This window comes from Schistocerca nitens, chromosome 1 (assembly GCF_023898315.1).
Source record: "Schistocerca nitens isolate TAMUIC-IGC-003100 chromosome 1, iqSchNite1.1, whole genome shotgun sequence".
Lineage (NCBI taxonomy): Eukaryota > Metazoa > Arthropoda > Insecta > Orthoptera > Acrididae > Schistocerca > Schistocerca nitens.
Window position 1 is genome coordinate 1,146,998,030 of NC_064614.1, and position 288,358 is coordinate 1,147,286,387.

Here is a 288,358-nt window from a genome sequence, read left to right on the forward strand (position 1 = left end):
TTGAAAAACGCCACTGCGTCGGGGAAGGTGATCGTCATGATGGGGTGTACGTGGCTTGCAACCACTGTACGATACCCCTTGCACGAAATCCACTGGACCCTTGTAGGCCCACGTGAATGTTCCCCAGAGCATAAAGGAGCTGCCACCAGCTTGTCTCTGTACCGCAGCACAGGCTGTCAAGGAGCTGTTCCTCTGGAAGACGAAGGATTTGCACCCACCCATTGGCATGATGCGGAAGGTATATTGATTCTTTAGATCATGCGATGTTCTTCCACTGTGCCAGCGTCCAATGCCGATGATCACGTGCCCATTTCAATCGTAGTTGACGATGTTGTAGTGTTAACATTCACACAGAGATGGCCTGTCGGCTGCGGAGGCCCATCTTTAGGAGTGTTCTGTGCACTGTGTGTTCAGACACACTTGTATTCCATCCATCATTAAAGTCTGATGTCAGTTCCGCCACAGTTCACCGTCTGTCCTGTTTTGCCAGTCTGCCCAGCCTACGAAGTCTGACATCTGAAATGAGCAGGTGCCCACCCAACACCACAAGGTCTGGACATCGTTTCACCTTTGTTTCGCTAAGTGTTGAAGGCACTCTTCGGGCACCCAAGAAGTCGTGTATTTTCCTAAATGCTTGAGCTGAGCCTCTGGGTCATCACAATCTGCCTCAGATCGATTGAGCCTCCCATTCTACTCACTGACATCACGCTCAATGAAACTACACGCAAGTAGTAGGGCAAGTGCGGCATCGTCCCACTCTGAACTTTTGCCAGATTTATTCAAGACGGCAGATCCAAGATATCGGCGATAGATGTGGCAACGTCGCAAGGCCATCTTGGTGGGAAGTTCAAATTTTGTCGGGAAAATATGTCAATTGGGATACCTCCACTAACCTCCCTTCCCCCACCCCCTTGCCTCTCCCACCTCCCTCCCCAAGATAATGGTGGGACATTCAAATTTTGCTGGGAAAAATGTCACTTGGGATACCTCCACTAACCTAAGAAAATGGTGGGAAAAATGGTCCGATAACCTAAGTCATCCGACCACCACCTTTTCCTTGGAATTGATGGTAAAAGTACTCAGCCTGTGCTGGGCTGCTGGATAGGAAGGACGTAAGTATTTTGCATGCAGTGTTTATTGAAACAATTTGAGTTGTCATAGGAAGTAGTTCCATCCAGTGTGTTCACCATGATGCCCAGAGTCCAACTGACCTAGTACATACTGTAACCCCATGGCGGTCTCGGGGCGATAATGGTGGGAAAAGGACTCAGTCTGTATCCAGCTGCTGGAGAGAGGAAGGAGTGTACTTTATTTATTTTGGAACAATTTACTTAGGGATGGATTTCACATAGTTTATTTATTATACTTATGCAAAACACTCACTCTGACGTGCTTGGGGTCACAGTAAATCGCCTACACACCTGAAACTACTCGTAAATCACCGAAATAATGCAGTACACTGATGTGCAGAAACGCAAACAACTCGTAAGTTCTCAAATTAATGCATGTACGAGGAGTGTTTTTTAAGTAAGTACCGTTTCGTAATTTAAAAAAAAAGACGTGCTAAGATATCTCAATAATTTTATTTTTACGTGAAAGTCTGTCCTTAATCTACGCACTATCGCCATTACAGTCTGATTCTTCCTTGTTTACGTTGTGTACTGAGTGTTTAAGATGACTCCGATAATCGTGTGTCCAGCCGACTGTGAAGTATGGACTGTTATAAGTTTTATTAGTGCTAAAGGTCTAAAAGCGATCGATATTCATCATGAGAACTGTGCTATTTACGGAGAAACCATTATGAGTGATGGAATGGTAAGAAAATGAGTGAAAGCAGTTAAAGATGGCCGCACAAATGTGCTTGATAAACAACGGAGTGGGTGTCCTTCGGTCGTTAATGAAAGTTTGGTGCTGGAAGTGGACAATAAGGTGAGAGAAACAGACGCTTTACGATTTCCTCCTTGCGGGATGACTTTCCTAATATTTCTCGTAGTGTTTTGTATGACATTGTGGCCGAGCACTTGAATTACCGAAAATTGTGCGCACGTTGTGTACCGAAAATGTTGACGGATGTTCACAAAACCAAACGTTTAGACAGTGCATTGACTTTCCTTGAGCGGTAACACAATGACGGTGATAATTTCTTAAGTCAAATTGTTACGGGCGATGAAACATGGGTGGCCTACGTCACACCAGAATCAAAGCAAGAGTCCATGGAAGTTGAGCAAGGGCATCGTTTTGCTGCAAGACAATGCCCGTCCACATGTGGTGAATCAGACCAAAGATCTCATCACATCTTTTCGATGGGAAACTCTGTATCATCCTCCGTACAGCCCCTGATCTTGCGCCTAGTGACCACCATCTGTTCCTGCACTTGAGGAAACACCTGGGCGGTCAGCGTCTTCAAGACGATGATGAAGTCAAAACAGTGGTGATGCAATGGTTAACAAGTCAGGCGGCAGATTTCTATGAAGAGGGTATTCAAAACCGGGTACAACGTTATGACAAGTGCCTCAATATTGACGGAAATTATGTAGAAAAGTAGATTAAGGTACAGGCTTCCATGTAAAATTATTGAGATATCTTAGCACGTCTTTTTTTAATTTAAAAACGGTACTTACTTAAAAAACACGCCTCGTATAATGCTCTGAAGACATGCTCACTAATTGTAAACTGTTGAAATAATGCATTGCACAGTCAACAGCCACGTAAACAACTCACAGATTGTCAAAATAAAACTTGTGAAACGCTATGCAAACACGCTCGCTAATTATAAACTGCACAGCCCACAGCCATGTTCTGCAATAGACTCGTTTACTACAAGTAAAATTTGCAAAATAATGCTGTATAACGCTTAAATAGCCGAAATAATGCAGCGCACAAACACTCATTGCACGTAAAAACCGCTTTCGAACTATCATTAAGGAATTTGAGTGCGACGTATCAGCGAACTGTTCGCTACAGAGCTCCAACGCTGTAACGATGACATGAAATACGAGTATATAAACGCTGGTAACAGAAAACGTCAAGATTTGCACTTTTCACGTGCGTAGTAGTGAAGGTAAACAATATTTAATTAGATAAAAGTCAGGGCTCTGGTTACGATCCGCAGATTCCTGTACTTGTCATAGAGTTCGGTTTGTGGCAACATCATGTTAGTTGGCAGACATTCTTATTAAAAGGAGAAGTTCGTAATATTCTTACGTATAGTTAAATTAGACAGAGATGCTGATTCGTGAGCAGAAAAAAATCAAGTATCGTGGCGTAAGCTGATTACTCTGAGACACGGCTCCCTATTTCTGCCTAGGAGCTTCTTAATGATATTGTTTTCAGCCAACACAGCGCGTCTAATAAGTTGAGGGCCTACCTAGAGGTACAAAGCGATACTTACTTTTGAAACAACGTTATAGCTTGAGACAACCCTGTTTAAATGCAATGTCGTGATTCCACGTCCGTTGCGTAACTGGGGTGGTCATACTTCCGCTTGAGACTATAATACAATAATACTGAGTAAACATTTTCTCTGTTATTGAAAGAGCGTGTAAGAATTCCTGGAGTTCTTCCCGTCATTCTTCCACGCAAGAGTTGTCTGCATATGAAGTAACAGAAGAATAAAAATAAAATCCTTTTTTGTATGATCGACGTTTCTTCGCGCGAGATACTGAAACAGCATGTTTGACAATAATGTTTACTTTTCACAGTTCCAGTTGTATGTAATATAAATGATTACTGTTTTCTGTCATTCTAATTTAAGTACGCAAGCATCAGTTGAAAATACTTAAAGCACTGGAAAATTCTTTGTTTATCTTCTTAAATAGTTGTTTATTGGTACTTTTATTTTTCTTTTATAGATTTGATAATGATCATTAAATAATTGAAACGAGGCATCGTTTTTAATATGTACATCTGATATTGTGCAAATAAACCGTTTTCGTTACAAAATAACACCTTCAAATACGTAACGTAGAAATACATCAGGACACTGTCGGAGGGAATCCAGTATAGCTTTATGTAGAGGAGAAAGGGGACATTGAGCCCCAGAATTCTCGGTTCCTAACAACAGCATTTGACTTACTGAGACTATGATCCGTCGTTCTGAGTACTACAGTGGACTGGTAACTGCTGCAAATATGCCAGAATGGCGCTGATTAAAATAATCTCATCGGCACTGTAGAATAGGTCTTCAGAAGTCGTTCCAAAAATTTCACAACGGGCTAGAAAAGAGATGTTGGGGAGATGTGCATGTAAGAAAACAGGTGCTGAGATTGGGCTATGGCAAGAGGCTAAGTACCACGTGACGAGGAAGCCGGTAGGGTCATTCTGCCGCGTTTGACTGTAGTGTGCACTCCGGCATTCGCGTAAAACATTCAGCCTCCAGTTTCGTTTTAGCGTAGGTATAGCGAGGTAATTTAGGCATGGTAGTTTTCATTCTGGGTGACTCAAAAACAAAGAAGCGCTATTGCTTTAACGAATAATAGCTATGATTATCTGGGTGTATAAATTTTCGAAAGGGATGTTCCAAAAGTAAAAAACAGTCTCTGTTGCGTTTCATTAATAATGACGCGTTTCGCGCGGTTAGCTGATCTTCAAATTATCTTCAACAACAAAGACAGCATTCTTCATATTTAAAAGTTTTAACATCAGGAATGCGGTCTCCACTGTTCAGGAAATCTGAAGATATGGTAACAGCGCGATACCCAAAGTTGTCAGAGATTGTTTTCTGTTTTCGGAGCATTGAACCCGTCTTGCTGCATCAGGCCAAAATGAAGCAATGTGTACTTTGAAAGGGAGTGAGAAACAGTTGTCCATGTGGCTTTGCTCAGAGACAGAGAACAAACTGACGCCGTCGCATAGTACACTCCACTCCAGTCACCTGCCTTGTTATCTGTACACCACTATAGCTGTATATCAAGTGGTAAAAGAAGAAAGGAAAACTGTGTTCTACGTCCCTTCATAGTACATAGACACCGAGCACAAAGTCGAACTGGACCAGAATGGGGAAGAAATGTGACTTCTCCATTCCAGAGCAACCACCCAACCACCTGCCGTCGTCACATCATAGAACTGCGAAAAACCTTAGTCTGGATGGACACATGGAGATTACAACCCAGCTACCTCCTACTGCATCACTTGGTACCAATGGGCCAAAGAACGCGCTCATGTCTATCGTCGTGGTTTTAGATGGCCATTTCAGGCAATTAGCCACTGCTGATCTCGTGGTAACCCCAGTTTGATCAGCAATATTTGACCTTGACAGCGTAACACTTCAGTTCAGTATGCCACACTATGACACAGTGTTCTTTTTTACTTTTCAATGTTGTTCTTTTATCAGCGAATGCAAATATTATCGTTGTTTCTCTTTCAGTGATGCCCCATGGTAATCTTCGTTAGTTTGATGTAGACAGCTGCCAATCATTTTACAAATTTTGTAAAGTAGACGTACTGGCGGTTCAGGGATGTTGCATTGTTTACAGTCAGATACACCGAGGTAACAAAAGTCACGGGATACCCCCTACTATCGTGTCGGTCCTCCTTTTGCCCGACGTAGTGCAACAAGTCGACTTGGTGTCGACCTACACGGCGTTGGAAGCCCCTGTAGAAATATTGAGCCATGCTGTCCCTACAGCTGTCGGTAATAGCGAAAGTGTTGCCGTTGTAGAATGGTATGCACGAACTGATCTCTCAATTGTGTCCCATAAATATTCGATGGGATTCATGTAGGGCAATCCGGGCAGCCAAATTATTTGCTCGAATTATCCAGAAAGTTCGTCAAAGAAATCGCAAACAGCAGTGGCCCAGTGGCACGACATCATTGTTTGGGAACGTGAGGTCCATGCATGGCTACGAATGGTCTCCAAGTAGCCGAACATAAGTATTTCCAGTCAACGATCAGTTCAGTTGGCCAGAGGATCCAGTCCGTTCCATGTAAACACAGCCCACACCGTTATGAAGCCTTTCTGAAAATTTGGATCCTTACAAGGGAACCTCCCCATCGCACCCCCCTCAGATTTAGTTATAAATTGACACAGTGGATAGGCCTTGAAAAACTGAACACAGATCAATCGAGAATACAGGAGGAAGTTGTGTGGGACTATGAAAAAATAAGCAAATTATACAAACTGAGTAGTCCAAGTGTAAGATATGCAACATCAAGGACTGTGTAAGCTGAGGAGCGCCGTGGTCCCGTGGTTAGAGTGAGTAACTGCGGAACGAGAGGTCCTTGGTTCGAGTCCTCCCCCGAGTAAAAATTTTACTTACTTTATTTTCGCAAAGTTACGATCTGACCGTTCATTCATTGACGTCTCTGTTCACTGTAATAAGTTTAGTGTCTGTGTTTTGCAACCGCACCGCAAAACCGTGCGATTAGTAGACGAAAGGACGTGTCTCTCCAATAGGAACCGAAAACAATTGATCGCAAATTCATAGGTCAACCGGTTCCTCCACAGGAAAACACGTCTGATATATTCTGTACGACACTGGTGTCGGCATGTGCGTCACATGACAGGAATATGTTGTCGACCCACCTAACTTGTACACTTGGCGAATGGGTAAAAAGTTTCTTCTACCTTGCCCGATTTAGGTTTTCTTGTGGATGTGATAATCACTCCCAAAAACTGATGAAAACATAAGAGTTTGTCACATAAACGGCAACAAATGAATGCAAGTTTCACAGTCGCACAGTTTTCCCTGTGCTCTGTCAAAACATACGTTTTTAACGTTTTCAAGTTTTTCCGTGTGTAGACCGTCAAATCCTGCATGTGTCCAAGCAAATCTGAACATGTCCTGGGATTTTGGAGAGCGAAGTTGATCATGTCCGAGTGCATGAACTTTGATAATTGTCTGAAAATAAAAAATTAAAACTTTTCACTCGCGGGAGGATTGAACCAGGGACCTTCCGTTCTGTAGCTGCTCGCGGTAACCACGTGACCACGGTGCTCATCAGTGTACACGTACCTTGATGTGGCTTATCTTGCACACGGAGTACTCAGTTTGTATATTTTGCTTATTTTTTTCGTAGTTCCATACAACTTCTTCCTGTTTTCTCGATTGATCTGTGTTCAGTTTTTCATGGCCTATCCCTGTGACAACTTATAACTAAATCTGACGGGGGTGCGATGGGGAGGTTCCCTTGTTAGCTTCGTGGGGTCTGTGGCACACTCGACTCCTCCCATCAGCTGTTAACAACTGAAATCAGGACTCATGTGACAAGGCCTCGGTTTTCCTGTAGTCTAGGGACCGATCGAGATGGTCACTAACTTAAGAGAGGCGCAGCAGACGATACAGTTCTGTTAGCAAACGCACTGGCGTCTGCCGTTTGCTGTACTGTCCTAACGGATACGTGCGTCGTACGTCCCACATTGGTTTCTGCAGCTAGTTCTCGCACTGCTGCTTGTGTTTTACCGCTGACAACTTTACGCAACCGCCGCTCTGCCCTCGGTGGTGAAGTGAAGATCGTCGCATACTGCATTTGTCTGTGGTGAGAGGTAATACCTGAAATTTGTTGTTGTTGGCGCAGTCTTGACGCTGTGGATCTCGGAATATTAAATCCTCTAACAATTTCCAAAATCGGATGTCCCATGTGTATAGCGCCAACTGCCATTCCGCGTTCAAAGTTTGTTAGACCATAATCACGCCCGAAACCTTTTCACTTGAATCACCTGAGTTCAAATAACAGCACCACCAGTGCACTGTCCCACCTTAGTGTAAGCTGTGCTCTTGGGTTTCTGCCTAATCACACGCTTGGGAAAAAGAGTAAATGTTTGTTACAATCAATATTATATGTAGAAGCTTAGCTTTCGCTGTTATTATACTACACGTATCTCAGTTTAAAACAGTAACCATTCTTATTTGTGTTTTCGCGTGACGAAAAAGTGATGTTTCGATTGGCTGACTAGATCTCGTATCCTGTACTCTGTGCTGTAATTGGCTGTAGAGGTCACGTGTCCTGTGCTCTGATTGGCTGACAAAAGCAAATCGTGCAGACCAACCTTGATTTCAGTGCTTTGGTAGGTTTCATATTTGCACTTACTTATTACAAAAGTATGCATTTTGAATGAAGCACTGTACAAAAGATATCTCCGAAACTCTTCCTTTAGGAAGTGCAACATCGGTATATCAAACCTTTAACGGTGAAATTACAGAATCTGGCAAATGACACTAATATTTATGATTTTATTCGAATATATTATTCATTCGTGTGTTTCGTAATTTTATGCCTCAGTCTCTTGGTTGGATTTCGCCGTTGCTGTAGTACAGGGGACAGTCAACCGAAAAAAAAGGAAGGAAAGAAGATTTGGTTTAATGACCCGTCGACATCGAGGTCATCACATAAGGAGCGCAGACTCTGATTGTGTCATGAACTGGAAGGGAAAGGAAATCGACCGTTTCCTTTCAAAGGAGCCATCTTGCCATCTGCCTGGAGCGATTTAGGAAAATCACAAGAAACCCAAATCTAAATGGCTGAACGCGGGTTTAAACCGTCGTCCTCCTGAATGCTAGTCGAGTGTGCTAACCACTGCACTACCTCGCTGGGGAAAAATGAAAAAGCGACAGATAGGGAAGAAAAGAAAGTAAACTGTTTATTATTTCAAAAGTAAGCGCCATAACTGTAAATTGATTTACCCCCGTTGGACGTTCATTGCCTTCTTGAAAACATGTTTGCGGTTGACTACGGATCATGTTCCCAGGCGTGCACCTCTTCCTCCGAAGCAAATCGACGGCCAAGAATGTCTTTCATCAGGGCTCCAAAACATCTGGAAATCGCGTGGGACGAGATGGGGCCTGCAAAGTGTCAACGCCCAGGAATGTTGACAGAGGGCATCATTCTGTTTCAGAGTAGTGCTCACCCACATATTGCCAAGGTTATTTCTGATACGATGTAGAGATTCCCTGCGAAGTCCTTACACATCTTCCACACAGTCCCGGCTTCTCTCCATGCGATTTCCATAAGCATCGATATTCTTCTGATGAAGAAGGGTTGTAGCCTCTCCCCGATGTTATTCAATCTGTATATTGAGCAAGCAGTAAAGGAAACAAAAGAAAAATTCGGAGTAGGCATTAAAATTCATGGAGAAGAAGTAAAAACTTTGAGGTTCGCCGATGACTTTGTAATTCTGTCAGAGACAGCAAAAGACTTGGAAGAGCAGTTGAACGGAATGGACAGTGTCTTGAAAGGAGGATATAAGATGAACATCAACAAAAGCAAAACGAGGATCATGGAATGTAGTCAAATTAAATCGGGTGATGCTGAGGGGATTAGATTAGGAAATGAGACACTTAAAGTAGTAAAGGAGTTTTGCTATTTAGGGAGTAAAATAACTGATGATGGTCGAAGTAGAGAGGATATAAAATGTAGACTGGCAATGGCAAGGAAAGCGTTTCTGAAGAACAGAAATTTGTTAACATCGAGTATAGATTTAAGTGTCAGGAAGTCGTTTCTGAAAGTATTTGTATGGAGTGTAGCCATGTATGGAAGTGATACATGGACGATAACTAGTGTGGACAAGAAGAGAATAGCAGCTTTCGAAATGTGGTGCTACAGAAGAATGCTGAAGATAAGATGGGTAGATCACGTAACTAATGAGGAGGTATTGAATAGGATTGGGGAGAAGAGAAGTTTGTGGCACAACTTGACTAGAAGAAGGGATCGGTTGGTAGGACATGTTCTGAGGCATCAAGGGATCACAAATTTAGCATTGGAGGGCAGCGTGGAGGGTAAAAATCGTAGAGGGAGACCAAGAGATGAATACACTAAGCAGATTCACAAGGATGTAGGTTGCAGTAGGTACTGGGAGATGAAGAAGCTTGCACAGGATAGAGTAGCATGGAGATCTGCATCAAACCAGTCTCAGGACTGAAGACCACAACAACAACAACGAAGAGGTGCTCGCCAGGGTACAGTCATGGTTCCGTAGACAAACGCAAATATTTCACCATGAAGACACTGGCCGTGTTTTCTCACAGTAAGATAAACTTACTAACAGTGAGGCGATTGCTTTTGAAGTAATAATCAATCTACTTACTTTTTTCCTACTGACTCATTTTAATTTGACTTCGCCTTGTGTATTGCTGTTATTTGTAATGTCATTCATATTTCAACACTATGTTTTTTGGTAACGAATTTTGGCTATTTGGAAGAAGTGCTCAGTTAAAATCTGTGACAGTGGACACTAACGTGAGGCCGGGCAATGTCATTACTACCACTTCACATGAGTCAATAATTCAGTCAGTTTTAATTTTAAACGCCAAGAAACTGGACAACATTGTGACACTTTTAGTACATTTTGACACCTAATCTTATACAAATATGTACTGCGACATTTAATTTCCACATATATGTATTTTATAATCTGTATCCTTTACTTTTGATGGCAATAAAGTTTTCATGTACAGTGAGGTATTAGGAATGTGGAACAGTATCTGGCACAAAGTTACACCTCCGTCCCTCCCAATCAACCCCCCTCCAGCCTCAACTCGGTACAACATTGTAACATGAGTGTAAGACAGGGAAAGCAGAGTTAAATTCACCTGTCATAAGATCGTTTGACGTAGTTTTTCTTTACGAAGCACAGAACTTTATTATAAATTTGCCCAATTTTGTGGGTTTTGTTTTATACATTCACAGAAAAACATTTGTCACAGAATTCACCAATTTGGTGAGATTCATTTTTCTGCTTTTCTTAAAATCCAAAAACTTATATGTATTTTCTATCTGAAACTAAACGAGAATGAAAAAATAAGTAAATTTCGTTAAGCAAGATAATTAAACAAAAATCTTTTACATACTAATTTTCACATGTGTTCTGTGGAACCGTATGAGAAAAACAGGTCACAACATTTACATTCAACAGGACATCCTCATAGCAAAGTTATTTGTTCAAAGTATTAGACATGTACTTAAAATTCAGTGATATGAAAAGAGTCATGACATTTATTACAATAGGTTTGTTTATAGGTTTGTTTCAGAACAATTTATAATGGATCAAATCAGAGTTTTTTTTTTTACTAAACCATTCACAAATTTCCTTATGTTCATTAACGTGCCTTGTTTTCTACTGTTTCGATTATTAGACTTGTTTCCGTAGGTGCTTGAGCTGACACACAGCTACTCCTGTAATATACGGAAATATCTTTCACCACTTCCCAATGGCCAAAGAAAATTTTTGTAAAATTTAACCCTTATACTGAATTATTTACACATATAGCTTATCTATATCAACTTACCTTTAGTTAGTCAGCTCTTCAAAGTGATTATTAGTAACAGAAATTATCCAAGAGATCTACAAACACGTTTTTGCATCTTCAAACAAAAAGGATTTCTGACCAGCTCACGTGTAATGCACGTACGTATTTATAGCTTCCGTCACTAGTGCCAGCGCTATGGAAGAACAAACTGCAGCAGAGCTGTATGTTCAATGTTGACTCGAGTTACAGAATTTAAGGGGAAAAAAAGCTGAAGCGCATCGTTGTCACAAAGTAGAACTTCACTCACAAACTTGCCCAGTTAATGGTGGATCTAAACTGTTGAATGGTAATTTACCAGTCAGATTTTGGTGACAGCCGGCACTTTCAATTAATTTCCCACATAAGTAGTGACCGTTGTCACACATGCTCATATCATTAATTGTTGAGTAAGTTCAAACTCAATCTAAGCCACTTAGTATCAAAACAATTGTCCGTTATCGGACTGCCAACCGTCCTATTTCCCTCTGACATTAAATTTTATATAACTTTCAATTTCTTCATTAGTAAAAAATTCGACTAACTGGCCATAATTAATCTTTATAATTACGCATATCTGCAGCCATTCGTTATTATGACGATATACCCAAGTTTCGTAGTAACGAGTAGTTAGTTGTACACCACTGCACACACATTTCGGTTTATTTTTTTTTTTTAAACCGACGCTCTTTCTGGTAATTCGGTTCACTTAATGAAATTAGATTTCACGTGTAGCTTGTTGGTAGTCTGATCTTCGTGATCTTACCTTTTGCCCCGACGTACTCAAATTGAATCTACACCGAATAATCAGTTTTTGTGGGAAAACATCATCTGGAACATCTTCACAGGTATGTGGGTTGCTCGATGAATTTTTGACTAACACTATCCAGTATGTGATAATGGATGGAGGATGTTCAACAAAAGCAACCGTTGGGCGTGCCCCAAGGACGGTGGCAACTACTGCAGTGGTAACCCCACTCGTCACTCAGATGTACGTGGGTCACACTACAAATCATGAACAACGCATACCTTTCAGTATAGTCCACAGTTCTTTGCGTAAATTTCTCCCACTCTTCTGTACGTCTGATAATTCCCTTGTGGTGTAAGTAAGAAAATATACTGTACCGCTTTCTGTTCGTCTTCTAGCAACTCATAACGTTTAGTTTCTTTCTGTTCTGTTGTGTTCTAGTAACCTTAGAGTGTCAAGTCGGGACTATAGGGAAGGTGAGCAAGAGTCTGCCTTACAAATATCATAATTTTCTTCTCAGTGACATGATCGACTTGCTACAGGATAATATTCTATCCAGACCATTCATCGTGTAGTGCGCGACTGGTCTTGCACAATCTATATCTACATCTACATGGACACTTTGCAAATTACATTTGAGTGCCTGGCAGAGTATTCATCGAACCATCTTCACAATTTTCTATTTTCCCAGTTTAGTATAGCGCGCGGAAAAAACGAACACCAACATCTTTCCGTGCGAGCACTGATTTCCCTTATTTTATTATGGTGATCATTTCTGCCAATGTAGATCGGCGACAACAAAATATGTTCACATTCAGAGGAGAAAGTTGGTGATTGAAATTTAGTGAGAAGATTCCGCCGCAACGAGAAACGCCTTTGTTTTAATGATGTCCACTTCAAATCCTGTATCGTTTCAGAGACACTCTCTCCAATATTTCGCGATAATACAAAACGTGCTGTCCTTCTTTGAACTCTTTCGACATACTCCATCAGTCCTGTCTGGTAAGAATCCCACACCGCATAGCAGTATTCTAAAAGAGGACGGACAAGCATAGTGTAGGCAGTCTCTTTAGTAGACCTGTTACATTTTCTAAGTGTCCTTCCAGTAAAATGGTTCAAATGGCTCTGAGCACTATGGGACTTAACATCCGTGGTCATCAGTCCCCTAGAACTTAGAACTACTTAAACCTAACTAACCTAAGGACATCACACACATCCATGCCAGAAGCAGGATTCGAACCTGCGACCGTAGCGGTCACGCGGTTCCAGACTGAAGCGCCTAGAACCGCACGGCCACGCCGGCCGGCCCTTCCAGTAAAACGCAGTCTTTGATTAGCTTTCTCCACAACATTTTCTATGTGTTCTTTTCATTTAAGTTGATCGTAATTGTAATTCCTAGACATTTAGTTGATTTTACCGCCTTTAGGTGGAAGTAGCCTGAAATAGTCTCCAAGCGTATATGAAATTGTCTCTTCATCAACATTGTAACAGTACTTTGTAGAATTAGGAAGTTATATAACCCAACAAATTATTGTTCAAGACAATTTGTCCGTAGCCATATGAAATATGAGTGCATGTGGCATGCCGTCTGTATGATACACGAGGGATAGTCGAAAAGTAAGTTCCGATCGGTCAAAAAATGGAGAACACTGTGAAAATCTAACAAAGCTTTGCACATATGTGTTCGAGAGTGTCTCTAGTATGCCTGTCGGTTACATCAGATCGCTCTTTTCAGTTCTGAGTGCACGGTGAGCACATAAAGATGCTTAGAAAATAGTGTCTCCTGCCAAGTATGAGGTCCTGGTGAGGGATTTCACCTGATGTTATGCAGCCCACATTACAGAACTGTCATACGGTTCCTACTTTGTAACAATTCTGGGTCGCAATCTGCAGGGGCAATGAAAATAAAATCCTCCTGCAGCGTTTCCGATGGGAAGTGTTTGATCACCAGCACTACAGCCGGTAACTGGCTCCCTCTGTGTTTCATCTCTGCTCACATTAACTACTGGCTATGAAGACAACATATTCGCACAGACAAAGAGCTACAGATGAGCGTAGAGAATTGGCGAGAAGCATAGGCGGCTGCCTTCTATGACGAGGGTATTGGAAAGTTGGTGCAACGCTACGACAGATGTCAAAGTCGGAGTGGAGACTGTGTAGAGCAGTGGTTAGAAGCTGTAGCTAACTGTTGCAGATAAAATATTTCTGATTTTCAAAGTGATTTCCATTTCGCGATCAATCGGAACTTACTTTCTAGCTGAGGATGCGAATAGGAGGGGCATGTGGTCATCACACCGCTCTCTCGGTCGTTACGATGGTTTTCTGTGATCGGAGTCGCTACTATTCTGTCGAGTAGCTCCTCAAATAGCATCACGAGGCTGAGTGCCGAAAAACGGCAACAGCGCATGGCGCCCCGGATGGTCACCCATCCAAGTGCCGGCCACGCCCGACAGCACTTAACTTTGGGAACCGGTGTATCCACTGCGGCAAGGCCGTTGCCCACTTTCTGAATAGCCCTAGTATTAATAACATTTCTTTCAGGCTTCACCGTGTCCATTCCCCATTTTCCGTCAACATAACTTGGGCTTGTTGCACAGCTCATTCCTGCTGATATATATTCTTGACTAGTACATTCATCCCACCTTAGAAGCTGAATGTCCAGCGCATCTGACTGCCAAGCAGAGGATACTCGTTGATTTCTCGATACTGCCTTTTTGGGATAGCTGGGACGGAGTACACTCAGCCCCGTTAGAACAACAGACGAGCTGGTAAATTAGAATTAGCCGCTCCCATCTGACAATGAAAGGAAGTGCGGTGAGTTGACTCCATGACGCAAACAAACGGCGGTAGGTCAGCAAAGTGTCATCCTTATCGCAGAATTATTTTTCTATCCAGGTCAATCAACCTAAATATCTCAGAAATAGCTCTCCATATTACTGCATTATTCTTTCAAGCGATGCAATGGTGTTAACGGCTTTGTGTTTTGTAGAATTAAAACTCTCCCAATGATGCAATTATCATTTTCGTTTTAAATGTATTGTCGTATAATTCTCCTGCCTAATATGTGTAGCATACATTGATATAACAAAAAGATGCACTCAGAATTTGCGAACACATGGGACACACACACAAAAGAGCAAGCGAGTTGGCTCAGTGGTTAGCTTACTGTATTCGCTGGCTAAAGGACGGTGGTTCGGGCCCACGTCCTGCCACCCAGAATGAAGTTTCCTGTGATTTCGCAAATAGCTTAAAGCCAATACCAGGCTGTTCTCTTTCCAACCAATTTCATTCTCAGAGTTTCCCATATCTACATATGCAGGATGTTGTGGGTGAAAAAAAAAAAACTGAACAAACACTGCCCGAAAATACCTCGAAGCCACAACGGTAGCGACCGGCCGCCGTGTCATCCTCATCCCTTAATCGTCACCGAATGCGGTTACGGAGGGGTATGTGGTCAGCACATTGCACTCCAGGCCGTTGTCAGTTTTCGTGACCGGTGCCGGTAATTCTCAGGGAAATAGCTCCAGAATTGGCCTCACAAGTGCTGAGTGCATCCCACTTGCGATGGGAAGACCCGGACGGTGACCCACCCAAGTGCAAGCCACGCCCGACAACGCTTAACTTCGGAGATACGACGGGAACACGTGTTACCACTGGGGCAAGTCTGTTGGCTAGGGATTAGTGCAGGTACTTCTATTGATGATGGAGAACAGTGCACTGAACAACATTACATTAACATTCACTTCGTTTGCAGACTGATAATAGGAGTTGTTATGAGTAGTATGTTTTTAGGTTGGGTAGTACCTCCAATTACGCATGACACAAGCAAGCCATTGAGGTTTATTTTACCCTGGGCAGCAGGTCAGGTATTGAACTGTGGATGCGTGGACACAAAATGGATTGTCGATACTGACAAGTTTAGTCGAATTCGCGGTGTAGTTACAATCGTGTATAAAACGCCAGCTAGTAAATTACATGATGTGTTTGCGGGAACACAATTAGACTCAAAGAAAAATCTAACACACAGAAGTGACTACATATTACGGTAATAATGATCACAATATAGCACTGAAAGACCTGAGTCGAAACAAGGCCCCGGGAGTAGACAACATTCCATTAGAACTACTGACAGCCTTAGGAGAGCCAGTGCTGACAAAACTCTACCATTTGGTGAGCAAAATGTATGCGACAGGCGAAATACCCTCAGACTTCAAGAAGAATATAATAATTCCAATCCCAAAGAAAGCAGGCGTTGACGGATGTGAAAATTAACGAACTATCAGTTTAATAAGTCACGGCTGCAAAATACTAACACGAATTCTTTACAGACGAATGGAAAAACTGGTAGAAGCCGACCTTGGGGAAGATCAGTTTGGATTCCGTAGAAATATTGGAACGCGTGAGGCAATACTGACACTACGACTTATTTTAGAAGCTAGATTAAGAAAAGGCAAACCTACGTTTCTAGCATTTGTAGACTTAGAGAAAGCTTTTGACAATGTTGACTGGAATACTCTCTTTCAAATTCTGAAAGTAGCAGGTGTAAAATATAGGGAGCTAAAGGCTATGTACAATTTGTACAGAAACCAGATGGCAGTTATAAGAGTCGAGGGATATCAAAGGGAAGCAGTGGTTGGGAAGGGAGTGAGACAGGGTTGTAGCTTCTCCCCGATGTTGTTCAATCTGTGTATTGAGCAAGCAGTAAAAGAAACAAAAGAGAAATTCGGAGTAGGTATTAAAATCCACAGAGAAGAAATAAAAACTTTAAGGTTCGCCGATGACATTGTAATTCTGTCAGAGACAGCAAAGGACTTGGAAGAGCAGTTGAACGTATTTGGACAGTGTCTTGAAAGGAGGATATAAGATGAACATCAACAAAAGCAAAACGAGGATCATGGAATTTAGTCGAATTAAGTCGGGTGATGCTGAGGGAATTAGATTAGGAAATGAGACACTTAAAGTAGTAAAGGAGTTTTGCTATTTGGGGAGCAAAATAACTGATGATGGTCGAAGTAGAGAGGATATAAAATGTAGACTGGCAATGGCAAGGAAAGCGTTTCTGAAGAACAGAAATTTGTTAACATCGAGTATAGATCTAAGTGTCAGGAAGTCATTTCTAAAAGTATTTGTATGGAGTGTAGCCATGTATGGAAGTGAAACATTGACGATAAATAGTTTGGAAAAGAATAGAAGCTTTCGAAATGTGGTGCTACAGAAGAATGCTGAAGATTAGATGGATAGATCACATAACTAATGAGGAGGTACTGAATAGAATTGGGGAGAAGAGGAGTTTGTGGCACAACTTGACTAGAAGAAGGGATCGGTTGGTAGGACATGTTCTGAGGCATCAAGGGATCACCAATTTAGTATTGGAGGGCAGAGTGGAGGGTAAAAATCGTAGAGGGAGACCAAGAGATGAATACACTAAGCAGATTCACAAGGATGTAGGCTGCAGTAGGTACTGGGAGATGAAGAAGCTTGCACAGGATAGAGTAGCATGGAGAGCTGCATCAAACCAGTCTCAGAACTGAAGACCACAACAACAACAACGATCACAATATCTGCACCTAAACCCCCAACACGTTGTACACTCTGCAAACGAACGTGAACTGCATGGCAGAGAATTCTAAACACTGTACCATGTATTATGGTTTTTTTACCGTTCCATTAAATGATGCTTGCTTAAATGTCTCTGAATGTTCTGTTTATCATTTTTTCGCTTTTTCTACGGGTGCTGTAGGTAGGAGCCTGTAGTATGTTCCTGAATCCTCACTGAAAAATTGTTCTTTAAATTTCGTAAGCAGGCTTTCAGGGGACGGTTCTGCTCTCTCACCAAATATTTAAAAGCTTACTGTTTTCAGCATCACTGTGACGTTCTCCCATGGAGAAACAAACCTGTAACCATTTGAACTGCTCTTATTTCTATACGTATAAGTCTTCCATCGATTTACTCTCAGTCAACACTCTGTACTCATTAGACTCATCATTTCATTCATCAGATCATGTAATTCTTCTTCACTTTTACTCAGGATAGCAAACTCATCAGCGAATCGTATCATTGATACCATTTGAGCTGCTCTTATTTCTATACGTTCAATATACTCTGTTAAGTTAAATTAGTGTGAGGCCCATATACCCTAAGACTAGTGTCAAGCAGTTCTGTAAGTGACCACCTTTGTAGACGGACTGCATTTTCGCAGTGCCCGGCCAAATTCCTTAATGTACGGCAGAGCCTGCCTGATCTTTCCATTTTTCTCATTTCTATTACTTCTCATTACCTCCGTCTTCCAACGATTTACTCTCAGTCAATACTCTGTACTCATTAGACTCATCATTTCATTCAGCAGATCATGTAATTCTTCTTCACTTTTACTCGAGATAGCAAACTCATCAGCGAATCGTATCATTGATAGCCTTTCACCTTGAATTTTAATTCCACTCCTGAACCTTTCTTTTATTTCCATCATTGCTTCTTCGATGTATAGATTGTACAGTAGGAGCGAAAGACTACATCCTTGTCTTACACTCCTTTTAATATGAGCACTTCGTTCTTGGTCGTCCACTCTTATTATTCCCTCTTAGCTGTTATACATATTGTATATGACCCTTCTCTCCCTATAGCTTACCCCTATTTTTCTCAGAATTTCGAACATCTTGCGCCATTTTATATTGTCGAACGCTATTTCCAGGTCGACAAATCTTATGAACGTGTCTTGATTTTTCTCTAGTCTGGGTTCCATTATTAACCGCAATATCAGAATTGCCTCTCTAGTGCCTTTACTTTTCCTAAAGCGAAACTGATCGTCATCTAGCGCAACCTCAATTTTCTTTTCCATTCTTCTGTATATTGTTCTTGTCAGCGATTTGGATGCATGAGCTGTTATGCTGATTCTGCGATAATTCTCGCACTTGTCAGCTCTTGCCGTTTTCCGAATTGTGTGGATAACGTTTTACTGAACGTCAGATGGTATGTCACCACACTCATACATTCTACACACCAACGTGAATAGTCGTTTTGTTGCCACATCCCCCAACCATTTTAGATATTCTGATAGAATGTTATCCATCCCTTCCTCTTTATTTGATCTGAAATCCTACAAAACTCTTTTAAATTCTTATTCTAATACTAGATCCCCTATCTCTTCTAAATCGACAAATGTTTCTCCTTCTGTCACATCAGATAAAACTTCCCCCTCATAGAGGCTTTCAATGTATTCTTTCCGCCTATCCGTTCTATCCTCTGCATTTAACAGTGGAATTCCCATTGCGCTATTAATGTTATCACCCTTGCTTTTAATGTCACCGAAGGTTGTTTTGACTTTCCTATGGTGAGTCAGTCCTACTGACAATCGTTTCTTTTTCGATTTCTTCAGTTTTCATGCAGCCATTTCGTCTTAGCTTCCCTGCACTTCCTGTTTATTTCGTTTCTCAGCGACCTGTATTTCTGTATTCCTGAGTCGGGAACATTTTTGTACTTCCTCCTTTCATCGATCAATTATTTCTTCTGTTACACTTGGTGTCTTCACAGTTACCTTCTTTGTACGTACGTTTTCCTTTCCAAATTCTGTTATCGCCCTTTTTAGGGATGTCCATTCTTCTTCAACTGTACTGCCTACTGAGCTATTCCTTATTTCTGTTTTTGAAATAATTGAAAAGCCACCATCGCTTCAATCGTTTATTAGATGACCGGTTTCAGCACTCTGAAGGTGCCACCTATCTGCATCTATAGCCTTGGAGAACTTAAAGGGTATCTAGTCATTCCTTAGTAGTTCCGTATCCCACTTCTTTGCGTATTCTTTCTTCCTGACTAATGTCTTGAACTTCAGCCTACTCTTCATCACTACTACGTTGTTATCTGAATCTGTATCTGCTCCTGGGTACGCCGTACATCCAGTAACTAATTTCGGAATCTCTGTCTGACCGTGATGTAATCTAACTGAATCTTCCCGTATAAACCGGCCTTTTCCAAGTATACATCCTCCTCTTGTGATTCCTGAACAGAGTATTCGCTATTACTAGCTGAAGTTTATTACAGAATTCAATTAGCCTTTCTCCTCTCTCATTTCTTGTCCCAAGCCCATAGTCTCCTGTAACCTTTTCTTTCACTCCTTCCCCTAGAACCGCATTCCAGTCCCCCATGACTATTAGATTTTCATCTCCCTTTACGTACTGTATTACCCTTTCAGTATCCTCATACACTTTCTCTATCTCTTCATCTTCAGCTTGTGACGTCGGCATGTATATCTGAACAATCGTTGTTGGTTTGCTGTCGAGTCTGATAAGAATAACCCAATCACTGAACTGTTCACAGTAACACACTCTCTGCCCTACCTTCCAATTCAGAACGAATCCTACTCCCGTTACCATTTTCTGCTGCTGTTGATATAACCTTACATTCATCTGATTAGAAATCCTTATCATATTTCCACTTCACTTCACTGACCCCAACTATATCTAGATAGAGCCTTTGCGTTTCCTTTTCCAGATTTTGTAGTTTCCGTACTACGTTCAATCTTCTGACATTCCACGCACCGACTCGTAGAAATAATTTCGTTGATTATTTGATCTTTTTCTCATGGTAAACCCTCCCTTGGCAGTCCCGTCCCGGAGATCCTAATGGGGGACTATTCCGGAATATTTTGCTAAAGGAGAGATCATCATGATACTAATTACAGGCCACATGTCCTGTGGGTACATGATAAGTGTCTGTAATGCAGTGGTTTCCATTGAATTCTGCATCCTCATGCCGTTGATCTGTGGTTCTTCCACCTTCAGGGGCAGTTTCCCACTCCTACGACAAGAGAGTGCCCTGAACCTTTGTCGGCTCCTCTGCCCTCTTTGACAAGGCCGTTGGCAGAATGAGGGTGTTTTCTTATGGCAGAAGTCCTCGGCCGGTAATGCTGATGGTTAATCAAATTTTAAGCAGTTGCGGGAATCGAACCCTGGACCAAAGACGTTTTGATTATGAATCAAAGACGCTACCGCAAGACCACCGGCTTGATAAGTGTACAAAGCGATAATTCGAGGTCTAACACCCCCGTGAAACTTTTTTATGAATTTTTCAGTTTTTACGCCACGTACGCTGTAAATACACCGAACTAACTCTCAGTATATTGCGCTTGTTAATATTTTCAAAAGAGGCGCGGAAAGGAAACGCAAAGAAAGTTTTGGGATTTCAAATAAATTTCCAGAGAAGGATTCGTAGCTGTAAACAAGAACCTCGTATGTAAAATTTGTTACTTTTAGTATTTTGCAGGTGATGATTTATACTTGGTTGGGTGATATTCATCGTATAAACAGAAGAAGCAGGAACTTTCTCGGTGTACTACACTCGTTATAAACACCGCATTTTTTACAATTACATGGTTGCTTTAAAGTTTCTGTAGAGAAACAAAATTATTTACATGAGTAGAAGATTCTCTCTCATCTCACAGTTTGACGTTAAATCCCGCGTAACTTATCATTTTGCCAAATATTGTCGCGAATAACTGGTGGAGTACAGTGGGATGTATTCTCATGCTGTCTTCTCAGGATGTGAGTTCGTTTTCTCTCTCGACGAGGTAAGACCAGTTTTGAATTTTTATGAGACAATTGTTTATCTGACGATAAATATAGACATCGCAGGATCGTACTAGCGGAGTGCATTTGAGAGGAATCCTATCTGTGAAATTTATTGTCAGTCCAAAATTTTCCGTTACCTTTTCATTTCATGCCTTTTATGAAAATATTAATAAATACAATGTATTGAATATTACTGCAGTCTGCGTAACGTAAAGATGGGAAATATAAGAAGGAAAGAAAATTTCCGCAGAGGGATTCGACCTCACGACCTTCGGAGTAATGCTGTGTATTCTTTCCGCTCCGCCAGTCACTATCTCCTAACTAGTCTAACGTTAATGACTCATGATTCGCCCGACCTGCGCCGAAAATGCGATTTGTTCTCAACTCTTGACCATCTGTCACTTTCATTTCTGGCCAAGTCCTGAATATACCATAAATTTGTACGAAATCGGTGGTGACTAGTAGGTGCGATCCCCATGTGAGTATCATACGAATGAACCGAACTCGGCCACCTGCTTTACCCATAACTGAGCCTATTATAATCACTCCATTGTGTATACCTACAGATTGTTACAACCAGGTATTTGTAGGAGCTGACTGATACCACTGCGACTCATTGTCATTGCAGTCATAGAATTTGATTTTGTGAAGTCTGCGTCATACATTTAAAACAAGTTTCCTATGTTTACACCACATTGGAAACTTATCAAGATCTGTCTGAATATTTATGTATCTTTTTTATGTAGTACTTCTTTATAGATAACTGCGTCATCTGCAGAAAGACTGAGATAACCATTAATATTGTCTGCAGGTTCATCAACATGCATGAACAGCAAGCGATCAACACACCTCCATATCCACCCTTGTCTTTAATGAACTCGTTGTCGACGGGGCTTTAAATCCCATCCTTTCTTCCGTCCATGAACATTCACCGACCAGTACAGCGTACTGAATTCTAGACTCCTAAACAATCTTAATTGCAAATGCTTTCTTCTGAAGGAAACGACCTATCGGTATATCAAATTCTTGTAGGGTTTCCAGCCGGATCAAACTGTCATCTGAGCACAATATTTCAGCGGTCCACCTGGCCGCCATCATCAGGTGAGAAAAGCTACGCTGCTCTCGCCGATAACTGATTCCACTCGCAAATGACTGCACCTTTATATGCATCCGATGTACAAGAGCGCATGCGCTAGATACAGTGCGTACGCACTCAGTGATACCTGCTGCCCCTGGCGCAAAGAGAGTTACAGCGCCTTCGTTGGTGAATATTGTTGAAAATGATATATCGTTACAAATGATTATTCATAGGCGTCCTATTCAGATGCCGTTGTTTCTTCATGTCTGATAAAACAGGATTCCACGTTTTACTTAACGGGTATCCATTATCACGATTAATAATATTATCTGCTTGTCTGATTTCAACAGATTCTTTTAAAACACAATCCCAATACGGAAAAGCATTTGCAACTACTTGCGTCTCATTATATAGCATCCTGTATCCCTCTGTAAGGTATTGCTCTGCCATCGAAGATTTATCTGGTTGTAATAATCGCGTATGGCGATGATGTTCAGTACACCTGTCGTTGTACTTCCGATGCATACAAAGGTGCAGTCATTTGCGAGTGGAATCAGTTATCGGCGAGAGCAGCGTAGCTTTTCTCACCTGATGATGGCGGCCAGGTGAAGCGCTGAAATATTGTGCTCAGATGACAGTTTGATCCGGCTGGAAACCCGACAAGAATCTGATGTACTAATACGCCGGGCAAGTCTACATAATCGACCTACTGGAATGTTCGGCAGTTCTAATGTATTGTGAGCCAGTACGCTAATTTAGTTGCTGGTAACTAAAGCCTATAAAACATATAAGAGTTTTTCTTCAGCCCACCCTATTATGTGCTAATTATGACCTGCAGTACATCTTTTGGTTGACGTGAAGTCCACCTTGTGCCCAGCCACAGGTGAAATTTGATTTCGGTTCTAAGTTATACTTAATTATTCTGAAAACCGGCCTTAAAGCATCCATAAATGTCAGCGGTGTGTAATGCCAACTACTTCCTCTTCCTTGCCTTGTTGATCTCAGAGCGACTAGTCTTTCTCTATTTTTTTTATTTTTTCTGGTCTGCTCATCCTTTCTTTCCATAACTGTGTGTGTACTTGGGAGTGCCTCTCCAAGTACCCATGTCTCTGCTATCTTCCATAGAGAGGCGTCCATTTACGAAGGCTATACGCTATATATACAATCGTAAAGGGCGCGTAATGGCCTCGTCCGAGAAACTAAAGGGCGTCGAGCCTACAGAATAGAGTGTGGCGTTGCCAAAGGCTCTTCGTTCGATCGTAAACGCTGAAAACATTTCCTTTATGTGTATAAATAGCACTGCTGTCATTCTTTATCTAATTCCACCCGGCCTACGTTGACGGACAAGGCTCGACTCGACTAGTGTCATCGACGACAGGAAAGACGTATCCAACACATGCGTTTTATAAGGAGCGCCTTTGAAATTATTTAGCAGTTTTTCTTATTTTCTTTCCTGTAACTCTTCATTAGTTCACTATGTTTCTTTTTACGGTTCGGTTCATTTTGAATTTTGTCGGGTCGGATTCTCAATAATTTTTGCTTGTCAGTCAAGATTCAAAATTTTATTCTGCCTTGAATGATTCCTTCATGGCTCCTTCGCTTCTTATAGGCCTTCATTATCTTCTGTCACCTAATTGTTGTGGTATTTAATCGTTAAGGCTAAGTTGAGAATTTTCTTAGCGAGCTTGTTGTGGTTCCCATGTATGTGACAATGGAACTGTAGTCACCGTGCCGACCGAAGTGGCCGTGCGGTTAAAGGCGCTGCAGTCTGGAACCGCAAGACCGCTACGGTCGCAGGTTCGAATCCTGCCTCGGGCATGGATGTTTGTGATGTCCTTAGGTTAGTTAGGTTTAACTAGTGCTAAGTTCTAGGGGACTAATGACCTCAGCAGTTGAGTCCCATAGTGCTTAGAGCCATTTGAACCATTTTTTTGTAGTCACCGTTTCCCGCTGGTATCTGTGATTATTTTGTGTAACTTGATAGACCTACTATGATCTCTTTCCAAATTTCATTTTCGCGTTTTGATCCCAAGATATTTGTGGCAGATTTCCTTTCTTGTTTTTAAAACTTTTTAATTGCGGTTTGTCACCGACTATCATGGTTTGAGATGCATAAAGAGCTTCTGTTTTAAAATCTGCTTTATTAAATGAGGTGTATTCGCAGTTGCGAATACGGACACCCATCAGCTGTGTAATGGAATGACGACAATGAGACTTTGGCAGGGCCCGGACTCGAACCGGATTTCCCGCTTATCGCGAGCGGTCGCCTTACCATTAGGCTATCCTAGCAAGATTCACGGCCAGACCGAAACTTTTATGTCGTCAACCCTTTGTTATTATGTAATTTTTCATTTCGTGGTACGGATTTTTTGTGTTATATCTGTACTAGACGAACTTGTCGGTTCTTTGTAGTCTTGTACTTCGTTCTTTGTTACCTCCTCGTTTTAGTCCCGTTTGTAATATAATTTTTATCACACACACACTCACTCACTCACTCACTGGTCATACCGGACTCGAGAATCCATTACCGCATCAACGTATTTTCGCCATCTGTCCCAGTCTTGGACTATTTCCTTCCATTCACCTTCAATACCTAGGCTCCTCAAATCAGCCTTCACATTGTCCTCTTTTCTTTAAATTCCTAGACAATATCCGTGATGAAAGTAATCTATTCAGTGAGAAGTAGCACGAATTTCCCGCCCGTAATCTCTTCTTCAGTTCAATCTCATTTCTCGAAGTGATGTCCACGCCTAGATACTTAAATGTGTTCACTTTTTCAAACTGCATGTCTCCATTTCCTGATCTAATGCTATTGGCATTCTAGTAGTAACCAGGTATTTAGTTTTGTCAAATTTTTATTTTTTTTAGTAATTTTAACAACGGTGGTATCACCGGACTTCCGTATTGGCGCCACAGAAGTAGATGTCTACTGCGTAAACAACTGTATCATTGTCATCATCATCATCATCGCACAAATAAATGTTACACATTGCGGCATTACAATTGGGTTCCGGAAATTTTTGCTTGCTAATTTGAACGCGATCGGAACGATATTTTCCAGCAGAGTGTAGGCCACATTAATCCACTAGATTCGGGATGTAATACAATTATTTTCATTTAGTTGCGCGTTCGTTTTGTCTAAGAAAAAAGTACGTCCCTTCTTCTACGTATTACAAGTTTGACTGTTTTTTCTCAGAGAATATTTTGTAGTACCCATTCAAAGATCAACAACGTGCCTCTGAAAGTGGTCTCGTCTTCTCTTTTTTTCTTTTTTTTTAAAGAGGTAGTCCGCTTTCGCCAGAAATACTACAATTAAATTTTCATATTATGTTTAAAATTATTCTGTTCTTCACAGGAAGTAGTATCTGGAAGGAAACAACTTCACTTAGTACAGTATAATTTGTCGACGCCGCAGATGCATATGCACATACTAGTATACTATTACACGCAAGAGAAATGCATGTGAACTCAACGAAATATCAAATATAAATGAGCAGTACAACAGGACGTGTTATATTACAGACACATAATCCAATTTCATTTTAGTGTTTCTGCAATGAATTATTCTCCTCCACAGTGGAGTCATAGGTCGGAACCAGTAGACGGTGGCACCTCCTTGCCATCGCTGGCTGTCGCACAAGCGTCTGTGGCTGGAACTCTCGACGTGAAACAGAAGAAACGAAGACATTTATGAAATATATTTTCTTGTATTACATAAATAAAATCATTTGAATACACATATCAAAGCGTTATTACGTTTTAGGAACTGCATTTGCTTACGAAGGAACTACAGCGGTGTGAATATTCCATAATTACTTGAATGCTTAACATGAGTGAATCGTTGCTACCGACGATTCTTGATTGAAATAATTCAACGTCCATATTATGTACGGGGTGAAACCGGGGATGAAAATTTTTAAGATTTCATTACATTAAAAACATTTTGAAGCTAACAATAAATCTATAAAACAGGTATTTTATTTCGCGGTCGGATATAAAGAAATATGTGTTAGGGGATGAAAGTTTCTAATGAAATATCACCACAAGAACGCAAAATCATGGTTAACAAAAGCCTTGGACTTCAGCTATCAGAATTGGTTTTTGGTTAGTGCATTCGCATTCGGAGAATCCCATGCTTCCATGGCCTTAATTAGCGTAAATACTTAAGAGGGTGTTGCAATTTGTGAAGAACGTAAATATTCGATTAAAGAGAAAGAAAAAATCCCTGCAGATCAGCAGTCTAGTCGAGCGAAGCAGCGGCCGTTGAGCTAGTCCTGTATAAAGCATCTCAAGTATGTAGTAATGAGTACTAGGAATGACGTGATTGTTTAAATTCTGAACAAGGCTTGAAAAAAAAAAAATTGTCAGACTACTTTATTTTGCACATTATGTGATGTGTATTAGTGTTAAGTTAAAAGTTGAACTATGACCATAAATATACACTGAAAATCCAAAGAAACTGTTACACCTGCCCAATATCGTGTAGGGCCCCCGTGAGCCCGCAGGAGTGCGCAACGCGACGTGGCATGGACTCGCCTAATGTCTGGAGGGAACTGACACCATGAATCGTGCACGGCTGTCCATAAATTCGCAAGAGTACGACGGGGAGGAGATCTCTTCTAAACAGTACGTAGCAAGGCATCGCAGATATGTTCAATAATGTTCATGTCTGCGGAATTTGGTGGCCATCGGAAGTGTTTAAACTCAGAAGAATGTTCCTGGAGCCACTCTGTAGCAACTATGAACGTGTGGGGTGTCGCTTTGTCCTGCTGGAACTGCCCATGTCCGTCGGAATGCACAACGGACATGAATGGATGCAGGTTATCAGAAAGAACGTGTACGTGTCACCCGTGAGAGTCGTATCTATAGGTATCAGGGGGGTCCCATATCACTCAAATGCACACGCCCCACACCATCACAGAGCCTCCATCAGCTTGAACAGTCCTCTGCTGACATGTAGGGTCCATGGTTTCATGACGTTGTCTCCATACCTTTAAACGTCCATCCAATTGATACAATTTGAAACGAGACCCGTCCGACCAGGCAACGTGTTTCCAGCCATGAACAGTCCAATGTAGGTGTTGACGGGCCGAGACGAGGCGTAAAGCTTTGTGTCGTGCAGTCATCAAGAGTAAATGAATGGGTCTTCGGCTCCGAAAGCCCATATCGATGATGTTTCGTTGAATGGTTCGCACGCTGACACTTGTTGATAGCCCAGCATTGAAATCTGCAGGAATTTGCGGAAGAGTTGAACTTCTGTCACGTTGAACGTTCTCTGCAGACGTCGTTAGTCCCGTTCTTATAGGATCTTTTTCCGACCGCAGCGATGTCAGAGATTTGATGTTTTACCGGATTCCTGATATTCACGGTACACTCATGAAATGGTCGTACGGGAAAATCCCAACTTCATCGCTACCTCTAAGATGCCGTGACCCATCGCTCGTGCGCCGACTATACCACCACATTCAAACTCACTTAAATATCGCTAATCTGCTATTGTAGCAGCAGCAAACCATCTAGTAGCTGCGACATTGTCTTATACAGGCGTTGCCGACCGCAGCGCCTATTCTGCCTGTTTACATATCTGTTTGAATATTCATGGCCCTACTAGTTTCTTTGGCGCTTCAGTGTATTTGTTTATCACGTTGCATGTGACCATTCGAGCCACAGCTACTTGGTTATGGAACGAGACAGTGCATGGTTTGTAGAAAAATGGTTCAAATGGCTCTGAGCACTATGGGACTCAACTGCTGTGGTCATCAGTCCCCTAGAACTTAGAACTACTTAAACCTAACTAACCTAAGGACATCACACACACCCATGCCCGAGGCAGGATTCGAACCTGCGACCGTAGCAGCAGCGCGGCTCTGGACTGGAGCGCCTAGAACCGCACGGCCACCGCGGCCGGCGGTTTGTAGAAGAATAGTTACAAAAGTAATAATCAAAACACGAAAAGCTGATGGCATTCGCGTAAGTAACATATTACAGAGAAAAGTCCTCAACTACTGCGAGAAACCTCTGTATAGAATAGGAGCACTTAAAGACAATAAAGCCTTTCATCTTTATTTGCCTACTTAGGATTTATCACTCAGTTTTTCCAGTTCCGCTGGGAACCTATTAAAAATGAAACTTGCTATATGGCACGCACTTCTCTGTACAATGTTTAGAGGAGTGTTATCCAGGTGTATATAGTTTTCAAGCGTTTTTTAGTCCAGTCTTTGATCACAATATAAAGTTCTTCGATGATGACTGGTTTCACTCAGTAGATATTCAGCTCTACAATATAAAAAATATACAACTGGTGGGCAGTCTATCTATCTTTTTTTTTTCCTCTATTGCAATTTCAACACCTGTGCAACAGGTAGGCTGGCAGCAGCACCTTATGCTGCTCTTCAGCCTCAGATTTAACAACGAGAAAACATATAGAAGACACAAAAGAGATTGAACAATTTGGCAGGTAAAAAACAGTAGACACAGTAACATAAAAAACATGAAGCCCTTCACACTCGACGAATAACCACACTACAAACTGTCGACACGACGCACAAACACTGATGATGTCGATGGCACATGTGAACGATGGAGCTTGACGGCGAACACTAAACACAAACACGACGGCACACACACGAGAAACGGATGGCGATGATCTCCGGCGTGCGAACGTCCACGTAGCGTGTGTGAGTCCGGGGACCTGCCGAGAGGGGAAGAAGGGGGAGGGGGATGAGTGGGCAAAGATGCCAATGGCAGAGGAGATGGTAGGAGGAGTGGAGAAATGGGGGTGGGGGAAGCCCGGGGGAGGAGTGGGGAGAAAGGGAACAGGGAGGGAAGGGGGAGAGAAGGGAGAGAGGGTGCCCATAGGAACAAACACGGGAAGAGGGAGGTAGGATCAAAGTTGGTAGGAGGGGTAGATAGAGGGGAGGAGGGCATCATCAGGGAGGGGGAGCTGGCGGAAGCCACCTAGGGAGAGGGTGTGGAGAGTGGAGAGATGGAGAGCAGGTGGGACGTGGAAGTACAGGCGTGGCAGCGGACGGCGGCGGGAGAGGATGGGAGAGACCAGCGGGTGAGGAGGATCGAGTTTACGGGAGGTGTAGAGGATCCGTATCCGTTCGAGGAAAAGGAGGAGGTGAGGGAAGGGAATAAGGACGTACAGGATCCGCGTGGGGGAGGGGAGACGGATGCGATAGGCGAGGCGAAGAGCATGGCGTTCTAGGATCTGAAGGGATTTGTAAAAGGTAGGGGGAGCGGAGATCCAGGCAGGGTGGGCGTTGCAAATGATAGGGTGAATGAGGGATTTATAGGTATGGAGGATGGTAGAGGGGTCCAGACCCCAAGTACGGCCGGAAAGGAGCTTGAGGAGACAGATGTGGGAGCGTGCCTTGGCTTGATCGTCCAGAGGTGGGGGTTCCAGGAGAGGCGACGGTCGAGGGTGACACCAAGGTACTTGAGGGTGGGGGCGAGGGCAGTCTATCTATCAAAACAACACAGTATTTCATATCACGATATACTCTCATACAAACTGGGAATGTACAGATAAAATAAGGTAAAGCATAACTGTTCCACACCATGTCCTAGTGTGATAAAGCGGTAATGGCGTTGTCAAAACATATAAATAAACTCAGCAAAGCATCGTCGCGTAGAACTAAAATATGGTGTAAAATAGGCCACATCGTCCACACAGTCATTTTGCAACTGGTGTTACTGTACAAAACATAATGAAGCGCAATAGCTACCAGATATATGTTTACCTATATGATTCATAGATGTCGCTACTGTGGGCTTATATGTATTCTCCATTTACGTATGAACCATAATATGATGAAAATACAGATGGTAAAATACGTGTAGCAGCCTTTTAAATTTTGATAACTGTTATAGAAACCAATAGTGATACAATAAAAGACGAATGCAGTTAAACATACAAAAATGTTTAGTATTATAAAGTATATTATTTAGTATTATAAAATTATATAGTTTTGGCTCTAGTATTCACTGAACGAACGTTTCAGTTTCTTTTGAATGAGTCAGTAATGTCAACACCAAATCTGACGATAAGATAGTAAGTACGTGGATGGCAGAGATAAAATTCCGAGACGCCTGAACAATGGCTTACACAAAATTCACCAACTGACACCGCAGTTTACTCTTACTCACAGTTTCTGGGCCGAGAATATTCCTGGTGAGTGCACACAGTTGTCCCAAAATATAACAGCACATTAGTCGACCACAATATTATTGCATCTGGGAGTGTGGGCACTTCAGCTGGCTTACCATGAGTCACTGCGTAATCGGGTTTGATAGTATGCGCTAGAGCTGTAAAACTACCGTAGGTTACCGTAGACTACCGTAAGTGTTCTACAATAGTTATCCAGATACCTTTCTTCATTTTAGGTCTACCCGCGTTAACTGTACGTTAAATGTGTTGCATACCCATCGGGCGTTAGCTCATGACCATAGCTCTCTTTACGTATGTGATCTGTGTCTTACTAGATTCCTCTAAAAACCGTGAGCGAAGAACTATCTAGAAACTGAATGGGGATGTATAAAGGGCTGGGTTACCTACTGAACATTTTTGTTCTACATAGTTACCCTTCCGTCTTTTAGGTAAAATAAACAAAATTTATAGCAAAAATGGAATTTGTCCATCTTCAATTCAGATTATATTCGAAAATTGTTGATTTGTAACGTGGAACAGAGGGATGCTGTAGTACAAATAACGGCCACAATACAGATTTGTTATACAGTGCTATAAAACTTAATTTCTTCAACAAAAGTGGAATAAAAAAACGCAAAACAACAGCGTATTAAACATCATTTCAATCTTTCGTCGAACATCTACACACCTCGATTCCGACTGTTCCGGAACCTGTGCAGAAAACTGGATATAGAAATCAACATAAACATCATTTCCGCCCTTTTTATTGCTCATGAAAACCACACATTGTATGTTGTACCACCATACAGCGAGACCTTCAGAGGTGGTGGTCCAGACTGCTGTACACACCGGTACTGCTAATATCCAGTGGCACGTCCTCTTTCATTGGTACACTCCTGTATTCGTCGTGGCATACTATCTACAAGTTCATTAAGGCACTGTTAATCCAGAGTGTTCCACTCCTTGAAAATAACTGACTGAAAAGAAAATGGTCAGTAACTATGTACTTTATGTCTCGCACATTTTGATAAAGATGTTTCACCAATGAGTATTTTTAATCTGTCAGGAAATTTATCACACATGAAAGACACCTTGCACAGATGACTGAGTACATAAATAATGTATGTTGCACTGCTTTTCATAATCCTACTTAAAATGTCTGTCACATCCATGGGGTCACTTCTTGCGTAATGTGATACTTGAACCTATTTTATCTTTACTCATTTCCTGTAGCATCATGTGGTATAGCTGTCTCGGAACGGCAACTTACAAGGGTTTTACATATTTACCAGTAACAAACAATTTTGATTTAACTTGCCGACTACTGACAAAAAGTGATTAGTAAATATTTTGCACAAATCTGGCGGAACAGTAACAACTTCAGTCTCGCAGAACAGAGGTTTAATGTGCTGAGTACCCGTATTCCAGCTCGGTATATCTTTCAAAACTGACTACATAGTTTTAAAATTGTTCTGAGATATTTCTATTCTCTTGGTGTAATGCATTGTTTCTCTTGGTGACATGGATTGCTTTACCCTGTCTGATGCCATGATTCAGCAGTCTGCCATATTGTCTGAGCTGAAATTCTGTTACCAGGTTCTGTCGGTTCATATTGTGATACAGTTCCCATTTCTTCCTACATGATATTCTAATGCCTTAATTGTCTCTTCTGTGTGTGTCTTACTCTCTGCTGTTTCTTTTGCTCTCGCTCCACTCACTCCTTTTCCGTGTTTGGCTTCCCGTTCTCGTATTTTCGATGTCCCTAACGCTCTTCTGCTCCCTCTTTCTCCCACGCTCTTAGACTTTCTCCTTTCTCTCTCTCTCTCTCTCTCTCTCTCTCTCTCTCTCTCTCTCTCTCTGTCTCTCTCTGTCTCTCTCTGTCTTCTCTCTCTTTCACTCCCACCTAAAGTATCTCTTCGTACGTGTGTGTGTGTGTGTTTCTAATAATTTGTGTGTATGTGACAAGTAGTAAAGGTCCCGAGTTCGAGTTTCGGTCGGGCACACAGTTTTAATCTGCCAGGAAGTTTCATATCAGCGCACACTCCGCTGCAGAGTGAAAATCTCATTCTGGAAGTAGTAAATGTGTTTATAGTATATTACGATTTACATTTTAGCAAAGGTTCCAGGTTATGTAGAATTAGAGTGAAATAACGGAGCAGTCTATACCAAAATGTCTTACATACTAATGAGATACACAGCAAAGTCATCACCTTCCTTGCAGTCAAAGCATTTCTCCCATTTTTCTGTGAGGTGTGGAAGTCTTAGATAAGAATCATTATAAAATGAACTGTAGCGGTATTCTGAATATCGCCCACGAGACCGGGTTTCCACCTTTGGAAATCATTTCATTTGGCCAAAAGGAGAAAGTCGAAATAAGGGTGAGCTACAGGTAGCACTCGAGTACTTAATGGTCGTTCCGTGTGAAAAAATCGCCGAGCTGGCGCGACAAGCAACCTTAGACGGCGGCGCCTGCTGCCGAGCCTCTGCTGTCGAGGACCCGCGTCTGGCACGCAGCTGTAGAGGCTTTCTTCTCAGTACCAGAAAGGCAAACGAGGCCCGCTTTGAATCCGATATCCCTTATCCTCGCTTCTTCGCGGTGCTGAGGGCTGTATTTGGCTTTCGCTACGCCTTATCAAGATTTCAACACAGGGTGATTCAAAAAGAAAGACGTGATTTCTGCTGTTTATTACTATAAAAGATAGAAATACATTGCACGTGCCAGTGGACTGGGTGTGGTTCAAACAGTTTGACTCAGCTGCGCTTTGTTTGTAGCTACATGACGACTACCACAAGAGGAATCGTTTTGTGTGTTCGACTTTGGGGGAAATTCATGCATTGTTAACGTGATATGTGAGCCGCGCCTGGCTCGTGTTCATCACATTAATTGTTTGTCATCTTCTATTATGGTAGTACCGCTTCTTTTTCTTATTCCATTTACTGGCGTCACTAACTTCCTGGCATTACTTGTCCGTGAGTGACAGCAGCAGCGCGTATCGATAAGTGCACTGTCGTACCATCTCTGGAGCGACCGATAGTATTTCCGGGTCGTCGTGTGTCTGGTAGTCAGTTGGAGACGGACCAGCAGTGCAGGTGGAAACGGACCAGCGGTGCAGTCGGCATGCAGCAGCAGTGAAGTTGGGGACGGAGCGCCGGTGAGGCGCCGACAGCCAGTGCTCGCCGACTGCTGGCGACACACATGAACTGTCCGACGGAGGGAGCGGGACGACCGTTGGTTGGTCGTTCGGTTGGTCGTCTCATCGGCCGACGTATACAGGGTGATTCAAAAAGAATACCACAACTGCAACGACAAAAGGCAGAGCTAAGCACTATCTGTCGGCGAATTAAGGGAGCTATAAAGTTTCATTTAGTTGTACATTTGTTCGCTTGAGGCGCTGTTGACTAGGCGTCAGCGTCAGTTGATGCTAAGATGGCGACCGCTCAACAGAAAGCTTTTTGTGTTATTGAGTACGGCAGAAGTGAATCGACGACAGTTGTTCAGCGTGCATTTCGAACGAAGTATGGTGTTAAACCTCCTGATAGGTGGTGTATTAAACGTTGGTATAAACAGTTTACAGAGAATGGGTGTTTGTGCAAAGGGAAAAGTTCTGGACGGCCGAGAACGAGTGATGAAAATGTAGCACGCATCCAGCAAGCATTTGTTCGCAGCCCAGGAAAATCGACTCGCAGAGCTAGCAGAGAGCTGCAAATTCCACAATCAACTGTATGGAGAGTCCTACGAAAAAGGTTAGTTATGAAACCTTATCGTCTGAAATTGGTTCAAGCACTGTCTGCAGCACTTCATCACTGGCCTCCAAGAAGCCCTGATCTTACCCCCTGCGATTTTTTCTTATGGGGGTATGTTAAGGATATGGTGTTTCGGCCACCTCTCCCAGCCACCATTGATGATTTGAAACGAGAAATAACAGCAGCTATCCAAACTGTTACGCCTGATATGCTACAGAGAGTGTGGAACGAGTTGGAGTATCGGTTTGATATTGCTCGTGTGTCTGGAGGGGGCCATATTGAACATCTCTGAACTTGTTTTTGAGTGAAAAAAAAACCTTTTTAAATACTCTTTATAATGATGTATAACAGAAGGTTATATTATGTTTCTTTCATTAAATACACATTTTTAAAGTTGTGGTATTCTTTTTGAATCACCCTGTATTTGGTCCTTTCACCGTTTCCGGGCCTAGGCAGTTGGTCGGTTGGCGTGGAGCAAGTCTCGGTCGCCCGGTGTCGGGCCGGAGCCGCTAGCGGCATGCATGCGCCGTTGAAGTGCGAGGTGCTGCTTGCGAGTGCTACGAAGTTCGCCGCCCACCGATCTTGGACATGACAGTAGAGTCCTCACTTAACCTACTATAGAGCCTCAGATTTTTACATTTCCTCGGTTGATCCTGGTTGTCGCTTTTGGGACATTCCTGCGAGCAACAACGTGTGTATTTTCAAGTCAGCTAAGATTCCAGTCGTCTTCCTGTGGAGTTTAACTTAAATTGTTCCATTTTATTGAAGTTGACCAGCGGTATCTTCTGCCTTGTGGCCGTTGACGTTCAGTGCCCTGGTCGTTCACTTAATTTTAGGCAGTTTATTTTCCTCGCCATGTTGTTGCTGTCCAGCAAGGCGTGTAGTTCGACAGCTGAGGTGTCGTTGGTCGTTGTGGGCGCCAATATTCTGTGTGTGTTATATTGAAATCTTGTGGTCGTTATGCTGGTTGCGTGGAGCAGAACTGATCTTGTTCATTGGCCAGTCGGCTGTCTGTCGGTTGGGGTGCCTTCAGATTAAGAAGCCTTTGCACAGGCTGCTTGTCTCACCTAAATGGGCGTTAGTGTTACAATCCCAGGCCGACCCTTGGAAACTTCTGAGCGCCGTTCCTTGTGTGTTAGATAGTAATTTCCCTGTCTGGGCTTTAGTTATTTGCTTGATGTGTGGCCTTCAGTCGAGTATCAATACCTCTTAAATTAATATCCTTGTATTGCCCTTAAGGTATGAGATTGTTATTCTTTTATGTGGGGCCTTTAGCCCAGTTTTACACGAGATGTTTTAACATAAGGTTTTCTGCCTTTTAAATTGAAACTCGTTTTCTAGGCCTTAAGCCGTTAAACATATTTGTTGGTGTGCGGCCTTCAGCCGAGTTTTAATGTCTCTTTAATTAATGTTCTTGTCTTGCCCTTAAGGCATAAGATTATTATGCTTTTAAGATAAGGCCTTCTGCCTTTTGATTCAAACTCTTCTTATTGCTTAACCCTATCAGACCTGATTTTGTATTCACTTATAAAAAAAATGACTGACATGTTCATCAGGTCTCGAGCTTCATGTCATACATTAAGGAGGTTAACAGTATGGATCAAGTATGCCACTCTTTATTTCACTTTCAAATAGAAGAAACAATAAAAATAATTCCAAATTACAGTTCTTATTTAAACAAAATGGTCAACACACTGATTTTAAGGTTTAGTATGAAACTGCAAAAAACAATTTCTGTTCTTTTGGAGACACAAATGTACTTTACATTTTCTGCACTGAATTCTAGAACGCCCTGTACATTTTGGAAATTTGCAGCTACTTGGAGTTCCTACATCATGCGAAGGCAAATGGTCAATGGAATCAAACTGTATAACTGCAGCTGGTCATATTTCTCCTCTTTTTCTTGGTATGACTCTCATGTCTGAAGCCAGTCCTTCATCAGAAGGACGCCCCCTCTTCTTTAGTCACTTTCTCCTGGCACAGTATCAATCCATTTGCTACCCTGATACGAAAGGAAAGAAGGCCCATTTGCTTCTTCTCTGGGATAGACAGGTTGTCTGCATCTCATCTGTATTCCAACCAACTTTTCACGATGGTACAGTCAACAGCATGAAAAATCATACTCAAAGGCCATTTTCGAGATCTGATGAAAACGCTGCAGTAGCTTATCAATTGATCAAATAGATCCACACCACTCATTGCATGATTATATCTTCTCACTATTTCAGGTCTTTCTACTTGTCCCAACGCTCAACTTCATCCACTGAGCCTTTACCAACAAAGTTTGAACACAATACAACTGGTCTTTTGTCTAATCACTTACACATGGTAATGTCATCAGCACTAGTGATTTCTTCATAGTAACCTCTGGTTTGTTTCATTATTGTTTTATCATCTGAAAAAGGCAAGTTCTTTCCAAATCTGTTTTGACAGACAGTGCCTGCTGCATAGATGCCTTGAGATTTCAAAACTTCCACACAGCATGAAGACTTTGATTCCCCATTACCTTGGTTTCCCCTTGACATACTGCTTTGCAGAAAACTTCCCAGTGAAAGGAATGATTCCTTCATCCACACAAACAATCTCTTCTATAGGAATTCCACTGCAGCGTTTTGAATTGCTGTGTAAATTGGCCTGACTTTGTAAATTTTATCTTTATTTACAGGTGGCTTCTCCAGATTGTTCACCAAGTGTAAATTTGTTCACAATTCTAAAAATCTGTCTCGTGACATGTTTCCCCAAAACACTTTTACCTTCAGGCTTGTATCCCAATACATTCATAATATGGGAAATTTCAAAGCGGCAGTCAATATATGCAAACCAAATAACACCTTTGTTCTTGAGGAGTTGTCTGCTTGAATGAGGATTTGCCTTGTAATGCATAAATATCAGTATGTGCTGCCATGCTAGTGAAAAAACCAACTGGTATATATCTTTTGAAGTATTGTATTGGAGAACACAAGACAGATTCTTCAAAATTTGGAGCTTTCTATGTTTCTGCCATGGTACTTAGAGGCTTGCATTTCCATTTCATGGATTCTTTAGGTGTCACCAACATGTTGTCACTCAGGCTATTCAATTCTGGATTGTTTTCATTGTATAGAAAAATTCATTTTAGCATCCACCACCTCTCCATCATCTTCATCTTCAGATATGGTGTCTCTACACACATCATTCACGCCCACTTTATCTGCTCCAACATATTTCACTATTTGTGGAGCTTGCCTTTCAATAAGTGGTACACTGTCATCCTCATCTGCACTCAAACTAATGTCAGAAACGTCACCATTTTCAATTATGTCCATAATCAAGTCCAAACATTAAAAAACCCACAACGTGACTATTATAGCAATAAAGTCAACGAACACCATTTTCTATGTGGTTCACAGACTGCTCACAAGAGAGCAGCAGCTGCTGGAGCATGGCTAAAAGAAACATACACAAATGTGCACAGCGAGATTGGATGCACCTGACATTTCTTGTCAGCAAAATATTAGTGAACAAACTTTATGTACACAATTGTACCCACCATGTCTGAAAGGGTTAATATGCGGCCTCCAGCCAAGTTCCATTAAAATTAAATTGCTAAGGCGTTCAGCCTGTTTAGATTGAAGATTTAGAAAATATTTTTGGCTGAAACATCCAGAAGAACATTGTATTTCAATTTCATTCTTAGGACTTGTGTCTTGGATTTTGAGTGTGGTCTTCAGTCGATCTAAGGTCGATCAAAGGAAGTCGATTAAAGCGTTGAGTGTGTTGCATCCTTCGTGTAATATTGTGTGTTGATGAATAAAGTTTGTATATTGAGTGAAACTGACAGCAACTTATTTTGGCCCCTTTCCACAACCTAATCCGCTCTGTCCTGCTAGCCCAGGCGTTTCAGTATCTGCACCCTGCCCTCCAATGAGCCCTCGCTTGACACCACTGAAGTCGAAACTGGTGGTGGTTTGTGGTCAGTGGGATGCACGCCACAGGGAGTCTGGCTCGGAGCTGTCCTTGAAGTAACCGGTTTGTTACAATGCCACTATCGTACCAAATTCTGCTCAAATCGCTGTTGCATATATATTGAGAGGCGCCATAGCCATCCGGCGAAGACGATTGTCTTCCTTCTTGTTAATACAACGTGGCAGTCCGGAACTCGGTTTTTCTTCGACTGTACATTCTCATGACCACCACTACTATCAGTCACGTACGGTGGCTACATTCCTATTAAGTCTTTCTGCAGTATCGCAGAAGGAACATTTAGCTTTTCGTAGCCCTATTACACGACCTCATTCAAACTGAGAGAGATGTTGATTATGGCATCTTTGTCGCCTTAAAGTCATTCTTGACTAACGTCAACTCACCACGTCCAATCTCAAAGATAACTGACGCTCGCGACCGTTACAGCACATCTTTAAAGTAAACCTGATTTACATCCTCATAGTGACGCCACTAGCGCAACTGTTTAAGAGGAGTCTTTAACTTTCCTCTGTTCTTCGAGATTGTACCTCGTTACACTCTACCGCTGCGTAATGAACACGTTTCTGTTTCTTGACAAGGAAACTTCTCGATCACTGGTCAAGGCTGGACTACAGAAACACTCAGTTCCACCACGTTCATGAACACAGCACTAGCTTATTAGCCTCTGGCATCAATTTATTGCTGACTTTTAATTGAACAGCTTACATCTGCTTAAATTACGTAGTAGAAAGTTGATCTTTAGTGAACAGTAATTGATGTCTTCTATAGCAAGCAATTCCATATATAATTTCCATTGTATCATTTCTCCTCCTGTCGAATAATCTTACAAACCTTTTAATTTAATTCAGAGTATTTTATTGTGTTTATGTTATTGTTTGCTTGAAACTCCCACTTTATTTTTAATAGCTGCCTCTTGCCATTTGACGTTTTCCTTTATTTTACTTGTTATGAAGATACAACACCTTTGCTATTTGCGTAAATACATTTTTTAAGTAACTGCCAGTTTTATCAATGTCTGCACAACGTGCATTTTCAAATATGGTGAATTTGTTATTTAATTAGGTAAAGAAAAGTGCCCAAAACAGTACATTCATTTTGTTTTTTATTTGTAAAAAACAGTGTTTTAAAAGCTTTTAATATTTACTTAATACCATTGCACTGCATTTCAATTTTACTCTTAACAATATCGTTAAGAGTTATGCTGAGAAAAATTGTTTTCAGAAACCTTACACTTTGCGAGTTGGGAAATACTGGCCGAAATAAGGTGCTTGTAGAAAAAAAAGGAAAAATCGCAAAATAGCAGTAAGCAAGCTGGGGAAGAGATATTTAATCACAGTTTCAAACTAGGTACAATACAGCGCCTTTCAGAAGATTGTAGAATTTATGTGTGTTTTCTTTGCTGAACCTAGGAGCCCTGAAAACTTTCTTTCTGACATTTTCCCAGCAATTTCGTGTTTAAAGTATTGTTATGGTCATCTCTCTCCCGACTGTACGACCATTTTCCACAAGTCATTACGAGTCAACCCAAAGAATGAAGTTTCCATAACAATACTAAACCACCTCTTCTTCAATGCCTTTATCCAGAACTGTTGGTCTACCAACTAAGTTTGTGCTACTTCCTCCGGTGTACCGTACTTCATACTGGACAGCGTCATAAGTGTAGTTTCTGGAACATTAAATTGTCTAGCGGCCCTTTTCAGAAATATATCAATAGCTGTAGTCATTTTAGAAGGAGCCACATTCTTTGAGCAAGCTTCCCGGTTATCCTCTTCCGATCTACAACAGAATACCAAGAAAATAAAAAGTGTGGACTAATACAGGCAGACTTTATACATGAAAAACAAAGGGCATCGGTTTGAGTATCTGGAGGGAGTCCAGTTAGCGCAGCTCCGGCCAACATTTTGTTAACTAAATAAAATTTTAATCAAACATCTAAATGAAATAGTTTAGTCACAACCATTATCCTGTAACCTTAGTATTCAAGATCACATGTATGTTGCAAGGCTCATCTGCTAATACGTACGAAAAATATCGAAAAATGTAGCATCGTGTAAAATCTTTCTATTGTCGAAACAAGTAATGGTGAACTTATAAATAACAAGAACAGTCGACATGTCCACTCCGTTACAGCGTGGCAGAAGCCTAAACTACTTCTACACTACTGGCCATTAAAATTCATACACCAAGAAGAAATGCAGATGATAAACTGGTATTCATTGGACAACTACATTATACTAGAACTGACATGTGATTACATTTTCACGCAATTTGGGTGCATAGTTCCTGAGAAATCAATACCCAGAACAACCACCTCTGGCCCTAATAACGGCCTTGATACGCCTGGGCATTGAGTCAAACAGAGCTTGGATGGCGTGTACAGGCACAGCTGCCCATGCAGCTTCAACACGATACCACAGTTCATCAAGAGTAGTGACTGGCATATTGTGACGAGCCAGTTGCTCGGCCACCATTGTCCAGACGTTTTCAATTGGGGAGAGATTTGGAGAATGTGCTGGCTAGGGCAGCAGTCGAACATTTTCTGTATCCACAAAGGCCCGTACAGGACCTGCAACATGCGGTCGTGCATTATCCTGCCGAAACGTAGGGCTTTGCAGGGATCGAATGAAGGGTAGAGCCACGGGTCGTAACACATCTGAAATGTAATGTCCACTGTTCAAAGTGCCGTCAGTGCGAACAAGAGGTGACCGAGACGTGTAACCAATGGCACCCCATACCATCACGTCGGGTGATACGACAGTATGGCGATGACGAATAAACGCTTCCAATGTGCGTTCACCGCGATGTCGCCAAGCACAGATGCGACCATCATGATGCTGTAAACAGAACCTGGATTCATCCGAAAAAATGACGTTTTGCCATTCGTGCACCTATGCTCGTCGTTGAGTACACCATTGCATCGCAGGCGCTCCTGCCTGTGATGCAGCAAGGGTAACCGCAGTCATGGTCTCCGAGATGATAGTCCATACTGCTGAAAACGTCGTCAAACTGTTCGTGCAGATGATTGTTGTCTTGCAAACGTCCCCATCTGTTGACTCAGGGATCGTGACGTGGCTGCACGATCCGTTACAGCCATGCGGGTAAGATGCCTGTCATCTCGACTGCTAGTGATACGAGGCCGTTGGGATCCAGCACGGCGTTCCGTATTCCCCTCCTGAACCCACCGATTCTATATTCTAACAGTCATTGGATCTCGACCAACCCGAGCAGCAATGTCGCGATACGATACACCGCAATCGCGATGGGCTACAATCCGACCTTTATCAAAGTCGGAAACGTGATGGTACGCATTTCTCCTCCTTACACGAGGCATCACAACAACGTTTCACCAGGCAACGCCGGTCAACTGCTGTTTGTGTATGAGAAATCGGTTGGAAAGTTTCCTCATGTCAGCACGTTGTAGGTGTCGCCACCGCCGCCAACCTTGAATGAATGCTCTGCAAAGCTAATCATTTACATATCACAGCATCTTCTTCCTGTTGGTTAAATTTCGCGTCTGTAGCACGTCCTTTTCGTGTTGTAGCAATTTTAATGGCGAGTAGTGTATCTGTACTTGGTTCCGCTATAGTACAGTACAATGTAGAGTCAGGTACATAGGGGCCCATTTTACGGGGGTTGGGGAGGAGGGGGGAAGGAGGAGTCCAGTTTAGGGCTTCTTCCTCTGTACATTACCAGTCACGCTTACTCGTCACCACCTATTCCGTCTTAATTTATGTTATGTGTAGGGCTTGGCCAAAAATGAAAGTGACGAAAGCGGAAGCTCAAGATGGAAACACGTTTAGAAAAAAACAGCATTTTTGGCTCGGGTCCTGTGATCTATGAGCCATATATACGAGAGTAGTTTCCAGACAGAGGTGGGTGCAGCAGAAAAACAGAATGGTAATCCTATGGCCGTGCGGTCGAGTGACAATGCAGAAACTTGTTTCTTTTTCGTTTTAAATTTTTATATTATTCACACTGCAAGTACCGAAATAATGCCCAACATATTGTATTCGTTAATATTTTCATAAAGCATGAAAAGGAAAGGCAAAGTAAAATTTTCGATTGCTAATTTATATCTAAGAAAGAATTCTACCCACACCGTCGAGTAGGACTTTCCAAGAAGAGATTGTAATTAATGCGGACAGGACTTCGTTTGCCGCTAGTTTCTCTTTGACTTCGAGCAGCCCTCGACAGCTGCACGTGAACAATTATGTACTGGCCCATAGGCCTTTGGGGAGCTCATTCGCTTGCTAGCTGTGACCCAGTATCGTGAATTTTTTGTGACAACACAGTGAGAATATTGTTTTTCTATAGAAACTTTCAAATAATAATGTAAATGGAAAAATCCGACCTTTATAACCTGTGTAAGTTTGAGAGAAAATTTCTGCTTCTTCTGGTTTTACAATCAATATCACCTATGGAGGTATAAATCATCAACAATAAAATAACAGAAGGATCGAATTTTGCATTCGAAACTCTTGTGTACATTTTACAATCCTTTTCTGGAAATTTATTGCAATCCCTAATTTTCCTTTGTCTTTTTTTACGCCTTTTACGAACATATTAATAAATACAATTTGTTGAGGATTATTTCTGCAAAACCAAAATAAAAAAAAGGCTTGTGCGTAGAGACTCTACCCCTCGATCCTCTGATTGTCAGTCTGTACCAGTTTCGTCGCGCCACCTGATGCCTAGGAATTATACTCAAATAAATGGCTCATGCCTTGCCAGACCCACATAAAAAATTCTATTTTTTTTTCTAAACCCTTGGTCATCCTGAGCTCCCGCCTCAGTCACTTTCATTTCCGGGAAAGCTCTGCATATAAATTAATTTGGACAAAATCAGTGCCGGCAGGAGTGGCCGTGCGGTTCTAGGCGCTACAGTCTGGAACCGAGCAACCGCTCCGGTCGCAGGTTCGAATCCTGCCTCTGGCATGGATGTGTGTGATGTCCTTAGGTTAGTTAGGTTTAAGTAGTTCTAAGTTCTAGGGGACTGATGACCTCAAATGTTAAGTCCCATAGTGCTCAGAGCCATTTGAACCATTTTTTGACGAAATCAGTGATAATGAATAGCTGCGAACCCCATTTTAGACAAATTATGATAATCTAGATTTCTGAATTAAGAGTCCCACTGAGTACGTTTCAGCCTAGCTTTGAATGTACGTGTATGTTCACTCTGCGTATTATATATTTATAGAGTTGTAAAACTACCGTAGACTGTCATAAGTCAGCATAGACTATGGTAGTCTTCCTAGTAGCTTTGGTCAGTTAAAGTCGTATGTATGTGTTACGTGTGTTACATATCTATTTTGTGTCCTGCCTACTTGTCGAATATGGGGTGCCTAGCAAACCGTCCTCCTCGGATCGCTAGATGACAAATCAAGCAAATAGCATTAATGAATTTTTATTTCAGTAAGATAAATGACAATACTTAACTTTGAAAATCTGCACTGGTGTGTCGCAAGCAATGGGCGACAGACAAAAGAAGAAAATCTGTTTAGTATACACAACGCGTAATACAAGTGAAACAATACAGTTCCTAAAAAATCGTTGCAGTACAGCTCGTAGGAACGGCTAGTCTTCAACTGGGCCACGGACAGGCGGTGTGGCGCTTCTTTTCTCTTCGCCTAGAGGCCTGTGCTGTCTCGGTGTCGTCCTAGAGAGGGGTCGGTCAGCGGACTATTGGCTGATATCTTCTTCACGGCCTTCTCTACTCTATCGTTCCTGTCTGTCGTGCAGGCGCTTGACTTTTACGCCGGAACGCATCTCGCGTTACTGCATAACCGTCGTTTTCTTTACCCATGCGATCAGTGTCTTACTAGATTCCCTTAAAACAGAAAATAGTGAACTGCCTAGAAACTTAGTGAGGATACAAAAAGGACTGGGTAGCCTACGGAACACTTTTGTACTACATAATTATCCTCCTGTCTGTTACTTAAAAATAAACAGTATTTATAGCAAAATCGAAACTGTAAAATTAAAGTTTTATTCGAAAATTATTGATCTGCAACGCAAAACACAGGGATGTTGTAGTAAAAATAAATAAATTAATACAGATTTATCATACAGCGCTGGAAAATGCAATTTTTTCAACAAACAGCGAAAGAAAGTGCAAGACAACAATATATCAAGCGTCACTTCAATATTTCGTCGAACATGTATAAAACATGAAACTTCCTGGCAGATTAAAACTGTGTGCCCGACCGAGATTCGAACTCGGGACCTTTGCCTTTCGCGGGCAAGTGCATCTGAGCTACCGAAGCACGACTCACGCCCGGTACTCACAGCTCTACTTCTGCCAGTATCTCGTCTCCTACCTTCCAAACTTTACAGAAGCTCTCCTGCGAACCTTGCAGAACTAGCACTCCTGAAAGAAAGGATATGGCGGAGACATGGCTTAGCCAAAGCCTGGGGGATGCTTCCAGAATGAAATTTTCACTCTGCAGCGGAGTGTGCGCTGATATGAAACTTCCTGGCAGATTAAAACTGTGTGCCCGACCGAGATTCGAACTCGGGACCTTTGCCTTTCGCGGGCAAGTGCTCTTCCATCTGAGCTACCGAAGCACGACTCACGCCCGGTACTCACAGCTCTACTTCTGCCAGTATCTCGTCTCCTACCTTCCAAACTTTACAGAAGCTCTCCACAGGAGAGCTTCTGTAAAGTTTGGAAGGTAGGAGACGAGATACTGGCAGAAGTAGAGCTGTGAGTACCGGGCGTGAGTCGTGCTTCGGTAGCTCAGATGGAAGAGCACTTGCCCGCGAAAGGCAAAGTTCCCGAGTTCGAATCTCGGTCGGGCACACAGTTTTAATCTGCCAGGAAGTTTCATATCAGCGCACACTCCGCTGCAGAGTGAAAATTTCATTCATGTATAAAACATGTTCCAGTTATTCATAAACAAATTTCGCAGTTATTAATAATAACAAGAAACTATCACATTTGACCATGATGAAGAACGTTGCATTGAGTAAAAAAAATAACAATAATGAAATATATTTTATGTTGTTGCATTTAGACTATACTTGAATCAAAAGTAATTGCTTTGGTTACATAAAAACGCAGAAGCTACGCGATCGGATAATTTTTATTGCTTATAAAATGCTATGGTTATTCTGTAAGGGTATAAACTACGTAATCGCCTAAAACTAACAAAAAACATAGAGAAGTTGCCAGCTCCCAGTCTCTCTCTCTCACACAATCGTTTATTTTTTTTTCCCCTACCAGTGCTACCAACACCTGTTTATGATCGGTTGCATCTCGAAAGTGGTCTAGGATAGTGACATTCTGCACAGTACCTCCATTGTTTGAAAAAAAAGTTAGACGCAGCTCACAACGATTGTATGTCTTTACAGCTTGTAACAGGTAAATTAGAAACAAAAGTATCAAACGTAATGACAGAATATGATAACACCGGGCCCATCACGCTAATACAGTGTAACACCGCCCCTAGTATTAAATATGGCCTCAATGGACGTGCATTCACTGACAGTAGGAGTTGCTGTTTGCTTTGAATTGATCACTATTGGAGAGACGTGACACAGGTCTCTGGTCCCTGTCTGAGCGCTGTTCTGAAGCCATATTACGTGACTGCCGGCTGCAAGTGATAGGACAACTTCATTCACATTGTGGTCGTCGGAACAATAGCTCTTCTCTGCCATTCTCTCTCGTCTGCACGTTGAGCCTCACTAGTGCGATGATTCCGTACAACCGACGGTGACATACACACCACGTATCTACCATGATTGAACTCATCGGTGGAGGGTCAAATTACCCCTGGTACCAGTTCCAAACTATCCACAGCGCTCCACAGCGAAAAGTTTGCTCTTTCTAGTAGCTAACAAATATTCTATCCGGTTAGTCTTTGGTTTCAATTCCTCTCGAATGCTTGTACGAATAGTTTTGTTTGATTCAGGAAATTGTATCATATACCGTTTGTTTGAGACTCGCTCCTTCGCCTTAACAGTTGCCTCGTTGCATTTTAGATGTTCTTTCCTTTTCCTTGTTTCATATCTGTAATATCTGACCACGTCTTCTGGGTGTTTCATTTTTTTGTCACATAGTGCAGTTACTGCCCAAATGAGAGATCAAACAAGAGGAAACATATTTAGATTTTGCTACAGGTCCGATCTTAGTTTAATTGAAGGGGAAATTGGTTACAAATTACAAGAGATTCAGAGACCCTTTACAGAAAAATGCGATTCGAATACATCAAAGAAATTCACCATCATTTGGATATACAAGTTACTGAAGAGAGGCAATGGAGCGGAAGCTGCGAAAAGTGGTAAATCGAAAGTGCTGACTGCAAAAAAGTTAATCGATGTGCAAGTTGCAGTCCTACGAAGACTGTGTCACGCCTTCGGAACCTCGCTCCTCTCTCCATTCCTTAAGACATTGCGCAAGTGTGACATTAGAACCGTGTAGCATTCTTTTAGTGGTTCATGTTCTGCAACGCCACATCAACACGATTTTTTTGGTCTGACGAGGCATGGTTTCACCTTGATGGATCATAATGAATATAATCCACATTTCTGTTGTACATACATACATCAAAAAAGTTCTGCATCACCCCGATTCCCAGAACTCCTGAAGATAGACGTTGACTGTGAATACTCTGTCACAGACACAGTCCCTTTGACTAATCAGACATGTGACTAAACCCGCTCAATGATGTAACCAACCAAGCATGAGCAGCGCCTCTTAAACGGAGGGCGTCCGACAGCCGATCAGTTCCAGTCATTCCACCAGGAAGAAAGTACACGGCTTGTGATGTCTGTAGTTCAACCAAGCCTAGACGGTCAGTACCGCGGTTCGATCGCGTCCGCATTGTTTAGTTTGTGCCAGAAAGGGCTCTCAACGCGGGAATTGTCCAGGCGTCTCGGAGTGAACCAAAGCGATGTTTTTCGGACATGGAGGAGATACAGAGATTCAGGAACTATCGATAACATGCCTCGCTCAGGCCACCCAAGGGCTACTACTGCATGGGATGACCGCTACCTACATCTCAGAGGAACCCTGACAGCAACGCCACCATGTTGAATAATGATTTTTCTGCACCCATAGGACATCGTGTTACGACTCAAACTGTGCGTGATAGGCTGCATCATGCGCAACTTGACGCCTGATGTCCATGGCGAGGTCCATCTTTGCAACCACGACACCATGCAGCGCGGTACAGATGGCCCAACAACATGCCGAATGGACCGCACAGGATTAGCACCACGTTCTCTTCACCGATGAGTGTCGCATATGCCTTTAACCAGACAATCTTCGGAGACGTGTTTGGAGGCAACCCAGTCAGGCTGAACGCCTTAGACACGCTGTCCAGCGAGAGCAGCAAGGTGGCGGTTACCTGCTGTTCTGGGGTGGCATTATGTGGGGCCGACGTACGCCGCTGGTGGTCATGGAAGGCGCCGTAATGGCTGTACGATACGTGAATGCCATCCTCCGATCGATAGTGCAACCATACCGGCAACATATTGGCGAGGCATTCGTCTTAATGGGTGACTGTTCGCGCCCCCATCATGCACATGTTGTGAATGAGTTCCTTCAGGATAACGACATCGCTCGACTAGAGTGATCAGCATGTTCTCCAGACATGGACCCTATCGAACATGCTTGGGATAGATTAAAAAGGGCTGTTAATGGACGGTGTGACCCACCAACCTCTCGGAAGGATGTACGCCTAATCGCCGTTGAGGAGTGGGACAATCTGGACCAACAGTGCCTTGATAAACTTGTGGATAGTAAACCACGACGAATACAGGCATGCATCAATGCACGAGGACGTGCAACTGGGTATTAGATGTACCGGTGTGTACAGCAATCTGGATGACCACCTCTGAAGGTTTCGGTGTACGTTGGTACAATATGCAATGTGTGGTTTTCATGAGCAACAAATGGGCGGAAATGATGTCTATGTTGATCTCTATTGCAATTTTCTGTACAGGTTCCGGATCTCTCGCAACCGACGTGATGCAAAACTTTTTTTGATGTGTGTATAATTCTGACCAGAAACTCCTGTCGCTTCTGCTATGTCTCGTAGGTGACTCTTAATCACATTATTTCACGGCAGAGTGAACAGTGAGCGCCTAAATACAGGTTAGGCAACATGAGAACGAAGTCTTTCGCGACCACATTCTTGTATAAAATGTTCTCAGACTACTTGCCTCGCAGTTTCTGGCTAAGACCCGAAGGTTCCACCAGTTGACAGTGTCACCTTCGTTAGGAGCTACTACGTGTCGTGGCTTGCCACTGAGTGTGACAACTAGTGGCCCATTCTATGATCACGGCCCGCGGTGGCCTTATACAGACGGTGGACGGCTTCTGAATGGTCACAGACGTCACAGACGTCTGCTCGTGGCACCACCGTTCCCATACGAGCGTAAGCAATGTAGCGAATTTCTCCATTTGTTGTCAGCGCCGCAACTTCGCTTCTGCGCACCACTAGGATTGTATCCACCGTCCCGGTTGAAGTTGTTTCCGTATATTCTTATTTCTATCGCTGCTTTAACGCAACTGCATAAAATAACGACCTGCAGTCGCAAGACGTTGCTAAGCTCTGCTCGCATTGCACGGAGTTCAGTTTCGAGCTAACAGTCGGATCTGAAATGTATTCTGAAACGAAGCTCAGGCCACGTGTGTCACGTCTTCGCCGATGTTAGAACCGGATTATAGAGGGGCGGCGCAACAGAGCAGAGTGAAGCTGCGCGTCTGGGTGCCGCAGTGCTGCTCCGCGCCCACAAACAGTGCAGCCAGGGAGCCGCGCGGCAGCTGGCAGGCTGGCTTTACTGCAGGCCCACAAGCCGGTCTATCTGCAAACTTTATGAAACGATTTAAAAAAAAAAAAAACTACTCAATGAAAAAATCTGATTCTCACGCATCTCACAGCTTTACTCGTCAGCTTCATGATGTATGTAGTTATTTCAATATACCCAAATTAAGCAAAGCTACTCTAAGAAAGTCGAATAGTTTATAACGAAAAGTAGAAGTCACTATGAATTTGCGTTTTTTGCATGTTAGGACATATGTTTCTGTATACCAAATCAACATAGCATACTGACTATTCTTTAACTTGGGATGGGATCTATAACTCATACCAAACTCAAGAAATGCCCGCATCTCGTGGTCGTGCGGTAGCGTTCTCGCTTCCCATGCCCGGGTTCCCGGGTTCGATTCCCGGCGGGGTCAGGGATTTTCTCTGCCTCGTGATGGCTGGGTGTTGTGTGATGTCCTTAGGTTAGTTAGGTTTAAGTAGTTCTAAGTTCTAGTGGACTGATGACCATAGATGTTAAGTCCCATAGTGCTCAGAGCCATTTGAACCAGCCAAACTCAAGAAAACGGATGATGTATAGCGCGCTCATTTCCGTTAGAGGGTCCAGAAGATAAAGCGACAATGAAATATTTGTAACACCTTTGTGTCTAATAAATGATCTGAGATATCGAAACAATATTTTGTCAAATGGTAGCGCGCAAAGAGGACATTATGTTGCCATATGATTACCATGCATAGCTTCGTTATCTAGCGCTATACAGGGTGATCCATTGATAGTGACCGGGCCAAATATCTCAGGAAATAAGCATCAAACGAAAAAACTACAAAGAAAGAAACTCGTCTAGCTAGAAGGCACTATTGTTGGTCCGATAGATGGCGCTGCCATAGGTCAAACGGATATCAATTGCGTTTTTTTACATAGGAATTCCTATTTTTATTACATATTCGAGTATTACGTAAAGAAATATGAATCTTTTAGCTGGACCACTTTTTTCGCATTGTGATAGATGGCGCTGTAATATCACAAACGTATAAGTACGTGCTATTACGTAAGATTCCGCCAGTGCGGACGGTATTTGCTTCGTGATACATTACCCGTGTGAAAATGGATCGTTTACCAATTGCGGAAAAGGTCAATAGCGTGTTGATGTATGGCTATTGTGATCAAAATGCCCAATGGACGTGTGTTATGTATGCTGCTCGGTATCCTGGACGACATCATCCAAGTGTCAGAACCGTTCACCGGATAGTTATTTAAGGAAACAGGAAGTGTTCAGCCACATGTGAAACGTCAACCACGACCTGCAACAAAAGACGATGCCCAAGTAGGTGTTTTAGCTGCTGTCGCGCCTAATCCGCACATCAGTAGCAGACAAATTGCGCGAGAATCGGGAATCTTAAAAACGTCGGTGTTGAGAATGCTACATCAACATCGATTGCACCCGTACCATATTTCTATGCACCAGGAATTGCAAGGCGACGACTTTGAACGTCGTGTACAGTTCTGCCACTGGGCACAACAGAAATTACGGGACGATAACAGATTTCTGCACGCGTTCTATTTAGCAAAAAATGGTTCAAATGGCTCTGAGCACTATGGGACTTAACATCTGAGGTCATCAGTCCGCTAGAACTTAGAACTACTTAAACCTAACTAACCTAAGCACATCACACACATCCATGCCCGAGGCAGGATTCGAACCTGCGACCGTAGCAGTCACGCGGTTCCTGACTGACGCGCCTAGAACCGCACGGCCACCACGGCCGGCTTCTATTTAGCGACGAAGCGTCATTCACCAACAGCGGTAACGTAAACCGGCATAATATGCACTATTGGGCAACGGAAATCCACGATGGCTGCGACAAGTGGAACATCAGCGACCTTGTCGGGTTAATGTGTGGTGCGGCAGGAAGGATTATTGGCCCCCATTTTATCGATGGCAATCTAAATGGTGTAATGTATGTTGATTTCTTACGTAATGTTCTACCGATGTTACTACAAGATGTTTCACTGCATGACAGAATGGCGATGTACTTCCAACATGATGGATGTCCGGCACATAGCTCGCGTGCGGTTGAAGCAGTATTGAATAGCATATTTCTCGACAGATGGATTGGTCGTCGAAGCACCATACCATGGCCCGCACGTTCACCGGATCTGAGGTCCCCGGATTTCTTTCTGTGGGGAAAGTTGAAGGATATTTGCTATCGTGATCCACCGACAACGCCTGACACAATGGATGTGCGAACATTACGGAAGACGGACTACTCGCTGTTGAGAGGAGTGTCGTTACACGTATTGCCAAATGCATTGAGGTTGACGGAGATCATTTTGAGCATTTATTGCATTAATGTGGTATTTACCGGTAGTCACGCTGTAACAGCATGCGTTCTCAGAAATGATAAATTCACAAAGGTACATGTATCACATTGGAACAATCGAAATGAAATGTTCAAACGTACCTACGTTCTGTATTTTAATTTAAAAAGCCTACCTCTTACCAACAGTTCGTCTAAAATTGTGAGCCATATGTTAGTGACTATTACAGCGCCATTATCACAAAGCGAAGAAAGTGGTCAACTAAAAGATTCATATTTCTTTACGTACTACACGGATATGTAATAAAAATGCGGGTTCCTATTTTTAAAAAACGTAGTTGATATCCGTTTGCCCTATGGCAGCGCCATCTAGCGGGCCAACCATAGCGCCATATGGTTTCCCCCTTCAAGCAAGACAAGTTTCGTTCTTTGTAGTTTTTTCGTTTGGCGCTTATTTCATGAGATATTTGGCCCGGTCACGATCAATGGACCACCCTGTATACTACAGATTTTTTCAATGGAATACTGTAATTTTTTTAAGAGTGATCGAGAGTCGGTCAAACGAGAATTGTTACAGGTTACTAGAAACTGGAAGAAGTTTTCGGATCATGGCTCTGACATTCATAACAGGATTCACAACCATTGTAAGAATTGTGGAGTCAGGTACCAAAGTGTATGGGATTGCCTCTAGCCAATTCCCCATCAGAGTGCGTCCGAAGATGATTTTCTAAATGCTGTAAATGATTTATACAACATACATAACTTTCCAAATGCAGTCGGTGATGCTGGCAGGAACCAGATTCGTCTACAATATCCAGAAAATACTGGTACAATGTCTTACACTTATAAATATTTTAATTCAGTCGTACTACAAGTGGTTGCAGATCTTCATGGAAATTCGTTAGAATCGATGTTGGGGGATACGGGAAGGAAAGCGGAGGTGGTAGATTTCATTTTCGTGTGTTTCGTTTGATACAAGAAAGTAAGCTTAATATACCGGCAGACTCTCAGTACCAAGGGCTTCAGTCGTCTTGCCTTTTATATTCATTGGAGTTGAGGCGTAGCCGTTCTTGAAGCATGTTATACAGTCTTACAATCGATAGGTTTCAGGTCCAAGGAAAGAATATTTCAATGAACACTTTTTCAGAACGTGACGGTTAAGTGAATATGCTTTTGGAATAATGTGCGCTAAGTGGACATATTTTTTGGAAGACAATAAAAACTTCACCAGAATATACTGACGATATTGAGAAATGCGCATGTTCTCCACTGCACTGTCGTAGACATAGAAGGATCCCTCCTGTGTGTTGAAGAGCTACATACAGTAGAAATCGAACCTTCTATACAAAGAAATTTATTAGACAGGACGAAATTTTAAAAGAGCTTTAAATGACGCTGACCAGATAAGATGGTTTTGAAAAAATTTTCTCACATTCATGTGGCAATAGAATTACAACTACAAATACATTTCCTTAATCTCTTTGAGCCGTGTCTGGCTCGTGTTATGCTTTGCATTAGACCTTGGTTGCTATTCTGTGATTAGTCTCCCGCGGTTATCGCGATTATGCTGTTATCCTCTCTCTCTCCGCGAGTCGCAGCAGCATCGTGTATCGATTTTCGCACCCTTGGCCTAGGATAGCCGAGAGCGCTACTGCGCTGCTTCCTGGACTCTGGTAGGCGCGCCGTCCCCGGATCGAATCCGCCCGGCGGATTAACAACGGCGGCTGGTGTGCCGGCCAGGCTGGATGTGGTTATTAGGCGGTTTCCCACATCTTACTAGGTGAATAGCGGACTGGTCCCCACGTCCCGCCTCAGTTACACGACTCGCAGACATTTGAAAAACATTCACACTATTCCACGATTTAGACTAGACGCAGGCAGCTGGGGTACATTAATTCCGTTCCGTGGGGTATGGGGTGGCGGCAGGAAGGGCATCCGGCCACCCCTTAACTTAACCATGCCAAATCCGTACTTAACCCTGCCGACCCTGCGTCCAGTGCGGGATAAAGGCAGTAACGAAAGAAGAAGATGAAGTACTATGAAACTTCCTGGCAGATTAAAACTGTGTGCCCGACCGAGACTCGAACTCGGGACCTTTGCCTTTCGCGGGCAAGTGCTCTACGATCTGAGCTCCCGAAGCACGACTCACGCCCGGTCCTCACAGCTGTACTTCTGCCAGTATCTCGTCTCCTACCTTCCAAACCAAGTTGGTAGAGCACTTGCCCGCGAGAGGCAAAGGTCCCGAGTTCGAGTCTCGGTCGGGCACACAGTTTTAACCTGCCAGAAAGTTTCATATTAGCGCACACTCCGCTGCAGAGTGAAAATCTCATTCAAGAAGTGCTCTCTTTGGCCTCGCGCTTATAGTTTCCGGCTGTGCCGTGTGCGGGCAGTTGGGTGGTTGGCGTGGAGCAGCGACGAAGTCTCCGTGGTGCGTGTCTGGCCGGGCCGCTGGCGGCGTCGACGCGCTGTCGGATTGTGAGGGGCTGTTCCCATTGCTACGAGGTCCGTGGCTCACCGATCCCGGACAGTAAAGTTGAGTCTTTACTTAATCTACCAGCCAGCCGCAACTGTTCACATTGTGTCCTTTGAATTTCGTTGTGGGCTGATGGGACATTCCCGCGAGCAACAACGTGTGTTTTCTAGTTGGCAAATTTTAGCCATTCTCCGGTGGAGTTTAACTGTACTTGGGTATTTGAATTGAAGTGCACCAGCGGAATCTTCTGCCTTGTGGCCGTTAACGTTCCTGTTACCTGCCCTGGCCGTTGACGTAAAAATCCTGCAGTGTATTTTCCTCGTCGTATTGTGGCTGTCCAGCGCGGCGTGTAGTTTGACAGCTGAATGTGTAGTTCGTTGCGGGAGCCGATACTTTCTGCGTTGTTCCATTGAACTCCCTGTTGTGTGCTGGTCGGGTGGAGCGGAAGTTATCCTGTCGCTTGGTGCGTTGATTGTCTGTCGGTTGGGTTGCCGTCGAACTGAGAATTGTTGGGCCGAATGCCTGTCTCACCTAAGCAAGCGTTAGTGTTCGAATTCCAGGCCGACCCTTGGAAACTTCTGAGCGCCGTTTGATGTGCTGTCTTTTCTTATTTGTTCTTGTTGTTTGTTTATGTATGGCTTCTAGCCGATTTTAAATTAAAGTTGTTTTGCCCTTGAGGCGTGGAATTGGTTGGGCCTTCAGCCTGATTTAAAGAAATTTTAGGCTAAGGCTTTATGCCTTCTAAAATTCAAATTCCTGTTTTGAGCCTTAAGTTATTGGCTTTCAGCCGGTTTTAAATTAAATTTGTTTTGCCCTTGAGGCGTGAGATTGAATGGCGCATTTAGCCGGGAATTAAGTTCTAAAATTAACGTTTGGCTTGCTTTGTTTTTAGTGTTTTCTTTACTCTTGTAATGTTTGTCAAATGAATAAAGTAGTATGTTCGATTGCAACTGACAGCCACTCATTTTGGCCCCTTTCCACAAACTAAACTATCTGTCCTGTCCTGCGGGCATAGCAGGGGATCTGACTCTTATTTCTTTCAAAATGGCTCTGACCACTGTGGGACTTAACTTCTGAGGTCATCAGTCCCCTAGAACTTAGAACTACTTAAACCTAACTAACCTAAGGACATCACACACATCCATGCCCGAGGCAGGATTCGAACCTGTGACCGTAGCAGTCGCGCGGTTCCAGACAGTAGTACCTAGAACCGCTCGGCCACACCGGCCGGCTCTTATTTCTTTCATTGTGCTAAAACGAGAGGCAATAATAAAGTCGAAATAGCAAAACTGACAAACACATGACACAAGATTTTCATGTGTATATCAGTTATGCTACTTCAACTTTATTATCGCCTCTCGTTTTTATACAATGAAAGAAATAAGAGGTTAAGGAAAAGTGTTCTGCACTTGTGGTTTGTAGTTCTACAGCCACATCACCAGATTACTTGTCCAAGTGAATGAGTTGTCATGATAGTTGTTTCGCTGGTTCTATAGAGGACGCCAAGTAAAAACATCTGCCATCAGGGCTTCTGTACATGCCATTGTCTCAACAGTGCAATAAAAGAAACACAAGCGCAAGCAACAGCACAGACTGTGTTATCCGCAACGACACCGGAATTCCGCCCAAACGCAGCTGGAGCCACTCGGACGCTCTGGTCGACGTGCTCTGAAAGAAACATGTTCGTTTCGCTCAGCGCCGCTCCGCTTACAGCGCCACTGTAATCACGCACCAGCATTTGTTTGTTTCGGGAATGCTGCTCTTCTCGCTGTAGTGCATGACAGTATAAAAAGTGTGGTATTGTTCTACATTTAAAAGACATTTTGAGGCCTACTGTAATCTTCAATCATACTGGCTGATATTTAAAGCACTCATACCATCTGATATGAATTAAATTTTTCACATCAATTGTGGGGTTCTTAATTACGATGTCATTGGGTTAATAACAAAATAACAAGATGTAGAAGACTGGGATAAGACCACGTTCTTATTTCTACCCCTTAATTAATAACAGAATCCCAGTTTGTAGAACTATGGGATGAAACTTTTCTATCATCAAACTGAAAGGCTGTGATAAGCTCTGAAGTTCCCGATTTTTAACGTGCCGTTGTTATTTCACACGGCGGTCGGAAACGGTACGGGTGGACTGACGGATGTATTTCCTTCCGCACTCACGGGAGATACCGTAAATCATTTACTTAATTGTTTGATATTTCCGCGTTTCCGGGAGGACCGACTTCATATAGCGTGTACCATAGCCGTCCTTTCGGAACTTGTACTTCATATGGTTTCTCTCGGAATTCAAGTCACCCAAGTCAGCAACAGTTCAAGCTTTGTACACTGATAAGCCAAAACATGATCACTAGCCACCACGACGTTGGATGCAACCTGCTAACGTTGCGGGCAAGTGACGCGGGAAAAAAAGTGTGTAAGCATAGCAGAGCCGGATGGGGGTTCATCCTAGAGAATATATGGGTGCAAATGGGGAAATCCACTAGATAACCGACTTTGACAAAGGGCAAATTATTATTACGCAGAGCCTGTGAACGAGTATCTCGAAAATGGCAAAGTTGGTCGAGTGTTCACGTGCTACAGAAAGAGGTAGGAGGACAGTGAAACTACCACTAGGTGCTAAATGGTTGGACGTACAGGTCTCTTCACAGAACGTGGGGTTCGGAAGATTGTCTGCTCTGATCTGCGGCATCTCTGCCGAAACAGTGCAATGATGGTGCACGCAAAATTGTTTCGGGGTACACCGCTCATCGCATATTGTTGGACCTCGAGCTCTGCAGCAGTCCACCCCTACGTGTTCACATGTTGACCCAATGACATCGTCAATCAAGATTTCAGTGGCCACGGGACCATCGGAATTCGACCGTCGATCAATGGAAACGTGTCGATTCTCCGGTTGAATCACATTTTTGCTACACTAGGTCGATAGTCGTCTCCACAAACGTCGTCATCGAGGTGAACAGCGTCTCGAAACGTGCAGCGCGCTACGGATGCAGGCTGGTGGGAACAGTATTATGCTGTCCTTAGGTTAGTTAGGTTTAAGTAGTTCTAAGTTCTAGGGGACTGATGACCATAGATGTTAAGTCCCATAGTGCTCAGAGCCATTTGAACCATTTGAACCACAGTATTATGCTATGGGAGACATTCTTCTGCGCTTGCTTGGGGTCTGTGGTAGTAATCGAAGACACACTGACAGCTGCGAACCACCTGCATCTCTTCATGCTTGAAGTATTCCCCGACGGCGTGTCATCTTTCAGCAGTATAACGGTCCGTGCCTCGGAGGCATAATTATGCTACGTTGGTTTGAGGAGCATTATAGTGAAATCACGTTGATCTCTCAGTGACCAAATTCGCCTGATGTAAATCCCATTGTAACCATCAGGGTCACTATTGGGCGCCATCACCATGCACACAAGCCAGCGGCCCTTTATTTATTCGAATTACATGACCTGTGCCTAGACATCTAATGCCGCATAGCTCCACAAACTTGCCAACAAACTATCGGATTCCTGATAAGCAGAATCAATGGTATATTTCCTTCCAGAGGCGGATGAACAAGATATTACGCAGATGGTCATAATGTTTCGGCACATCAGTGTTTATCAACGAACTTAAAGCGACTCTCGTCTGGACTGCATGGCGAAAACTCTGCGCATTGAGATATAAGTCAGCGTGCGCCGGCCTGCGATACACACATTAGCCGCAACGCCCATCCGACATCTGACTCCGTTTTATCGAAACATCAAAAAATGACAAGTTTACTTTACTCTCTGCCTCGGCAGTGAACTGGATGTTTGGGTGCATGATATTCATGTTTCTGAGGAACTATTCAAGAGCTTCAACGTCATGTGGCTATTGTCGTCAATGTAACGATAAAATACACATATATGTTTCACACAGAAGTTGGCCATTGCTGGAAACAATACAGAGCCCACAGCCATTCCTTCTAACAAGTCAAAAAATATGTCGCCATTCAAGAAGTATGTGATCGTCATAAGATGTAAGAGAAATTTTATTGTCTCGGGAGGAAAGTTCTCTGCGAACAGTTTTAACGTGTCCTCCACAGGAACTATTCTATACAAAGTGAGACCACGTCCAGTCAGACTAAAATAACATTTTGGTCAATATTAGAGTGTCCGATTTTCTCATTGAATTTCTGGGAGCTTTTGATGTTATGCTCTGAGTGGCCACCTATCACAGTATTAACTTGGTTAGACAGTTGACTAGGTACAATAGAACTAACCATAGGTCTCAATGGCACAACTTCTTTGTGGAACGTGGGTAATGTGCACAGCCTAGGAAGTCTTGGAGCACGATCTCTGTGTTGATGCAACAGTTTGTAAACACAATACTTGGAAAACATTTGCAGCGGACGTGTGACAACGTCATGGGACGTGCACTCAGTCACATCATTACTTTCTCGGGTTTGCGTTTTCATGAAAAAGTGTTTTCAAAGAGGTTATGGCGCTCGGTCCTATGAGTAGCAAGCAGACTGACATGTAACCCTAACAAGGACTGTGCAATAGCAGCCGAGACACCTCTAATTTCACTACACATGACGTGGTCAGACGTCCAGAAGAATTTTGTTGAAACTGATCCTATATGTAAGATGATAATGCAGACAGCGTCAACTGTGTTTCGAAACGACGTGATCCGCATGCTCCTTTATTTTCATGCCATCATTAGGTCAACCAGTAGCTGTACCTTCACATTTCAATGGTAATACTTTTCATTCACGTGGGTTTTCATTTGAACTGTAGTTCCACAAAGTAAACGAATTTGGAAAGCATTTCAAAAACTTTTAAAAGCATGCTGTTTCACAACGTTCTTGGTCACACCACGGTTTTGTTGAATCTTTCACGTGTGTTGTAAAACCTATCTCGAATTGAAATACCATTATTTTGGTGTACACAGAGTGCCTTTACGCATTATAGTACAATAACATACATAGAACTTTTATGATCAAGTTAGAAATTCCAGTCTCACGATGTGACTGCTTCGCACAAGTCTCCTAACCATTAATGCAGCAACAGATTTGTTTCTTTCAAGCGAGAACAAAATATAATTTTTCCGCTTCCAACTGGCTATCGCAGTATATCATAGTGAGTAACAAATCGTGCCCGTAATTTTATTTAGAATGTATTATCCCACTGCCACTTCATGAATAAGGGATGCTCCCGGCGAAACGCAGGCTCCTCTCGCCCAGTCTGACCGCTATTGTGATGTATTATCCTCACGTTACGTTAGGCTGCAGCCTCGCGCCGTTTTGTATACGTCTCTGTCTCATTTCTGTGGACGTTAGACAACAAATTCCCGCGAAACTAGCAGACGACATGCATAGAAAAATATAAAAAATGATGAAAATCACAAAAATGCGGCACAACAATAACATCTAATTCACAACTGAACTGAGGTCGCAAACACGAGTCAAAGGGAGATAATTTAGTTCTTTAACAACTGAAAGTAATATATATCTATATTTATATCTTTCAGTTGTTAAAGAGCTCCTTTATCTCCCTTTGGCTCATTTATATATGTGAAAAACAATTCCAGTTTTGGTTAAATTGGTACTAATAAACAATATTTACATCACCTTACCATACATATCTACTTCTTGGAAACACTTTTGACAGTTTGATTGTACGTTCATTATTTTCGACTGAAGTTACTTTCATAAATTCCTTTCCAAGATATATACAGTGAAACTGTCAAAAAATGTCTGCAAGAAGTAGATATTTACGGCAAAGTAAAGTAAATATTGTTTAATAGTAACTGTTGGTCCAAAAATATACATGCTTTTCATACGATATAAATAAGTCTCTGAATAGGTTCTGTACACATTATAAAAATTTAGACAAGTCAAACAGTAATTACATGCAAAGGTATTCGTTTCTGTTCTGAGACATCACAGTTGTTTATTAAATAGTACCTCTGTAAAGTTACAGATGCTGAATTGAGTTTATTCATTTAAAATTTATCGCAACACATAATACTGTATAAAATGAATCAAGCTGTTCTAACGGATCTACTTATTTCATTCAGAATGAGTGTTTTAGTTCATTATGTTGAGCTGCAGTGTATTCTGAGTACTTAGCATTCATGAAGCTGTTATTTTATCAATAGTTACTTTTAAGTGCCCAAAAGTCCGCCGCCGTTAGCTGAGTGGTCAGCGTGACAGACTGTCAATCCTAAGCGCCGGGGTTCGATTCCCGGCTGGGCCGGAGACTTTCTCCGCTCAGGGACTGGGTATTGTGTTGTCCTTATCATCATCATTTCATCCCTATCGACGCGCAAGTCGCCGAAGTGGCGTCAAATCAAAAAACTTCCACCCGGCGAACGGTCTACCCGACAGGAGACCCTAGTTACACGACAGATACACTTTAATGCTCAAAAGAACGGATTGTTTTGTACGCAGTTACTATATGAGATGTTTATACACTCCTGGAAATTGAAATAAGAACACCGTGAATTCATTGTCCCAGGAAGGGGAAACTTTATTGACATTCCTGGGGTCAGATACATCACATGATCACACTGACAGAACCACAGGCACATAGACACAGGCAACAGAGCATGCACAATGTCGGCACTAGTACAGTGTATATCCACCTTTCGCAGCAATGCAGGCTGCTATTCTCCCATGGAGACGATCGTAGAGATGCTGGATGAAGTCCTGTGGAACGGCTTGCCATGCCATTTCCACCTGGCGCCTCAGTTGGACCAGCGTTCGTGCTGGACGTGCAGACCGCGTGAGACGACGCTTCATCCAGTCCCAAACATGCTCAATAGGGGACAGATCCGGAGATCTTGCTGGCCAGGGTAGTTGACTTACACCTTCTAGAGCACGTTGGGTGGCACGGGATACATGCGGACGTGCATTGTCCTGTTGGAACAGCAAGTTCCCTTGCCGGTCTAGGAATGGTAGAACGATGGGTTCGATGACGGTTTGGATGTACCGTGCACTATTCAGTGTCCCCTCGACGATCACCAGTTGTGTACGGCCAGTGTAGGAGATCGCTCCCCACACCATGATGCCGGGTGTTGGCCCTGTGTGCCTCGGTCGTATGCAGTCCTGATTGTGGCGCTCACCTGCACGGCGCCAAACACGCATACGACCATCATTGGCACCAAGGCAGAAGCGACTCTCATCGCTGAAGACGACACGTCTCCATTCGTCCCTCCATTCACGCCTGTCGCGACACCACTGGAGGCGGGCTGCACGATGTTGGGGCGTGAGCGGAAGACGGCCTAACGGTGTGCGGGACCGTAGCCCAGCTTCATGGAGACGGTTGCGAATGGTCCTCGCCGATACCCCAGGAGCAACAGTGTCCCTAATTTGCTGGGAAGTGGCGGTGCGGTCCCCTACGGCACTGCGTAGGATCCTACGGTCTTAGCGTGCATCCGTGCGTCGCTGCGGTCCGGTCCCAGGTCGACGGGCACGTGCACCTTCCGCCGACCACTGGCGACAACATCGATGTACTGTGGACACCTCACGCCCCACGTGTTGAGCAATTCGGCGGTACGTCCACCCGGCCTCCCGCATGCCCACTATACGCCCTCGCTCAAAGTCCGTCAATTGCACATACGGTTCACGTCCACGCTGTCGCGGCATGCTACCAGTGTTAAAGACTGCGATGGAGCTCCGTATGCCACGGCAAACTGGCTGACACTGACGGCGGCGGTGCACAAATGCTGCGCAGCTAGCGCCATTCGACGGCCAACACCGCGGTTCCTGGTGTGTCCGCTGTGCCGTGCGTGTGATCATTGCTTGTACAGCCCTCTCGCAGTGTCCGGAGCAAGTATGGTGGGTCTGACACACCGGTGTCAATGTGTTCTTTTTTCCATTTCCAGGAGTGTATTACGATAGCATGTGTGTGTGTTAAAAGTATTAAGATGTGCAAGCAAGCCGTTGAAATGTGCAAAAGCTGTTATTCCAAATAAATTACGTCTCTCTCATATTTGCGCAATTGGTACTAGAGTAAAAAGTAATTTTAGTGAAAATAACTATTTTAGTCCTAATTATACCATCTTTTAACCAACTCATCTACTGTAATGGGGTTATTGATAACTGCTACGTATAAACACTTAAGAAATATTGGCGTTAAGCAGCTAAAGGTGAGCCTCCAGTGCTCGAAACGTAAATTAAATCATGACCCGTGACGGCAGGTATACTTTTTACTCGAATTTTTAATTGTTTGTGACCTCCGCTAATGAGCCAAAAGATTTGTTTACTAGGCTGTTGGTCTACCACTGTAATGCAAAACAGAAACTATTCTGCATGAAACAGATTCCAAAAGTCCTTGATAGGTTTCCGAAGGTATGTGGCACCAGCGGTCTACGCAAAGCTCACGCAATATCGGTAAATTTCGGGTCGGTGGTTTGTGGTTGCGGAACTGAGACTCAATAGCGTCACAGAGGTGTTCCGTTGAGATTAGATCATGCGATTCTGGTGGCCAAGACGTCAATCAAATCCATGCAGCATGCTTCTGGCCTTGTGACACGTACAGTTACCTTGCTGAAAGGTGCCATCGCCATCGGGAAAAATGGCATGCATGAAAGGCTGCATATGGTCTATAATAATGTTCACGTTATCCTCAGCTGTCATGGCGCCTTCGATTAGTCCAGTTGAGTGAACCCTATAGCTTAACACTGCCACCATTGGCTTGCGTCTGCGAATGCAATGCACATTTCAAGCAGCTGTGCACCTGGATGACGAAGTATCCGAATACGACCATCGACCTCATGAAACGAGAAGTGTGAGTAATCTGGCCAAACGACACGTTTCCATAGATCCACTGTCCATTCTCGACTATCTCGTGCCAACTGCAATCTTAACTGAGATTGTTGTTGGGTTACTATGGCAACAAACAGGTGTCGTCTACAGTGGTGCCCCATTTTCAGTAATGTGCGTCGAAAGGTATGCTCCGAAACACCAGTGCCCGTACCAGTACCGCAATTTGTCGTCATGTCTCCCACTGGCTGCCAGTTATCCTGATTAACGGAGCGGACAAGCGTCCGACATCCACGTTCTGTGATGAGGCGTAGACGTCCAACTCCTTGTCGCCTACTCGTGTTTTCACCCTCCGTCAATTACTTGGCACTGACATTAACGACGTTAGCATGCGAACAGCCGAATTTCCGAGAGGCTCGCCCCAAAACGCCGGTCCAAAAAAATCTGCCATTTTCCAAGATCATTTATGTAGGTGGATTTTCCCATTCACCCTGTGTATTGTTACTAGAAAGAGCGTTCATCTCTGCTCCACTGATACGAGGGCAGTTCAATAAGTAATGCAATACATTTTTTTTTCTCGGCCAATTTTGGTTGAAAAAACCGGAAATTTCTTGTGGAATATTTTCAAACATTCCCGCTTCGTCTCGTATAGTTTCATTGACTTCCGACAGGTGGCAGCGCTGTACGGAACTGTTAAAATGGCGTCTGTAACGGATGTGCGTTGCAAACAACGGGCAGTGATCGAGTTTCTTTTAGCGGAAAACCAGGGCATCTCAGATATTCATAGGCGCTTGCAGAATGTCTACGGTGCTCTGGCAGTGGACAAAAGCACGGTGAGTCGTTGGGCAAAGCGTGTGTCATCATCGCCGCAAGGTCAAGCAAGACCGTCTGATCTCCCGCGTGCGGGCCGGCCGTGCACAGCTGTGACTCCTGCAATGGCGGAGCGTGCGAACACACTCGTTCGAGATGATCGACGGATCACCATCAAACAACTCAGTGCTCAACTTGACATCTCTGTTGGTAGTGCTGTCACAATTGTTCACCAGTTGGGATATTCAAAGGTTTGTTCCCGCTGGGTCCCTCGTTGTCTAACCGAACACCATAAAGAGCAAAGGAGAACCATCTGTGCGGAATTGCTTGCTCGTCATGTGGCTGAGGGTGACAATTTCTTGTCAAAGATTGTTACCCGAGAGGAGCTCACAAAACTTCAGTGGACTGTTCTTCCTCATGCACCCTACAGCCCCGATCTCGCACCGTCGGATTTCCATATGTTTGGCCCAATGAAGGACGCAATCCGTTGGACGCACTACGCGGATGATGAAGAAGTTATTGATGCAGTACGACGTTGGCTCCGACATCGACCAGTGGAATGGTACCGTGCAGGCATACAGGCCCTCATTTCAAGGTGGCGTAAGGCCGTAGCATTGAATGGAGATTACGTTGAAAAATAGTGTTGTGTAGCTAAAAGATTGGAGAATAACCTGGTGTATTTCAATGCTGAATAAAACAACCCCTGTTTCAGAAAAAAAATGTGTTGCATTACTTATTGAACTGCCCTCGTACTTTCTCACCACTTACGTGCCCGCAACACCATTAACCATCTTACAGTCTGTCGTGGACTGTGCTCATAATGTTTTGCCTCATCAATGTACAAGAAAATGTTTGCAGCCTTTCACCATCACGAAATGTACGATATTTATTCACGTTTTCTGGGTATCAGATGATTATTCGTTGACCTGCTTCATATACAGACTGTTCTTTGTCATAGATACAGGGTGTTTCAAAGTATGTGCATCTAACATGTGTGGGTGACACGTCACGTCAAGGGGAACAACTTTCGTTGGAGATAAAATATACACAGATGATTCCGAGTGACGCTAAGCGTTCTTTAGTATTCACTAGTCTGGGACGACGAGATTTCACAGAACAAGCGGTGCCTATCAACCAGATGTATGCATACGACCTACCCCAATAAAGTGATAGATTTGCAGTAGGAAAACCTAAAGGCAGGGAAAGATATTTTAGAATCGAATTACGAACTTTAGATTTTCTGGGTCTACTCCCTTTCGCACATAGCAGATTTTGGAATTGTAGCCAAGACACAAGGCATACACGTGCTGCAGAGCGTCTATCCCTGCTGCCTCTCAGGAGCGTAATCAACACGAAGGATGGCGAATGTCGCCACGACCCGTCAACAAACATTATGTCTCTAATAACATTCTCCAGTCTAGTTCGTTCTCTCATTAATTTTCCTGTAGTTCCTAGTGATTTCCAAAATTCATTTCTCCATCTCTCCCTAAGTATCCCTCAGCTACTAAATATTTTACGAATTAAAAATCCATATCTTAATATTGTAAATCAAAACTGGCAATGTCTACTGATTCTAAGCATTGCCAAAGCTTTTAGTTTTGAAAATCCAATTTTGTTTACCAATTACTCTGAAGTTAAATTTTACGTTGCTGTTTATTTCTACTTTTTACTATTCTATTCAGCTATTGCCCTCATTGTTATAAATATAAATAATCTCACCTACAGGTTATATGACGTCGTAGTTAATTTCAAATATTTGGTGTAAAATATATTGTTTGTAAATTCTTTTAGTACGAAAATAATACGTTTTGGAAACTACTTCCAAACTTGTCCTATTACGTTGTTCCATTAGTTATTGCAGATCATCTCCACTAGAGACACAGCACACTGACGTCAGCAAAACTAATATATTTCAGATAAGTTCCATTAACATCTTCTCCTTAAACTTTTTCCAGGGTCAGTTGTCTGAAGACTTCCTCGCCGGCTGCTGAAAATAGTTTTGTTCCTACGGAATCTCAATTTCTCACTTTTCTGATGAGGTACAATGGAGCCTGCAGCTAATTCTATTACAGGTTGGAGCAACGCTTTGCCCCTCAGACTGTTAGAAAATATTTTTTTGAAACTGACTCAAACGATTTCTTAAAATATCGACACCAGACAAACTACTTCGTTCCACTATTTTCTTCAGTGCTTGCAAATTGTCTACTGAGGCGTATCGGCTTTCAAAGACAGCCAGTTCCCCTGCTTCATTAGAATTCAGTACTACAGTATGCGGTTGGTGGTAATTTAGTGAATATCTTCTATGTTACGTAGAAAAGGCTGAGATTTCTATAGTTTTTTATCTCGTTTCGGTCATCTTTCTTCTCCAGGAGAATAATTACACCATGATTTCAATTTCGGGAAACTGTCTTGTCTCGCTAAATTCCTATTAATAATTTTGCAGGTTCCCTTTGTATAATTTTTTTCTCGAGCTTTAATAGCTTTTATTGAAACTAGCCTTGGTATTTTGTCTGAAATTCATTAAATATCTATAAATTGTTTTTAATTTTCTTATTTACAGTAAAGCATAAGTCTGCATTTTCTTCCTACTCTGTACATCAGTATTTATTTTTTTTAATATTCAAACGGTAACCTGTGATTAACACAGAAGGGAATTTGCACAACTCGTTGTTACAGTTTCTTACATATGTTGTTGATAAATATACTGCACAACCGAATACAACTGTCCAGAAATTATAGTGATTGCATCTTGTAATGATATCATAGTCACCTCCTAGCACAATAGAGTGCCTGTTTAATTTAAACTTGAAGTAGTTGAAGCTAACAGTTAACCCAGCGCAGGTGTTCCAAGCAATGTAAACAAAAAAAAATGGTTCAAATGGCTCTGAGCACTATGGGACTGAACTGCTGAGGTCATAAGTCCCCTAGAACTTAGAACTACTTAAACCTAACTAACCTAAGGACATCACACACATCCATGCCCGAGGCAGGATTCGAACCTGCGACCGTAGCAGTCGCGCGGCTCAGGACTGAGCGCCTAGAACCGCTAGACCACCGCGGCTGGCCAATGTAAACAGCTAATCACTGAGTACTCTCAGCGAGTGCAGCGAGCAGTTCGCGATTGCCCATGCAACTGGGCAGATCGTCTCATTAGATGACTATGTCCGATAACTCTTTGCTGCCTGACATACTGTCAGTGGCTCTGTTTTGCTAGCGTGCCGCATTATATATAACTCTAATGTATTCTTCTTATCCATTAGTCACTGTCCTCCTTGACTGGAAACATGAAGTCTGAGCGTACCGTGACCACTTTTAATACAGTGAAAAAGACAAACACCGCCTGGGGCACCTTGTATGTTTATTAGGATTATCAGTTGCGACTTTTGTCAAAGGTCACTCTGAGACTCACATCTAATTATTGCGAATCGCTGTGGGTCATCAGGACGAACGTTTTTTAGTCTTAACTGAAGTGTCGCTCTGATGACACACTGCGAGTCTCAGAAATTAGATGTGCATCTCAAGGTGACCTCTGACAAGACGAAACCGGTAAAACGTAAAAACTTACCACATAATGTGCTTTGCTTCACTTAGCTACGTCTATACATCGGTAGCACTTCAGAGAGACACTAACGGCCCCAAGAAGCACGCGATGCACCCAGCGTCACGGTGTATTTTGACGTCGGCGTTTGCCTACAGTGTCACTTGCCGTTACAGGAATGTACTGCTGGAGAATGCGCTTCGATTGACAATTCACATAAAATAGTGGAGGCTCGTTAGGGAAGCACTGCATTCCAATTTGTTACTTAATTTGGATGCGGTCTTGTTGGACAAAGAATATGATTCGTGCTTAGGATTTGATGTGGCCCATGCTACAACTTGTGGATGTGAAACCACATTACAAATACCTTTCGCGAATCAGAAATTATCTGAAGAGATACGCACATCACCCAGTATGGTTCAAATGCCTCTGAGCACTTTGGGACTTAACATCTGAGGTCATCAGTCCCCTAGACCTACTTAACTAACCTACGGACATCACACACATCCATGCCCGAGGCAGGATTTTCACCTGCGACCATAGCGGTCGCGAAATTCCAGACTGAAGCGCCTAGAACCACTCGGCCACACCGGCCGGCCCCAGTATGTAAAGAACATGAGGAGGATGCAGCAGAAGACGTTTCATACTGTCTGATGTTTTAAAGTACGTTGTTTTCATCAAGAAGAAGACAATGAACACTAAAAGAATGAGGCTACAAACATGTTATATTATATGAAAGGGGCGTTCAAAAAGAAACGAGGCGGAGGCATTATTACAATACCTTTATGTTAGAAGTACTGATCCTGGCTGTTGAGACACAAGGCGATGAATGGCTGTCTCATAAAGTTCTCGGCGTGCGATGTTAAGCAGTGCAGCACGTACAGCTGGATGTCGTCGTCCGAGGTGAATCGTTTGCCCCTGAGAGCCTTTTTAAGGGGGCCAAAAATGGCGTAATAACAGGTAGAGAGGTCCAGTCTGTATGGAGGGTGGCTGAGAACTTCGCATTTGAATTTCTGCAGGAGTGCTGCGACTGTGTTGGCCGTATGAGGCTTTGCTTTGTGGTGGACCAGAATGACCCCACGGGGGAGATTTCCTGATCGTTTTGATTTGATCGCTTTGCGAAGGGTGGACAAGGTTTGCGAATAACGCTGGGCATTCACTGTTGTCCCGTGCTGCAGGAAGCGAATCAGAAGGGGGCCATCTTGGTCAAAGGATAACGTCAGCACAACCTTCCCTGCTCTCATGTGGACGACGACGTCCAGCCGTACATGCGGAACTGGTTCACATTGTAGCCACAGGAATTTTATGAGACAGCCATTCACCATCTTGTGTTATAGTGAGACAAGTATCTTAACAGCCAGCGTCAATACTTGTAACATAAAGGTAATGGTTTCTGTAATTATGCCTCCGGCTTGTTTCTTTTTCAACGCCCCTTATACTGCTATATAAGGGATGATCAAAAAGTTACCGCCCGAGGCTATTACAGCAACGTAGCGCAACTCCGATGAGCGTATAAAAGCACCGGCATGTAGCCAAGGGATTAGAATGGCGTTTGTGTTTTCCACCGTGCGTGCGGTAAACCGGAAACGTGAACGATTGCAACGTTATTACCAAATGCGTTCAGGTAGGACCAACGTGCTGTTATTCTTTCCTTGGCTGCTGTAGGTCAAACAGCATTACAGACCTCCATCGGAGAAAGAAGAATGTGTATGCGCCAGCATGTCTGTCGAAAACCGTCGTTGTGGAGTGGTGCGCCAAAGGGTGCTGCTGCTTCCTTATAACGCACGTCCCCATGTCGCAAATTTCGTAACGCAAAAGTTACACCATCTCAAGTGGGAGACACTCGAGCGGCCCTCCTATTGTCCTGATCTCTCTCCAAGCGATTACTATCACGCTTTCCCTTAAAAAAAAAAAGGCCTTGAAGGGTCAACGGTTCCTGTTGAATGAGGACCTGCAGCAGGCAGTCATGGGCGCAGCGTTGTCCCCCTACCCTCTGTCCCACTTCTCCACCCCCATTCTCTGTCCGTCTCCTCCTGCCCCTCTCTCTGTCCCTCTGCTAGTTTCCCGTCTTCGTCCATTCCCTCCTCCCCTCTCTGTGTCCATCTCATCCTCTTTCCTATGTTCATCTCCTCTTCTCTCTCTCCCTGTACAACACCACCTATTTCTTTTCTCTGTACATCTCATCCTCTCCCTCTCTCTGTGCCGTACAATGATAGGATTTTGTAGGTACTTGCAGCGGCATACACTACCCTCCATAAGTTTGGAAACACCTAGTAATTATAGACAATGGAAAATAAATACAGTATAAAAATGCATTTTGTTGTTTTCCAAATGTTTATTAAGCTCAAATAATAGACAGGAAGCTGCAAAAATTAAATTTTCGATTCCTCAAAATAGCCACCCTTTGCTTTCATCACTGCCCTGCACGCTCTCGACATGCGTTAAGTCAGTTTTGGCAGGGTTTCAGTTGCAATTAATCTCCATTCTTGCTGCATGACCTCCCACAATTGTGACCCACTCATGGTTTCCCGTGTTCGCATCCTCCTGTCCAATTCATCCCATAGCAGCTCGATTGGGTTACAGTCAAGGGATTGGGGCGGCCATTCCATGTTTTTCAATATTTTGCGAACCTCTAGAGACTTCACATAGTTCTGACATAAGCGAGACGTATGTTTCGGGTCGTTGTCTTGCTGCAGGACAAACCCTTTCCCAATGACACAAACCAGATGTCTTAGCATGTCACTGGAGAATGGCATGATAATCCTTTTGGTTCAGTTTTCCATCTATTTTCACCAAATCTCCGACTTTATTCCCTCCAAAGGATCCCGATACCATCACAGAACCCCCTCCATGCTTTACAGTTGGAATTACGCACTGAGGATTCAAGCGTTCATGGGGTAAACGGCATACAAACTGACGGCGTTTACTTCCAAATATTTCGAACTTGGATTCATCAGTGAACAAGACTCTCCCAATACACCGTTGTCCAATGTTGGTGTGTCTTAGCCCACTGAAGCCTTTTCTTCTTGTTAAGAGGGTGCAACAGTGGTTTCCTTGTTTACCTAACCTCGGAGGTTGTTGTCTGCCAGGCGTCATCTCACTGTTGACTCACTCACCGGTGTATCCCTCGTTGCGTTTAGTTCAGCAGTCAATTCACAGATAGTTTTAATCTGTTACGTTTACTGTTCACTACCAAATACTTTTCCAGGCGTTCTGATATTTTCCTGGGTGCTCCTGAGCGAGGACGATCTCCATAGGAGCCTGTTTCTCCATGCCGGTGCATGGTTTTGATAACTCCGCTGATGGAAATCATCAGTTTCTTTGCTATTTGTCGGACACTATTGCGTTCTTGGTGGAAATTGATTATCATTACCCGTGACTCATAAGGAATCTGGCACTCTGGGGCCATTTTCAATTGCTTTTGTCTAGGCGCTCAGTCCGGAACCGCGCGACTGCTACGGTCGCAGGTTCGAATCCTGCCTCGGGCATGGATGTGTGTGATGTCCTTAGGTTAGTTAGGTTTAAGTAGTTCTAAGTTCTAGGGGACTGATGACCACAGATGTTAAGTCCCATAGTGCTCAGAACCATTTGAACCATTTTTGAATTGCTTTTGCGGCATGTTATACCTTTTTGCAAACGCAAATACAAGTGAACAGAAATGTAAACATCGTACATCTACATAGCCATCCGGCCTACTCGCGCCAGCTGGCGTGTTTAGTAGAGCCGCTTGGACAGGTAAAGTCAGTTTACATAAAACGGAGCAATACTAGTATGTCCCAATATGTATGTATATGTAAAATAATTAAGTGTAAGTACTGTACGTGTCATTATTAACCGTTATTTGAGATTGCTTTTCCATACTCTAACCAATAATTGACATAGATCGCTTCCATCTTGCTCCGTTGTAATGCGCAGCATGGAGTTTCCAAACTTATGGAGGGCAGTGTATGTGGAATGTGGATACTATCTGGAACATGCAATGATAATAGATTTAGTACCAGAGAAGTAATAAATTCAAACGTCATGCATAATGTGGAGTTTTTCACGCATCTCAGTGTTTATAACGTCTTATCTTCCGAACTGTGTGATATAGTGTTGCACGTATATTCAGTGCTACATGTGAACCCTGTGTATAAAACGTGTGAACATAGTAGAGAAAAAGTAATAAATTAAAGTATCATCCCTGATGCCATAATTAACAGCGAAAATGAAGGACGTGATAGAGCTTTTTCCTTTCATCATTATGTGGGGGCCGGGGGATTTGTTAGCGAGAAAAGTTTTTGTGAACGTTTGAAATAGTGTGTAAAGTTTGTTGCAAGTCACTGTGCTCTCGTTCTCAAATATTGGGTGAATAAAATCTGGGTATTCTCGTATCGTGGGCTACAGTTCTTTTTCACCACCACCTTTACCCGTTTGAAAGATAGGTGGCTCTTACTCCCACAGCGATTCTTTCCAGACAGTATGTAAAATGTATACTAAGTTTAGTTGAAATCGTTCGAATGGTTTCACAGGAGATGTGGAACATACACACGCTTTTATAATAACTGTTCCAATGTGTGTGACTTCCTAAGGCACCAAACTGCTGAGGTCATCGGTTCCTAGACTTACACACTATTTAAATTAACTTATGCTAAGAACAACACGCACACCCATGCCCGAGGGAGGACTCGAACCTCCCGCGGTTTTATAATATACAGGGTGTCCTATTTATCTTGACCAACCTAAATAACTGTTTGTCCAGACCCAGATTACAAAAAGTTGCAAGCAAATGTTCTTTAGCCGTCAGGGGGACATCAATCAGCATGATTACCTACTATTTCCTCTCCTAAAGGCCTATTCAAAAATTTATCACAGTGTACCATTCACTGAAACACAACGTTATTAATTACATAACACAATATTCACGTTGACGCTCCCAGCGTTTAGTGTAGGTACTCGGAGCAATGGAACACATCCACGTGCTGACGTTGACAGAGGACAAATGTAAAGATAAGCAGAATGCACACTCGTAATTCCGCCAACCATCATCAGTTGAAGAGTTGTATGAGTAGAATGTACACCAACGAACAGAAGGTATAAATGCTACTCATCTGCCGGCCGCGGTGGCCGAGCGCTTCTAGGGGCTTCAGTCCAGAACCATGCGACTGCTACGGTCGCAGGTTCGAATCCCGCCTCGGGCATTGATGTGTGTGATGTCCTTAGGTTAGTTAAGTTTAAGTAGTTCTAAGTTCTAGGGGACTGATGACCTCCGATGTTAAGTCCCTTAGTGCTCAGAGCCATTTGAGCTACTCATCTATGGGGAATGTAAGTTAGCACAACAGTAATTGCAATACTGTTTTCTTATGTAAGGGTACATTTAGTACAGTAATTTAGTCTTTTTAAATACTGTTGTGTGGAGAAGGCATACAGTAATGGCTGTTCTTCCTACAAACTGCATCGACATAACGTTTGTTTTATTGTTGTTGTTGAAGTTAGGCGAAATGCTACGCAGGCAGCGGAACTGTACAGAGAGCGATATCCTGACAAGAACCCACCTTCCAGACGGATGTTTTGTAGCCTTGTTGCGACGCTTCGGGAAACTGGAAGTTTCAACCCACGACAACGCAATCGTCGTAGCACTCGCACAGACGAAGCTGCCGAAGTTACTGCTCTCGCTTCCGTTGCTATGAATCCGTATGTGAGCCCACGACAGCTTGAACACGAGGTAAGCATTCCTAAAACCAGTGTACATCGTATTCTTACACGTCACCGGTTCCATCCTTACCATGTACACCTACATCAAGAATTGCATGGGAATGATTTCTAGAATCGTGTAAAGTTCTGTCAGTGGGCACAGCAGCAAATCCTCCGCAACCCGTACTTCTTCTCCCATGTTCTATTTGTCGATGAATATTCCTTCTCAAACAAAGGACAGGTAAATACAAGGAACATGCATTATTGGTCCAGTGACAACCCACGATGGCTTAGACGGGTGGAACATCAGTGTCAATGGAGAGTTAACGTCAGGTGTGGGATGCTTGACACTACAATTATTGGCCCTTATTTCATGAATGGTAGTCTAAACCTCACTGCGTATGCCAACTTCCTCAGACGAATTCTTCCTCCTCTTCTGGATGAGGTGCCGCTAAGAGCCAGAATGTTTATGTGGTATCAACACGATGGATGTCCAGCACATCGTGCATTGCGTGCACGTCCTGTTCTGAACCGAAGGTATCGTGCCGGATGGATTGGTCGAGGAGGAACAGTTATTTGGCCTGCTCGGTCTCCTGACAAAAATCCTCTGGACTTTTTTCTTTGGAAATGCATTAAAGACGTTGTCTATCGCGATATTCCAACAACTCCAGAGGACATGCAGGAACGTATCGTGCTTGCTTGTAATTCTCTTCAGCAGGCAACACTGTAAGCAGTAATTAATTCTTTCATTCAACGAGTGTATCGGTGTCCAGGGTCACCAATTTGAGCACCTTTGAACGTTCTACTCCTGGGCAATGGTACATGAGAGTCAAACTCAATTTTGTGTAGTGTTTTTAATTGGTTTTCATTTTTTTTATGACAACTCCAGCAAGTGGACAAGTTTGTGATCCTGGGCTCAAAGCAAACGTTGTGTTATGTAATTAATAACGTTGTGTTTCAGAGAATGGTACACTGTGATACATTTTTTAATATGTCTATAGGAGAGGAAATGAATTAGCGAATAAAAAATACAGAGTGTCATTTGAAAAAGTCATACCGCTGTTCATATCTTTGTAAAAAACAAAGGTACGACGAAGACAATCATGCTGATTGATGTACCCCTGACGGCTAAAGAACATTTACTTGAAACATTTTGTGATTTGCATCTGGACAAACAGTTATTTAGTGTGGTCGAGATAAATGGGACAGCCTGTATACTACACTACTGGACATTAAAATTGCTACACCACGAAGATGACGTGCTACAGACGCGAAATTTAACCGACAGGAAGAAGATGCTGTGATATGCAAATGATTAGCTTTTCAGAGCATTCACACAAGGTTGGCACCGGTGGCGACACCTACAACGTGCTGACACGAGGAAAGTTTCCAACTGATTTCTCATACACAAACAGCAGTTGACCGGCGTTGCCTGGAGAAACGTTGTTGTGATGCCTCGTGTGAGGAGAAGAAATGCGTACCATCAAGTTCCCGACTTTGATAAAGGTCGGATTGTAGCCTATCGCGATTGCGGTTTATCGTATTGTAACATTGCTGCTCGCGTTGGTGGAGATCCAATGACTGTTAGCCGTGCTGGATCCCAACGGCCTCGTATCACTAGCAGTCGAGATGACAGGCATCTTATGCGTATGGCTGTAACGGATCGTGCAGCCACGTCTCGATCCCTGAGTCATGAGATGTGGACGGTTGCAAGACAACAATCATCTGCACGAACAGTTCGACGGCGTTTGCAGCAGGATGGACTATCAGCTCGGAGACCATGGGTGCGGTTACCCTTGACGCTGCATCATAGACAGGAGCGCCTGCGATGGTTTACTCAACGACGAACCTGGGTGGACGAATGGCAAAACGTCAGTTTTTCGGATGAATCCAGGTTCTGTGTACAGCATCATGATGGTCGCATCCGTGTTTGGCGACATCGCGGTGAACGCACAGTGGAAGCGTGTATTCGTCATCGCCATACTGGCGTATCACCCGGAGTGACGGTATGGGTTGACATTGGTTACACGTCTCGGTCACCTATTGTTCGCATTGACGGCACTTTGAACAGTGGGCGTTACATTTCAGATGTGTTACGACCCGTGGCTCCACCCTTCATTCGAACCCTGCGAAACCTTACATTTCAGCAGGGTAATGGACGACCGCATGTTGCAGGTCCTGTACGGGCCTTTCTGGATACAGAAAATGTTCGACTGCTGCCCTGGCCAGCACATTCTCCAGATCTCTCACCAATTGAAAACGTCTGGTCAATGGTGGTCGAGCAACTGTCTCGTCACAATACGCCAGTCATTACTCTTGATGAACTGTGGTATCGTGTTGAAGCTGCATGGGCAGCTGTACCTGGACACCAGAGGTGGTTGTTCTGGGTACTGATTTCTCAGGATCTATGCACCCAAACTGCGTGAAAATGTAATCACATGTCAGTTCTAGTATAATATATTTGTCCAATGAATACATGTTTATGATTTGCATCTGTTATTGGTGTAGCAATTTTAATGGGCAGCAGTGTATTAACTCCCTTTTCGTGATCCGATTTTTATGAAATATGGTGTATACGGTACCCGTAATTACGTTGAAGGTATGAGTGAAAACCCCATAAAATCTGTCTGGTAAGTTTGTTGATCAGCGTGTTCAGATAGACAGACAGATAACAATGTTTTACTAGACCTTTCAATGACGATATCTTTTCATAGTTATCTGATTTTGATGAAATAAGGCCTATACGGTGCCCCAGACTGTGTTCAGGTTACCTGCGAAAGCCCCATGAAAGCTTGTGCAGAGGTTTTGGAGATGAAGGTGTTCAAAGACAAACCGACAGACACGACGGTTTTAAAGATTTATTATTAGTATGGGTGTGAATAAATCAGTAACGAAAGTGTGCTTCTACAGCTGTCTTTCAGAAGTTCCTGTAGTTGCTAAAGAGGAGACAGTAGCCCGGGCTGCAATCGCGGGATGCGGCGCCCTCGAGGCCCCTGCCTTCACGGCTGGCCGGCCTCTGGCGCGTCTCTCCCCGCCTCCCTCAGAAGGGGCGCTGCCCGCCCTGTCCAGCCCTGCTCGCAGGCTTAACGAGAAAGTGAGCAAAGGGAAGGCGCCGCTGTGGCCCCGTTCTCTTTGTTTAGCGTTTCGGCAGCCGCCCCGCTACAATAAAGAGAAGCACTCCCTCTAGTGGTCGGACGCCTGACTTCTCACCGGAGGATCATCGATCTGACCCGGCGTAGAGGAGAGCTCCTTTTTCTAGCTAGCATTCAGTTTTTCTTAGTGCCTCCCTGATCGATACCGAGAGTATCGATCGTCCGCCGCGCTCAGTGTCGATAGAGACGCGCTGCAAGGCGTAATAGTGTCGGTGATGCTCAAAAAGAACAATAAGCAGAATTTCTGAACAAATTACCGTTGTGGCCTTCTGCAGTATCCATTTGCTACATCCAGGATGAAGCAGTTAAGATACACCACCCCCAGTACATCCAGAAGGAGCCAAAACGCCTAGGTTTGATTTTCGCTAAGTTATAGTGAACAACACGGTGTTTGTGGTTGTACAGAGCAATTCTTGGTAGGAAGGACGCAGCTGTTCTTTTGGATGACGAGTCGTCCGCTGATTTGAATGTAGCGTCAGGCGTGTCACACGGAAGTGTGTCGGGATGCTTGCTGTTCATGTTGTACATTAAAGACTACCGAGCGAGGTGAAAGATACCGGGTGATCAAAAAGTCAGTATAATTTTGAAAACTTAATAAACCACGGAATAATGTAGATAGAGAGGTAAAAATTGACACACATGTTTGGAATGACATGGGGTTTTATTATAACCTCCCCATATTGCTAGACGCGTGGAAGATCTCTTGCGCGCATCGTTTGGTGTTGATCGTGTGCTCAGCCGCCACTTTCGTCATGCTTGGCCTCCCAGAGCCCCAGACCTCAGTCCGTGCGATTATTGGCTTTAGGGTTACATGAAGTCGCAAGTGTATCGTGATCGACCGACATCTCTAGGGATGCTGAAAGACAACATCCGACGCCAATGGCTCACCATAACTCCGGACAAGCTTTACAGTGCTGTTCACGACATTATTCCTCGACTATAGCTATTGTTGAGGAATGATGGTGGACATATTGAGCACTTCCTTTAAAGAACATCATCTTTGCTTTGTCTTACTTTGTTATGCTAATTATTGCTATTCTGATCAGATGAAGCGCCATCTGTCGTACATTTTTGGAACTTTTGTATTTTTTTGGTTCTAATAAAATCCCATGTCATTCCAAGCATGTGTGCCAATTTGTACCTCTCTAGCTACATTATTCCGTGATTTATTCAGTTTTCAAATTTATACTGACTTTTTGATCACCCGGTATATGTAAAAGGGTAGAGATATCTTCGCTGTTTTTATAGAAAAGGCTTTTGACAGAGTTCAGTGGAACAAGCTGATGGATATCTTGAAGAGGAAAGTAGTAGATGGGAAAGAGAGACGACTGATACAGAATCTACATATATTTACACCAGAAAGTAAGGATAAGGATTGAAATGTCAGAAGGAAGCAGCATTGGACGAGGTGTCAGACAAGGTTGTTACCTTTCCCCACTGTTGTTTAACGTATACCTTGAAGAGATTATTGCGAAAAGCTTCGATAGGAAAAGAGGAATATGTATTGGTGGAAAGAGAATAGAATGTATAAGATTTGCTGATGACATGGTATTAGTGGCAGAAAGTGAGCGAACAGTGAATAACGTGCTTGTGTGGAATATGGGATGCAAATAAACACAGCAAAAACAAAGAGTATGGTCATCAGTACAAGACGCAGACTGTCCAATATTAAAATAGGACAATCTACCATTAGCCAAGTAAGTGAATTTAAATATCTCGGAAGCACAATAACTGAAGACTTGAGATGTCACCAGGAGGTGAAAACTCGAATTGCCATAGCGAAGGAGGCACTCAAAAGAAAGAGGAGACTCTTATGTGGCAAATTAGATAAAGGACTAAGGAAAAGCCTTGGCAAATGTTTTGTCTGGAGTGTAGCACTATATGGGGCAGAAACATGGACACTGAGACGAGAGGATGACGAAAGGTTTGAAGCATTTGAGATGTGGATGTGGAGGAGAATGGAGAGAATAAGCTGGATGGAAAGAGTGAGAAATGAAATAGCATTGGAAAGGGTTGGTGAGAGAAGATGTCTGCTGAGGGTTGTAAGAGAAAGGAAAAACAACTGGTTGGGACATTCGTTGAGAAGGGAGTGCTTGCTAGTAGATGCTTTGGAAGGATTGGTTTGTGGGAGAAGACTGAGAGGAAGAAGGAGATACAAGATGATAGACGACATAAAGGGAAGAGGAAATTATGCAGACCTGAAGAGGATGGCAGAAGACCGGACAGCCTGTAGAAGTACCATGTGAAAACCTGCCTTTAAGCAGAACACAGATGATGATGAGCGAGGTGGCGCAGTGGCTAGCACACTGGACTCGCATTCGGGAGGACGACGGTTCAATCCCGCGTCCGGCCATCGTGATTTAGGTTTTCCGTGATTTCCCTAAATCGCTCCGGGCAAATGCCGGGCTCGTTCCTTTGAAAAGGCACGGCCGAATTCCTTCCACGTCCCTGCCTAATTCGATGAGACCGATGACCTCGCTGTCTGGTCTCCTACCCCTAACAACCCAGCCCCCATTAAAGACCTTGCAAAAGGTAGTAACCTCACACCTTTCGCACATGACATGGTCTTACAAAAGCTGTGCAAGAAAAGCTGCACAAATATTCCATCCGATCTTGATAAAATTTCGAAGTGGTGCTAGAATTGGCTAGTTGCTTGGAATGTTCAGAAACGTAAAACTGTACAATTTTCGAAACGAAAAATCATTCTATCCTACGATTATTATGTCAGTGGGTAACGATTAGAATAAGACAACTCATACAAATGTCCGGGTGTAAAAATCCGTAAGAATATAGAATGGAAAGATCTCATCGACTCAGTCGTATGAAAATCAGATGGTAGGCTTCGATTCAGTGGTAGGAAAATAGAAAATTGGAATAAGTTTATAAAGGAAACTGCTTGCAAAACCCTCATGCAACCGTCCTAGAACATTTCTCAATCGTGTGACACCCGCATAAAATAAGGCTAACAAGCGGTACTTAGCGCATACAAAGATGGAGAATTTTAATGGACAGAGTCTGTTTCAGCAATGGGAGGATGTCACGGAGATGCTGAAAATACTGAACTGCGAGGCGTTTGTGCACTAGTGTGAAAATCTGAGAACGAAAATAACTTTCGCATAATGTGATGAAACTTAGACCTTACATTGAAAGAACTGGTACAATATAGTACAGAAGGTAATTGAAAAAATACGCAATGACTGAAAAAAGTACGCAATGAGACAAAAAAAGACACATTTTTATTCAAAGACAATCATGCACGTAATTCAGCATAATTCTGATGGTCCGCTGAACATTACAAAAGGTGGGACATGGTTCTTAACGCTCTGGAATGTGGTTTCATGCTGTCCATAAAGTTGATAACTAGTTCGTGTGGTACTGCGTCCATTCCTCCACCAATGCGGCTGACCACTGCTGGACGGTCGATGGTGCATGTGGCGTGCTGAAATAGTCTCCCCAACGCTTCTGACAAGTACTCGATGGGATTTATGTCGGTTGAACGACCAGGCCAGCCCATTCGCAGAGTATCCTCTCGTTACAGAAGTTCCTCCACTTGCGCTGTTTGACACAGTCGCTCATTTTCACCCATAAAAATGAAGGGTGAATATACGCCTGCCAAGACGCACATGGAGGTGCAGTACAGTGTCACAGCAACATTGCCCAGTGAGTGTGTCGTGTTCAAAGATTTGGTCGTCAGTACCGCCTTACAACATTCTGCATCCTTACACCATAGCATTTGGACCATCAAAACGATCATGTTCGAAAATGTTCCAGGGTGCATTACGTGTTCCCACCCCTCGCCACATTGGTAACACAGGTTCCCGTCAGCTCACCGAATTTAAGCGCTGTCGGGCTGTGCTAGCACTTGGGTGGGTGACCATCCGGTCTGCCGAGCGCTGTTGGCAAGCGGCGTGAGGCAAACTGAGGAGCTACCTGATTGAGAAATAGCGGCTCCGGTCTCGGAAACTGACATGCGGCCGGGAGAGCGGTGTGCTGACCTCTTGCCCCTCCATATCCGCATTCAGTGACGCCTGTGGACTGAGGATGACACGGCGGCCTGTTCAGGAGGAGTTAAGTTTTTTTACCTCTCGCCACATAAGGATCACCTCCAGAATCACTACTCAGACTGAATCGGCTCACATCTGTCAAGAGCACGGGACCACATTCCTTCTTGGCCTGTTCCTGTGGTCTTTGCGCTACGGCAAACGGTGCCGCCGATGTGAAGCTGTCAGCGGATCACAACGAACTGGTCATCAGGCAAAGAGAGCACTCCCCATGCAGTCGCCGTGCCACTGTGGAGCGTGAGGTAGCGTGCCTCGCATTCCTGTTAAATGCGTTTACAGCTACACCTGGCTTCCTTCTTGCCTGCTGCACGATATAGCGTTCACCTGCAGCTGTAGTTGACACGGTCGACAACCTACATCTACATCTACGTGATTACTCTGCTATTCACAATTAAGTTCCTGACGGATCAATGAACCACATTCAAGCTGTCTCTCTACCGTTCCACTCTCGAACGGCACGCGGGAAAAACGAGCACTTAAATTTTTCTCTGCGAGCCCTGATTTCTCTTATTTTATCGTGATGATCATTTCTCCCTACGTAGGTGGGTGCCAACAGAATATTTTCGCAATCGGAGGAGAAAACTGGTGAAATTTCATGAGAAGATCCCATCGCAACGAAAAACGCCTTTGTTTTAATGATTGCCACTCCAATGCACGTATCATGTCTGTGGCACTATTTCCCCTACTTCGCGATAATACAAAACGAGCTGCCCTTCTTTGTACTTTTTCGATGTCATCCGTCAGTCCCACCTGATGCGGATCCCACACCGCACAGCAATACTCCAGAATAGGGCGGACAAGCGTGGTGTAAGTAGTGTCTTTAGTAGACCTGTTGCATCTTCTAAGTATTCTGCCAATGAATCGCAGTCTTTGGTTTGCTCCACCCACAATCGTTCCAATTTACGTTATTTGTAATTGTAATCCCTAAGTATTTAGTTGAATTTACAGCCTTCAGATTTGTGTGACTTATCGCGAAATCGAAATTTAGCTGATTTCTTTTAGTACTCATGTGAATAACTTCACACTTTGAAACTTCCTGGCAGATTAAAACTGTGTGTCGGTAGAGCACTTGCCCGCGAGAGGCAAAGGTCCCGAGTTCGAGTCTCGGTCCGGCACGCAGTTTTAATCTGCCAGGAAGTTTCATATCAGCGCACATTCCGCTGTAGAGTGAAAATTTCATCTAGTAACTTCACACTTTTCCTTACTCAGGATCAATTACCACTTTTCGCACTATACAGATATCTAAATCATTTTGCAAGTCGTTTTGATCATCTGATGACTTTACAAGACGGTATATGACAGCATCATCTGCAAACAATCTAAGACAGCTACTCAGATTGTCTCCTATGTCGTTAATGTACATCAGGCCTATAACACTCCCTTGGGGAACGCCGGATTTTACTTCTGTTTTACTCGATGACTTTTCATCCATTACTACGAACTGTGACTTTTCTGACAGGAAATTACGAATCGAGTCGCACATCTGAGGCGATACTCCGTAGGCACGCAGTTTGGTTAGAAGACGCTTGTGAGGAACGGTGTCGAAAGCCTTCTGTAAATCTAAAAATATGGAATCAATTTGACATCCCATGTCGATAGCACTTATTACTTCATGAGTATAAAGAGCTAGTTGTGTTTCACAAGAACGATATCTTCTGAAACCGTGCTGACTATGTGTCAATAAATCGTTTTCTTCGGGGTACTTCATAATGTTCGAATACAGTGTATGTTCCAAAACCCTACTGCAAATCGAAGTTAGTGATATAGGCCTGTAATTCAGCGGATTACTCCTATTTCCCTTTTTGGGTATTGGTGTGACCTGAGCAATTTTCCAGTCTTTAGGTACGGATCTTTCTGTGAGCAAGCGGTTGTATACAATTGCTAAATATGGAGCTATTTTATCATCGTACTCTGAGAGGAACCTGACTGGTATATAATCTGGACCTCAGGTCTTTCCTTTAGTAAGTGGTTTAAGCTGCTTCGTTCTTCCGAGGACATCTACTTATATGTTTCTCGTCTTGGAAGTTGTTCTTGATTGGAATTCAGGAATATTTACTTTGTCTTCATTGGTGAAGGAGTTTCGAAAAACCGTGTTTAATAACTTCACCGTTGTTATCGCGCAGTGAAGGTATTGATTGCGTCTTGCCACTGGTGTGCTTTATGTACGATCAGAATCCTCACCTTCGGGCATCAGTGCCTGTGGTTCGAAAAATTCTCCATGCGTGTGAAACAATGCTGTCAGCAATAGCAAACTTCTGGATTACACTCATCACACTTCGTCTTTCTTCCAGTTTTTTGATGACTCTTTCCCATGCAAAGTTACCTAAATGTTGTCTCCAGCCCATGATGTAGTGAACACCACCGCAGAGCAGCGTAACCCTTCGGTGATTCACAAACACAGACACACACACACACACACACACACACACACACATTGTCTTTTTCCATTCCTTCAACTGACTCGCCTTGCGGTGCCAATCTCATTTGGCGCTACAGTCTCGCTGACCTCACGCCATATGACGCCCTCTTTTCTGCGCACGACTGGGAGATCTCTGGCAACATGATCTAGCACTTTCTTTCATTTCTACACAGTAGTAATGTGTTTTGATACTTCATCTATCCTATCGCATCCTTAACTTCGGCAGGACAGCATATAATGTTTGCTTAGATACAGAAAAAGCTGGAAAGCCAGCGTCTCTGGGGTATTTATTATAGCTGTGCCGGAGACTTCGTATGTGTGGGATTTATTTTTGACTTGTATAGCTTCTTTGTATACAGAGCTTGCTGTAGTATGATCGAGACATGAACGAAGAGCTTGTTTGTTTCATAAACATGAGGGAGAGCCAGGAAGACTTGGCCATACGAGAAGCAACTGTCTCTAAGGTCCATGCTCAAAAAACACAGTGTGTGGACTTCGTTTATAGCCATGGCTTATCTTAAGCTCAGCGAGAACTGTACGCGTTTAAAACGTACAGGATTAAGCGAAGATGGGGGTATAAAAATTCTCTTGCCTGCGCTACTTTTCGTCTAAATTTTCGCTTTTATAATTTTACGTTGCAGGGAAGTAACTTTAACCTTCTGTGAGTGAAGGGTTCTGAGGAGCGAGATAATGCAAGACACTCTCAATCAGAGTTATGTCATGCTCCTGCGACTGGGACGGTCGCGGGGTAGCAATGACGGAAAGCGCGGCGGGACCCGTGAAGAGGCCCGCGAACAACAACACAAAGGGAGAGGACGGACACAACCAACGATGGACAGAACGGATACAACAAGATGGAGCAACGGTATCACAAGGAAACAAACACGTCCACTCATACACAGAACAAGGAAGTAAACTGTCTAACGTGAGGCGAGGTGTCAACCGACGTACGCGTGATTAGACTGGCTGGATGAGCTGTTTCTTTTTTTTTTCTTTATTGTTATTTTCAAACCTGTTGACAGGCAGGCCAGCAGCAGCATACTACGCAGCTCTTTCGCCTCAGACAAACACAAAAGATACAAATGAAGACATTGAGAGAAAAAAACATGGTGGACATAGAAACGGAGACAAACGCTTTTTAAAGTACATGGAGCCGTTCACGGGCGTTGAGTCCAAGATAAAATTTGTTCAGACACTTGGACACAGTCAGAGACGAAACTTGTCACACGTGAACGTAGGTGCACAAAACGAATAACACTGAACCACTTAAGCACAAAACGACGGCACACACAGAACACAAGGCGTTGATCTCCGGCGCGCGAATGTTCACTAACCGTGTACGAGTTCGGGGACCTGCAAAGAGAGGAGGAGGGGGGGTGGGAGAGGGAGAGGGGAGAGCAAATGCCATGGGTAGGGGAGATAGGGGGAAGGGAGGAGGAGGGGAAGCCCGGGGGAAAAGGGGAGGAGGGAGGGGACGGGGGAAAAGGAAAGAGAAGGGAAGGGAAGAGAAGGGAGGGAGGGTGCCTAAAGGAAAGGACACAGGAAGTGGGGGGGAGGATCAAAGTTGATAGGAGGGGTAGATGGAGGGGAGGAGGACATCATCAGGGAGGGGGAGCTAGCGGAAGCCACCTTGGGAGAGGGTAAGGAGGGTGGAGAGATGGAGACTGGGTGGGACGTGGGAATACAGGTGCGGCAGCGAGCGGGGGTGGGAGAGGATGGTTGAGACAAGCGGATGAGGAGGATCGAGTTTGCGGGAGGTGTACAGGTTCCGTATCCTTTCAAGGAAAAGGAGGAGGTGGGGGAAGGGGATGAGATCATACAGGATCCGCGTGGGGGAGGGGAGACGGATGCGATAGGCAAGGCGGAGAGCATGGCGTTCAAGGATTTGTAGGGATTTATAAAAGGTAGGGGGGGGGGGGCGGAGATCCAGGCCGGATGGGCGTAACAAAGGATAGGGCGGATGAGGCTGGCTGAGCTTTTTTTTCTTTTTTTCTTTATTGATTTTCAATTCCCCCCGAAGGGGACGGGCTGGCAGCAGCTTACTACGCTGCTCTACAGCCTACAGACTTTTTTTAAATAAAGGAAGAAGAAAGAAACAAGGTAAAACAGGCGATAAAATGGTGATTTAAAGTGTAAAATGGCGTAAAAATGCGGAAAGTTAAAACAGAAAGCAAAAGGGGTTGGCAATGTAGATAAAATACACAGGATCAGACAAGTAACATAGTAGACACACAATTAAAAAACATGGCGACAGTCTGGTTTCTGTTCGCAAGAGATAAAAGGCACACCCAGCGACAGTATGATGGCCGTTCGCAACAAGTCCCAAAAAACACAACACGGAACACTCACTGTAAAACACGCACTGTAGAACACTCACTGGAGAACACTGCACGAAAGTGGCAGCACGAAGATGACACTCCCGAGCCAAAGGCAGATGGGGGAGGTGGACCTGCAGGAGGGGGAAAAACAAGGAGCGGGGAGAGGAAAAAGAAACGAAAAGGGGGGGGGGAACCAAGGAGGGAGAGGACTAATAAAAGGGGAGAAGGGCAGACGCGAGAGGGAATGAGAGGAGGGAAATGGAAAAGGACACGGGGGAGAGAAGGGGGCAAAGAGAGGGGAGGTGGGGAAGAAATAGGATGGAAGGGGGGAGAGGAAGCCCGGGAAAAGGACAGAGGAAAGGAGGGGGAGTGAGGATCAGAGTTGATAGGAGGGATAAATGGAGCGAGAGAGGGCATCATCCGGGAGGGGGAGTTGATGGAAGCCACCTTGGGAAAGGAGATGTAGGGTGTAGAGATGGAGGGTAGGGGGGACACAACGGTGAAGATGTGGCAGGGGGCGGGGCTGGCTGAGCGAGAGGCAGGCGCTTAAGTACGCTATCGCGGGCGCCGCTATTGGCCATTGGAACCACGTGTTCCACTGTGGTGCCCTCACTCTAAATGCGAGCCAGGAGGCGCGCGCCGCCACAGCTTACGGCGCGATGGTGCAGAGACCTCTATGGGTCTTCGACGTCCATGACGTCTGGCGCGGATTCAAATTCTGTGGCGCTCGGTGCCAGACCTCCCTCACTGCCCAACGTTTCCCACTTCAACAACAGCCTCCCTGTACCAGGGCAGATCCTTCAGCCTCTTAATGACAGAAAAGGCTTCTTTTAAATGTCAGTACAGTGGCATCAGCTTATAAATGTTTTTAAAAATGCGGTTCTCGTGTTTCGTTGTACGTTTTATTGTTATTATTTTTTAATTACTAGTGCAAAAGGTGGTATCTCTCTTATATCCAAAAACTTCTGTTTTATTTTTCCCCTCAAAAAAGTTTTAAATTCCTTTGTACCTTGTTTCTTTTTCATGTAATTAAATTTTACTATCAATGAAACCTTCCCGTCTCCTGTATACCTCTTTTGTTAATGATAACCTTCCCTTTTACAATAACCAATGAAACATTCCCTTAGGATTTCTATCTCTTGCTTAATAATAACAAATGAAATCTTGCCTTTGAAATTCATTCTCTATCTCAATCTTCGCATACAAATTTGATTGCTGCTTATTAAAAGTGATTTTCTGATTATTTCGACGAAACATAGAATGTGTCGTCGTCGTGGCCCTCAGTCGTTATCTGCAATAACCCAAAACTGTTCCTTACCTTTTTTTACTGTTACTGGATCGCCATGTGACTGCTACATCGAACTGCGACATGAATATACTTACTCTGGTTTACTGTATTAACTGCTGGTGGGCTGTCATATTAAGTGGGTGTATTTATTACCAAAGCTGACGTTATTCTGTAATTAATTTGACTGAAGTTACATAATTCATAGCTACACCTTTTCTTGACAACAACAAAATTTTGCAAAGTTTTACGTTGATGGTTCTTGGGATGGATTTTAATTAGAAATGCAATATTGCTGGCAAAAGTTAATTATATTCTGAATGAAATGATTTTACAAACGTTCAAATGGGACTTACTTTTTACAATAATCTAGTAACGCGCAAACCTTGAGTTTCTCAAAAAATTAATTCAATAATATTAGTTCCTCTTATTATAATAGTTAGCTGATGTCTCTGTACATCCGTTTATAATGTCTTGTAAATCATAGCTAGTGGCTGGCAAGCACACCGCTCCTCTCAACCTCTCGCTTCAGACCTGCTACCGACTCGCTTCACTTCTCGCTTACTACTGACTTCCTACGAACGCTAAAGTGCAGTCTCTGCTGCCAACAATGCTTTCTGGTGCAGACAGTCCCTGCTAACATTACAAAATGTATCAATGCGTGGTCTTTCCCGCTCTTTTCTTAAAATGTATCCATACGCGGTCTCTCCCGCCCTTTTTAAAATTATATCAATTTGCGATCCCTCTTGCCAACAATACTTTGGTGCAGACATTACCTGGTACCAGAATTATTTCCAAAATGACAAATATTAATTATTCCTACTTAATCCTATTAATAAAATATAAACATCTTTCATAAATTGTGATTTGACAATAGACAATAGAAATATAGACGTCTTACATCAAGACCAGATTTCCTGTATCGTTTATAGCCCCCTCTACCCCCCCCCCCCGGCCACATGGTGCGTGGGGAGATGAAACAAAAGCAAGGAAAAAAGCTGCACTAAAGCTTGTGGAAAAGTTCATACACTTTTGACATTTGTTGCAAGTAATCCGCTGCAGCAGGTGTTCCCTTGCCGGCAGGTTCCTGGCGATCTGGTGGCCGCTGAAGTTCCAGATCACGAAGCGGCGCGCGCGGCTCATCATCGCGGCCATCTGGCTGATGGCGCTGACCACGACGCTGCCGTGGGCGCTGTTCTTCGACCTGGTGTCCGTGCTGGACGACGTGCGCGTCTGCGTCGAGGTGTGGCCCGACCCCGCCGACGGCGCGCTCTACTTCCTCTTCGGCAACCTGCTCTTCTTCTACGTCGTGCCCTTCGCCCTCATCTCGCTCTGCTACGTTCTCATCTGGATCAAGGTCAGCCGCGCTTCCACGCGCTACACACTGTTTCCATTTAAGGAGTTCCTATACTAACAAGGGAACCTCCCCATCGCACCCCCCCTCAGATTTAGTTATAAGTTGGCACAGTGGACAGATCTTCAAAAACTGAACACAGATCAATCGAGAAAACAGAAAGAAGTTGTGTGGAACTATGAAAAAAATAAGCAAAATATACAAACTGAGTAGTCCATGTGCAAGATAGGCAACATCAAGGCAAATGTGTGCCCAGCAGCGCCGTGGTCACGTGGTTAGCGTGAGCAGCTGCAGAGTGAGAGGTCCTTGGTTCAAGTCCTCCCTCGAGTGAAAATTTTACTTTTTATTTTCGCAAAGTTATGATGTGACCGTTCGTTCATTGACGTCTCTGTTCACTGTAATAAGTTTAGTGTCTGTGTTTTGCGACCGCACCGCAAAACCGTGCGATTAGTAGACGAAAGGACGTGCCTCTCCAATGGTAACCGAATACATTTGATCGCAAGGTCATAGGTCAACCGATTCCTCCACAGGAAAACACGTCTGATGTATTCTATTCGACACTGGTGACGGCATGTGCATCACATGACATGAATATGTTGTCGACCCACCTAACTTGTACACTTGGCGAATGGGTAAAAAGATTCTTCTACCTTGCCCGATTTAGGTTTTCTTGTGGATGTGATAACCACTCCCAAAAAAAGTGATCGCATCGGACGGACAGCTAATAATTGTCTGAAAATAAAAAATTAAACGTTTCACTTGAGGGAAGACTTGAACCTAGGACCTCTCGTTCGGCAGCTGCTCACGCTAACCACGGGACCACGGCGCTCCTGAGCTTACATTAGCCTTGATGTTGCCTGTCCTGTGCATGGACTACTCAGTTTGTATATTTTTTTTTTTCATAGTTCCACACGACTTCTTCCTGTTTACTCGATTGATCTGTGTTTAGTTTTTCAAGGCCTGTCCACTGTGCCAACTTATAACTAAATCTGAGGGGGGTGCGATGGGGATGTTCCCTTGTAAGGAGGCTATTTACACACACAGTGAGTATGCACTACACTCATTAGACAGTAAATTACACGATCCTGCTTCCAAACGATAGAGCGGAGCAATCAGTCATCCTTTTCTTGCAGGTTTTATTAGCCAAATCTAGATTTCAGCTACAGCCTCACCATTATGAAAGCGCCATTTCATAGTATCAATGCATGTTCTAGTAGGTCAGCCCCCTGTTGTACGTACTAGACGTACTAGAACATACACTGATACTATCAAATGCTGCATTGATAATAGCCAGGCACTAGCCGAAATCTAGATCTGCCGTATAAAACCTGCAAGAAAAGGACGACTTATTGCTGTGCTCTGTCAGTTGAAACTCATATCACAGTCATTCAGTGCACCCACGTTCCTAATGGGAGGTACCTTGATACAAGATACTCCTTCATTCTGTGTTCTGTCAAAGGAATTTGTCTGTGTAATCTCTTTTTAACCCTAGAGCGGAATTTTCGTAACGCGAGCGCCTGCGCGGCGTATTTTACACATATGTAAATACACTCCTGGAAATGGAAAAAAGAACACATTGACACCGGTGTGTCAGACCCACCATACTTGCTCCGGACACTGCGAGAGGGCTGTACAAGCAATGATCACACGCACGGCACAGCGGACACACCAGGAACCGCGGTGTTGGCCGTCGAATGGCGCTAGCTGCGCAGCATTTGTGCACCGCCGCCGTCAGTGTCAGCCAGTTTGCCGTGGCATACGGAGCTCCATCGCAGTCTTTAACACTGGTAGCATGCCGCGACAGCGTGGACGTGAACCGTATGTGCAGTTGACGGACTTTGAGCGAGGGCGTATAGTGGGCATGCGGGAGGCCGGGTGGACGTACCGCCGAATTGCTCAACACGTGGGGCGTGAGGTCTCCACAGTACATCGATGTTGTCGCCAGTGGTCGGCGGAAGGTGCACGTGCCCGTCGACCTGGGACCGGACCGCAGCGACGCACGGATGCACGCCAAGACCGTAGGATCCTACGCAGTGCCGTAGGGGACCGCACCGCCACTTCCCAGCAAATTAGGGACACTGTTGCTCCTGGGGTATCGGCGAGGACCATTCGCAACCGTCTCCATGAAGCTGGGCTACGGTCCCGCACACCGTTAGGCCGTCTTCCGCTCACGCCCCAACATCGTGCAGCCCGCCTCCAGTGGTGTCGCGACAGGCGTGAATGGAGGGACGAATGGAGACGTGTCGTCTTCAGCGATGAGAGTCGCTTCTGCCTTGGTGCCAATGATGGTCGTATGCGTGTTTGGCGCCGTGCAGGTGAGCGCCACAATCAGGACTGCATACGACCGAGGCACACAGGGTCAACGCCCGGCATCATGGTGTGGGGAGCGATCTCCTACACTGGCCGTACACCACTGGTGATCGTCGAGGGGACACTGAATAGTGCACGGTACATCCAAACCGTCATCGAACCCATCGTTCTACCATTCCTAGACCGGCAAGGGAACTTGCTGTTCCAACAGGACAATGCACGTCCGCATGTATCCCGTGCTATCCAACGTGCTCTAGAAGGTGTAAGTCAACTACCCTGGCCAGCAAGATCTCCGGATCTGTCCCTCATTGAGCATGTTTGGGACTGGATGAAGCGTCGTCTCACGCGGTCTGCACGTCCAGCATGAACGCTGGTCCAACTGAGGCGCCAGGTGGAAATGGCATGGCAAGCCGTTCCACAGGACTACATCCAGCATCTCTACGATCGTCTCCATGGGAGAATAGCAGCCTGCATTGCTGCGAAAGGTGGATATACACTGTACTAGTGCCGACATTGTGCATGCTCTGTTGCCTGTGTCTATGTGCCTGTGGTTCTGTCAGTGTGATCATGTGATGTATCTGACCCCAGGAATGTGTCAATAAAGTTTCCCCTTCCTGGGACAATGAATTCACGGTGTTCTTATTTCAATTTCCAGGAGTGTAATTGCTGTCTTTATGTTACCAAGGTAAATATGTATGAGCAAAATCAGTGCAATCTTACTTTAACTAAACGAGGATAAAATAAACTTATATCTGTTAAATCACTGTTTATTTAACAATAATTAAGTAAACTTTCACCGAATCACTCTGTTGCCGCATACAAGTGTTACTCCACAGAAACGACCCACTCGGACCATTTACCAGTGTACTTTCTTCAGGTCCCAGCATGTGTCACATCGGAAAATGGTTACGAAATGTTCCAGTAACTGCTCGACGACCCCAACTGCTCTGTTGATAAAAATTTGTGCAGAATTGGTAGCGGGCGTACTCTGTGGCTACCTCGTTTGCTGTCAGCAGGTACAAAGTGATGATCGAGTGCAGAGCAAACCATTTCCTAGTAATGGAACTCTGCATTAGGACCAGCATGAACGAGGGACATGCTGTGTGCATTGGCATGTTGGATGGTAGGCTAAAACTTCTTTTCTACTTATAACAGCTTAAGAACAACGCCCACCCCCGCAGATACTAGGTTATGCTTTCCAGAAACTAGCTTGACCTATGCCCAAATATCGATATTAAAGGACGGTGGCCAGTTAACAGGTGAAATTTTCTGCCATACAAATACAAAAAAAGACTTCTTTACGCCATAAATTATCGCTTAATCCTGTTTCTCAATTTGGTAATAGTTTAATTATGCCGCTATTAATGTTTTGGAGGTGTAGATGGTTTGTCTTCGAGAGTTGTCTGACAATCTATGGGACAAAATCGCCAAAATAGCGTAGAGCGATGCATCCGCGGCTGTGTCAACCGCAGGTCCGTTGTATACAGTACCAGGCACTCCACTGTTTTGAATCAATCAGGAAGATGCTGAAAAATCTGTTGACAGGAAGCCGACCACACAAACTTGACGCCTTTTTTCGCAGGTGATTGACGGCTGCGCGATTTGCACTATTTCGTATAAAGACTTTCCATAGTAAGTGCTTTACGGAGAAAGACTGTAGCTGTTTCAGGTTACTGGACGCTGGCATATTTGTTATTGGGTCGATGTGGTTGCGAGTGTGCGTAATAACTTTGCTGCTGAGGATGTGTCCCAGGTACTCCTGCACTTGTCTAATTGACAACGTAGCTGAAGCTGATTTCCAACAACCGTTTGAAAAGGCATTCGAGATTCCTGCTATATTCCGCGTTCGTCACCCCTGTTTCAACGATATCGTCTAAATAGTGAACGTAGTGTAGAATATCATAAATGAGTTGCTGTTAATATGTTTGGAATAGGACTGAGGCACTAGCAGCCTCAAACGGTAAACAGTCACGCTTGTACGTGTCAAATGGCATCTTTAAGACCAGTAACTGGTTTGATTAATTATCTAAGCGATGTGAAGTGTTTTTTAAATCAAATTTTAATGATACTGGCCCCCAGTTAGTTTTCTTAACAAGTCTTCCGGGTGAGGCATAGGATAAGAGATCAATGTTTGGCCGTAAAATGGCCTGTTAATTTTTAAATGGCAGCGTAGGGGTCACTTGACTAGTTGAGGCCGGTGAAATGATGTCTAGTTTCTGAAGCTGTAAGAGTTCGCTTGGATAACAGCAAACAGCATCGAGCGATCTGTACAAAATTTTGGTTCCACAGATGGTCTCAGAGATGTATTAGTAGTAAAATTATTTGCACAACCCAGCGATGGTTTTTATGTATTACAAAGAGAATCTAAATCAAAAAATCAGAAAATGGTAGTTTTCCGGACACGAAATTGACATGTTCCCCAGCAAACCAGATGCTGTAAAGGCATCTTACAAGTGGACCGCGCCTACTCGTCTTCATCGATTTACGTATATGTTGGGCTTGGCCAGAAATGAAAGTGGCGGAAGTGGGAACTTCAGATGGCCAACGGTTTAGAAAAAAAGAAGTATTTTTGGCGCGGATCGGCCGAGCGTGAGCCATTTATTTTAGTGTAGTTTCCAGGCAGCGGATTGCACAATGGAAGAAATAGACTGATAATCCGATGGTCGTGGGTAGAGAGCCGAAGCGGAAACGTTTTATTTTCAATTTTTACGTCCCTTGCGCTGCAAATAAAGCGAAATAGCGCTTAATACATCGCGTTTATAATATTTTCAAATATTTTTCTAAAAGTCATGAACAAGAAAAGCAAAGGAAATTCTGGGGTTGCAAATAATTTCCAGGAATGGACTGTGAGGCGTCCACATTTATAGTGTGTGCAAGCTGCCGAATAAATTGCCGCTTACCCTGTTTTTACGATAAATATCATCCCAGCACGTGTAAATCATCAGTTGCAAAATAATAGAAGTTTCTAGTTTTATGTACGAAGTTATCGCGTACATTTACAATCCCTTCCTGGAATTTTATTTGGAATCCCAAATTTTCCACTTTGTATTTTATGAAAATATTAATAAATACAATATTTTGAGCATTTTTCTTTGTATTTGTACTGTAAGTAACTTAAAAACCTAAAATAAAAAGGTATCCATATTGAGACTCGACCCCAGGCCCTCGGACTGTCTTTGAGGACTCTTCCCGCAGCGCCATCCCCTACCCTAACATAAATGGCTCACGTTTCAATAGGACTAGAATCGGATGTGGCTAATGATTTAGTCGTCACTTCCCTGTCCGGGGCTACGTGTACAACCACATCACGTATCTATGATTCTCCACAGGAAAGTTTAAAATTCTAGAAGTGGAACTGCACTGGCGTGCGCGACCCTGCAAGTTTTGTAGTCCAGACATCGTAAGCCTATCCCTGTTGTTTACGACGCCGATTAAAGCTCAGCTACAACAAGGTGCGTCTGATGGTTGTAGTATTCGGTTAACAGGGGGCGTAGTTCATTGACACATAAATCGCTAAGGTTCGCGAGCGGTCACAACTTTTGCGTCACTTCGAACAAACGATTGGTAAAAGAGACTCGAAATTGTGACCTAGTTCGCGGAAGAGCTGCTGTGAGGTTTGGAAGGTAGGAGACGAGGTAATGGCAGAGTTGAAGCTGTGAGGTCGGGTCGTGTGTCGTGCTAGGGTAGCTCAGTTGGTAGAGCACTTGCCCGACTTCGAGTATCGGTCCGGCACACAGTTTTAATCCGCCACAAAGTTTCATATCAGCGCACATTCCGCTGCAGAGTGACAATCTCATTCTGGCCTGGAAACATGTTGCCTGATCGGACGAGTCTCGTCTCAGATTGTATAGAGCAGATGGACCTGTACGGGAATGTAGACAATATCATGAATCTATGGACCCTCCATATTAGCAGGGGACTGTTCAAGCTGGTGGAGGCCCTGTAATGGTGTGGGGCGTGTGCAGTTGGAGTGATATGGGACCCCTGATACGTCTAGTTACAAGTCTGACAGGTGACACGTACGTAAACATCATGTCTGATCCCTTACATCCATTCATGTCCATTGTGCATTCCGACGGACTTGGGCAATTCCAGTAAGACAATACGACATCCCGCACGTCCTGAATTGCTAGAGAGTGGCTCCAGGAACACTCTTCTGAGTTTAAACACTTCCGCTGGCCACCTAACTCCCCAGACACAAAAATTATTGAGCATATCTGGGATGCCTTGCAATGTGCTGTTGAGATCTCCAGCCCCTCGTACTCTTACGGATTTATGGACAGCGGTGCTGGATTCATGGTGTCAGTTCCCTCCAGCTCTACTTCAGACATTAGTCGAGTCCATGCCACGTTGTTTTGCGACACTTCTGGGTGTTCGCGAGGGTCCTACACGATATTAGTCAGGTCTACCAGTTTCTTTGGCTCTTCATTGTATAGGCATATACCAATAGCGAAAACCAGGCGGTCAGAACAAGAGCAGGATTGTTGTGTTGCTATTGTTGTTTTGGCGTTCAGTTCTAAGGCCGGTTTCACGCAGCTCTCCATACTAGTCTATCCTGTGCAATTTCTTCATCTGTGCGTCTTCAGTCATTTTGCTGCCAAAGTAGTAAAACTCATGTACTTCTTTTAGCGTCTCATTTCCTAATCCAGTTCCCTCAGCATCGCGTGATTTCATTCGATTACACTCCATTACCGTTGTTTTACTTTTGTTAATATTCATCGTAAAATCTCTTTTGACGACACTGTCCATTCCATTCAACTATTCTTCTTCATGAACTTTAATTTCCTTTCCTAATTACCGTAACTGCTTTCACCATGTACAGTCCAGCTCTGCTAATGCGATTACCGCCTGTGTTCGACATAACCATTCACAGACGGCAAGTGGCAGCACTAGCAGTGGAGGGTACGTAAAACGTGTCGGTGGGCTGCTGACAACAGTGGAGTCCGCGGAAACGGAGCGATTTATCCGACGTCCCAAAGGGCATAATCATTGGCTTTCGGCCCTAGGGTGAAAGCAAATCCGAAACGGCTGAGTTTGTAAACTGTTCGTGTGCCGCCATTGTTGAAGCATATCGTGCATGGCAAAATGGCACTATCCAAAAGAGGCACAAAGGCAACTGTGATGCACCACAGATCCCAGATGGCAGGGCTGAACGACGGCTGCGGAGATGAGTACGGATGAATAGACGTGCAACTGAAAAGCACTTGACCGCCCAGATGAATAAAGAGTCTACCAACAGTATCTACTCAACGACTGCTCAACGAACTCGGCTGCGTGTAGGCCTCCGCAGCAGGCGGCTGATTGATGCACCCTAAAGCCTGTCTCACACGGAGCAAGATTCGCTGCAAGTTTCCTTGCTGCCTCGCGCGACGGATGCCTTGCGGGCTCCGTCGTCTGCTAGCGGGCTACCTTGCTGGGAACCTCGTAAGATTTCCAGGATAGGTCCGGTGCTATATTTCTTGTAAGGTTCCCTGCGTGCTACCTGCTTTGGCCAATCATGAGACGTTTCGTTTGTGACGTCAGACGCGGAATGCTTTGGCGGGAAGCCTTTGTTGATAGTCGCTTTTGTGCTGTTGTGAGGTGCGGTAGGAAGTTCTTATAATTATTAAATAATGGCACCGCAGTGGTCCAAGGAAGCGATTGAAGCATTGATATGTATTTACAGGGAAGAACAGTGTCTGTACGTCGTGAAAAGCGCAAACTATTATAATAAACACTTGCGTGCAGAAGCACTCGAAAGAGTTGCAAGTGCCGTGTGTCTTTTTCGACCATATACGACGAGCAAGGAGTGCTGTCCTATAAAATAAAGTCATATATAAGAGTCATTATTGGTATATTTATAAAGTCAAACAGTAATTAAATGGTGATACTTTTAAAACAAAAGTAGGTGTTACGCGAACTAACCTCAACTCTTTATGAAGCATGGAGAGCACACATTTTCCAGCGTTTCTCCCCTTAATCCAGTTTTTCGTCCATTCTTTCTTTCTTCTTCTCTCATTAGCATGCACTTCTGCATCGTTTAGCACCAAAACAGCTAATAACGCCAGTTTGCTCTGAACATCTGTACCTGAAGCAGCCATCTTCGTTCGATACAGCATGCAGCCGATCACAACACAACTAGCTGTCGATCTTGCACCGTGGGAGAGCTTCGGCATGGAAGATAGCCGGCTCCTATCCCTGCAAGCCGGCAGGCATGCACGCCATCTCGCAAACTTACGGCGAACCTTGCTCCATGTGAGATGGGCTTTACTGACTACTGTTCATCGGCTACGTAGGCTGGAATTTACACACCAACACCACAACTGGACGTCCACTGAGTCGTGACATGTGACCTTTTCGAATGAATCATGTTTCATGCTCCTTCCGACAGATGGAAAACACCCTACAACAGTCATCGGAAGGGTCTAGGACGGAGGAAGCAGCGTTATGGTCTGGGGAATATTTCCGTGGCATTACCTGTATGATGTCATTCCACACTCATACTCATAAATTAAGGATAATGCTGATACATGGTGAAACAATGCTCTGTTGGGCGGATTGCGGGCTTAAATCACCTCTGGGTAGGACCATGCAGTGCATTTCATCTGCAGTCGTCGCACGGTGGCGCTGGCAGCAGTCCACACACGCAGAGGTGTGTCGGTACATGTCAGAATACGGTGCATCGAGTAAGTGTGCAAACGTTTTCAGACGTACTAATGGTGACTGTATGTTGAAAATGACTCAAAGAACACATATTTCGATGATTTTATGAGGGGTAGAATACTACGGCTACTGGAGGCTGGTCAAACACAGCAGGTCGCAGCACGGGTTCTCCGTGTGCCACAAATTGTGATCTCAAGATTGTAGCAACGATTCCAGCAGACAGAAAACGTGCCCAGTACGGTATGTCCACAGTGAACAACACCACAAGAAGACCGATATCTCACCATCAGTGCCCGCAGACGAACACAGAGTACTGCAGATAGCCTTGCTCGGGACCTTACCGCAGCCACTGGAACAGTTGTCCCCAGACACACAGTCTACAGACGACAGAACAGACATGGTTTATTCGCCCAGAGACCTGCAATGTGCATTCCACTGACCCCTGGTCACAGGAGAGCCCATAAAGCCTGGTGTAAGGCTGAACAGACATGGTTTATTCGCCCAGAGACCTGCAAGGTGCATTTCAATGGCCCCTGGTCACAGGAGAGCCCATAAAGCCTGGTGTCAAGAACACAGAATACAGTACATGGTCATTGGAACAGTGGTACCGGGTTATGTTCACGGACGAGTCCAGGTATAGTCTGAACAGTGATTCCCGCCGGGTTTTCATCTGGCGTGAACCAGAAACCAGATACCAACCCCTTAATGACCTTGAAAGGGACCTGTATGGAGGTTGTGGTTTGATGGTGTGGGGTAGGATTATGATTGGTGAACGTACACCCCTGAATGTCTTTGACAGAGGGACTGTAACAGGTCAGGTGTATCGGGACGTCATTTTGCACCAGTATGTCCACATTTTCAGGGTGTAGTGCGTCCCACCTTCCTCCTGATGGATGATAACGCACGGCCCCACCGAGCTGCCATCGTGGAGGAGTACTTTGAAACAGAAGATATCTCCTGCCTGTTCATCAGACCTAAACCCCATCAAGCACGTCTGGGAAGTTCTTGTTCGACGTATCGCTGCACGTCTTCAGACCACTACGACACTTCAGGAGCTCCGACAGGCACTGGTGCAAGAATGGGAGGGTGTACCCCAGCAGTTGCTCGACCATCTGATCCAGAGTATGCCAACCCGTTGTGGGGGCTGTGTAGGTGTGCATGGTGATCATATGCCATATTGATGTCGGCTTAAATGCGCAGGAAACTGGTGTAGCACATGTGTTTCGGGACGGTTTTCTCAACTTATCACCAATACTGTGGACTTCAGATCTGTGTCATGTGTGTTCCCTATGTGCCTATGCTATTAGCGCCAGTTTTGCGTAGTGCAACGTTGTGTGACAACACATTTTGCAGTTTAATTTATGAGCATGAGTGTAGAAGGCAGAAATGAACAACAGAAGCACGTCCACACCTAAGTGCAGTTTGTTTTTCCTCGGCACGATGTCATTACCAGCAGTACAATGTAACGTGTCACACAGCTCACAGTATTGCGGCGTGGTTCGAAGAGCATCAGGATGAGTTTACCTTTGCCTGAGAAATAGCGTGCTATAATTAAGTTTCTAATTCTAGAGCACGCTCTCCTTCAACACGACTGTGTCAGACCACACACGAGCCCTGCGATATCTTCGAAAATCCGTCTCCGTGTGTTCACTGCCATCGATCATTCTCCGTATAGTCCTGACTTGGTACAATCAGATTTTCATCTGTTTCCAAAACTTAAAGAGCACCTTCGAGGATATCGATGAATCGATGTAAGCAGGGGTGAGGTTGCGGCTCCATCGTTCTACAGTGACGGTATCAACAAATTGGCCTCTCGTTGGAAGAAATGCATTCGTCGCTAGGATGATTATGTGGAGAAAAAAATATTTAAAATGTTAATAAAGTATTTATTTAAAACTTTAAGTCTCTTCACATAATATTTTAGAGGAATTACTTTTCAGCATACCCTCGTAATAATTTCTCAACAATTAAGTTAAATTTCTAGGTTTATTAAACTTCAATTCAAAATGACACAGCAATATTTATCACACAGCAATATTTCACTTCAATAACTCCGAACTACGAATCATAACCAAAATAACTTCTGTCATGCAGATCTGGCATTGTCTGAAAAACAGGAATTACACGCAGTATTCCTTATACTGCTGACTGGTCCTTACGTATTTCAATTAATTCCAGTTTCGATTCAAATAAGTGCAATAAGAGCTTTGGCCTGGCGTAATATAAAAATTCACGCCAGTCGAGGAAGTACCGGTACACAAACGCGAGGCTGACGGTACATAATTAAACTTCAAGCTTCTTGATCAGCAGCGTGGCGACCGACAATGCACGGCTGCCGGGTGTTTTGTCGCCCTGCCGTCGTCGATCACGTAATCTAGGCCAAGTAATTTTGTCTTTCCCAGCACCTCTGAATACTGCGGGGCACCGCGTTATTCTCTTTCTAGAACACATTTTCACACACGTTAACACATGACATGTACCATACTTGTGACACTGTCAGGCCGCCCAGCAACCGTGTTGACCGCATTCTTCTGCCTTAATTATTCTTACAAGAATTAAATTTACATAGCGACGGTCGCCATAGGCCATAAGCGAACCGTTACATCTTCCCCTCCTTCGGATATCGGCTTTTCCATTCTTCTGCAAATAATTCGAGTCAGTATTTTGCAACCTTGACTTTAAATTGAGATATTCATATTTGTTAGCACCCTCGTTTTTTGAAACTGGAGCTGTTACATTCTTCTTGAACTGTGATCGTTCGGGTGGTTACGGATATGGTCCCAGTTGGCATAAAAAAAAACTCCAACGCAGACATTAGCTGTAAACAAATACTTTTATTCAGAAAGTTACATTACCTTTCCTCTTACAAAATGTCATATAAACTCTATTTCTTACAACAAATGTGACATATTTTACTTCACTCTGAACATTATCGTTTTTCTCGGGTTCACCACCAGCAATCTGCAGTCCGATATAAAATGGATTAGTGCCTTGAAACAATCTATTTTTAACTTTAGACTCTTTTTCAAGATCTGTCCAGGATTTTACTTTGGTTATATCTGCACTTTGTTCTGGCTTAGAATACGTTACAAACTTAAACCTATTCCTTCTAGTATATTTACGCCATGGAACACCAGATACCTTCTGGGGATTCAAATCAAAAGCACCCATTTTGTTACTACATGCTATACGAACTTTCTCCAAAGCACCCTGATCTTCGAATATCTTCTTGTTAGCTTTATCATCAAGAGTTAGTCTTTCAGTCCTAACATTAACCCTATACACATATGTTTCGCTTGTCTCATATACCTTGCACATCACCAGGTGGAACAGAGTTGTCATCGGTGGATCTGCCATATTATAAGAAGGTATGTGCAGTGATAAGACTGGATACTGGTCACTTTATATAGCATGGAACAAGTGATCACTGACCGCCCGCCTGGCCATAAATCCATACGAGTCGCTTCGCCCTCGTGACACGAATGTTCCGCCTTTTGCGGCCGGAGGCGGCAGCTATCATTGTAGCGAGGTGCGGCATCACTATCGATACACACTGTGGGTGGGGATACTAGAACCTTGAAGTTCTCAATCCTTTAGCGTAAGTTCACGAATTTACAGCCTAGTAGATCCTTCAAAGCATCTGTTTCAAGCCTCCCACTCTACTCGGAACCAGAGGGTCCCGGCCAGTTCTGCTGCATTTTCTGTGATCCTCTCCTCGCAGTTCCAGTTGTGCACAGGACATTTCACACTTGAGTCCTGCTTCTGACAACACTCGAATTTGCAATGTGTTCCTTTGGAGTACGACCTGAGACAACAATATTGTCAAGGTAGTTTGATCAAAACGTCACTGTTCCAAGTAGCGTAGATAAATGGCGGGTGCGGAAGCACTGACGAGGAGCAAACGGAAACACTTGAACTGTCCTACGTGAATATTTACAACAAACATTTTCTGTAATTCTTCATCCAATGTAACTGCAAATCTATCTTAGAAAAGTTAAAGTCCTACACCTAGCCTGCCCATGATTTCCTCAGGGCGAGGTAAGGGTAAGTGTAAACTAGTGTCTGTGATTTGACTGTAGACTTGAAGTCAACACAAATGCGAATGTGACCAGAACAATCAGACAACAAAACGAAAGGACGTGCCGATTCAATCAGCTTGAATGGGAGCAATTACACCATTATCTTGCAATTCTTTCAATTTTCTTGCTACTTTGTCTCCTGAAGCAATTGGAACGGGGTGGGCCCGGAAAAACTTAGGCTGTGCTTTGTCTTTCAGTGTCACATGCGCTAGAAAGTTATTTGTTTTTCCTATTACTTCTGAAAATAATTCAGGAAATTCTGTTATTTGGTTCAAAAGCAGACACTGAAAGTACTTTGTCTTGATGTCCAAACAAATGCATGGCATCAAAACGGAATAAGTCTCTAGATTTCAACACAGAAAAGTTCACTGTCCTAATGTGAGTTTTTTAAGTGGCAGGCAACCTACACGGTCCAAGCACTGGAATCTCCTGTCCGTCGTAAGCAGTGAGATGCTTGCTTGATTTAGAAAGGAGTGGTGAGCCTAACTGTACTGCAGTCAGCCTCAAATGCTGGTTCTCTAATTTCCTCAGTAGCGATTCACGAAAAGAATGCCTCCTTTGCTCTAGAGACTCCCTCCCGAGTTCCTGAAGCATTTCCGTAACACTCTTGTGATGATCAAACCTACCAGTAACAAATCTAGCAGGCCGCCTCTGATTTGCTTCTATGTCCTCCCTCATTCCGACCTGATAGGGATACCAAACGCTCGAGCAGTACTCAAGAATAGGTCGTATGTTTTATAAGCGGTCTCCTTTACAGATGAACCACATCTTCCCAAAATTCTACCAATGAACCGAAAACGACTATCCGCCTTCCCCCCAACTGTCGTTACACGCTTGTCCCACTTCATATAGCTCTGCAATGTTACGCCCAAATATTTAATCGACGTGACTGTGTCAAGCGCTACACTACTAATGGAGTATTCAAACATTACAGGATTCTTTTTCCTATTCATCTGCATTCATTTACATTTATCTATATTTAGAGTTAACTGCCATTCTTTACACCAATCACAAATCCTGTGCAAGTCATCTTGTATCCTCCTACAGTCACTCAACGACGACACCTTCCCGTACACCACAGCATCATTAGCAAACAGCCGCACATTGCTATCCACCCTATCCAAAAGATCATTTATGTAGATAGAAAACAACAGCGGACCTACTACACTTCCCTGGAGCACTCCAGATGATACCCTCACCTCCGATGAACACTTACCATCGAGGACAACGTACTGGGTTCTATTACTTAAGAAGTCTTCGAGCCACTCACATACTTGAGAACCAATCCCATATGCTCGTACCTTAGTTAGGAGTCTGCAGTGCGGCACCGAGTCAAACGCTTTCCGGAAGTCAAGGAATATGGTATCCGTCTGATACCCTTCATCCATGGTTCGCAATATATCATGTGAAAAAAAGGGCGAGTTGCGTTTCGCAGGAGCGATGCTTTCAAAAGCCGTTTGGAGGCACCTTACGAAGATTTGTACACGACTCATTGAAAAGGGAGATTCAAGGCCAGCGCCAGCCCCAGAGAGGCCATCTCTCGTCCCGAACAGTCAAACCGAGCGAGGTGGCGCAGTGGTAACACACTGGACTCGCATTAGGAAGGACGACGGTTCAATACCGCGTCCGGCCATCCTGATTTAGGTTTTCCGTGATTTCCCTAAATCGCTCCAGGCAAATGCTGGGATGGTTACTTTGAAAGGGCACGGCCGACTTCCTTTTCCAATCCAATGAGACCGATGACCTCGCTGTTTGGTCTCTTCCCCAAAACAATCCAAATCCGAACAGTCAATACGCGAACTACCCGGAAAAATGGTGACCGAAATCTCTAGGTTGGTTGGTTGGTTGTTTCGGGGAAGGAGACCAGACAGCGAGGTCATCGGTCTCATCGGATTAGGGAAGGACGGGGAAGGAAGTCGGCCGTGCCCTTTGATAGGAACCATACCGGCATTTGCCTGGAGCGATTTAGGGAAATCACGGAACACCTAAATCAGGATGGCCGGACGCGGGATTGAACCGTCGTCCTCCCAAATACGAGTCCAGTGTCCCACCGAAATCTCTAGCAAACATTCTGTACGGGTACCTCAGTCCCTGCAGTTGTCTGTCATTCGAGTTTTTTTTTTTTTTTCCTTTATTGAATTCAATTCCGCACAAAAGGGGGCGGGCTGGCAGCAGCTTAGTACGCTGCTCTACAGCCTATAGACTTTTTTTAAAAACGGAAGAAGAAAAGAAACAAGAAAAACAGACGATAAAACTGTGACTTAATGTGTAAAATGGCGGAAAATTGCGGAAAGTTAAAACAGAAAGCAAAGGGGTTGGCAATGTTAATAAAATACACAGGAATCAGACAAGTAACATAGTAGACACATAAAAAAACATGCCGACAGTCTGGTTTCTGTTTTCAAGAGATAAAAAATCACACCCAGCGACAGTATGATGGCCGCTCACAATACTTCCCAAAAGACACACAGCACGTAACACTCACTGTAAAACACTCACTGTAAAACACTGCACGAAAATGTCGGCACAAAGATGACACTGCCTAGCCAAGGGCAGATGGGGGGGGGGGGACCTGGAGGAGGGGGAAAACAAGGAGGGAGGAGAGGAAAAAACGAAAAGGGGGGGAACCAAGGAGGGTGAGGACTCATAAGGGGGGAGAGGGGCAGAGCAGACGCGAGAGGGAATGGGAAAGGCAGAGGAGGGAAATGAAAAAGGATTCAGGGGAGAGAAGGGGGCAGAGAGAGGGGAGGTGGGGAAAAATGAGGATAGAAGGGGGGGGAGAGGGAGCCTGGAAAAAGGACAGAGGAAAGGAGGGGGAGTGAGGATTAGAGTTGATAGGAGGGATAAATGGAGGGAGAGAGGGCATCATCTGGGAGGGGGAGTTGATGAAGGGTGTAGAGATGGAGGGTAGGGAGGACACAACAGTGAAGGCGTGGCAGGGGGCGGAGATGGGAGAGGAGAGGAGCAACCAGGGGGTGAGGGGGAGTCATTTGAGCACACACGGAAGCTCATGAAGCTTCAGTGAGCAAGATCAGCAACTAGAATGGAACCCCGCCAAAGGTCACACGGTGTCGCTTAGGAGCCAAGAGTGCCTGCCTTGGGCATTTTGCAACTAGTGCGCAGCGCGACTAACCTGGCCATTTTTCCGCCGCCCCTGGCGCCGCGATTGCGCCCGTTGCGGGCTGCGGGTCCTTCCGCCGCTTTAAGCAGCGTCGGCCTCGCATGGGCTGCGCTATCCGTCACCGGCGGCGGGCCGGCGCTCAGTTCGCGGCGGCCACCTCATAACGGAGAGTGCCTCAAGTAGTATAAATGAGTTACCAGCGTCACCGCCGAGGAAAGGTCGCCCCGACTGGCGGCCGCCCACACGAGGTAATCCTCCTCGAGTTTCACTCCAAGATTAATGCGCCGCTGAGCCGATGGCCCTTTGTGTCGCTGTACGCTAGTCATGCAAAGCAGCACTTAAAAGTAATGGCCGCGATACGGGTCGCAAACTCGCAGCGGGAAATGATGCTCCCACTGCACAAGGGCGTAAATAAAATTTGTTTACTGTAGAGGAGAGCGCTCAGCGTAGTACAATCCGTAACTTACAGAATTAGCTGTCCAGACATTATTCGAACGCTGTGCTCAGGCTGTTTACTGCACGGGACCAGAAATTCCTCGATGTTTTGATGGTTTCTAGAAGCATTCCATTTCATAATAACTACGCAATCTTTCTGTTACGGTCCGCCTCCGTAGCTCAGTGGTCAACGTGTCTGGTTGTTATAACGAGGACCATGGTTCAAATCCCGGTAGTGCCAGATATTTCTCCCTAGAGGGAGGACTGGTAGGGGTGCATTTAGCGTTGTGAGGCCCTTTGAGGAGCTACTTGCATGAGAGGCAGACACTCCAGGGTCAAGAAAGCCAACAACAGCTTATCCCATGCCCTTCCAGGCGCATCCAGTGACGCTGTGGTGAGCGTACTGTAAGACCTTCGGTACACACACCATCAGATTATTTGACTTGTCGCTCTAACGAAGTAGGCGAGTGTCAGCAATATGTCTCATGGTCTTATCGTAGCGTGTTTATCTTCTGCCATTAGGTCAGACGATAGAAATGCCACCTGCACGCTTAGAGTAGCAGATTGACGGTCACCAACTTTAAACAGAACTTGATTAATTTTCACACACATTTATTAAAATAATAAAAAGCATAAAAATTGCTTTACTTGGTTCTGGATGCTATTTACAATCGACAATCTGAAGTTCCTTTGGTATTGGTACGTTAATCCTATTCTCACATATATCTCTGATACTTGACAAAAGTGTTATACATTATCTTCATGGCTATGTACAGGAATATGGTAATCTTATTAGGCGCAGACTGAAACTTGACTATAGACTGGTACAGACAAATGTAGAACTCGCACAGACTGGTACAGACTAATGCAGACAAATGCAAATTGGTAATCGTGATGTGTCGGCAGCTGGGCCAACACCTTGTAGATAGAGGTGGCTTAAAAGGCACGCTAGACTAACGCAGACGGGCGTGAAGTACTGGAACAGGATACGTAATTAATGCTATGAAGAAAAGTACGTAGCTGGTATAATACTTATCTTTATCAATCATTGTGGTACATCGCACAAAGGAGACTTTAATTACAATCACTGTAAGGCTAATGGCGCCTTGCTAGTTCGTAGCCATTAACTTAGCTGAAGGCTATTCTGTCTCTCGGGTAATGAGAGAGAAAGGCTTCGTACGTCTAGTCGCTAGCTCTGTCGTCCGTACAACTGGGCTGAGTTCGAGTCAGTCTCTCGAGACCTGCCTTGTGGTGGCGCTAGGTTTGCGATCACACAGTGGCGACACGCGGGTCCGACATGTACTACAGGACCGCGGCCGATTTAAGCTACCACCTAGCACGTGTGGTGTCTGGCTGTGACACCACAAATCGGAGGTGTGTACACTCATTATAATACCTCGCACATTCATGTATCACCGCGCGAGTGTGATCCGCGAGGAGAAAAGGTTCTACATTAGCAGCAATCTCATTGGCCGCGTTACATTTTAATACGCGGATCGGCTGAAGCAGAATTTGGTCCGTCTCTATGGCAGCGCCGTCTCGTAGTACGGAAACGGACGAGCGCTGCGCCTGCGCTGTTGTGCTTAGCGGGGCGCGCTCTAGTGGGAAAGTCGTGTACGCGCTGACTACGCGGAACTATGTATACAACAGACGCAAATGTCAGAAAATGACATGGCGAGCAGCCGTTCCTCATTCAGCCATCAGGGCCAGAATGCGGAGTTCACCGAAAAAGATCCCTTTTACAGGTTTTAGTGTTGTAACATTGTATATGGATTACATGAAATTATTACACTTATTGATCAATAGGACAAGTGGTACTGAGGTACTAGGTATCGAACCACACTATAAAACGCACACTAGTACGTGGTGTAGTCCCCCTCTCCTCCTGCCCCAGTGTCCTCCGCCATTGGCATCCTTTTTCTCCCCTCTCCCCCACCTCACCCCTGTTCCCCTCTTGGCAGGTCCCCGGACTCGCACACGCTAAGTGGACATTCGCGCGCCGGAGATCACCGCCATCAGTGTTTCGTGTGTGCCGTCATGTTTAGTGTTCCGTGTTCACCGTCGCACTCCCTCGTTCACCAGTGCCATCGTCATCTTCAGTGTTTGTGCGTCGTCTCATCTGTTAGCAGTGTGGATTCTCGACGGGTGTGAACGGCTCCGTGTGTGTCTCTCTGTGTCTCCGTTTTTATTGCCCACCTTTTGTAACTTTTATGTTTTCTCCTGTTTCTACTGCTTGTCTATTCTATGGCTGAAGAGCAGCATAGTGTGCTGCTGACAGCCTGCCTGTTGTACAGGCTTTAAAATAACAATAAAGTAAAAAAAAAAAAAAAGTGGTGTAGACTCCATGGGCGGCAAAACAAGCGCAGACTCTGACATCCAGTCGATTGTACAGCTGATGAATACTGTCCTGGGATACGTTATGCCACGCCTGCTTGACCAGATCATGTAGTTCTGTAACAGTTGTTAGTTTACAAGCCTCATGAGTCACTTCTCCTCCCATCGTATCCCACACGTGCTCAACTGGAGAGATCGTGCTGGCCAGAGAAGTTACTGCACCCCTTTCAGAGCACACTGGATTTGACAGGAAGTGTGTGAGCGAGCATTATCCTGTTGGAAACACACATCACTCTTCTGTCGTAATGACGGCAGAAGAACGGGTTTGTGAACATTTCTCACGCGGGTTAGCGTCCGTTAGAAACACCAAAGGTAAACGAGAGACCATAAGGCCTGGGGTGAAGCCAATGTTTCACAGGAAACTGTGCTCTACGAGATAGCACTCACCAGAGCTACGTCGTACGCGCAAACGACCGTAAGTTGCGTGCAGGCAGAACATGCTTTCATCGCTGGGGACCACCGCACGCCATTCCATCTCGCAAGTGTACCTCTGATAGGTCGGTGCTGTGGTGCGGAGGTTTGCATGCCCATAGTCCCACCGGTAATAATTGGTTCGCAAAAGTTCGTGCTGACACGTATCGGCTCACAAGCCCTCTTATCTGTCCTCTGATAGCTGTACGATCTGCCACTGCTGCCCCTATAATATGAAATCATTGTGGGCACCCGTGCTGTGTCGACGACCAGAAACTCATCTACAAATGAGACGACATTCACATGACCAGTGATACCAGCAACGTTGCACAAATGACACAGCACTTCCAAGTCGTGAGAAAATTCTCCGAAAGAACCACACCGCCATTCGGACTGTCACAATTTGACTCCTTTCAAACTCACTCAGTTGGCTGTAGCAAGCACAAGAGCATCTCTGTGGCATGGTTGCCTGCTTGCTTCATACATTTGCACCACACTGAGCCTTCTCACTGTGAGCATTCCCTACTAACTGGTAGACACAGATGGCGCTCTTGTAGCTACGCCACTACGCTGTCTGTTGTTGGACGACTTTGACACCATCATCAGTACATCTATTATCCCCAAAAAGGCATGTGCCGCCATGACATGAAAATCGACGCCGTCTTTCCATGCATACTAATTTTCTTTACCAGCTGTGTATTAATTAATCACCACCTTAAAGATCATGCTCGCCGCTTTGGAGCGCTGTAGATGGTATAGAACTGGTGTCACGCCATTATGCGACCCTCTAACACTAAGTTATGGCACTGAAGTGATGTGTACGTTGTAGACAGTTATTTAGAATTAGCGCAGTAAGGAGGGTCCATCTGGTGACATGGCAGTCGCAGAAAGGAGTGCCCAAGACCACGCCAAGAATGAACTGCACATTTCCTTGGTGTACCACAGCATACTGTCCAAAGTGATGTACCACACGCTGCCAGTATGGTGTATAAGACAATTACTCTTACGAATATCATAACCGACAAGGACTGGAAGAGAATATCACACCTAGTCGATGACAGTCGGTTTGAAACCAGTCAATAATCGATGTCCACTATTTCAACCAGCTTACGAGTGAACTTTGAGAAAGGACGTGCATGAAATGGAGATTTGGAGGTGGTACCTAACTAAGGATCGTCGGTGACAGTGTCACATAAATATGAACAGAGAAAGTAAACAGTAGATGACTGGAGACATGCGGTTGACAATGTTTATTTCAACAGCCTCGATGACCAAGTGTTCCATTCTCTCCACATCTTCATGATGAGTATGCTGCAGTCACTCCCACCTTTCAAGATAACAACAATCGTGTTCACAGAGCTACAAGTATAAGTTTGTGACTCACGAATAATTAGGCATAATATTCCACCTCAACTGGTCCACTAACCCCCATAACCTGATTGCCGTAGAAAGTGTCTGGGACTATTTGCAAGGCAACAGTCAACGTGCCCGTAATTTTGTAACTTGATGGTGTCCACACTGAGTGAAAAAACCATGCGATACCCCGTAATACCGTCATACCTCCTTTTTTCCGGCGTAATGCAGCAACTACATGTGGCCACTGGACGTACCCTGCAGAAATACTAAGCCATGCTGCCTCTGTAGCCGCGCCTAATTCTGTAAGCGAAGCCAGTGAAGGATTTTGGGCACGTACTGACCTCTCGATTATGGCCCATAAATGATTGATGGAATTCATCTCGAGCGATGTGCGTGTCCAAATCATTCGATCGGGTTGTCATGAATGTTCTTCAAACCAATCGCGAACAATTGTGGCCCAGTGATGTGGCGCATTTCATAGTTATTTGGGGACATGAAGTCCATGAATGGCTGCAAATGTACTCCAAGTAGCCGAACATAACCATTTTCAGTCAATGACCGGTTCAGCTGGACAAGAGGACATAGTCCACTACATGTAAACGACAACCCACAACACTATGTAGCCACCACCAGCTTGCACAGTGCCTTATTGACTACCTCTGTCCACAGCTTCGTGGGGATCTGTGCCACATTCGAACAATACCGCCCGATTTTACCAGCTGAAATCGGGACTCATCTGAACAGGCCACAGTTTTCGAGTGCCTAGAATGCAACCCATGTGGTCACGATCCCAGGAGAGGCGCTGCAGGGGATGCCCTGCTGTTGTAGTCCGCATCTCGTGGTCGTGCGGTAGCGTTCTCGCTTCCCACGCCCGGGTTCCCGTGTTCGATTCCCGGCGGGGTCAGGGATTTTCTCTGCCTCGTGATGACTGGGTGTTGTGTGCTGTCCTTAGTTTAGTTAGGTTTAAGTAGTTCTAAGTTCTAGGGGACTGATGACCATAGCTGTTAAGTCCCATAGTGCTCAGAGCCATTTCAACCATTTCAGGGGATGCCCTGCTGTTAGCAAGGCACTCGGGTCGGTCGTCTTCTGCCAAATTTCGCCGCCCTGTTCTTACCGATATGTTCGTCATACGTCCCACATTGATTTCTGCGGTAATTTTACGCACTGTCGCTTGCCTGTTAGCACTGCCAAATCCATACAAAGGCCCTGCTCTCGGTCATTAAGTGAAGGCCGTCGGCCACTGTTTGTCCGTGATGAGAGGCAACGCCTGAAATTTGGTATTCTCGGCACACTCTTGACGCTGTGGATCTCGGAATATTGAATTCCCTAACGATTTCTGAAATGGAATTTCCCATGCGTCTAGCTCCAACTACCATTCCGCGTTCAAAGTCTGTTAATTCCCGTCGTAGACGGCCGAAGTGGCCGTGCGGTTAAAGGCGCTGCAGTCTGGAACCGCAAGACCGCTACGGTCGCAGGTTCGAATCCTGCCTCGGGCATGGATGTTTGTGATGTCCTTAGGTTAGTTAGGTTTAACTAGTTCTAAGTTCTAGGGGACTAATGACCTCAGAAGTTGAGTCCCATAGTGCTCAGAGCCATTTGAACCAATTCCCGTCGTGAGGCCATGACCACGTCGGAAACCTTTTCGCATGAACCACATGAATAGAAATGGCAGTTTTTCCAGTGCACTACCCTTTTATACCTTTCGTACGCGATGTTACTGCCGTCTGTAAATGTGCCTATCGCTGTCCCGTGACTTTTGTCACCGCAGTGTAATCATCAATGAACGGCTTTAGCTGGATATCACACACCCGTACTAGCTTGAGGACAATCTTCATCACCGAATGGAGTCCATTGTCAGTGCTAGAGGAGGTGTTACACAGATATTCTCCTTGGTGGCAACTACAGTGTTCTGCAAGACTTAAGTACGAAAGTAACTTTCGCATGACATATCACTGCAGAAAAACAAACTTGGATCATAAATAGAACTGCTAGATTATAGTACGGTAACATTTAAATACACAATGAGACGAAGAGAAATGGCACTTTTATTCAGATACAGTAACTGCGCTGAGATCACCGTGGTTCAAGGCCCACCTGGATATTACAAACGGCGGGACGTAGTTCTTAGTTGGGCGTGTAATCACCACGGACAGAAATCCATGCTCTGCAGCGAGCTCCCGTCGTGGCCACAAATGTGAGAAGGAGTTCTTGTGGAAGTCTGTTGCAGTCCTTGATCAGCGCTGTTGACAACTGATGGATGGTCGTTAGTGCATGTGGACATGCTGCAGCGCTTGATGGGGACCATCAGACCATTCCATTCGCCGAATATCCTCTCGTTTGAAAAACTGCTCCACCTGTTCGATGACGAAGCGGACCGGCATCCATAAAAATGAAGCTATGGAATTATGCACCCATGACAAGAAGCACATAGGGAAGGAGCACAGAGTCACAATAACTTTTACCGGTTAATGTACCGTGTTCAATGACTTGGAGGTCAGTATGCCTTCGCTACATCATGGCCCCTCAGATCATAACATCTCCATCACCAAAATGATCACGTTCGACAATGCTGGACGTATCCTTATATGCTAATAGGTGTGAACACGTAATGCATCCAGACACATGGTCGAACATGATCGTTTTGGTATTATGGTTTTGGGAGCAATAATGTCGCATGGTCGAACTGAACTCCAAACCAATGATAACGTTACACCCACAGGTCAAAGCTCTTGTAACACTGTATTCCTTTCCTATGTGCGTTTTTTTCGGGGAGCATTCGGCCATGATATCATTTTTATGTATAGCAACGCGGTTCGCAATGAATTGCGTAAGTGGAAAAAGATTCTATTCCACTAATGGACTGGGCTGCTCGTTCCCCCGACTTAAAACCCGTAGAACACGCGTGAGATACGTCAGGTACATTTACTGCAGCATGTCCACATCCACCAACGATTATTCAGCGACTGTCAACCGGGATGGTCAAGAAATGAAACTCCCTTCCCCAAAAAGTAGCAACTAACCTTATGGTCGGCAGGGCAGCACGTTGCACGGCATGAACTGCCATAGTTGGTGATCACACACCCTCTTAAGACCCATTTCCCGCCTTTTGTACCGTGCAGGGGCTCAGTATAAATCTTAGTGACTGCAATGTACTTATTATTTTTTAACAAAATTTTCAAATGTGTGTGAATTTCCAAGGGACCAAACTGCTTAGGTCATCGGTCCCTAGACTTACACAATACTTAAACTAACTTATATTAACAACAACACACACACCCATGCCCGAGGGAGGACTCGAACCTCCGGCGGAAGCGGCCGCGCAGTCAGTGACATGGCGCCTCTAACCGCGCGGCCACATCGCGCGGCTATAACAAATTTGTCATTTCTGTTCGCCTCATAGCGTATTTCCTCAGTTAACTGCTGTGCTACACTGTAGCACTTCTTTCTATGTGTGGTCCAATTTTCATCAAACTGTATTACTTAGCAGTGGCATTTCATGCGAAAGTTACTTTCGTTAGGTTTGTGCGTCAGTGTATATTTCGTCCACAAAATGTGTCGATGACTAAGTTAAGTTCCTAAGAAGCAATGGTACAGATTTAAATTAATAACACGACGAAGCCATTTCTCATGGGTCGTTTGCTACTCCAGAATATTAAGTTTCCTTTATTTCGAATTTGTTATGTGGTTCCTCCGATAATCCGGTCACACAAAGACGTACTGCAGGAGAGCATTTCTGTTAAAAGTTATGGGTAGCGTAATTTCTGAGCTAGAGGAGGATGGAAAAAGTCAGATGCCAGAATATACACCCTAAGGTTCACGGTTTTTATCATCAGTTGCTCTAAGAACTTTTATCTTCTGTTTCAGATTAGTGTGGTTATAATTTTTCCGTGATGGCTATTTACCGTTTCTCGGTCCTCTATCATCATGTGCGATCACATTTACGTTCGTCTGCGTGAAATTCATAGTTCTGCATGCCCATCACACCAAGTATGTTCATAGTACTGAACTGGCCCAGTAATTGATGTAATTGATGTATTTATGCGCAACAGATAAAAAGGCTGGATCTTATTTCTTCTACGACAGGCATGTAGGGGAGAAAGAAGGTTTAGAACTCAGACACGCGGCTTTCGTGAAGAACTTGAGGACGTTGGAGTTTTGGGAAAGAACGAAACTCAGTTTCAGCTCTGAATCTTTAACCCTCTGCTTTCATTTCTTTCCTCAAATATCAGAGTCGTTTACACGATGAGTTGTTTTTGATTGGCACAATGGTAGCTGGAGGCATTTTCTTTTGTTACTTACATAAACCAGGCTAATCTTTACTCAGTTCTGGAGCCATTAGCAACTTTTACGAACCAACGCAGCCCTCAGAACATCGTTCGCTCCTTGAACAACTTTTTCTTTACAGCGGAAGAGTAGTTGCTGCGCCGCTAAAGAAAACATCAAATAAAGGCCCTGCAAAACTTTCTATGTAACTTCAGATCAGTTCAAAACATCTCATTTATTTTTATGATTTGTTCCCTCTAATAGTAGGTGAACTTCGTCTGACATGTCTGTTGTAGTGTCTCTTTACGCTAAAACTGAAGATTTGACAAGTATCTTCGTATCTGAGATAACTTCTGCGTACTAGTGTACTGATTTTCGTGCCTAAAGCAGGTTTATGGTAGCCCAAACAGGGTGTTCTTGACGAAACCGAGACACTGAAATGAACCGAAAATTGTATCTTCAGTAGCGTTTTCTACTTCACAAGACTATATTTCTAAACACAGGTCCCTCATCAGGCCTTCAAAAGATTATCGCTGGACCTTCAAAGTCCTGTCAACATACCAAGTCTGTGGGAGGGTCATAGTGCGTTCTTAACTGACATTTGTGACGTTGTTATAGAACATATACAGCATTACTGAAGAGAATATCAAGATTTAAGTTGAAAATTATTATGTATCTATGACTTCATGATCTGTTGCATATTACATCGCAACACAAATCAGCACATGTATACGTCCCACCACAATTTCGATTAAGAATGCGCTAAAATGCTGCTTGGCCTGTAGACCCCGCCATGTAGATTCTTCGGTAACAACGGAAGTCCTGACGATTTGAATCTTAGAAGTAAGAAACGCTATAGAAAGTACATGAAATTAATTGTTAAGTAGTTTGAAAGCAGTTGCTTTTAATCTTGGTTGTGGAAGAAAATTCATCGCTACCATCTGGTTCACAAAGAAAAGAGATGTAAAGTTGTAAATGTCCCGCTCTGCAAACTCAGCTCCTAGATCACAGGTTAAATTGTTACTTTTTTCTATTTATTGGCTTTTGGCAAGTGCCTACTAGCCATAAAATAAATAGTGGAATTTCGATATGAACGTAAGGACAACACAACACCCAGTTCCCAAACGTAAATAATCTCCGACCTGGACGGGAATCGAACGCGGGCCCCTGCTCTTCTAAAAAACGGTTCAAATGGCTCTATGGGACTTAACATCTGAGGTCATCAGTCCCCTGGACTTAGAACTACTTAAACCCAACTAACATAAGTACATCTCACACATCCATGCCCGTGGCAGGACTCGAACCTACGACCGTAGCAGCTTCGTGGTTCCGGACTGAAGCGTCTAGAACCGCTTGGCCACAGTGGCCGCCCGGCACTTCTGAGTCCGCCACACCGCCCAGCTACCGAGGCAGACAGAGGTTAAGTTACAGACATCTCCGGAACCTCTCACAGAACTAGGGCATGAGGTACTGTTGCTGGTTGTGTGTCCTCAGTGGGGTCATTAAACGCGTCGACGCCATCGTTCAAGAGGTGAATACTACCTGGTTTTAGCCCCCTCCACTCCCTTTCACTCCCATGATCAACAATAACGACAAAGCATAGCATTCCCACAGTCACCAAATCGACGAAGTTTACTCCGGCGCATCATCAGTAAATTGAGAGGAGGCAGTGGCAAGCTGAATCTACATGGATGTTATCAACAGCACTTTGTCACCTTGCCCAATATCGAGCATTAGATTGAGTTAGCTGTTACAAACCACATTCTCAACAACGTCAGTAATTTTTTTCATGTAAAGGAATTTCGGTGAAGAGTGGGATCGTCTAGGGTACGCATTTATATTTTTCCAGTGTTTGCTGCACTTGACGGGAAACTGGCATTGGCTGACCATTGCCTTATAAGGATCAGATTCTGCTCTTGATCCTCTATTCCTTCCTTCCATTCATGTAAGAACACACACACACATTTCGCAATGTATGGTGTTTTAACCAAACAGTGACTACAGTGTACTTAACATCAACGTGGTTTTGTTCCCTTGCCCAGACGGTAGCAGCTTTCTGTCTGTCATGTGGTGGGATCAACTAATCACTTCCGTTTTCGGGTAAGAATACTCATCGCTGCGCCGGACAGAGTAGCCGAGCGGTTCTAGGCGCTACAGTCTGGAACCGCGCGACCATGCCTCGGGCATGGATGTGTGTGATGTCCTTAGATTAGTTAGGTTTAAGTAGTTCTAAGTTCTAGGGGACTGATGACCACAGCAGTTAAGTCCTATAGTGCTCAGAGCCATTTGAACCATTTTGAACTCATCGCTGCGACTGTCGACTCAGAAACAAACCTGCCGGACTGCTACAGCAGAGCAGGCAATAAAAGCATCTGAACAACGGGAATATTCTCATCCAGTCCTAATGTTTTTGCAGCGTCGGATTTTGTTCCTTGTCGCGTAACAGCTGAAGATGACACTGCAGTTCAAAACATCGGGTATAATAACATAACTGGAACAGCGGTCCGCGAAAAAGAAAAAACTCTCAGGAACTTCTAGAGGAGTACAAGATCTCAGTGTGACAAGATTGCAGACGCCCACGCCCTTTTCTGGCATAGGTCTTCGGCCAAAGCTGTCATCAGTTGACCCAAACGGAGAGCCCTGAAGTTGGAAATGTTCTCCACATTAACGGTGAATAATGGTCAAGAACACAAACAGAAGCATAAGAACTGGAAAGGAAACCGAAAGGAACAGAAAAAAATGAGAACGAGATATTCTAAAACTGAAAAAAAGCTCGTTGTGTATAAACAAAATTGTTCATAGCTTCTTAGAAAACAGTTTCCACAAGATAATGTATATGGCAATCGTACCTAAGTGATTTTGATGGCAGCGTTAAGTGGATATGTGTGATGAAGGTGAAGAAAGGAAAAATGCGGACTGTACGGATTACGAATGTAAAGAGCACTACGTCATGACCACTGCTGAAGAATTTAAAGTGCAAACTATTGGTCCACTGAATGCGTACTCTATCCGTCTCCGTAGATAAGAGAAGACTGTTATCGCTTTTTTACTCACAAGCTTATTGTGTCTGTCTTAATGAGGAAAACTGCATTTACTTTTGCAATGATTAATATATAAGCCTTTAAAAGTCACACTGGTGTAAAGATACAGTTGATTACAGCAGAAGATTAAGTGGATGTCTTCATTTTATTCTTAACAGCATACTTTAACCCGAAGCCCCCGTACGACGTTTTTTCACTTCAGCAAAATCTTTAGGTATTACGTATCACCATTTTTAATCAAAAAATGTTGCAAAACATGGCGACATGAGCTGTTCGGATTCGGGCAGAATAGATTCGGCGTGAATGAGGCCTTGCAATTGTCGACTGCTAATAGCAAGTTACTACCGTCACCTACATCCTATGATTAGGAAGGAAAGCATATTAGTTCCACATTGAAGATGCCGTACGCAATAGATTCATGAAATTACAGAGTGAGACCATTTTCTGTACAAGTATGGAATGTGTTCAGGGTCCAGAAAGCGCGTCCGTTATAAACTGGAACAAAAAACCGTGAACTAAAAATAAATAAGCCCAAGCATACTTTCATTACTTCGTCAACCTTCCTATTTAGCTGTATGAGATGAAAACCATAAACCTTTGTGCTTTTAAAAGTCTTTTCACATCCGTTATTCCCAAAATTCTTTTCCAAATGAAGTGACTCATTAGTCTCAATATTTACCAATATTACACTGTTGCTTTACTTTCCTCAGTATATACGAGGGTTGGCACTCAAATAGTGGCAACTATTCATTCACAACTGATACAAAAGAGTTACGGGTTTGCACCTGTTACTGTCCTTCAAAGTAACCATCGTTGTGCAGAACCCGTTGCCAGCGATGTGGAAGGCGTAGTATACCGTTAGCAGAGGCTGTTCTGTTGATGGTGCGAATAGAGCGGTCTATTGCCTGTCGAATCTCTGGGACAGTTCTAAAGCGAATGCCACGAAGTGGTTCCTTCATCTTCGGAATCAAATCAAAGTCACAAGGATTTAAGTCCGGGGAGTATGGTGTATGGTACAGTACTTCCCAGTCCCATCGACCGAACAGAGCAGCCACAGCTTGCGCTGTATGCGCCCGCGCATTGTCGTGCAAAATCATGGGTGGGTTGCACAGAAAGTGTCGCCACTTCTTTCGCAAAGCTGATCGCATGTGATGCTCCAAAAACGAACAGTAATACTGTGCATTGACGGTCTGCCGTGAAGGAACGTTAAGCATTAGGATAACATCATCACAGACGTACACGAGAATCACCATAACTTAAGACCGCTTCATTCGCACCATCAACAGGACAGGCTCTGCTAACGGTCTACTACGCCTTCCACATCATTGGCGACGGGTCCTACACAACGCTGGTGACTACTTTGAAGAACAGTAACAGCTGCAAACATGTAATTCTTTCGTATCGGTTGTGAATAAATAGTTGCCACTATTTAAGTTCCAACCCTCGTAAAATATGTACAAATTACAGAAATTTAATTTACTAGTGGGCACAATTGAAAAACTGAAGATAATCTGGGAAAATTCTTTTCATTATTTAAGAAGAATCTTTGTACGGAAATGATATGAAACTGTCTGTAAACGGCACGCAACATCGAATTTCAAACCTAAATGTACAATAAGTAAAATAAAACAGGAATTTTCATGCAGCACAATTTTATTAAAAATAAAGATCCCTAAAGAATTGCCTAAAACACTAGACTAAAAGCGTAGTACTTGAGGAAGAAATGATCGCCTTCACATAGCGAAAATTAATTACAGTTATCGGGGGAAACTTCACTTTGTAAGAAAAATAACAAAAAAGAAAATCAACTGTGCAATAAAAAATTTCCACGACGATGTGGAGTGAGACATTAAATACTCTACGCTAAATTGTCACGCAGGTACAGTCGTACCTCTTGCTTTTCAGAAAGCATTTGCTATTTCTTCCTTCACTGAAGTTGACAGGTTGTTGTAGTCAAGAAACTCATGCCTCATAGTATGTTAGCAATGCAGGAGATATGAATGCGCCCGGAAGAACAGTGCTGGGCATAAAGTTCCTGCATTGTTTGGAACACAGATGTACTACTATTTTTAGATAGTCCTGAGAAGACGAGCGTGGTTAATCACACCACTGTTGCATCACTTAGAAACAAGGGTTTTAAAAATTAGGCGTTCTGCTTATAGTAGCTTCAGCTGCAATTAATGCCAGATAATATAAATAAATGCGAGACTCTGATGTTGAGACTGTTGTTGTATTCTTAATTCCGAAACTACGGCTCTCCACAATAGTCTATACTGTGCAATTATTTTCGTTTCTGCTTACTCTATTCGAGCCTTGGTTTCGACTCCACACTCTCATATGCCCCTCTCTGATACACATTTCTCTCCGTTACAAAATTAACTATCTCCTCGTTCCTCAGGAAGTTTCCTATCACATATCCCTTCTTCTAGCCAAGTTATGCCATAAATATCTTTTTTGCCCATTTCAACTTAGTAGCACTTCATTCATTTTCTTGATTTACCCATCTAATCTTATGCATTATTCTGTAGCGCCAACTTTCAAAAGCCACAGTTCTCTTTTTGTGTGTGTTGTTTATCGTCAATGCTTCACTTCCGTGAAGGGTGCACTTCAGACAGGCCCCTTCAAAAAGTACTTCAATTTATACACAGTTTTACCAAATTTCTGTTTTTCAGGATCGGTTTTCCTGCTGTTGCTAGTCTGCACTTTATATCTATACTTACGTCCTCAGCTATTTTTCATGCCAAACAGCAAATATCATCTACTACTTCAATATATCATTTGCTGATATAATTTCGTCAGCATCGTCTGATTTTATTCGATAAAATTCCATAATATTTGTTTTCCTTTTGTTGCACTCATCTCTCAAGCTCGCATGAAAAGCCGATATTTTTCGTTCAACTGCTCATCCAAGTCCTTTGCTACCTGTGACAGAATTATGCCATCTCTGACAGAATTACAACGTCATCAGCAAACCTCAAGTTTTTTAATTTCTTCTTCTTTAACTGTGATTTCCTTTCAAGATTTCTCCTCGGTTTCTTTACTGATTACTCATCTTACGGATCGAATAAAATGAGGAAAATGCTGTAACGGTGCTTAACTCCCTTCTCAGTTGATGCTCCCTTGTCATTTCCTTTCATTCTTAGAATCCGCGATAGGAGATGTCAGTATTCATTGTCGGCATGAATCCGTTAAAGTAATAATTTCGGAGGAATGATGTCTCTCGAAATACATGAGGCAGATTATCTTCTCCTAGTCAAGAATAAATTTTGTTTAAGGAGAGAAGGAACACGAGAAACACGGCCGGCTTACAATAAGACCTGGGAACAGTGCTTCTTTACGAGTGAGACCGTTAGGGCAAACCCTTATGGAGCCTATTATTCAATCCTCTTCATGTCTGTTATCTGATTGAATCCACAATGGCGATCGAGCGGCTCGCGATGCGTTCGTTTAATCAACATAAGGGCGGCACGAAAACTCCCGACCATCTTAAAGTCGAACGACTGTAAGAGAACCTGACTTTCGACTGCGTAAAAAGTTTTTGGATATTTGTACTTTGTCATTATTGTAGATTCATTTGATACGACATTCCAGCCTCTCTTTCCAAGAACCGGACCTTCACTGTCGCACTCTTCTTTTTCATTCTTATTTCAGTTCCTCAACGAGGGCCGGCTGGCAGTGAGTGTAACGGCTGGTCACCCAAAGGTTGCACATCAGAAGTTTTTAAAACACAGTAACGGAAAAAAATCACAACAACAAGGAGTTGTGCAACATAACCAAAAGTTGGCATGGGTGTTTCTACGTCTGAAAGATGATGTCTACTCAAATTTCGCACCAGTCGCTTAAGAGTGACACGCTGTAACGGTCGTGAGCGCGAATTACCTTTGAGACTGGATGTTAGTCAAGAACGCCTTTAAGGTGACAATGATGCCATTATCAACACCTCATTGACTTTGAGCGAGGTCGTCAAATAGGGCTACGAGAAGCTGGATGATCCTTCTGTGATACTGCAGAAAGACTTGACAGGAATGTAGCCACTGTACATGATTGCTGGCCTTGGTGGTCACGAGAATGTACACTCGCAAAAAGACCAGGATCCAGATTCTAACAATACCACCACTTGCAAAGTAGGTTAGAAATCAGATTAATAATGTTGCTCACGCAGCATATGTTCGCTTTATCGGGCAACAACAAAATTATTGACTGTGGATGGTATCGTCAGAATGGAAATAATGAAGTCACTGTAAAAAAAAAACGTCATTAATTTTGGCACTTATCTTGAATGGATTCCCACGTAGATTTCTTCGAAGTTGTTATGGCTCATCTTGTTGATTCTAGGGAGATTCCACTTTGACTGCTAGAAGGTCCAGATCTGTATTTTAGCAATATTTGAAGACCTAACAAATGCATTTTTCAGGAAATTCTTAATTATCAAACAATCCCAGATCAGAACAATGGTATGGTAGAAACAATTTTTGACTTGGTGTTCACGATCCACATTTTTATTAAACTTCTTGTAAATTCACATATACTTCTTCTTAATTATCACATCATCAAGAAAACAGTTTCGTATCAATCTTCATACGTTTAATTTCCACTTTAACCAAACACAAGACTTGACTGTTCTTTTACAAAGCGAAAATAATAACTTCACTTCTGCAAAGTGAAACAAAGACTGCCCTGTGCGCATTCGCGCCAAAACGGTTACAAATAAGTCAAAGATTATGACAGTCTCACAGAAATGAATACACACAAGAACCATATACTGTAATATATCAATACATCGGAGTACCTACACATTAATAAAACCAAAGGTGAATATTGTCACAAAAATATGTCTGTTACTTCGCAGAAAAGTAGTACGATATTACTGGTATCGAGAACTGGGGTTGGAGTGCCGTAATGGCCACGTAAATAAAGAACCATTGCAAGATGGACCGAGAGGGAAGATCACCGTGTTCGGCATGTGGCCCTGACGCATCATACTGCATCTGCAGCAGCAATTTGGGCAGCAGTTGGCACCACAGTCACCCAACGAACTGTTTCAAATCGGTTACTTCAAGGGCAGCTCCGAGTCAGGCGCCCTGTAGCGTGCATTTCACTCACCTCAAACCAAGCAAGAGCTCATTGGTGGACAGGGTGGAGGTCTCTAATGTTTTCTGTTGAAAGCTGATTGTGCATCGGTGATGGATGAAGGGTGTGTGTTGGTTAGAAGGACGCCGGTTAAGGGCCTGCAACCAACCTGTCTGCGTGCTAGACACACTGGACCTCCGCTTGGGCTTATGGTCTAGGGTTCCATTTCGGATGCCAGCAGGAGCACTCTCTTCGTTATCCCACGCACCTGGTGATTCAACCTGTTGTGCTGCGATTCATGAACAGCATTGAGGAGGTGTTTTCAACAGGATAACACTCGTGCACATAGCGTTGTTGTAACCCAAAATGTGTCGACATGTTGGCTTGGCCAGCTCTATCACCAGAACTGTCTCCAATGGAGCTCATGGGGTACAGCATCGGACGACAGCTCCAGCGTGATCCACAAACGGCGTTAACTGTTCCTTTACTGAGCGGCCAAGTGAAACAGGCATGGAATTCCGTCCCACAAACCTACACTACTGGCCATTAAAATTGCTACACCAAGAAGAAATGCAGATGATACACGGGTATTCATTGGACAAATATATTATACTACAACTGACATGTGATTACATTTTCACGCAATTTGGGTGCAGAGATCCTGAGAAATCAGGCCTTGATATGACTGGGCATTGAGTCAAACAGAGCTTGGATGGCGTATACAGGTACAGCTGCCCATGAAACTTCAACACGATACCACAGTTCATCAAGAATAGTGACTGGCGTATTGTGACGAGCCAGTTGCTCGGCCACCATTGACCAGACGTTTGCAATTGGTAAGAGATCTGGAGAATGTGCTGGCCAGGGCAGCAGTCAAACATTTTCTGTATCCAGAAAGGCCCGTACAGGACCTGCAACATGCGGTCGTGCATTATCCTGCCGAAATGTAGGGTATCGCAGGGATCGAATGAAGGGTAGAGCCACGGGTCGTAACACATCTGAAATGTAACGTCCACTGTTCAAAGTGCCGTCAATGTGAACAAGAGGTGACGGAGACGTGTAACCAATGGCACCCCATGTCACCAAACACGGATGCGACCATCATGATGCTGTAAACAGAACCTGGATTCATCCGAAAAAGTTACGTTTTGCCATTCGTGCAGCCAGGTTCGTCGTTGAGAACACCATCTCATGCGCTCCTGTCTGTGCTGCAGCGTCAAGAGTAACCGCAGTCATGGTCTCCGAGCTGATAGTCCATGCTGCTGTAAACGTCGTCGAACTGTTCGTGCAGATGGTTGTTGTCTTGCAAACGTCCCCATCTGTTGACTAAGGGATCGAGACGTGGCTGCACGATCCGTTACAGCCATGCGGATAAGATGCCTGTCATCTCGACTGCTAGTGATACGAGGCCGTTCCGTATTACCCTCCTGAACCCACCGATTCCATATTCTGCTAACAGTCATTGGATCTCGACGAACGCGAGCAGCAATGTCGCGATACGATAATCCGCAATCGCGATAGGCTACAATGCGACCTTTATCAAGATCGAAAACGTGATGGTACGCATTCCTCCTCCTCACACGAGGCATCACAACAACGTTTCACCAGGCAACGCCGGTCAACTGCTGTTGGTGTATGAGAAATCGGTTGGAAACTTTCCTCATGTCAGCACGTTGTAGGTGTCGCCACCGGCGCCAACCTTGTATGACTGCTCTGAAAAGGTAATCATTTGCATATCACAGCATCTTATTCCTGTCGGTTAACCTTCGCGTCTGTAGCATTTTATCTTCGTGGTGTAGCAATTTTAATGGCCAGTAGCGTACACCTGGCACATGTACGACACAATGCGTGCAAGTCTGCATGCTTGCATTCAACATTCTGGCGATTACACCAGTTACTGATAAACGTGCATTTCACATTTGCGATGGCTTTTCTCTAACTTACATTAACCTGTTTTCTTCCAGTGTTAATCACTTACATATGTTACCTAGAAAAATGTATTCCAGAGATTTTGTTACTCTACATTAATTATTCTTTGGTATTTCGAATTTTTCCGTCAGTTTATACAGAAATGACAATAAATGATGTTTTAAATATTTTTATACTAGAGCTAGAATTTTATCGCTGATGATATTGATTATAATGTATTATGGTATAATTTTGATGTTGGTGATGCATGAAAATGATCAAGTTAAATTTGGAACTATGAATATGAATTTGGGGCCCTGTGGAACCGCAGGTAGCGACTAAAACTCGTTGAGGGGATGGAGGAAAATGGAAGGATGGTGTGATATCGAACGCTGTTACTAGGAGTCGCAAGAGGTGTACAAAAATGACAGATTGTTGAATTTCCGACGGGAGATGACGGATAAGATATAAACGGGCATAAGTACCTATGGAGTTTTAGAATGTGACAGCGCGAAAACCACAAGTCATAGTGAAAAATGACAAATGTCATGGCCTATACACGTTTCCACATTTCGATTCATAGCACGCGCCGTGGCGTAATTTCACAAGGGGACAGGCGTGTCAGAACAAGTAAAGGAATCATCGACTCCGTGTTTTTGCATCATATTAGTTCGCGTCTGCAGAGAAGCAAACGAATGAAACGGGTTTCCAAACCACAGTGTGTTGCGCCTTCCCGCGGCAGCGACTTCAGTGAGTTTCAGGCACGTATCGACATTCGTCGTGTCTCAAATAATTCCCATACTGATCACCTGTAATGCGAGTTAAGCCGTTGCTCCGAGAACAGGAGGAGGATTGGGGAGTGGATGAGGTGGTATAATAAGCGTATTGGAGGAGAAGGGCCGATGCGAGAGGTGATGTACGACTTAAGTCTTTACAAGATTTCAAGGAATTTGCTGATTTTAGGGCTAGGGGAAGGCAGAGATCTAGATCTAGACAAGTTAGAAGTGGGCAGAAGAGAGAGTTTTAGGTGAGCGGGACACTGTGAAACTTGAGTATTGCAAATATATGAAGCCTATTCGCAAAGAAAAGTCGGATAGGTTGCGAAATGGAAACGACAGTCAAAACCCGATGAAGCTCGACACAGAAGTGTTGCATGGAGTATCTAGTGTGCCTGTGATCGCATCACGTGGCTCTTTTCAGTTCTGAGCGTACAATTACATAAAGATTCCTAGAACAATAGTGTCTCCAGCCAAATATGGGTACCCACTACGAGGTTTCGCCTGATTTCATACAATCCCACGTCACGTACCTGTCATACATTTCCTTCTTGATGACAATTCTCGGTAGCTCACTGCAGGGACAATGAAAATTCCCCTGCAATGTTTTCGATGAGAAGTGTTTGATGATACAGTCCAGATTTGCCTCCCTCTGATCTTCATCTTTGTTCACATGACCCACTGGCTGTGAAGAGAATATTTTGGCACAAGCAACGAACTGCAGTTCACCGTAGAGAATAAGGCTGGTATAACGCTACGACAGACGTTTGAGAAATTCGGAGCAGCGACTGTGTAGAGAAGTAGCTGGCAATTGTAGAAAACTGCAGCAAATAAAACTTTTTTGATTTCCACTGTGGTGTCCATTTAGTAACCGATCGGATCTTACATTCCGAAAAGCCCACGTAGCACTTGTTGCGTTTATCGCCATAGATGTTAGTGATTGGATACTGACTAACGCTGCTGTGAGTGGTGAGGGCGTTCACCGTTGTACTAGGGAGGGGCGTGAGTGGCGCCATGTTTGTGTTTATGCTTGCATATTGTGCCGGTGGCGTGCTTGTAGTACAGAGGACAGGCAGCCGCGCGGCCGGTGGTTTCAAGCCATCGCCATGATTTGAACTATCCGGGCGTCTAGTAGATTCGACTGCCTTTCTGATTTTTCGTTGACATAGGTATGGTGCACCTGCTAAAAATCGACTGTTAGCAAAGTCCATATATCAATCACGTTTTCCACTACGTTCAGCTACGGCACACTCGTCGATTACTCGAGGCGCACTCCTGTGTCACAGCTGCTGTATCGTGTGGTCAGCGTTTTAAAGGCTAAATTGCGTACACTGTCAGAATAGCGAAATCAAAGAATTGCCTAAAAGTCCATTATCTAACTGCAACTACAAGTCTCTTTTACTGTTGAATAATTCCTATTTAAGTTTCATTACTGACTTCTCATGCGACATTCACACTAACAGTCTTTAGTTACATCGAACTCATAGCCTTACGTTACTAAATCCCTGTTCTGTTAGTTTTTGAACAGTTCAAATTTCATTCGACGTCCAGTTGTTGTTATGTTCGAAGAAAATACTATGCATTTAGTTATCAACAAATGCAATTTTTGTAGCATTTTATGAAAGTCATTTGAGCTACTGCATACACCAGCTTACGCACTGGTGACTACATTCCACCCCATTATTGTAGCCTGTGCACCACGCCACCCGGCTCCAGAACACGAGAACACGCTCTTCTCTGTTTGACTTATTCTAGCGATGGCCAGTGGGAGTTGTATATGTTTCAATGTAACTGAGAAAATCCTGTTACTCTCCACCATAATTCTTAAATTGGGTGTATCTTAACTGTCAAAATATTAGTTCGTAAACGTCAAATGAACTTCAGATAATAATATACTTACCCATAGATTGGAGTAAAGATATTGCTTCCCTAGTATTGTTACCGCCTTTTTTACATTTTTCCCACTCCATTATTGCACAACGTTATTTCACATGCTTACAAATCCTTATCATCTCACAAATTCGAGAGCTGTTCGTCACGCCGCATCTCATTCATTACACACTCTAATCACGCAAACAGTAATTTGATTATAATTACAAAACCTTTGTGTCTTAAGGAAATTTCTATATGCCAAAAAGTAAATATTAACCTTTAATTGGCCGGTCGAAGTGGCCGTGCGGTTAAAGGCGCTGCAGTCTGGAACCGCAAGACCGCTACGGTCGCAGGTTCGAATCCTGCCTCGGGCATGGATGCTTGTGATGTCCTTAGGTTAGTTAGGTTTAACTAGTTCTAAGTTCTAGGGGACTAATGACCTCAGCAGTTGAGTCCCATAGTGCTCAGAGCCATTTGAACCATTTTTGAACCTTTAATTTATATGGTAAACTTATATTTCTATTAAGACTCACAGTCTGGCGTATGCTTTAGCTTCTCGCTACAGTCCCAAGCGCTGCAGCATGTCCGATGACGAACTGTATAGCGTGTGAACCAGCGAGCTGGTCCCATCTCTGTATCGTCTCGTGAAAGGCACAAGACTGCCACTGCTAAACTAAGCATCTTTACCCCACAAAAGGTGTTCATGCTCTTTTAAGCCACTTTTAACTGATCCTGTCTTTCCTGCTAATACTGCGTAACAATTTCACCCGTTCCAGCAGACCCCCTAGCGGGTGCGGACATTTTGGCCGCTATATGAAAATTATTATTTTCGTTCTCATTATCATCGTTTCCAATGTCTATTTTAGGTTTCTGAAACTAAAAGAAGATGCATTATATAATTTTTCTCAAATTTAATATTGAATGAGCTTTTAGAAACGTTTTATCTAATTGACAAACACAGTTTCAAATTCTTGTAGTAAGAAGCTGACGTATTTATTATGTACTCATTATTATAAAATTATGTAGTGCGCTTATAGCCATCAAATCTGTTTGCAAAATCCACATACCACAACATATTTGGAAGACACGCTGTTATGCATTACATATCTTTAGTGGCAGGAACTACATACCACGTCCTTAGTTATGTCCTTTGAACAAGAACCAAACACTCGCTGTTTGCACTTTTTGCTGATATAACTTGTCTCATTCCTACACTTCATTTGACGTTGTCTCCTCATTTTATTTTCTTCCACATAGTTTTCAGATTCAGCTTCTGTTTCCACCACGTTGCGTTTCGAGTCCGTGTACCCCATACGAAGCTTCACTGCTAGCTTCAGGATATAATTTCCACTAGTGATTTTCATCCCTGCTACTTACTTCAAAATAATCCATGAATTGATAGCTGCCAAGTCAAGAATATTATAAAATACATGAACTGGCTGTCTACGAGTGCCAGCTCGAACAGTGTATTTTCTTGCCATTTGATCCACTATTTTGTATTGTTGGAGAAATCTATTGTATCTGGAGTTTTTTTCGGGCCAGTTTGAAGTTAAACTTCTGAATGCAAAGTGTCATACAGAAGCACATTCTTGTTTCGTTTGTCTTGATATACAGTAAGAGTGACACTGAAATGTTTGAAGAGATCTGAGTCGTAAAGATTAGTCTTCACTGCCTTCACAGCATTAGGGATTTCTCTTCTTGATCGTCTAATTGTTCCAACAATGCTAGTACAATTAGTTCTCAACTTCTCGCCAAGTTCCACTGTTGTAAAAAATTGTCCGTAGTCACGGTTTAACGTTTTCTTTTGAAACGCCTCGATCAACTTCATTACTAACTTTCAGGGAAAGTCTAGTGGTCACCATTTCCTAAATAAGGAAACCCCTTGCACAGAAACTTTGAGTCAACATCGACAAGAAGCCAAAATTTTATACCAAATTTATCTAGCTTGTTTGGCATATACTGTAAGAATGTACACCTTGTTTTGCTTGGAAAAAGCTGTTCATCAGCAGTCAGATTTTCGCTGGAAATATAGGTGAAATGAAAGTTTTCAATTAATTTGTTCCAAACTTTTGATATTAAAGCGAATTTACCTGTCTTCAAACGTTCTGATCTTGTGTTTATAGTGTCGAGGCGCAAAAATCTTAGAATTTATCGAAAGTAGTTTCTCCTCATAGTATCACTGAAGATACTTTTCAGGCCACAATTCATCAAGTTCAGTACTATTGGCTCCAAGAACACCACGAGCATACAACAAAGAAATAAAAGTCTCCAGTTTCTCCAAACTTACATTCCACATTTCATTTCCTAGAACACGTTTTGCCTCCGTTTCCGTACAGTGTTTTATGTCTTTCAGTACTGATTCATCAATAAACAGACGCCATGCACTGACTACACTGGCGTCAGAAACATACCGCTATGAATATGGTGTAGTTCCTAGATTTTCTCTCACGATGTTATGACTCGCCAATCGGCCAGATGTGGTCTTTCCAAACACTGCTACAGTCCTCTCTGTGATGCCACAGTACCTAGCAACATATTACGTAGTCCTGGGAGGCATGTGTTGACCTGTCCCTTCTGATGGGTGTCCATACGTAGGTATCAAGAAAAAGCACTTCGCAGCTACGCACTCTTCCCTGAGGGAAACTGACTTTGCGTGAATGTTGTTGTGATACCTGTGGATGCCCTGCAGCGTCTGTTCTGTTTGTGGTCAAACGACGAAACTATAGTCCACACAACGTAGCCAGTGAGGTGGTTTTTAAGGCGTTCCTCCGAAAGTCCTTATTTCGAAAGCCTCCATGAATATATGTGCAGCCGAAGGTACAATAGGACAGTCCATAGCTACTCGGTCTCTCTGTTTATAAAATTCTCCTCACAAAATTCTTCTCCACCCAAAATTGACAGTGCGCAGCCAGTTCCTGGTGGACGGCCGCAACGACAGATTCTAAAAGAATGACGCAGTACCAATATTCAAGAACATGTAACAGCACCAACAACCGCAGCGGAAACCTACGTTCTTAAGCTGATTTTCCGGTATAAATGTTCGTAAATAGGGCCCGAAAAACGATCTTCAGAGGCAGTCGTTTGAGGTTGCACAATATCAATAGTATTTCTTCTGCTCTAAAAATGTATGAATGACTTTATCAACAAAGAAATTGCAGTTATGTAGTCCCTGTAGTCCCCTAATCAGCAGGAAACGATTCTAAAACAATTTAATTGATTATTGTGTTCATAAATCTACTGGAAGTGTAACTGCACCTGTGTTCTCTATTTCCTATAATTTGTTATCAGACATTCTACTTGAACTGAAGTCTGTATTTGTAACACGGGCGGCAAATATTAACACATACTCAGAGGGCATTTAAAACATGTGTATGCTGCAGAACATCTCAGCTGTCACCAGTTTTGAACAAATTTTTATTGAAAGGAGCTCCTATTTTTAAAACAGCTTCTGCCGGAAATGGTCGCGCTTTCGATGAGACTGGAATGCCGTCACCCTTGTACAGACCACTGGCCTAGGACGAGTACCGGGCAAGTAAAAAGAGAGGTAGGAGCACACTTTATCGCTGCCAGACCTCAGGTACCTGGTTCTTGAACCATGTCCGAGCTCATGGAGACAGAATGTTCCATTCATCATCCCATGAGGGACAATATTTTTTATCCGTGTACAAATTATTTAACGTTCAGCTTGTGTTCAGGACTAACCCATTATCAGGACATTTTAATTTAAACATGCAGATCATAGCCTAAATATATTGATCCCTTAATATTCGCGTCAACCATATCCAAAAGATTTCGATTAATTTCTAAAGGTATAACATAAGAACTTTACACTCTTTTATTCATAAATGTTTCCTCTCTTCTGACAGACAAATTAAGACACAACCAATTTTACGTCTAGAGAGTTTTCATCAGAAATAAAAATCCAGAAAAGACAAAAAATGCAAAATAACATTAACCATACACTGTTACAAAAACATTAAAAACTACAAGATAAAGTGCAAATGAAAACATACCCCGCATCTAGTTTCAGAAATAACAAATCAAGTCGCAGTCAAACAATTATTGTGATCACATAAAATTTTCATTTTTTATTTTTATCTTTTATACATTTTAAGTTCTGATGATGACAGTCTAGACTTGAAACCGGTTGTCTGTAATTTATCTATCAAATAATTCCTGAATAAAATTTTAACTTAGATTACATTTTTTAATGTTTTCATAACTGTTAATATTAAATAATTATTTGCATTTTTGTCTTTTCTATATTTTAAGCTTTTATGATAACTTTCTAGGGTTGAAACCAGGTAGCAACAATTTTCTATCAAATGCGATCAGGACATGCATAAATAAAAAAATTACATTCCGAACATAGCGCACGTTCCAGTTCAAAATGTCATATTTCATTTAATGAACTGAGATGAAAGGAAACATATGAATCAAATATAACGTATAAATCTAACAAAATATAACATATTTAAATAAAATAAATTGTGAGAAAACTCAGAGATAAGATCAGCTAATGAGAACCTAAAAATGTCACAGTACGTGTTACAAACGTAAAGTAACATACCGCATATATAGGAGGAATAGGACCATTTGACCAAAATAGAATTATAGCTTCAAAAACAACAACAACAAAAATCCAATTACATCTAAAGAAATGTAATAACCTTTATCATTAAAAGAAAAACCAAAATAGAAACTATATTCGCCAGACACAGAATAACAAATAAACGAAAAGAACAAGATGTAGGTAAACCAGTAAAACTAATACAGGAAAACAGTAACGAACAATTCAACTTACGTAGTCCATTCCAAGATATAAATCCTTAGAACAACACCAGCTAAATAAGGTATACCACAAAGATATAAACTAGAACATCAAAACACAGATATCATATTCAAGCCAGTATCGTATATACTACCTACCAATTGTTACCTTCTTTTTAATTTTTGACTTACCAAGCAAGAATGCAAATTAAAAACAAAGATATAAAGAAGGTAGGTTAACAAATCTGAACATTTGTAGCAAACTAAATAAAATGGGAGAGACATAGACGTGAGAAGTTTTTTATCTCAAAAGTCTACTTATTCCGTGGAAAATGATCCACCCATACAATAAAGTTAGGAAGCAATGTGTCAGTATTTTCAGAGAAGTGGAAAACATTATATTAAAACAAAAACGAAAAAATATACAAAATACTTATGTAGTTGGACTGTTTGACTGGTTTGATGTTGTCTAACAACGAACATTATTTTCATATTTATAACAAAATACTTTTTCATATAGGTTCATACTTCGTTACGGGCAACAGTACATGCGAAAACATCGATTACGAATCCTCCATTAGCTCCGTGCGAAGCCGGGTAGTCATTAGGATATATTTTATATGGGAGGTAATAGTATAGCGATGATACGATGTCTGTCGACTCTGTTTAGTGAGTAAGAGTAGATACTGATGAGAAATAAGAAACGGTCGAACAACGGTTTTTTTATGCTACTTACTTCGTGGACGCACCAAATATTGTTATTATTTTTTCCTTATTTGGCATATGCCTCACTTACAACCCGTTTTGTGTGACCAGTTCATCTTAAATCTGTCTGAACAAATGCCCGTAGACATTTTATCGTTGCGACTTTTTTCAGTGATTTATCGTCTATGGTGTAATCGATGGTGCCTTTATTGCACCATAAAAACTACCTAGAAAAAAGAGATCAGTACAACAGAGTATGAGAAGAGAACGCTTCTGATTTCGCGGAGTCTTACATTACCACAACGGTTCCTCGAAACCAGATAATTACGGAAGTAATTCTACGTTAATTTTGCTCCATTGTGAATCTCTAAGAGACAGAACAATTATCGGTTCCCTTAAGTACTGTCCGGAAAGCACTGCATTCGCCTTTTACAGACGTCTAACAGAGATGAAAAATGTCGGTGAGGTATTGTTACCCCAAAACTGTAAATGGTCCATATTACACCTCTTTTATTCGCAGCAGCTTCGTATCCAGTTCCTTTCTTTACATCCAGGAAACGTGTAAATGTACATTGGATTATGATGTATTTGTCTAGGGTTCTGATGTAATTACCAGAATTCCTCCCGCGGGAGAGAAGAAGAGCAGACGAAGTACAGTTGCTGGCCACTAGATTGTCCGGTAGTACCCTGCAGTAAATTCCACTCCCCAGTGGAGTGTTATAGGGCCATTACTGATCACATTATACATAAATCTAAAAATGTAAATGTCGTACACCTTTGTTGACTGAGAAATCCCACAGGGTAGGTTCAGCCACCTGGCGGAAAAGGTATTTTTCCACCGTGCACATTGCCACTATCCTTGCAGAATATGAAAGGTGTGTCGTTTGTGTATTTATAGAGTGTAGAAGAATGTAATGAAATCGTGTATAGTGTAGCCTGGTTTTGAAGGGGGAGGGTGAAACCCAGTGCCAGCACATAACCTACTCCGCTCGAAAAGCACCAAGGGGTACCAAGCTTAACGCCCCATCCGACAGACAGATCACCATGAACAATATCACAAGCTCTCAAATGGTTCAAATGGCTCTGAGCACTATGGGACTCAACTGCTGTGGTCATAAGTCCCCTAGAACTTAGAACTACTTAAACCTAACTAACCTAAGGACAGCACACAACACCCAGCCATCACGAGGCAGAGAAAATCCCTGACCCCGCCGGGAATCGAACCCGGGAACCCGGGCGTGGGAAGCGAGAACGCTACCGCACGACCACGAGATGCGGGCCACAAGCTCTCACTTCACAAGACACAGCGGAAAGGTTTGGAATTTAATCCAGGACAGTGGCACAAAGTTAGGTGATCAGGAACTTCACATGACTGCTTCTTCTCACCCAACACCAAGATTCAAAACGGTGTACCTCTGCATCGAACATCACCGCAGAGGCGGGCGTTTGCGACGTCGGCAATGGAGGCGCGAACTTGAATGATCTAGTGCACAAAAATGGTTGAAATGGCTCTAAGCACTATGGGACTTAACATCTGAGGTCATCAGTCCCCTATACTTAGAACTACTTATGCCTAACTAACCTGAGGACATCACACACATCCATGCCCGAGGCAGGTTTCGAACCTGCGACCGTAGCAGCAGCGCGGTTCCGGACTGAAGCGCCTAGAACCGCACGGTCACAGCGGCCGGCTCTAGTGCATTACGTCGGAAATTCCAAGGGGAGCTTTTTGCAGACGACGTTGTTGTCTGCAGAAAATACTTCAGTGAAATGCAGGAAGACCTGCGTAGGGACTGTCCTTTGATTCTGAACGTAACATAAACCGCGTAGATAGGCGGAGGTTACCCATTAGTGTTCGATTACGCTATTGACGAAAAATCACTGAAACAGTAACAGCAGTAAAATTTCAAGGAATAACCGCCCAGAGCGATTACCCAAAACTGTCATTGTGGGAAAAGCAAATGCTAGACTCAAATCAGTCGTCAGAATGTTAAGAAATGTGCTGTTTGTTTACGAAAGAAGTGACTTACTAAACACTTTTTCGGCTGATTCTTGAGTACTGTTCAACAGTGTGAGATCCTTACCATGCAAGATTACGAAAAGGAAGAGAAGAAATTAAACGAAGAGGTACATTTTTCGTAGTGGCATCGTTTAATAAGCGCGAGGGCGGTACGAAGATATTCTATAAACTCCGGCGGCAATCACCAGAAGAACAGCTTTCTTTATTGCTGGGAGGGTTAGTGTTGAAATACCAAGACCGAACATTCGGTGGCGAGATGGTCAGCATACTTCTTCCTCCCACATATGTCTCACGAAATGACCGCTAAGAGAAAATAAGAGAAAGTAGTTTATCGTCTCTCGCTCTTCCAGCGACCGAAAAAGGGAGGGAGGAAAATGACAGTGGTGTCAGAAGTGCCCTCCGCGACATACCGTAAGGTGGCTTAATTAAAGTTTTTTTTTTATACCGAGGGTAATCTGTTGTTTGACCGCAACTGGTAGTTTCATTTGAGCTACCTACAGCTGTTGCGCGAAATTCCTATTATTCAAAAATATATCAAAGCTGTAAATCATCGTTTCCGTAAAAGAGAGACAGAGCGCAAAAAATAGATGTCGAGGGAGATGATGCTCGTGATTCTCACACTGTCGCCAGAGAAACTGCGAGTGCGTCTGGAGTCAGTCAGTCCAGGAGCTGTCCTGTGGCTGCACGAAGGATGTCTAATGTGCAGTGAATATCATTCCACGATCGCTCTAACATTCTCGTACGCGGAGAGATGGAGTAAATGTCGTGCACAATGAGGGTCATTATGATTTTAAAATAATACGTTATAGATCTGTCAACGTGATGCTTGATATACGACTAGATCTGCATAAGAAAGCCGCCTTACAGTGTGGTGTAGAGGGTGTTTCTGAGACCACTAACTTTTCCCTGTTTTCCTGTTCCATTTAGGATTGGCGCTTGGGAAGAATGACTGTCGGTAAAACCTCGTCTGAGCTCTGATTTCTCTGATTTTCTCCTCATCGTAAGGAAGTAATTTGTTGGCTGATTCTTCTTGGAACGTATGCTCAACAGTAAACGTCTCCGTGATGGACAACACCACTCTTGTAGTTGGAGTTTGTTGCGCATCTCCGTAACGTTCTCGTGCCTGCAGACGATACTGTGGGTCTTCACCATCTCTTCTATTAATCATACTTGGTAAGGGACCCAGTCTAATGAACAGTATCCAAGAATCCGTCGAACGGCTGTTCCATAAGTTAAATCTTACGTGGATGAATAACATTTCCTTAAGATTCTTCCAACGAATCACAGCCTGGTATCTGATTTTGTCACTATTTGCTTTATGTCGTCATTCCGCTTTAGGTCACTCCGAATGGATACTTATAGACATATTATGGAAATTGCTGTTACCAGTGGTTTGTAGCCAAAAATATAATCAAACTTTAGTGATTTTCTTCGCCTATTTATGCCTAATACGTAGCATTTTTTTTTATATTCAGAGTCAACAGGCTGTTCCTGCGCGTTCGTCGATCCTCTGCAAATCTTCCTGCAATTCGCTACAGTCTACCTACGTTACAACCTCCGTAAAGACAATATCATAAACTGTGATTAGCCTCACGAAGCCTCCAACGTTGTCCGCTACACCATTAATATGCAGGGTGTAAATTTTAAATTGGCAAACCAGAATAACTCGAAAAATGAGCTTCATACGAAAAAAGTGCAGAATCCAAATTTGATTATTTTCGAGGGGGACATCTGCTGGTGCTAAAATTAGCAAGACACCCCAGCACCCTGGGGGTGGGGCGGAAGGCAACTTTAAAATTTCAAATGGTAACCCCTATTTTTTACTGCAGAATCAGATTCTACATAAAAAACTACACACATTTTGTCTTATACATTTGTTCTGATTCTTGGTAGCTGGCGCTATAATTCAATAAAATCCATGTTCTCATTTTTCTGCGGAAAATGGTTACGGATAAATAAAAAATACTTATTTACTTCATAAATTTTGATTCACTAAAACTTAAACACTCCCTCTCTCACTATAGGGTGGGGTTTGAGAGAGAGAGGAATTAGAGTTTTACAAATTTTGACCAAAATATTAATTTTTTGCTCAGTCTTTTACTTTGTTTACTCTGTGAGTTAATGAGTTCACTCGTTAGTAAGCAGGATGTTTGGTTAGTTAGTTAGCTAATCAGATGATTTGTTTGATAATTATAAGTTGTCTGGCCTCATGACCATGAAACTAACAAAACTTATCCGGATCTGCGGAAAAAATTAATATTTGGGTCAACATTTGTAAAACTCTAATTCCTCTCTCTCAAACCCCACCCTATGGGGGGAGAGGGAGAGTTTTAGTTTTAGCAAATCAAAATTTACGAAGTAAATAAGTATTTTTTATCTATCCGTAACCGTTTTCAGCGCAAAAATTAGAACAAGGATTTTCTTGAATTATAGCGCCAACTACCAAGAATCAAATCAAATGTTTAAGAGAGAATGTACGCAGCTTTTTATGTAGAATCTGTAAGGAAGTATTTATGACCTGTAGGCTTCTCCTACCATTTGTATTGGAAAAAGCGACTTTTATTAACAAGTATTTTTTAAGCAAGATTACTTGCCAGAATAAGTGTGCTTTCCTACAAGCCTCGCTGCTGACGTAACGGGTGTCCCCATTTCCAACCACAGTGTTTCATTCTATCGTCCAGTAGCAACACCATATCACAGTATAGACAGTATACAGAAAGATGAGCTGAGGGCGGCTCCTTTGATTTGTATGAAGCAAAGCGTTGCGCTCGACACCATACATAAACCGAGTAAACGCGAAACGTTAGTTGCTTACTACTACGCTTCGAAACGGACATTCTTACGAAACAGAACTAATCTAACCGACTAAATAAAAAATTTTACGAAAGGAAACCCTCCTGAGACAAACTGTGATAAATCTTTAGTTAAAAACTTATCACGTGAGTTTTCAATTTTCTGTTCACATGTACAAGCTGTGAACTGTAACTGCTTTTAGCTTCAGATGCCGGCCGCTGTGGCCGAGCCGTTCTAGGCGCTTCACTCCGGAACCGCGCTGCTGCTACGGTCGCAGGTTCGAATCCTGCCTCGGGCATGGATGTGTGTGATGTCATTAGGTTACTTAGGTTTAAGTAGCTCTAAGTATAGGGGACTGATGACCTCTGATGCTAAGTACCATATTGCTTAGAGCCATTTGAACCATTTTAGCTTCAGATGACAATGAAGCTGTTTTGTTTTGTAAATATCGAGTGGTTTCTTGCAGAATTTTTTTTCCTTTTCTTTTCTGGGCCTGTGAACTAATAAATCAACCTCATTTCCAATAGAATCAGCTTTTATTGAACACTGCAGGAGTTTCAAGGTATGCATCAGTGTTAGAATTTCCATTCATGTTTTAAAGCTGAAAATAACGCATATACATTACTTTAAATGAAGCCGTTTTGGCGCCTGATAAGTGTCGTAAAGAAACTTTCGTCCATTTTTCTCCTAAATATGATATGTGTATGTTATCCAGCAATAAAAACTACAATAAATCGCGATCACTAGTTTAAGAAACGAGCCTTTAGTTCCATAAACTGTTCAAAATTGTTGTTGGTACAAATGTGATCCCAGCAAGTGTAAATTATCAACTGTAAAATACTGAAAGCATCTAATTTCATACGCGAAGTTCTCGCAGCTTACAATCGCTACGTGGAAAATTATACCAAACCCAAATTTTTGTTGCATTTCCTTTTCTTGCCTTTCCTTTTCTTGCCTTTTATGAAAGAATTAATAAATAAAATATATTAAATATTATTTTTGCTTGATTTACAGTGTAAGTAACGTAAAAATTCAAAATATGAAATAGTTTTCAGACAGGTTCGAACCCGCGACCCTTGGCTTACCGTTCAACGCCCTTTCCACTATGCCACGCACTTCTTGTAAGCGATACAAAATTACAAATCTGGAAAATAAGGTAATAAAATGTCGCTTGAACAGAAGTGGTGCCTTACGAGGCATTGACAGAATTGAAGAGGTGGAGGCGAGTCTTGGATCGTGCCTGGTTGCCTCATTCTCTAAGACTATTTCTCGTAAAATAAAAAGATCCGATTTTGAGTTTTGGTCCGGCACACAATATTTATCAGTCAGGAAGTTCCGTCCTCTACCTCTTCATCAGAAACACGCCACCGTCATCCTTTCATTTTATACAGTCTTCAGAAAACAGAAACCGGAACCTTCTCTGTCATGTGTTCATACTTTTAGCTTTTGGTGCTGATCCTTTTTTAGTCAATGAAAATGAGAATTAGCTGAAGGAAGGGCTAAAGGCTGTTCCCTGGTATGTATTGTTGTCTGACCACCAATAAAGACAAGGAGAGAGACACACAGTACGAGAACAAGTAAACGTCGAGTATCAGTTCTACACGCTTGTGTTAAATGTGCTTAAATAAAAGCCAGATTCCTGCCACAATTTCTGAGTCAGTTTTACAATTTTGACTGCGCACCCATTTCTCTTGTAATCACACTAAGTATAGAACTGTTACTCCACAGTTGCTTGTTCTCGTACTCAATAGCTCTTTCCTTGTTCCTACTGGCAGTCAGACAACAACACATACCAGGGAACAGGTTTTAGCACTACCTTCAACTAATTCTCGCTTTATTTAGTATTTCATGTCATTGAAGGACATGAACGTGCATGAACATGCATGTTTCCATGCATCATTTTTAATATCTATTTTAATATATTGATAAGTAACTACTCTCTGTGACGTCACAGCCCGACAGTCTTCGAAGTCTCTAAATTGCGTCTGTGGGCCATTGTCCGGAGAATATTGCCTGCTAGCATTTACTTCACATTCTGCAAGAGTGCTAATTGTCATGCCTTTGAGCAACTGAAAACAATACCATTATCATTATCTGGTGATAGTTTGTGACGAACATAAGTAAACTCCATATAGACAATAGTGGTGGAAGAAAACTCAGGACAAATGCAGTCTGAGGGTTTTACCTGGACAAATGCAGTCTGAGGATTTTACATTTTCTCTGTTAACCAACTCAACAAATTTAAAATAGGACGAGGAAAAAAAATTAAAATTAGAACCCCATGACTTATCCGAATACTGATTAATTTTGAATTTAGAACACAATGAAAGAGAACAATAAACAAGAATGTTTATTACTTCGAAGTTAGAGAGGGAGCGAGGTGGCGCAGTGGTTAGCACGCTGGACTCGCATTCGGGAGGACGACAGTTCAAACCCGCGTCCGGCCATCCTGATTTACGTTTTCCGTGATTTTCCCAAATCGCTTCAGACAAATGCTGGGATGGTTCCTTTGAAAGGGCATGACCGATTCCCTTCCCCATCCTTATCTAATCCGAGCTTGTGCACCGTCCCTAATGACCTCGTCATCGACGGGACCTTAAACACTAATCTACTCCTCCTCCTTCTCCTGAATTTAGAGAAAAATAAATAAGACACTACAACACCTTTTACGTTGAAAGGAGTGACAGAGCAGTCTTTCGATTTCTGCTGAATAGCTTCACTGGTACAGTGTTCTGAAAGTCATCTTGTGATGTTATGCATCAATACGATTCGTGGACTCGATAACTGAGACGTTTCCAAAGTTAACACATCGTATGCCGTTGAATGATCCCTAAAAGTAGTAAAACAATTATGTAAACTTTAAGGTAAAATCTGGCAACGGCCTTGCCGCTGTGGATACACCGGTTCCCGTGAGATTACCGAAGTTAAGCGCTGTCGGGCGTGCTCCGCACTTGGATGGGTGACCATACAGGTCGTCATGCGCTGTTGCCATTTTTAGGGGTGCACTCAGCCTCGTGATGCCAGTTGAGGAGCTACTCGACCGAATAGTAGCGGCTTCGGTCAAGAATATTATTATAACGACCGGGAGAGTGGTGCGCTGACCCCACGCCCCTCCTACCCGCATACTCTCCTGAGGATGACACGGCGGTCGGATGGTTCCGGTACGCAACTCATGGCCTGGAGACGGAGTGCGTTTTTAAGGTAAAATCTAGAAGGGACGAGTATGTTGCTTGCTCTCTCTCTCTCTCTCTCTCTCTCTCTCTCTCCATCCCTCTCTCTCTCTCTCTCTCTCTCTCTCTCTGTGTGTGTGTGTGTGTGTGTGTGTGTGTGTGTGTGTGTGTGTGTGTCTGCGTCTGTGTCTGTGTTTGTGTGGGTGGGTGTGGGTGGGCGGGTGTGGGTGTGTGCGTACGTGCGCCTTTCTTTCTATAGCTTCTCCTTGTGTTGCTCTAACTACGTCTGTAGCCATCAACGTGAACAGGCTTGTGGAATTTTACCGTAATATGCGGCTTAAAAAAAATGGTTCAAATGGCTCTGAGCACTATGGGAGTTAACTTCTGAGGTGATCAGTCCCCTAGAACTTAGAACTACTTGAACTTAACCAACCTAAGGACATCACACACATCCATGCCCGAGACAGGATTCGAACCTGCGACCGTAGCGGTCGCACGGATCCAGACTGTAGCGCCTAGAACCGCTCGGCCCCCCCGGCCGGCGAGGCTTAAAAGCAAAAGCTTGTGGTACCCTTAACCTTGGCATCCTTTCTCGACTTCAGCAGTCTCTGCAGTTTTCTGGAGTCAATATCAGCCAGATCGCAGAAAAATCACACGCTTGTCGCAGATCGGATATGAGTAACTGGCTCCCTGGAGTTTTTCGTTTCTGTAAAGTACTTTTCTGCTGAATTATGGCTGCTTCATCGATCAACTGGTATTCTCGCCTCTGTGCGTCGTACATCCAGAATTTCTTGGCTCACGTCGTTTCCAACATTTGTCACAGGACGGCCTGTATGGTCTTATCTCGTCGTTTTATAATTTTAACTCTCTCTCTCTCTCTCTCTCTGTGTGTGTGTGTGTGTGTGTGTGTGTGTGTGTGTGACAGAGAGAGACAGATGTGCCACAGTTTCTCTTCTGTTATCTCTCAATCAGAAAACTTATCGGCTTATTAACGTTACACACACACCTAGATTCTCTTCGTTGTCCTGCGGTATCAACTATCATTCCTCCATAATGCTAATTAATTCTATGCCATTTTTAAGAAATGGTTCAAATGGCTCTAAGCACTATGGGACTTAACATCTGAGGTCATCAGTCCCCTACACTTAGAACTACTTAAACCTAACTAACCTAAGGGCAACACATACATCCATGCCCGAGGCAGGATTCGAACCTGCGACCGCAGCAGCAGCGCGGTTAAATTATGCTTTTTTTATCCCAGTGCGAACCCAGTGCACCCTCATAACTTCCTATAGACGGCACATATTATCGAGTTAAGATGCTCTACAGCAAATAAAACACAAAAGAGTGAGTCATTTGTAACGTATCCTAATACTCGAAGATGTTTCCTTTAACCAGGTACAGAAGTAACTGTTGCTTTTGTTGTTGTTGCGATCTTCAGACTTATTGACACTTCAGCACTCTTCCGCATCGCTTTGCAAGAACTTTTAATCACTCCTTGCCTGTACTTTTTATCATCCACGTTTTGAATCCATATTTGAATGTGCTCCAGACAAATATTTTCGAAGATACTTTCTACCATTGAAATTTATACACTGATGAGCCAAAACATTATGAGCACCTGCTTACTAGCTTGTTTGTTGTTCTTTGTAACGAAATTCATCACTGATTCGGAGTATTAGGGATCAAACAGTTTGTTGGTAGATTTGCGGAGGTATGTGGCATCAGAGGTCAACGCACAGGTCGTGTAATTCCTGCAAATAAAGGTCCGCAGGTTTGGGTACTAGGTGAAGGTGCCCGTTAGCGAATAAGATGGATATCATAGGATTTACATCAGGCGAATTTGGTCGCCGAGAAATCAACGTGAGTTCACTATAGTGTTCCTCAATCCACTGTAGCACGGTTCTGGTCCGAGACACGTACAATTATACTTCAGAAAGATGACGTCACCGTCGGGGGGAGACATCAAACGTGGAGGGATATAAATGATTCGCAGCTGTCGGTGTGTCCTCGATTACTCCCACAGGTCCCAAGCAAGCGCAGGAGAATATCTCCAATACCTTAATACTACTCCCTGCAGCCTGCGTACGTAGCGCGCTGCACGTTTCGAGCCGCCGTTCATCTCGACGACGGCGTTTGTGGAGACGACCATCGACCTAACGTAGCAAAAATGTGAGTCACTCGAAGGGCCTAGACGTTCCTATAGATTGACGGACGAATCGCAATGGTCTGATGTCCACTGTAATCGTAACTGACGACGTCGTTGGGGCACCATGTGAACACGTAATGGGGATCTGCTGCAGAGCTCCATGTTCAACAATGTACGATGAAAGGTGTGCACCGAAACACTTGTGCGAGCACCAGCATTGTGCTATTTCGGCAGACATGTCACGTATCACCATCTATCCTACTTTACAGAGCAGACAAGCCTCCGAACCCCACGCTCTATGAAGAGTCCTGTACGTCCAAATATCCAAATATTTAGCGCCGAGTGGTAGTTCCACTGTCCTTCTACCCCTTTCCGCAGATGCCTACGACAGTAGCACGTGAACATTCGACCAGCTTCACCGTTTTCGAGATACTCGTTCACAAGCTCTGCGTAATAACACGAGGGTGAGTCAAATGTGAACCTTAAATATTTTTTTTAAAAGCTGTATCACTTTTCAACATAATCTCCCCCACGCTCAATGCAAGTCCTCCAGCGCTTAAAAAGTGCATAAATTCCTTTAGAAAAAAATTCTTTTGGTAGTCCGCGCAACCACTCATGCACCGCGTGGCGTATTCATCAGAACGGAACTTCTTTCCTCCCATTGCGTCTTTGAGTGGTCCAAACATGTGGAATCACTTGGGCCAAGTTCTGGTGAATATTGTGGATGGGGAAGTGGTTGGTGGAAGTGAACCCAGGTTTCGTCCCCAGTAACGATTCTTGCGAGGAAGCCATCACCTTCTCATTCAGAGCGACGAAGAAGTTCTTCACAAGCATCAACACGTCGTTCTCTCATTTCAGGAGTCAGCTGCTGTGGCACCCATCCTGCAGACACTTTGTGAAACTGGAGCACATCATGCACAGTGTGGTGTGCTGACCCATGACTAATCTCGGCGGTTTTCCTTCACTATGGCTTCAACTGCTGCAACGTTCTTTGGAGTCACAACTCGTTGTGCCTGACCTGGACGAGGAGCATCTTCCACTGAAGTCACACCATTTGCGAAGTTCCTACTCCATTAGTAGACTTGCCGCTGTGACAAACATACATCATCGTACTGAACCTTCATTCCTCGATGAATTTCAACAGGTTTCATACCTTCACTACGCAAAAACCGAATAACAGAAAGCTGTTTTTCCCTGGTGCAAGTCGCAAAATGGGCGGCCATCTTTATACTGATACTGCGACGGTATGTGTCCATCTGCACTATGCTGCCACCTACAAGCCATTCTGCACGCTGTTTGTAGCACGCTTACCAACTTACAGGATAACGGCGCGAAATTTCGATTTTTTTACAAATTTAAGTTTTTCATTTGACTCACCGTCGTAATCTGCTCTTTGCCAAAGCCGCTTATCTCAATGGATTTCTCCGTTTGCAGTCCATATCTCTGCTAGGATGACACTTCGTTCCTGTCTGCTCCGCTTACATACTTTTGCTACCGCGTCACCTGCCCGCAACGCCACTCGTGGGCATCCAACGTCGCGGTCGGCAGTGGTCATAATGTTTTGACTGATCAGTGTATTAGATGTTAACATAATTCCCTTTTTCAGAAAAGTTCTTGCTAATGTTGCACTCTGTTGTGTACAACTTCGAAGACGGCGTTAGGGAGAGGTCGGCTGCAGAGTGGTGCGGCAATTGTCGGCATGGGAAAGTTGGACAGGAGAAGAAATGATTAGCGAACAAGTTATAACACAGAAAACAGAAGGTCTACTTCATTTCTCAGAACATACGAAGGTTCATTACAAACGATGCAACAAGAAGTACGGTCCAGCCATCGAGGTCAACAGGAAGAGGCTGCAGGCAGTGTGGTGAGCGGCTGCCGCCAGCGATCTTACATCGCGGTAGTAGAGGGCGCTCGCCGCGTGGGATTAGCCGAGCGGTCTTGGGCGCTGCAGTCATAGACTGTTCGGCTCGTCCCGGCGGAGGTTCGAGTCCTCCCTCGGGCATGGGTGTCTGTGTTTGTCCTCAGGATAATTTAGGTTAAGTAGTGTGTAAGCTTAGGTACTGATGACCTTAGCAGTTAAGCCCCATAACATTTCACACACAGTAGAGGGCGCTCGTTGTATGGGGCCGCTGCACGCGCGCTTTAGCTGGTGCGCATCAATGGGTTTGCCCATCACACATCGAACGGAAACTTGCAGTTACCTTACCAACGTTACAAGCTCGTGGGCTGGTCTCGATACGTGATACCACACACTCCATTTTATATCTTGTCTACTTTGGCCATCGTCAGTAATTCTGCTACTAAAACACCAAAACCCATCTTCTAATCATAGTTTCTCATTTTCTGATATAATTCCTCAGCAGAGCATGTTTCCAGTCGACAGCGTTCCATTGCCTTTGTTTTACTTTTGTCAACGTTCATCTTGCAGCCTACAATGAAGGGGAAAAATCGCAACACTAAAAAGGACTTCAGCGACATAAACGAAGGTTGGTAGTCGTGTTTCTACATCTGAGACGTGATGTCTGTTCATATTTCCTGCCAATCGCATAAGAGAGACGCTAATAGCGCCACTGTGAGAATGTACATCACGTTTGCCGTATCGGTCGTTTTTGGAAATTTGTTGTAAGTCCTATGGGACCAAACTGCTGAGTCCATCGGTCCCTATAAGGGTCGTGAGCGTTAGTTACCTTTGAGAGTGGACGTGGTGAGTTAGGACTGTGTCAGGTGACAAAAACGCCATTATCAGCATCTAGCTGCGATTGAACGAAGTCCTTTAATAGGACTACGAGAAGCTGCATGTTGCTTCTGCGATTTCCACTAAGACGTGGTAGGAACGTAGCCATTCCACATGATTGCTGGTACCGATAGTAACGAGAATGCACGATGGCAAGAGGACCCGGCTTCAAATGGCCACGTAGCATTACCGATAGGAAAAAAAATGGCTCAAATGGCTCTGAGCACTATGGGACTTAACTTCTGAGGTCATCATTCCCCTAGAACTTAGAACTACTTAAACCTAACTAACCTAAGGACATCACACACATCCATGCCCGAGGCAGGATTCGAACCTGCGACCGTAGCGGTCTCGCGATTCCAGACTGTAGCGCCTAGAACCGCTCGGCCACCTCGGCCGGCCGCCGAGAGGAAAGACCATCGTGTTGAGCATATGGCTCTGGGGCACCGTACTGCGTCTGCAGCTTCAATGCGAGCAGCAGATACACCATAATGACACAATGAACTACTAAAAATCGGTTATTTTAAGGACGGGTCCGAGCCAGACATCCTCAAGCGCCATTCCACTGACATCTAACCACCGCCGTTTGCAACTTCAGTACTGTCCAGCGGGAACTCATTGGGAGAGAAGGTGGGGGCCTAGGTGGTCTGTTGTGTATTCTGATATGAGCTGGTTCTGCCTCGGTGCCAGAGATGGCCATATGTTGGTTAGAAGGAGGCAACTTGTGAGTGCTGGACACCTTGGGCCTACACCCGGAGTTATGGTCTCGGGTTCGATTTCATATGACAGCACCAACACTCTCATAGTTATCCCACGCATCTGACCACAGAACTGTACGCCAGTTTGGTGATTCAACTATTTGTGAGCCATTCTAGAACAGAATTGCAGGGCTATTTTCCAACAGGATAACGCTCGCCCACATATCGCTGTTGTAATCAAACATACAGTGTTGCTTTGTTACCTTCGCCTGTTCAGCCAGCAGATCTGTCTCCAATCGAGAAGACATGGGCATCATCGGACGACGACTCTACTAAGTGCAACATGCATGTAACTCCATCCCAAAAACTGACATCTGGATACTGTACTACACAAAGCGCGCACGTTTGTGTGGTTTCACTCAGTATTCTGGCGGTTAAACCGATTATTAATGTACCAATGTTTCACATTTACATTGTCTTACCTCGCGCTTACTTTAAACTGCGATCTTGCAATGTTAGTCACTTAAATATGTTACCTAGACAAAAGTATTCCTGAAATCTGATTTCTCTGTATTAATTATTTTTTGATTTTTTACGACAGTGTATTTTTAATATAATATTCATTTCGTTTAATTTATATTTTGAGTCCTTGCGTTTCTGGCAGAATTACAATATCGTCAACAAACTTTAAATTACTAGTGTCCAGTCACTTTAATGTGACCGCCTGTCCAAAGTCTGAATAACCATCTTTGCAGCGCTGAAGGCTGTGAGACGTGCAGGAAGAGTGTCAGTGAGGTTCTAGATTGTACCAACAAGAATATGAAGCCATGCTGACGCCTTTGCCGTCGTCAACTGCACAACTTCTCGCTTAGGTTTCAATTCGGGGAGTTTGATGGCCGCGGGGTTAAGGAATACTCGTTCTGATGCTCTTCAAACCACATACGTACACTACGAGCTGTGTGGCGTATTGCCTTGTCCTATTCTACATCTACATCTACATCTACATGGAAACTCTGCAAATCACATTTAAGTGCCTGGCAGAGGGTTCATCGAACCACCTTCACAATTGTCTATTATTCCAATCTATAGCGCGAAAAGAACGAACACCTATATCTTTCCGTACGAGCTCTGATTTCCCTTATTTTATCTTGGTGATCGTTTCTCCCTAAGTAGGTCGGTGTCAATATATTTTCGCATTCGGAGGAGAAAGTTGGTGATTGGAATTTGGTGAGAAGATTCCGTCGCAACGAAAAACGCCTTTGTTTTAATGATGTCCAACCAAATCCGGTATCATTTCAGTGACACTCTCTCCCATATTTCACGATAATACAAAACGTGCTGCCCTTCTTTGAACTTTTTCGATGTACTCCGTCAGTCCTATCTGGTAAGGATCCCACACAGCGCAGCATTAATCTGAAAGAGGACGGGCAAGCGTAGTGAAAGCAGTCCCCTTAGTACATCTGTTGCATTTTCGAAGTGTCCTGAGAATAAAACTCAGTCTTTGGTTAGCCTTCCCCACAACATTTTCTATGTGTTGCTTCCAATTTCAATTGTCCGTAATTGGATTTACTAGGTATTTAGTCGAATTTACGGCCTTTACATTTGACTGATTTATCGTGTAATCGAAGTTTAACGAATTTCTTTTAGTACTCTCGTGGATGATCTTATACTTTTCGTGATTTAGGATCAACTGCCGAATTTCGCACCATTCAGATATCTTCTCTAAATCGTTCTGCATTTTGTTTTGATATTCAGATGAAGTTATTAGTGGATAAACGACAGCATCATCTGCAAACAACCTAAGACGGCTGCTCAGATTGTCTCTCAAATAGTTTATATAGATAAGAAACAGCAAAGGGCCTATAACACAACCTTGGGAAACGCCAGAAATGACTTCTGTTTTACTCGATGACTTTCCGTCAATTACTACGAACTGTGACCTCTCTGACAGGAAATCACAAATCCAGTCATATCTGAGACGATATTCAATAAACACGCAATTTCACTAAAAGCCGCTTGTGTGGTACAGTGTCATAAGCCTTCCGGAAATCCAGAAATACGGAATCAATCTGTAATCCCTTGTCAATAGCACCCAACACTTCATGCGAGTAAAGAACTAGTTGTGTTTCACAAGAACGATATTTTCTAAATCCATGTTGACTGTGTCTCAATAGACCGTTTTCTTCGAGGTAATTCATAATGTTCGAATACAATATATGTTCCAAACTCCTGCTGCATATCGACGTTAATGATAGGGGCCTGTATTACTCCTACTACCTTTCTCGAATATTGGTGTGACCTATGCAACTTTCCAGTCTTTGGGTACGGATCTTTCGTCCAGCGAACGGTTGTATATGATTAAGTATGGAGGTAATGCATCAGCATACTCTGAAAGGAACCTAATTGGTATATATTCTGGACCAGAAGACGCTTTTATTAAGTGATTTGAGTTGCTTCACTACTCCGATGATATTTACTTCTACGTTACTCATGTTGGCAGCTGTTCTTTATTCGAATTCTGGAATATTTACTTCGTCTTCTTTTGTGAAGGCATTTCGGAAGGCTGTGTTTAGTAACTGTGTGTTTAGTAACTCTGCTTTCTCAGCACTGTCTTCGATAGTATCTCCAATGCTATCACGCAGAGAAAGCATTGATTGTTCCTTGCCACTAACATCACATACGACCAGAATCTCTTTGGATTTTCTGCCAGGTTTTGAGACAAAGTTTCGTTGTGGAAACTATTATAAGCATCTCGCATTAAAGTCCGCGCTAAATTTCGAGCTTGTGTAAAAGATCGCCAATCTTGGGAATTTTGCGTCTGTTTGAATTTGTATGTTTGTTTCGTTGTTTCTGCAACAGTTTACTGGCCCGTTTTGTGTACCAAGGAGGATCGACTCCGTCGTTTGTTAATATATTTGGTACAAAATTCTCAATTGCTGCCGATACTATTTCTTTGAATTCAAGCCACATCTGGTCTCCACTATTTGGATGGATTGGAGATTGTCTCTCAGGATAACATTGTGTTCACTAATCCCTGTATCCGTTTTGATGCTCGTTATTAACTCAGGATTATTTGTTGCTAAGAGGTCAAGTGTGTTTTTACAGCCATTTACCATTCGCGTGGGCTCATGAACTAACTGCTCGACATAATTTTCAGCGAATGTGTTTAGCGCAATTTCGCATGGTGTTTTGTCGTACCTCCGGGTTAAACATGTATTTTCGCCGACATATCGAGGGTAAATTAAAGTGACCACCAACAATAATCGCATGAGTCGGCACCTGTCAGAAATCAAACTCGAGTTTTCTTTGAACCTTTCAGCAATTGTATCATCTGAATTGTGAGGTCGGTAAAAGGATCCAATTATTATTTTATTTCAGTTGCAAACAATGACCTCTGCTCATATTAACTCACAGGAACTATCTACTTCAATTTCGCGGATAAACTTCGCCTAACAGCAACAAACAGCCCACCCCCAGCAGTGTTTAGCCTATCCTTTCGGAACACCGTTAGGTTCATCACAAAAATTTCGGTTGAGCATATCTCCGGCTTTAGCCAGCTTTCAGTGCCTATAGCGATTTGGGTATCAGTGCTTTCTATTAGCGCTTGGAGCTCTGGTACTTATTCAGCGGAGCCCGAAACCCAACCACCCTTTGGCGCAAGTCGAGGAATCTGCAGCCTACGCGGTCGCAGAACCGTCTGAGCCTCTGATTCAGACCTTCCAATCGGCTCTGTACCAGAGGTCCGCAGTCGGTCCTGTCGACTCTGCTGCATATGGTCAGCTCTGCTTTCATCTTGGAAGCAAGTCTGGCAGACTTTATCATTTCTGTTGGCCGCTCGAAACCAGAGAGAATCTCTTCTCATCCGAAGTGAAATACATCATTGGTACCGACGTGAGCCACCACCTGCCGTTGGTTGCACCCTGTGGTCTTCATGGTATGCGGGAGGACCCGTTCCACATCTGGAATGTCTCCACCAGGAATGCACACGGAGTGCACATTGGTTGTTTTTCCCCTTTTTGACAGACATGTTCCTAAGGGGTCCCATGTAACGCGCCTAACGTTGGATCTCCCAACTATCAATAATCCCATCCTCTGTGATTATCCGGATCTTGCAGGCTGAGTGGTTTCCTCTGAAATAGGACAGGCGACGGCATTTGGCTCAGCGAATGTGTCAGCCAAGACAGTACCTGGAACCTGTTTGTCAGACAAACCGGGGAGGCCTTACGTGCGGCCGCCTGGGAAGTCTTTTGCTGCCTGCTATGCCCCAGGGCGTCCTCCCATTCGACCATAGGTGGAGGGTCAACCTCAGCTCTTTAAAAAAGGTGTTCGGTGCTACGACGGGTGTTAAAGATTTCAGTGAATTTTTCATAAGTAATGATGGTAAGTATGATAAATCTGAAGGTCGATAATGGACTTCCCCACACAGTTCATGTCCGTTGACACCTAAGCATTTATAACGAGGTGGAGCTGGAGTTGACCTGAGCCTGGGAGCATACATTTACGTTAGTTGTGCATGGATGCGCTGACAACTTAAGGATACGTGACAGATTAATACAAATGAAGGTTATACCTTAAAAAAGCGGTGGATCCTATTTACAGTCTGTAATAACCATACACATTATTTATCAACGATGTTTTTTGTCGATACGCCGTATGTCCCACATTACTTAATCAAAATTAAAGACTGAGATATCATTTTCAAGACTTCGTTCGCTACTAATGACCAGAAAGGCACATATTGTTTAAAGTAATTTTTTGGTTAAAAAAATTTGTTTTATTGAGACAAAGTAGAAAGTTTCGTCTAATTACATTCCGTTTGATTATCTTGCACAACAGCTTTTAAAGTTGTTTATATTCCTTACGCAAGTGTAGACTGTCAATCGATTTCAATCACAACGTCGCTGTAAGGAATCTGAAGGGTCCCGTCTACGGACAATCAAGGTTATTGTAATTCACGACAGCGGTAGGAGTTGTTTACGTTCAAAGACGCGCCAAGCGTTGTCGGTCGACTTTTAAGGGACATCGTGAATAATAATCTCCCTTAAGGAGGCAAAACAATTCTGTATAGCGGAGACTTCCGTCAAGTACCTGGAACCTGTTTGTCAGACAAACCGGGGAGGCCTTACGTGCGGCCGCCTGGGAAGTCTTTCGCTGCCTGCTATGCCCCAGGGCGTCCTCCCATTCGACCATAGGTGGAGGGTCAACCTCAGCTCTTTAAAAAAGGTGTTCGGTGCTACGCACGCCAATAGAACAGCAGTTGTCCAAACTACAATTAAACGATTGATTACCTTTATGATTGAATTTTCAAGAGGGTTTACGTGGCCTTTTCACGAGTTCGTAGATTCTCTGATATGCTGCTCACACAAACAGCCAAAAAGTAAACGATTATCGTATTATAAAAGCTAACTTCCTTTTCAAAGCATTTTAGCGAAGTAAAGAAGTTTTAAAAAATAAAATTAATCACACACACTATCTCCGTTCTAGATATTCATAATTAACCAGATTTTATATAATTATATCAATTTTTTACAGTGAGACTAATATTTCCTATTATTATTCAGAATATAATACATTTTATTAATAAATACATGCATTCACTTATTTGTCCCTCACTAGTTGTCTGTCAGTGACTGACAGACTAGAGTGCGAGTTATTTGCAGGATGTACTAGTAAATGTAAATATAAATACAAGACATTGTTCGCTGGGAAATCCAACGGGCATTGGCCCCTTCCCGTTCGGATGTGCGGGAGTCGCCTAGTAAGTATATTTGTGGAGTGTACGTGCGTGTGCCGGCCGCTGGTGGCCGAGAAACACGGCACGATTCTCAGAACCCAGCAGGATATCATGGACGAGATTTATCGCTATTATTGCGAGCTATATTCTGTACATCAAAGTAGTGATGCTTCCTTGGAAGAATTCCTTGACATCCTAGCCCCACAGCTGACAGAAGATGACAACGAAAATTTTCTCGAGGTTGTCAGTGAAGAAGACGTGTATGAGACTCTGTGCGCCTCGCCACCAAAAAAATCCCCAGGACCGGATGGTCTGCCAGCGGAGTTTTACATCCGTTACTGGCCAATAGTAGGTGCGAAAATCACGGACATTGTAAATGAGGTTATTCAGGGTAAAATGATTCCGGCTGAGTTTAAGGAGAGTAAAATTGTTCTGGTGCCAAAAAATAATGGAAACAAAGATTTAAATAATTTTCGTCCAATTTCACTGCTAGAGTAATAAACAAGAGAATTTCATGCCTTACAGATAAAATTATTAGTCAACATCAGAACTGTGCGCAAGGCAGAACCATTTTTCAAAATCTAGCGGAATTCAGGGATATCATTGCAATAACTTCTGTAACAAACATAAAGTGTGCTTTATTGTTTTTAGATTTTTATAAGGCGTTCGATGTAGTAAACCATGAATATCTTCTACGGACATTGAAGAAAATAGGTTTCAATGATAGGGTTATACAGTTGATTAAGAACATAGCAACTGGAATAAATGCTAAAATAGCGGTGAATTGTCAACAATCCAGGCCGATGCAAATACAACGAGGTGTTCCTCAAGGAAGTCCTCTGTCCATGTCGCTCTTCGCAATTTCGCTAGAACCTTTCCTCCGACATGTCCATGCTACATTAAAAGGCTTAACATTATCAGGACACAAAACAGTTATAAGAGCCTATGCTGACGATATAGGGGTCATTATAAGGAATAATGACGAGGTAACCACGCTAGCAACAGTGATTGATTCGTACTGTAGAGCATCTGGAGCCAATGCAAACGGAAAAAAAAGTAAGATGTTAAATCTCAGAGGTTTTGATAATATCAACGTCGAGTGGGCAAAATTAGTCCGACAACATAAAACACTTGGGATCACCCTGACAGCGTGCCCTATGAAAATGACGGCTTTAAATTGGAAAGTTGCAGCAGATAAAGTGCAAGGAGCCATTGTAGAGAATTTAACTCGATATATGAACCAAGTTCAAAGAACACAGTATATCAACTCATGCATCCTTGCTAAGGCTTATTATACTGCCCAGCTGTTTCCAATACCGAGAATGATAGCGAGAAGAATAATGTCCAAAATCACAAAATTTTTGTGGAGAGGTGAAGTGTTCAGAGTACCTGCTAAAGTAGCCACTTTGGATCCTAAAAATGGTGGACTAGGATTAACTGATATAACGGATAAAGCCTCTGCTCTTTTTATCAAAAGGCAAGTTAATTTAATAAGAGACTCGCGAGAAAGCATCACCAGCCAACTTTTCGAGATCATTAAACCTCCAAGCCTGCTTCCCCCGATTGACGTGCAGAATATCAACAGTCGCTTACAGCACGTGAGGATTTTCTATGTTGAGTTTAGTTATGTCAGTGTCGAACTCAGGCAGTCCCGACACTTAACATCGAGAGCCATAATGCGGGAACGAAAGAAAAGCGAAGAAAGAAACAAAATAGAGCGACAGTTTCCAAACATTGAGTGGACTGAGATTTGGAAAAACATTAGTTCCAATGTGCTCACGTCTAACATAAAAACATCATGGTACAAGACAGTTAACAACATAGTTAGCACCAATGAAAGACTGCACGCAATCGGACTCTGTGAAACAAATTTATGTCAACAATGCCATCTAGTTGACACAGTAATTCATCGATATACTTGCAGTGGTCACATGAATAGTTGGAAGTGGATCCGGGAGCAAATAGCTCTGATTACAAGAACATCCCCTGAGTATATATCGCTGTCATTGATACACAGGCCTGAAGCACGCTATTTCCCAGAAGCAAAAAATAACGCTGTGTACTGGTTGCTGGGAAATTTCGTTAACTACGTCCTTAACAAATTAGGATCCGATAGCATCATAGAGTTCAAGGTACACATGCTGTGTGAGTTCCACAAAATTTGAAGCTATTCGAATCACAAGAAAAAGTTCGGTAATATGCTAAAAATTGTATTTGAAAGAATGGGCATTGGTTAATATAAAAAAGAAGACTGTGTTGACAGTGATGTATTGTAGTTACCCTAAGGATACTATTTAAGATTTTACAGTATATTTATGATGTGTGCTTTCTCTACTTCAGAGAGTAGTTTTTTGAAATTTATAAGCTAATGTACAGAACTTATGTGCCATTGATATTGTATGTCTAATAGTGCCAAACACAAAACATGAAAGGTGCATTATTGGCTTATACTAGAAATTTGGAAATAGACAGTTTTTTAGAAATCTCCTTATCGATTGGTTAAAACCATAAGATTCTATCCGATAAATGTAATATTCAATGGCTGGCACATTGCCCTGTTCATTTTTGCAGTGAAAGACTGATTATATAGATCTGATCACTTCAAATACTTAGATCCAATTAATGTCCAGAAAGTGTAGTTGGAAGGCTAGTCAACTTTATTATATATCTCCTTTCCGCCATTCTCAAGTATTTATGTTTAATTTAATTCTTTCTGGTGATTTAGTCAGTAACACAATCTTCTGTTGTCTTTCCTTCATGTCAGCGCAATTGAAATGATCAAACCGCTTTGTTTAAATAACTTCATGTATGTATAACTTAGTATGTATTTGCAATGTGTAACATTGTTTTTTTAATAAAGGTTTTATTTAAAAAAAAAAAAAAAGCGGTTCTGGCGCTACAGTCTGGAACCGCGCGACCGCTACGGTCGCAGGTTCGAATCCTGCCTCGGGCATGGATGTGTGTGTGTTGTCCTTAGGTTAGTTAGGTTTAAGTAGTTCTAAGTTCTAGGGGACTTATGACCTCAGCAGTTGAGTCCCATAGTGCTCAGAGCCATTTGAACCATTTTTTGTACGTGCGTGTAATGGATGCATTTATAGTGGAACGTTACATTTTTTTGTTTGATGATGAGAGAAGAGAGAGCGTCACAGAGTCTACCGCTCTCGAATAGCACAAAGGGGGCTCGCCAAGCTTAATGTCTGCATACCACAGACATAACACCTCACTAATGTTTATAATTAATCTAGGATACAGATGCAAAGACTGATCAAGAACTTTACATCACCACCTCTCCTGTCTTTGTCGACCAAATACTGACAGTGAAAATTTCATTCACCACCAGGATTCGAACCCGCATACCTCAGAGTTGAGTGCCACTGTATAGGAGCGGATTAGTGACCTCGCTTACGGAGGCAGGTTTTCGTGTCCACCTCTCGACAGCATGCAGAACTCCAGGATGGGACATTATGATTTCGCATGGCAATATAAGGAGTTGGCTTTACCAAACCGTTGGTGGCAGGGTAATGAAGGAAAGCAGCTATGTCCTATTCATGTCCCGACTAAGCGTCGGCCTTAATCGATCTGTGGAAGCCAAGAATAGCCTCGTACAGGATGGTTGGACGACGATTTGAACCCTAGTGCTTCAAAGCGCATATCAGTACAGCATGTACAACAGCTCTCCAGAGTTTTGTGTAACCCCCAGACGGACTTGCGTTACTGTCTCGATTTCTGGACAAGCCTACTTCTGTAGGTCAGTAAACCATTGCCATAGAGAGACCCGTTTGCGTTCAACCGATTCTCAATTTGGACAACGACCTGTTTGTTCTCTATGCGTGATGTCTTCAAGTTGGAGATACTAGTCTGCCACAATGATTTGAAGCAGTGATGCTGGGAAGAATCCTTTATAACGCGATGCCCAAGTTCGAAATTTGTCTCGAAGGTACCTACGACCTTCCTCTATAATGGTGCAAAGCCGTGGCGCCCCACAACGTCAGCCTCGGGCTCGGAGACCCTTCAAAGAGAAAGGTGTTGACACGTGAGATGTAAGATGTACTAATAATACATGAAATGTAGTTGCGAATACGGACAACCATCAGCTTGTGTAATGGAACGACGACAATGAAACATTTTGCTGTCGAGGACACGAACCCGAATTTCACGCTTATCGCGAGCGGTCGACATGCAATTAGGCGGCATTGCCATACCTAAACTTCCGTATGTCGTCAAACATGTATCTACAATCCGCACACGAGCGTTCATTACGTATATTCCCATAAGGAGAGATATTTTAATTGACAGTCGGTGCCCAGTGTTGGCAGATAAACATGACATTGCAGTGTGGCTGTTGTTTAGAAGTACGACAGAATGTTCCTTCAGACATGCGTGATAAGAGAAGCCCGGTCCGGTACAAATTTCCATTATACAGCTTGCACGCATGCATGTCCGAGGGAATATTTGCATCGTACTTCTGAACAGCATAGGCACACCAATATTGTAATAGGCTGATAATGTCACACTGACACCACATTTCGCCACAATTTTGCCCAATACCATCGTGATAAGAGAAGCCCGGTCCGGTACAAATTTCCATTATACAGCTTGCACGCATGCATGTCCGAGGGAATATTTGCATCGTACTTCTGAAAAGCATAGGCACACCAATATTGTAATAGGCTGATAATGTCACACTGACACCACATTTCGCCACAATTTTGCCCAATACCATCGTGATAAGAGAAGCCCGGTCCGGTACAAATTTCCATTCTACAGCTTGCACGCATGCATGTCCGAGGGAATATTTGCATCGTACTTCTGAACAGCATAGGCACACCAATATTGTAATAGGCTGATAATGTCACACTGACACCACATTTCGCCACAATTTTGCCCAATACCATCGTGGACGAGTCACACCGCGGGAAGGTGCCTCTCATTCCTTCTCTTGGCGTCTCTGAGATGGAGGTCAGAACCGCGACGCCCAGTGTTAGGCATCATGCCTTTTCCTCGTGAATGAGGGAGGAAAACATTTCTGAACACATCGCTGTATACAGGTGACATAAAAAGGCCTCACGGGGTGTTCTAAACGACTAAATGACGTGGAAGAAACGACCCCTTCTCTTGGGACTTTCGCAGTCTGAAACGAAAGTAGTTTGCAGTGCGATGTGTAACAGAATGTCGTTCTTCAAAACCTTTGAAGCGTCTGAGCTCCCCCCCCCCCCCCCCCCCCGCCCCCGGCCCCCGTCACTTACATTTCAACTCTTCTCTACGCATATTTTGAGGCTGCAGCCTCACTGAATGTAATCTCACCCGCTGGAAGGAAGAGGCCAGATTGATCACAACTTTTGCTCTGGTGTACAGTGTGAAACCACTCCACTCGACGAAATCTGAAAGTGATCCGCAGCACAAAAGGCAGTTTTTCCTTCTTCATTCCTAATTTCTCGTGCTCTCCTTTGGCGTGTACGAAGAGGGCGGGGGGAGAGGGGCGATGATGCAATATTGACACTCACATAAATAAAATGGTGAAGGGTCCCTCTAAGACACGCTCTCCCCCCCCCACCCCCACCCACACGCACCGAGAGCATTCGAGAGGACGACGGTTCAACGGTTCAAACCCGCGTCCTTTGGGTTTTGCGTGATTTCCCTACATTGCATAAGGCAAATGCCAGGATGGTTCCTTCTAAAGGGCACGGCCGCTTTTCTTCTTCATCCTTCAGAAATCGTAGCTTGCGCTCCGTCTCTAATGATCTCTTTGTCGACTGGACGTTAAACACTAATCCCCCCCTCATTCTCCTCTAATACCCACCAGCTCGGCAACAGCGTTAGTGCCGCACACACGCCTTTGCTGGTTCCTTTAAAAATGTCCTTTACATAGACGCCCATTCAGTGATTCCTAGGCACCAATTGGATAGACAACTCTTCCGACACCCCTCAGATTTCGCATGTGGCCAGCAAGTGCTCGTGCATCGGTGTAGCTCCACTCAGCAGTTTTGTTTTAATGTATTATCAAATCATTTGTAAGACAAGGGAAGGTAAGGGAGAGTGTTTTACTTTGGAACACTGTAGAGACTTTCGCCTCTAGCCAGTACTGTAATAGAAATTTAATACAGTTTCTTACTCTATTTTGAAATAATAGCATTCGCTTTATGTGTGTTGCACTCTTTTTTCTGAAATTACAAAAAATTCACCTAAATTGGAACGATCGCATAGATAATATTGTGGGTAGAGCAAACCAAAGACAGCGATTCATTGGCAGAACACTTAGAAGGTGCAACAGGTCTACCAAAGAGACTGCTTGCACTACGCTTGTCCGCCCTATTCTGGAGTATTGCTGTGCGGTGTGGGATCCGCATCAGGTGGGACTGACGGATGACATCGAAAAAGTACAAAGAAGGGCAGCTCGTTTTGTATTATCGCGAAATAGGGGAAATAGTGTCGCGGGCATGATACGTGAATTGGAGTGGCAATCATTAAAACAAAGGCGTTTTTCGTTGTGACGGGATCTTCTCATGTAATTTCAATCACCAGTTCCTCCTCCGATTGCGAAAACATTCTGTTGGCTCCCACCTACATAGGGAGAGATGATCATCACGTTAAAATAAGAGAAATCAGGGCTCGCACGGAAAAATTTAAGTGATCGTTTTTCCCGCGTGCCTTTCGAGAGTGGAAAGGTAGAGAGACAGCATGAAGGTGGTTCATTGAACCCTCTGCCAGGCACTTTATTGTGAATAGCAGAGGAATCACGTACATGTAGATGCACCAGATAAGTAAGGTTATTCCAACTGGGACAAACTATTCCAAGTTACGACATAGTCATGTACCTAGGAGAAAATATTCTGTTTAAATTTTGAAGTGTTGTAATCAAGAAAAGCTTGTGAATACTGTATTTAATAGTCTATGTGCTACATTATTACTCTGATACATGTCAATAAATGGTAAGTGATATCAAGTTATGAAGAAGTATTATCAGAACCTAGTTACAAGATAAAACATTTTGCAATAGAAGATGTTCGCAACCAACAAGAATTTCTATTTTAAAGACTTTAAGGAAACTCAGCTCATTTGCAAATATCATGTATTCTATGAGGTAGAATATCTTCTGTTTCAAGGTGCAAGACGGTGTACAACCGATGAACAATAGCTCAACCATCCATACCTCTTTTCGAAATTTTTAAAAATGTATAGAATTTTACTCTCCATAAAACTCTAAAACTGAAGAATTAACAATACCATCCAAATAGCTCTAATATGTTAGACAGCACTTGAATATGCAGAAGTCATTACATTTACAAATACTGCAAAAAACACAACATCAAAAACAGTAGAAAATTTTGGTAGTCTGTGGTGCACATTCTTCAACTTATTCTAAAATTGGTCACTATACTGAAACGCCGACCAGGAAATATGTACTCCTAAGTACAGTATTCTACAGGCGCAAAACTCCATATTCTGATTTTATTGTTTTTTAATGATTTGAATAAATTTGCAACAACAGATGCCACCATTATTAGATTAATGACAGTCTACCGTTGGAGACTTCAGGTGCAGATCAAGGAATTGATTTAGAGCTGGTGGACGTTATTCTAGATGTTTAGCAAGGCATCGGGCAATTCCTCAAGTAACTGTCATTTGTCGATTGACAAATGTCCCCTGTCCATGATGGATCAATAGAGATTGAATTCTTCAAGTGTTCCTAGCTGGGGATGTATCCATCTTAGGCTTCGATCCATGAAATACCCATACATGTTCATTTGGATTTGTCACTACTGTTGGCAAACCATTTCATTACCGGCATCCCCACTGCATTGAGATGATCCCTGATGCCCCAGATGATGTGAGTGCAGTCAAAATGCTGTAGCCTCGGGAATGAAGAACATCTCTACTATATCATCGCAGTAGTGCCGTGTGTTCAGTGCTGGAGTTGGGACGATGATGAAGGGCATTATCCAGCTTTGCCTGTCTCCCCAAATCATGACAGATCTGAACCTAAATGTGATTTGTGTGGAAATTACATCCAGATGATTCCTCGCCTCCACATCCCAATGGCAACATGGATCCTACTGTCAAGGCCCTCACTACAGAAGCGTTACTCATGTGTGAAGAGCCGACAAATTCCCCATACCTCACTGCCCATGCTGTCTGGCAAACAACATGGCCACACGACGTGCGTTGCAGAGCTGTCTGTGCTGACCCCCTCGAACAGTAGTAGCTGCATGGCATGGCGAACAACTAGTGTTCGTGCTGTCACTTCTTCGTCCCTAGATTGCGTGTTTCCCAATAGCGTGATGCTCCCACAGCGTAGTACTGCAGCGATGGCACTGACCTGGACGTCGTGTAGTAAAGCCTATCTCCTGACGTCATTGCATCACCCTTCCTACCACATTCTGTGACACACCTAACACTTACTGCTATGACCTGCCATGTCCAGACAGAGCAACGGTTTAGCTATCCACGGCAGAAGACCATACCATAATTCTGTAAAACAGAACAAACATTATAATTCCTTTGTTCTCGATGAGGCCAAGCTTAAAGCACACTTTGTCGTTCACAGAATCCTTTCCATCTACTGAAGACAATGATAAAAACACGAGAAAACAATGCACCACACAGTAAGGAAAGCGTTCCGCCAAATGGGTACAGAGACTTTTTAAAATGTCTAATAAAGATGCGTAGGTGTCACTGAGGGTGTTGCCGAAGTAAGGGGAGAGAAGTCCTAATAGACCCTTTTCTGCTTTATTCACGTGAGCATCAATCATGCAACCCTATACCCCCCTCCGAACACACTCCAGTGAGGGCATGAAAAGGGACGGATGAAAAAGCATAAACACCCTTTTCTGCTGCGAATTATTTTCGCATTTAGTCGAACACTTTTGAACGCTCGCTACTGGTTCCATTCTGCGTATCAGAGCAGACTGTGGCCACGCTACACTCCAATGGAGGGAGGTCACGTTGCCTCCCAGGAGGCGGGGATCAGAAGTGTCAAAGGTTGTAAAAACGTCTTCCTGCTGCACATTGCACTGCAGACTGTTATTTTAGACTCCTAAATGTTTGAAAATGAACACCAAAGGGAAATGACAGTTTTATTCAAGCCCTTTAAGACGCCTCCTGATACCCCTCCGTGTCGACTTGAGCAGCGGTGTGGCACAAGTGTTTTCCTCGGCCACCCGTAAGAAAACCACGTGCTTTCATCGCTGGGCATCTCGGTTCTGACCTCCCTCATAGAGCCAAGGGTGAGATGTGACTAAGGTGTGACGAAATTCCCACGGGGAGTCATTGAGAATGGGGCTATCACCTCAGGTCGCCATGTTTGTGCACCATTACAGGAAACGTGGCAGGCACCTTCGAGCCAAATTTCGTATCCAATGCGCCGCAATGGGAGAGAACGACAGGTTTTTAAAAAAGTAACTTTTAATTTTGTTGCGCTGCTTAGCTGTCTTCGCCAACATAACGTTTTAATCGAATGAATTTTGATTGTCACAGGTAACATTTGTCCTGTAAATTATTGCTTTTTTACCCTTTTTTGCGTAGCATAATTACTGTTAGGTTTGCTAATAAGCCTACAAGTAGGAAATATAGTGACCGACTGTTTTGAAAATAGTTTCTTGTCCAGCACAATCATACTAATTTCAAACGGAGTGACTGAACCACGACGTGCATTTTATAAACTAAAGACGACCAATTCCGGCTAAAACTGGTAATTTCGTTTGATATTAGTGTTACCGTACCTCACAAGAAATTACGTTCAGAACTTAAAAGTATTTGTGCTACGAATAAAATAGCGGGAAAAGCCCTAAATTTCAGAAGAGAAGACAGCTGTAGAGATGGGATTGAAATTATGGAAAATGTTACACTGACGAAGATATAAACGCATCACGTCAGCTGAAGGTAGGTAGAAGCCTGAAATGCACCTTGTTATACATAAAGCAACACAGAAGGTGGCTGTATGTTATATTTCAAGTAATTAAACCCACAACCAAGGAGCCCATTCACCATTAAAAAGGATAAATTAACTTAGTTGTAGCTTCAATGGACTTTAAAAGTGCTTTTGACCCATAGGTCGAGGAAGCCTTGTAGGAATTCATCGGTAAATTCAGAGCTGAATCTGCATTAGCACATCTAATACGTGATCTCATACACACACTCCTAAAACCCAGTTTAAGGTCTGAAACATAAAAAACTTTCAAAAAGTTTCAACTACGGAGAAATAACAAAGTCGTTAAAGTAAATATTACATTTGCTGAACATCCTCGAAGTCTAACAAATTTTTTGACGTAAATCGACGAGGTAGACAACAAAACAAAACAAAAATTTAAAAAATCAAGTATTTGGAAGAAATAATTGAAGAAAACCGTTTGGTAAAACATGCTGTGGAACAGAGGGTAGGAAAGATTTTACCTATCATATTACGAGTAATGTTTATGACATACTCTGCTTTTTTTTCTTTTTTTTTTCATCAGTCTACTGACTGGTTTGATGCGGCCCGCCACGAATTCCGTTCCTGTGCTAACCTCTTAATCTCAGAGTAGCACTTGCAACCTACGTCCTCAATTATTTGCTTGACGTATTCCAATCTCTGTCTTCCTCTACAGTTTTTGCCCTCTACAGCTCCCTCTAGTACCATGGAAGTGATTCCCTCATGTCTTAGCAGATGTCCTATCATCCTGTCCCTTCTCCTTATCAGTGTTTTCCACGTATTCCTTTCCTCTCCGATTCTGCGTAGAACCTCCTCATTCCTTACCTTATCAGTCCACCTAATTTTCAACATTCGTCTATAGCACCACATCTCAAATGCTTCGATTCTCTTCTGTTCCGGTTTTCCCACAGTCCATGTTTCACTAACCACACAATGCTGTACTCAAGACGTACATCCTCAGAAATTTCTTCCTCAAATTAAGGCCGGTATTTGATATTAGTAGACTTCTCTTGGTCAGAAATGCCTTTTTTGCCATAGCGAGTCTGCTTTTGATGTCCTCCTTGCTCCGTCCGTCATTGGTTATTTTACTGCCTAGGTAGCAGAATTCCTTAACTTCATTGACTTCGTGACCATCAATCCTGATGTTAAGTTTCTCGCTGTTCTCATTTCTACGACTTCTCATTACCTTCGTCTTTCTCCGATTTACTCACAAAACCATACTGTGTACTCATTAGACTGTGCATTCCGTTCAGCAGATCATTTTATTCTTCTTCACTTTCACTCAGGATAGCAATGTCATCAGCGAATCGTTTCATTGATATCCTTTCACCTTGTATTTTAATTCCACTCCTGAACCTTTCTTTTATTTCCATCATTGCTTCCTCGATGTACAGATTGAAGAGTAGGGGCGAAAGGCTACAGCCTTGTCTTACACCCTTCTTAATACGAGCACTTTGTTCTTGATCGTCCACTCTTATTATTCCCTCTTGGTTGTTGTACATATTGTATGTGACCCGTCTCTCCCTATAGCGTACCCCTACTTTTTTCAGAATCTCGAACAGCTTGCACCATTTTATATTGTCGAACGCTTTTTCCAGGTCGACAAATCCTATGAAAGTTTTTCTTTAGCCTCGCTTCCATTATTAGCCGTAACGTCAGAATTGCCTCTCTCGTCCCTTTACTTTTCCTAAAGCCAAACTGATCGTCACCTAGCGCATTCTCAATTTTCTTTTCCATTCTTCTGTATATTATTCTTGTAAGCAACTTCGATGCATGAGCTGTTAAGCTGATTGTGCGATAATTCTCGCACTTGTCAGCTCTTGCCGTCTTCGCAATTGTGTGGATGATGCTTTTCCGAAAGTCAGATGGTATGTCGCCAGACTCATATATTCTACACACCAATGTGAATAGTCGTTTTGTTGCCACTTCCCACAGTGATTTAAGAAATTCTGATGGAATGTTATCTATCCCTTCTGCCTTATTTGACCGTAAGTCCTCCAAAGCTCTTGTAAATTCCGATTCTAATACTGGATCCCCTATCTCTTCTAAATCGACTCCTGTTTCTTCTTCTATCACATCAGACAAATCTTCACCCACAAAGAGGCTTTCAATGTATTCTTTCCACCTATCTGCTCTCTCCTCTGCATTTAACAGTGGAATTCCCGTTGCACTCTTAATGTTACCACCGTTGCTTTCAATGTCACCAAAGGTTGTTTTGACTTTCCTGTATGCTGAGTCTGTCCTTCCGATAGTCATATCTTTTTCGATGTCTTCACATTTTTCCTGCAGCCATTTCGTCTTAGCTTCCCTGCACTTCCACTTTATTTCATTCCTCAGCGACTTGTATTTCTGTATTCCTGATTTTCACGGAACATGTTTGTACTTCCTCCTTTCATCAATCAACTGAAGTATTTCTTCTGTTACCCATGGTTTCTTCGCAGCTACCTTCTTTGTACCTATGTTTTCCTTCCCAACTTCTGTGATGGCCCTTTTTAGAGATGTCCATTCCTCTTCAACTGTACTGCCTACTGCGCTATTCCTTATTGGTGTATCTATAGCGTTAGAGAACTTCAAACGTATCTCGTCATTCCTTAGTACTTCCATATCCCACTTCTTTGCGTATTGATTCTTCCTGACTAATGTCTTGAACTTCAGCCTACTCTTCATCACTACTATATTGTGATCTGAGTCTATATCTGCTCCTGGGTACGCCTTACAATCCAGTATCTGATTTCGGAATCTCTGTCTGACCATGATGTAATCAAATTGAAATCTTCCCGTATCTCCCGGCCTTTTCCAAGTATACCTCCTCCTCTTGTGATTCTTGAACAGGGTATTCGCTATTACTAGCTGAAACTTGTTACAGAACTCAATCAGTCTTTCTCCTGTTTCATTCCTTGTCCCAAGCCCATATTCTCCTGTAACCTTTTCTTCTACTACTTCCCCTACAACTGCATTCCAGTCGCCCATGACTATTAGATTTTCGTCCCCCTTTACATACTGCATTACCCTTTCAATATCCTCATACATTTTCTCTGTCTGTTCATCTTCAGCTTGCGACGTTGGCATGTATACCTGAACTATCGTTGTCGGTGTTGGTCTGCTGTCGATTCTGATTAGAACAACCCGGTCACTGAACTGTTCACAGTAACACACCCTCTGCCCTACCTTCCTATTCATAACGAATCCTACACCTGTTATACCATTTTCTGCTGCTGTTGATATTACCCGATACTCATCTGACCAGAAATCCTTGTCTTCCTTCCACTTCACTTCACTGACCCCTACTATATCTAGATTGAGCCTTTGCATTTCCCTTTTCAGATTTTCTAGTTTCCCTACCACGTTCAAGCTTCTGACATTCCACGCCCCGACTCGTAGAACGTTATCCTTTCGTTGATTATTCATTCTTTTTCTCATGGTAACCTCCCCCTTGGCAGTCCCCTCCCGGAGATCCGAATGGGGGACTATTCCGGAATCTTTTGCCAATGGAGAGATCATCATGACACTTCTTCAATTACAGGCCACATGTCGTGTGGATACACGTTACGTGTCTTTAATACAGTGGTTTCCATTGCCTTCTGCATCCTCATGTCGTTGATCATTGCTGATTCTTCCGCCTTTAGGGGCAATTTCCCACCCCTAGGACAAGAGAGTGCCCTGAACCTCTATCCGCTCCTCCGCCCTCTTTGACAAGGCCGTTGTCAGAATGAGGCTGACTTCTTATGCCGGAAGTCTTCGGACGCCAATGCTGATTATTTATCAAAATTTAGGCAGTGCTTATTTAGGAAGCTAAAAATAAAGCACTACAGCGGTGAAACCAAAATACCTAAATGCAGGTGAGCACCAAGTAATGGATTTTGTTCTATATAAACTTTAAATATTGAAAAGAAAAATAGTTAGGAGAATAGTGGATCATTTAAAAGTGACAGACTCCTGGAAAGGGAAAAATAATGTTGAAATATATGAAAACATAGCACATCTGACAGAAACAGTAAGAATAACAAGACTGACATTCTGGATCGTTTGTGTAAATCAACAATAGATTTAAAAACAGTACTGCTCCACCGTTTCGGACCCTTACGAATCTGTATATTGAGCAAGCATTAAAGGAAACAAAAGGAAAATTTGGAGTAGGAATTGAAATCCATGGGGAAGAAATAAAAAATTTAAGGTTTGCTGACGACACTGTAATTCTATCAGAGGCAGCAAAGGACCTGGAAGAGCAGCCGAACGGGATGGACAATATCTTGAAAGAAGGATATAAGACGAACATCAACAAAAGTAAAACGAGGATAATGGAATGTAGTTGAATTAAATCACATGATACTGAGGAAATTACATTAGGAAATGAGACACTTAAAGTAGTAGATGAGGTTTGCTATCTAGGAAACAAAATAACTGATGATGATCGAAGTAAAGTGGATATAAAATGTAGCCTGGCTATGGCAAAGATCGAGTTCCTGAAGAAGAGAAATTTGTTAACATCTAGTATAGATTTAAGTGTCAGGAAGTCCTTTCTGAAAGTATTTGTATGGAGTACAGCTATGTGTGGAAGTGGAACATGGACAATAACTAGTTAAGACAAGAAGAGAACAGAAGCTTTCGAAACGTGGTGCTATCGAAGAATGCTGAAGATTAGATGGGTAGATCACGTAACTTATGGAGAGGTACTGAACAGAATTGGGGAGAAGAGAAATTTGTGACACATCTTGACTAGAAGAAGGGATCGGTTGGTAGGACACGTTCTGAGGCATCAAGGGATCACCAATTTAGTACTGGATGGAAGCGTGGAGGGTAAAAAGCGTAGAGGGAGACCAGGAGATGAATATACTAAGAAGATTCAAAAGGATGTAAGTTGCAGTAATTACTCGGAGATGAAGAAGCTTGCACAGGATAGTCTATCATGGAGAGATGCATCAAACCAGCCTCTCGACTGAAGATCACAACAACAACATCACGTAGACATGACAGGTCGGTAAAGACGACACGAAAAATTTAGAGCGTTGGTCATCAAGGATCACTGAACCGTTCTTCTGTAACCATTGCATATCTCATGTAGGGACTATGTGAGTAAAACAAAAGAGAATGGAGTGTGTACAGAGGCATGAAGACAGTCACCTTTATCTTACTCAATACTCTAATGTAATATGATAGAAAGTCGTTAATATTTGTCAGAAATATCCTCCACCATGGTCTGTACTATTACTTCAGACGACAAGTGAAGCAAGTCCACACTGCATGCTGTTTTTCAAACTTTTGTTGTTCCATTACCCCAATCAATCACTATTATGGACAGGGACGACTGTTCAGAATAAAATGTAATTCAAAACGTACTGCGTGACATAAGTCATGTTTTTTCACTTATACCATATTTATACATCGTTTGACAACGATATAACCTGTTTTGGAACTTCTGATGCAACATAATGCACTTATTTGTCTCGTATTTTATTTTTAGTGTTTGTAATAGCAATTTTTATTACATTATTTTTTTAGGTCTGAGGGAAAGGTAGAGAATACCCAGTCATCATTAACGCAGAGAGGAGGTAAACGTACACAGAATGTGGAGATCTGGAATACCGACAAAAAGAAAACTCTCCAAAATACTGTACAAGATTATATAACCAGAAAAGGACAACTGGCTAAAAGAAAACGTTTTACCAACAGAATTTGCTCACGTCGATTACAATGATCTGCAAGAATAACGGAAGCGCAGTCTTATCAAATTATTTGATTCTTTCTGAAACCTAGGTGGCTTCTCACGAAGAACAGTGTAGTCATTCAGCGTGCAGAGGGTACGACAGCGAAATAGTTCTGGAAGTCAGAAATCATTGTCTTTTAAGTACTTCCTAGAGATGGAAAACCAAAGCGTCCAGGTTTGTAAAGGATTCTTCCTGGACACATTTAAGATATCCGACGGACGACTGCCCCGTTGCATATCAATGCCGGCCGTTTATGTTGTAGTTAACTCTTGTGGAAAGAAACCCCAAGCAATAAAAAATGATGACAACAGTAAAAGAGAAATTCCATCACCATGTCTTTTCAACCAAATTTGAGCTACATTGCAAGCTACCACCAAAAGGCATGTGCATTTTCTTTGATGAAATTAACGTGAAGAATTCAGTGGAACAGAATGAAGCTGCATTACTGTCCATGACGCAAGAAAGAGACGTGCACTTAGGAAAAGGGAGAATTTGAAATCAGACGCGGCAAATATTTAAAATGACTAGTACACATTGACCTTTGATCTACAGAAGACACTCGCGTTCCCGTAACTGTCCACATCAGTAGCATAGTATAAGAGGAATCTGTAGGTGTACAATTTTAGAGTACTTTCATTTAAGGAAAAGAATGGTTTTATCTACATGTGAGATGAAACGGGAGAAGATGAAGATCAGGAGATCTTTCAACGTGTCTAGTGAAGCATATTAAGGAACAAGCAAAACACTGCAAGCATGTGATTTTACATTTCGAAAGCTGCACAGAACGAAACTTCAACATAAAAATGGCACATGCTTTGAAGAAGCTGTTACAAGAACTTGATATGGAAACAGAAATCAGGGAACATAGATTTCTTGTGTCAGGGCATTCGTACCTGCCAAATGATGCCGACATTGGCTTGATAGAAAGGGCAGAAAATCAATCCACATTTATTCGCCAGATGACTGCATAACCATTGTGAAAGAAGAGGAAAGATCTTTTTAAAATAGCACACGTGTTGCGTACTAATTGAATGCAGCCATTGCAAATCGGAAGAAAATTTTGATGGTCACAAAGTGAATTGGCTAGACATTCAGTGACTGAGGTACGAAAAGGGATGTGCATATTCACGAAAATACAAAAACAGCCTCGATCCTGAAATACAAAAAAAGAGGTTCAAATTGCACTGAGCAATATGGGACTTATCTTCTGAGGTCATCAGTCCCCTAGAACTTAGGAACTTAGAACTACTTAAACCTAACTAACCAAAGGACATCACACACATCCATGCCCGAGGCAGGATTCGAACCTGCGACCGTATCGGTCGCGCGGTTTCGGACTGTAGCGCCTAAAACCTCTCGGCCACCCCGGCCGGCCCTGAAATTAAGTTCCATTAAATTGGTGTTGGTGCTTTCCGTCGCTCAACGCCGAAGTTATCAGTGTTCATGAAATTTATCTGGCAAAGAAAGGTAAGGGAAGAGCAGCACGCCAGCTACCAGCAGCGAAGTGCAAGAAGGATGTCTTAGATTTGATGTCTTTTATTTCTCTTATTCAGCACCGTTTCTTCATGTTCATTGCAAGCGCATATCAAAAACGGTTTGCTGAAAATGACGCCGAGTCTGAAGGCAATGATGATTGTTCTCTGCGCGAATACGTGGGTAAATATAGTCAATACAAGAACGCACATGGAAATATCAAACATGGAACTCTTATATTGTGTACTACTTTGTTTGCAATTATTTTAAGGAGAGTACTGTAGCAAGTTCCGTTTCAAACATTGTTGCAGTCGCCAATGTTTCTTTTGTGTACTTCATTTTCCATCGATAAAGTGAAATATAATTGTCTGTTTCAGAATGAAGCAAATTTATGTTTGTAGAGCTTATGCTAATTTTTTGTTCATATGTATTTTTATTCTCTGATATCTTAGAAACACTTTCTGTGGACTTTCACCACTTGTATTCTGAATACCTTCTGCTGGAGGACTGGTGGAACGTAGTGTAAGTGTCCACTACGTCATGGTGCTCCATTTCACTGCGATCTTGAGTGCCGAGCTGAAACGTCGGTATGGGGCAAACATTCCCACTTGCCAGGTTTGTTCTCATGTTAGCCTTCAGTCGTTAAACCTACACCGTCAAAGGTATTTTACATCACCTTCACGTGAGGGCACTTCTCTTGGATCACATTCCTGGTCACATGTCCATGTGACCTTTTTTGCTCTTTATCCTTTCAGGAACAGTTTCCTGCAGTTTGTTCCTTGAGGGAAATCACATCATACTCCTAAGCCGTGTGGGGAACAGCAATTTGGGTACCTCTAACTGATGCCCCCTTCCTTCCCTGTTCTTCTCGCGAATAGCGTGTGAGGAGAATGATTGTCGGTGAGCCTCTGTATGAGTATTACCTCTGATTTATCGAATCTTCTCAGCGTGGCCATTTCTTGAGATGTATATGAGAGGAAGTAATGTTGTTCGACTCTCCCCAGAAAGTGATCATTCGATATTTCAATAGTGAACATCTCCGTGATGCATAACGTCTCTCTTGTAACGCCTGCCGCTGGACTCTATTGAGCATCTCCGTAATGCTCTCGCACTGGCTACAGGAACCCATAACGAAGCGCGCCGCTCTTCTTTGGCTCTTCTCTATCCCTTCTACCAGTCCTAACAGGTGAGGATCACATATTGATCATCAGCACTCAAGAATCGATCGAACAAGCGCCTTGTAAGCCGCTTCGTTCGCGGATGAGTTACATTTCCTTAAGGTTCTTCCTATCTGGCATCTGCTTTGCCTGTTATTTGCTTTACGTGGTCATTCTACTGCAGGTCGCTCTGGATAGTTACTTCTAGATATTTTACGGTAGATACTGGTTCCAGCAAATTGTCAAATACTGTAGTTGCACAGTACTGGATTTCTTTTCCTATTGTAGTGGCAACTTCTGCCACCGAATGTATCAGGATGACCAAATGTAGCAGGAAGAGGTAGAAGGCACCGTATTAAGACTCATCTGAGCTTTCCAAGTGGTTTATTGTTTCCAGCTACAGTGCCGTATTACCCCTCAGTCTGCATCACTGGGTCCCACAATGCTGAGGTCACCACTTCGCTGTCTCCGAAACGGCCTGGTGTGGAATGGCTACCTCAGCAATCCATGCATGCACTGTGTGTAGGCCTTGTATGCCAATGGAGTTGCGGAGTCATCAGGATACCGGCAGTCGACTAGGTGGTGTGCATCCCTGCTGACTCAGCACCGCTTGGCGTGAACTGCAGGTGCCCAGCTGAGCACTTCTCGCCGGCATGGCTGAGATCACGGCGACAACAAGCACCCATGATATGGTGTCTGAATCTGCAGCCCTCACCTCGGGATGCCTCTGGCATGTGTTTGAAGCCAGAATTCTTGCCGTCGTAGTGAGCCATGGAGTGGCCCAGTAGCCCATTGCTGTCTGGCTATGGACACCACATCGGCCTCAGAGGGTCAAAGCAGCAACCCACCGTGGACTGGAAAGCTGGCACCCCATCTGCTGCTGCGTGTAGCTGGTGGTGAGACACGCCCCACCATCCAGAAGAGCTGCCACACTTGAATTAATCTCGTTAGAAACCCACACCCATTTATATGTTGCTGTGGGCCTCTGTTTTGCCATACACTCTGGTTTGCGTCACGTACTCATAACATGCTAGGTTGGTCAGTGGGTGATTTGCGACATGCAAAACTACTACGTATACTCTTTCAGCAATTTGACAGCCCTGTGGCCTCTATTCTACTTTGCAACTGTTGGTATGCATAACTTACTGCAATCTGGCCCGCACCTGGCTGTAACTTGTGCTCAGAATATTGCACAAAACTAACTTTCCCTTTCCTAAACGGTGGTGCCGCCACACTATGTATGCGCAATACGTTATGTGTATTTATTTTCAGTGTCAGTCGCCAGAGTCTGCACCATTCATAAATCCCCTGCAGGTTTATACTGTCTTCTGGCTTTGCAACATTCTTATAGACCATCTGACACTTCCTACTAGACCATTTATATACATTGTAAACATGAACTGTCCAACCACACTTCCTTGAGGTACTTCGGAAATTACATCTGTCGATTTTGTTCAGTTAAGAGCGACGTGTTGAGTTCTATCTGCAATTAAGTCTTTAATTCAGTCGCAAATCTGGTCTGATGCTCGATGAGCTTGTATTTTTTTTTTAATAAACGGCAATGCAGGACGGTGTCAAATGCCTTCGTGAAGTCAAGGAACACAGCATCAACCTGAGCTCAATTGTCTATAGTGCTATGGATCTCTTGGAGGAACAGAGCTAGCTGAGTTTCGCAAGATCTCTCTTTGCAGAATCCATGTTGATTTTTTTAGAGGAGATTTTTCGTTCTCCAAAAACGTCATAAATCTTGAGCCTAAAACATGTTCTGCAGTTCTGCGACAAATTGATGTCAGCGATGTAGACTGCTCATGGAAGGTCGGAAGATTGGGTTTAACGTCCCGATGATAATAAGGTCATTCGAGACGGAGCAGAAGCTCTGATGGTGTCAAGGATGGGGGAAGAAATCGGCCATGACCTTTCACAGGAACCATCGTGGCATTTGTCTGGAGCTTATCATTATGTGCATCTTTCTTACGATCGTTCTTGAAAACGGGAACTAAGTACGCTTTCTTCCAGTCACTAAGTCTCTCCCGTTGTTCCACGAAAAAATGTTGCTAAAGCGGAGCAAGTTCTACCACGTAATCCTTGTAGAATATGTATGGTACCTTATCTGGTCCTGATGCCTTTCCTCTAGTAAGGGATTTTCCATTCCGCTGTCGGTTTCTCTGTATCTGCCATTTTGACTTTCATACGATGATAGAAAGAATGGACCGTGCTATGATCTTCCACAATGAAATAGTTTCGGAAGAGCAAATTTAGTTTTTCGGCCTTCTCTCTGTTATCTTCCCTTTCGGTCTTAAAAAGATGAATACAGTGATAAGCTTGTTAATGTTGTCGTTGAAAGCTCTAGCAAAAATATCCGAGGAATATGAAAAAATTGAAACGTAAGTCGGCTGAAATTGGCTATTGTGGAGTAAACACCAGCAGGTGCGCCTCTCATAGAATGATCCGCCGTTGTTTTAAGCCTTTCTGCTGCTTCGGCCTACTTATTTGCACAAAAGCTGTTCACTTAAACGTACGTAGACACATTTGATATAGTTTTGTTATGCCCCTTCTGTCACCTTAGAATTTAGCATTTACTTCCATTTACAAGCATCGCAGATAGCCCAATATCTATGTCACGTAAAGCAGAGCCAAGAGGATATACGGTTAAACATTTTGTATTAGTAGCTTATTTGCTGCATATAGTGATGCTGGCATGAGAGCCCAGCTTGGGTCGATACTGACCACGTCGTCTCTGGATTTTACCACATTTATCTGATACTTTTGCCAAAATTTTCAGGGTTTATACTGAGCTTCACATCACTGTTCTCGTCTTTTCTAGCACTTTCGAACGCTTTTAAAAGAAATATATGGTTCCATTAAAAATACTTGCTCCAGTATCTCGACTGATACAAGAGTTTAAAGCATTGCCCATACAACAAAACGTTCCCTCTGCCTATTACCATCTGCCGAAATCCTCGTTTCGATAACTTGAACCGTCATGTAAAAGAGATCCAAATTTTAGACGATTCACATTGCATAGACGATAATAACAAAAATGTGTCTATTTTTTTATGCTCCGTTTGCCACACTTGCACACTACATTAGACGGAATGAGATGTCAGTGACACTAACATGGATTCGACCTGTTACAGGTGTGCAAGCGGGATATCCCTGGTGACTCCACGGATGCACAGCTGGAACGCATGCAGCACAAGAGCAAGATCAAGGTGGTCAAGGTGGGTATGCGGTTACTAAAGTAAATAAAGAACTTTGTTAATGAAGTACAGTGAGGTAGTGAAGCTACCAACACCGCCATTAAATAAAATCAAAGGTCTGAGCAAAAACACGATTAATGGCAATAAAGGAATGGAGGAATTTAAAAAGTTTTTAAAGAAAAGTGTCCTGGAATATCATTAGAACATAACAGATATGACGGACCCGTGTAAGGTGGCCACATATCACCCACTCAGGGATGCTCAGGCTAGGCAGAATACTGACCAATTTAAATATGCCCGTAAACACAATTGCCACTCTCAGGCTGGTCACTGCACCGACTTTTAGCCAGCGGAAACTTGTTATAGATGGCTTAACTTTCTGACAGAATTAGAGCTAACCTCGTGCAAGGAAACATTACACCACACAGTCCTGAATGAGCGACCACATGATCAACCAACAAGAAGCATGAATTTACTCATAACACACGACAGAATAGCGAAACAATTAAACTGCCAAAACTACACCTCCCATCGGGCAGTAACAAGAGGAGGAGGAAAGATCACTGTCTTCAATTACACCGGTGCCGGGGACAGGAAACCCGATCGCCGGAGGCCACAAGGCAGAAGAGACACTGGTAACGCAAACTTTAAACCTTCCACTAACTTAACTTGCATTTATGCTCGAACAGGCAGTACACGACCTCCAATGGCAAGGATCCACACATCCGACCGCGCACGCGTCGCCAGTGTTCCCAACACGCCACGGTCACGCGACAACACGCTCTGTCACCGGAGTTCACGTCTTCCCTGCAACGTTGACGGGTCGTGACCGCTCCTTCATGTTAGGTATCTCCCTTTTAAACTCCAGTGTTGAAACTAAGAACTTAAAGAAGCTTGTTAACGTCCCACCAAGGCGAAATGAACAGCAACTACTCGTGGGGCGGTTCTGTATACAACCAACACGCGGGGAGCTCTTCTGTCAACTCGACCCGCTCGTTACACACAACCGACATACATCACGTGGCGGCTCGGTACAACCGACCACGGCTGGTCCGCGCTGGAGAGCCACACTGCCCTCCCGTGTCCACCACACTCTCTCTCTGAGCGCACCACCTACTTCCGCGCCATCACACGAGGTTACAACCGGTCAAAGATCTCACTTCCTCCATAGCAGTTTCCCGGACGCAAAAACGCGGATATCGATAGCAGAGGGAAAAGACAACCAAGCAGCCACTTAATGACAGACAACACATCAAACAAACATGTCAGGGGAAGAAAAGGAAAACCAAAGCAATCTAAATACAAGGGGTCGCACAAGTCGATACACGGCTCAGTGGGTATGCGGTATGGCCTGGCACTCACTTCCTATACCCCCACCACACTGACCCTGCTATAGCTGCGTACAGAAGAAGTTACGTACAGGAAAAAGTACGGCTATCTTTTTCTCCACTGCTTGCCACAGACTGCAGTTTGAAACTGCGTCAGATCGAGTCACACCTGAGATATATACTTGTGTTCTACCTTAGTAATATGTGCGATACCTTAGGTCCTTCCTTAATTTAAAAAAAAAGAAGGCTAAATGTAATGTAGCGATGAATGTATAGGCAGCAGTGTGATAGGCCCAATATGGTGCCACTGTAAGCAAGTTGACCAGAGCTTGCTATGGCATAATGATAAATTTGTGCCTCTCTTCGATCTCTGGTTTATGTGTTTGGATTGTCTCTGCATCATTGGGGTCGTGGTCGCACTCTGCCCCTCACTGTCCTTATGCGCTATCTTAAAACTAGAGGTACCACAAGGCGCACGCTGAAGCGCTGATTAAAGCGGCGTATCACAATAAATATTTAGATGACTAACATACACGCTACGTTGCCAGGTAACGAGGGTATAGAGCGCGCCACTTACTGGGCGCTAGCAGCGTGACTGCATGAAACACAAGTGGCGCGCTGTACATCGTGATTAAAGCGACGTATCACAATAAATATTTAGATCACTAACATACACGCTACGATGCCAGGTAACGAGGGTATAGAGCGCGCCACTTACTGGGCGCTAGCAGCGTGACTGCATGAAACACAAGTGGCGCGCTGTACATCGTGATTAAAGCGACGTATCACAATAAATATTTAGATGACTAACATACACGCTACGTTGCCAGGTAACGAGGGTATAGAGCGCGCCACTTACTGGGCGCTAGCAGCATGACTGCATGAAACACAAGTGGCGCGCTGTACATCGTGATTAAAGCGACGTATCACAATAAATATTTAGATGACTAACATACACACTACGATGCCAGGTAACGAGGGTATAGAGCGCGCCACTTACTGGGCGCTACAGGCGTGACTGCATGAAACACAAGTGGCGCGCTGTACATCGTGATTAAAGCGACGTATCACAATAAATATTTAGATGACTAACATACACGCTACGTTGCCAGGTAACGAGGGTATAGAGCGCGCCACTTACTGGGCGCTAGCAGCGTGACTGCATGAAACACAAGTGGCGCGCTGTACATCGTGATTAAAGCGACGTATCACAATAAATATTTAGATGACTAACATACACGCTACGATGCCAGGTAACGAGGGTATAGAGCGCGCCACTTACTGGGCGCTAGCAGCGTGACTGCATGAAACACAAGTGGCGCGCTGTACATCGTGATTAAAGCGACGTATCACAATAAATATTTAGATGACTAACATACACGCTACGTTGCCAGGTAACGAGGGTATAGAGCGCGCCACTTACTGGGCGCTAGCAGCGTGACTGCATGAAACACAAGTGGCGCGCTGTACATCGTGATTAAAGCGACGTATCACAATAAATATTTAGATGACTAACATACACGCTACGATGCCAGGTAACGAGGGTATAGAGCGCGCCACTTACTGGGCGCTAGCAGTGTGACTGCATGAAACACAAGTGGCGCGCTGTACATCGTGATTAAAGCGACGTATCACAATAAATATTTAGATGACTAACATACACGCTACGTTGCCAGGTAACGAGGGTATAGAGCGCGCCACTTACTGGGCGCTAGCAGCGTGACTGCATGAAACACAAGTGGCGCGCTGTACATCGTGATTAAAGCGACGTATCACAATAAATATTTAGATGACTAACATACACGCTACGATGCCAGGTAACGAGGGTATAGAGCGCGCCACTTACTGGGCGCTAGCAGCGTGACTGCATGAAACACAAGTGGCGCGCTGTACATCGTGATTAAAGCGACGTATCACAATAAATATTTCGATGACTAACATACACGCTACGTTGCCAGGTAACGAGGGTATAGAGCGCGCCACTTACTGGGCGCTAGCAGCGTGACTGCATGAAACACAAGTGGCGCGCTGTACATCGTGATTAAAGCGACGTATCACAATAAATATTTAGATGACTAACATACACACTACGATGCCAGGTAACGAGGGTATAGAGCGCGCCACTTACTGGGCGCTAGCAGCGTGACTGCATGAAACACAAGTGGCGCGCTGTACATCGTGATTAAAGCGACGTATCACAATAAATATTTCGATGACTAATATACACGCTACGATGCCAGGTAACGAGGGTATAGAGCGCGCCACTTACTGGGCGCTAGCAGCGTGACTGCATGAAACACAAGTGGCGCGCTGTACATCGTGATTAAAGCGACGTATCACAATAAATATTTAGATGACTAACATACACGCTACGTTGCCAGGTAACGAGGGTATAGAGCGCGCCACTTACTGGGCGCTAGCAGCGTGACTGCATGAAACACAAGTGGCGCGCTGTACATCGTGATTAAAGCGACGTATCACAATAAATATTTAGATGACTAACATACACACTACGATGCCAGGTAACGAGGGTATAGAGCGCGCCACTTACTGGGCGCTAGCAGCGTGACTGCATGAAACACAAGTGGCGCGCTGTACATCGTGATTAAAGCGACGTATCACAATAAATATTTAGATGACTAACATACACGCTACGTTGCCAGGTAACGAGGGTATAGAGCGCGCCACTTACTGGGCGCTAGCAGCGTGACTGCATGAAACACAAGTGGCGCGCTGTACATCGTGATTAAAGCGACGTATCACAATAAATATTTAGATGACTAACATACACGCTACGATGCCAGGTAACGAGGGTATAGAGCGCGCCACTTACTGGGCGCTAGCAGCGTGACTGCATGAAACACAAGTGGCGCGCTGTACATCGTGATTAAAGCGACGTATCACAATAAATATTTAGATGACTAACATACACGCTACGTTGCCAGGTAACGAGGGTATAGAGCGCGCCACTTACTGGGCGCTAGCAGCGTGACTGCATGAAACACAAGTGGCGCGCTGTACATCGTGATTAAAGCGACGTATCACAATAAATATTTAGATGACTAACATACACGCTACGTTGCCAGGTAACGAGGGTATAGAGCGCGCCACTTACTGGGCGCTAGCAGCGTGACTGCATGAAACACAAGTGGCGCGCTGTACATCATGATTATAGCGACGTATCACAATAAATATTTAGATGACTAACATACACGCTACGTTGCCAGGTAACGAGGGTATAGAGCGCGCCACTTACTGGGCGCTAGCAGCGTGACTGCATGAAACACAAGTGGCGCGCTGTACATCGTGATTAAAGCGACGTATCACAATAAATATTTAGATGACTAACATACACGCTACGTTGCCAGGTAACGAGGGTACAGAGCGCACCACTTACTGGGCGCTAGCAGCGTGACTGCATGAAACACAAGTGGCGCGCTGTACATCGTGATTAAAGCGACGTATCACAATAAATATTTAGATCACTAACATACACGCTACGATGCCAGGTAACGAGGGTATAGAGCGCGCCACTTACTGGGCGCTAGCAGCGTGACTGCATGAAACACAAGTGGCGCGCTGTACATCGTGATTAAAGCGACGTATCACAATAAATATTTAGATGACTAACATACACGCTACGTTGCCAGGTAACGAGGGTATAGAGCGCGCCACTTACTGGGCGCTAGCAGCATGACTGCATGAAACACAAGTGGCGCGCTGTACATCGTGATTAAAGCGACGTATCACAATAAATATTTAGATGACTAACATACACACTACGATGCCAGGTAACGAGGGTATAGAGCGCGCCACTTACTGGGCGCTACAGGCGTGACTGCATGAAACACAAGTGGCGCGCTGTACATCGTGATTAAAGCGACGTATCACAATAAATATTTAGATGACTAACATACACGCTACGTTGCCAGGTAACGAGGGTATAGAGCGCGCCACTTACTGGGCGCTAGCAGCGTGACTGCATGAAACACAAGTGGCGCGCTGTACATCGTGATTAAAGCGACGTATCACAATAAATATTTAGATGACTAACATACACGCTACGATGCCAGGTAACGAGGGTATAGAGCGCGCCACTTACTGGGCGCTAGCAGCGTGACTGCATGAAACACAAGTGGCGCGCTGTACATCGTGATTAAAGCGACGTATCACAATAAATATTTAGATGACTAACATACACGCTACGTTGCCAGGTAACGAGGGTATAGAGCGCGCCACTTACTGGGCGCTAGCAGCGTGACTGCATGAAACACAAGTGGCGCGCTGTACATCGTGATTAAAGCGACGTATCACAATAAATATTTAGATGACTAACATACACGCTACGATGCCAGGTAACGAGGGTATAGAGCGCGCCACTTACTGGGCGCTAGCAGTGTGACTGCATGAAACACAAGTGGCGCGCTGTACATCGTGATTAAAGCGACGTATCACAATAAATATTTAGATGACTAACATACACGCTACGATGCCAGGTAACGAGGGTATAGAGCGCGCCACTTACTGGGCGCTAGCAGCGTGACTGCATGAAACACAAGTGGCGCGCTGTACATCGTGATTAAAGCGACGTATCACAATAAATATTTAGATGACTAACATACACGCTACGTTGCCAGGTAACGAGGGTATAGAGCGCGCCACTTACTGGGCGCTAGCAGCGTGACTGCATGAAACACAAGTGGCGCGCTGTACATCGTGATTAAAGCGACGTATCACAATAAATATTTAGATGACTAACATACACGCTACGATGCCAGGTAACGAGGGTATAGAGCGCGCCACTTACTGGGCGCTAGCAGCGTGACTGCATGAAACACAAGTGGCGCGCTGTACATCGTGATTAAAGCGACGTATCACAATAAATATTTAGATGACTAACATACACGCTACGTTGCCAGGTAACGAGGGTATAGAGCGCGCCACTTACTGGGCGCTAGCAGCGTGACTGCATGAAACACAAGTGGCGCGCTGTACATCGTGATTAAAGCGACGTATCACAATAAATATTTAGATCACTAACATACACGCTACGATGCCAGGTAACGAGGGTATAGAGCGCGCCACTTACTGGGCGCTAGCAGCGTGACTGCATGAAACACAAGTGGCGCGCTGTACATCGTGATTAAAGCGACGTATCACAATAAATATTTAGATGACTAACATACACGCTACGTTGCCAGGTAACGAGGGTATAGAGCGCGCCACTTACTGGGCGCTAGCAGCGTGACTGCATGAAACACAAGTGGCGCGCTGTACATCGTGATTAAAGCGACGTATCACAATAAATATTTAGATGACTAACATACACACTACGATGCCAGGTAACGAGGGTATAGAGCGCGCCACTTACTGGGCGCTACAGGCGTGACTGCATGAAACACAAGTGGCGCGCTGTACATCGTGATTAAAGCGACGTATCACAATAAATATTTAGATGACTAACATACACGCTACGTTGCCAGGTAACGAGGGTATAGAGCGCGCCACTTACTGGGCGCTAGCAGCGTGACTGCATGAAACACAAGTGGCGCACTGTACATCGTGATTAAAGCGACGTATCACAATAAATATTTAGATGACTAACATACACACTACGTTGCCAGGTAACGAGGGTATAGAGCGCGCCACTTACTGGGCGCTAGCAGCGTGACTGCATGAAACACAAGTGGTGCGCTGTACATCGTGATTAAAGCGACGTATCACAATAAATATTTAGATGACTAACATACACACTACGATGCCAGGTAACAAGGGTATAGAGCGCGCCACTTACTGGGCGCTAGCAGCGTGACTGCATGAAACACAAGTGGCGCGGTGTACATCGTGTTTCCCCAGAATCGCAACGAGTTGCCACATTCTCAGTCTAATGTTTGCTCTTTTAACAAGCTGTACATGTTGTAACAATATTTACTGTTTTCATGGAGGACTTTATTTGATATTTTCTGCTGTTTGAATTGAGCTCCTTAGCTCATCATGTATGTTTAAAATTTTAACGTCTTTTAATCTATGTTCTCCTTTTCACTGCAGTCAAGTATTAAGTACACTCCTGGAAATTGAAATAAGAACACCGTGAATTCATTGTCCCAGGAAGGGGAAACTTTATTGACACATTCCTGGGGTCAGATACATCACATGATCACACTGACAGAACCACAGGCACATAGACACAGGCAACAGAGCATGCACAATGTCGGCACTAGTACAGTGTATATCCACCTTTCGCAGCAATGCAGGCTGCTATTCTCCCATGGAGACGATCGTAGAGATGCTGGATGTAGTCCTGTGGAACGGCTTGCCATGCCATTTCCACCTGGCGCCTCAGTTGGACCAGCGTTCGTGCTGGACGTGCAGACCGCGTGAGACGACGCTTCATCCAGTCCCAAACATGCTCAATGGGGGACAGATCCGGAGATCTTGCTGGCCAGGGTAGTTGACTTACACCTTCTAGAGCACGTTGGGTGGCACGGGATACATGCGGACGTGCATTGTCCTGTTGGAACAGCAAGTTCCCTTGCCAGTCTAGGAATGGTAGAACGATGGGTTCGATGACGGTTTGGATGTACCGTGCACTATTCAGTGTCCCCTCGACGATCACCAGTGGTGTACGGCCAGTGTAGGAGATCGCTCCCCACACCATGATGCCGGGTGTTGGCCCTGTGTGCCTCGGTCGTATGCAGTCCTGATTGTGGCGCTCACCTGCACGGCGCCAAACACGCATACGACCATCATTGGCACCAAGGCAGAAGCGACTCTCATCGCTGAAGACGACACGTCTCCATTCGTCCCTCCATTCACGCCTGTCGCGACACCACTGGAGGCGGGCTGCACGATGTTGGGGCGTGAGCGGAAGACGGCCTAACGGTGTGCGGGACCGTAGCCCAGCTTCATGGAGACGGTTGCGAATGGTCCTCGCCGATACCCCAGGAGCAACAGTGTCCCTAATTTGCTGGGAAGTGGCGGTGCGGTCCCCTACGGCACTGCGTAGGATCCTACGGTCTTGGCGTGCATCCGTGCGTCGCTGCGGTCCGGTCCCAGGTCGACGGGCACGTGCACCTTCCGCCGACCACTGGCGACAACATCGATGTACTGTGGAGACCTCACGCCCCACGTGTTGAGCAATTCGGCGGTACGTCCACCCGGCCTCCCGCATGCCCACTATACGCCCTCGCTCAAAGTCCGTCAACTGCACATACAGTTCACGTCCACGCTGTCGCGGCATGCTATCAGTGTTAAAGACTGCGATGGAGCTCCGTATGCCACGGCAAACTGGCTGACACTGACGGCGGCGGTGCACAAATGCTGCGCAGCTAGCGCCATTCGACGGCCAACACCGCGGTTCCTGGTGTGTCTGCTGTGCCGTGCGTATGATCATTGCTTGTACAGCCCTCTCGCAGTGTCCGGAGCAAGTATGGTGGGTCTGACACACCGGTGTCAATGTGTTCTTTTTTCCATTTCCAGGAGTGTATTTTAGACGTTTATTTCATAATATGTTTCACCTCCCGCCGCCTTGATCCCCCTCATCCCCTAGTTGCTCCTGTCCAACCCCAGCCCTCTGCCACGCATTCACTGTTGTGTCCCCCCTACCCTCCATCTCTACACCCTTCATCTCCTTTCCCAAGGTGGCTTCCATCAACTCCCTCTCTCGGATGATGCCCTCTCTCCCTCCATTTATCCCTCCTATCTGATCTTCATCTCCCCCTCCTTTCCTCTGTCCTTTCCCCAGGCTCTCTCTTCCCCGCATTCCATCCTGTTTTTTCCCCACCTACCCTCTCTCTGCTTCCTCCCCCCCCCCCACCCCGAGTCCGTTTGAATTCGCCTCCTCTGCTTTTGCCCACTTGTGTCTGCCCAGCCCCGCCCCCCTCTTTTGGGTCCTCGTCCTCCGTCGGCTCCTTCCCCCCTCCCCTCCACTTCGTTTTTCCTCTGCTTTGGCCCCCTTTTCTTTCCCATCACCTGTCCAGGTTCCCCCTGTCTGCCCTCGGCTGTGGTGTGTCATATTTGTGCCTACTTTTTAGTGCAGTGTTCAAGAGTGTGTTGAGTGTTGTGTGTCTTTCCAAAGTGTTGCGAACAGAAACCATGCTGTCGCTGGGTGTGATTTTTATATATCTTGCGAACAGAAACCAGACTGTTTTTTAATTGTCTATTATTTTACCTGTCTTCTTCCTGTGTATTTTATTAGCATCACCAAACCTTTGTTTTATGTTTTAAGTTCCGCAATTTTCAACCATTTTACCATTTAAGTCACCGATTTTATCTCCTGCTTTTATTATTTATTATCTTCATTTTTTAAAACAAATTCTCCAGGCTGAAGAGCGGCATACTAAGCTGCTGCCAACCCGCCCCCCTTCGGGGGAAATCGAAATTCAATAAAGGAAACAAATTACAGATGACATCTTTCTGGATAAGATACTCTCAGTGGTATCGAAATCTAGTCAAAGTTTTAATCCCAAACTTATGCGACCTGCTGGCTGCATACTTAATATACTGAAAATTTGTTTACTGTTACTGCTATAAGCGATGTTTAAAACTGTGATAAGTGACAGTCCTTCTGTTAGACGACTGAAACAGAGTTTTATTGAATAATAACGAAAAAAGCCTTGTCTGGCAAACTTACTGACAAAGATGATGTGTATAGTAGAGCTATACTGACCATTTCTCGGGAGGCAACAGCACTATTCAGGGCACTTTGCCGTACTGGTCGCTTTACCCCAGCTTCCCCTAAGAGAGGTACTGTCGGCAGATGCTGGTGGTGGTGGTGATCCTGTTCGTGGCGTCGTGGCTGCCGCTGTACGTGATCTTCGCGCGCATCAAGCTGGGCGGCGAGCTGGCCGCCTGGGAGGACGAGGCGCTGCCGGTGGCGACGCCGGTGGCGCAGTGGCTGGGCGCCTCCAACTCGTGCATCAACCCGCTGCTGTACGCCTTCTTCAACCACAAGTTCCGGCGCGGGTTCGCCGCCATACTGCGATCGCGGCGCTGCTGCGGCCGCCTGCGCTACTACGAGACGGTGGCGCTCTCCGGCTCGAGCGTGCGCAAGTCGTTCAACAACAACAACTCGTCGACCCGGCGCCCCGACACGTCCGTGTCGTACATCTTCAACAACACGGGCGTGTAGCGAGCGCCGCGCGCCGGCCCCCGCCCCAACTGTTGCTCTCTCAAGCCGGCCCTCGCGGCCGCACCGGACCGGCGTCGGCCTCGACGCGACGGGTTAGTGCCGACGCGCGACGTCGCAGCAAAATAAAAACAAATAAAAGTTTCCTCCTCCGGCTCTCCGTCCCTCTCTGGCACACGAGCGCGCACACGCACGCACAGACACACACACGACACACGTTCACGTACACGTACAAACACACACTCGTTCAGTTCACACACGGCGGTTTGACACACGCGCAGAGAGGGGCGCGCGCTCGGGAGCATTAGATGGTTGTAGTTGTTTGGTGAGCGGCGCGGACAACGGCGGCCAGCGAGACGAGCCTTCACAGCAGCGACCGGCCGTCCCCCTCGGGGACGAAAATATTTTGCTGCCGCCGTTAAGGCTCGCCTCGTTGATCGCTGTTGTCGTTTTTTAAGGCTAATTGCGCACTCAGAGGAAGTACAAGTCACCTGGTGAGTGAACCTGGGGATTGGCACCGGCACCCTTTTTTTTCGCACAGGGCTCGCGTCTCGCCTCGGTCTGGTGGCCGCAGATAAGCAGTTAATTTGTGCCTCAAAGTCAGCACCCCTCTGAAAGAATAACCGCTGCGGCGGGCTTCCAGTGCGCCATCATTTTCAGTGAAGATCTGGAGAGCTAATCAAGGTGGCTGAGTATGGCAACATGAGACGTTCTGTCACAGGTACACTAGCTCTGAAATGTACTCTTACCAATCGAAATGTATTCATCTGACCATAACTGCCACGGAGGGTAGTGAAAACTGATTACTTATTACAGTCACAGTTGCTATATAATATATATAGTTGCTTACCAGTTGCGGCCATCATATATATATATACTAGCTGACCCGGCGAACTCTGTTCCGCCTTAAAGCCAATAAATAATCGGATTTCGGATGTTAAGTTCAATTTTTTATTAGGAAATGCAAATAAAACATATTAAGTATTTTAATGATTCTTTATTCTTTATGTTTTTTGGTGCATAGCTTCCACTCTTCAATTAAGTACCTTGTGATACACGACATTTTTCGTTTTTTAATCAGGCGCAAGAACAAACAACGCAGATGGTCTTTCGACCCGTGAACATGCTACATATAATTGACGATGTTGTTCGCTCGACGATTTCGCATTGCCAACCGAGCCGTTTCACGAGCTGCCTCACTTTGCTCTTGTGATTGAGAAGCACGATGTCGAGCCCTACTAAGGCGGCGCTCTTCACGGGCAATTTGTTGTTCTTCTTCAGTCCTTTTATTCGCAATGTTTTGTATCCTTCTTGCATTAAGGCTTTGTCGAGAAATATCCGATCGTCTTGGTCGCAGCGTTGTTAATGATGATTCAAAGAAAATACAAATTACTTCTTTAAATTTTTAATTAGAGATATATACTGATACTTAACCATAGACGTTTAGCTGTCATTGCGTTTTCTTATTCCATGTCAGACACGTTTTTGTTATACCGCGTTTTATACTGACGTTTAGCTGACATTTGCCTTTTGTTATTCCATGCCAGATGCGTTTTTGTTATACCACTTTTTATAGCGGTCGAACGGGATAAAAAGTATCCTATGACCGTCTCCTAGTTCTAAGCTACCTCTCCACCAATTTTCAGCCAAATCGGTCCAGCCGTTCTTCAGTTATAAATAGTGTAACTAACACGACATTCATATAGATATATAATGTATGTGTGTCTGTACATATATTTGCCTCGATAACTACATGGCCGGTGTGTCTGCTACACAGAGGACCCATTAAATTCCCGGTACTGCAAGGGATTTACAGTTGTGAGGAGGGGGGAGTAGGTCGTGAGGATGGCGGTTCCACTCGCCTTGACATTCCAATTGAGGAGCTGCTTGAGCGAGAAATTGACTCGAAGGCCAGGACAACTGACAACTGCAGCGATGTGAGCTGCGTGCTGACGGTCATGCTCCACTGGAACGCATCTGGATGACGTCATTAGCCATCATCGTCAATACATCATCTCTCATAGATGTAAGCTGGTAGCTCATCACACGATCCTCTTTGCAGACTATCTCCACTTTTCCCCAGTCTTCTGCACCTCGGAGTAGCTAGACTAATGTTTGATTTGTCTTCTTCTCTATCTGATCCATCCATTGTCTCGGTGGTCTTCCCTGCGAGCTTTTCCGTTCGACTTTGCGCTGGACGATAATCTTTTCCAAGTTATTCTCGTGTCGTCTAACAATGTCACCAAAGAACTGCAGGATTCAGTTTTATTATTTCTTTTTTATTTAACTTGGTTTCAGGGGGAGTCCATTTACCAGATATAGTTATCGCAAACAATGATGCAAACAACACATTTGTCTGGTTTCATTACAAAATATAAAACACAATTCACCAGCTAAAGGGTCAACAAAGTACATTAGCCTGACTGCACCACTACAAGGAAAACCAAGAAATTTTGTCATAAAATCCAGTTACATACGGTGTCCCGTTTTAATCTATACCGGTCGATATCTCTGGAGCGGCATAAGTCTCTAGTAAAAGTTGTAAGGTATGAAAGCGAGAGCGGCTACCTCTAAATGACCTTGAACCATTTTTTTCAAGGTCAAACAAAGGTCAAGTTCATTTTTGAAAGTGGTTACCCCGATTTTACATATTCGTATTCTACGTCAAAAATTACGCATTGTTTATAGGGAACATTTTTTTTGGGAAAACCAATGGTTTGTCGCCAGGGGGCACTTCATTGTAAGTTTCCCAGGTTACCAGTATGTCCAGAACGAAGCGAGATCGGGAAAATTTTCAACAAAAATCTTGCACGGTTTCTGAACTCTGTCCACTGGTGAAATTTTCGTGAACTTGAAATGGCCTTGAAATTCTTCAGCAGTGATTAACCTGAAAGCAAATACCTTTGGCATTAGCGGAACCCAATGTGCACCACGTGGAAGTTGCCAAGCGGACTTCCCATATCGCTAGCCCTGAAAATGACTGATTAACATGGTTCCCACTGGAAATTTAGCACCTCAGATACTCGATCAATTGCCCATTTTGCCCAATGCACATTTGCACTCTGTCGGAAACTGGTCTCTACATCATTAAATGTCTGGTGGGTGATTGCCTGGAAAGCCGCCACAATCCTTTCTCTCGTATCTTCTGGCGTCGTCAGGGGACTGGAGTACATCTTCTGCTTCACAGCTCCCCATAAAAAGAAGTCAATGGTGTTACGTCTGGTGATCGTGGCGGGAATTCACGAGTTGCACTATCCACATCAGTCCATCGATTCGGCCTGACACGTAAGGCCTGATGTGCAGGGGTGCCGTCATGTTGAAACCACATACGTGCTTGTATGTGTGGGGGGGATATTTTCTATTAAAGGAAGCGCCAGATTCTGGGGATTATGAAGATAGCACAATCCATTCAACGTTTCGCCATAAAAAACAGGACCTATCACATAGTCTCCAACTATGCCTGCCCACACATTGATTGACCCCCGTCTCAGTGTTCGGTAATCTCGTTGCCAGCGAGGATTTGCTTCCTCCCAGTAGCGTGCGTTATGAAGATCGACTCCTCCCATGTTGTCGAAGTTTGCCCCTTCTGTAAAGAGAGTGCGTGGGAAGAAAAAGGAATCACGACGTATTTGCGTATCGGCCCATCGACAAAATGCCAGACGTCTCTCAGAATCCCCAGGCTCAATTGCTTGGGTGATATGTAAGCGATACTGGTGGAATGTTAAGTATCTTAAAACACGATGCACCGTTGATCGAGGAACGCCATGCATTCACTGAATCTGACGAGTCGAAAGGTGTGGATCTTCAGCGAAGATAGCACGAACTCGCAGCGCAATCGCCTCTCTCGGGCCTGTCTTTCGTCTCTGCCGTTTCAAGGTCCCTCTTTCAGCTATTCTTACCAGCGACCTAGTTGTAACCTCCGTGGGACGACGGACATCAGGATACCTTTCGGCATACAATCTGTGCGCGCAGCATAATTATCGCAACACTTGCCAACAATTTTTATCATTTTCACTATTTCTAACGGCGTCTAATCAGCAATTTAGGACAGATTAGAGCCGAAAACTAAATTGTATTGACCACTTTTACTATTATTAGTTTTCTTCGGTTTTTCCAACGAAACGTTCGGCAAGTGTGTTGCAACTGACTCATTACATTGTACGCGGCCCGCTTGTTTACACACGCTCACCTTTGTATGCGCCACAAAGTGAAGCCAAAACATACAGTATTCAAGAGCGCCTTTTCAGAAAATTACTTATGTGTCTAACGGATGTGTGTCTTGCAAGAGGACACCTTTACATATCTCGAAATTGACGTAAATAATAAAATACCCCATGGTAATTCGTCCTTCTCAAATACGGAGAGAAAGCAGAAACGAAAGACGGGCCCGAGAAAGTCGCTTGCGAGACAGGGTGACTCGGATAAATTTTTCTCTTATGGGCTCCAAACATACGCGTTGAGAATAATTTTGGAAAAATTTCACTTCGCAGGAACTCAGTAGACACTCGCAGATGAGATTGTTCTGAGTCCCATGAGGCGAAATTCGTCAGAGTTCGACAAGGAGAAATTTTTCTAAATCTTTACACACACATTTTTTGTAAGTCCATAACAGAAAAATTTAAGAGAGTCACGCCAGGCAAGAATCATTCTCAGCGAGCACAGCCGAGAAATTTCCAGTGTGTCCAAAGGTGAAATTTCTCTAACCCCCACAAATGATTTCAAATTCCCCGACAATGACGCTTATTAGTTAGCCTCAAAGCTCCACTATTCTCTTCTCTGATTGTGCCAGCAGAAGCACAATGCTGGTCTCTAGTTGGGCACCCTCCAAGTGGTGCACATTGCGTTCCGCTGATGCCGACGGTATTTACTTTGAGGTTAATCCCTACTGCAGAATTTCAAGTTCCAAAAAATTCACCAGTGGACAGAGTTCAGAAACCATGCACGATTTTCATTGAATATTTTTCCCCATCTCGCTTCATTCTAGAGATACCGTTAACCTGGGAAAGGTACTATGAAGTGCCCCCTGTCGACAAACCATTGGTTTTTCGAAACAAATGTTCCCTACAAACAATGCGTATTTTTTCACTTATAATACGCATATGGAACAAAAATAGGGGTTACCAGTTGCAAAAATGAACTTGACCTGGGTTTGACCTTGAAAACAGAGTTCAAGGTCATTTTGATGTAACCACTCCATGACCGCCTTCAAAACTTACAACTTTTACCGGAGACTTTTTTTTGCAGTGTTCTGCCACTCCACAGATATCGGCCGGAATAGATTAAAGTGGATACCCTGTATACATACATACTTAATGAAACATTAAACATATCCTCAAATTTTGAAGTTCCCTTTTACAAAGGCGAATGAAACGCAAATTCATTTGGCAACGGACGTATTCATGGAACTTAGAGCTTCCCTAAGAGAAAAATAGTCCTAAATTTTTTAAGTATTGTAAAGTGTAATTGTTCTTGGATTATGGTATTTGACACATTCTGTGAATATATGTACAATGTCCCAGCCGACGAGGCAAGAATCACAGTTTGAAGAAGGAATGAACTTTAATAAATGTCTCGTTATATTGAATTCGTTTGACCTGCTCTTAGTCTGGTAAGAGTAACAAAATCTTCTAGTGAGCGGCAAGCTGGGAAACCAAGGGTTGCGCGGAATCCGTTGCAGAAACGCTCCCACGTGCCTTTCGTATGACCGTCTAAGTCCATTAGCTTTGTTCATTCCTTATTTGATTGTCTGTTGAGTCTACTAAAAAAATCATTTATGGTAATATGTCGACGGGTACTAGATGGTGCACCATTTTCGCCAGTCGATCTCCACGATCTTTGTCCCCATTTCCACCAGGTCCCGGTATGAAGATGAATTCATTGACGCAGCTGCTTTGCTCGACTGAGACTTCACAGTTTATCGTGTGAGAAAAGATAAACAGTTTTGCCTCCGGATATCCTGGTAAGACTGCAGGATTTCCTGGAAACAAATTCTGCGCAACCTTTTCTTTACCCTCAGTTCTTGAAGGATTTATTTGGTTTTCTCGCCAACTTCCAGTGTGTCAACATCTCAAAAGCTTTAGTTCTTTTCTGGTCTCCTTCAATTATTGTCATGTGTCAGTACCACAAAGGAAAACTGGAAAGCACTTTTAATTTAGTAACTCTGGTTAGTGCTCGGTCCAAGTCACTGTCAGCTATGCTGCAGCTTCCCTACCCAGAGCAGTCTACGCCGTGTTTCTGCCGTGTTTCTTCTGAAGAGCCACCTGAAGCTAGGTAGACAAAATGATCAACTTCTTCATATTTCGATAGTACATCATTAGCTGGTAGTGACTGACACCTGCCGATTATCATGATCTTGGTCTTCTTATTATTTACTAATAACACAAGTATCTTACTTTCTCTCGTGATTCTTTTCAGTAGTCTCTTCATTTCCACTTATGATTCGGGTGTACAGCATGTCTATCGTCGGTGAATCTTAAATTACTGATTTTTTCGTCCTCCAATTCGGATCCGGTACACCCATGAAGACTTTGTACAACACATTCTCCACAGACGTTAAATAGAAATGGTGATAGAATGCACCCCAATCTAACACCTATACAGTGTTCAAAAGGACTTGAAATTGTCTTATCGAGTACGATTACTGCGTTGCAAACAGAGCAGAGATACCTGATAAGGAATTTCTGCTAGCAAAGTCCACACTTCTTCCAGTCGAACGCAGTCGAAAGTCTTAATATAACGCAGAAACAAAGGACTAAAGGGTTGTCGAACTGGCAGATGATGACTTTTCAGCTTGATCTCGGTGTGGAATATCAGTAGCCATTCTTGGGGACAAACATCAAAGCGCAAGTTCTTGTAATGAGCCTGGTAGCGTTCATGACACTAGGTGACGTCAGAAGTATCCGCGCCTGTGAAAACACTGCAGAGAGCCGCTAACTCATGTTTACTGGATCGTCGCTCCTGTGGCACGCGTTAGCCCCTGTGTCTCCGACGCTGTGGTCCGCTGGCGGGTCTTCCCGCACACTGTTCTTATCCTAAACTGTTTCCTCAACATACCCTCTACAGCCGCTACAATCTTTACAGTCTTCTAAACCCAAGTTGAAAAGGTATGTGTTGTAAATGGTAGCATATATTTAATCACACAGTAAGACATCTTGGTGTTTTCTATGTTTGGAATTTGTTGTTGATTCTAGTATAGCTCAAATTGGCCCCTAAAGCGCGTCCCAGTAATCGATTATAACACATCGCAACTGTGACTGTAATTGTCAGTTACAACGCTTGCTGAATCTTTGATAGGCGTTATCTCTACCTTTATATGGCAATTACATTTCATTATTCCAGACCTCTAGGGCTTGTAGGTGACCAAGGGAGGCTTAATAACACACTTATCTTCTTTGTAATCGGCCGAGAATAGATACTGTTTTGAATGAGACCGTACGGGCGGAGGACTAACGTTTGTTTGCTTCAAGTAAAACAAAATTGGATCATGTGTCCGCTGGATTATCACACCGCCGATGTGATCGGAATAAATGCGAGCAGGTTTTCTTCCGCTTTTGTCTGGTAAACGTGTCTTCTTAATCGTGGTGACTAGGACACGCCAGCTCGCCCCCGATTCACCATGAAGGAATCCGATTGGACATCTAGTGGTGAAAGAGAATTTAAGTACCAATACCTGAGTGATAATTGGAGGAGAGATGTTGGCGTAAGTGCCCGAGCACTAGATTATGCCCCAAAGTTCTGGGTTAAATCCCAAACCTATGCGGTTTCTTATGCAGTAAGGACATTGTCCTTAGGATTAATACGTTCAGTTTGGCAAACTCCGTGGTACTAATTGATACGAGACAGGTATGGGTCAACACTGGTACTTACATTCTTCCTTCTCTCTCAGATATCATCTAACTCTCAAACTCTGCAAAAGGAGTATGTCCGTTGGGTGTGTCTACATTTATATATACGGTGATCGAGATGTTATAACAGTTAGGCAAGTTAGTCTACAAGCGAATGATGACCAATATCATAACAGACATAACTTCTCAAGTCTAGATACTCACAACTGTTCTATATCGATAGCAAATACACATTCGAATTTGCTCTTTGGTTGTAGCAGAAGAGATGCTTCAGGCACGTAATATGATTCCGTTTCATTCTTAGCTTGTAAACGGTCAACTGCAGCCCTAGAAGTCTGTTAAATATATTTCGAAACTCTCAGTATAATTTGTTTTCCCTGACAGTTGATATTTCGTATTCAGCCACCTTTGGGCATACTCCAGTCTTTACATCTTATTACTATTTTTTAAAGAAAAGAATAGCAGTGAGATGTTATGTACAGCCGCAATGAGCTTATAGTCCTACATTTGCTCTCATTGGACAGTACTGAACAAATAATTGTCATTTCGCTGTCACACATGTTGTAACTTCCCACCGCGTCAATCTCCAGCCAAGGTGTTTGCTGTCGCACACACTATTCAAATCCACAACCAACTAGGGATTTAATTGTATCATCAACAGCTAGCTAATTATGATCCATCGGTATATTTGGTTCACTGACTACCGTTTCAAGGCATGCACAACAGTTTACAGTTTTCCGGAAGTAACATCGTGCTGGAAAACACTGGCGAAATAGAGTACTGCTATCCCGAAAACGAAACCGACGCAGGAAGAGATACGGACGGAGTACCAGTGTTGTGAATAATGACGTAAACTGCGTGCAACACCCGAAATCAAACCCAGACGTCTTGCTTTCGCAGTCCCTACCCTACCAACTTATCCGTCCGTGCAGAGTTACCAGACAGCATAAGTTTCACCCAGTCTGACGGCTGTATCCGGGTATCACAGTTTGTAGGGCGCTGCTGGCGAAAATCAATGATCAGAGGTTCGTTTCCGGTGCCCAAAAAACTTTTAGCTGTCATGATGATACATTTCATGACACATTCAGCTGTACTGTGGGGGTCGAGTAATGGTACATTATCTTGCTGAAATATATGAAACGTGCTCTCAGCAATGCCTCATGAGACCCTCCACATAAGCAGTAACATATGACCGTTTACGCTGCATGAATGAATGAACATGTGCAAAACTTCAAGTATCAACTTCTGTTACAAGCCAGCCTGTTACCTACGAAGTGAAGAAAGGAAACCAAACAGTAAAGACTTACCAAATATTTATTTTCGTTATCATGATTCTCACAGACATCTAATACTATATTTGAATGACCTTTAGACTCTTTCCATTACTAAAGCTGATGTTTCTTTACCTTCTCTGTTCAGTGTCGGAAAAGCTTTCAACAAAGACTACCATGATATAAATCCACATCATAAAATTTTTAGTTGTTACTTACAGTAAATTAAAATTAAAACGCCATTGATAGGGCGAGATTAAAACTGATGCTGTCACAGTCCTCGTCGTACCGTTGCCACAAAACCAAACATATCTTTTTAGACGGAAATAAAACTGCCATTTTGTGTGAATCTGCCTTATGCAATCCACAGGGTATTTTTAATTGCATGTCCAAAGTGATCAGTGCTGTTTGCGTAGATACTGGAACTTCATATTTGTGCTGTTGTGCCTCGTAAATTCAAAACGTTTTGGACAAACATGAACATTCTGAAATATGCTACAAAACAAAGTTAAATACAAATCATTTTGTCTAACACCCAAAACAAATTTTAATACATGTAAAACTGTAATGTTAGATAGATTTTTATAACTTCCTTCATGATGGGTTTTGAACCTGGATAGGTATTTAAATGTTGCCTTACCAAAAATACATTTTAATGCAACTATAAATTTTTAATGTACAGACAATAACATTTATAAAAAGTACACATCGAAGATTTGTGTTCTTTAAAAGAATGCAACAACAGAAGTCAGTTCAAACTGAAATTTGACTATTGGCCTTGTCAGAATGAACATAATAAAGCATTCAGAATAGTGGAATAATTTTTTCTAATGAACAAAATGTCTTTTAGAATTAATAATATAGTTTTAATCGAATTCAAGTAGTAGAGGTTAAAGATACATGCTGCATAACAATAACAATTCAAATAATATTTTTACATCAAGCATTAACAGAATCAGCTCAGCAAATAATATCCTTTAAACTAAGTTGTAATTATGCACTAGAACATACAAACACATGATGCATTTCATTTTGTTAACTAGTTCGCAGCTGCCACAATTCTGCAAAATGGGTGGTACATTTTGGCGACATCTAATGTTACTGGAACTTCTATTCTAAGTAATTGCACTGCTGTTCTTCTAAAAAACTATGTAATTAATAGAAACATGGTCGCTAATACCAAGACATTAGAATATCTTCATTCCTGTACCTCAAAATAAATTTCAAGACTGACTCAAAATTTAAATGCCCTGTTCTACTAAAGACAGGAACTTCATCTAGCATTATATCATTGCTTTCAGAAACACAAATTTTGATACTCCAGATGACTTAATTTCTTCTTATTTTGATTCTTTTAACTTAAACTGATTACTATCAGTAGTCACAAATTAGTTGAAAACTAGGCAATATAAATTGAAAAACTGTATACTGTTGTAATACAAAAATGAACATATATTAAAAGTATTATGGTAACTAGCTGTTGCATTTTACTTAAAAATATATAAAGAAATACACTGCTACAAATATAAAATTCATTTCATATTAAACTAAACCAACCAGAGTACATATCACATTACAAATAGAGACAACTCAAGATGTACATGGTTAAAGTAAACATAGGGGAATCACAAAAACCATTGTAATAATACTATTTAAGAAAAATATGTTAATGGTAACATTAGTTTATTCATAGTGATGCAAAATGAAATTGATTTTCCTGTCGAATGTGAAATCATTCTGTACTAATATTCTTTCACTGATTTTTATACATTATGAAACAAAGTATGTGAGTTACAATCTTCCTCTAGTACGACAAATCACATACAGATTGCTTTAAGTCCTAACCAAACACCTGAAATTATATTTTATCCACCAAACAGTTTATCAGAAAGAAAATAAAACTTCTAAGTACAAACACAGATCAATCTCCCCTATCATAATTTACTTCATCTCTATCACTTCCTCTTTCTTTCACTCCTGCTGTACAGTCAAGGCTAATTTCCTCTGTTCTTCCAGTTTATTCGGAAGTTTCCAAAACCAAACTATTTTTATTAGTAGCCTGAACAAGTTGTCACAAGATATTCCTTTACTATTCTACGAACAGACTATAAAAACTATCAGTTTTTATCTTAAACATTTCTTTATCAATCTAGCACTTTTCTTCTTCATCAAAATGAACCTCAATTAAAAGTTACACAATAATCACTTGCGTTCTCATTGACGACGACTGTCATAATTAAGGTCATCCAACTGTTGCCGCCACCAGACGGAATCTTCCTGTGCTGATGACGATACACAAAGACACAGAGTTCTGGTTTCCACTGTAAACTCAAAGACACAAATTCCAACTTCTCGGCACAATTTGTCTTAGGTGTGCCGTCATGATTGATGCTTGGGCTACATTGTTAGATATCCGCTACCAATATATCATCCAGCCATCTTATGTATTTGACAATGTTAACAAAATAGGCCTATTAGTGCCGATTTCTTTCTTACGCTAAATCAGGAAGTAGCTCTCCTTAATAAAAAAAAAATTCGTCCAGAAACAGCAGCTACCATTATGCGTCTATATGACGAAGTAATGTCTTCCTGCCGGCAAGAGAGGAGGGCTGGACGATATTGAGAAAATAGGATTACTTTAAATGATCCTACTCAAATGCCAGAAAATGTGACAACTTTCGTCGGACAAAGAATACAATTTCTGCTGAACAAGAGAGAGTTCTCCGTAACTTCTTTGCACTTCAGAAGAATATCGTGTACAGAACGCTGATAGTTAAATGTGCACTCACTTACAGCCGCCGAATAGGAGGCGCATTCACTTACGTGCAGTGTAGCGCACACAGAAAATTAAGCAATAATGGTTTTTTAAAGATGTAAGATAACGCCTGATAAAATAAATATTTAGTAACATTTACCTTTTCCAATACCCAGAGCCAAACATCATATCAGTTGGCGTTATGTAAATATAGCTTTACACAAAAAAAATTGTTAAAAAATCAAGCACTTCCATAAACATTGAATTAAATTTCTTGCCAAGCAGGACCAGTGTTTCCGAAGCCTATATGGTAAACACCTGATGATTGCAGTAACAGTCTGAGGATTATGTTTACAAAAATACGCATTCAAAAGGCGCGATAACATAATGTGCACTCTGTAAGTAGTCCGGCTTGCACTAAAAGAGCAAGTAGTAATACAAACAACTGTTGAGTTGACTTACGCAATAAACGCACAATCCGGGATGTTCCAAATAGAGCTATTGTGATTTAATTCGTATTATAAGTATATAACAATTTATCCTGACGAGACCTTCTCTTGTGTAACACGGTGTTTTTACTGATTGTTTTGACAGTTTTCTTGCTCTTTGGGTGACAGTAGAAAATTAGTTGAGATGTTACTAAAAGACAGCCTTTTTATTCGTTTAATAGCACGAGTAGATTTAATGGGAATTCTGCAGCAGATCAGTCAGATGTCAGATGGAATTATGATATCAATTTATCTTGAAGTTTAATTGAGCGCTGTCAGTACGCACAAGTGCAGTACGAAAGAGTGTTTTTAGTATATTTCTGTTACAACGATATGAAGAGTGGAAATCGAAAACGTTCTAAGCGCCATTTTTTTTTTCAGAAGCGTTTTCAGTGGTGTTGTGCTCGGGGAACGGTGTTGCGTGTCCCTAAGAGTCAATCCAGGTGCAAAGCCAGGGGGAAAGTCTTTCAAACATGCGTTAGTAGATGGTGCATGGTCTTTCTGCCAAGCTGTGATCCCCTCTGGAGTACCAAAAGTAAAAGGTATGAGAATTGTGTTCGTTGACTACAGTTCTACTAGCTAAAAAACTAACGCGGTATTTCTGAACTAGTATTATCCCAAAGAAAACGTTGTGCCTCAATAGTATTGGCACTTGGAACAAAAACTTTCTTGCTTATACGTTGTCGAAAAATGACTTTTTAATACCGTGACGGTGTACAAAATACAAATTGATTCTTGCAAAGAAGAAAAGAACAACCAGCCGCGGTTAATGAGGCTACTTATTTAAAAAATATCTCCATTATCGGTTTCGAACCGACACATTAATCTTCATACGGTTGCTCGCGCTTCTATTACATTTGTTCTTATTTACGTTAGTTGTTGGCTGTTTCTTTAACAACAAATGTAATACAAACCGGTAACGGTGCTATTAGTGTAAATTAATAGCATGCCTAACAGCAGGCGGTTGCTTTGCTAGCATCACGTCGTGAAAACTTTTTATTGCCGTTTAGAACGACTTACGACGTTCTTAATAAAATATTTATTTTCTAATTCGTTTCATAATTTTTGCAGTTATGCGGTGAGCTGCATCATTCTCAGTTTTTTGGATAAAAATCAGTCACGCACAAAAAGAGGTACACTGGTTTTTCATTCTTCTGAGAGATTCAGATTTGGCCTTATAAAGTTTTCCGTTTCCACTCTTGAAATAATCTCATTGCACGTATCTGATTTACAAATCATGCTATAGTTATTCATAAGGGAATTAAGTGATGATACATCAGCAGAAAGTGGGAACGTGCTATAGGAAATTATCTAGACTTATGTTAGACAAAACGGCACGTCAGTTAGGATCTCGCTAGAGAAAATGTATGCGTTATTTTATAGTGTCCTTGTAGGTCAGTTTACGTATAAACATTTGTCTTTAGTCTTTTTCATGCTCCTTACCTATGCAAATAAAGCAGTTCATCTAGCTGACGTATGTTCTGACCGTTGCAATAAAGCAGTTCACCTAGCTGACGTATTTTCTGCGGCTTTTTCGCGTTTGTGCAGTCGTACGCGGAACTACTTCTGTCTCGCTATATTGACAACTCACAGGAAAAAAGGCACTGTGCATTTGATTGTTCTCTTCACTCAAATCGATTAATCGTTTGTGTATAAAATCTACCCTTTTGGTTGTTGATGACAGCTTCAGAATAGCAAGCAGTGGCAATCTACCACGGAACATAAGACTCATCAGTTATCTAGTATTTGGGCTGATATGGACGACATATAAGTAGTTTTGCGTACCGGGGACATAGATACTACCACCTCGAACGTAGATATCTTATATTTCTGTGACTAAGATGGCATGAAAAACTGTTAACAGCCTTCCGAGATGGCAAACTACCTCTCTAAATTAATCAGTATAGAATTGGATTCGAAATAAGGTGAAGTTACATGGTTATATATGTGGAAAACGCAGCGCTTGCTCTTGATACTTACAAACTTTATGTGTGACAACAAAATAACAATATTTTTCTAAGATTGTCCAGTAATGGCACATTCACCACGTCGTTCGTATGTTGATGGACACCGCTGTATTCTGTTCGCAATAGTAACTCCCGCTGCCCGTGGCAGCTTGCCAGAAGCTGCCTTAAGTTTCTTTCAGTAGAGAGAACGCGAGTTGGCGTTTTCCGTGATTGGGACCAGTGTTTCCGGCCGAGCGGCTGCAGCGGGCTACCCCACGCCTCCCCGTGCCACGTCGCGCGCCTACCGCCTACCGCGACACCCACCTACGTCCGAACCATCCTCCATACATCCCCAACCGACATACCTGTACTTACATCTCATTCCGGTGCAGAACAATTACTTACCGCTTTCCTCGTTAACACAGCTTCTATATTTAAGAATGTTAAATGAAAGACTCTTAGTAGCATGTGATCTCATGTTTTCGTTTTGGCCTTAGTCCGAAAACTGGTTTGCTGTAGCTCTCCACGGTAGACTACACCGTCCAAGTCACTTCATTTCTCCATAACTACTGAAATCTACATCCATTTGATCCCGCTTATTAGCTTTGGTTCCCTCTATAACCGCCCTCACCCGTCCTTCCAACACATTCTCCCTCCATTACCACGTTAAAAATTCCTTAACGCCTCATTATGAACGCATCCCTTCTCTTATTCAAGTTGTCCCAGAATGCCCTTTTCTCCTCAGATCGATTCAGTGCCTTTTTGTAAGTTATTCGATCTAACCATCCCTTCTACAACTCCACATTTCAAAAGCTTCTTTTCTGGTCTCTGCTGCTTGTCATCCAGAGACCACAATAATGCATAAATTAATATAGCAGGTTACATTATTTCTCTTTTTCATAATTTATTATTATTTCTCTTTTTTATAAATAATTTTCTTGCAGTTACAGGTCTACCTCCTCCAATTCACCGTCGTCAGTTATTTTACTGCTCAAATAGCAAATAGCAAAACTCCTCTACCTTTGTTTCCCATATTTCCGCATCATCTAATTCGATTATATCCCATTGCCCCTCCTTTTTCACTTTTGTTAATGTTCATTTTGTAACCTCTTTCAAGAAAATCCATTCCATTCAACTCCTCCTCAAAGATCTTCTCGGTCTCTGACTGAATTATAAAATCGTCGACAGTGCTCAAAATCTTAATTTCAACACCCTGACCTTCAGTTTCCTTCAACGAAGGTCACGTGTCAGAAAACTCGTACCCTCAACTCTCCCATTGATCCCCAGTAAGTGTGTATCTGAGACACATTCCTCGTAAAAATTTACCTGTGCCTTAGGTGTGAACTCCACAAACGAAAACATATTCTAGAACTACTCCAGTTCCCTAAAAGTAGCATAGCTTTTTTTTTTAATTTGAGCAGTGTAACTGCATTTGTTTCTCTAACTCAGTACAAATAACTGTCATCTGTTTTCGAACGTGGTAAATACCACTTCTGGCGCTCGATAAATTAGCTGCGATTGCAGTTTCAATTGTTTGTTATTTTCGAGCATACATTCACGTTCCAAAATTTCTTAAAGGCGAAGAACGTCATGATTTCCGCAAAGCTGTTACTTTAAATGAGTACTTGACTAACCAACAGAGGCCAGTTTCAGTGCTCGCACATTCTCAAGAGCACCGATATATGTGGCCACATCATCCTCGTAACGGTTGTCGACCCTCACTTCACAAACCATTATCTGTTTGTTTGTCCGTTTCTCACGTTTTCCTCTGGTCTTCCTCCTCTTCTCTGCGTCTTACATGAATGATTTGTGGATATTGTGTTTAAATTTCCTTAATGTTTACCTGTTATCTGTTTATTCTCATCCGTTTCTCTTTAGTTTAAACCAGTTCCCAAGGTAACCTAGAATATCTCGTGAGGAAAACAGCATTCCGTACCCATCATATACCTCTAGCAGAGCTGACATCTCTCACGGGGTCGCGTGTACGCATCACTTCGAGTTCACAACGCGTAATGTCAAACAATTTAGAGATCTTGGCCACTGTCTCAGTGATGCTACTCACACTGACATACAAACAGAACATAAATTTTCTTAATTTAACAATTGGCAACAGCCTCATACGAGATTCGCTAACAAGCGACTTATTTCTCCCTCAATTTCTAATTTGCTTTCTCCACGATCACCGGAACTCCACGCCCTCCGTCGTGTATAATGGATAGCTGCAACCACCTTCTTCCAGGAAACATATCCGAAAACTGCTTGAACGTGAATATGCAAGAGATTACACAACTGAGTCTTTCTACGTAACCTCCACCAACATTATCAGCCTTGTATTTCTCATCAGCCTTTTGACTATCATCTCTTAAAGTTAAGCTCGGACTTACACTTTAAACACCATACTCCTTGAATCTTCGCATGTTGTATTCTTAACACTATTCAAATGTTCGGAAGCCCATAGCTGAGTCTGTGCTTCCCACAGAATTTATTAATTTCATATATAATAAGCGCCTTGAGCGTGCTTGGAACTGGTTGACTAACCCTGAGCGAAATTCAAGAACAATGTTTCCATATTTCGATTTCGGTTTGGAAACAACTAGTTTCCAAGTATTCGAGTGTCAGAATACACAAATTTCGAATGATAAGTGCACTTTATTTATCTCAGTAAATCAGTGAGGTGAAGTATAACTAACCTGAAAGATAATGCCATACATACCTTCCAGAACGCACGTTTCGCCTAAGTTGCTCTATACCAGAAGGTTTTAGAGATCGTGCAATTTGCCAGAGCCACTTTCTATAACGTACCTTCACCCCTTCATATTATCCTGCAGCATGAAACTCTCAGTGACAGTCAGTTGATTATTTCTCATTTCACATATGAGAAGTGATAACCAACCTGTTTTCTGAGTTTCCCAGAGTTCTGCAATCATTCCACCAATGCGATGCTCGATACAGGAAGTTCAAGATGAAATCGAAAGTCGAACTCCAAGCGCTGGTCGAAGTTGGTTATTTTCCGAGCGTTTCCTTCTTTCCTATTTCAGCAGCTACTGTGCATCTTGTAGCTCTATCATCAGAATTTATACGCATGTTGGCATTTACACAATTTCAGATACCTGTAGATCTGGTTTTGCCGATCATCGTCTTTCATCCATGACAAAAGACATTTCCCTGTTTCGTTACATATATCTTTGTGCGTGTGTATTTCCGACGTCCTACTTCAGATACATCAGGATTTGTTACTTGAATACCTCTCTTTTCGTACATCCCGCTCCAGATGTGTCAGTACCACAAGTGACTTTATCAGTAAGGAGTCACACTCTAGCCCGCATCATCATAGACTGGCAGTACGTTCCCATCGTTTCATTGCTTTCTTTTTGTATTACCATTTTACTTGTTGCATAGCGCTCTTTAAATATTATAGGTTTTTTTCTGTTTAGCATCTTCTCCAACGAACAGAGCTATATAATCAAGGAATGGAAACCTACAAGCAAAGTTAATGTGTTTTAATAATAATAACCAACTTCTACCAGGATTGCAACGTGCTGCAAAACGTCATGAACTCTGTTTCACTCAGCAACATTTCAGATTTACAGTGTTCCATCATTTTCTTCATTTCAAAATACGCCTTATCTAGTGCTCTTTCTGAGGCTGAAACATCTGCTTATCACCACAAAATAAGAGCATCCAGAAGAAATTACTGCTGCTGCCGTTGTTGTCAATACATTTTCAGATGGAGTCATCACATTTTACATAAAAAAAAAACACATGGACAGAACAGCCATCGTTGACAGAGGTGCTAATGTTTTCCTGTGTAATCAATCCTAGGCTACTCCCAATACTAGAAATGGGTCGCAGAAGTGTTTCAGTACATCTATAACATGTTCCGGAATTCATCATCTATGCACAGTGCCTCCGAGTTTGCTTCTCAGTACTCCGTCAACAAATGCAGTGTTGAAGTTTTAAATATTCGTCAGAAAGCTTTGTTTCAAATATACTTGTATACTTGATTTCGAAAGCTTTCTCTTTTTCTGTTGTCAGAATGAACTCCTTTGCCGATAAGTAGGCTCTTTCTCTTCCTCCCAACACGAGCAACAACATTTAACTGATAGAACGATGAAGTGGCTGATGAAGCGTAAACCAAACAAGGTAACTGTCCTATCTCGACAAAGAGTTCGGACACTAAAAGAGGTCCACACAGTAAATTCCGTTGTGCTTACACTTTAAACAATTACCATCTATTTTAAAATTATTGTTGAACTATTGGAAAATGATAATGCGAACAGCATAAATTTTGTTTCCCCGTTAAGCCTTGCTAGTACGTCTGGCAATTGTATCATGTAACAGTATTGATAAAGTAGTGTTGAAATCTTGAACTGCAGCTGAGATGCAAAAAAAGCAACGATATCCACAGTAACAATGTTGTAACAACTCACACCATAGTAGAGACATTTTCTGCTGTCGACAGCTCAATTTCCCATTAAAAGTACCTGTTTGCTACCCGTATCTTCATATGTAGAGTTGTACCGTGTTCAGTGGAAGCCGTTTGAATCATTCACAAATCTCAAATAAGGCTTCGTTTTAACAGGGCCATTTCAGTATATATGACCTTTCAGGATTAACCATACGCCTTATCCAACAACAATTATAATCTGTCCATTGATTAATTTTAACGTTGCTTTCTATCTTCGGTAAATTTATTAATGGTGCGTGAAATAACAAAAAATCTTTTTTAGAGCTAGATTCTTTGTTATCCTTCAGTTGCACTCACCGGGACATCACTCCAGAAAGACAGTTTCTCCGCAGCTGTCGATCAGAGGTGATCGGTTCGTTGTATTTATTTCCCTTGACACAGGTTTTATTCAAGTCCAAGTGTTAACATTTACTGCAGAAATCAAATCAACATCTCTTGTTTTGCTCATCGGCTCGGAGCAAAATATTTAAAAAAGTTCTTAATGGAGTTCTGTTAAAAATTTCCTCTTCCATCTCTTAATATGAAGTTTATCCACTATTTTCCGTGAACAAATTTTCCCTTACCACGCACATCTGAGTATTTACGTGCCGCCGAAACGAAAGCTGGAACATATTGGACTTAAAAACCTCCAAAGTATACTGTTGTCTTTCCAGACACACATTGGGACAGTACTCCTGACAGTTTAAACTGAAGTCCCACCAGCAAATAGTCTATAGCTGGGAGAGAAAGAGACTAAGCCAGTATCACCAAAAGTGAATCCTGTCACACACTGAACGTGTGGTAATAATTAAACGTAGATCGGTACTTTTACACACATCTCTAATTTCGTTACCATTTATTCACTTTATATTAATCCATATCTAAGTAAGGCACGGGCCGTTTAACCACCGATAATTCACTTTATATTCTGTTCAAATTTATAGTAATAAATATTTAAAATATCGATCTCTTAGAACAATGAGATCAGGCAGAAAATCTTAGGCCTTTTTTTTAATTTTCAGTTTAGTTTCCATTGATTGCTTCTTCTCTTTTCTTGAAACGTGGAGAAAATCGAAACACGGAGACATTCTTTGATGCTGTCTTTTGCAAAGTGATCTTTACTCGTTGTGCTCAATACATGAGTGATCCTTTAACGACATATATTGACTGTTTTATTTCATTTTATTTCATACATATATTTGACGTTGCGTTCATTACTAATTCCACATCGTCATGAATATATCAATCTAAGAAACATTTGTACCTCAGATGTTCTAATTGCTCCGAAGTATTTTTAGGATGTAATGGAGATTAGGGCATGGAAGTGAGCATCTACATACTAAAGTACTGAACAAATGTGGGTAACAGATATGTCTGACAGACGCACACACACACATACAAACACAAATGCAAGAGTAGGTTGCTGCTATTTCTTTAGTAAAATTCAGTACTTTTACATTGAATGAGCTTTACCTCCTATTGTTGTTGTTGCTATGAGATCGAAGATCTGTTTGATACACCTCTTGACGCTATTCTATCCTTCGGCCTTGTCACATCCGCATAACTACTACATCATACATTCCTTTCAGCCTGCTTTGTTTATTCATGCTTTGGTCACAGTCAACAATTCTTAGGTCCCCTCCTCATTCGCCTCTCGCCCATCACCCCCCCCCTCCCTCCCTTTACTAAATAAACTGTTCCTTGATGCCTCGAGATGTGTCCTATCAACCTATCCATTTTTATAGTGAAGTTGTGCCATGAAATTCTTTTCTCCACAGTTCGATTCACTACCTGTTCATTACTCATTCGATCTATCCATGTGACACTTAATTTCTTCAGTGACATGAGATTTGAAAAGTTTCTATTCTCTTCTTGCTTGTACTATGTATCGGCCATGTCTGACTTGCATTAAGATAACACTCCAGATAAATACTTTCTAACATATAAATTTATATTCGCCGTTGAAATTTTTCTCTTTTTCAGAAATGCTGCCAGTGTGCAGTTCACACCCTCTTTACTCGTACCATCACCGATTACTTTCTTGCCAAACAGCAAAATTGGTCAACCACTTTGGACCTCTAATTTCCTATTCCGATTCCCCTAGCATCACCTAATTTCACTCGACTACATTCCATTACCCGTGTTATACTTTTGTGGCATTCATCTTACAACCGCTTTCAAGACACTCTCCATTCCATTAAACTACTCATCCAAGTCCCTTACCACTTCTGACAGAATTACATCGTTATTGAGGTTTCTTTCCATTGGCTCAATGTACGAACCGAATAACTTGCGTGAGAGGCTACAACACCATGTCACTGGATTGCCCATCTACTGCCTCCCTACCATGTCCTTCGATTCTTATACCTGCGGCCTGGTTTACGTACATGTGATCGATACCCTTTCGTTCCCTGCCTTTATCCCTGATAACTACAAAATTCCTTAGAATGCATTCCAGCCGACAATGTCAAAAGATTGTTCTAATGCTATGGATGCCATACACTTTTCCCGTTAAAGCCGGCACCGCCCAGTATGGTGTGAGGCGTACGCACACGGGCAGCTAGTCGTGCCGTGCTGTGCCGTGCTGTGGTGCGGGAGGCGTGCTCGTGCAGCCGCAAGCCTAATCGGCCGCTGTGTCTCGCGGCGAGACGCGGGCCCTACCGGGCCGTCTGTAGCGGACACGTAGAGGCGCAGCCATTCTGACACTTATCCAGGAGTCCAACGTGAATCATTAGCAATAACAAGCCCCGAAAGTAGTGCTCACTTTATCTACAGACACACCATCCTGAGCCTATATACAATATACATATATTATATACAATATACATACATACATATATAATTATATTTGTGTTAATGTTTGATGTTAGACGTAATGACTAAGGGATGTATCTAGGTGAGAGAAAGATGTAATAAAATAATAAAAAAGTACTCTGGAAATGTTTCATTGTATACAAAATGAATAAAAAAGATAAGATTGTGAATTATTTATACAAAAGACTGAATATCAAGATGGTTTGTATAATTTTCGGAATGGGATGTATGATAATATATTGTCCAATGTACCACAGTCTGATGCCTGCCATATGTTGTTCGTGTTAAAATAAAGTTGAAGAAAATCACATTTCAGTGTTTGTGTGATTGCTCTTGCTCCCAGTCATTTCATAAGTGCTTTCTTTTTCCCTCAGCGCGCTGCGTCTTCATTGCTCGCAGCGACAAAGGTAAGTCAGTCAGCCAGGAAATCGGCAAAGGCATGGGAGGATACGAGAATGCGCACAAGTTTTCATTTCATTTTCATGTACACTCATACTCCGGAAGTCACTGAAAAGTGCCCTTCAGAGGGTATATTCCAGTGTACAACGTATTAGTGTTGGCGTTCGCCGGCCGGTGTGGCCGTGCGGTTCTAGGCGCTACAGTCTGGAATCGAGCGACCGCTACGGTCGCAGGTTCGAATCCTGCCTCGGGCATGGATGTGTGTGATGTCCTTAGGTTAGTTAGGTTTAATTAGTTCTAAGTTCTAGGCGACTGATGACCGCAGAAGTTAACTCGCATAGTGCTCAGAGCCATTTGAACCATTCGTTGGCGTTCCTTTCCTGCATGGAGCACAGGAAGAATCACTCCTTGAAAGCATGTGTGCGTGCAGTAATTAGTCGAATCTTCTCCTTGCCTTGCATACGGAACTCAAATACACATTTAAGTGACAAAAGTCGTGAGATACCTCCTAATATCGTATCGGACCTGCTCCTCCCGGCGTAATGCAGCAACTAGAGCAACGGAAGTTCCATGCGGATTTTCGCGGATGATGCTGTAGTATACAGAGAAGTTGCAGCATTAGAAAATTGCAGCGAAATGCAGGAAGATCTGCAGCGGGTAGGCACTTGGTGCAGGGAGTGGCAACTGACCCTTAACATAGACAAATGTAATGTATTGCGAATACATAGAAAGAAGGTTCCTTTATCGTATGATTATATGATAGCGGAACAAATACTGGTAGCAGTTACTTCTGTAAAATATCTCGGAGTATGCGTACGGAACGATTTGAAGTGGAATGATTATATAAAATTAATTGTTGGTAAGGCGGATACCAGGTTGAGATTCATTGGGAGAGTCCTTAGAAAATGTAGTCCATCAACAAAGGAGGTGGCTTAAAAAACACTCGTTCGAGTGTTGCTCATCAGTGTGGGATCCGTACCAGGTCGGGTTGACAGAGGAGATAGAGAATATCCAAAGAAGAGCGGCGCGTTTCGTCACAGGGTTATTTGGTAAGCGTGATAGCGTTACGGAGATGTTTAGCAAACTCAAGTGGCAGACTCTGCAAGAGAGGCGCTCTGCATCGCGGTGTAGCTTGCTGTCCGGTTTTCGAGAGGGTACGTTTCTGGATGAGGTATCGAGTATATTGCTTCCCTCTACTTATACCTCCCGAGGAGATCACGAATGTAAAATTATAGAGATTCGAGCGCGCACGGAGGCTTTCCGGTAGTCGTTCTTCCCGCGAACCATACGCGACTGGAACAGGGAAGGGAGGTAATGACAGTGGCGCGTAAAGTGCCCTCCGCCACACACCGGTGGGTGGCTTGCGGAGTATAGATGTAGACGTAGAACATGACGTCACATGGATTGAGCCGGTCATTAGAAGTCCCTTGCAAAAATATTGAGCCGTGCTACCTCCATAGCCGTCCATAATCGCAAAAGTGTTGCCAGCGTAGGATTTTGTGCACCAGCTGACCACTGATTATATTCCACAAATGTTCTATGGGCTTCATATCGGGCGATATCGGTGACCAAATCATTCGCTTGCATTGTCCAAAATGTTCTTCAAACAAATCGCGAACAATTGTGACCTGGTGACATGACATAGTTTTTTAGCAACATGAAGGCCATGAATGGCTGCAAATGGTGGCCAAACAGCCGAACATAACCATTTCCAGTCAATAATCTGTTCAGCTGGACCAGAGAACCCGTCCATTCCATATAAAAAGTCCACAACATTACGAAGCCACCACCAGCTGCCACAATGTTTTCTCCATTGCTTCGTGGAGTCTGCGCAACACTCGAATCCTACTATCAGCTCTTACCAACTGAAATATGACGAGGCCAAGATTTTCCAGTCGTCTAGGATCCAACCGACATGGTCACGATCACAGGAGAGGCGCTGCAAGCGATGTAGTGCTGTTAGTCGCGTCGCTCCTCTGCTGCCATTATCTATTTCTCTTTTGAACACCGCTAATGATATTGGTGATAATTATTTTCCTTGTTCATACTCAATGCGGTAGAAATCCCTTAACATTCTAACAGTCGCTGAAGGTAAGTAAGTCGCTGAAGGGAAGTAGTACGTTTCACATCAGGCTATTATATTCCAACTGTTGAGTGCAAGTCGGCATAATTCCTCCAAACAGAAAAAAGAGAGTGGCAAGGAGAATTGACTTGAAAGAATTTTTAAATGAAAACCCATGTGACTAATATTCAGAAAGTTATTCAACTATGTAAATGCGTGTAATATAAGTGCACAGAAGATAAGTAGCACACAGAGGTCCAGTACGTAAGAAGATCAAAGTATACGTAAGCCTTACAAATAGCTAAATGAGAAACATTCACTGATAGGGAGTGTGACAAAATTTACTGTACTATCATTCGGCTGAATTAGTAGCCAACAGATTCTGTACCAAGCCTCGAACCATACTTTCCTCACAAAGACACAGATACCGAATCTCCACAGGAGACACTTTTTAAACTGCTTTAAGTTACAGCATCATCGTGTTGCTAATGAAGAAAATATTTATGCATGAATCACGTGTCCATATCCTAAGCAGCATTATAGTGTGCAACATCTGCTTTATTATGCAGCGACAGCAGCGAAGCCGACCACGAACAATCACTAAATGGAACACGATTTCAGAATATTGCACATACTATACAGCAGTGACCTTGAGATACTGAACGTATAGAAAGAAAGGTGGCACAAATGGTACAACCTTTCTCTAGTTCCCAGAAGAGCGTCACCAACATTCTGAAAAAACTTGAAGTGGCAGACGCCAACTATCTCGTGAAAGTCTACGTACAAAGCTCGAGAACTAGTTTTCATCCTGGATTACTAAATCCTCGCAAATTTTTACGGTTACATCTGCTACTAGTTCTCGGTTTCCACCAATATCGTATCGTCAGTACATGGTGTAAAACAAGACATTTTGTACTTATTTTGAATGTGACATATCATTGGGATCCTTATAATTGTAATTAATTAGTGAATAAACTATAAGTTATGATATCATTTGAATTAAAAGTGGAGTAGTAATATTTGCAATGGTTTAGTAACAATGCCACATTTTCTCCTCTTAAGTGTCCTAGGTTTAACTGAAGAATCTAGAAATACGACGAGGTGACAAAAGTCATGGGACAGCGATATGGACGTATACATATGGCTGTAGTAATGCGTATACGGGGTATAAAAGGGCAGTCCATTGTTGGAGTTATCATTTGTACTCAGGTGCTTCACGTGAAATGTTTCCGACGTCATTATGGCCGCAGACGGGAATTAACAGGTTCTGAACGCAGAATGGTAGTTGGAGCATTGCATTTCGGAAATCGTTAAGGAATTCAGTATTCCGAGATCCAAGAGCGTGCCGAGAATGTCACATTTCAGACATCACCTATCACGACGGACAATGAAGTGGCCAAAGGCCTTCACTTAACGATCGAGAGCAGCGCCGTTTGCTTAGAGTGGTCAGTGCTAACAGACAAGCAACACTGTGGGAAATAATCGCAGAAATCAATGTGAGACGTACGACGACCGTATCCGTTAGGGCAGTGTGGCGATATTTAGGGGCAGCAGATTTCCCTGTGCCCAGACCGTAGCTCTGCTATGAGGTGAAATGAAGGACCTAGTACTGTAGCATAACAAGCCAGACCCAGGCCCGTACAAATACCTCTAATTTTCAGTTGAGGTGTACGCCGTCTGCCGGCGACATACAACGACGAGGCGTCTATATCGGTCCGCAGCCGTTCACGCCGAGTCCGATGTGGATGAGTTAGGCACATTCGTCTCCTGAACCTAGATGGCAGGCGTCACTGATTCCGACACAAACCACGATTTGTAAGTGACTGCTCTCAGTGCGCTCAGTAGCCGCCGTCAAAGTGTCCTGAATATTTCGGCCGAGAAACCCCAAGTCGCGGTTAACATACAGACTAGTTCAAATGGTTCAAACGGCTCTAAGCAGTATGGGACTTAACATCTGAGGTCATCAGTACCCTAGACATAGAACTACTTAAACCTAACTAACCTAAGGACATCACACACATCCATGCCCGAGGCAGGATTCGAACCTGCGACCGTAACAGCAGCGCGGTTCCGAACTGAAGCGCCTAGAACCGCGTGGCCACAGCGGCCGGCTATAGACATGTCATTGGTAGTCTTTCCCGAAATACGCGCTGTCTCCCTAAGGGAAATAAAAAAACCCAACGATGGAGCTTCCAATGACTAGCAAACACTTCGTGTGCCCTATCTGGAACTTGGGCGAAATCGGCCCTGGTCTCTAAAGCACAAGGCTACAACTGTGCAGCAAGTAACCACTTGCAAGTTGCGCCCAGGTATTCGCGTCCCTGCCACTTGCTACAGTTCACACTCACATGAATGTGGAAGGGCCAGGCCGAGTATATTGGAAGGCCCTCGATATCAGGAATCCCAAAGATGTCACAACTTACGACTCAGTTGTCTCGACAGCACCACAGCACTCCCGCAGTAGCCTGAAGTCTGCAGCCTTTCGATGGTGGCCACTGCCTTTCCAATTGTTTCCATACAGTGGCCAATTCCAACTGCAGACATAAACAAGAGGCACAGTCTTTACTTGTCTTTAATTGACGTCCGTCCTTACAGCAACGAAAATAAGCATATACCAGATGAAATCTACGAAGGAGTGGTGGAAAACAATGCCTCCGAATTTTGTATGTAAAAACTCTTAAAGGTTTTTAAATAAAACAAACTTCATTAACATTCTACCATCTTTATTCTTCATATCTACACATTTATTTCTCAATATTGTTTGTTGATACCGTTACTGTAGAATGTTTGACTTCGTTGACGGCGTCACAACCTCATCTCTACTTGCCTCGAAAGTATTCTTCAAGTTTTGGAAACAGATGAAAATTGGATAGCGCGAAGTCGTGATTGTATGGAGGATGATCGATGACAGTGAACCCAAGGCGTCGGATTGCTGCAGACGCCTCAGCGCTAGTGTGTTCTGGCATTGTCATGCTAAAGGATGCTACATCTGTGGACGAACTCTTCGAATTCGAAACTCGATTACAACACGCTGTTTCTCACGCATCGACACAGTTACGTTACACACCGCCATGTTACACGCTGCAATTCAGATCCCTCTAGCAGCAGTGGCGTTTCAAATACGTAGACATAAAGAACAAATATGTAGAATGTTAGTAAAGGCTATCGTATAAAAAAAGTCGGAGGAATTAATTTTCAGCACGCCGTCGTGAGTACTACTGCTATGCTCCGAATTGAGTAGTGGCTTACTAAATTCCGTTTGGATTATTCGAGGAATTCCCATGGACGAAAAGAATCACTAAATAACAAGAAGACATTAAATATTCCCAAACTGATAAAGAGGCACATGTTTCAGTAATAAACACAAATTGTCAGTTATGGAACAGTCATCGGTTTTTCGGCTACTTTCAGTCGACCTCTAGCGTCCTCATATTTGTTTACAGTCGGTAAGCGAGCTGAAGAGACTCTCTTTCGTGTCATGAAGCGTATCCAGCTTCTTAAGGATAAGATACACCTTCTCCCTGTAGAAGAATCTGACGTGTGGTCTCCTTAAAGAGGTACCGTGGCCTCAACTTTCGCGAGAATTGCCCATCATATAAATACGAGTACTACGGCCTCGCACTGGACGACAAGAGTAGCTGGTCTGGCCCTTGTAAGAGATGGGAGCCAAAACACAGGTACAAGCTATAATGAGTCACAATCTTTTAAATAAAAGAATAGCAAGCAACTACACACCAAAAGAAGAACGACTACACCAGACTGTTCCTAAGAGTGTCTGATGGTGTACCCATAAGGGGAAGAGTAAACAAAATAAAAGTCGCAGTTGAGAGGATTTTTTTTATTTCAGTAGTAACAAAATCGAGTCAGATTTACAAAGAACTTGGCAGTGTGACCCCACTTATTAGTATAACGCTGTATCTCCTCTGACCTGAATCGCTGCGGAGGGAGTGACAAAACAGTTGTTCCCACTCCAGGTGCAAACTGGCCCACAACTGATGTAACTGGTCCTTATATCCCGCATACCGGCAGTAGAACGGAGATGGCGTCCGACCTGGTACCACAGAAGTTCTGTAGCGGACAGATGTGGTTACATTATTGGCCACGGGCAATATCTCGAAAAAAATGGTTCAAATGGCTCTGAGCACTATGGGACTTAACATCTATGGTCATCAGTCCCATAGAACTTAGAACTACTTAAACCTAACTAACCTAAGGACATCACACACGAGGCAGAGAAAATCCCTGACCCCGCCGGGAACCGAACCCGGGAACCCGGGCGCGGGAAGCGAGAACGCTACCGCACGATCACGAGCTGCGGACGGCAATATCTCGCAAACAATGCACAGAGACATGTGCCATGTGCGTGTTAGTCTCGGCCCGATGATAAGGGATGACAATGTAGCACAGACTTATTACTTGTTCTTGGATGACAGGCACAGATGTGAAGAGGTTACGATGTGCTTGTTGCACAACGCAGTAATGCAACCTCCTGGGGGTCAGAGGTAGTCGACCAGAACCTTGACGACGAATATGCATATCCCCACGTTCCCATGTAGTTCAGCATTGGGCGACTGTCACATCCGAAAGCCCCAGGAATCTGGACTCTGCACGATTCCACCAGCAGGCCAAGTGGTAACCCATATTTGAGGTCCCTTTTCTACTCTGTCAAGTCCTGATAATGCTGTCTTACACGGGTATGCAGCATTTCTGTGCCCTACAGAGTGTCAGTCAGTATCTGATGCCGTCCATACCCTCATGTAGCTCACCAAGCCTGGAAACAACATTAAGGACAAACAATATTAATACACTCTGGCTGCTGCTCCACTTGTCAAAGACAATTGAAACTAATCATACATACACACCAACTCACGGTGTGCAAGTGTATGACGTCCGACCATTTCTTCTGGGTGCTTCACCTTTTTGTCAGACAGTACATATAAAACATTACGACCACCTGCTTAGAAGCACGTTGGTACACAATACTGCAGCCCTTCTGCTTGGCGCAGAATCTGGACGTGTGACACCAGACGTCTACACAAAGGTCATGCACTTCCCGGAATTTACCACTAGTGGGTTTATGCACACGAAGACACCACCTGATAGTGGTACAGATGCGTTTCATTGGGTGCCATCGAGTTCAAATGAGGCAAATTTGGTGGCCATGACATGCACGTGACTGAACGCTCCCCAAATAACTGCAGCACGATTCGGCCCTTGTTACATGGACAGTTATTGTGCTGTAAGATGCTCTCGCCTCCAGGGAAGACGTCAAGCATGAAGGGACACAGGCGGTCAACATAAATGTTACGTAGTACACAGCTGTAATGGAGCCTTCGGTTACTACCACAGGTCCAATGGAAGCCCATGTGAATCATGGTCCAGTCTCAGCGCTCTCATGCTCACTGCAGTCGTAATGGAGGATGTCATTGGATCAAAATGTGTACACATAGAGGTCATCGGCTGTGGCACACCATGTTTAAGAAAATCTGTCAATGGTTTTGCTTTGAAACACTTGTTACTCTGTCAGAACTGTACACTGTCATCAGATCCGCCACAGATTCCTACCTTTACTGGCCTACATAGTAAAGAAGCCTCCAATCTCCATGTTCTATGATGACACCCTGTTGTAACATATTTTCAAGTTCTGCTTGCACTCTGTTTTTATAAATTAGTAGTAGTGGAATCGGTTTGACAAAGAATTTTCTAAGCTCATTGGCTTTAAAATGATAAACTGATAAAATCGGCTAACAGCACTTTGATACTCTGATAACACTAGCGAATGACATTGTAACACATTAAATAAATCTACTTTATTTGCTTCATCTACCTCCTGAACACAACAAATCTGGCTCTGTGTATCTTGAAAAGTGCATTCATGTGTTTGACAATTCTACAATAGAACTGCATGAGCACCATTCCCACTTCCCACAAACTACAAATCAAGGAATAACTCATATACGGCTAGTAACTTAACACATCTGTAACAAATCTTTCCCTAAGTGCCCTTTCATCGAATAACAACTTAATCATAGATCCATCATTCATCAAACTTGCTTTACCGCAACCCAAGTTCATCGCTGCTTGGTGTGCTGACAAAATAATCTTGTCCTAAAATTACTCCAATCGCCAACTTCTGTGCAACAACAAAATCCGCATAAAATCTATAGCACTGATACTGAAATTCAGTACCCACTTGTCTTTTCATCTCGACACTTTTTCCCAATGATTTCATCTTTCATCTGCTGTAGATGTAGAGTAGACAAAGAACCTACCCCTTCACAACTCTGTAATGCTGACTTGTTTGTTACCGACATCTGATTACCTGTGTCGCCAACATATCAAGTAATTTCACATCTGTAGCAAGCACTGTTTCCAGTACCGATTTTATTTTATATTTTACTGGGCCGCTGTTAGCAACACTATCCCTTAACCCTTCTGCATCTCCTGCAACAGCTGCTGACAGCACTTCTCGTTCCGTTGGCAACAGACTCTCGACACGTGGTTAGTTCCGTGGATCAGATCATCGAACTACAGTGGACATGAACCTCGTCATCTACCATCACGACTAATCTCTCTATTACCATGGTTATGCCGAAATCTCATCTGATTCCAGTTTCTTCTGCCTCTCCTAGAATTATCGTTACTGCCAGCGCCTCGATATCCCATTACTGCACCTATCGCTACAAGAATCGTGATCATAGTTACAATTCCGCTGTGGCTTGGGATCACGACATTCAGATTGATTTGCTTCTTTACCACGATGGGATTCCTTCACACTATCACGCTCAACCTCCTGAAGTAGACACTGAAACCCTTCAAGATCATCCTTACAATACTTGATACGAATGATTTGACATGAACGTTCAAGTAACTTCATCAAACATAACCAAATCAGTTCAGAGGTACTGTAGAGATTGTACAGGAATTCATTTTTGGAAAAGCCTGTTTTCAAAGAATCGTGCAGGATTTGTTAAATTAGATTGATCAAAATTTTGCATCACTAATATCCCATGTTTTACACTGTTCTTACTTCACACCAGTGTGCAGACAAGAACAACTGAGAGATATCATTGTACAACTCGCAAGTTTGAAACAATATTTGTATTTCCATTGTGTGTTTGCTCTCTAAACACCCAACAACGAATTTAATTTTAGACAAGGTGCCCATGTGGGAGGAAGCGATAAATCAAATAGTTCTAATCAAGTATGAAGATGAATGCTACACTACTGGCCATTAAAATTGCTACACCAAGAAGAAATGCGGATGATATACGGGTATTCATTGGATAAATATATTATACTAGAACTGACATGTGATTACATTTTCAGGCAATATGGGTGCATAGATCCTGAAAAATCAGTACCCAGAACAACCACCTCTGGCCGTAATAAAGGCCTTCATACGCCTGGGCTCAAACAGAGCTTGGATGGCGTGTACAGGTACAGCTGCCCATGCATCTTCAACACGATACCACAGTTCATCAAGACTAGTGACTGGCGTATTGTGACGAGCCAGTTGCTCGGCCACCATTGACCAGACGTTTTCAATTGGTCAGACATCTGGAGAATGTGCTGGCCAACATGCGGTCGTGCATTATCCTGCTGAAATGTAGGGTTTCGCAGGGATCGAATGAAGGGTAGAGCCACAGGACGTAACACATCTGAAATGTAGCGTCCACTGTTCAAAGTGCCGTCAATGCGAACAAGAGATGAGCGAGACGTGTAACCAATGGCACCCCATACCATCACGCCGGGTGATATGACAGTTTGGCGATGACGAATACACGCTTCCAACGTGCGTTCTCCGCGATGTCACCAAACACGGATGCCACCATCACGATGCTGTAAACAGAACCTGGATTCATCCCAAAAAATAACGTTTTGCCATTCGTGCACCCAGGTTCCTGTCTGTGATGCAGTGTCAAGGGTAACCGCAGCCGTGGTCTCCGAGCTGATAGTCCATGCTGCTGCAAACGTCGTCGAACTGTTCGTGCAGATCGTTGTTGTCTTGCAAATGTCCCCATCTGTTGACTCAGGGATCGAGACGTGGCAACACGATCCGTTAGAGCCATGCGGATAAGATGCCTGTCATCTCGACTGCTAGTGATACGAGGCCGTTGGGATCAAGCACGGTGTTCCGTATTACCCTCCTGAACCCACCGATTCCATATTCTGCTAACAGTCATTGGATCTCGACCAACGCGAGCAACAATGTCGCGATACGATAAACCGCAATCGCGATAGGCTACAATCCGAAACGTGATGGTACGCATTTCTCCTCCTTACACGAGGCATCACAACAAAGTTTCACCAGCCAACGCCGGTCAACTGCTGTTTGTGTATGTGAAATCCGTTGGAAACTTTCCTCATGTCAGCAAGTTGTAGGTGTCGCCGTCGGCGCCAACTTTGTGTCAATTCTCTGAAAAGCTAATCCTATGCATATCACAGCATCTTCTTCCTGTCGGTTAAATTTCGCGTCTGCAGCACATCATCTTCGTGGGGTAGCAATTTTAATGGCCAGTAGTGTACCTCACATATTATGAAACACAGAAAAATAATTGTAATGAAACCCAGCCATTCTCTGTCAGCCTGTAGGTATGCAACTAAATTGTCGTCTGCTTTGACGAGTCCCAATTCTCTCATAATGAGGCTCTGGCTCTAATTCATCTTCAAATGGCCTGATTAAAACTCTTCATCAGACACCTGACTTTTAATACACCAATGACTTCTGACAGCTCTTTCACCCAATATTTCCTCAGTTTTAGAATCTCTGCTGTAGCTTCTGTCCTAACTCTCATCTCCCTCTCTTAAATCTTTGTGTCCCACTTTAAGCCTTAAAAGCGATCTAACTTCTGAATCAGCAACGGGCACTGGGCACTGACACTCAGCAATCTGAGCTCTCTTCACCATTAACGGTTATCTGTGCTACAGCAGCATCAACGTCATGAACCCTTGTAGCAGCTTTTTGTACCTACTACTCATTTGCTATAAATTCCTCCTCGGTATTGGCCTATGATGCTTCCTTTCCGTGATCAGTGTTTTGAAAACCGTTGCTTAATTATCTACTTGTTTTTTTTTAACTGTCTCACAACATTCTGACTTGGAACGCATCTAACCTGAAAATTCTGTATTTTACGTTTTCCCTGACGAAGCACTCAAATTATTTATTCTCATCTTCCACAGCTTTCCTGAAGTTAAACTGACTTTCTTCTACTGCAACAAGTTTGTTTTTGACAGTAGAGATTCTTTCATCAGTTTAAGATTGCAAAATTTCATATGATTTGTGAGATATCCTCTACGATAGACTCAAATTTACTTGCCAATTTTTGGATTTTTACTTTTAATTCACTCATACTACCGTCGTGTTCTCTTGAATTCAGCTACACCTTTTCAACTAATCAATCTGTACTAGAATTTTGTTGTTGGGTAAGAGCCATCCATTCTTTTGCTCTAGCCTCGAACTTTTCAATGAGTGATTTTGTACTATCATCTAAATCTTGTTCCCTCATAGCTGTTAGTAATGCATTGATGAAATCATCATGAAGAATACGTTCAGGCGTTTAAACAAGGTTCTGCCGCTCAACTTGAACATTGCATATATCAGGAGACACAGAATTATCCGATGAGATTACGAAACTACCAGTGGAGCCATAAATTACACAGGCACATGTGTGCCTACTCAAACTAACACAGCTTGCTTCCTGAGTCACAACACCACCACTGCGTTCAGATATCACAGGCCAACGATGGAAAAACGTTTTTGCTGGAAATACCTTATGCTTATGTTTTTAGGGTGGAAAATCCAAATATGATTCTTAAAAAACTGTATCACCCACAATTTCTTCACAGTTTTCAGTAAAATTTATAAAATTGGGCCATTTTTTAAAGAATTTCACAGCTTTTATATAGTTAAAATAATTTAAAAAGGAGGTGTAATGAATGTAAATGACGATATTAGCACTGCTGAAAAACATCTGCTGGCAAAAAAAGGTCGATTCAATTTTTGTGTTAACATATGGTGTTTTGTTTACTGTCAACTTAATTTCACTTTCCCGTTTCCTGTACATGTGCTCAGTACAGTGTCTAATCGTGGTTCTAAAATCTCTGCTGACAGTTTTTGTTATGTTTGTGGTGAATTTGTGATTAAAAACACCAAAGAAACATTGCAGACTTTGTAAAAAAGTTTATCTATCATATTTTGGATCTAAGCTTGGTGATGAAGATAAATTTTGGGCGCCGCATAAGGTATGTTATGTGTGTGTTGAAGAAATGAGAAAAATGGAGAAAATAGTCCAAAACGGAGAAAAGAGCCTTTAGATTTGCTGTTCCTATGATATGGATGGTGCCAAGAAATCATTCCGATGATTGCCACTTTTTTAGTGTTGATGTTACTGGTCATAATTCGAAAAACAAAAAGGTAATAAGCTACCCTAAACTTCCGTCCTCCAGTAGGGCATGGTGTAGATTTGCCGGTTCCTGAACCGCCAGATGATTTAAATTCTATTCCAACAAAAGTATTTTCTGATGTACAATGAGATTTTCGATTAACCAGATGATGATTAATTCCATTGTAATAAAGAAAGTCTAGAGCCCAAATTGTTTACTCCTACCGACCTTAATGATTTGGTTAGGGATCTGGGCTTAACGAAAGAAAAATCTGAATTTCTTAGCTTTAGATTAAGAGAAAAGTATTGGCAGTTGGAACCAGCATATACATGTATAGAAAAAGAGAGCGGCAATTTTCCAAGTTTTTTCAACAAGAAGGTGATTTAGTGTACTGCTCAGGCATTCCCGGTTTGATGAATGAGTTTGATATTGACCCCAAAAGGAAGACTGGAGGCTGTTTATTGATTCATCCATAACTAGTTTAAAGGCTGTTCTATTACACACTGGTAACAGGTATGCATCTATACCTGTTGGACATTCTGTATATATGAAAGAAAGCTACGAAAACGGAAACAGTGCTAAATAAAATAGGCTATTCTGCTCGTTGTAGGATGATATGTGGCGATCTAAAAGTAACATGCATGCTCCTTGGTCAGCAAGGTGACTTTACCAAATGTCCATGTTTTTTGTGTGAATGGGACAGTAGAGCTAGGGATCGACAGTGGTGCAGAAAGAACTGGCCTGTGAGGGAGTCTTTAAAACCTGGTGAGAAGATCATTCTCCGCAAAACATTGTAGATCCAAAGAACGTACTCCTACCACCTCTGCATATAAAGTTACGCCTAATGAAACAGTTTGTAAAGGCTTTGCCTAAAGATGGACCATGTTTTTAGTATCTCTGACAAAAGTTTCCATACCTTTCAGAAGCTAAACTAAAAGAAGGCGTCTTTGTCGGACCTGACATTAGAATGATGTTTGATATTAACTCTGAATCCACAAAGCACGAATTTCATTCAAGCAAGTCGTCACAAAGTTCTTAGGACATGATAAAGACCCATAATATATTTTCATTATAGCTACATTGTTAAAGAAGTTTAAAACTTTAGGATGTTTAATGAGCCTTAAAGTTCATTTTTTTGACAGTCACCTTGATTACTTCCCGGACAATATGGGAGATGTTATTGAGGAGCCAGGAGAGCGTTTTCACCAGAACATTAAAGTGATGGAAAAACCCTACCAAGGCCGCTGGAACACCAAAATGATGGGGGACTACTGTTGGTCACTTCAGCGACAAATTCAGCAAGTGACTCATCGTAGAAAAAGGTATACAAGAAGCTTCAAAGAAAAAAGAGAAAGAAAATACAAACCAATTCCAGCTGACAAGTGAAACCTCTAGTAACACATATCATTGTTTTAAGTAGCTTACTGTAAATACAAACCATGTTTATGTTGTAACAAAGCGTTTCATTAATTTCCTCATTTACTGTATAGCATAGGATTTTTATACTATATAACAAAAAGCATAATGCTCGAAAACCATAGGTGATACAGAAAAACTAAGGCTAGATTTCGGTTCAGGTCATAAATATCTATAAAGCTCCGCTAACAAACCTTCCCTCTTGACTGTCCAACGCCTTAAGAATTTACAGACTTGATATTGTCATTGCCTTGAGTTGCCAAAGAAAAAGCGAGTTGCTGTGAGTGAAGCAATGACATTTGATTTTTATTATCGGCCTAGGCTTGTCATTTCTGTCTGTACTCCTACCTATCCTACCACTCTTCATCTCTCTTTTATTTGCACCATCCTTCCCATTTTGTAAGAAATATTGAGATCAACACAGCAACAAAAAAACTCCCTTAAAGAATACCTAAATGAACCACACAGAAATGTAATAGATCTCAAACAACTGACAGTAAGGGAATAACGTCCTAATGTGCCACCAGAGTCTCTGTATAGCACCACAAAACATAAATATAAAATAACAGTATCAGATTTGTTCCTCTAGACCCAACAATATTTGTCAGAACCAAGGATGAACTCAGACAATCTCCAAAGAAACCAAAGTTTATCAGAAATACACAAAACTATATTGGAAAAATCATGAAGGGCGTATATGGAATACACACAACAAACAATCAGCATTAGTAGAGGAACACATTAAAAGTTTAAAAGTGTCTGAGGCTTCATCAGATTTTCAAACCATACACTCTTTCATAAGCAAATAAATGAAGAAAAATAACTAAAACCTTTAAACCAAACGAGCTTGGCATCCTCTAGTTGTGCAAAACTGAATATACATTCCACTGCATATTCCCATTCAATAGTAATATGGGAAAAGAAAAGATAGCTGTGGAGCTGACAATCAAAACTCTCTCTACCTTTCCTCGATTATAGTACCAATTGCTGCAACAAAACACAAGAACGCCAAACGAGAGCTTCACTATTCCAGCCAGCAGTTGGTAAGAAAAGCACTGACTGCCAACTGAAAGAATATATTGCACAGACATATTTCCAGTTAAACAGCAATTAAATTCTTGTACAGAGGTTTCACACAAGAATATGCACCAGATCCAAATAAATATTGCGTAAACTCAAATGAAGGAAGAGTAATTTGTAGACAAACCTCAGTATATTTAAAAGGGATTTCTGTAAAACAGTTCATTCAATAGCTTGAAACTTAAGACACGAAAGTAACCGTCTAGAAAAAAGTTTTAAAGTGGTGTTAACTCCACATCGACAGAAATTTTAAAAGAATAGTTTGCCTCACTGCAGCAAGTTCCGTCACTGATTTGAAACGAAGGACAATAAAATGATCTTCCAGTAAACATTTAAACTGGTATAGCTCCACCGCAGCATAAGTGTCATGCAACATCGATAGAAACTTTAGAAGAACAGTTTGCCTCACAGAAATCACAATTTTCAATCTCAGTATTCATACAACATCACCATTGCAAATCCTGATAAATTCTTCAATTGTTCATCTTTATTAGCACTAGACCCTTACAAAATGTCCTTTTATGCTTTGAATTCCACCTGAACGTGCAAGGAAACTTCAATGCAAATTTACAGAATTTTTTTCCTGCATCTCACAATTCATTAATTCAGCAGCATTTTTCAAAATCACACGAAAAGTAGCTAAATCTGCGTAATTCAACGAAGAAAAACATGAACTTCATCAGTAAAAGCTTATTCCACTGAAGTGCCGCCACCACAGACAGGGCCTGGTTTTATAAAATTATTCAATCTTCTCTTATATCGCCAACCCACCAACACAAATTTAATTTCTTACCATAATGCACTAATTAAACAGCCCAAAGTAAATTTAATCAGGTTATATCACTCCTATAGCACATAATATTACCCGCAAAAGCCAGCCATGAAATACTTTTAAAAAAGAATTAAATAATTCTCAGAATTCGTACATAAATAAAATCTGCTTGTGGTGACAGATAGATCTGTTGGTTAGCACGCAGGAGTGAAATTTATAATGCTTCCGTGAATTACCACAGCAAACCCAAGAGCAGCAAAATATAGATGCATCAACATAAATCTAGGCATTCAGACAATAAACTCAAACGTGAGATGTATGAATACTTGTGATATTTTAACACAAAAAAACATTAGAAAATATTTCGCGCATTTGAATTCCAAGTCACGAAAGCTAGTCAAAACTATAAACTAAAACATAGTGAGTCTCTTAATAGTGTTCCCACAGGTAAAGTTATTGTATACCTTTATCGGACTTTCTGTCATAGTAGTCGTTTGTTATTATCGTTGGAAATTTAACTTTCATTCGGATTTGTGATTACAGGAAGGGCCTCCTCAAGGAACAACACCAGCATTTACCTGGAATGATCTGAGAAACCACGGAAAACTAAATTCGGTATGGCCGGACATAGAATGGAGCTTAGATTTTTTAAAATAATATGATTTCTATCTCTGGAGTGGCTAAATGGCAAAAGCAAAACATTGTCATTTAGGCGTGTTTAAAACCAGCTTTGAGCATCATCAATATATATTTTTTAATCTTTTTATTTATAAGTTGGTATTTACATTTTGTATATTTTTTGTCTATATACATCATCTGATAAATTTAATCAATTTTTTGGAGGCAGGAGATAGCTTTCAAGCAAACCCTGATCTCACCATCGTCTTCGTACTTTTCACTATTTTTTCCAACCTTTCACCCCGTTCCATGTAGACTCTTTTTTTTCGTTTAACTTCTATTCTCAGCTCTCTCCTCATTAACGCGCACCCTGAATTTTCTACTTCACACCTAATTATGTCAGTGATTTATTTTCCAAACACCTACCTTCAAAAATCTCAGAAAGGCTGAAGATATCCGGTGCCTGTGAATGTATCTCGAGTTAACCATCACATACACCTTCAGGCTGTACAAACGCCAGCGCAGCACATATGCGAATTTATTGTCTCACTACTTCATTTTCTTTGTATTAATAAGTCCTAGATCTTGCACTTTACTACAGAGAGTTTTTCATGTTGAAGTAACATCCATACGCTTCCACTGTCGGTAATACAACTACAGTCGCAGAAATCGCAGATGATTCGAAAATATTGTCACTTTTGCAGGGTTCCATTCTGGAATATTTTCCACCAAAATCCGGAAAAGACGGATGTACGTCTCTTTTCGTTTGTTTGGCAATAATACAAAAGCAACTGGATTGATGTTTGTCTCTTTATTTGTACTCCCGAAGTCGACGTGAGAGGTATATGTTTGCGAAAACTTTTCGCTGTAGCTCTTGAACTTACCACCCGTAGAAATGTCTTGTTTACTCTGTCCTCGCTCTTCCGCTAAAAACTAGTATCCTTCCTCCTAATTTATTGTCGCTTAACGGAAAACTTTTGCCATCATTCATAGCTATTAGCTCTACGTTGAGGTCAATTCCTTTTCTTGTCTGCGGATCTCTCTCATTTCACGGTGTTTCTGCTCGCTTGTAGTATAAAGTTCTCCTCGTTGCTTGTCGGTCTGGCTTTTCAGTGACAAAATCATACCCTCGATTATACACATGTGTGTAGCTAACATATTTAAGTGATTAACTTTGCAAAATCACAAGTTCACGTAACCACAAGAAAAGCCAAAGCACTGTGAAATACTGGTACATTAATAATCGCTGTAAACACCAGAATGTTGAGTAAAACCATGGAAACGTGCATGCAGTGTGTTGTACAGGTGCTGGATATCGGGTTTTGGAATACAGTTCCATACCTGTTGCACTTGGTCAATCAGCGCGGGGATGGTTAATGCTAGTTGTTGATGACGCTGGAATTATCATACAATGATGTCCCACATGTGCTTGATTGGAGACCTATCAACCAGATCTGTTAGGCCAAGACAACATGTCGATACCCTAAAGAGCATGTTGGGTGACAACAGCGGTGTGTGGGCGAGCATTATCCTGTTGGAAAACACCTCCTGAAATAATGTTAATTAAGAGTACCACACCAGGTCGAATCGCCAAATTAACTTACAAATTTTCAATCAGGGTGCGTGAGATAACCACGAGAGTGCTCTTGCTGTCATATAAAATCGAACCCCAGATGATAACTCCAGGTGTAGGTCCAGCGTGTCCAGCATGAACACTTGTTGGTAGCAGGTTCTCAACTTGCCTCCTCATAACCAACACACGGCCATCACTGGCACGGAAACAGATGGAGCTTTCATCAGAAAACACATCAGTTCTCCATCCTACTCTCCAATAAGCTCTCGCTTGACACCAATGAAGTGGCAAATGGCGGTGGTTTTGGGTCAGTGGAATGCACGCTTCAGGGCGTCTGGCTCGGAGCTGTCCTTGAACGAAACGATTTGTAACAGTTCGTTCTGTCACTGTAGAATCGATTGCTGCTGCAAATGCCATACTATCCACCAGAGTCACACGCCCAACTCAACGGTCTTCCTCTCGGTAGTGCTACGTGGCCGCCCGGAGCCCAGCCTTCTCGCGACCGTACATCCTCTTGACCACCACTACCAGCAATCATGTACATTGGCTACATTCCCGCCAAGTCTTTCTGTATTTCGCAGAAGGAATACCCAGATTCTCGTAGCTCTATTACACGACCTCTTCCAAACTCCATGACGTGTTGGTAATGGCGACTTTGTCGCCTTAAAGGAATTTCTGGCTAACATCAGTTTAGCATATTCAGTCTCAAAGGTAACTAACGCTCACGACCATTGTAGTGTGTGTTTAAAGCAACGCTGATTTTCATTGTCATAGTGCGCTACTAGCGCCACTCTTATGCGATTGGTCTGAAAGTTTAATAGACTTCATCTTTTAGATGTTGACACGCCTACTATCTTTTGTTTGTTTAGTACAACTCCTTCTTGGTGTTGCTTTTTTTCCGTCAGTGTATTTTATACAGACAGCAATCAACCAGAAGGAAACAGAAGAGATAGGACAGTATTGTTTATAAGAATCCGCCATGCAGTATTACGGCTGTTTAGCAAAAGGTGTACTATTGGAATACACCAATGCTACTAGTTGTTAATTAACTTTTCATAACTGAGATTCACGGTCATGTGAAATTTCTTGAAAGATATCATAACAGCAAATGACAACAACATATAAATGTGTCAGCTTGTATTAACACCGAAACATGTAAGTAAAAATGGTTACATAGCTGCATTTTTCATTTTGTGTAATCGGCCGAATGGCAAAATACACAACGATTTTTGTAAAATATTTTATAAACATTTTGTATTTCAGCTGCACTCGATATTGGCCTAAGGCTGAAATTACAATAGTGGAAATAAAAAGTTTAACAGTCACTGGCGTAAACATGATGTCTTTCAAGCTACTAGTTGAGTAAAACCCAGCAGGTCAGTCAACAGAACTACTAACGCCATCTGTAATAAATTTGAGCAACTGATTACACTATAAAAATAATAATGGAATGGTGTTATGCGAATAAGTCTTCGCGGGACTTTCTGAAACGGAATACAATTAGCATTATTTCTTCTTTGTTAAAGTGTTCATGTAGACTAATTTTGTTATTTAAAACGAAGAAGAAAAGATCTTGAAGCAATGTACCTTGATCATACAAAATTTATAGTTCCGATCTGTTTACCCAGACAATTTTTTATGGCTTACAAGTCGGCATTGACATCGAAAAAATAATAAATATTCCAGACCTTCAGAGGTTTGCCCCCCCCCCCCCCCCCTCCCACCCTACAAACTACCTTATGAGGACCCTTGAATCGGTGGTTTACTAGCATTTGCTGATTATGTCAAAAATAAGAATAAAAGATGCAAAATGATTTCCCCAATTAATTAGTGACACCTGAGCACACTAAAGCATCAGTTAGCTGAACCACACTGAGCAACGTTCACAACTTTTTAAAGTTCCTTTGTTAAGTTTTAAGCAAATACAACACAGCTATAGATAGCCACGAGGGTGAATATTTTACCATTGTAACGCAATTAGCAGAAGCACTACACATGTGCAATAATCACGATATTTGCCAAAAGAGAACTGTCATACATTACATTATTCCTGCACTCTGCAACGAATTTCTGCCTCACACTGTTTTACTTAATAGAATTTCACATGTACTAAGAGCTTTTCCTGACGCGGGTCAGAATGTTCCCACAGTTACACAAAAGGATACTCATTAATAGTTAATCGAAATGAATATAAAGACATTATATCCAATATCTACTTTAATAACTGACCATACTTTCCATTACGCGTTCTGCAGCATTTATTTACTTTACGAACACCCACGAAGGCATGTATAGTAAATAGCAACTCTCATTCTTCAGTGTTATATTTGCAGTGTAAATGTTCTTAATAGCAATACACTTGTTTCAGCAGATTATGTAAAGCAGATCTGTAATACATATTCTGCCAACAGAAAACATAAAATAAACACACAACCTCAACTAAACTGAATAATATGTCCAGAAATAACTTATCTGAAGCGCGAAAAATGTATGCTATGTGCAGATCACCAGATGAAAGATTACTAATGATTTACGAACTTTCAGTGACTACATAACTGGCATGACTTTAACGTAAATGCCCTGAAAATAATAGTCTTTTTATACAAAGCTGGGAGCACATGCAACAACTCAGGAAAATTGAATGAAGTATAAATTGCTCCAGGGTGAAAAATAAATAAACGGAATTTAACACAACTTTCCATTATCATCAGTGGTGGATTTGCATATGGGCCCACTAGGCACAGTCCTAGGGGCGGCACCTTAAGGGGCGGGGGGGCGGCATTTTTTGCTCTGTGCTCATTTTAACCTTTTACGTTTTAAAATAACTGCGCTTACAAACGACAAAAAATTTTAATATTGTTAAACAACTTGCTAGTTTAAATAAGCCTTAAGAACGAAATTCGACAGTACAAGCTTAAAAATATACATAGTTTGCTTGGTGACTGAACGGATATTTTAACATTGTGTTTCTGTCTGGTATCATCTTCGTCATTGTTCAAAATATTTTGAAGTAAGCTGTCAGGACGGCCTTCTACAACACAATGTTTGAAACATTATTATTCCGACAATATTGTCGGCTTCTACTTAACCCTACCATATTTTCCCCGTGAAAATACCGGGACCCCAGAAAAGTTGTGATAAACTAATCAGCAGTTTTTTAAATACTATAACATTGGTGGGCCTCAATATGTAAAACCCGACTCTACTTAAATTTCTTGTAGAAATTATGGGGAAGTATCAAGTCAACCCTCCATTACTGTAATTAATGTGAAAGCTCTGTGGTCTTCAATATCTGACCTTTGATTTAATGACACCTGTTTAACAAAACATGTTGATACTGGGACTGTTTTACATTTTAAACACATGTTTATACGAAAAGAACATAAGCAGAACATTTTATAATGTGTGAAATATACTTCACAAGTTTAAAATTTTTATTTATTTATTTACTTTGGTACTTTGTTTGGCAAAAAAAGAAGAATAAACCAACTTTCGTTTGTCTCTGTTATTGTGCTACAGCCTGCACGATATCAAAGTTCCCACTCTGTGCAATCAAATAGTATGTAACGTTGCAAATTTCATATTAAATTTCTTAAATAAGCTTTTTTTCTTCGAGGAAAGGTTATTTTTATTTTATGTTGGAACAAAAGGCGCATTTGCGTGTTGACATAACAGCAGTGTTCACACAAATGACAACATATCACATCAACTGCCAACAAGAGTACTCAAACGTTGTGGTGTGTCTTCTCTGCCCACAGAAACTGCTAAAATGTTGTAAGGATAAGTGGGATAAGAGTCGGTCCAGCACACCTCACTGCAAGAAATTGCAAAAATTATTTGCTGCTTAAATTAGAAAGACAGTGTCAAGAATATTCTACACATATTTGCGTCCCAGCTAAAATTCCGGCAACGCGGGAAACAGAATCCAAAAAACGGACTGTCCCGCTTTCCTTATGAGACGAATTCCAGCCGGCAGGTGTGCTTCTACTGTTCACTGACAACAGAGAAACCGGCGACAGTGAAATTAATTTATTCTGCATTGTCGTTCTTTCATAGCACAGTTACGTCGAGTAATCCGAGTTGATCAGTTCATAGCTCCTTGTTTGAAGGAAAAATCTGTGCTCGTGTGCCGCGTTTAAAGTAAAAAGCTTTGTGCTCATGTGCGGTGTAGTAGGACTGGAACTGGATACAGTCTTCCTTTCTTTCCTTTAACAAATTTTTTACTTTTGTTTTTGACTGCTGGTTGACAATTTTGTCAGTGCCATAACATGAATAACAGTGAAAAAAGCAAACTTGCAAAATTAAGTGTTTCAGCATTTCGCAAATTACCGGAGAAAAGGCGAGAACGAGAAGCCAATGTTCTAAAAACGCTTGGCAGAGTAGATAAATTTTTCGCAAAAAATGTTGCTTGTTCGACTTCCAGTTCAAATAGTACGGATGATATTTGTGGCATTGCAGCTGTTGTAAAAGAAGTAAATACAGACGAAACTAAAGTTAAAAATGAAGAAGAGCAAGTTGTTCTTGATTTCGAATTTCACGAAAAACTAAGTGTCGAGTAAGAGATAACAAAAAGAAATAACCTCGATAGTGATGATCCTGCAGAATGGTGTTTCAATGAATCAGCGATCGACATTCCCTTACAGGGTGGAAATTAATCAAAATTGTAACGGTGGTTATTCTGATTGAAGAAGATCAATAGGCGATAGAACCAGATATTTGAACAGAAATGCATTTTACCATAAACTTTCAAATGGCGAATCAACTTTGTGTGATTTTCTAGTATACTCCTGTAGCACAGGTGCTGTTTCTTGTGCACCATGTAAATTGTTTGGAGGTAAGGACGTGATTGCTACTAATGGTATTGCAGACTGGAAAAATATTTCTAATATTTTATTTCATCCTGAGAATTCACCTCAACACAAAAATTCTGAGTCACTTGCAACAATAGATGACCATTTCGAGCCATATGTCGAGACTGAAAAAATGTACTGGCGCAGTGTGTTGAAAAGGGTGTTTGCAATAGTGAAGAAGCTAACAAGTAATGGACACGTTGAAAGATTCCATTCTTTACAGAAAGGTCAATTTATGATGTCTCTTGAATTTATAGCCAAGTTTTATCCTTTTCTCGCAGAGCACATTGAGCGATATGGAAATCCAGGGGAGGGAGATACAAGTTATCTTTCTTCAACAATCTGTGATGAAATGATAGAGCTTCTTTCTGAAAGAATAAAAGGAATTATCGTAAGTGAAATAAAACAGGCCAAATATTTCTCTATAACAGTAGATTCTACTGCGGAAATTTCACATATTGATCAATTATCTTTCATATTAAGATAGGTGAACGAGAATGTTGAACCTGTCACCAGTCCAAAAACTTAGTTGAGGTTATACTAAAAGTCCTGTCTACAAATTCCGTTGATATTACTGACTGTAGAGGCCAGTCATATGACAACGCAAGCAATATGTAAGGAACCTACACTGGTTCGCAAGCACACATTAAAGAACGATATCCGAAAGCGCATTATGTGCCTTGTGCAGCACATTCTTTGAATTTAGTCGGCACTATTGCTGCAAGCTGTTGTCGGGAAGCATGTTCATTTTTCAGTGCAGTGCAAAACCTTTATAATTTTTTCTCTGCTTCTGCACTGCGTTGGGATACACTTCTTTCTTTCATGAAACGAGGAAGCATAACAGTAAAACGTTTATCAAAAACACGTTGGTTAGCAAGAGAGGAAGCGTGTGTAAGTCTATATGAAAACTGGGAGGGCGTTATCAATGCCCTCACACACATTGCCAATAACACATTTGAAAAAGCACTTGTGCGAAATGTGATGGCTGGGTGTTGTGTGCTGTCCTTAGGTTAGTTAGGTTTAAGTAGTTCTAAGTTATAGGGGACTTATGACCACAGCAGTTAAGTCCCATAGTGCTCAGAGCCATTTGAACCATTTTGTGCGAAATGAGGCTGCGGCTTTATTGAATCAACTCGGAAGACTAGAAACATTTTCATTATGACAGTTTGGAATCACACACTCCAGAGATTTAATAGTGTAAATCTGAAATTGCAAAGAGTAAATATTGATACTAAAATGGTGCTTGAGTTATATGAATCCCTTGTAGGATTTATTGCATCTATTTGTGGCATGTTCGACTATTATGAAAATAAATCCATGGAGATTGTGACTGATATAGACTATCAATGCACCTATAAAAGATCACGAAAACGCAAACTTCATGATGACGAAGAAGCGGAGTCTGAAGAAGTTTTTCTGACTGGAAGGGAAAAATTTAGAGTCGAAACATTTCTCCCAATACTCGAAATCTTGTACGCCGAATTAGTGAGGAGGAAGGAAAGCTATAGAAGACTGTCCGACTCCTTCATAGTTTTCTGCAATCTTAAGAACAGTTCACCTGATAATATTGCTGAACGTGCAACAAAACTCCAAGCGTCATATGACACAGATTTAGAGCCTTCCTTCCCTAGTGGATGTGTACATTTCTCGGAACTTTTGAAATCTTCTGAGATTAGTGATATACCAGCCGACATGAGTAAATTTTTTTACGAAAAGAGAGATTACAGTCCGTGTTTCCGCACGTTGATATTGCTCTTAGAATATTTCTATGTATGGCACTTACAAATTGTTCAGCAGAACTCTCGTTTCCGGCTCTTAAAAGACTGAAATCGTACCTACGTTCTACGTTGTCTGTGGAGAGATGAACGTTTTGTCCATTCCTCACATCGAAGCTGACCTACTAACTGATAACCGTCTGAACTATGAAGATATGTTCAACGAGTTTTCTGCCGTCAAAGCCAGATGCAAACTTTGCTGACTGGTGAGTTTGTTTATTTATTCATATTAGTTTTAAAAATTTAAAATTATAATGTGATTTTTATTATAACTTAGAGCACATTCATTGGATTTATAAACTACGTATTACCTCTTTATTTTCCAATTGCCGATGGCAGAACGCGGAACTAAAGCTCGTTTACGTGCAGACGTGACCGAAGGCGCCCGACGATACCCGAATGACCCAGGCCGCTCGGCGCTGTAATGTCAAGTCATACTGATAGTGTATGTATATTACAACTGATGCGTATTCTTTGCGTCTGCTGAAATGTATAGTTAACACAGAAATATACGTTATCTGTGAGTACGCTCAGATTAAAAAGTGTTAATAAATAACGTAGTTCAGTTTTGTCGATAAATAATTAAAAGCTTTGCTAATACCGTTAGAAAGAGCTGTGGTAAGAGCAGTAGCTGCAGCACACAACTTTTCTGCCCTTACACGGTTTAAAGGTATAGTGTATATTTGTTATGCAACATCTAGCTACACACCCCCTAATGCTTTACACGTTAACTATTAGGTTATAAAACAAATTTGATTTTTCCACACTAGCCTGTAAAATTATGAAATAGCAGATCCAGTTCTGTGTTTGTTTGTCTGTATTAAGTTATTAGTTCGTGCACCGAAATCTCTATTTCATTTTCATTTCTTACGTTTTCCTATAGATTCACGTATTAATACCGAACGTGTTTTTTTAGCTGCTACACATTCAGGTTATTAGGTCGTAAAACGACAGTTTAATTTTAATTTTGAACACATCCCTGTAAAAGTACGTATTAATTTCTAATGTATGACACGTTCGCTTCAATTTTTCGATCGTAACGCAACTTTTTCATTTTCAACAGTTTCGTGTAAAAGAACATATTAAAAGTGATTGTATAACAAAAATCCGTTGTTTCCTACGCGCTCTGCTGAATTTTTAGACCATAAAAGAAAAGTTATTCTCCTTGTGTTTGTTACTGTTGTCTTTCGACAGTGCTGTTTTAAGTTTGTTTTATCCGCTGCCGTACACCAAGTACAGTTCAGGAACCATATTACATTTTGGTTGAGCGCGACTAGACCGCTGACGCGTCCTTCAGAACAACGAATAGCAGAATACGGAAACAGCTCACAGCTCTCCCACCCAAAACGGCAGTTGTGGAGTGATCGGGTACTAGTTATTATTTACAACACTATTTTTGTGTGTTGGTGGTGGGGGGGGGGGCATATAATATGCTATGCCTAGGGGCGGAAAATTTTCAAATCCGCCACTGATAATTATTCATCAAATAAACATCAGAATTTAGTAACGAGGTTACGTACGTCCATCAGCGGACCGTACGGTTTACAAGAGAATAAAATATCAGAATCACAACAAAAGAAATCCCATATTATTTCTAATCCTCGCAGTAATACAGGACAAGTGGGGTAGTAACGTATGTCACGGCAACCAACCACTGACGAAAGAATGCATGCAAGACCAATATTGATCCTTAAACATGGAATAGTCTCATGCTTTGAACTATGGATTTAACCTTGGTCAGAAACAAAATACGTTATAAACTGACAGACAAATAAAAAAAATCGAAAGATTCAGAAGACATCTTTAGATGTCAATGTAACACTGCACACATACACGTCATCGGCGGTTATGTAAATGATTAGAACTGCAATTCTCTGCGACACATAGAACAAGCACCAGATTGCATTAGTGTTGTTCATGTTCAGTTCTTTACCAAGACAGGTAGTATACAGCAGCGGAAAAAATGTCCTGTCGGGGCACTAAAAACGCTAAGGCGTTCAAGTTTTAAAAGACTGACGACTTTCCTCAGCGCCTTTAAAAATTTTCCGTGTGAACATATTCGCGCTCTTTTTAATATGCAACTCATATCTCACTCTCACAAGCTCCTCTAATTCGCTCACATCGACTACTGCGTTGCTGTAAGTCGCTCATACCCATCCACTCCTACTTGCCAATCCTCACTCATTTATTCAGCTCAGCTCATTGCCATTACCTCTTTGTGTATCTGTAACTGTCACTGTCTCCTGCCCCACAGCCACCGTCTCCTTAGTTCTGTCCTACTACTACTGTCTCCTTTCACTGTCACTGTCCCGTGTTGCTCTCTACTATCTCCTCCAATCCGTCCCACTGCTGTTGTATCTTCTCACTGTCACTATTTCTCTTTTCCCCATTGCCATTGTCATAGGCTCTGATTTTAATAATTGTGAAAGTGTCCAGGGATAGCAGTGCAACGCGAATCGGTCCACAGACATTAGCGAGAGCTCTCTGCAATCCGTAGCGGCGTATGGGAGGCGATTCTGAAGTCCACCCCACAACACAGCCGCGCCCTCACACTGAGGTCAGTATAGAGTCGAGCGTGGAAGAGCACAGCCCTGGTCTACATCTCAGCTACAGCAATCAACAACATAGTGTAGGACCAACGAGTAGTTTAAGTTTCAGATGAACTTGTACCGTAGTAAATGTTCCATTTTTTGCTACAAAACAACAGTTTGTTAATCCGTGCATCAAAGGAAACTTTCATAATCAATTATCATGAAATACTGCGGCAAAGAACTGTGTCAAAGTTAAGTAAGTCATTTATTCACTCAGGTAATAAAGTGAACTAATATTTGCTGTGTTCTAATATGCTGAGCCTTCTCCCAGAATAATCAAAGGACCGACAGTTGCGGCCGGTCGCAAGTAGTTTCGCCGATCACAACAGTTACCTCTGGCTCTCACACACTTCTACTTTCTCCTTCTCTTTGTTCCTCCCCCACTAGCACTGTCTCCATCACACTTCTCCTAGTGCTATTCTGTCACTGTCAATTATGTTCTAGTGGCACTGTGTCCCTCCCTTTTCCTCACACTACCATCCGTACCACAAACACTCCCGCTATCTTTCAGTATTTATTACTATTCCATTTCGTTCTCACTGCTACCGTATCCTTCTATCACAGCACAAAAAAGTGCCAATATGTTTGGAGGCCTTGGGAAAATTTTTATGTCTGCTGAGGAAAGTAGAATCAGGCATCTGGCACCCCACATTTCAGTCAGGGAGTTTCCCCGAGACTTAGGCGCAATTGGAAAAAAAAAAAAAAAAAAAAACATTTTACACCTCAGAAAGGGTTTTACGTCACAAACATTTTGCACGTGGTTCAGTACTATAACATGAGGTTATCAGACTTCTGATGATAATGGCATATTTCTCTGGGCTCCGTAACCATATAAACTACGTTTTCGCCTAAAACCAGACATTATCTGCGTATATTAGGTGTACAACCAGGGCAACTTTGAAGATCTGTATCCCGGTAACGAATAAATATTTCACGAACATTTTGAACGTTGTTTGAGGTCGAGATCTTAAGAATATATAGTAAAAATTACAGCCATTTGCTTTGCATAACCGTCTTTGAATATGTCGCTCGTGTTTGGTACCCAAAAGGCGTGTTTTTCGGGTAGTCTCAGGAACCGCCAATGAACTAATTGGTGCCTCTATAAGCCCTTTAAGATGCAGCACAGACCACATATAATGCAAAATGAACCAACTGATTTTCTCCATTTGCTTAAGCTAGGGGAAGCCTATAATATCAAACTTCTGCTATGGCATAGTGCAGTAAGACAATCTTTCTGTCGGGTGTACAAATGGCCCCTAGAACGAGAGCTATGCGGAACTCTTAACCCAACCTTTACGTTACCAACAGAACCCGACGAATGAGCTCCGGAAAAATCTCGTTTCTATGCGCGGCGTTTCGGAACATATTAGATAGCGCTTGCAATCGTACCGATAAGGGACATGAACAGTGCCAGACGTCGATTGCTCCGGTGTGAACGTGTGAGACAGCGTTATCACCACTTGACAAAGCTTAAAAGGGCCCTCATTGTGGGTCTCCATCTGGTCGGCTGGTGCAATATCCAGATTTCTTTGATGTTTAATGGTCCCCATTCCTCTTCCATATTTTTACTTCATATAAGACGCAGATCAGTGGTAATTGAGTGTTAAGCTCCGGATCTACATCTAAATCTACATCCATACTCCGCAAGCCACCTGACGGTGTGTGACGGAGGGTACTTTGAATACCTCTATCGGTTCTCTCTTCTATTCCAGTCTCGTATTGTTCGTGGAAAGAAAGATTGTCGGTATGCCTCTGCGTGGGCTCTAATCTCTCTGATTTTATCCTCATGGTCTCTTCGCGAGATATACGTAGGAGGGAGCAATATACTGCTTGACTACTCGGTGAAGGTATGTTCTCGAAACTTCAACAAAAGCCCGTGGCGAGCTTCTGAGCGTCTCTCCTGCAGAGTCTTCCACTGGAGTTTATCTATCATCTCCGTAACGCTTTCGCGATTACTAAATGATCCTGTAACGAATCGCGCTGCTCTCCGTTGGATCTTCTCTATCTCTTCTATCAACCCTATCTGGTAAGGATCCCACACTGCTGAGCAGTATTCAAGCTGTGGGCGAACAAGTGTATTGTAACCTACTTCCTTTGTTTTCATCCAATGAATCTCAGTCTGGCATCTGCTTTACCGACGATCAACTTTATATGATCATTCCATTTTAAATCACACCTGATGCCTACTTCCAGATAATTTATGGAATTAACTGCTTCCAGTTGCTGACCTGCTATATTACAGCTAAATGCTAAAGAATCTTTCTTTCTATGTATTCGCAGCACATTACACTTGTCTACATGAAAATCAATTGCCATTCCCTTCACCATGCGTCAATTCGTTGTAGATCCTCCTTCATTTCAGTACATTTTTCCATTGTTACAACCTCTCGATATACTACAGCATCATCCACAAAAAGCCTCAGTGAATATACGTTATCCACAAGGTCATTTATGTATATCGAGAATAGCAAGGGTCCTACGACACTCCCCTGCGGCACACTTGAAATCACTCTTACTTCGGATGACTTCTCTTCATTGAGAATGACATGCTGCGTTCTGTTATCTAGAAAGTCTTCAATCCAATCACCCAATAGCTCTGATAGTCCATATGGTCTTACTTTGTTCATTAAACGACTGTGGGGAACTGTATCGAACGCCTTGCGGAAGTCAAGAAACACTGCATCTACCTGGGAACCCGTGTCTATGGCCCTCTGAGTCTCGTGGACGAATAGCTCGTGCTGGGTTTCACACGATCGTCTTTTTCGAAACCGATGCTGATTCCTACAGAGTAGATTTCTAGCCTCCAGAAAAGTCATTATACTCGAACATAATACGTGTTCCAAAATTCTACAACTGATCGACGTTAGAGATATAGGTCTATAGTTTCTTCTTGAAAACGGGGATGACCTGTGCCCTTTTCTAATCCTTTGGAACGCCGCGCTCTTCTAGAGACCTACGGTACACAGGTTCAAGAAGAGGGGCAAGTCCCTTCGCGTACTCTGTGTAAAATCGAACTGGTATTCTATCAGGTCCAGCGGCCTTTCCTCTTTTGAGTGATACAGCAGCTTCCTTGGCCAACTAGTATACTGTTTCATTGTAGAAAATATCGCTTGTGCTTTTATGTAAAACCAATTGATATACATGTTTATTCAAAACATTCCGTCATTTCTTGGGCTATGTCGACAACGCGTTTACAGCTGTGGTTCGCCCGTTCCTGGTGCACTGCCCTGTTGGCGACGGGTATTCTGCGACGCATCGGGCGACCATTTGCCGGGCCATTACGTGACAGGCTCGCATTCAGGCCCGCCGATGCTGCCACACGGCACGGAGACCAATTCTGTAACAGATGGAATACCGCGATTATCTCCGAAAGCGGATTATTGCCTGCTTTGTTTTGAAGGAAAGCAACGTATACGGCGGAACCGCTTATAGCGGACAGGGAGCCGGAAATTCGGTGCATGCATATCCCGTTCGGCTGACGTACGGCGCACGGGAGGCAAACAAGAGTGGGTCGAGATTAGCGGGCGGCTCTCCGTGACAAGCGTGCCCGTGCAGCGTCTCTGTGCGCACGCGACCCGAGCTCCGACGGCGGCGCGGCACCAGCTAGCCGCGGGCACTGAAAGACGACCCCGATCTGCCGGCCGACAAGTCCTGCGCGGCAAACAGGGAGGAAGGCGGATTAGTACTGACCGCCCCGTGGATGTTGACGTTCCGCCTACTGAACAAAACACGAGCGTACCCAATATCGGACCACCTACGTGACAGGACTGGACAGTTTCTAGCACACAGAATTCAGCATCGCATTCCTACCGGAGAGAAACCTTCATACGTAAATAGCTCCGGGTGTATTCCGAGGGTCTATTGTAGAACCATTGCTGTTTGTATTAGGGTAAGTCTGGGAGAGTTGGACCACTGGGTGAGGCGGTCCAATCGCGTATTTAAAAAAAAAAAAAAGAAAGAAAGAAAGAAATGGTTCAAATGGCTCTGAGCACTGTGGGACTTAACTTCTGAGGTAATCGGTCCCCTAGAATTTAGAACTACTTAAACCTAACTAACCTAAGGACATCACGCACATCCATGCCCGAGGCAGGATTCTAACCTGCGAGCGTAGCGGTTGCGCGGATCCACACTGTAGCGCCTAGAACCGCTCGGTCACCCCGGGCGGCCGTATGTTACAAATACGTCGTTAGAGAGCATCTCTTGGTACTTATGAGGAATCTCTTTTGTCAACGAAGATGGCGCAGGAGTGTTGCTGCTATTTTCGTGTCAGTTTCTAACTTCTACACTCCTGGAAATTGAAATAAGAACACCGTGAATTCATTGTCCCAGGAAGGGGAAACTTTATTGACACATTCCTGAGGTCAGATACATCACATGATCACACTGACAGAACCACAGGCACATAGACACAGGCAACAGAGCATGCACAATGTCGGCACTAGTACAGTGTATATCCACCTTTCGCAGTAATGCAGGCTGCTATTCTCCCATGGAGACGATCGTAGAGATGCTGGATGTAGTCCTGTGGAACGGCTTGCCATGCCATTTCCACCTGGCGCCTCAGTTGGACCAGCGTTCGTGCTGGACGTGCAGACCGCGTGAGACGACGCTTCATCCAGTCCCAAACATGCTCAATGGGGGACGGATCCGGAGATCTTGCTGGCCAGGGTAGTTGACTTACACCTTCTAGAGCACGTTGGGTGGTACGGGATACATGCGGACGTGCATTGTCCTGTTGGAACAGCAAGTTCCCTTGCCGGTCTAGGAATGGTAGAACGATGGGTTCGATGACGGTTTGGATGTACCGTGCACTATTCAGTGTCCCCTCGACGATCACCAGTGGTGTACGGCCAGTGTAGGAGATCGCTCCCCACACCATGATGCCGGGTGTTGGCCCTCTGTGCCTCGGTCGTATGCAGTCCTGATTGTGGCGCTCACCTGCACGGCGCCAAACACGCATACGACCATCATTGGCACCAAGGCAGAAGCGACTCTCATAGCTGAAGACGACACGTCTCCATTCGTCCCTCCATTCACGCCTGTCGCGACACCACTGGAGGCGGGCTGCACGATGTTGGGGCGTGAGCGGAAGACGGTCTAACGGTGTGCGGGACCGTAGCCCAGCTTCATGGAGACGGTTGCGAATGGTCCTCGCCGATACCCCAGGAGCAACAGTGTCCCTAATTTGCTGGGAAGTGGCGGTGCGGTCCCCTACGGCACTGCGTAGGATCCTACGGTCTTGGCATGCATCCGTGCGTCGCTGCGGTCCGGTCCCAGGTCGACGGGCACGTGCCCCTTCCGCCGACCACTGGCGACAACATCGATGTACTGTGGAGACCTCACGCCCCACGTGTTGAGCAATTCGGCGGTACGTCCACCCGGCCTCCCGCATGCCCACTATACGCCCTCGCTCAAAGTCCGTCAACTGCACATACGGTTCACGTCAACGCTGTCGCGGCATGCTGCCAGTGTTAAAGACTGCGATGGAGCTCCGTATTCCACGGCAAACTGGCTGACACTGACGGCGGTGGTGCACAAATGCTGCGCAGCTAGCGCCATTCGACGGCCAACACCGCGGTTCCTGGTGTGTCCGCTGTGCCGTGCGTGTGATCATTGCTTGTACAGCCCTCTCGCAGTGTCCGGAGCAAGTATGGTGGGTCTGACACACCGGTGTCAATGTGTTCTTTTTTCCATTTCCTGGAGTGTATTTTGTAGTTCCACAACTTTTGTACTAAGGTTTATTCCGCAAAATACTGCCGGCCGGTGTGGCCGTGCGGTTCTAGGCGCTTCAGTCTGGAACCGCGCGACAGCTACGCTCACAGGTTCGAATCCTGCCTCAGGCATGAGTGTGTGTGTGATGTCCTTACGTTAGTTAGGTTTAAGTAGTTCTAAGTTCTAAGGAACTGATGACCTCAGATGTTAAGTCTCATAGCGCTCAGAGCCATTTGAACCATTTGCAAAATACTGACCCAGTTTTTTTGTACTACAATATTGACAAATGTGTAGGTATGAAACTAAACTAAAATGGGCACTGAGTTCGCTACCAGCAGACAGAAGTTGGAGTGATCCATCTATCCCAGACAATCAGGAGAGAAGGACGACACATGAGATAATACCACTGAATATTGCCCCAATCCCAGACTGTGCCTATTAGCCGGAAAATACATCTGTGTCAGCAAATGGAAGCACAGAATCTCATGGCCATGTTCAAAAAAATGGTTCAAATGGCTCTGAGCACTATGGGACTCAACTGCTGAGGTCATTAGTCCCCTAGAACTTAGAACTAGTGAAACCTAACTAACCTAAGGACATCACAAACATCCATGCCCGAGGCAGGATTCGAACCTGCGACCGTAGCGGTCTTGCGGTTCCAGACTGCAGCGCCTTTAACCGCACGGCCACTTCGGCCGGCGCCATGTTCAAAGTTCATCAACAGACCTAGTGATTCCAAGCACATCGGTGAGCAGAGTTATCTGCACAAGTGAAATTACAACTTCGGACTCCGCTCATACTAAACCTAAAACTTCCAAGACTACCATTTCAAAACAGGTTACTACTAAGCCAACACAGACAAAACTTTTGGAAGAAACATCACTGTCCCTGCCACTGATACATCCATGAATTTTAAGAGGAAGGCAACAACTGTATACAAAGCGCTAAACTCTGCTGAAAATATTGAAACTGGAAAGAAAAAGAGGGATAGGAAAAGACAGAAAACGGAAAAAAGGCATAAAAAAGGCACCAAAGTAAAATACTGGTGAAAAGGAAAACCGCCCGAAAAAGCTAATATAACAGACTATATGAGCATGTTGCAAGAAGTAAGAAAAGTTGAAAAACACATAAACTTTATGCTGAAGGAAGAAAGTGGCCCAAACTCTCCAGGACGTATGCTATACTAAGGGGCGTTCAATAAGTAATGCACCATTTTTTTTCTGAAAGTAGGTTGTTTTGTTCAGGATTCCAGTACGGCATGTTATTCCCCACTCTTTTGGCTACAAAATCCTATTTTTCAAGGTAATCTCCGTTCAATGCGACAGCCTTACGCCAGCTTACTGGGAGGGCCTGTATGCCTGCAGGGTCAAAGTCTTGCTGCATCAATAACCTCCTCCTCATCAACGTACTGCTTTCCGTAGAGAGCATGCTGCATTGGGCCGAACAGAACGGTGCTGGAAGGTGCGAGACCCATGCTGCAGGGTGGATGAAGGAGAACAGTCCAATGAAGTTTTGTGAGCCCCTTGAGGGTGCACAGACTTGTCTGAGGTCTTGTGTTATCATGGAGAAGGAAAAGTTCATTTGCATCCGTCGATCGTCTCGAACGAGAGTGTCCGCACGTACCAGCATTGCAGGAGTCACATATTTGTGCGGTCGGCCGGCACATGGGGGATCAGGATCAGAACTCTCGGATTTGGGAAAAAACCCATTTCATATTCTAAAGCTACCAACAAAAGGAAATATCTCAACTCCACTGCGGTTGGGAACGTCTCCCCAAGACCATTCTGATCTCTGCGTCTGTCCTCGTGTCTACGGCGACCTCTCGCACCACAGCTTATGGACGTAAAATTATTCTTTGGATTGAAATCCGGGCCAAATAAAAACTCTCCTGACAAACAGACTTTACTAGCTTGGAAAAGATACGACGGAGGACGTTATCCTGAGAGTCTTCAAAAGATGTAGAAGTAACTTCGGGATGTCGCATGGAAGTGTGCTGGGACGATTGCTGTTTGTGTTATATATTAATGACCTGGCGCACAGTATTAACAGTAATATCAATATTTATGCAGTTCTCCCTACTATACTTACAGACAATTCCTTTTTTTATTGGCAATAACTGTAAGCCTCCCATTTCACCCTATAATGCAGGATGCCTCCTTCAGCACGAGGCAATTTTCTAGGATGGCCTACGACTGTGCGTCTGAGCTGAGGCTTGGTGAAGTATTATCTTATAGAGGTTCTAATATGTATACCAAAGAGGTCGATAACGACCCTGCCTAAAATCATAACAACTATTAGCACACCTTATACCGTTAAGCATAAACACGTATTCCCAGAACTGCCATAACAGCTGTTCTAGATTAGGTTTGTAGTACCACAACTCCTCTAATACAATAACTGCAGCCGATGCAATTATTTTGTTTCCATAAAAGGTCCTTGCAAGGATATCAACTAGTGCCTCCGTGTCAGGTACCAGGAATGCAAGCCGGAGTGAATCAGGATAATGTCTGATGTGGTCCCAGTTCTCGTAAAAAAATAATAACGCCGACATAAGCTGGAACAATACTTCTTTATTTAGAACGATACATTACCTCTCCTTTTATAAAAAGTTAGTGTAACAATATTTTTAACCATCATTGATACATATTTAACTTCAGATTGAACATTATCGTCTGCTTTAGGTTCACTACCACTAACAAGTACTCCAACGTAAAATGGATTAGTCTGAAATACAGTATTACGAGCACCACATTGTTTCTCAATACAAGTCCAATCTGTTACTTCATCCAAAGGCACTGATTTCTCTGGCCTACTACAGGTGACAAAATACTATAACAAAGTACTATCTGATAAAAGCTACACAAATATCGTGTCATATACTGAGAAGATTCAAAGTGGTAGAAAGGTTGGCAATCTGTTGTAAATGTTCAGAAATGTAAAACTGTTCATATCACAAAACACACAAAAATAATATTGTATGACTACAATATCAATGAGTCAGTACACAAATCCGTCAACTTATACAAATAATTGTGTGTAACAATTTGTGCGGATATCAAACAGAATGATCATATAGGTTCAGTAGTAGATAAAAGAGTGGTAGACTTCGGTTATTGGTAGGATACATACAAAGTGTAGTTGAGCCTTCATAGGAGTAAGCTTCACTATAACTTTTAGAGTCTCATTTCCTACTCTAGTTCCTTCACCATCAACTGACTGAATTCGACTACATTCTATTACTCTTGTTTTACCATTGTTGATATTCGTTTTATAAGCTCTTTTTGTTATGCCGGACAAAAATATACTCGCTGCAAAATAGTGGGTTCTTTGGTCCACTGCAGGACTAGACTGAGCACAAGTATAATATATATAATACTAGCTGTTACCTGCTGCTTCACTCGTATATCAGCAGTTTTGTTATAATAAGTGATGGTGATTAAGTAAGTTAGTAATTTTACGAGATGTCTGCGTATACAGTGGTGTAGAGAGGTATGTATATAAAATGTATGCAGTGCCGGTATGTAGGTACAGAATGAATGTGTTTGTTACTTTGCTGTACGTTGGATCTGAAAGCATGCATTATATTTTCTAATTATATTTTAAAAATGCCTGCATTCATTAAATTCATGTAGGAGTAGAGTTTTTAGGAGTCTCTCTGGCTCGCCTAGAACTGGATGTGAGATTTTGCCCCAGAGCAAAACATACCAATCGTTCCTACCTTCCAATTTAATACATTATGGCGCCTACATTTGTGGTCCATCCCCATGGTGACAAGTTAATGATTAATATAGTCAGTTAATAGATCATAATCAAATGCATCCTCACCAAAAGCCTCCCATGTTCCACATGCAAAGGTACCACTCTCTGTTTGTCGTATAACCTTTCAATGACGTCGCCTTTGTGAGTCTTCAATCGTCTTTGAACCTGAGACGCGTGACGCTCGGTATCTACGAGGGTTGGAACTTGAATAGTGGCAAGTATTTATTCACAACCGATACAAAAGTGTTACATGTTTGCACCTGTTACTGTCCTTCAAAGTAGTCACCAGCGTTGTGTACAACCCGTTGCCAGCGATATGGAAGTCGTAGTAAACCGTTAGCAGCGCCTGTTCTGTTGATGGTGCGAATAGAACGGTCTACTGCCTGTAGAATCTCTGGAACAGTTCTGAAGCGAATGCCACGAAGTGGTTCCTTCGTCTTCGGAATCAAATCAAAGTCACAAGCACTTAATTCCTGGGAGTTTGGTGGATGGTACAGTACTGCCCAGTCCCATCGAGCGAACATAGCAGCTACAGCTTGCGCTGTATGTGCGCGCGCATTGTCGTGCAAAATCATGAGTGGGTTGCACAGAAAGTGTCGTCGCTTCCTTCGCAAAGCCGATCGCAGGTGATGCTCCAAAAACGAACAGTAATACTGTGCATTGACGGTCTGCCGTGGAGGAACGTTAGGCGTTAGGATAACACCATCGCAGTCGTACACGAGAATCACCACAACTTAAGACCGCTCCATTCGCACCATCAACAGGACAGGCTCTGCTAACGGTATACTATGCCTTCCACATCGCTGGTGACTACTTTGAAGGACGGTAACAGGTGCCAACATATAACTCTTATGTATCGGTTGTGAATATATAGTTGCAAGTATTTAAGTTCCAACCCGCGTATAACGCGACGAGCTCGTGCCTCTTCTGGTGCCTCTGCAGCTCTTAGGGCCTCCTGGCATTATGCATCCAAGTTCCGGCGGACACGAGTAGGCCCTGAGGTTTTATGGTCACTTTCGCAGCTTGAGTCCTCTAGGCACTATGCGCTAAATCAGGCTAGCGTTTGCGAGGCTTATAGTAACAGTTGCATGGGGGCTTAATTATATAATGAAAATGCAATAATTTTAGTAGCTGTGTATCCGGTTACGAAGTCTCGTAACCGGTTGGCCCTGAGTAGTATTAGTACGTAATCTAACTGCATAAAATAACAATAAAGAATGAAAGGAAATTTCCGTTAACACAATTGATTAATTAAGTCCCCAGCAACTATAAAAGCTACGAAACAACGAAGCACAAGTGTAACTGTTCTGCGTGTGGAAGTGGGATTCAACGTACACGTATCTGGCACGGTTCTTCCTCAATACGACAAGAAATTTTAAACACCATTTACAATGAAGTAATTAAAAAACCAGAAATACTATAATTGCACATAGAAATCAGAATTACAAGTCTAATACATGAACACGAGCCAGATGCTTTGTTGACTGAACCTGTGACCAAGAGGCATTATTATTTAGGAAATTTGAAATAAAAAAATTTTTTGTTACCTCCATATATATTGACGAAAAATACACTGTGTTGCATCATCTTCCATCGGAATAATACTCTTTGGCGCAATCTCTGGCGCTGTGACTCAGTGTAGCCACCTTTCACAGTCTTATATTCTTATATATGGTTCCCAGGTTTACCATCCAATTTCATTGTGCCTCCACCAAAACTCTCAAACTATGCCAGGTGGTAGGAACTCAAAATCGTAAATCACACGCATAATAACAGTAGATTGGCACTGTCACGGAATAATCCATGGACACTAAAGCCTAGTTTACACGAAGACATTGGGTTGCGCCACTCGTTGAGTGAAATGAGTTGCACGCAAGTGGTTTCATATATGACTGAAGACACGGCGACATCAGTATACACTTCAGTTTCGTCGTTTTGTGGGTCCCTGAGCCGTGTCTGAAAAGAAAGTTTTGGCAGCTGCAAGTCGCACGAGTTGTGATGGAGTTAAAGCTTGTTGCGTGGAATCACTGCATAAGAAAAAAAATAAGAAACGTGTTTCGATTCGTGGCGGGATGAAGAAAAGACGTCAGCTCAGTTGCTTAGCATCCTTACTGACATTATTTATAACGGAAGATTGAAGAAGTTCTTTTAATTACCTTAGAATGTCACCAGAACTGTCCACGTTTCTTCTAAATAGAGTTAATTATGGGATAGCCGGCCACTGTGGCCGAGCGGCTCTAGGCGCTTCAGTCTAGAACCGCGCTACCCCTACAGTCGCAGGCTCGAATCCAGCCTCGGGCATGGATGTGTGTGATGTCCTTAGGTTAGTTAGGTTTAAGTAGTTGTAAGTTCTAGGGGACTGATGATCTCAGATGTTAAGTCCTATAGTGCTCAGAGCCATTTGAACTATTTAATTATGCAGTGAGGAATAAAGGTACTGTAATGCATGAAGCACTGCCGCCAGAACTGAAATTACATATCATATTGCGTGCATTAAAATCGAGACCACTCTGCAAGCCATAAGATACGGTTTTAGTTGGTGATGACGCTATTTCATTAACACCAATAATTATTAACACTAACAGTAATAATTGTTAAGATTAGCAACAATAATTATTCGAAGCAGGCCGCATTAAGAAGAGAATGGTTTGCAAACTGATCTGTACAGTGGCAATATTTCAAAATTCTAACATGTGAATGGGGAGCAGTGCAGCGACGTTTTAAACAGATGAATATTGAATAAAGAACACAGCTTCTTGAGAATTTGTATAGCCTTCCCTCCTGTCAACAATATTCCTTATCAAAGACCTGGCTAACTCGAACGATGGGATTTTAGTCTTGTAGACGAGAGCATTGCCACAGCTAGAATTACACTTGCTTGTATTTTTCTTAACTCAGTTGTATATGTGCTCCTAACTCAATTAATTTTGCCCTGCAGCTCAAATATCGTCAAACCATCTATGTTATGATCGCACATGACGGTCTCAATGGCAGCAGTATGTTGCTTATTTTTGTAATCACCATCACTGAAATCCCACAAACACCTATGCAAAGCATAGATATCCAAAAAGCGAACCTTATTCTCCGTTCCCCACTTCATATTTCAGTTTGTCTACACTGTACGAATACACATAATCTCAAAACTCATGCAATTAGTGTCGCCAAATTTGGAACACACCGAAAGTGTTTAGTTTCACCAACGAGTTGCGCAAACGTGCGGCGCGCATGCGCAGTGGCCGGCTGCGCAGTTGCCTGCAATCTAGTGTCGTCCTGTAAACTAGGCTTACGAGTCACCGTCCATCGCGCCAGCGACATCTGCATGTCACTCACGTATACGTCATTTAAAAATGTTTGTGTTGAAAAATACACACACTTTGTAAAGTAGCCTACTTTCTTCATCAGGACTCAAGCTATCTCACGGCAAATTTCATGGATATCGGTTCAGCGGTTTAGTCGTGAAAACTTAGCAGACTTACTTTCGCATTTATGATGTTAGTATGGAAGTATGGATTGGCATGGATTAAAGTTGAGGATTGCAAAAGCATTGAATTTTAGTTGTTAGCCACGGTTGTGCTCGCGTATTAGAAAAATGAAATAAAATGTACGTATTGCTCTATTGGCCGGGACACCCTGGGTGGGATGTTCGGGAGCTTGGTGGCTGTCTTTTTATTGGACGCCACTTCGGTGACTTGCACGCCGATGATGGAAAAATGGTGATGAAGCCAACTCACACATCCAGACACCAACAGAAAAAAGCGACCGGGGAGGGACTTAAACACAACCCACGATCGTGAAACTGCAGCGCCAACGCATTACCACGAACTCTTCATACAAACTGGAATGCAACAAAGAAGTTAAAAGAGACGCTTGACGCCTAGCGCCTAAAACATGATGTGTTTGTGAGAGATATCAGTATGGAAGTATGAATTAAACACGTGGAGAGGTGTATAAACATTATATTCATTACATTGAATCTTATTATGTAAAATATGTCAAACAATAAAGATATTTTCGCAAATATGATAAAGTTCAAAATTCAAAGAGTAAATAGCTATTTCAAAGAGTAATTATTGTTCCATATTTCACTTTATAGTCTTCAAACCAATAAATACACTACTGACCATTAAAATTGCTACACCAAGAAGAAATGCAGATGAGAAACGGCTATTCATTGCACAAATATATTATACTAGGACTGATACGTGATTACATTTTCACGCAATTTGGGCGCGTAGATCCTGAGAAATCAGTACCCAGAACAAACACCTCTGGCCGTAATAACGGCCTTGATACGCCTGGGCATTGAGTCAAACAGAGCTTGGATAGCGTGTACAGGTACAGCTACCCATGCAGCTTCAACACGATACCAAAGTTCATCAAGAGTAGTGACTGGCGTATTGTGACGAGCCAGTTGCTCGGCCACCATTGACCAGACGTTTTCAGTTGGTGAGAGATCTGGAGAATGTGCTGGCCAGGGCAGCAGTCGAATATTTTCTGAATCCAGAAAGGCCCGTACAGGACCTGCAACATGCGGTCGTGCATTATCCTGTTGAAATGTAGGGTTCGCAGGGACCGAATGAGGGGTAGACACATCTTAAATGTCCACTGTCCAAGGTGCCGTCAATGCGAACAAGAGGTGACCGAGACGTGTAACCAATGGCACCCCATACCATCACGCCGGGTGATACGCCAGTATGGCCATGACGAATACACGCTTCCAATGTGCGTTCACCACGATGTCGCCAAACACGGATGCGACCATCATGATGCTGTAAACAGAACCTAGATTCATCCGAAAAAATGACGTTTTGCCATTCGTGCAGCCAGCTTCGTCGTTCAGTACACCATCGCAAGCGCTCCTGTCTGTGATGCAGCGTCGAGGGTAACTGCAGCCATGGTCTCCGAGCAGATAGTCCATGCTGCTGCAAACGTCGTCGAACTGTTCGAGCAGATGGTTGTTGTCTTGCAAACGGCCCCATCTGTTGACTCAGAGATCGAGACGTGGCTGCACGATCCGTTACAGCCATGCGGATAAGATGCCTGTCATCTCGACTACTAGTGATGCGAGGACGTAGGGATCCAGCACGGCGTTCCGTATGACCCTCCTGAACCCACCGATTCCATATTCTGCTAACAGCCATTGGATCTCGACCAACGCGAGCAGCAGTGTCGCGATACGATAAACCGCAATCGCGATAGGCTGCAATCCGACCTTTATCAAAGTCGGAAACGTGATGGTACGCATTTCTCCTCCTTACACGAGGAATCACAACGTTTCACCAGGCTACGCCGGTCAACTGCTGTTTGTGTATGAGAAATCGGTTGGAAACTTTCCTCACGTCAGCACGTTTTAGGTGTCGCCACCGGCGCCAACCTTGTATGAATGCTCTGAAAAGCTAATCATTTGCATATCACAGCATCTTCCTCCAGTCGGTTAAATTTCGCGTCTGTAGCACGTCATCTTCGTGGTGTAGCAATTTTAATGGCCAGTAGTGTGGATTTGTTCACTTTAGTACAATACAGATATGAAGATTTATTAGGCTTCGCCCAATCCATTTCCACAGGTATGTTCTGAGTATTCACAACTGTCTTTGAACATCAAACTATCACTTGATACAGACAGATTTACAAGGCTCTTCACTTCAAGAATAACTGACATAAGATTGCCATTATCGTTCTGCTCAACATATATTAAACACTGGTGTCCTATCTATGACGATGCTGTCGTCTTAATCATTGATTGCATGCTGGCTGAGTATTCATCTGCTCATCTGTATGCAGATGCGTCGTTGCGGTGCCGTTGGGAAGCTCTAGGATGCGTGACTACGCGCGTTTCTCATTCGTCGGTGCGACGTGCAGCGATTACACTCCTGTGTGGTTTCATTGCGTGGTGCAAAACTTGCTTTGGCACCCCACTCTTCGGACGACACCACGTTTTTGAGGGCAATATTCTTTCCTTTCAACTGCTGTTCCAACTCTTTCGCCACCACTGGAAAAACTACAATATCGTAAACAAACCTCAAAGTTTTCTCTTCTTCTCCTTAAAATTGAATTCCATTTCAAAATTTCTACTTTACTTCCTTTACTGCTGTCTCATTGTGCAGATTGACTACTGCCCCCCCCCCCCCCTCCTTTTCATGTCCTTTGACTCTCATTATTGTAGTTGGGTTTCTGTACAAACTCTAGATAACCTTTCTCTCCCTATTTCTTATTCCTGCTGTCTTAAGAATTTCAAAATGTGTTTTGTAGTCACACAGTTCAAAAAAAAAAAACAAATGGCTCTGAGCACTATGGGACTTAACAACTATGGTCATCAGTCCCCTAGAACTTAGAACTACTTAAACCTAACTAACCTGAGGACATCACACAACACCCAGTCATCACGAGGCAGAGAAAACCCCTAACCCCGCCGGGAATCGAACCCGGGAACCCGGGCGCGGGAAGCGAGAACGCTACCGCATGACCACGAGCTGCGGACTCGAATAGCTGACAAATTTTCTTTATGAAAAGGAGATTGCCAGGTATGACGTTAACAAATTTCCAATAGTAAGATTTTAACTGACAACAATTAAAATAACTCTTTTAAATAGTTGGCAAATTTTCTCTATGTAAAGGATATTGCAAGGTATGACTTTAACAACTTCCCAATAATAAGATTTTAAACTTGTTATATCTATAAGAGAACAATTCCTCAACAAAAAAAAACACCTTTAAGTAGCTAGTTTGTACTAAAGCTAAAATAGTTGTCTTTCGCCAGTTAAATAACTTATATTACACCTGACAGTTGTTACAAGATAAATGTGAATAAGCCAGAACACAAACCTTCACATTAAAGGTAGTTCCCCAAACAAATTTTCCTTACCTCGGCGAGGGAGTGACACGTGTAAAGGGCCCCAAATCACAATAGGCGGAATAGTTATTGGTAGTCTACAGGGCCACAGCAGATCAGCCCCAGAACTTCCATTACAAGCCACCACCTCCCCGAATTACCCAAAACCAGAAGATGTAGCAAGGGCGGTGCCTGCACAGACTCCGAACCACAGAGACACGCGACACCGACCCTAAATCACGCAATCGAGGTGTGAATGAAACGGCCCGACCAAGAAGAATTATCACATTCCCGCGGACAGGGAAACGAAAACTCTGGTGGGAAGACCCCAACAAAACCACTGGTGAAGAAACTCATACACTTCACTAGAACTTGAAAAACCCCTTACTCAACTTCTCACACTCCACAGCGCCGGGAACACGTTGCACTTCCATATGCTCGTCAGAGCCAACCGCTGCCTGTGGTTTCAACGGCCAATAAGAAGACATACGGTCCCAGGCGTTGATCTCCAGCACCACGACTTCTAAGCTTCATAAGCCACGTACATGCGGGTCAGGCAGACTTAGCCCCTGACAGCCAAGAGGTCGGCCAAAGCACGTGGCGAGCCGTTGACGACCCCCAACAACAGGGCCCCGCTTGCACCACCACGTCTCTCGGTTACCGCCCAGTACGTACTGCCTAGATCGTCACGCGACCGTACACTTGCTCCACCTCCCGCCAGAGGGCGGCAGCGATCCTAACAGCTCGCCAAACCGAAAGCGCCACCGCAAACACTAGACGCGAAGCGAAAGCATTCCGCCTGGCGCGCTTTTCGGACACAACTACGACTCAGTCACCTGAGTAACGAAACCATCAGACATATATCAAACCCTTGTAAATCTGCTCTAATTGAGTGCAGGTGATGTGACTGTAAAGTGGAAACGAGAAGAAACAACGACAGCCAAAATGAGACCAGGCAGACCTCATGTACTGGCGGACTGGAGTCGTCGAGCACTGCGGAGGGTGGGTGTAGAAAATCGCATAAAATTAGAGGAAGAAACCACTCAACGGCACAGCCAGCACACTGGACAGTGTATGACAGGAAACGAGTGATGTGGGGTGATGAATAGGGTCTTGTATCGGATGTGAACCTGGGGCCTAGAAACGACGGAGAGGCTCCGTCCCCGCCGCAGCCGCAATGGTCCATAGCCCCACGACGACTACCGCAGTCCACTTCACACCTCCGCCGCCCCGCACCAAACCACTCTTTCAGGGTTATTGTGCGGTTCTGCCCCCGGTGGACCCCCCAGGGAACGTCTCACACCAGACAAGTGTAACTCCTATGTTTGTGTGCTAGAGAAATGGTGGTGTACGCGTACGTGGAGAACCTGTTTGCGTAGCAATCGCCGACATAGTGTAGCTGAGGCGAAAAAGGGGAACCAGCCCGCATTCTCAGAGGCAGATGCAAAACCGCCTAAAAAGCATCTACAGACTGGCCGACTCACCGGACCTCGACACAAGTCCGCCGGGCGGATTCGTGCCGCGGACCAGGCGCTCCTTCCCAATCCGGAATGCCGTGCGTTAGACCGCTCGGCTAACCCGGAGGGCATGAATAGGGTTATACCCTGTGGCAATCCGATAGAAGCATTTGGGTTTGACGCGTTACTTGCCGTCATATGTAGGCCCAACATTTACATTGTGTTACGGCATGGGGGTGATTTTCGTGATTAGCGTATGGTCACCTTATTGCGCTTCAGAAAATGCTGAATGCAGAAGGATGTGAACACATTTTATTATACTGAGTACTGGGTACAGTAGAGAAATGCGCCAGAGATGACGATTATTTGTATTTTTGGGGCAATCCACACTGTCATAAAGCTTCATTTGAGAAGTAATCGTATGTGGACAGTAACACTCCTGAAATGGACTGGCCTGTCCACAGTCCGGACCTGATCTCAATTGGACACCTGTGGTATGAGTTAAAACATCTATTCGTATAACGTTACAACATGCTTGGGGCTGTCTTCCCTCCTCAATCGGTCAGACACCTCGATGAAAATGTCACCAGCTGAGTTCGAGCCATCGCAAAGGCGAAATGTGGAATCACCCCATATTAATATCCACTACTAGTTGTGCGGATATATTTGACCACATAGTGTGTATCTCGCATGGCGTCCCCAACGCTATAATTAAAGTAATGTGAGACGATACGTCTTTATTTCCACGCACCATCCGGGAACGGAAAGAAAGTGATACAGGAAACAGAACATAGGATGTGGCTAAGCTTTATTTCCTCTATATGCTTCCTTGCAGGAGTGTTACTTCGGTAACGTGTGAAGATTTTCTATGAAGCTTGAAAAGTGGGGGTGAGGTACGGGCAGAAGTGAACCTATGCGCTGGGGTCCTGGGTCGGGCCCCTGTAGCTCAGCCGGAAAGAGAATAGCCAGCGGAAGACGCGGTTCTGGTTCGAGTCACGATGCGGCCCACAGATTTAATCCGCCAGTAACTTTCAAACTTGCGAACGGTCCGCTGCAGAGCGAAAGATTTAAACGACAACCATCTACTTGGTTTTCCGTTTCGTGTGAGATATACAAAAATGGTTCAAATGGCTCTGAGCACTATGGGACTCAACTGCTGAGGTCATTAGTCCCCTAGAACTTAGAACTAGTTAAACCTAACTAACCTAAGGACATCACAAACATCCATGCCCGAGGCAGGATTCGAACCTGCGACCGTAGCGGTCTTGCGGTTCCAGACTGCAGCGCCTTTAACCGCACGGCCACTTCGGCCGGCTAGATATACAATACAAATGAAAATAAAGAAAGCAAGTTCAAATGGTTCAAATGGCTCTGAGCACTATGGGACTTAACTTCTGAGGTTATCAGTTCTCTAGAACTTAGAACTACTTAAACCTAACTAACCTAAGGACGTCACACACATCCATGCCCGAGGCAGGATTCGAACCTGCGACCGTAGCGGTCGCACGGTTCCAGACTGTAGCGCCTAGAACCGCTCGGCCACCCCGGCCGAGAAAGCAAGTGGGTAATGACCTAAGTACAAAGCGAATAGGCGTAAACCTCAAAGCTGGTACAGCTCCGAAGTCTGACATACAGCCAGTATGGCCGAGAGGCTAGAAGCCAGTTTCCGTTTCGAAAAAGAAAGAAATAATGATAGAGTACTGAAGAACGAAACTATACATCGTCATGTACATGGATAAAAAGTCTTCTTTTCGGATTGTGATATATAAATAAGCATCATGAAGCGCAGAAATAGACCTTTCACATCTTTACTAAAAATTGTCGAAGAAATCTAGTACAACGGTAAGCAAACACTAAACATATAAGAACATGTGATGCAAAAGAAATGTGTGATAAAATATTGTTAGTAGCGACAGCGAATTTCACAGAGATGAACAGAAAAGCATGCGATATTTTTGAAATGAAAAAACATATCGGTAGAAAGGCGGAAAGGGCACGTATCTCTGGTGCGTCGTTGTTTGAACAGATTTGCTGGCTGGGGCAAGTGTAAATAATGCGGACTGCCTGCTAAGCGTTCTGTGGACTGGCGAGATGAAAGTGTAAACCCGCTCAGATTGTTTGCTGTTCTTTATTAATAATTTCATTTTCTTGCACGAGTGTTGGCGGGCAGCAGTCATATTGCCGCTGTAAAGCTCACGGTAGTTAAAATACGATAACAGATCTTTCAGCTAATACCGTCGCTGGAGCCGTGATCTCCAATACACTGGACATTTATAAAGTTTAGTTACAAACTTCCTGAACTTATGTTCAGATACGAATATATACTGTGCTACAGCCTCTATATACGTGAAGCCAACCGTGAACACTAAGTTGAACGAAGAACCGTTAATGTACACTGACTAAAATGCTATCTTAGGGAAAAACAGTGGCAGTGGCATCTCATAAATTTTTCGATAATGTGATGGTTGGCACTACAGATGATGACATATTCATAGATATTTCTATTTTTTTTGACGTTTACAGAATGTTGCTGGCTATTTAGCATATATATTACATCTGCTGGCGAACATAAAAAAGCGATAGATAGGTAAAAGATAAATCTTGATTTATTCTGCTTTACTAATCAATACCAACTTCGTTTCACGCTATAAAGGATACAAGATTGTTGAGAAAAAACGTATTCATATTTGACATGCTAAAATGTAAAAATTACGAGTAACTGCATTAAAAATTAAAAAAAGAGGCGCCGGCCGGCGTGGCCGAGCGGTTCTAGGCGCTTCAGTCTGGAACCGCACGACCGCCACAGTCGCAGGTTCCAATCCTGCCTCGGGTATGGACGTGTGTGATGTCCTTAGGTTAGTTAGGTTTAAGTAGTTCTAAGTTATAGGGGACTGAAGACCTCAGATGTTAAGTCCCATAGTGCTCAGAGCCAAAACAGGGGCACAACATTTTAAAATATTTGGAAGTACGTAATTTCCTGAAATAATTTCATCACGAAGCAGGGAAAAATAACACTTCACACTTAGATCACGTCATATTTGTCAGGCTTAAACACCTGAGTCACCTGCACGTTGATCTTTTTTATTTCAGTAGGCATTTCAGGTCTTCATGGCGTCATTCTGCAGTGGGATCTCAAGAAGACTGAGGTCATGGAGGCTGTGTTAGCACTACAGAACTTTCACTGTTTAGAATCTCCTCATGTTCTCCACATGATGTCATCTACGAGCCTTGAATGTCACGCCATTTTCACATTCAGTACCAGGAGTGTAAGCATCAAATACAGCAACCAAACGCACTGCTGTTCCTGAACTAGTAAACATGACAACATGGTACTGACTATCAGTTGCTCAGGGATATGTGAAGCGTAGTCGCAGAGACCCAGAGTATCATCTAATAAGATACGAATAGTGACGAGCTAAAAATCAATTTCCATTTCATTTTATTTTGTATAATTAGACTCAAAGAACTGTTGAAACATCATAGCACTGCTGTGGAATAACTAGGCAAAGGAGGGAAAGCTGACAGAAAGGAGGAATATACGGAACGGGTATACAAGGGAAATAGAGATGAGACGGGAGGCATGATACAGCGAGACATGTTTGACTGAGCACATCAACACCTATATCGAAACAAGGTGCATGGAGCTGACGACACTCTCACTCCAGTTGCTGTGTATGATACATGAAATAATCGAAATATCCTCTGACTTTAAGAAGAATGCGTTAACTCTAATTCCACAGAACACGGATGCTGACTGGTGAGATTATTACGAAACTACCAGTTTAATAAGTTTGAGCAAAGACATCATACATCTGCTATAGATAGACTTCAATTCGTCGAGACTGTGAAGCCCACCGGAAGAAAATAAGTTTAGTAAATCATTGTTGCAAAATACTGAGACGAATTATTTACACAAGAATCTGACCTCGATGAAGACCGGTTTGGCTCCAGGAATTAGACTTTAGTTACAAGAATCGAATGACATGAAACGGGAACATTAATTGAGACAGAAGTAACAACGTTGGACTATCCCCAATGATATTCAGTTTCTACATTGAGCAAGCAGTAAAAGAGATCAAGAGGAAATTTTGAATGGGAATTAAAGTTCAAGAACGAGAATTGAGAACTTTGAGGTATGTCGACGATATTGAAATTCTGACTGCGAATGAATTTGGAGGCTGAGTTGAAGGAAATACATAGTGTCTTAAAAAGAAAAATGTTGTAACAGCGACCGGAACGGTCGCGGGGTTGAAGACGGAAAGCGCGGCCCGCGAACAACACAACGGGAGAGGACGGACACGACCAACGAAGGACAGAACGAACAACAAGAAGATCGAAACAACGGAGTCACAAGCAAACCTAACAACCACGTCCACTCGTACACAGAACAAGGAAGTAAATAAGCCGTCTAAGGCGAGGCGATGTGTCCAGAGACGTACGCAAGGTTAGACTGCCTGGCTGAGCTTCTTTTTTCCTTTATTGTATTTCAATTCCCCATCGGGGTGGGCTGGCAGCAGCAAATGCGCTGCTCTTCAGCAGAAAGACATAGAACAAACAATAGAAGACATTTAAAAATAACAAAGGAGAAAACATGGTGGACATAGATACAAAAAAGGGGGAACATCATGGGAGACAATAGACAAAAAATGGGGCGACTGTAAAATGGAGATAAAAACCGTAAAAACGTAGCACACACAAAAAACCACACTGGGACAATTAAAAGAAACAAGGCGCAGTATGACCAGAGCATGGCATAGCACCAAATACTGACAGTAACACTAAGTCCACAGCCAGCACACAATTAAAATTACACCTCTCGACACACAGGAGAAACAGCACTAAACACAACACTGACATGGCACGATGATCAAGATGGAGGATATGCCAGGCGCAAGGAGACGAGGAAGAAGGGAAGGAGGGAGGGAGGGGAAGAGAGGGGGGAGATGGGAGGGTGGCGCGCCAGGGAGAGCCAGGTAGGGAGGGACGTGGGAGGGAAAGAGGCAAGGATGGGGGCAGGAACTCAGGAGGGGGGAAGGAGGAAAATCCGCTCTAGGGAGAAGGAGGGGAGAGGGAAAAAGGGAGCCCTGGGAAGGGGGGCAACAAGGCCAGGTTATAGTTGGAAGGAAGGGTATATGTCACAGTGAAGTTCATCATCCGGGAGGGGGAGGTGCTGGAAATTGCCCTGATGAAGATGGAGGGTGTGGAGGTGGAGAGAGGGAGGTATACAGCAATAGAGGTGCGGCAATGGGCGAGTGGTGGAGAGGAAGGAGGAAACCAGGGTGTGGGGATCAAGCCTGCGGACAATGTAAAGGATGCGGAGATGTTGGAGGAACAGGAGGAGGTGTGGGAAGGGAATGAGTTCATACAGGAGCCATGTTGGGGAAGGAAAGCGGATACAGAAGGCAAGGCGGAGCGCATGGCATTAAAGGGTTTGGAGGGCCTTGTAAAAGCGGGTGGGTGTGGAGATCCAGGAAATGCTGGCATAACAGAGGATAGGACGGATGAGGAATTTGTAGGTGTGGAGGATGGTGGAAGGATGCAATCCCCATGTCCAGCCAGACAGGAGTTTCAGGAGGCGGATGTGGGAATGGGCTTTCTGTTGAATGGTCTGGAGGCGAAGGATCCAAATGAGGTGAGACCAAGGTATCTCAAGGTGGGGGTGAGTTGGATGGGACGACCATAAAGGGTGAGGGAGAAATCATGGAGATGGAAGGAGTGGGTAGTGCAGCCTATGATGATTGCTTGGGTTTTGGAGGGGTTGAGATGGACGAACCACTGGTTACACCAAGTGGTGAACTGGTTAAGGTGGGTTTGGAGGGTGCGTTGGGACTGTTGAAGGGTAGGATAGAGAGCCAGGAAGGCGGTGTCATCAGCATATCAGCCGTATACAAGAGAGAAAGGAGAGGGGAGAGGACAGAGCCTTGGGGGATGCCAGCAGTGGGAGTTGGTGTTGTGGAGGGTGACATAGGAAAGACAGCATGTGAGGAAGGAAGCGACCAGACAGACAAACGTGATACGCAGATCGTAGGTTTGGAGTTTAAAGAGGAGACCGGGATGCCATAGCTGGCTGAGCGAGAGGCAGGTGCTTAAATACTCTATCGGGGGCGCCGCTATTGGCCGCCGGAAGCACGTGTTCCACTGTGGCACCCACACAGTAAATGCAGCCCAGGAGGCGCGCGCCGCCACAGCTTACGACGCAGTGGTGTAGAGACCTCCTAGGGGGCTTCGACGTCCATGACGTCTAGTGGGGATTCAAATTCCGCGGCGCGCGGTACCAGAAATATAGATAATGGAATGCAGTAGAATTAAATTGGTACATTACTAAGTAAACTTACTTTTTTCGAGTTAAATCGGTGATGCTGAAGGACTTAGGTTTAAAATTGAGACACTAAAAGTAGTAGAGGAGTTTTACTCTTTGTGCAGCGAAATACAATGCTTCACAAAAAATTGAATCAAACTGTCCCACAACTGACGTAACTGGTCCTTACTATAGTGGATGCTGGCGCTGGAACAAAGTTGTTGTCCGACCTGGTCATACACAAGTTCTATCATGGAAAGATCTGGACATCTTGCTGGTCACTGGAATCCCTCTGTATCATGCACGATTTGCCGAAGTGTCCCCCGAGTTCCCAAAAGTCAAGCCCCATAGCTCCCCAAGCCATGACATCAGGAGTAAAACTATTGTGCCTCTCCAAAACATTGAAAGAATGGAATGTCTCGTTAGGTCGCAGTCATACTCGCGGACGATGGTCATTCTGGTTAGTGCAGAAACTCAATACATCACTGAACACAATGAAATGTCATTTATCAGAAGTCCATGTTTCCCGGTCATGGCAGCACTCAAAACGCAGTTACTCTTATTTTGGCGCTAACGGCAGACTATGCAAGGGACGATACTTCCCTAGTCTGGCTGCAACTGGTCTCTGACCGATGGTGCAAATTTACACAGAACGTTACACGGTGTCCACTACCTGTTCTAGAACGGCAGTCACAGATGTGAAATGGTTATGATATGCTTACTGCACAATATGTGTAGTTATGTAGGACAACTACAAGATGACTTTGATCTTTCACCTATGATGAGAACACTTCTGATAACAGTTAAACAGTTAAAACTCAGACGGCAGTAGCACGCAAAACATCTCTGAAAACAAGAATCTGCTATTATCGAATACAAATTTAAATATCAGGAAGCTTTTTCTGAACGTTTCTGCAGTGTATCCTTGTAAAACTTGGATGATAAATGTTTCAGATAGGAAAAGAATAGTAGTTTCTGAAATTTGGTGCTACAGAAAAATACTACAAATTACTTGGGTAGATCGAATAAGTAGTGAGAAGATACTGAATTGAACTGACCGAAAATGAAATTCATGCCACAATTTGACAGAAAGAAGCGATCGGTTAAGAGGATACTTCCTGAGGCATGAAGGAATCGTCAGTTTAGTAATCCAGGTAGGTAAAAACTGTAGAGAGATACATAGACTTGAAACAGTACACAGACTGAAGTAACTGCAATAGGTTGCAGCTGTCATTCACAGTTGATGCGGCTTGCACGGAACAGAGCAGGATGGAGAGCTGCAGTAAAATAGCCCCCAGTCCGGAGATCACAATATGGAAATAGATAAATGCAAATCAACAAAACTAATCTTCCGTTCATCAAGTCACGTGAAACTCGTTGTAAACCAAATTTTACTTGTTGCTGCTGAAACCTAGTGATTATTTGGGGAATGACAAATATCGGATGTAGTCCTTCTGTAGAATGTATCGAATTAAATACAGTCGATTTCCAAATTAAATAACTCGCACTTTGGGAACAAACTCAATTTCAACGAGAATGTTTCACCTGAAGCACGGATTGCTAGGGGGTAGGCAGGAATCATGTGTTCCATTTCCCCTTATCTGTTATCTCTTATGCCACTAGATCTGTATCCAGCTTATTAAGGTCGTGGCTGTGACCTGTGTTCAGGCAACCACAAAATGCACATCACTTGCGCATCGCATCGCACACTCAGTGCTTGCTTTGACCGACTATCTGTATCGCCTTGCTCTGTCACAACTGCAGGCCATCTCATGGTGTGTGGCGGAGGGAACTTTGTGATTCATTGCCGCACCCGCCCTTCTCCTGTTGCAGTCGAGAATAGTGAAGAAAAACCTTCAGTAAGCATCCGCGTGACCTCGAATCTCTCTATCTTCATGGTCTTTTGGCGAGATAGACGTAGGAGGAAGCAATACCTCAGTTGAGGTTCTAGGAAGGTGTGCTGTAGGAATGTTAATGCCCCTCTTGGAGTTAGCTGCACACATCACTTACTTAACAGATCTGTAGCGGAACATGCTGCTCTTCTAGACCGAGCGAGGTGGCGCAGTGGTTAGCACACTGGACTCGCATTCGGGAGGACGACGGTTCAATCCCGCGTCCGGCCATCCTGATTTAGGTTTCCCGTGATTTCCCTAGATCACTTCAGGCAAATGCTGGGATGGTTCCTTTGAAAGGGCACGGCCGATTTCCTTCCCCATCCTTCCATAATCCGCGCTTGTGCTCCGTCTCTAATGACCTCGTTGTCGACGGGACGTTAAACACTAATCTCCTCCTCCTCCTGCTCTTCTTCGGATCTTCTGTTTCCACCATCAGTTCTCTCTGCTAACTGTTGCGGGGTCGGTGTGTCGAACCTGAGACTCCAAATGGCAGAGCTGAAGCCAGGATCCACCACGCCGTATTTTGTCAGGAGGCCGAGCAAGATCAAGAGCGTCAAGGGGCAGTGCAGAGTGATACAGCGTTACAATTTGTTTATTCAGATAATTTACAGTACTCAATGGGTCAAGCATAGTGTCGGTGTGCCGCCCGCATGCTGTCCTGCGAGTCCAGCTGGCTCAGCAGACTTCTGGTGTGCCGACACTGCTGCTGCCGTCACCAAGGCCGCCCCGCTGGAAGTCGGCCACGCTCTCCCAGTCGCCGCCCACCAATGGGTTGTGACTTGCGCCGCGCTGCTGCCCGCGATTCCGGAGACTGCTTCAGTCCCTGGTCCTCACCGCCCTCTGCCCCGTTTGGCCTGCACTGTTCGACCACGGGCGAAGGTGGGTGTACTGGTCACCCGTGGCCCTCGGGCCGCCACTGCTCCCAGGTCAGGACCGAACTCGAACCCGTGCCCTCCTGGATGCTGTGCCGCAACTTACCGCTAGTGGTGCTTGCCAGATGGCAACACCCACCGCCGTCTCTGGCACTGTTGCAGTGCTGCTGCACCTCCCGCTGCACGAGCCTAGCCTGGACCCCAGTATGTCAGGTGGGAAGTGAACGTGGCCCATAGACTGGAGTGGAACCAAGCCCCTCCTGGGCCCGCTGCAGACCGCTGTCACTGCCCTCTTTCGGGCAGACCGTGCGATCTCCAAGTTCCAGTCTGCCATTCTGTCCCGCCCCGGTGTCGTGTCCTGGACGCGGAATATAGCCCAAACAAGTACACAGAAAACAGAATACAAGTTTATGCAGAATACTTATGACATTGCTGCCAGACTGGCCACTATAAGCGAAGACCAGCACAGGTCCGTCCCAATGCTCGACTGACCTGGCACACACTTTCCAAACTGCTGAACAATAAATACTCAAATATTGGTTGAATGAGGTTCTTGTAAGCTAGCTCCTTTGTGGGTAAATTACATTTCTTAAGGATTATTCTAATGATTCTCTGTCTAGCATCTGCTCTCCTATGATTATTTGCAAGTGGCCATTCCACACTAATCGCTTCAGACGATACTTCCAGATATTTAATGAATATCATTGCTTCTGGTAATTGTTTGGCAATTGTGTAACCATGCAATAAAGGGTCTTCCCAAGTATATATACGCTGTGCATTGCATTTGTTTATGTCCAGGACAACTGCCGAACTGTGTGTCTATCCTGTGGAGTCATTACTAAATTTCGCTACAATTTTCTAGCATTACAACTTCTCCATACACGACAGCATCATCTACGACCATTCTCTTGGCGCTTACGACGTTATCCACTGTTACACCTACATTTACACACTGACGTTCAAAATTAAAAATGGCTCTGAGCACTATGGGACTTAACATCTGTGGTCATCAGTCCCCTAGAACTTAGAACTACTTAAACCTAACTAACCTAAGGACATCACACACATCCATACCCGAGGCAGGATTCGAACCTGCGACCGTAGCAGTCGCGCTGTTCCGGAGTGAGCGCCTAGAACCGCTAGACTATTCAAAATTAAAGCAGCAAACGAAATTTTGCGAGTTTGTGCTTATTTTGCCACAAAACAGTATTAACAGGTGATAGTAAAGTGGAAACAGTGTAAAGAACACAGAACATAAACAATTGCCGCATGCATAATGTCAGACACAAATGTTCTTCGTTCCTCCCAATTTAATGGATTTGCACACACATTCCAACTGGTTAATGTGCTCAGTATGGCGTGTGACCATCTCTGGCACAATACAGCCTGACGACTGGGCATGCTTTGAATGATGTCGTCAGTTTCATGCTGAGGCAATAAGGTCCATTCTTCCTGCAGAGCTGCTCGCAAATCTTGGAAAATGGTTGATAGATGCTGACATGCTGCAACCTGTCTCCCTAGTGCATCCCAGACATGCTCCATGGGATTCAAACCAGGAGAGCGAACAGGCAACACCATGTGTGCATTGTCTTCCGTTTCCAAAAAAAAAAAAACATCAGCCAACCGTGCTCTACGACAGTTCACCTGCACAATTTGATGAAGAGGTATTCGAGAGGTCAACAAAATGCTTCTACACACCATTAGGAATCCTCCTCGATACCGATCTCTTTCCACAACGTTCGGGTCCCAAAATCATGTTCCACGTTCCATCCAGATGCGAATATGTCAGGAACTACTCTCCACACTAAATTGGGACTCATCTGTGAAAAGAACATTCGTCCACTGTTCAACCATTCAGGTGGCATATTGACCACACCACTCTACATGTTCCCTTCTGTCAAGGTGCATCAGAGGTACACACACAGCAAGTCTCCGATAATGAAGGACACTCTGCCGAAGCCTTATATACACCGTTTGCCTAGATACAACACGTGTAGTGGGACGCTGTCAGGTTAGACGCCAGATGCCGTGCTGTATAAGGCAGTACTTTAGTGCCCTCTATTTTTTTTTTTTCGTCAGTCTACTGACTGGCTTGATGCGGCCCGCCACGAATTCTTCTCCTGTGCCAGCCTCTTCATCTCAGAGTAGCACTTGCAACCTATTTGCTGGAAGTATTCCAGTCTCTGTCTTCCTCTACAGTTTTGCCCTCTACGGCTCCCTCTAGTAACATGGAAGTCATTCCCGCATGTCTTAACAGATGTTCTATCATCCTGTCCCTTCTCCTTATCAGGGTTTTCCACGTATCCCTATCCTCTCCGGTTCTGCGTAGAACCTCCCCATTCCTTTACCTTATCAATCCACCGAATTTTCAACATCCGTCTGTAGCACCATATGTCAAATGCTTCGATTCTCTTCTGTTCAGGTTTTCCCATAGGCCATGTTTCACTACCATACAATGCTGTTCTCCAGACGTACATTCTCAGATATTTCTTCCTCAAATTAAGGCCGATATTTGATATTAGTAGACTTCTCTGGGCCAGGAATGCCTTTCCTGCCATAGCTAGTCTGCTTTTGATGTCCTTGGTCCGTCCGTCATTGGGTATTTTACTGTCTAGGTAGCAGAATTTATTAACTTCATCCACTTCGTGGCCATCAATCCTGATGTTAAGTTTCTCGCTGTTCTCATTTCTACTACTTCTCATTATCTTCGTCTTTCTTCGATTTACTCTCAATCCATACTGTGCACTAGAATGTTGATGGTTGCCACGTCTTGTCAGTATCAGTCAGTTTCATACGCGACAGGAAATGCTGCTGTCAGTAAACGCAGCTCCATCCCAACCAGCTTCCGAGCGAACACTGCGAAGGGAACTAATTGCATGCATTGGACATTTGAAGTCGGTGCCTCGCAAAACGCCATTGCTCACAGCGGCATATCTTCATCCGGGGCCAAACAGCACAGAAACTCAACAGTAGCTGACTGAAACAGTGTTACTAAAAAATATTTTGGTACACTCCTCAACTGAAAGAAGCCCAAAGAAAATTTACACTTGAAGAAAACAATACTAAACCCAGATTCCAATCCGACTACGTTCACGGAGGTAGAGATTATAAAACAACTACAAAACAGTATAGTCCCAGAAGAAGGTGGTAAAGACCAAAACATCTTCTCACATAAATATGGATTACAGAGAAAATTCCACAGAATCTGAAATGTGCGTTGATTTACCCACGCCACAAAAAGGGCGACAAGACAAATCTGCAGATGTATCTCATTATTACCGATCACTTACAAAATTCTCTCCATCGCATTACTCAACAGACTGGAACCTCAAGCTTATATAAAGATAGACACCAAACGGGCTTTAGAAAAGGAAGATCCTATCTTGAACGGGCTTGGAACCTGCGAGCACTCCTGAAAGTCAAACAGATGAACAACACTGTAGTTCGTTTACTTTAATAAGGCCTATGACTTCATAGACAGGCAGACTTGGACACATAGACATAAAGACAGTGGCACTCATACAACAGACACGACATCCAAAATAAAACTTATGCGAGAAATCTCAGACCCATTCAAGATACATACGGGGGTCAAACGAGGAGATGGTCTCTCATCGCTTTTATTCAACGTGGTCTTGGCCAAAGTTTTCAAACAATGAGAAGACAAAGTGAAAGAGCATGTGTAAACAAGACAATCATAAAATGTCTCGCATTTGCAGATGGCGTACCAGTACTCAGTAACAATAGACAAGATGCACAAGAAGCATTGTAAGATAAAGTCTCTGCCAAATATGGTCTACAGATATCATATGAGAAAACGCGGTACATTGAAGAAAGAACAATACAAAAGCTATGTATTCAAAATACACAGAATGAACAACAACCGACCACAACGAGGATTTTTGATGTAGTAAACAGCTCAATCAAAAAAATTGGTTTCAAGAAATAGAAGTACATCTGAAAGATCAATGGAAACGGTAACACAGTCAAGGAATGGAGAGATCTTGCGAAGAGAAAAAGAAGGAAACAAGAAAAAAGCTGAATAATCATTTAACATTCAAGTTAAACAGCCGGCCGCGGTGGTCTAGCGGTTCTAGGCGCTCAGTCCGGAACCGCGCGACCGCTACGGTCGCAGGTTCGAATCCTGCCTCGGGCATGGATGTGTGTGATGTCCTTAGGTTAGTTAGGTTTAAGTAGTTCTAAGTTCTAGGGGACTTATGACCACAGATGTCGAGTCCCATAGTGCTCAGAGCCATTTGAACCATTTTGAAGCCAAGTTAAACACTATCTTAAAGGCAACAATCTATAACAATTTTTATCCAGGGTGTTCGGAAATTCCCGTTATAAACTTCTAGAGGGGAGTGGGTACATAATATTTTGAACTGGAACCCATCTCCGGAAACGTACCATTTGCGTTTTACAGCGGTTTCAGTCCAGATGCTTAACACATCTACTTGTGCTTGAGGAATTGAATTAAACGTGACGCAGTACAGTTTTTTATGTAAGAATTCGAAAGGAAACATAACGAAACATCCGTTTATCATTTAAGCACATTTTTTGTATTAACACACATTATGTATTTATATTACTCGAAAATTCAAAAAAAAAGAAAAGAAAAGAAAACAGCGTATCGTACGTAACGTACATTGCAGTACTGACGCATTAAAACAGCGGCCCGGTGTTGGGACCACCAACGTTGTTACAGACGTTGTACTTACGAAGCATATTCTGCTAAACACTGGTGTCTCTTTAGTTTCTAGTGCAGCGGGCAGAACTTGTATATCTTCCGCTGTCTCTGCAGAAGTCTCTTCAACTCTGCATACGACCCTCCCACGAGAAGTAGTCCACGTCATCCTGCCCAGCCTACTGCATACCAGGAGAAGCCACTCTGACACTTTTCTCATTCCCTCAGCAGACGTGGACGCGTTACACATCTGAATTGAAACCGTCGTAGAACGGAAACTGTATGTTTCCGTATACGGGTTCCAATTCAAAATATTATGTACTCACTGCCCTGTACAAAAAAATGGCTCTGAACACTATGGGACTTAACTTCTGAGGTCATCAGTCTCCTAGAACTTAGAACTACTTAAACCTAACTAACCTAAGGACATCACACACACCCATTCCCGAGGCAGGATTCGAACCTGCGACCGTAGCGGTCGCGCAGTTCCAGACTGTAGCTCCTAGAACCGCTCGGCCACCCCGGCCGGCGCCCTGTACAAGTTCTAGAAGTTTACAACGAGTATTTCCACAACGCAGTATGTTGTTACTGTTGTAGGCAAATTCGGCAGGTTAAAATTGAGGCTGGAAAGCTGGGGGGGGGGGGGGGCAATCAATGTGAGCATAAAGAGTCTAGAATGAAGGTAGGTTACACTGCGGACAACAATAACTCTCATACCTTCTCTTGCGTAAAAAGACGCCATAAAATAAAATAAATCTCCCTGTGCTACGAACAAACTATGCCTCTCGCTGAATGAAAGCTGGATCTGTACCTGCGAGGCAGCTATAGCGAACGCAAATCAAAACGGCAACAATTAGGAACTGTCGCCACAATAACAATATTTCTTATGAGTGATTAAAATTACTTATTAGCTAACACGCCATGGATCTTTGTTTGCTCCCAACTGGTACTTTTACTGTTACACGCGTACTGCCCGCTGTCGCCGATGCGCACAGAAGGCGTCAGTTCACCTGCAGCGTTTGAGTTGCGCCGTGTACACGCGTAATCCCTTACTGCACACCGCCGGTGGCTCATTTCACTGTCGACGGCCGCTGCGACCAAAAGCACGTTCATCCTGCGTTGCCAACGCCCACCCTGTTGTCCCAGCCTATCAGAAGCACACGTAGCACGCGATGTGCCAACGCTGTAGGTGACAGTTTTACACAAAGTGTAAACTCAAGTCCTTGCCCTACGTTGCAATAACAACAGCGAGATTTGATCAAAACCCTTTTGGTTGTCAGATCACCTCGTTATAAAAAGCTAAAGCGACTATAGAAGCGTTTTTGGAGCAATCCTATTCAGGGTGAATAACCGCTGTATTTAGCAAATGGTCGTCCCTTCACATACCGTCTTATTTCGGTTGTCAGGTGACTACTGACGTCACATTCTGATGTGCCGTTGGACAATCCGAAGTATGCTTGTGAACGGGTGGCTACACGGTAGGCTTTGCTCATCCAGCAGATCGGAAGCGTCTGCGACCGTGTAGGCAAGGTACTGCACCGCGGAGGAATTAAGCTGATATTCCAGGGAGGCTGCAAGTTCGGAGCTGTATTGGGACCCACGAATGATTCCGTAGATGTCCTTGGCGTCTACGACTTCCATGTATATGTGGCGAAGCCTACATTGATCAAACTGGGAAACCCATTAGCACTTGCATGTCGGAGCCTGAATCCTTCGCGCAATTGAGGCAACAAAGCAAATCAGCTGTAGCTCAACACCACCAGGATCAGTTTTCAACAAGCTGCGTGCTTCCTCTCAACAAACTGCTGCTTCCTCAGCGGAAAATAAGACAGGCTATCGAAATAATGGCAACATGAACAGGAGGCGTGCCTGCAAGTCACCGACGAACTTGTTGTCAACGATCCCAGTCCATAGCTCCCCAGAACACGGGTTCAACGGTATGAAACAAAAGCCACAAGATACTTGGAGCGCTGCATCAACTCACTGCTGCAGGAAATCGCTGCCCTTGTTTCAAGCTGCGGGTTAGCTATTGGCTGCCGATCACCTGCTAGAGTAGCACAACCAATAGCCGCTGTCCAGCCACCCCTCTGTAGGCATCCGTACTTCAAACTGTCCGATGGCTTGGCAGGATATAACTTCAGTAGTTATCTGACAATCGATATAAGACTGTATACAAAAACAGGACCAAGCTTAGTTAGCTGTTTCAGTACGTTTTAATGACATGGTCTAACTCACAGACCAATTTTGTTCAGATGAAATCTTCTCGGGCTTCCATCCGGGTAGCTGCGTCAAAAATCCTCATCGAAATGTCCCGGATTTTCGACGCAGCTACCCGGATGGAAGCCCGAGAGGATTTAATCAGCAGTATACACCGGGAAGGCCTGCATTCGCATACGATTTTGTTCAAATTGACAACGGCTGTGGAAGATTATGAACTTAAAAATCAGTCAGAGATGAGACCTTAAAGTGTTTCTGTAATAGTGATGGAAAATGAAAGTGTTACTCCATGAAGGACCAGTGCGATCTTTACTGAACTTAGTGGAGATTTTCGTCTACACCTTCCAGACTCATTAAAGTGACCAGCTATCAAAAATCTGAACAACTACCTTTTGCAGCGCGGACTGCTGCGACACGTGAACGAAGAGAGTCAATGAGGTTCTGGAAGGTACCGACATGGATGTGAAGCCATGTCTGCTCCAGTGCCATGGTCAGCTGCGCTAGAATTCTCGGTTGAGGATCCATGGCGCTAACTTGCCTTCGAGGTGGTCCCACTGTCGACTGGGTTTTAATTGGAGGAGTGTGATAGCCATGGGATAACGATAGACTCTTCGCGCTGCTGTTCAAACCAGGCACGCACACTACGAGCTGTATGACATGTTGCGGAGGAAAAACAAATTTATGTGCAGTTAGGTTTTTGAATTTCTGCGTATTAATCTAATTTATTGGACACAGTTCCTGCGTTTTCATCAGGCTCTACAGAAGAGTTGAGCAGCATGTGCAGATAGTCCACTTACCTGCAAAGTTTAGTTTTCCACGGTCTTTAGTATGGACAAAGACTGCGACTGTTGTGTGCGGATGAGAGCCGAGTTGGTGACACTTTGGTCTCAGCTTCAGGCTGTGATGGCTTCGGTTACACAGCTTGAGGCTGCAGTGGATGGGCACCATTGTAGTGGGCCGGCCGTGGGGATTCAGCGGGAGTCCAGCTCGTCCTACTCCTCCGATCGGTCCTCACCGGTGGGCAACCCAGTTACTGCTAGCACTGAGGCTGACCCCTCACCTCTGGTCGATTGGAAGGTCGCCCCAGGGCTAATCATAAGTCCATAAGCGATAGATACAGCTTTCCTGTTTTCTGTTAAAATCGACTGCGTATACAATTTTTGTTCATAACTATTACAAGGCGAAAGAATAACAATTTCTCTATGGTTTGAATGTCCTGCGACAGAGAAAACGAATCCACATTTTTCGCAGTATTGCATTTTTTTTCGCAGTCGGTTTCGAACTAAAATCTGTGCATCGTTGTTTAAAAAAATATATAGCACATATATAGCCTATGTCAGTCCAAACATTTATTAGAATATAGTGTAAAAATCTGAAGTTAATCGGTCAAAAACTTTTAAAGATTTTTGGAAACAACCTTAAACAACTTCTTGTCTTCATAAAGTACTATAGAGGTATAGCTTTTAAATTAGAACAGCGCTATTTAAAATTCATGATACTCTTTTACATATGAAATGTGAGAATTCAAGCTATTATTGCATTTCACTGTTTAGAATATCACAATAACGACGAGAAATGTTTGTTAGGAAGCGCTGTAGGCAGTATACGTGATATCTGCATATCGTGCAGATACGGACTCCATGGAAATTGCGCCAAGAGATAGCTGCACATCCGACAACAGCAGGAGTTACCTGTCGACATTCCTCTTGCTTACCACAGATTGTTCAACCCGTCCACGTGTCGTAACTTCTCATGTAGGGGTAAGAATTTATCAGACGGCTTTTTAAGTGTGAGAATCTCCCGGGAGTGAATTTTCCTCTGCATTCTGCCGGGATATCGGTTTTTTTTTTTTTTCAGAAACAGGGCAATACTCCGGTCGGCCGTTGACAGGTGCCGAAACAGTTGCCTGCTCTTCCCAGGTCCTTGGGGATGTTACGCCATTATCTTCCGTATTGCCAAACATTTTAGTACGGCATGGATAAGGTCTGCGGTCTCATTTCGATGTTCTCCGCAGGATGGATAATCCTGCTTTCTTCGCATGTAGTTTCTAAAAATAACATCCGTGACCTAACTTGATGACGTTACATTTTTCATGAAGTTCTGCATACGTTGTGGCACCAGCATCGCTGGAACAAATGATATTGCGAAGATAGGGCTTAACCACGGCCTAGGAGGGGTTTTCTAGAACTAGTTTTACGCTCTACAGTGAAGTGTGAACCACCTGGCAGGCATTAACTATATTTCTGTGACTCGATCTCGAAACTTTGCCTTGGTTTGATTAGGATGTTAATGGCGTAACATTTCCCATCTTGATCACGTTTTCATTTACTGTTATTTCTGGTTTCGGCCGGCATGAACATTCTATTGCAGTAGCAAAGAGGGCTTCTAAAATTAAGTTATAGTTATAAAAGTAAGTTGAACATGTGGGCTAAAACGTTTTGTCCGTAAACTATTGCACATAGTCGCAATACACGATCGCTGGACGGGCAGTCCCACGCTTCGAGCGCCTGCGGATGGCGCTCGGAGGCAATCGGACATGTATACGAAGACCTATCAAAAGACAATTCACTGGCACGAACACTCAAATTCCTAATTTGGACGTTTTCCTAAAAACACACATATTCTAGTAAAGAATTAGTCAAAATAACAAAGAATTTGCCTGCAGTTATCTTAAAAGATGGCTTCATGGGACTCGTACAGAGAATGAATGTCATGGACATTCAACGTGGCAAGACGGCGTTCGAATTTTGCAGAAGACGCAGCGCTGACCGTCTTGTACGCTCAAAGGAACGCGCGTCTACAGCCAGTAAAGAAGCCAGATCTGCGGCCGGGAGAAATTGATGAAGGCAAACGAAATTTACGAGATGCTCCAGGTCGATGGTAACTAACAAAAAACTGACGAAAACCCTATCCAAAACTTTAAACGCGATTTCCTAAAAGTCACATTTTTTGCTGGGTCTTTTGCAAGCAACTAAAGGTCTTTAAGTCAGGTAGCAGTTAGAGTTGACGGTATATTGAGTTCATGGTTCAGAGTAGTTTCAGGGGTAAGAGAAGGCTGCAACCTGTCTCCACTGTTGTTCATATTATTTATGGATCATATGTTGAAAGCAATAGACTGGCTGGGTGAGATTAAGATATGTGAACACAAAATAAGCAGTCTCGCATATGCGGATGACTTAGTTGTGATGGCAGATTCGTTTGAAAGTATTCGAAGTAATATTTCAGAGCTAGATCAGAAAAGTAAGGACTATGGTATGAAGATTAGCATCTCCAAAACGAAAGTAATGTCAGTGGGAAAGAGATATAAACGGATTGAGTGCCAAATAGGAGGAACAAAGTTAGAACAAGTGGACGGTTTCAAGTACTTAGGATGCATATTCTCACAGGATGGCAACATAGTGAAAGAACTGGATGCGAGCCAAATCTAATGCAGTGAGCGCTCAGCTACGATCTTGCTCTCTTCTGCAGGAAGGAAGTCAGTACCAAGACTAAGTTACCTGTGCACCGTTCAATCTTTCGACCAACTTTGTTGTATGGGAGCGAAAGCTGGGTGGATTCAGGTTACCTTATCAATAAGTTTGAGGTTATGGATATGAAAGTAGCTAGGATGATTGCGGGTACTAGTAGATGGGAACAATGGCAGGAGAGTGTCCACAATGAGGAAATCAAAGAAAAACTGGGAATGAACTCTATGGATATAGCTGTCAGGGCGAACAGGCTTAGATGGTGAGGTCATGTTACACGCATGGGAGAAGCAAGGTTACCCAAGAGACTCATGGATTCAGCAGTAGAGGGCAGGAGCAGTCGGAGTAGACCAAGGAGACGGTACTTGGATTCGGTTAAGAATGATTTTGAAGTAATAGGCTTAACATCAGAAGAGGCACCAATGTTAGCACTGAATAGGGGATCATGGAGGAATTTTATAAGGAGGACTATGCTCCAGACTGAACGCTGAAAGGCATAATCAGTCTTAAATGATGATGATGATGATGATGATGAGGATTTGAACTGCTGCAAATCTACTGAGCCGATTTTTGTACCGCTTAGCTATTTTTGTAGACAATTCAATTGCCTTAAGTTAAGCACTTTCAAAATATCGATTTTTATGCATGTTTGGCTGCTCAAACAAAGTTGATTTTTGTTTTTTTCAATCAGCCGCCATTTTCTGCAAAAATAACAACTTTTTTTCTGACCATAGCTACACTCTGTTTCAGACCAACCAGTTACTGAACCAGGTCCACCCGCCTACCGGTGCACGGCGTGCATTACGACCTTCGTAGCCGTTTGTTTAATAACCCCTCACTAATTTAGCACAATTTTTTTTAATTCAGATAAAATATACGTGAATAAAAGGATATAAGCATCGTTTCACTTAGCTACTGCTTCCACATTAAAAAAAAAAACGTTGAAAATTAGGTAAAATTCTGGCGTTTAGACCAGAAGACACCCTTATGAAGATCAATGCAACGTTCCTTCGGGCATGCATGCATGACCGAAGGAACAGGCACTGCAGCGATTACAGCCGTTATGATATACACTACTGGACATTAAAATTGCTACACCCTGAAGAAATGCAGATGATAAACGGGTATTCATTGGAGAAATGTATTATACTAGAACTGACATGTGATTACATTTTCACGCAATCTGGGTGCATAGGTCCTGAGAAATCAGTACCCAGAACAACCACCTCTGGCCGCAATAACGGCCTTGATACGCCTGGGCGTTGAGTCAAACAGAGCTTGGATGGCGTGTACAGGTACAGCTGCCCATGCAGTTTCAACACGATACCACAGTTCATCAAGAGTAGTGACCTGCCTATTGTGACAAGCCAGTTGCTCAGCCAACATTGACCAGACGTTTTCAGTTGGTGAGAGATCTGGAGAATGTGCTGGCCAGGGCAGCACTCGAACATTTTCTGTATCCAGAAAGGCCCGTACAGGACCTGCAACATGAGGTCGTGCATTATCTTGCTGAAATGTAGGGTTTCGCAAGGATCGAATGGAGGGTCGAGCCGCGGGTCGTAACACATCTGAAATGTAACGTCCACTGTTCAAAGTGCCGTCAGTGTGAACAAGAGGCGACCGAGAGGTGTAACCAATGGCACCCCATACCATCACGCCGGGTGATACGCCAGTATGGCGATGACGAATACAAGACTCCAATGTGCGTTCATGGCGATGCCGCCAGACTCGGATGCGACCATCATGATGCTGTAAACAGGACCTGGATTCATCCGAAAAATGACGTTTTGCCATTCGTGCACCCACGTTCGTCGTCGAGTACACCATCGCAGGCGCTCCTGTGTTGCAGCGTCAAGGGTAACCGCAGCCATGATCTGTGAGCTGATAGTCCATGCTACTGCAAACGTCGTCGAACTGTTCGTGCAGATGGTTGTTGTCTTTCAAACGTCCCCATGTGTTGACTCAGGGATTTAGACGTGGCTGCACAATCCGTTACAGCCATGCGAATAAGATGCCTGTCATCTCGACTGCTGGTGATGCGAGGCCGTTGGGATCCAGCACGGGGTTTCGTATTACCCTCCTGAACCCACCGATTCCATATTCTGCTAACAGTCGTTGGATCTCGACCAACGCGAGCAGCAGTGTCGCGATACGATAAACCGCAATCGCGATAGGTTACAATCCGACCTTTATCAAAGTCGGAAACCTGATGGTACGCATTTCTCCTCCTTACACGAGGCATCACAACAACGTTTCACCAGGCAACGCCGGTCAACTGCTGTTCGTGTATGAGAAATTGGTTGGAACGTTCTTTCATGTCAGCACGTTGTAGGTGTTGCCACCGGCACCAACCTTGTGTGAATGCTCTGAAAAGCTAATCATTTGCATATCACAGCATCTTCTTCCTGTCGGTTAAATTTCGCGTCTGTAACACGTCATCTTCGTGGTGTAGCAATTTTAATGGCCAGCATTGTACATGAAATGTATTCGCAGTTGCGAATACGAACAATCATCAGCTGTATAAGGAAATGACTGAATTGATAATCTATGCCGAACCAGGACTCGAACCCGCATTCCAACCTTGCACGAGCGACTGCCTTACACGCACTGGTTACCCGCCCACGACTCACGCCAGAACCAAACTTCCATGCACGCATACATTTCAGAAGGAAAACTGCATGTTCTTCTTAAAAACATAGGCTCTGCAATATTGTAATTATCTGCCGATACAAGGCAGCGACTTTCGATTAAAATGTCCTACCCTGTACGGAAACTACACTCCTGGAAATTGAAATAAGAACACCGTGAATTCATTGTCCCAGGAAGGGGAAACTTTATTGACACATTCCTGGGGTCAGATACATCACATGATCACACTCACAGAACCACAGGCACATAGACACAGGCAACAGAGCATGCACAATGTCGGCACTAGTACAGTGTATATCCACCTTTCGCAGCAATGCAGGCTGCTATTCTCCCATGGAGACGATCGTAGAGATGCTGGATGTAGTCCTGTGGAACGGCTTGCCATGCCATTTCCACCTGGCGCCTCAGTTGGACCAGCGTTCGTGCTGGACGTGCAGACCGCGTGAGACGACGCTTCATCCAGTCCCAAACATGCTCAATGGGGGACAGATCGGGAGATCTTGCTGGCCAGGGTAGTTGACTTACACCTTCTAGAGCACGTTGGGTGGCACGGGATACATGCGGACGTGCATTGTCCTGTTGGAACAGCGCGTTCCCTTGCCGGTCTAGGAATGGTAGAACGATGGGTTCGATGACGGTTTGGATGTACCGTGCACTATTCAGTGTCCCCTCGACGATCACCAGTGGTGTACAGCCAGTGTAGGAGATCGCTCCCCACACCATGATGCCGGGTGTTGGCCCTGTGTGCCTCGGTCGTATGCAGTCCTGATTGTGGCGCTCACCTGCACGGCGCCAAACACGCATACGACCATCATTGGCACCAAGGCAGAAGCGACTCTCATCGCTGAAGACGACACGTCTCCATTCGTCCCTCCATTCACGCCTGTCGCGACACCACTGGAGGCGGGCTGCACGATGTTGGGGCGTGAGCGGAAGACGGCCTAATGGTGTGCGGGACCGTAGCCCAGCTTCATGGAGACGGTTGCGAATGGTCCTCGCCAATACCCCAGCAGCAACAGTGTCCCTAATTTGCTGGGAAGTGGCGGTGCGGTCCCCTACGGCACTGCGTAGGATCCTACGGTCTTGGCGTGCATCCGTGCGTCGCTGCGGTCCGGTCCCAGGTCGACGGGCACGTGCACCTTCCGCCGACCACTGGCGACAACATCGATGTACTGTGGAGACCTCACGCCCCACGTGTTGAGCAATTCGGCGGTACATCAACCCGGCCTCCCGCATGCCCACTATACGCCCTCGCTCAAAGTCCGTCAACTGCACATACGGTTCACGTCCACGCTGTCGCGGCATGCTACCAGTGTTAAAGACTGCGATGGAGCTCCGTATGCCACGGCAAACTGGCTGACACTGACGGCGGCGGTGCACAAATGCTGCGCAGCTAGCGCCATTCGACGGCCAACACCGCGGTTCCTGGTGTGTCCGCTGTGCCGTGCGTGTGATCATTGCTTGTACAGCCCTCTCGCAGTGTCCGGAGCAAGTATGGTGGGTCTGACACACCGGTGTCAATGTGTTCTTTTTTCCATTTCCAGGAGTGTACATAAGGTGTGTACGAGTACAGGTTGTGACTCGGAAACGACGACATATGGAAGCTGTCGAGAGAGCGTTACGGAGATGGTAAACAAACTGAGCAGACGTTGCAAGAGAGATGTTGTGCATCACGGAGAGATTTACTACTGAAATTTCGGAACAGCACTTTTCAGGAGCAGTCAGACAACATATCACTTCCCCCCCACATACATCTTGCGTATTGAGCACGAGGAGAAAATTCGAGAAATTAGAGCCAATACAGAGGCTTACCGACAATCATTCTTCCCACGTACTATTCGCGAGTGGAACAGGGTTGGAGGCATCAGATAGTGGTACGAAAGTACCCTCTGCGACACACCATTAGGTGGCTTGCGGAGTATGATGTAGATGTGATGTAGAAGTCCGGGTGTGGCCGTGATGCGTGCACGGATAGCCAAAGCGGTTTGTAAGGCGACAGCTCGTGTAAAGCAGGAAATCTTGGTTCGAATCCCGGTCCCGCAGAGTAATTCGTCATTCCCTTACACACCCGATGGTTGTCCGTATTCGCAGCTGATAATACTTTTCATACATTATTTGTACCAGACTCAGTAAGTTTTATTGAATGTTGACCTACACTTCAAACAGACACAGGTACATCACACAGTTTTTCAACATACGCAACGGTCAGGACGTTCTATCAGTCGTTCAGTTCCTTGATGCTAGAAAGCCGTTCCTTGTCCACTAGGCCAATCCAGAACAGCTGTGTGCACGTCCTCATCGTTGTATGTCAATGACCAACCTTCCCGATGTACAGCACCAAAGTCTGCGGCTTTGGTCAAATTGTTGGCGCTATTTCATTACGGTTGCACGCGACGTTGCGTTTGGTCCATATACCGCCACAATTTCGTAGTGCATCTACGTGTAGTTCGGAAAAATGGTTCAAATGGCTCTGAGCACTATGGGACTTCTGAGGCCATCAGTCCCCTAGAACTTAGAACTCCTTAAACCTAACTAACCTAAGGACATCACACACTTCCATGCCCGAGGCAGGACTCGAACCTGCGACCGTAGCGGTCGCGCGGTTCCGGACTGTAACGCCTAGAACCGCTCGGCCACTCCGGCCGGCATAGTTTGGAAGTTTTGTCTAGAAGAATCGCACTGACCCGCGTACTTGAACTGCGCAGCAGGTTTCCAGCAACCCCACCATTTCGCCCCAACACTGTGGAGCATTTGTTGTCCGTACAGCAGCAGTGCTGCGTTTGCTAGGAGCCCCGAACACGTACTGGCTTTTGACAATGTGTCACTCTTGTTGCGCAATGCTCTTAGAGTCGGACGACACGTGTAACCTACTTGACAGGGAAAGGTGGCGCAATGGTTAGCACATTGACTCGCATTTGGGAGGACGACGGTTTAAACCCGCGACCAGCCATTCTGATTACGGTTTTCGGCGATTTCCCTAAATTGCTTCAGGCAAATGGCAGGATGGTTCCTTTGAAAGGGCACGGCCGACTTCCTCCCCCGTCCTTCCATAATCCGATGGGACCGATGACCTAGATGTTTGGTCCCCTCCCCCAAATCAACCAACCAACTAACCCTCAACCTACTTTCTGAAGTCACTACGTAACATGAAATCTCTGACACATTGGCATGTATAATTACGGATCCTTTCTTGTCTATCTTTTTTTAATATAATCCATTATGGAGTCGAGGTAGCAGTTGTCGTTATACTGGTTATCACTGTTAGCATTCAACCGCGATTCTTATACATATATTTTAACAACGCGTTTCGAGAGACAATGCTCTCATCATCAGGTTCTCTACGTTCATTGTCTATCTTAGATGTAACGACGCACACCAGCTGTGTCTTAGGTTACACGGAGAATTTTACGCTTTTGTCTCTAATATACGTTACTATAAATAACTTCGAAGATAGGGTATACTTAATATTCTTGTACTAGCAACGCGACAATGCTCAGCAACCACTAAATATGTATGGGAACTGTATATGCTGTACATCCTAAACTTCTTTCCGCTTCTTTACGTTCATTTCCTTCTCCCGCCTCCTCCTCTTTTCACTGTCCATCTCCTCTTCTTCTCTATCTGTAACGTTAGAATTGTTTATCGTTATTGAAACGAAAGCTTGATTGGGGACTGAAGTCGCCCAATAGAAACGGGTGTATCAGTTGGGATCATTGATATACGGTGTCCGAGAGAGACTTCTCCAATTATGAGGATAGTAGGTTGAATGTCAGTATTTCGCGTAGTTTTAATCTGTGAAAGGGTAGGATTACAAAGTTTTGGCCGATTCAGATTCAGTGGCAGTATTCTAATCGTAAGCAAAACAATGGCTATGAGCACTATGGGATTTAACATGTGAGGTCATCAGTCCCCTAGAACTTAGAACTACTTAAACCTAACTAACCTAAGGACATCACACACATCCATGCCCGAGGCAGGATTCGAACCTGCGACCGTAGCAGTCGCGCGGTTCCACACTGAAGCACCTAGAACCGCTCGGCCACACCGGCCGGCTAATCGTAAGCCATAAACAAATCTATTCTTGTTTTATGCCAAAACGACGGGAGAAAAAGCACATTGTTACGTGTACAATTTTTTATAAAATTTAATATGAGTTGAAAGAATATTGCACTACATATTACAAATATGTGGCCTGTGTCCGTCTCAATGTTTGTTAGAGCATCGTTTAAAAAAATAAAGCTGTCAAGTACTAACAACGACTTTCTTTATATTGTAATATATTGTTGTATTTTATCGCAGCGTACACTGATAGGACCACAACATTATGACAACGTACCTAATAGAAGGTTTGTCCCCCTTTGGCACGGATAACAGTGGCGCGGCGACGAATCGTGGTATGGAAGCAGTGAGGCCTTGGAAGGTCATTGGAGGCAGTTTGCACTACATCTGGAATCACAAGTCACCTAATTTCCGTAAATTCCGGAGAGGGGAGTGATGAGTTCTGACGCCACGTCCAGTCAAATCACAGATGTAAACAATCGGGTTCAGACCTAACGTGATGGGAGGGGGGGGGGGGGGGGGGGCAGCACATCAATTGTAACCCGTCACTGTGACATAGCGCATTATCTTGCTGAAAAATGCCACTGACGTAGGAAAACACGATCGTCATAAAGGGGTGTACGTGATGTGCAACCAGTGAATGATACTCCCTGCGTCATGGTTCCTTGTACGCTCTTCACTGGATCCACGGATGTTCATGTGAATGTTCCCCAGAGCATAATGAAGCCGCCGCCAACTTGTCAAGGATCTGGTACCCAGGAAGAGGACAGTTTCGCGCCCTACCATCGGCATGATGAAGAAGGTACCGGAATTCATCAGACCATGCAACGCTCTGCCATTGCGCCAACGTCCAGTGCCGATGGTCACGTACCCATTCCATTAGTAGTTTCCGATGTCGCGGTGTTAACATTGGCACATGCATGAATCGTCAGGTACGGAGGCTCATCTTTGGGAGTGTTCGGTGCACTGTGTATTCAGACACTCCTGTACTCTGCCCAGCCTTAAAGTCTGACGTTAGTTCCGCCATAGTTCGCCGTCTGTTTTACCAGTCTGTCCAGATTACATTTGGCTTAACCACATATTGGAGAAACTCACTACAGCACTCCTCGAACATCCAGTTTCCGAAATTCTCGTGCTGAGCCTCCGGGCCATCACAATCTGTCCTCGGTCAAACTCAGATAGATAGCGCGCCTTCCCAACTCTACACACGGAAAGTACGGTCACTGATACTACATGCACCGAGCATTTCCCTGAGTAGCGATTATTCGAGGTCCAGGTAGCACTGCTAGCGTCTGGACTGGTTTTTATCGATAGTTGGTCGGTGGTTATAACACTCTGCCTGATCAGTGTGTATAGTAATATAGATTTATATATTTTCTATATTTAAGTAAATACTTAGTCTAGGTTCATCTGAACTTTTATTTGAAAGTATCGCGTAAAAATTTGAAGTAAACTGGGTAAGAACTTTTCGATATATTTGCTAATAATGCTTTTTCTTTATATATTTTATGTCCGTATACATATATATATACATATACATATATATATATATATATATATATATATATATATATATATATATATATATATATATATATATATACGGACATAATGCTTTTTTCCATTTCCAGGAGTATATATATATATATGGAAAAAAGAACACATTGACACCGGTGTGTCAGACCCACCATACTTGCTCCGGACACTGCGAGAGGGCTGTACAAGCAATGATCACACGCACGGCACAGCGGACACACCAGGAACCGCGGTGTTGGCCGTCGAATGGCGCTAGCTGCGCAGCATTTGTGCACCGCCGCCGTCAGTGTCAGCCAGTTTGCCGTGGCATACGGAGCTCCATCGCAGTCTTTAACACTGGTAGCATGCCGCGACAGCGTGGACGTGAACCGTATGTGCAGTTGACGGACTTTGAGCGAGGGCGTATAGTGGGCATGCGGGAGGCCGGGTGGACGTACCGCCGAATTGCTCAACACGTGGGGCGTGAGGTCTCCACAGTACATCGATGTTGTCGCCAGTGGTCGGCGGAAGGTGCACGTGCCCGTCGACCTGGGACCGGACCGCAGCGACGCACGGATGCACGCCAAGACCGTAGGAACCTACGCAGTGCCGTAGGGGACCGCACCGCCACTTCCCAGCAAATTAGGGACACTGTTGCTGCTGGGGTATCGGCGAGGACCATTCGCAACCGTCTCCATGAAGCTGGGCTACGGTCCCGCACACCGTTAGGCCGTCTTCCGCTCACGCCCCAACATCGTGCAGCCCGCCTCCAGTGGTGTCGCGACAGGCGTGAATGGAGGGACGAATGGAGACGTGTCGTCTTCAGCGATGAGAGTCGCTTCTGCCTTGGTGCCAATGATGGTCGTATGCGTGTTTGGCGCCGTGCAGGTGAGCGCCACAATCAGGACTGCATACGACCGAGGCACACAGGGCCAACACCCGGCATCATGGTGTGGGGAGCGATCTCCTACACTGGCCGTACACCACTGGTGATCGTCGAGGGGACACTGAATAGTGCACGGTACATCCAAACCGTCATCGAACCCATCGTTCTACCATTCCTAGACCGGCAAGGGAACGCGCTGTTCCAACAGGACAATGCACGTCCGCATGTATCCCTTGCCACCCAACGTGCTCTAGAAGGTGTAAGTCAACTACCCTGGCCAGCAAGATCTCCGGATCTGTCCCCCATTGAGCATGTTTGGGACTGGATGAAGCGTCGTCTCACGCGGTCTGCACGTCCAGCACGAACGCTGGTCCAACTGAGGCGCCAGGTGGAAATGGCATGGCAAGCCGTTCCACAGGACTACATCCAGCATCTCTACGATCGTCTCCATGGGAGAATAGCAGCCTGCATTGCTGCGAAAGGTGGATATACACTGTACTAGTGCCGACATTGTGCATGCTCTGTTGCCTGTGTCTATGTGCCTGTGGTTCTGTCAGTGTGATCATGTGATGTATCTGACCCCAGGAATGTGTCAATAAAGTTTCCCCTTCCTGGGACAATGAATTCACGGTGTTCTTATTTCAATTTCCAGGAGTATACGGACGTATAAAATGTATAAAGAAAAAGCATAAATATATATGAAGCGTATGGCCGTGCGACCTTGTTTATGAGAGCATCGTGCGAGAATCTGAAGTACATCGGTCACATACTTTTCAAGGTTTTTGGTAATAGCGTTAAACAACGACTTGTCTTTACATAGTAGTATAGTTTAAATCTGAGTGGTTTGATTCTGCCTAAATGGGTAATAAAAGTAAAAGCGTGATCCAGACTGTTTTGATCATTAAAAAAGTAAAACACATCACTGGTTTGTCCTGCAACAAAATGCCTCCTTTCTATAAAGAGTTTGTTTCTTCAAAGCAAGTGCAAATTATCGACAAGAAGTCTAATGCGCTGCTAGATGCTTTGCGGTGTCGGCATCAGAATGTCCCATTTATGAACCAGCAGTGCACATGAGTATTCTAAATCAACATTACATACTGTCTGTATGGCGCAGGATTGCCGTCCATTAAGTAAATACGGCTTTCTAAAGGCGACGCAATTATTTTAGTGGGAAATCTCGTTCCGCTGCGAAGCCTCAGGTCTTAATCCCGGATGTGGGCAGGGATTTTTCTCCTCTCCAATTCCCTCCAGTCAGCCCCCATGTCGATACTGCCTGCCGTCTAAGTGAGCAACGCGGCTTTCGTGGAAAGATAAGACCACGGCACGGGCGGGCCTCCTCGTACGTCTTGTCACGCTATCCCCTCTACGGTCCCACATCCCCTCCCTACTGCGATCGCTATGAGCTTCCCTACATCCACCTTATATAAAATAATATTAAAAGACATCTTGCTCACCGTTATGTGCCCCAGACAATACTATCCGCACCCCTGTTGTTCATGCTGTGTGTTAATAATACAGCGGACAATGTTATCAGTAACCTCAGATTATTTCATGCGATATAGTTATCCACAAGTACGACAAAGTACTGTCTCAAAAAGTGTCCTCAAGTATTCAGTAAGATCTCGATAAGATTTCAAAAAAGTGCAAAGAGTGGCAATTTGCTTTAAATGTTCAGCAAGCTTTCTACAAAAATTTATATATAAATTAAAATACGGAACGTTCTTTTTTCAAAAACTTTCCCCTCGTGTAAAGTGTGCTTTAGATAACGTATTCAGCTGCTGAGCAGTACTAACTGCTAGTTGGCCCCGGATTACCCATGGGAACGGTGTTGTGAAACAAAACTTCAATCTTAGCGAAACACTGAATCTGAAATAATGAAAAGTAATCTAAGTAAATGCCAAAAGTAACTAACCGCATATTCAGTGAAAATTGACTGAAACTTAATACTGAAGTACGAGGATAGTCAAATGAAAACAAATTTGTAATAACAAATCGAAATTTCGCGCCGTTACATGTAAGTTGCTAAGCGTGCTACAAACAGCGTGCAGAATGGCCTGTAGGTGGCAGCATAGTGCAGATGCACACATACCGTCGCAGTATCAGTATAAAGATGGCCGCCCCACTTGCGTCTTGCACCAGGGAAGAAAAGAGTTCTGGTATTCGGTTTTTGTGTACTGAATGAGTGAAACCTATTGAAATTCGTCGACGAATGAAGGTTCAGTACGGTGATGCATGTTTGTCACAGCAGCAAGTCTACGAATGGAGTAGCAAGTTCGCAAATGGTATGACTTCAGTGGAAGATGCTCCTCGTCCAGGTCAGGCACAATGAGTTGTGACTACACAGAACATTGCAGCAGTTGAAGCCATAGTGAAGGAAAACTGCCGAGTGACACTGCATGACATTGCAGCCTGTTTACAGATTAGTCATGGGTCAGCACACCACACTGCATGATGTGCTCCAGTTTCACAAATTGTGTGCAAGATGGGTTCCACGGCAGCTGACTTCCGAAATGAGAGAACGACGTGTTGATGCTTGTGAAGAACTTTTTCGGCGCTTTGAACGAGAATGTGATGGCCTCCTTGCAAGAATCGTTACTGGGGACGAAACCTGGGTTCACTTCCACCAACCGGAAACGAAGAGAGCGAGCAAGGAATGGCGCCATTCCTCATCACCAAAACCAAAGAAGTTTCGAAGAGAACCATCAGCAGGGAAGGTTATGCTGATTCTCTTTTGGGACGAAAAAGGTGTCATTTTGGAACATTACATGCCTAGAGGAACCACTGTCACCAGTGCATCATACACAGATCCCCTAAAAAATCATCTGCAGCCTGCAATCAAATCAAAACGACGTGGATAGCTGTCAGCAGGTGTCCTTTTGCAACATGACAATGCAAGGCACCACACTTCTCTTAGAACAGTTGCAACAATAACAGACCTGCATTTTGAGTGTCTTCCTCATCCACCATACTCACCAGACCTTGCCACAAGTGATTTCCATATGTTTGGATCACTCAAAGACGCAACAGGAGGAAAGAAGTTCCGTTCTGATGAAGAGGTACGCCACGCGATGCATGAGTGGTTGCGCGGACTACCAAAAGAATTTTTTTCTAAGAGAATTTATGCACTTTGTAAGCGCTGGAGGACTTGCATTGAGCGTGGGGGAGATTATGTTGAAACGTGATACAGCTTTGTACCACTTATCCACAATAAATAACGTTTTAAAAAATATTTAAGTTTTTCATTTGACTCACCCTCGTACATCATGGAAGTTGCTTCATACGAAGTGCAATTTCTGACTTGAAATGTCCACAAAAATAAAATACTGCTCTACTCTGAAGAAAAATAACTGTTTGACATCACCCACACTGTTCACAGTAAATTAATGTGCTTGCTTAGCACAACACCTGATAATTTTGACTGCGAACTGTTTCCTCATAAGAATACAAAATGACATCTGCCTTGGCACAAAAGCAACTTACCTCATGCTCAGCATCTTCTTTTCTGTCTGGTGTACTGACGTGCTCGAAAGCTAAGAAAAATGAGCAGCTGCAGCAGCTAAAGAAAAAATAAGCCGCTCACTACAAAATTTGTCTTCCGCTCGTCAGAAACAATCTTTGACTTCGTGTGGCTTAAGGTGCAGTACACACACGACAAAATATTCAAAACTTTACTAAGAATGATGGAGGATAAAAATTAAACTCTGATTATTGTTAAAAAATACTATACAACATAAGAAGACACTAACGACTACGAAATTCTCTCAATACAAAAATTACAGACATTCCAACCAATTGCTTAATTTCTGACATACTGAAAACAAACAGATCAACTTAACACTAATCTTGAATGTCATTAGTTATCTGAGGGATAAAGATTTCTGTGAAACAAACATCGCAAACGCTTTCAAGGGCCGCCGATGAAAGACACCTGGTGAATCAGTAGAAGAGGCCAAACGGACTGCATTCCTGCCATACTGTGGAGCAAGTTAGGACGTCTGCTGCAGACACATGGGCTAAGACCAGTGTTCCGGCCCGCCCCCAAGATACAAGATATGTTGCGCCCTGTTAAAGACGACATTGCTCTTCGAGTGTCCAGTGTGTATGGTGTACCCTGTGAATGTGGCAGCATGTATACTGGACAAACAATTCGCAAGGTTGCGGAGCGTTGTACTGAGCACAAGCACCATATAAAACAAAAGGGGCTTGACAAGTAGGCCATAGCGGAGCATTGCCTAGAAAACGGACATAAAATACAGTTCGAAAATACAAAAGTGTTGGCTCATGCGTCTACGTATTGGGACTCCGTTATAAAGGAAGCGGCCGAGATTCGTTTAAACAACAACAATTTCAACAGAGACCAGGGATACACACTCATCAGGGCATGGGGACGGGCGTAGGACATCGAAAAAAAGCAGGGACAGATGCGCGACGCGGGAGCGGCAGTTTCAAACGTGACGCCTGCCCCTGGCGCCACCTGACGTCACCGGTGCTGCACCGGGCAATAGCTCCGCTAGCTGCCCGGGTCGACTCACGCACGAGCGCCACATTGGATCGATCTGATTGGGTGCTGAAGATGTCATCATGCCTATATAAGCGGGAAACCGTAACACCCCCGGTCACATTCGAGGGTTGGATTCCCTCACTTCCTCATCGAGATCTCGCACTGCCTGGGCTACTCTCAGGGTGTATCTTCGACGTGGAAGAGCTCCACCCTTTCCTTGCTGTGTTGTCTGTACGCCGTCCCTACTGCTCGCCGTCCGGTCCTCCTCGCCGCCGCCGCCGCCTGACGTTGCTCGCCGCCGCCGCCGTCGACTGGTCGCCGCCGTCTTCGCCCCCCTCTCGCGCGCCGCCACCATGACCCAACCCACCACCACTATCATTTTCACCTCTCCCTCCGCTGCTCCAACCATCATCACATGGAGCTCATCGTCCACCCCCCTTCCCATCCTTCCTTCTCTCCCTGTCCACCCCACCCTGCGCCATTTTCGGCTGTAACTAGCCCCAACTCGCCCTCCCCTATCACTGTCGCCCCATCGACATCTACCGATTTTCCGCCGCTCCCTGCACCGCCTTCAACGGGCTCCAAGCCAGCACGGATTTCGGCTCGACGTTCCACAGTCTCTGTGACACCCACGCCCCCTCCCTGTGCATCATCCGCTCCTCAGAGTGGTACTGCCCCCCGCCATCTCCCCCTGCAACCCATTCCCCAGCCCCCTCTTCACCCTATCGTGACCACGAAACCTTCCAAGCGCCCAAATGTTGACCCTTCCCCCGAAATCTCCTCAAAGAAAACTCCTGATCCCCGTGACTCACCCACCCCCATGGACGCGACCCCCACCCCCACCCCTGCCATGCCTGCCACCCACACCTTTGTCCTCTCCAATCCTGATCCTCAATTCCTTGATGTCCGATCCCTCACCCTAGCCATCCGCAAATACTACCCCAATGCCCCCATCTCCCTTCTGATTTCTCACAAGGACTCGGTCCTCATTAAATCCCCCAATGCTTCCTTCCACACTGATCTCCTCTCCCACATCCCACACATCCAATTTGGCCCACGTGCAACCCTCACCCCTTCCACGCCCCGTCCTCTCCCTGTCAGCTTCAACCTCCCCGATGTCTGCCAACCTTCACCGCTGTGATCACGTAGCTTAGCCCCATGGTCACGGAGGCTGAAGTGTTGGCGGAACTCAACTCCCGGCCCGACATCGAAATCCGCTCGGCCCATCACATCTTCATTGATGCCGGGCCAACTTATCTCATGTGGATATTCACTGAATCCTCCTCCTCCATTGACCGCCACCTCACCAAGGGAGCCCTCATCTACAATCGCCGTCAAAAGGTGGACGCCTCCCATTCCCCAGTCCAATCCTCCCGCTGCCAACGCTGCCTCACATACAACGACCATGTTGCCTCTGCCTGCAAGAACGCCTTTACTTGTCCCCACTGCAAAGCTTTCCACTTCCTCAAGAACTGCCCCAACCTCACCTCTCCCCCCTCCTGCAACACCTGTAATGAACCAATCCTACCTACTCCTCAAAGTGTAAAGTGAAACCTCCTCCAGTCACCCCTGAGCTCACCGTCCCTGTCCGTCCTGTTGATGACCCCATCCACCCCAACAAGTCACTCCGCCCTCCACCAACTGTAGAGGACATCATTCGTTTCATCACCGTTGTGCTCCAAAACATCCACCCCTTCCAGCACTCCCACACCCTTTCCCAAATCGCCTTCGCTGCCCGTTCCATCTTCTATCTTACCACCTATGCCACATACTCCCACAACCAGGCCCACTTCACCTTCACCCCCCCCTCACCACCCTCGTCTAACTCTCTCCTCCCATGGTACAACAACCCTACCATATCCTGTACCACAATATTCTCTCCCTGCCCACCAAGAAACTCCTCTTTCTCCACACCCTCCGGCAACACTGCATGGATGCCTTCATCCGAAATGGAACCTTCCTTGAACCCCATATCTCCACCTGCACAGCTCCTTACACCCTTCACCGCACCGATAACCCATACCCCCGGGCGCATGGCGGAGTTGCTGTAGGCCACCTCAAGCACCTCCCTGTCTGGCCCCAACCTCTCCTTAACAATCCTGCCGAGCATCTCACCTTCAGCCTCTTCTTCCCCACCCTTACCGTCACCTGTGCCACCTTTTATGTCTGCCCTCGCACCCCCATCCCGTATGATTTCCTGGCCCTTATTGACCGCACCTTCTCCACCTACGTGATTGCTGCCGACCTCAATAACGACAGCCGTGATCCTTCTGACCTCCAGTGGTGGCATCAGTTTATCACCACCCTCCAGGGAGACCTGGTTCCCCTCACTCAGCACACCCGAATCCAACACCCGATGTGGTCCTTGCCTCTCCCAACCTCCTTGGGCGCATGACCGCAGATGTCCTTGACCTCATTGGCAGTGACCATGCTCCTGTTCTCCTCACCATCTCTAATGGTCGCCCTCCCCGCAACGCTCCTCGCCCCAACATACCTCCTAGACTTGTCCATGATTACTCCTGTGCCAACTGGGATGCCTACTGGGACTCCATTGACATCCAGGTTGACGGCCATGACTTTACCCTTCAATCTCCTGATGACATCTCTTGCACTGCTGCCTTCCTGCACCAGACCTTGTCTGACGCTGTCACCACCCATATCCCCACCAAAGCCATCCACCCTCACCGTCCCGCCCTGCCTCCACAGGCCATCCTTCTCCTTCGAGAGTCACGTCGCCTCTACTGCTCTTTTATCTGCACTTGTGACCGGGATACACTTACCCGCCACCGGCAATTACAACGACACATCCGCAACCTGCTTACTGCGAAGAAACGCCGTCCCTGTCGCCAGACATCTACAAAACTCAACACCGCAATCCCCATAAACTCTTCCAAGTATTGGTCTGCTTTCCACCACCTTACTGGGGACCGCTCCACCCCCCAGTACCCTCTCCTCCTTGATGACCATCCCTTTCCTGACAACCTCGGTAAGGCCAACCACTTTGCCTCTCACCTCTCAGATGTTTTTTCCATCCCAGATGATCCCCACTTTGATTATTCCCTCTCCCTGACGTCATGGACTGTACGAATACCTCTGTTCCTCCCCTTGCTCCTAGCTTCCAGTACTTAGGCTACACCCCACCATCTGAACTTAACACTCCCATCACTATACAGGACACCAGCCTCACACTCTGCACTAAACGCAACACTGCTTCTGGTCACGACTGCTTTACCTACCGCCACCTCAAACACTGCCCTCCCTCCTTCCTTTCAGTCCTTGCCACCCTCTACAATGTCATCCTTGCCACTGGCTTCTATCCTGACCTGTGGAAAACCTCCCGTACCCTGATGTTCTCGAAACCCAACAAGCCTCCATCTGATACCTCTTCCTATCGTCCTATCTGTCTCACATCGCTGTTCAGCAGGCTCTTGGAATCCATCCTTTCCCGGCGCATCCCTCACCACCTCCGCCAAAACCACCTTCTCCCTGACACCCAATGTGGCTTTCGACCTTCCTTCTCTGCTGATGACCAACTCCTGCGCCTCACTCATCTCCTCTCCCTTCAGCTTAACTCCCGTCGCTCCGCCATTTTTGTCTCCCTTGACCTCAAGAAGGCCTACGACTGTGTCTGGCATCCCGGTCTCCTGTTTAAACTCCAAACCTACGCCCTTCCTGTCAACTACATCCATCTGATGGCCTCCTTGCTCTCCCACCGCCCATCCATAATGCCAATTCCCACACCTTCTACCCCTCTGCAGGTGTGCCTCTGGGCTCTGCCCTCTCCCCTCTCCTCTACCCCCTGTACACAGCAGATATGCCCCAACTCCCCCCCCCCCCTCCAGTACACCTCTTGCAATATGCCGATGACACCGCATTCCTCGCCCTCGCTCCTACCCTCCAACGGTCCCAACACCTTCTCCAGAATCACCTTGACCTCTTTGCCGCATGGTGTAACCAGTGGCTCCTGAAAATCAATCCTTCCAAGACCCAGGCAATCATCATAGGTCGTACCACTCGCTCCTTCCGGCTCCTGGATTTCTCCCTTACCGTCTGCACCCATCCTGTCCGCCTCACCACCACCCTCACCTACCTTGGCCTCACCATTGACCGTCACCTCACGTGGATCCCTCATCTCCGCTCCATCCAATCCATAGCCCACAACTGCCTCCGACTCCTCAAACTCCTCTCTGCCGGACATGGTGGTTGCACCCCTCTACCATCCTCCACACCTACAAATCCTTAATCCGTCCCATCCTCTGTTATGCCAGTCCTGCGTGGATATCTGCCCCCCCCCCCCCAAATTCTATAAGTCCCTCCAGATCCTTGAGCGTCATGTACTCCGCCTCACTTTCCGTATACGCCTCCCATCCCCCACGCGGATCGTCTATTACCTCATTCCCCCATCTGCTCCTATTCCTCGAACATATCCGCATACTCTACACCTCCCACCGCCTTGATCCCCCTCACCCCCTGGTTGCTCCTTTCCTCTCCCATCCCTGCCCCCTGCCGCGTCTTCACTGTTGTGTCCCTCCTACCCTCCATCTCTACACCCTTCATCTGATTTCCCAAGGTGGCTTCCATCAACTCCCCCTCCTGGATGATGCCCTCTCACCCTCCATTTACCCTCCTATCAACTCTGATCCTCACCCCCCCTCCTTTCCTCCATCCTTTCCCTGGGCCCCCTCTTGCCCCCTTCCATCCTGTGTTTCCCCCACCAAACCTCTCCCTACCTCCCTTCTCCCACCCCCACCCCCCTGTCCTCTGCCATCCACACTCCCTGTCGCGTCTAGCATCCTCCACCCCTCTTATGGGTCCTCATGATCCATTGGCTCCTTTCCCCCCTCCACCCATAGCTTTTCCTCACCTTCCCCCCTTTTTTATCTTCCCCTCATGTCTAGTTTCTCCCCACATGCTCTCGGTTGTGGTATGTCATATTTTAGTGCAGTGTTCCAGTGCCTGTTCAGTGTCGTTTCATCTTTTCCCGTGTTGCGAACAGAAACCATGCTGTCGCTGGGTGTGAATTTTATGTCCTTTGCGAACAGAAACCAGACTGTCGCCGTCTTTTTTTTAATTGTCTGTCTATTATTTTACCTGTCTGATTCGTCTGTATTTTTATTAACAGCATCATCCCTTTGTTCTGTTTTAAGTACCACGATTTTTTCGCCATGTTACCCTTTAAGTCTTCGATTTTATCGCCTGTTTTTTGTTATGTATTATCTTCACCTTTTTAAAACAAAGTCTGTAGGCTGAAGAGCGGCATACTAAGCTGCTGCCAGCCCGCCCCCCTTCGGGGGGGAATCGAAATTCAATAAAGGAAAAAAAACAAAAGCAGCCCCGGCAGTCGCAACTTGGGGCACCAAGTGCACTGGCGCCCAACCACAAGGTGGGCAGACCTGCTGCTGGAGTGAAGGCACGCTGCAACATGAGCCAGATGAAGTAAAAGAAGAAACGCAACCGCGAGGAAGATTTCAACGAGAGGACAACTTCCAACACATCCAGGCAGAAGTAGGAAAGGCGTGATCCGCTCACCCTACAACACACCGGAGTACGATGCTCCGTGAATTTGCGTAGCGTAGCGTAGCCCCGGCAGTCAGTGAACTCCTGACGCCGATGGCGAAGATGGCCATAGAAAGCTCGAGGATTTTATTCGAGTTGCCGCGGCTGGAAAACCGAGAACGTTTTATTCAAACATTTCATTCTTGCACATTCATTAGTTATCTTGAAAAATTCCTCCAAAACATCTTCTCCATCAATAGAACCAATATCATGTGTTTGCAAACAAGTCTTCATCTCCACGATCCAGATAATTTCCCTCATATTCACAAATACCCAATCAACTTTACTAAAAAGTCGACTACTTGGTACTCCCTCAATTAACAAAGTCCTTTCGCTGCACGATTGATTGGGGACCAGGCGCACCACAGAGAAACTTAAACACAGAGTAAAGGATCTTATTCACTACTCGTGTAGCGCGCTCATTCGTCTTTGTCCCAGCACAGTAAAAGTGGATTAGTTACGATAGCAGAAAACATATGAAAACCTTACGAAATGTACAATTCACAAAATACAGAGGCGTAGGATTGTACGGTTAAAACATCACTTAGTCATTTCATACAAATGGTGTGAAGTAAATTCTGGGGATATGCAGTCCAATAATCCCATAGTTGCCAATCATAGATAAAGCAGATGCAGCCTTTGGGTCGTTATTAGCTTCCTGCGAAAGCGTAGTAAGTCTACAAAGGAGATTCCTCACAAAACACTCGTGCTACCCATCTTCGAGTGTTACTCAGACGTTTGGAGGCCATAATAGATACCACTAACATAGGGCATTGAACGCATATAAAGAAGAGCAGCACGAGTGGTCACAGGTTTATTTGACTAATGGTAACTCGTAACGGGACGTTGGAAAAAAACCTGATTCGACGAATGCTTAAAGATACATACAAGCTATCCCACAAAAACCAGCTTGCAAAGTTTCATGAATCAGTATTAACTGAGGGAACTATGAAAATGCTTCAGCCCTCCTGTTTCACTTTTGTGGGGACCACCAAGACGAGAGTGCATTATTTTCTGTTACTTCTACACCTTTTTCCACATTTTTTTACTCAGTCTTCTGATTGCTTTGATGCGGCCCGCCACGAGCTCCTCTCCCGTGCCACCCTCTTCAGCTCACCTCTCTCTGACTAGCATTTGCAACCTACGTCCTTAATTATTTGCTGGATGTATTCCAGTCTCCTCCTTCCTCT

General features: G+C 43.7%; 1 protein-coding gene across 1 annotated transcript; it reads left to right on the forward strand.

The window, feature by feature from the left end:
• The first annotated feature begins 49,118 nt into the window (after positions 1-49,118).
• LOC126232720 (neuropeptide SIFamide receptor-like) lies at positions 49,119-181,731 on the forward strand. Its single transcript, XM_049942815.1, has 5 exons — positions 49,119-49,237; positions 75,702-75,911; positions 87,110-87,383; positions 171,211-171,294; positions 181,360-181,731. The coding sequence occupies exons 1-5, from the start codon at positions 49,119-49,121 to the stop codon at positions 181,729-181,731; spliced, it is 1,059 nt and encodes a 352-aa protein (XP_049798772.1).
• The last annotated feature ends 106,627 nt before the right edge of the window (positions 181,732-288,358 follow it).

What these genes read in the sequence shown, in the direction of transcription:
- LOC126232720 (XM_049942815.1), top strand. Translation starts at nt 49,119, where the DNA reads ATGTTAGAACCGGATTATAGAGGGGCGGCGCAACAGAGCAGAGTGAAG. An exon ending in AGGGAGCCGCGCGGCAGCTG is followed by an intron (nt 49,238 to 75,701) that starts GCAGGCTGGCTT and finishes GTGCTTCTACAG; the next exon opens with CTGTCTTTCAGAAGTTCCTG. An exon ending in AAAGGGAAGGCGCCGCTGTG is followed by an intron (nt 75,912 to 87,109) that starts GCCCCGTTCTCT and finishes CCTTGCCGGCAG; the next exon opens with GTTCCTGGCGATCTGGTGGC.